At 39.5% G+C, this 238,929-nt stretch overlaps 28 protein-coding genes across 48 annotated transcripts; 14 read left to right on the forward strand and 14 right to left on the reverse strand.

Moving 5' to 3' along the window:
• Positions 1-8,254: 8,254 nt before the first annotated feature.
• LOC135942448 (serine/arginine repetitive matrix protein 1-like) lies at positions 8,255-9,811 on the reverse strand. Its single transcript, XM_065488567.1, has one exon. It carries the CDS (start codon positions 9,809-9,811, stop codon positions 8,255-8,257), a length of 1,557 nt encoding a protein of 518 aa, XP_065344639.1.
• A 15,122-nt stretch (positions 9,812-24,933) lies between these two features.
• On the forward strand, positions 24,934-31,138 carry LOC135943457 (solute carrier organic anion transporter family member 74D-like). The gene is made up of 12 exons (XM_065489991.1): positions 24,934-25,309; positions 26,002-26,214; positions 27,011-27,244; positions 27,766-27,960; positions 28,016-28,156; positions 28,355-28,510; positions 29,122-29,286; positions 29,432-29,627; positions 29,954-30,110; positions 30,389-30,653; positions 30,707-30,808; positions 30,862-31,138. The coding sequence occupies exons 1-12, from the start codon at positions 25,204-25,206 to the stop codon at positions 31,077-31,079; spliced, it is 2,148 nt and encodes a 715-aa protein (XP_065346063.1). The 5' UTR covers positions 24,934-25,203; the 3' UTR covers positions 31,080-31,138.
• Positions 31,139-31,390: 252 nt separating this feature from the next.
• LOC135943130 (solute carrier organic anion transporter family member 74D-like) lies at positions 31,391-35,388 on the forward strand. The gene is made up of 14 exons (XM_065489548.1): positions 31,391-31,471; positions 31,521-31,734; positions 32,339-32,527; positions 32,722-32,943; positions 33,003-33,185; positions 33,252-33,392; positions 33,441-33,596; positions 33,650-33,814; positions 33,868-34,063; positions 34,116-34,266; positions 34,435-34,699; positions 34,754-34,855; positions 34,907-35,097; positions 35,185-35,388. Exons 2-13 carry the CDS (start codon positions 31,641-31,643, stop codon positions 35,074-35,076), a joined length of 2,034 nt encoding a protein of 677 aa, XP_065345620.1. The 5' UTR covers positions 31,391-31,471; positions 31,521-31,640; the 3' UTR covers positions 35,077-35,097; positions 35,185-35,388.
• Positions 35,389-36,125: 737 nt separating this feature from the next.
• LOC135943129 (solute carrier organic anion transporter family member 74D-like) lies at positions 36,126-40,811 on the forward strand. The gene is made up of 12 exons (XM_065489547.1): positions 36,126-36,297; positions 37,160-37,348; positions 37,934-38,167; positions 38,223-38,405; positions 38,785-38,925; positions 38,971-39,126; positions 39,186-39,350; positions 39,404-39,599; positions 39,655-39,805; positions 40,139-40,403; positions 40,460-40,561; positions 40,621-40,811. Exons 1-12 carry the CDS (start codon positions 36,204-36,206, stop codon positions 40,788-40,790), a joined length of 2,046 nt encoding a protein of 681 aa, XP_065345619.1. The 5' UTR covers positions 36,126-36,203; the 3' UTR covers positions 40,791-40,811.
• A 562-nt stretch (positions 40,812-41,373) lies between these two features.
• On the reverse strand, positions 41,374-53,312 carry LOC135941854 (stalled ribosome sensor GCN1). 2 transcript variants are annotated; one of them, XM_065487601.1, is made up of 20 exons: positions 53,164-53,311; positions 53,010-53,112; positions 52,758-52,950; positions 52,499-52,704; positions 52,312-52,445; positions 51,991-52,258; positions 51,491-51,669; positions 51,334-51,433; positions 51,151-51,248; positions 49,716-50,894; positions 49,276-49,529; positions 48,655-49,127; positions 48,344-48,548; positions 47,518-48,154; positions 46,173-47,091; positions 45,268-45,964; positions 44,360-44,882; positions 43,453-44,032; positions 42,395-42,992; positions 41,374-42,107 (listed from the first exon to the last, which is right to left on the reverse strand). In XM_065487601.1, the coding sequence occupies exons 1-20, from the start codon at positions 53,176-53,178 to the stop codon at positions 41,465-41,467; spliced, it is 8,004 nt and encodes a 2,667-aa protein (XP_065343673.1). In that variant the 5' UTR covers positions 53,179-53,311; the 3' UTR covers positions 41,374-41,464. The 2 variants fall into 2 exon arrangements, with proteins under 2 accessions (XP_065343673.1, XP_065343674.1); XM_065487602.1 differs by having other exon boundaries at positions 41,972-42,103; positions 42,391-42,992; positions 53,164-53,312.
• Positions 53,313-53,455: 143 nt separating this feature from the next.
• Positions 53,456-57,614, forward strand: LOC135942973 (zinc finger CCHC domain-containing protein 8 homolog). Of its 3 annotated transcripts, none has more exons than XM_065489341.1 (9): positions 53,456-53,608; positions 53,888-54,425; positions 54,482-54,698; positions 54,754-54,944; positions 55,395-55,600; positions 55,654-55,754; positions 56,502-56,625; positions 56,679-57,043; positions 57,393-57,614. In XM_065489341.1, the coding sequence occupies exons 2-9, from the start codon at positions 53,917-53,919 to the stop codon at positions 57,504-57,506; spliced, it is 1,827 nt and encodes a 608-aa protein (XP_065345413.1). In that variant the 5' UTR covers positions 53,456-53,608; positions 53,888-53,916; the 3' UTR covers positions 57,507-57,614. The 3 variants fall into 3 exon arrangements, with proteins under 3 accessions (XP_065345413.1, XP_065345414.1, XP_065345415.1); XM_065489342.1 differs by having other exon boundaries at positions 56,502-56,621; positions 56,678-57,043; XM_065489343.1 differs by having other exon boundaries at positions 53,457-53,608; positions 56,712-57,043.
• LOC135942975 (small integral membrane protein 14) lies at positions 57,516-59,428 on the reverse strand. 2 transcript variants are annotated; one of them, XM_065489345.1, is made up of 6 exons: positions 59,254-59,428; positions 58,636-58,719; positions 58,464-58,509; positions 58,234-58,391; positions 58,123-58,172; positions 57,516-58,061 (listed from the first exon to the last, which is right to left on the reverse strand). In XM_065489345.1, exons 2-5 carry the CDS (start codon positions 58,708-58,710, stop codon positions 58,143-58,145), a joined length of 309 nt encoding a protein of 102 aa, XP_065345417.1. In that variant the 5' UTR covers positions 58,711-58,719; positions 59,254-59,428; the 3' UTR covers positions 57,516-58,061; positions 58,123-58,142. The 2 variants fall into 2 exon arrangements, with proteins under 2 accessions (XP_065345417.1, XP_065345416.1); XM_065489344.1 differs by having other exon boundaries at positions 57,516-58,172; positions 58,636-58,731.
• A 1,982-nt stretch (positions 59,429-61,410) lies between these two features.
• Positions 61,411-68,533, reverse strand: Klp3A (kinesin-like protein 3A). Of its 3 annotated transcripts, XM_065489482.1 has the most exons (20): positions 68,374-68,514; positions 67,903-67,988; positions 67,325-67,720; positions 66,920-67,078; positions 66,763-66,863; positions 66,321-66,532; positions 65,947-66,122; positions 65,722-65,895; positions 64,988-65,164; positions 64,746-64,930; positions 64,551-64,695; positions 64,037-64,222; positions 63,750-63,983; positions 63,565-63,697; positions 63,292-63,509; positions 63,136-63,234; positions 62,848-62,952; positions 62,076-62,276; positions 61,864-61,943; positions 61,411-61,673 (listed from the first exon to the last, which is right to left on the reverse strand). In XM_065489482.1, the coding sequence occupies exons 3-20, from the start codon at positions 67,718-67,720 to the stop codon at positions 61,586-61,588; spliced, it is 3,069 nt and encodes a 1,022-aa protein (XP_065345554.1). In that variant the 5' UTR covers positions 67,903-67,988; positions 68,374-68,514; the 3' UTR covers positions 61,411-61,585. The 3 variants fall into 3 exon arrangements, with proteins under 3 accessions (XP_065345554.1, XP_065345553.1, XP_065345555.1); XM_065489481.1 differs by lacking the exon at positions 67,903-67,988 and having other exon boundaries at positions 68,374-68,533; XM_065489483.1 differs by lacking the exons at positions 61,864-61,943; positions 67,903-67,988 and having other exon boundaries at positions 68,374-68,533.
• Positions 68,534-68,968: 435 nt separating this feature from the next.
• Positions 68,969-69,295, forward strand: LOC135944498 (COP9 signalosome complex subunit 9). Its single transcript, XM_065491491.1, has 3 exons — positions 68,969-69,040; positions 69,114-69,186; positions 69,245-69,295. The coding sequence occupies exons 1-3, from the start codon at positions 68,972-68,974 to the stop codon at positions 69,280-69,282; spliced, it is 180 nt and encodes a 59-aa protein (XP_065347563.1). The 5' UTR covers positions 68,969-68,971; the 3' UTR covers positions 69,283-69,295.
• Positions 69,294-73,549, reverse strand: Dp (transcription factor Dp). 4 transcript variants are annotated; one of them, XM_065491478.1, is made up of 11 exons: positions 73,431-73,549; positions 72,877-73,003; positions 72,398-72,531; positions 72,272-72,335; positions 71,851-72,214; positions 71,136-71,352; positions 70,870-71,079; positions 70,667-70,815; positions 70,136-70,302; positions 70,003-70,077; positions 69,294-69,949 (listed from the first exon to the last, which is right to left on the reverse strand). In XM_065491478.1, exons 2-11 carry the CDS (start codon positions 72,920-72,922, stop codon positions 69,786-69,788), a joined length of 1,590 nt encoding a protein of 529 aa, XP_065347550.1. In that variant the 5' UTR covers positions 72,923-73,003; positions 73,431-73,549; the 3' UTR covers positions 69,294-69,785. The 4 variants fall into 4 exon arrangements, with proteins under 4 accessions (XP_065347550.1, XP_065347549.1, XP_065347551.1 ...); XM_065491477.1 differs by lacking the exon at positions 73,431-73,549 and adding an exon at positions 73,209-73,420; XM_065491479.1 differs by lacking the exon at positions 73,431-73,549 and adding an exon at positions 73,054-73,186.
• A 239-nt stretch (positions 73,550-73,788) lies between these two features.
• Positions 73,789-76,443, forward strand: LOC135944495 (zinc finger protein 501-like). Its single transcript, XM_065491489.1, has 4 exons — positions 73,789-73,809; positions 74,042-74,152; positions 74,261-74,826; positions 75,989-76,443. The coding sequence occupies exons 3-4, from the start codon at positions 74,262-74,264 to the stop codon at positions 76,438-76,440; spliced, it is 1,017 nt and encodes a 338-aa protein (XP_065347561.1). The 5' UTR covers positions 73,789-73,809; positions 74,042-74,152; position 74,261; the 3' UTR covers positions 76,441-76,443.
• A 26-nt stretch (positions 76,444-76,469) lies between these two features.
• On the forward strand, positions 76,470-79,671 carry LOC135944494 (protein arginine methyltransferase NDUFAF7, mitochondrial). Its single transcript, XM_065491488.1, has 7 exons — positions 76,470-76,789; positions 76,888-77,198; positions 77,664-77,927; positions 77,983-78,102; positions 78,155-78,298; positions 78,363-78,536; positions 79,455-79,671. Exons 1-7 carry the CDS (start codon positions 76,723-76,725, stop codon positions 79,623-79,625), a joined length of 1,251 nt encoding a protein of 416 aa, XP_065347560.1. The 5' UTR covers positions 76,470-76,722; the 3' UTR covers positions 79,626-79,671.
• Positions 79,128-82,357, reverse strand: LOC135944493 (uncharacterized). Of its 2 annotated transcripts, XM_065491487.1 has the most exons (10): positions 82,091-82,357; positions 81,822-81,958; positions 81,712-81,770; positions 81,585-81,650; positions 81,383-81,530; positions 80,852-80,999; positions 80,647-80,791; positions 80,411-80,589; positions 80,206-80,357; positions 79,128-80,154 (listed from the first exon to the last, which is right to left on the reverse strand). In XM_065491487.1, the coding sequence occupies exons 1-10, from the start codon at positions 82,202-82,204 to the stop codon at positions 80,010-80,012; spliced, it is 1,293 nt and encodes a 430-aa protein (XP_065347559.1). In that variant the 5' UTR covers positions 82,205-82,357; the 3' UTR covers positions 79,128-80,009. The 2 variants fall into 2 exon arrangements, with proteins under 2 accessions (XP_065347559.1, XP_065347558.1); XM_065491486.1 differs by having other exon boundaries at positions 81,712-81,958.
• Positions 82,358-82,470: 113 nt separating this feature from the next.
• Positions 82,471-89,550, reverse strand: LOC135944492 (F-box/LRR-repeat protein 21-like). 4 transcript variants are annotated; one of them, XM_065491484.1, is made up of 10 exons: positions 89,225-89,550; positions 87,463-87,596; positions 86,370-86,444; positions 86,050-86,233; positions 84,760-84,895; positions 84,400-84,643; positions 83,624-83,808; positions 83,421-83,571; positions 83,235-83,362; positions 82,471-82,797 (listed from the first exon to the last, which is right to left on the reverse strand). In XM_065491484.1, exons 2-10 carry the CDS (start codon positions 87,536-87,538, stop codon positions 82,621-82,623), a joined length of 1,356 nt encoding a protein of 451 aa, XP_065347556.1. In that variant the 5' UTR covers positions 87,539-87,596; positions 89,225-89,550; the 3' UTR covers positions 82,471-82,620. The 4 variants fall into 4 exon arrangements, with proteins under 4 accessions (XP_065347556.1, XP_065347553.1, XP_065347555.1 ...); XM_065491481.1 differs by having other exon boundaries at positions 84,400-84,646; XM_065491483.1 differs by having other exon boundaries at positions 84,400-84,646; positions 87,463-87,597; positions 89,222-89,550.
• Positions 89,551-91,702: 2,152 nt separating this feature from the next.
• Positions 91,703-94,435, forward strand: snsl (snustorr snarlik). The gene is made up of 4 exons (XM_065491490.1): positions 91,703-91,842; positions 93,012-93,098; positions 93,939-94,168; positions 94,222-94,435. Exons 1-4 carry the CDS (start codon positions 91,794-91,796, stop codon positions 94,255-94,257), a joined length of 402 nt encoding a protein of 133 aa, XP_065347562.1. The 5' UTR covers positions 91,703-91,793; the 3' UTR covers positions 94,258-94,435.
• A 9,203-nt stretch (positions 94,436-103,638) lies between these two features.
• On the forward strand, positions 103,639-110,592 carry LOC135943440 (nose resistant to fluoxetine protein 6-like). The gene is made up of 13 exons (XM_065489971.1): positions 103,639-103,936; positions 104,415-104,608; positions 106,341-106,540; positions 106,602-106,762; positions 107,537-107,752; positions 107,816-107,909; positions 108,246-108,380; positions 108,438-108,603; positions 108,656-108,735; positions 109,168-109,393; positions 109,453-109,627; positions 110,103-110,245; positions 110,302-110,592. The coding sequence occupies exons 1-13, from the start codon at positions 103,654-103,656 to the stop codon at positions 110,419-110,421; spliced, it is 2,193 nt and encodes a 730-aa protein (XP_065346043.1). The 5' UTR covers positions 103,639-103,653; the 3' UTR covers positions 110,422-110,592.
• Positions 110,593-110,795: 203 nt separating this feature from the next.
• On the reverse strand, positions 110,796-113,500 carry LOC135943551 (ankyrin repeat and MYND domain-containing protein 2). Its single transcript, XM_065490137.1, has 6 exons — positions 113,120-113,500; positions 112,892-113,057; positions 112,699-112,838; positions 112,057-112,272; positions 111,841-112,001; positions 110,796-111,170 (listed from the first exon to the last, which is right to left on the reverse strand). The coding sequence occupies exons 1-6, from the start codon at positions 113,303-113,305 to the stop codon at positions 110,861-110,863; spliced, it is 1,179 nt and encodes a 392-aa protein (XP_065346209.1). The 5' UTR covers positions 113,306-113,500; the 3' UTR covers positions 110,796-110,860.
• Positions 113,501-115,727: 2,227 nt separating this feature from the next.
• LOC135943138 (ankyrin repeat domain-containing protein 39-like) lies at positions 115,728-117,348 on the forward strand. The gene is made up of 5 exons (XM_065489557.1): positions 115,728-115,870; positions 115,969-116,120; positions 116,611-116,720; positions 116,782-116,958; positions 117,019-117,348. Exons 2-5 carry the CDS (start codon positions 116,005-116,007, stop codon positions 117,192-117,194), a joined length of 579 nt encoding a protein of 192 aa, XP_065345629.1. The 5' UTR covers positions 115,728-115,870; positions 115,969-116,004; the 3' UTR covers positions 117,195-117,348.
• Positions 117,336-118,324, reverse strand: LOC135943139 (uncharacterized). Its single transcript, XM_065489558.1, has 3 exons — positions 118,089-118,324; positions 117,783-117,959; positions 117,336-117,733 (listed from the first exon to the last, which is right to left on the reverse strand). The coding sequence occupies exons 2-3, from the start codon at positions 117,940-117,942 to the stop codon at positions 117,486-117,488; spliced, it is 408 nt and encodes a 135-aa protein (XP_065345630.1). The 5' UTR covers positions 117,943-117,959; positions 118,089-118,324; the 3' UTR covers positions 117,336-117,485.
• Positions 118,325-118,517: 193 nt separating this feature from the next.
• Mps1 (Monopolar spindle 1) lies at positions 118,518-122,488 on the forward strand. Of its 2 annotated transcripts, none has more exons than XM_065490045.1 (9): positions 118,518-118,841; positions 118,946-119,396; positions 119,786-120,259; positions 120,534-120,682; positions 120,738-120,904; positions 120,957-121,141; positions 121,409-121,700; positions 121,941-122,029; positions 122,094-122,488. In XM_065490045.1, exons 1-9 carry the CDS (start codon positions 118,723-118,725, stop codon positions 122,103-122,105), a joined length of 1,938 nt encoding a protein of 645 aa, XP_065346117.1. In that variant the 5' UTR covers positions 118,518-118,722; the 3' UTR covers positions 122,106-122,488. The 2 variants fall into 2 exon arrangements, with proteins under 2 accessions (XP_065346117.1, XP_065346118.1); XM_065490046.1 differs by having other exon boundaries at positions 118,946-119,363.
• Positions 122,489-123,006: 518 nt separating this feature from the next.
• Positions 123,007-132,086, forward strand: Gapvd1 (GTPase activating protein and VPS9 domains 1). 4 transcript variants are annotated; one of them, XM_065489892.1, is made up of 25 exons: positions 123,007-123,186; positions 123,413-123,527; positions 123,585-123,747; positions 124,090-124,313; positions 124,378-124,401; positions 124,460-124,653; positions 124,708-124,936; positions 125,305-125,652; positions 125,712-125,898; positions 125,956-126,122; positions 126,289-126,400; positions 126,452-126,698; positions 126,882-127,307; positions 127,421-127,488; positions 127,847-128,269; positions 128,720-128,856; positions 128,913-129,025; positions 129,082-129,146; positions 129,200-129,441; positions 129,879-130,135; positions 130,188-130,399; positions 130,621-130,735; positions 130,796-130,868; positions 130,947-131,144; positions 131,267-132,086. In XM_065489892.1, exons 2-25 carry the CDS (start codon positions 123,420-123,422, stop codon positions 131,396-131,398), a joined length of 4,464 nt encoding a protein of 1,487 aa, XP_065345964.1. In that variant the 5' UTR covers positions 123,007-123,186; positions 123,413-123,419; the 3' UTR covers positions 131,399-132,086. The 4 variants fall into 4 exon arrangements, with proteins under 4 accessions (XP_065345964.1, XP_065345965.1, XP_065345966.1 ...); XM_065489893.1 differs by having other exon boundaries at positions 130,624-130,735; XM_065489894.1 differs by having other exon boundaries at positions 126,458-126,698.
• LOC135943395 (uncharacterized) lies at positions 131,593-140,028 on the reverse strand. Of its 2 annotated transcripts, XM_065489903.1 has the most exons (7): positions 139,834-140,028; positions 139,495-139,661; positions 137,122-137,274; positions 135,183-135,315; positions 135,028-135,117; positions 133,825-134,094; positions 131,593-133,046 (listed from the first exon to the last, which is right to left on the reverse strand). In XM_065489903.1, exons 1-7 carry the CDS (start codon positions 139,964-139,966, stop codon positions 133,003-133,005), a joined length of 990 nt encoding a protein of 329 aa, XP_065345975.1. In that variant the 5' UTR covers positions 139,967-140,028; the 3' UTR covers positions 131,593-133,002. The 2 variants fall into 2 exon arrangements, with proteins under 2 accessions (XP_065345975.1, XP_065345974.1); XM_065489902.1 differs by having other exon boundaries at positions 131,593-134,094; positions 139,834-140,027.
• A 3,578-nt stretch (positions 140,029-143,606) lies between these two features.
• LOC135943012 (uncharacterized) lies at positions 143,607-145,263 on the reverse strand. The gene is made up of 6 exons (XM_065489398.1): positions 145,107-145,263; positions 144,662-144,757; positions 144,374-144,521; positions 144,198-144,322; positions 143,992-144,135; positions 143,607-143,937 (listed from the first exon to the last, which is right to left on the reverse strand). Exons 1-6 carry the CDS (start codon positions 145,183-145,185, stop codon positions 143,792-143,794), a joined length of 738 nt encoding a protein of 245 aa, XP_065345470.1. The 5' UTR covers positions 145,186-145,263; the 3' UTR covers positions 143,607-143,791.
• A 2,952-nt stretch (positions 145,264-148,215) lies between these two features.
• Positions 148,216-151,348, forward strand: LOC135943014 (coiled-coil domain-containing protein 43). Its single transcript, XM_065489399.1, has 4 exons — positions 148,216-148,512; positions 148,586-148,807; positions 149,775-149,986; positions 150,866-151,348. The coding sequence occupies exons 1-4, from the start codon at positions 148,342-148,344 to the stop codon at positions 150,936-150,938; spliced, it is 678 nt and encodes a 225-aa protein (XP_065345471.1). The 5' UTR covers positions 148,216-148,341; the 3' UTR covers positions 150,939-151,348.
• Positions 151,349-153,355: 2,007 nt separating this feature from the next.
• LOC135943392 (dual specificity tyrosine-phosphorylation-regulated kinase 2-like) lies at positions 153,356-200,327 on the forward strand. Of its 3 annotated transcripts, none has more exons than XM_065489897.1 (12): positions 153,356-153,577; positions 175,883-176,751; positions 189,985-190,155; positions 190,952-191,207; positions 191,908-192,196; positions 192,292-192,312; positions 192,842-192,994; positions 193,063-193,201; positions 194,092-194,263; positions 195,204-195,347; positions 195,450-195,579; positions 197,348-200,327. In XM_065489897.1, exons 2-12 carry the CDS (start codon positions 175,918-175,920, stop codon positions 197,778-197,780), a joined length of 2,742 nt encoding a protein of 913 aa, XP_065345969.1. In that variant the 5' UTR covers positions 153,356-153,577; positions 175,883-175,917; the 3' UTR covers positions 197,781-200,327. The 3 variants fall into 3 exon arrangements, with proteins under 3 accessions (XP_065345969.1, XP_065345968.1, XP_065345970.1); XM_065489896.1 differs by lacking the exon at positions 153,356-153,577 and adding an exon at positions 156,277-156,443; XM_065489898.1 differs by lacking the exons at positions 153,356-153,577; positions 192,292-192,312 and adding an exon at positions 156,277-156,443.
• On the reverse strand, positions 200,323-209,888 carry LOC135943393 (pyrethroid hydrolase Ces2e-like). Its single transcript, XM_065489899.1, has 11 exons — positions 209,660-209,888; positions 209,509-209,601; positions 207,184-207,493; positions 206,493-206,678; positions 206,073-206,278; positions 205,452-205,605; positions 204,250-204,443; positions 203,948-204,104; positions 202,228-202,369; positions 201,966-202,174; positions 200,323-201,071 (listed from the first exon to the last, which is right to left on the reverse strand). Exons 1-11 carry the CDS (start codon positions 209,756-209,758, stop codon positions 200,929-200,931), a joined length of 1,893 nt encoding a protein of 630 aa, XP_065345971.1. The 5' UTR covers positions 209,759-209,888; the 3' UTR covers positions 200,323-200,928.
• A 3,491-nt stretch (positions 209,889-213,379) lies between these two features.
• On the reverse strand, positions 213,380-218,008 carry LOC135942449 (cyclin-dependent kinase 9-like). The gene is made up of 7 exons (XM_065488568.1): positions 217,797-218,008; positions 217,655-217,739; positions 216,891-216,981; positions 216,665-216,831; positions 216,333-216,451; positions 216,138-216,276; positions 213,380-214,384 (listed from the first exon to the last, which is right to left on the reverse strand). The coding sequence occupies exons 1-7, from the start codon at positions 218,006-218,008 to the stop codon at positions 213,950-213,952; spliced, it is 1,248 nt and encodes a 415-aa protein (XP_065344640.1). The 3' UTR covers positions 213,380-213,949.
• A 9,007-nt stretch (positions 218,009-227,015) lies between these two features.
• Positions 227,016-231,325, reverse strand: LOC135942450 (cyclin-dependent kinase 9-like). Its single transcript, XM_065488569.1, is given in 7 exon segments — positions 227,016-227,429; positions 229,465-229,603; positions 229,660-229,778; positions 229,982-230,148; positions 230,208-230,298; positions 230,972-231,056; positions 231,114-231,325. Coding segments are annotated over 7 exon segments (1,227 nt in total).
• Positions 231,326-238,929: the final 7,604 nt, after the last annotated feature.

Raw genomic sequence — 238,929 nt, forward strand, 5'->3', positions numbered from 1 at the left:
CTTACAGAGGCTTTTTCGTCGTTTTGACCATCCCCTTTTTCCCTTTCTGCGATTTTATTTAGCTTGGAGAGTTGATCTTCATTCTATAATTCAGAAAATGTATTAAAATATGACGTATGTTTTGGAATTTTATTTTTTATTTACCTTTATGAGGAAATTTAAACTGGAATATTTTTTACAAATCTTTAAGCAAAGACTCGCAATCCACATCTTCCTCAGTAGAGTATTTCTGGTGCTTGGCTGACTTCATAATATGAGCTTCCGTTCTCTGGGTGAACCAATTTCAGCTGTACTTCTCAAACGTTCATCCATGGCAGTTTTAGGGCAAATTTTGCTGTGATCCGTTTTATTTCCTTCAGAATCCTAATTAATGAGTTATCAATCTTTAATTTCACACTGTCCACTCTATTCATATTTTAGATATTCCTACCTCAATTCCCAAAGCAACATCCTTTATTCGTGCCGAGAAGAGGGTTTCCATCTAACAGCAAGCATACCGCGCATTAACTGACCTTAAAGAGGAAAACTAAATAGATCATTCGGAATTTTCATTAACCACTGCACTATTAATAGTCAATGAAACAAATACTCACATTATTTCGCCTTATGAGACAATGATGCGATCGATAAACGAGGATTTAAGGACGTAAATATTTCACAGTTCATGGGGATGATGCCATGATGTGGGCTGTGGGGGCGGAAACGCTAGACGCCTCGATGCGGTGGTGAAGAAAAAGTAGTCAAGCAGGGCGGGAGAATTAAAAAACGCTCTTAAGTCCTATTCGTTGTGTAAAATCACACAATAAAATTCATCCCAAATAAAAAACACAACAAGATTGTGTTTAAGCTCGTCAGGCGCCCAAAAAACACAACCGCGTTTTGTAATAGAACATAAAATTTTTTTCAGTGTAGGGTTTTTTATCTTTTTAGTATCGTTTTTATTAATCCTTATATATATTTTGTTATAATTTTTAAGCCGGAAGTAGTTAATATCCTGCAGCTTATAAAGTAAACAAATTTTTAATTTTTAAACCATGCAATTTTTTAAATGTCACTTCAACAATCTCAAAAGTGTAAAATTTCACATAAGTGGTTTAATGTAAAAACTGAACGATCGATAGTTGCTCTATTTTATTTCAAGAAAAAAATCTACTGACAGTTTGAGTGTAACAAATTAAAATCCCAGGGAGTGAGATTTAAACGTGAGCCGCGCACAGTTCTGCAATTTAATTTTATTGCCGCCATTAAGGTCAGGCTTGAATTATTATTACACCGGCTTGCTCGGGCGGGCAGGCTTTTCAAAAAGAGGGTGGGTTGGCGAGGATTTGCCGTAAAAATGCGAAAGACAGAGCTGCGCCAAGGACGAGAGAGAGAGAGAGAAACAGCTCGGCATTATTGTTTATAAGTATTTTGGAGTAGGCTTTGGCGACTTCTGATGGATGAGAGGAGCTATGAGTGAAAAGAGAGGCAGCAGCCAAGATCGCGAGAGCGCTTTCCTCCTTGAGCCATAAAGCAGCAGCAGCAAGAAGCGAGCGGCGCAGACTGACTGCGAGATGTCCGCCGCCGCCGGAGGGAGTAGTACATAAAGCTCTTTGCAAATAATCCCTAACAATAGATCGCCAAGGCCAAAAGGAATTATGATAGGGCTTATGCAGTACAAACACAAGATACCCATTTTTCAGAGGTCTTACTCGCTCCGCGGCAATCGAGTATTAAATAAATAGAGCACCACTTGCCTCGCTGCTTTTTGTTTCTTTCCCGAGACACACACTGACGGATTATTGCGTTCCTGCCAACATCCAACTCCCTGTAAAAATTGCGATTCGAGATTCGATCCCACAAACCCACACCAGGGAGAAAAAAAGTACATTCCTTAGTTTCTAATCATCCTTTCATTCATTGGAAATTGACTCGCATTTTCAGATAAAATTCCAACATTGCTTCTTGGAATTGCTAAATGGACGCTTTAGTATCGAGATAATAAATTTAAAACAAAAAAGTAGAAATTTTTCGAGGAAAGGTTTTTCAAATTTGAAAATTTAAAACAAAGCTTTTGAATCAAAATTTTCAAACAATAGAAATTTGTTAATATAGTTTATTTCCTATTTTTTATCCCTTAATTTCTTGTTAATATTTTAGCAGGGAAATGAATGCAATTGTTATTGTTCGCAATTGAATTGTTAGTTTAAAAAAAATACTTGAAACCAACCCTAAGAAATAAAAGCCAAAAAATATTTTTAAAAAGTATATGCTTAAACATCTCATTTTATCCAGATAGATTTGATATCATCTGAAATTGTTCAACTTTTTGTTGAGCACTTAGAGGCTTATTTGAATGATTAAGCAATTTTAAATTTAAACAAATTTTTTTAATTTTCAAACATGAGAGTAATTTTTATTAGTTTTTATTTTTAAATATCTCAAAAATAGCGGCATCTTCAATTTTGTTCTGAAAATGGGATGAAATGTTGCTCCAAGTTTGTAACAGGTCTAGAAATTTTCAAGATGGTGGACGATTAGTTTTCGAGGTCAAAGGTTCAAATAAAGGTGATTTTTAGATTAGAGGGTGAGTCGTGAGAAAATCTAAATTGCACGATTGGTCGATTTTTACCCTCGGAAAGGTGCTTCTGGTCATCCTTGAGTTCAGACAAGATCATTGGAACCAGTAATAATTCAAACCCTGGCGTCAGGGTAGGTCTTGAGGATCGATATAATTAATTTTCCATTGTATTAACGACACCTGACGGGCTCTGTATTGGTTCGATTTGCAAGATTAGTTCACCGTTGGAATGGCCAAGTCGAAAGATTTCAGAATATGTGCAATTTAACCCTTTGAAGCTATCAGGGTGCTCAGGAAATGTGCCCGTAATCCCGTTCCTGAATATAGTTTAATTTATCTTTATTACATAAATCTCCTCGCGGGTATAATTGAAATTTCAGCTTTATATCTATAGCATAACATATTTCTTTTTTAGACTAAATTTTTGATTCGCTTAAAAAAAATGGGTGCTTGACTATTCATGACGCGCCCACAATTGATTAAACTGCATCTTGGGGGGTGGCTGTGGCGAGGCAAGCGAAATCGCGTACATCCTGTGGTAAGAGCTGGCCTATTTCCTCCCTAACAACCGACTTAACTAAACTGCTGCACCCTCGGCAGCGGTGGCACGTCTTGGGGCTGCTGCTGCTGCTGCTTTTCCTGTGCGCGCAAGACCATTTAATACTGATTAGCTTTTTAAGGTCGTTTTTATTTCCACGCGGCAGCAGCTCCTTTTTCCACCCCCTGGCACCCCCGCCCGCTTCATCTTATTTTAATAGCTCCTTTTCACTTAATCTGGCTTAACTTTTTATTTTGCTCGTTTCCCTGCCGCACGCTTAATATGAAATATCAAAAGAGCACTGCTGCTGCTGCTCTCGCGCCACCGTCATAATAATCATCTCGCTCAAGAGCTCCCACTCTCGTCATACTCACTCTCAGCACCGACAATAATTTCGCGTCACTCCTTTTACGCTCTTCCTCAGCAAATCCTTTTTCCCGACTCGTTACGCTTGCCCAGATGAGACGGTTCAATTTCGGAGCCGGGGTTTCGATTCGTTTTTGTATTTGTAGCACAGCTGACAATAAGAAGCTACTTCTGCTTAAGCGTTTTAAATATGTTTTTTTATATATATTTTTTGTACGTGTGTTATGTATCAAATATTATTTCACATATTTTGTACCTGCTCATTCCCGTTCTTCGAGATTATCATTGTGATGTCAAATTTTGTTCCTAACACAATTATTATAATTTATAAGGCCAACAACTATGATGAATTTTAAAAAAAAATTAACTTTATCCTGTTCAATCCATTTTTATTTATTGACAAAAAATAATAATAAAAAAACACTAAATTTATAAGTAACAATAATAACATACTAAAGAAATATTAATTGTAAAAAGTTGAAATTTCCTAATTGTAAGCACAGAGTTAAAAGTGTTTCGATTTAATAAATATTAAGTCTAATCAAACTTCAATAAAGTTAATTAAAAATAGCTCAGGGGAAAAGAAATGGGGGTAATTAAAATTTAATATAATCCTGGTGGCTTGTTAAACGATAAATTCCCCATTTGATAAAAAACTGGCATGTGAAAACCTAGGCATTTGATTAATTTTTTTGTTCTAGGCTAATACCCTTTTTAAGGTGAATTCAGGTGTCAGCCAATCAGAGGCATCCGCAAATTCCAACTGGCTGAGGTAGAGAGAAAAGCGGAGAATGTGTGCTGTTTGCCTCTGTCGCTGCGAGTGGAGGGGCGACGAAAGCGTGTTCTTCTTGCTGGCTCTCCCTCCACTGCCCGCTCCGCTCGATTTCCAATTTTTCCGAGAAAAATAATGACCTCCATCCGCCGCCATGTCTAAGCGAAAACTTCTTGTGCTCTTGCCTTGATGACTGATGAGAATTAACTTAAATAAAATATCCAGCTTTTGAGGTCGATGTGATAAATACCTTTTAATAAAAAATTCGTGGTAGCGTTTTGTTCTTGATGGAAGAATCAAGACCAAGGTGCGGTATTCCAATTTGGCGAAACAAAAGCCTTCGACATTTTTGGACGCTAGGCTCTTGTCGGCTTTTCGCGGAAGAAAGCAGAGTAAAAGTTGTGTGTATATATTTTGGCAAAAGAGAGCGTGGCAGCAGCGGCAGCTCTTCTTCTCCGAGACGACGGGGATTAGAGCAAAATGCTGAGGAGGCTTAGAAAATTAAAAGTGGCCGAGAGCAGAGCGAGCGAGTGGGCTGTGTGCAGAAAAGTCATCTCATAGCCGCCAATCTTAATTACGTCATCTCGAGCACGCCGGGGATTAGAGAAATGAAGAAAAAGATTGAGCTAGATTGTTATAAGAATAAGCGGCGCTGCAGGAAAAAATGGGGGCTAAAAGCGGCCGAGGGTGTTTAAGGGTCGCAATCTGATGGAATTACGCGGCGCCGCTCTAATGTCTCTCCTCTCTCTCTCTCTCTCTCTCTCTCTCTCTCTCTCTCTCTCTCTCTCTCTCTCTCTCTCTCTCTCTCTCTCTCTCTCTCTCTTCTAGCTGCTCGACTTACGAATACAGCGCACCAGCGTTTCCTCTCGTTGCATTTCGCACGCGCGCCCAGATATCTCATTCCTTGAATTTCCTGTTTGCCGCGCGCGTACAAAAATATCATAAATAACTCGCTAAACGCGCCAGGGAAAAGTAATCAGACCGAATTATCTGCGGCTTGATGTGATGCACCGGCAAACCTAAATGATTTTTATCTCCCTTTAAAATTTTTGCGTTTATTATTTATTTTTACTTCTCAGCCTGGAATGGAATTAAAATCCTCAATGTGAGGTTGTAAACTATTGTGTGATCCTCATCAGAATTTAAAACTTCTTTCTTAAAATATTGTATTCACTTATCATGATTTTGAATTTAATTTAAATTAAGTTTTAATTGAAATTAATTAAATTGAAATAAATAAAAATTTAATGCAACTTATTTATTTTCAGAGTTCTTGCCTGCTAACACTAACATTAGACCATCTGTGTTTCTGTTATTTTTTACTTTCTTCTTTCTTTAAAATAAAAATAATAGAGCAGTGCCATTATCTGCACTGCTAAAGGGCACGGACCGACAATTATTAAGCACCTTGGTGCGACAAAACATTTTGGCCAAACGTTATTTCAAGTTTAGTATAGAATCGACAATTTTTTACAATTTTGTTTTCCATCCAAATCTAACAAGAAAATTCAATTTTTAATATTCGAATTACTCTAACTTGAGGATAGTAGAGTTACAATGCTAGAGTCTTAGTAATTAATCGGCTGTAAACCGTTTTCCAACAAAATATCTTACCTTAAAACATAATTTTATCATATTCTGCTTTGTTTTCTTTTAATTATCTTATTTTTATCTTCTAAAAACATAAAATCAACAGAATAATCTTAATCAAATTGTCTCGATAAAGAGACAAGGACAAGGAGAGTCGATACCAATTAAGAGGCCATTAACACCGCAAATTAACCAGATATAGAAAAATTTCGCTCGCAGTTTTCCTTCAATCCTGATGAATAAATCTTATAATTAAATAGGGAAAAGGTATCTCTTGTGAAATCGACTTAAATCCACTCGTTTTAAGGTTCAAAATTAACAATTTTATGTTGTTGATTTAAATGGTGAAAGATGTTCATTATATTATACGGAAGCAACTGAGCGCGTCTGACAAGCAAGTTTGCCAATTTGCGGGGATTTGCGGAGGTCGTCGAGTTATGAAAAGAATATCGGTCTGGCAGGCAGAATGCATGCCGACGAGGGATGATATTATTCTAGCTCGCGAGACGTAAAATCCGAGACGCGAGCTGCTTGTTAAGGTGCTTTGAAAGATGAAGGTCCCTTTGATATCTGGCCTAACGTATTATACGAGAGCGCAGCACGAGTTTCTTAAACGCACACGCGGGGCCAACAACAAAGCGGAGGCGCCCGCGCCCGCGCCCGCCCCCGCGCCGTGAATATACATATAGCTCGCTTGCTTTCTCAACCGCGCGCGCCGGCACCCCTTTCAATAAGCCGCATTACGTAATATTGCCCCTTCAACTTTCCTTAGGATAATGAGTGTAATCCGATTTTTCCAATTAAAAAGAAACTTTTTGTCATTTTTTGCGCTCCAAGTCCAAATGAGAGCGTTTCTCCGCATATCTGGCTGGCTGGCAAGCAGCCGCCGCAGAAAAATCGTCGTAAAATCCGCTCTCCATACCTTCCTTCCTCCCATTTTCCAGCAGACTTTTCCGCCCTCCGTGTTTATTATGCAATCCTCCGCCTTTTTCCTCTTTCTACCTGAGAGAGAGACGCGAGCAGAAAAATGCTCCGGAGATATATGAAACGCAGAGATGAAAGAGCAAAGAAACTTTTGGCCGGGCGGATTTTTTATTTTGCTAATTATTTTCCGTGCAGAAAGCAGCTTTGGCGTTTCCGTCGTCGGCCAGGCCAACCGGCAACTTTCGCAGCAAAACCGCCGCTTTTCCTCCCTTAATACCCACCCCTCGTTTTGTTTTATTCGCTTGCTTTCTATTATTTGAAATCGGCCAGCGTGAATTTCTATTTCCTCGGCTAGTTTAGGACAATTATTATTCGGCAAACTATAGAAATAGCAACACAAATGATGGGTGATGTATTTGATAGCCTGATGGACAATGTTCCGACGTGTTTTCTTGTCACACCTCTTCCTAAACTATATAAACGAGAATAGTCGTGCCGAGAGAGGACACGGCAGTTAATCCCATCAAAATCAACCGTCCAGAAGGTGAAGCTGAATAAGCAGTATCAGACACCTGAAGCTCTGCGGTTTTTTGCTGTGGAATTGAGGCACGTGGCACTTCTCTCACAATTGCGTGCTAAAATATATAATGCTGAGAATTGCGCGTTTAATGTGAGCTATGGAATTGTAGATGAAAATAATTTTGTCTGTGTGCGAAAACAATCGATTTTTCCTAAAATAAGTTGATTTTTTCTGTTGGTGTCTAGCACAAAATTATTTCTTTCATAAAAGGGATTTGAAAGGAGAAATCGGTTTCTAAACATTTTATTTATTTTTTCAACTACCACAAAGGTATTTATTTTTCGCTTCAAGTGATTTCATTGAGATAAATTAAAATAATGTTGTAGTTTTTCTATCAAAAAATAGTCTAACGGATTCTCTGTGAATAGCGACGATTAGTAGAGAGCATAACTCGTAGTAGAAATTCTGAACTGGAGGAGTGGTTCCCTGAAAATGTTTAAAAGATGGGTGATTCTCGCAAAGAGCGGGAAAATCATTAAATTTGAAGATTTCACTGAGATATTTCAGCTTTAATCCTGATTAAATTATTTATTTTCTAGTTTAGCAGAAATTTTCAAGAATAATCAAATTTCAAACTGTGTCAAAATGCTTAAACAATAGGGCATTTATTTGTGTTTTTATATAACCTTGGTTTGATTGTTGGCGACAGTGCAACAATCACCAACAATGAATGTGGCATTGATTACATAATGATATTAACCCAACAATTCCTTACAAAACAATGAAAATTACTATGCAATTAAGAGGCATTGTTTGCATTTTTTAAATTAAAAATTCTTTGATCCGAGAGATGAACACAAATTATTTTTTCTAATCAGTGTTTATAATGTTATTGCCAAACCGAAATGTTTTTATTTTATTTTTTTCTTTTTCTGGGGAATGGAATGAATGAAAAGTTTATTTATTTCAAGAAAGAGTGTTTATTTAAAGTTCAGTGTGGATAATGGTGGCCTGGTTGTGGAGGCGAAGCTTATTCCTCAGGGTTTGAAGGCGTTCGAGGATTGTGGGGGGTGCTTGTTGTTGGGTTTGGGGAGGCTCGGTGGTGGGTTGGGGCGGGAGTTTCGTTTTGGTTTCAGGATTTTTGGTGAGGGGCTGTGGCTGTGGGGGCTTGGTCGTCCCCAGAGGTTGGTGGCGACCTCTGGGCTTCCAGGTCTTTGGGCGCGTGATTCGTTTTTGAGAGAGTTGTTTTCGTTGCCAGCCTTTTTGGGGCTCAGTCTGTTGCCGCTGGTGGCGGCGGTAGTGTGTTGGGGGCAGGGGGCGTTTGCCGACTTTTCGAGGCTGTCGGGGATTGTTCCAGGTCTTTGGGCGAGTAATTGTCATCGACTGTCGCCTGCGGGGGCGTTGGGGATTGTTTAGGGGCCGTGGGGGTTGGTCTCTTTCCCTGCGAGGGAGGCGGAGTGGGAGTTTGGGCTGTGTCTCGGTTCGGGGGCGTCGCTGCAGGCCTCGTTGTGTCTGAGCCCGTCGCCAAGTTCTTAGCTGGTTTGTCGGGGGCAGAGGGAGTTCGTCATTTTGGTAGAGCTTTCGGGGGTTGTTCCAAGGGTGGGATTTGTAGCTATTTGCTGGTGGGGAGGTGCGCCAGGTGCGGCGTTGGGTGTTTGTCTGTGGCAGGGGGCGTCTGCCGACTTTTCGGGGCTGTCGGTTATCGGTCTGGGTGTTTGGGCGAGTGATTGTCAGCATTGTCTGTCGCCTGTGGGGGCGTTGGGGATTGTTTAGGGGCCGTGGGGGTTGGTCTCTTTCCCTGCGAGGGAGGCGGCGTGGGAGTTTGGGCTTTGCCTCGGTTCGCGACCGTCGCTGCAGGCCTCGTTGGGTCTGAGCCCGTCGCCGAGTTCTTAGCTGGTTTGTCGGGGGCAGAGGGAGTTCGTCATTTTGGTAGAGTTTTCGGGGGTTGTTCCAAGGGTGGGATTTGTAGCTATTTGCTGGTGGGGAGGTGCGCCAGGTGCGGCGTTGGGTGTTTGTCTGTGGCAGGGGGCGTCTGCCGACTTTTCGGGGCTGTCTGTTGTCGTTCCGCGTGTTTGGGCGAGTGATTGTCAACATTGTCTGTCGCCTGTGGGGGCGTTGGGGATTGTTTAGGGGCCGTGGGAGTTGGTCTCTTTCCCTGCGAGGGAGGCGGCGTGGGTGTTTTGGCTGTGTCTCGGTTCGGGGCCGTCGCTGCAGGCCTCTTTGGGTCTGAGCCCGCCGCCGAGTTCTTAGTTGGTTTGTCGGGGGTAGAGGGAGTTCGTCATTTTGGTAGAGTTTTCGGGGGTTATTCCAGGGGTGGGAGTTGTAGCTATTTGCTGGTGGGGAGCTGCGCCAAGTGCGTCGTCGGGGGTTTGTCAGGGTTCGGTCGTGTCTAGTGTCTGAGGTCAAATACTCATCGTTTCCTTGGTCTTCTGGGGTCCATTGGGGGTCTATCCTTGTGTCCTGGTCTTCCGGGGGCCATCGGGCGTCGATCTCGTAGAGGGTGCAGAGCAGCATCATCGTCAGGGCGATCGTGGTTCTCATTGTGGCGTTCTGAGCAGGAGAGTAGTGCACTGTTCCAGGAGTTGGCAGTGTTTGAATTGTTTCCCGATTGTAACCTCTATATATAACCTTGGTTTGATTGTTGACGACAGTGCAACAATACCAACAATGAATGTGGCATTGATTACATAATGACATTAACCCAATAATACCTTACAAAACAATGAAAATTACTATGCACATGAGTGGCATTGTTTTGTATTTTTTTAAATTAAAATAATTATTTGAACATCACAGCGACTATGTACATAATAATAATCTTTTTTGCACCCTATCAATTTCACTAGTTTTGCATGGGTTTTGGATCCTGTAAGACCGGTTTTGATAAATTTCACACTAGCTATAATAAATCACATTTTAGAAAAAAGGGGGATTAACAATTCACATTTTATATAGATATTTAGAAAAATTTGGATTGCCCTTGGAGCTCATATTACAACTACTTTTAGACGCAAATTATTTTTTGTTTTAGCACTGTTTAATTTAATAATTAATTAAGATTTCAACAGATTCATGAAAATTTGGCAAAATTGCCAGATTCGCGTACCCTCAAAATCAACTCTAGCTTAAGTTTTCACCGATAAAACCACATTTCCACCGTAATTAAGAATTCGTGAGAAAAACTAAATACTGATTTTGAAATAAAAATTAAATCAACTTATATTATGCAGTCTTCACTCAACCATTAAACCAAATTTTTGTTATGTATAAAATTTTATAGACTAAAAACATAAGCGTGTGCTATTTTAAGCGTTTTAAAGATAATTAGAGAAGTGACTTTAGACCTTTTTGTGTTCAAATGAATTTTGACTGATTGGAGATGGCTCAAAAGCATTAAAAGTGCGCTTGATGAGAGCCAAGCAATTCGATATGGTTTAAATTCAAGATATTGTTTAAATCAACTCCATAATATGTAATTCAAATATATATTGAACGTGCAAATTATTTTTAGATTGCAACTTTTAGCTTCAACAAGGCCCATGAAATTTTTAAAAAATAATATGTTCGCCAGATTAAATTAAATTGTATGACTTGATAACTGAAGACGGGCCATTGAAAGGAATACGATTCGGTTTCCAATGTAAGCGATTTGCTTATCAGAAAATCTATTCCATGAGTCAAAATCAATACCATCTTATCTGCGCTCTCCTCTCCGAAAAACTCCCCGGCGGCAGAACGAGAAATGCAAATAATAACAAGCAGGCGAGTTTTTCCGTTTGTGCTCTCTGTGCTGTTTGGTGCGGCGCAGTGGTATTTACAGAAGTCATCAGCGCAGAGCGAATGTTAAGTTATCTCTGGCCCTAATGCAGTGCACGGCGCGGAGTCGTTTGGCATCAGGAAAAAGGTAACAAATCTGCGCACTCGTGATGAACACTCTCAGATTACGCCAGCTAACATCATCGGCCTGTACATTTTCTCCGACTGCCACGCATTTTATTCACATTTGATGTTCCGCCGCCCGGCCTGACCCGCTAAATCATAGCTTTCTGCATGCAAATACGTCGTTTCTTGCGGTGGTAGATAACCAACGCCAGATTTCTTTAGTATCGTTTAAATTTATGGCGGTTTGACGCGTGAAGAGCATGTTTAAATCTATATTGGAATTGAATTATTCCACTGAACCTTCTTTAATTATTGTGAGTGGATTGAAACTAAGTCTCTATGCAATCCTCTATTGATAGAGTTAATTAATTTTAAATGTTAAATTAAATTAACAGTAGTTAATCCGATGCATGAAAATTAATTTTCAAGGAAGCAATTCTCGCCCCCTTGAACATTTAGACAAGCTTTAGAGCCTTTTTTGGAAAGTCTTAGCAGCCTTGGTAAGTTTGATCTCTAGCCCAATCATTGAAGAATTTTTTTAGAACAACGGAAATCTCAATCTTCTTACTTTCAAACTTTGGGACAACATTTAGATAGAGACAAAATAGCGGGGATACTAATGATTATTGCCTAGTTTTTGGCTAGTGCAAGAACTATTTAAAATTTACTTTAAAACCTAGATCACAGCCATTGCTGCGCAGCCGAACGTAATGCTTGATGCGTGGAAAATCTGAGCACAATAAAATTTTTTAACTTTGTGCAGCAAGCGCAGGAATTAACTGGAAAAAAATGATGGATAAACTCAAATTTATTTTGATTAGAATAAAATAGAAGTGATGATATCCTAAACTATCGTTAAGAATGGCGAAAATATTTTCCTCGAATTTTCAGGATCATTTATAATCTTCAATTCAATTTTACACCGTGAAAACTTTTTACTGAATCCCATTTTTCAGAAAGTCTTTGCTTTATTTCCATTTTGAACTCGCCTCATAACTATTAACATCCTGCAGAAGCGAAACTTGTGTTATTATAAATAAGAAAGCACATAAATTGCCTAACGCACACGTTAAGAACCGAGAATATTGAGCTGCAGAGCAAACTCTCTCACTCTCTTCTCTCTCGCTCGCTCTCTGTGCTAGGCGGCTCACTCATAATTTCCAGCAATATATTACTTGCGGCAACGAGTGTGTGAGTGTGTATGTTGCTCGCAAGTTAATGCTGCGCGCCGCTTTGATAATCCCGATAACACATAAATATCACCTGCCCCCGCGCCCGCCGCACGTATGCAGCCGAGCAAAGCGTCTCGGGCTTAAAGGTGGTTGCGGCGGTATATAGAGTAGCAAACTTCAGCCCCTTGTTGCGCTGCTGCCCGTCTTTTTCTTCGCGGATCTTTCTAAATTCCGCCCCTGCACACACCAAGCTAGCGTAAGAATCAATTTGTTATTGGCACAAGTTTAAGGCCGACTTAAAAGTGCGTGCGTAACTCAGTCAGCCGTGCGTTTCTTGGGCGAAACAACACCTGCTTGGGACTCGAGCAAAAGAGGAATTACGAGATGCACTCTGCATAAGGAGAGCAATAAATTCTCCAGCATGCAGAATATATGCAAAGAGTCTGTTTGTGGGACAGTAACATTCTAAAAAATTAAAAAAGCAAAATATGACAGCTCAAATAGTTTGGCGGGAATGACAACATTTCAATGTCAACGCTTTGAACCAAATAATTTTCCATTAGGGAAAGTTTTGTGATCAGAACCGCCAACAGATGGCACCACCGACCAATTACAACTTTCTGCCATTTCATATTTAATCCTTCCTGGCTATGTTGAAGATAAAAATCGATTGGGCCTATCGTGGTAGAAATGACAGCAATGTTAGTTGTCTCGAAATATGATTTTTAGGTTTTTAAACGTTTGGCTGAATCAGTTTTGGTTTTCAGCACGACAAATTAAATCTTTTACTTCAAGAATGCACAACAGCAGGATCTAAAAGTACGGTGGAGCCATCTGTTATGGTGACTCCAGACAATAAGTATCACTCTCCCAGTTAGCGATTCAATTCAAATAGACCGACTTCCAGTCCTAAAAGGGGGGTATTTAGAGGTTTTCACCACTAATACTAGCGTCATCAGGTGGAAATGACCAAACTGTCATCTCCAGTCCAACAACACCATTTTTATTTAATATTTTAGCCATAATTTATATCTAGACCATACATAAAAAAATGATCTTTTGTACCCTGTGTAAAAATATGGACCAGAATGACGGAATGACGGCCTATAGAAGTCGATCTTGTAGTTTTTTTTTTGAATTAATATTCTCAATTTTGGGAGTAAATTGTAAATCGAATCAGCATTTAATTGAAAAGAGGGAAACAACACTGCATCTTCTGTTTTTCAGCAGGCTGCGAGATAAAAATGCCTTGACGGCGACGGGTGAGTGCGAATTGAATGGAACGCAGCGTCCTATGAAAAGCCAATTCGACGACTTTTCATGTTTTATCTTTTGAGCGAAATTTCCTGCGGCTGCATTATGTACTTTTGCCGATGATTTCTTGCCGGGCTGCGTGTTTGTCTTTGAATAGAGACACTCGAGGAGAAGAGAAGAAGAAACCTAATCAATTTCGCCGACGGCACACAGGCGGCTGGCTGACGCGAGAGAGCGAGCGAGAGAGTAAAAAGAAATCTGCGCCTGCTTTCAAAAAGAAGCAGACGCGAAAGACAGCTCGCTTCTCTTTTTCTCTCCGCCGGTTTCCTCCCCGATATCAATGCTTTATTATTATTTCTCTCTCTTTCGCGGTGGCATCTTTCGTGTCCGATCAGCCCTCTCTTTTCTAGATTTGATACTCTTTATTGTGCTTATTTGTGAAGAGAGCGAGAGAGAGTGCTAGCAGGAAATTAAGTTTCAAAAATGAACACGCGCCACATTTCAACCACTGAAGGTCTTCGGCGATAAAATTCGAGAGCAAGAAAACACTACCGCAGCTGAATTTATTTCTTGTCCGATCTCTTGAGCAAATGAAGAGGGTCCTATTAAAAACCATAGTTACAGTATCATTTTTATACTTTCTAGTTATTCAAACAATTTAGACCGACGCCTTATAGGTTGATTGATTCCCCACCAACAATCAATCCTTCCGAAAACTGACTAAAATTTGTAAATTTTATGTTTTCGCCAGGTTTTTGGCAATATCATCGGTTTAAATTTTTTTGTTTCGAAACTTGAAGTCTCAAACTTGATTTTATTTTTCGGAAAATATAAACAATGCAATAAGGTTTCCGGTTAACATTTAAAAATTTATCTAAATAAACAGTTTTTGATGTTTACACTTACACATTTCCCTTATAGTAGTGCGATTGATTACAGGTTTTGCGAATTAAAATAAGTCTTTTCGTTCATTTAATATTTTTTGCAGATTTTTAATAGTATCATTCTTCATTGTGCTCTATTAAAGAACCCCTTCGAATTTGTGGACAAAATATTGCACCTATACTTTCTCCTACAAATCAGATTATAAAAAAGGATTAATAAAACATGTATTCATGTGGTTGAATGACGGAATTTCCGTTGACTCGACAATCGCGCCTGATTGTGATCAAAATTGAATTCCATGCATCCCCTGCTCGATGGGTAACGTGTTTCGCGAGCGAAAGGAATTCGAAGCAGCCGCTACATTGTTATATAAGAAGAAGGCGCAGCGCAGATTTACCCCTTTAAATTCGGCGGGGCGCGTCTCTCTCGCGGTGCGGTAAACTTTTTCGCTTTATTATGTGTGTGTTATGAAATATTGTTGCAAGGATTATACACCTTCTTTCTCTTTATATTGCGGCGCTCGCTCCGAGCAGCCGCCTGCGGGATATCTTAATAGCATTCATGAAAGCACCTCATATTTTATCCGGCCGTTATTCTTGAACATTTTAAGATAAGCCCGGCGGGTTGCTCTCGGTATAAGAAGATGCAGCGCGCGGTATTATTTCTTTTGAATGAAAGTGTAGCAAGCAAGCAAGCAAGCAACACGCCCGCCAGCCCGCCTGCTTGCCGCAATACACCGTGATTGTGCGCTGCCTGCTTTTTAGATATATCATCATAATAATTTTCCGCACAGCCACTGTAACAATAATTCTCGCAGGCAGCAGTAAATCTTGAACGCCGCCGCCGACGAGAAGAAAATGCGCGCGAGCGGCCTCAATTTTCCGCGCTCTGCAGCCGAACGGGGGAACGCGCGCGCGGGGGATTAAAGATCAGTAATCTCGCCTGCACGCATTCTACGTACGCTTTGCGCGCGATAATAAATAAGAGAGATGGATGAAATATTTATAAGAGGGGCGTCTGTATAGGCGCAGGGATGCACTTCTTCGCCTGCGCCACGCCAAGATAGCAGCCAGCACCACGCAGAAAAGGAAAAATGTATTTTGCCAATATTATGTCGAACGTTGTTATTGCGCCGAAATTAATATTTAACCAGTGAGAATTTATTTGTAAAGTAGATTTGTGCTAAAAATTGTGAAAAATCATTCCTCTCTTTGCTCTCTGCTCCAAATTTTGCATTCTTATCGAGCGGTGAGCACTATCTCCTTATTGAAAATCTTGATTTAATTCCTCAAAAGGGAAATTTAGCTCGAAATTCGCATATTGTTGGATAGATCGCTACGAGAGGATTAAAATAAAGCGAAAAAATCATTTACAAACTTCTTTATACTTGAAAACTGGCGTTTTTTGAAATTTATTTGTTATTCGGTCCTGATTCAATTGCAGCACATTATAGAGATGTTTTTTGACAAATTTCACAAACAGACAACTTGCCAGCATATAAAACCTTTGTTTAAAAGGAGGAGTTTTCAAAAGAAACTGTTCAAAATTTATTCATTAAGTTGATTTTATTTTATTGCTTTAAAAGGATGAAATTATTTGTTTGGAAATAAAAAATGCATGGCTTTCGATGGCTTTAAATAATATTTTCGTCATTTCTTCTCGTCATTTTGTGTGGCTTATTGTGAGGAAAAAAAGTAGAGAAAACATTATCGACGCTCATAGAGCATTCAAACTTTTATTTAGAGGGGCATTCACCCTCATTTTCAAGAAAATCCACCTTGAATCCAATAAAGTATTTTTTTTTTGTTTTTGAAAAATATTGTAATCATCAAATCTCGGGTTCAAAACTTCAGATTTGCCAATTCAGCAAACCGTTAGACTCGTTTTGACTTCCCCTAATCAGCTGAAGATACTAAGGGTGCTCACCCTTGACCCCAAAACTACTATATTACGGTGAAGGTAAAAATTTGGACGCGCATGAGTATGAAAAGGAACAGAGCAGGGGATTCAATAAGATTTGATTCAGGCATCTCCAAAAATATTTTTTCTGCGTCTTAAACAATAAAATTGCTTTCTCGCATGCTCTGCGTGCACTCTTTATGTGAGGATCTGAGCGACGTTTGGGGATCGAGTGCGGTCTGATTTGAACCTTCCATTGAATTCTCTTGTATTGCAATGACGATTTCATTTGGATCTGAAAGGATCGTGAAAGTTTGCTACTTTGCACCTTTCCAGCACGAGTGCATTAATTTCTAGCGTTTCAATAAAAAGACCCCTGGCTGACCTATTTGTGGACTGGGCTTCTTCCCATGAGTCCCGTGCGCCCATGTTATTCGTTCGTTATTGGGGCGCGGGATTTTCGCTTTCAGGGGGTCACCCATCTCAAAAGAGGTGAACTGATCAAAAAAATAAAATAGACTAGAAAATATTTCATTTTTGTTTCATAATTTTAGTCCCATGAACCTTGAATATTTTCTCTTGTTATAGTTTGAAGCGACTGAGGTTGGAGTGAAGGGGGGAGGTATGCAGCAATTTACTCGAAGGAGTCGCGCAGGCTGCATACTTTCGTCCTCCTCGGCGTTGAGAGCGAAACTAAAGCAGTGGGTCAGCATTGCCATCACAAAATTTGATTACGCCACAACCTCAGCGCTTAAATAATTTGTCAGAGAAAAGAATGCGTCTATTGCTGTGGTCCGCGTGTGAATGCGGCTGTGCAGAGGCAATTTCACGCACTCGAGAGATAAGCCGGGCCGACAGCAAACACCTCTAAATCAGTTCTAATAGCCTCTTTGCTCGGCAGGGAGGAAAGGAAAATCAACGCTTGTTTGGCAGCCAAGGAAGGAGTCTGCGTCCAGATTAAAAGTGGCAAGGGGCGATAGTAAATAATACCCGTGGCGAGAAGAGGGAAGAAAGTAAGAAGGAAAGAAAGGAAGTGAGGACAAATCCCCAAATTTGTGGCTAATTTGGCCGAGAGAAAGGAGATTTGCATACATATGTCGGCGACAACTGTTTGGGCTAATCGCGCCCATCTTTTTAATGGGCAATTTATTAGGTGTACGCGCGTGTGCTCTCGCGGCGCGGTCTTATTGGTGCGGCGTGTAAGCGGCTTTCGGCGTGAGATATCTTGCTCCGCAGCCTCGTAATGACCGTGTTTAAGCCAGACACATGGTTGCATAGGTAGAGCACTTACATACACACTCTCACGTGCATTCCGCCGGATATCAGGATCTGCCCGCCGTATCTCGCAAATACAGCCCTGCCGGCCGCAAAACCACGCCTTCCCACGCCAGACACGCCCGCCGATTTAACTCTTCTTCCGCGTCCGCGCCACAACAGCCGCGGCAAACACTTTTATCTGTCCCAACGTCAAACGGTGGAAACTTTTCCTGCAGAAAAAAAGCCTTGCTCTTTTCTATTGGGGAAGAAAATAGCCTTGCAGAGGCGTTGTGCGGGTGTTCTGCCCTGCCTACGTTCTCCCAGATAAAATTTTAATTATTTTAAACTGAAAAGCAGAGGAGCTGAATTTATTTTAAAATATATTTTTTATTCGTTGGTAGAAGCCAATAAAGGCAGGTGATGTCATGATGTAACAATTTAGCTGTTTATTTTTCCATTTTCCTCAACCCTTATAAATTATGGGTGCAATTAACAGCTGAAACTAGTCGAGCAGAAAATTGAAAAATAAACAGCCGATGAGCTGCATAAAACTTAATATTTTTAAATTAGAGGAGAGCTCAAAAAATTATTTGTCGTCTCGTAATTATTTGTCTTCAAATTTCTTCTTTCCAGAGGGGAATGCAATTTATCACTTTTACTCCACAAACACGTAATCTGAGAAAGCTGAATATCGATTTCCGCACCAGCCTTTTGTTGTACTAGAGAATAGATTGTGCCTACGTGAGCGTTGTAACTGTAAGAAATTTATTTCATCCGGATGGAATAAAAAGTAGGTTGCATATTGCAATAAAAGGCTTTGCACTTTGTTAATTGGCACAATTTTTCTTTGTTTTATTGTAAATCCCCCGCAAAGGGAAAAAAGAATAAAATTTTTAGTTAAATAATTGCATTTTAAATAGAGTAGGACATGTAAAGGCTCTTTATCTGACACGAAATTATTTCAATGGATAGCACTTCTTTTAATTTATTTCAAATATTACGCAAGGAAAAATATACTGTAGTATTAAAATTGTAAAGCCTAAAGAAATTAAGAAAAACTAATCTTTTGAATGTTTATAGTGAGTATACAATCTGCAAAATTCTGAAAAAAATAAAAACTTCAACTTAAAACTATTAGAAAATTTGAAAAGAGCTACAGTTTAAATTTCTGAAAAAATTTCATGCGAATCAATCAGCGAGTACTATCTGCTTATTGAAAACCACGATTTATATCGCCGCAGTGACGAGTAGAATCGAAATCAATCGAAAAATCACTGACAAGTAAAAATTTCTTCTGAAATTTTAACTGTCACTCATTTCTAAATAATTGCACATCACAGAGATTAGTATTTGATTTTTCTGCTAGTTGTAAACCATTACTATTTTGTTTCTTTCTTAGATTTCGAAGATTTCAACCGTATGTTACATCCAGAGTTCAGTCATTTGGTCCATTTTTTCCTTGGTGAAGTTTTGGTACGTGCCTCGGCGGAAAAAGAGTCGGCCAATAATGGCTGGGGCGATATCATCAAAAAGCAATAGCCGGCGCTGTCTAGTTTGATACTCGAAGCTAGCGGAGGAAATAAATATAATCCTCTCATCTCTGCAGCAGGCCGGAGCAAGATGAAATCCTCTTGCGCGCCGTCATCAGACAGATAACCTTTCTTCTCTCCGCTTTTCGCTGAGCCGGCACTAAATTATGTTTGTGGTCAGTCGATAGCACACACTCGATTTCAATTTATAGCCAATCACACACATCACTTCACTATCGTATTACCGGCCAGCTAAACCACTTTTCCCTGCCAATATATGCAAACGCGGCTGCCCGCAAATTCCCGACCTCTGACCGTCTTACGCCCCGCTATTCCATCTTCATCAACTGCTGCAAATCGATTTCCTCTGCACGAAAATAATGTTTCTGCACTGCTTTCAAGCATATTTATTTCGAGTGTGCAAGATTTAAGTATGATACCCGTACTGCTCCAGACCTTTGAAAACACAATAATAAATTTTGAACATAAAACGAATTTATTTGCACTTGGTAAGCAAGGCATTCGCTTGCAACACAAACCAGCTGAAAATTATAAATAATAGAATGGACCGAAAAAATAAAAGAAGGGTAATGCAATTAAAATAAATATTGGAAAAATCATGATTTTTTTTCTGTTCATTTCAGTGCTTTTTGGATATGCGTTCAGATTTTTTTTTAATTTCAAATTTCCCACATTGGTTCATGTTTAGGGCTGTCAAATTTAGACAGTCGAATATTTTTTCTGAGCTTCAAATCATTGTGGGACCATCAAATGAGCACGAATAGTGCCAAGCCGTGTAAACTAAACTTAAATCTGTGTAAAACCATCTAAAACTCGTCCATTTTAAGTTTGAAATCAAATATTTTCCTTGATAATATTGTATCGAAAGCGTGAATACATGAAAAGTTAAAAACCGTCCAAAAGTGACTAAATTAATAATAAAAACCGACTCAAAAAGACGACTAACTATTTCCTGAACAGGCCGTGTTTGTTCAAGATCGCTATTCATGTTGGATGTGTGAATTAAAGAGGTGCAAATCAATCCAAATTTATTTTGATTTCATAGTTTATTTTTGATAGAAAAAAGGGAAGTGCTAATTCACTTTCATTAATATTCTTGATTATTCTTGCAATGGTCAATACAGTAAGTACATTGAATAGACAATTTTAATAGCAAGAAATGACAAACAATACTAGCAAAATAAACATCGAATCTTGAAATTGCTTGAAATTAAATTTTAAAAAGTAATGGCTATTCAGCGTGTTAAATTTTAGCGAAATAATTTTCGAAATGAACATTGTGGATTTTTTGGGCTTACAGACCTCAAAAAATATGTTCAGAATTGGCCATTAATTTTTAATTTCACAAAATTTCTTGCGCATTAATTGTTTCTTTTAATTTTTGTTTCCTAGCTTTTTGAGAAATTAAGTGAAGTTGATCACTTTTGAAACCATTGCAGTTACCTTGCCTTCGATTGCTGCCGAGACGGAGAAGAAAGATTTTTCGTTTCGAGCCCCTGCTGCTTGTGTTTGTAAGCAACTTGCATGCCCGCCGCGATGTGCGGATCGCCTAACCTGACAATGTTGCAGGGGTTAGAAGCGTTTGCATGACCTTTCGAACGGCTTTCAATTCATTAATTGGAAAAAGCGAATTGGAAGCAGATGGGAATGGTCTGAAATTAATCCGCTAAAATCACGATTTTGCAGATGGGAGGAAAAAACCATTTTTGTTTGTGAAATTATTGTGCACTAGAATTTATTTTAAATATTTTCAATAGGAAAATCAAATCCAAAGATGAAATCAGACATTTTCCAAGATTTCACTGCCAGAAAATTGAAATGTCATTCCGAAAATCGAAGGAAATGAGAGAAATAAATGAATATTGGATCAATTTTGTTATTAGACGAGTTTGAGAGTCGAACAGTTAGCATTTACAGGGTTTTTGCCCTGTCCCAACACACTTAAAGGATTCGTAAAAAAGTTGCGAGATGGAAAACAGAAGATTCGATTTCATTGGTTTTTCAATTTGCTCGAGAGAAGGCTGACTCTGTTCTGGACACAACATGAAATGTTGCTGTTTTGTAACACAAACATAATATCAGATCTGAAGAGACGCAAATAGGCAAGCATGAGTGGCCTCTTCAATGCAGTGCAGGTGATGTGTATAGGTTGTCTAAGGAGCTTTTGTCCACTCACATTAATACCGAGAAGGCACAGTTGTGTGAGCCAATCAGCACTATCTAGGAAGACGCTAACGATCATTAAGACGACCCCGCGCGCTTTGATGTCCGTGCTCGCGGAAAGGGAAAAATGGCGTAAGACGCTGGTCAGAAGGAAGGGTTGTGAGTTGCAAGCGATCGTAATTGGCCTGGCAAAGGAGCGAAATTGGAAAGCACCTGTCCGGCGAACTCGGCTTCTTGATGAATGCGGTGGCTGGAAGACGCCCCTGCGCTCCGTCTTAATAGGATTACTCGGGACCATTAGATACATTAATAAGGGTAGCAGTGTATGATACAAATGCGTGCATTCGAGCGTCTTTCATGCCAAAAGCAGCAGCGGCCAACGTTGTTAACCAACTTCCTACTCATCTTAAGGAGCAGCAATTTCGCAAACCACTAAATTATTGAGAACCCACCGCCACTACCTACGCCGCCTACGCCACCTACGCCGCCTACGTGCCGTGTGTAAGCGTCCAGGCTGAGATGGCATTATTTGCATTGGATTCAGAATTTTCCTGGTTCGCGGCGACAACAAAGCCGCCTGGATATCATTCCGCTGAATGCCCGTGCAACAGCGGTGACCGACAGGAAGCCTACAGCATTTTTATAAGACGCGTGAGAATGAAGCAGACCTTTTTTCCTTTAATTTGTTTTAAGCTCCGAAAATTTATTTACCTTTCATCAAAATAAATAGTATTCTCCTAAATTAAATTTTTCCTGTCCGTCAAGGAAATATCTGAGAAAATCTGCTCCAAAATCAGATTATTCTTAAAGAAAAAATATTTATATTTAGGAAAACTACAGAAGTACATCCAATTCCGGAGAACTATCGGTTGGTGCATCTTCTGTTGAACAAGTATTATAAGCATGGACGTAAATTAAAGTACAGTCATGTGCAAATTATATACAGTCAAAAATTTAATGCAGTGCAGTCGTCGAGAGTCTATTAAATTGATATTTCGCTTCATAATTTATTAGTCAAATAATTTAGTTCACTTGGTAACATATTTCAAAGTCTTGGCTAAAAACATTCAGACGTTCGATTGAAATATTTGTTGATAAATATTTGTTCCACAACTGGAGCAGAAAGCATCGTGCATGTATTACACTGGTGTGTCCTCTGAATACCAAAATCACCATAAATATATTTGACACTCACCAAATTCAGATGATAAATTTTGTCTTCTTCTCTGCAAAATGACTGGTGTTGAAAGTTTAATACAATCGACTTGTTTTTTTTCTTTTAGGCACTAAAATGACACGAATCACGCAGTTTGAAACCTTTTGAGCCTTACTTAAAATCGTCTGAAACTGCCAAAGCAGTGGGAGATATATGAGAAGTTCGGGGATCTAATGCTGGCTGCCCAGCAGTTTCAGAGATGCCAAATATGGTTTGTTAAGTTACTCGAAATGCTCGAAAATAGCTCAACGGGCTGGTAGGAGGCGCCACTTGCTGGCTATCGAATCTTTCCAGCGGCTTTAGGAAAAGGCGTTTAATTAAAGACCTCGGCGCGGGGAGCCGAATGGATGGCCACATCGGGCCCAAGATCCTCTGCGGCCACTCGGGCCCCAAGTTATGAAGTTATCCACTTGTTGGTGGTATTGGGACCAGGTGACCTTGGTGTGAATTGAAATAAAATTACAATTCTAGATTTTAATGTCACTGCACAATATTTCCTCCTGAACTATTTTCATACCGGCGATAAGCAGAAATAACATTACATGACATTACGAAACTGTTTTTACTATTTCCCCTCTATTTATTCTCGTGAACTAAATAGAATAGAAGATAAACATTGAGTTCGACCACCTGTCCAGCAAGCGCGCGCGGGAGAACAATATGCTCAGTCAGTGCCGTGCGGCCACGTGAGTGCTCCAGTTTAAACTAAATTAATATTGACTGTGGATATCAGATGGGAAATCACGTGTGCAGTTGGAAGAAAGATGCGCTTTGAGTGGCGGCAGATGTGTGCTTTGGCATTAGACAGGCAAATAAAACACACACACCACCGCCTGCAAAGATTTTCCCTGCACGCAATAATTCAATCAACCTATGCAAGCAGCAGCGCAAGAAAATTTTCCACTGTAAGTGCTGGATAAGAATTTATTATTGTCTCATTTCGAATATTCATTGCGTTTGACTTTTTTAGAAATTGGAAAAAATCTTATATGTTAAAAAATAATGATTTACATAATGGTCACGAAGTAGATATGTTTGGTTTATGCAAAATGAACAAAATAGAAGGATCAGATCAATCAATTCTTTTTCGTTTTTAAATTTTCGCAGTGTTTGAAACCTATTTCTAAAAGAAAATAAATGTTGTTCTCATCACACTAAAAATATTTTAATTTTTATTAAAAATTAAATAAAATATTTTTAAGTAACAATTAAACGAACGGCAGACGTACGATAATTATTGGAATAGAAACACAAGCTTCTAAAAGAGCTACTTTCTTGCATAAGACCAAAATTGCAATAGAAACATTCTTTGCTAGGCAGCTCCTAAAATTTACCCAGAGTTTTCAGCTCCCCAATATTGGAACAAAGCCTTTTCTGCTGACTCATGTTTCCGAGAAATTAATTTAATTAATTCCACTAAATATTCAGGGTTCGCAAATTTCTCTGCCTGTTTTTTCAATGGCTGATTTTTCTTGGAGGAAAACAATAAGATTATTTCTAAACGATAGAAATGAAGCCCTAAAAAATATGATGCAATAATAGTTAAAACTTGCAAAACGGAAGCTCAGACGCAAAATATTATTTAGACACAAGATGAGATTGTTTCTGAATATGGTGAACACGCAAAAACAAACCTTTTATAGGGTCGATTGCAATATTTTTGCACGGGAAATTGTTACATAAATGTTTGAAAATTTGAATTCCATAATTCCAAATTGAAAATCTGATTATTTGCAGCTAGATTGGATAGAAAAATTAAAAAGCTATGTAGAAACATGACTGATTCATTAATAAATAACATCACATTGCAATTTGCACCGCACAAATTACTGTATCCTTAGTACAGAAACAAAACAAACACCATAATAATAAGTATATTCTATTTTTTTCAATTAAATTAATTTTTTTAGCCTTTCAAACTGAGGATTTTCTGCAAAAAACACGTTCCTATTTTTCCTATTATTGTTCTTGGGGACAATTACCCCTATACTATATGGAAAAACTCTTCGACTTTCATTCAACAATTAAAAAGACTGCGTTTTCCGGTATTTCCGTAAATAATCACTGATTTTGTCAGGATAGGATTTGTCCTCCCTTTTTCACGGTAACAAATGACCTATTTCTCTAGTGTGAGATCGTACATGCGTTTAAAATACTTAAAAACTGAATAGAATTTTCGGTCATTAACTGTCTCTGGCCTCAAAAATTAAACTCATAGAACCAGCTCAGAAGAGTATATTAATTTAGTAAAAACCCATCAATGCAACTTATATAATTTAAAAATTTCGCAATCGCAGCTTGCACAAAGAATAGAGTCTGCATCAATGCAAACGAGATAAATGACGGACTTTGACAGGCGCGAGGGGGGCGCAACACACATGCATAATTAGCGCGGATCGAACGACAAACTGGCGTACAAAGAGCCTCACAATGCGTCTAACACCCGTGCGCAGTGCGATACATATTGGTGAATGTGCATGACACATCTAGAGCGAATTATCAGCGGCTGGATGAATTACGATAGGGTCCTTCTGCTGTTAACAAGAGAAGAGGGGTCTCGCGGGTCGCCGACGTAATTGACTTTGCATCTAGTCCGCCCGCGGCCAGCCTCCTAGCCGCTCCTTCGGCCGCGATGCACACCTAGATACCTCTCCCATGGCTGCCCCAGATTCCCAAAGGGGCCACGCGGACCCCGTCCCAGAGCAGGACGAGCCAGCCACCGTCCAAGACTTCCTGCTTGACCCTGAAAGCCCTGAAGCAGGTATGAAAAGCTGAGTTCGCCAATATTTCAATGCGCGGTTTTGTGTTTTTCACATTTTTTCCTAATTTTACATACAGATTGAAAGATTATATCTTGCCCCAAACAGAACCAAGGCAGTTACAATGAAAAATTCTAAATTTTTATAAATATATTTTGAAATTAGTCGCAATGGATTTGATTTTTTCTAATTAATTCTTGACAATGAGAAATCCAACATTTTTTTAATATTTTGTATCTGTTGTGTCTCGAAAATTTACGAAAAATAATCCGCAAAAACCAGTTGGTTTTACCTAAAAATGGGAAAAATTATAGCCTTTGTTCATTTTTACGAGAAGTTTTGCAAAATCTTTAAAAGAAATGCCACAAAAATGCATAAGTTAGTCAAATTTTGCGCTCCAAAAATCATAAACATCGCCGTTTTTGTCTGTTAAAACGATAATTTCAACTAGAAAAACTAAATATTTTGATTCTCCGCAAAAATCATTTTCGCTTTTGAAAAATGAACCACCTGTTGCAAAATGAACCAAGATTAGAATTTTAAAAAGAACTGCAATTTTTTTAGAGTGACGATGAAGAGTTGTTTGAATTAATTATCTGACACATTCAGAATAAAATCCTCTTTGCCGAAAGTATTTCGGATCGAGCAGCAAGCAGCACTATTTCGCTTGTCGTTTATCCCGGATGATTTGCAGCCTCGGCGGTGAACAACGACGAGGCGCTGGAAAAAGAGACGCGATGCGGCTACGGATTCGTGCGCTTCCCCTGGCTGCAGAGATTTGCCAGCAAAAAGGCGTACGTCGTGATTTACGGCATGATCGGCTGCTTTCAGTTCGCCCTGGCCTCCTATTTTGTCGGCACCATCAGTACAATGGAGAAACGCTTCCAGATCCCCAGCACCTTCTCAGGTAACCCTTTCTCCGCCTCAAACTGAAGAGGAATTTCTTACAATTAGGATGCTGTATTTTTAAGAGTAAGGAAATTTATTCATTGGATTAAAACTGAACGGTTTAATAAATATGCCCGTTTGAAATAATGCTTTAAAAAGCGAATTTAAAAGCCAATGTGTTTGTTTAATTACTAAATTTGTTGACTCTATTTGACAGGCAAGACAAATTAATTGATGTGCAATGTCTTACTTTCCGCAGATTTTCCTATTTTTTGGGTGGAAATTTTTTTAATAGCTTTCTTTCAATAATTGTTACAAATGCTAATAATTGTCTAAGTTGATTAGCACCTATCTTAATTTATTTTTTTAAATTTAAATGAATTCTATATTTATTTATTCCATTTTCAAATATTTTAATTTTTGTTAAAATACCATAAATTACCAGAAAATTTTTATCTGCATAGTAAAGATAGGAAGTTTGATCAGCTTTCAGATTATATGGACTTTTTGCACTATTGATTTTATAAAAGTTATTGAGCCCAAGACAAAGCTGTATTAAGTAAAACAATGATTAATTCTCTTCCATTTCGACTAAAAATGGCTCAAAGATCGGTTTTCTCATTAAGTATGTTGAACAAACAAAACATCAAAAATAATTAACTAAACCTGTATTTCTAAATTTATTTTGAAATTGATTTTCACATTTTTAAACCTCCGTAAATTCATAAAAATACATCACATTGAAAAATGTCAAGTTGGTTCACTTCAGATCAAATGTAACATGCAATTAATTTGTTGTTTCTCTTTTAATCAAGGGGTGATCAACTCGGCCTGGGACTTTGGGGCCATGTTCACCAACCTGTCGGCTGCCTACCTGGGCAGGTCGAGTCACAAACCTCGCTGGGTCGCGTGGGGCACCGTGCTTGTCGGAGTTTCGTGTTACATGCGTCTCATTCCCCACTGGCTGTACGGGCCCGGCGAAAACGCTCTCATGCTCACCAAGGAGTTTGGCACGGAGTTCAAGCCGCTAAACGAGTCGGATAAAACAGGTGCCAAAATTTGAGTCCGAGCTTTCAATTTAATTGAGGAATTATCAAAAGTCTTTTTAAATGAATTTGCCATTTAGGCATATTTTAATTACGACTATTTGGTAGCTTTAATTAGCACTGTTTTTCAAAAATAAAAAAGTGTTTGAGGATGCAAGCCTAAAAATATATTTTTCAAGAAGGAAAATCTCATCTGTTGTGTCGGCTATGATAGGCTGAACCGATTTTGGCTTATAGTAAATTAAATTAATACTCTTTTTAAGTATTTATTGGCAGTAAATTAAGGATTAAATCTAAGAGGATACATAGCGGAAATATAATTCTAAATACTGTAGTCTCATCTTTGGAAGCTTCGAACAATAAGGATTTCCTCAAATGGCAACTTCTGAGTAACAAAAACTAAATAAAATAATATTTAAATCCTCAAATCATTTCCTTCGGAATAAGGAATAACCCTTTTTTTAATACTTTGTCTCTTTTTTCTAAAATTTTTTGCATTTTATTAAATTAAAATCCCTCATCAGGTCCAAAGCTGACCCTTTGTGGCAACAATCACCTTGAGTTTGAGGACTGCGATAACGCCAGCTCGGGCAACATTTCCGCGTTCATATTCCTGGCCGCTCATATCGTCCTGGGGATCGGCTCCTCTGTCTACTACACGCTCGGAATTTCCTATCTGGACGACAACGCCAAGAAAAACAAGGCCCCCGTCCTCTTAGGCGAGTTGTGATGTGAACATTCCCTGAGTTCGGTGTGCGAATAATTTGATTTCAGCCATCACCATGTGTTTGAGGATGGTCGGCCCCACCATGGGCTACATGCTGGCCTCGTACGCCCTCGAAATGTACGTGGACCCCCTCCTGACCCCCGTCATCACGCCTAAAGATCCCCGCTGGGTCGGTGCTTGGTGGTTTGGTATTGTAAATTTTCTTTTTTTGCAGGCCCAAAAGTAAGAATTATATCAAAAGAAGTTTCAATTTACTCGCAATTTAATTAGATACTGCAAAAAAATTTAATAGCGAGTGAATTCATATTTATTTTGATATATTTTACTTTAGAATGACAGGGAAGTGATAATTTCCTCAAATTATCGTGTAAATATTTATGTTGAAGGTTGGTTCCCGTTCGGCACGATAACGCTGGTCCTGGCTCTGTTTGTGGCCATGTTTCCACGGAGTCTGCCCCGGGCGGCCCAGCGCAGTGCGGCTGCCGCCTCGGCCGCAGGACGTACTTACAACCCTCAGGGAAAAACTAAAAAGTCAATAGCAGGTAAATGAACATAAATTATTAAAAATAATCAAATGATTATGAAAAACAGCCTCCAGCATTATAAAAAAGCTTTAATATTTATTTAAAATGTCTCTTGAGTGGATTGATACAGGGCATAAATTGAAAATTATTACAATTTTAAAAAGTTAACAAAGCTCAAAAGAGGTCCTTTGAATAGATAAAATTCAAAATTTGTAAATTTTCTCCATAATTTACAGCGTTTGACCATATTTTTCTCGGCAGATTACAACTTCTCCCGTCGAGATCTATTAAATGGCGTATGATACTTTTTTGGGGAAACTCTTTGATGTGAAATAAAATCAGATCTCAAGTAGAGAAACAGTTAGTTTGAAAAAAAGCTAACTTTTTTGTTACCTTTCTCAAAATTTTACGACGCTCGTAGGTACATTTTGGCATTACTGAATCCTAAGAGATAATTTCATACATTTCGGCAACAAGGATTTTCAAGGGTTTTGCTTTTGCAATTTCAATCATCTTTAATATTTGAGGTCGATTCTGGAAAAAAATTATTTCTGTCAAATTCTATTTTTAAATTAAATAATTATGCTCAAACATCCTATATTTCCCAAATTAATATAATTTCATTTTAGATTTCAAGGCGACAATATCCCGCCTGTTGAAGAACCGCGTGCTGGTGTGCAACAACCTGAGCACGATTTGCTTCGTCTTCGGGCTGATTGGCCAGTGGACATTCATGCCGAAATACATGGAGACGCAGTTCCACCAATCCGCCTCGACGGCCAGTCTAATTAGCGGTGATTATTTCACATTTCTCCCTTGCTCTTGAGCAGAGTTTACAATTAAGAGGCTTTGCACTTTTTAATTACCATGAGTCTGAGCTCTCATTAGCAGAGTTTTCGATGACTCTCGATCGGCTGGAATTTAAATATTCAATTTCAGGCTCGGTCGGCTTGCTCTGCACGGCGGCGGGACTCATGGTGTCGGCACTGCTCATTTCCAAATTTAAACCCAACGCCCGCGTGCTTGCCGGCTGGAACGTGATCGCCGAGTCACTTGACTGCTGCGGATTCCTCCTCCTCACTTTCATCGGCTGTGAGACGTTCAACTTGCAGGGCACTCCCCAGTCCGATGGAACGTAAGCACACGCTCCTTTGATTTTTTTTCAATTTCTTCTTAATAAAAAAATAACCTTGCTACAATGAGAATTCAAGTTTTGCCAATTTTCTACAAAATTTAAACCAGGGTCCATTTTTGCTTTAAATTAAATTCTTAGGAATTGGGGTTTAAGCATTTGCAACAAGAAATTTCTGATGATTTGCTGTATCAATACTATTAAAAAAAATGTTTGGTTCCATATTGTATGATAATTTAAAACTGGATTTTTGTTAATAGCGATTAAATACAAAATTATTTTATTATCTAAAAATATTAACAGTTTATAATATGTTTGTTAATCTAAAGACTTGGACTGGAGGTAGACTGCAACTCAAATTGCTCCTGCCCTGACTCGCTGCGGTATTCGCCGGTGTGCCACACACCTTCGAGAACTACCTTTTTCTCGCCCTGCCACGCCGGTTGTACAGATGCTGAGTGGGGGGAGGGTAACTCATCTTTAAAGGTTTGTTGAGTATTTTTTTTAATTAAATTTACATTTCGTGTCAAAAGTAAGCTGATTTTTATAGCATCCAGTAACAGGGATTTTTCAAATTTACAATAAGATAATGGAGTACGTGCGTAATGTTTATTAGAAAAATTTATCGCTATAATGGTAATAGAATACTTTGAGAAGTGTTAAATTTTTGTTAAGATTATACAATAATTTAAAAAAAGCAGTTAATTTAAAATTGATATAATAAATATTTATTAATCATTCACTAATTCATCACTTATTTTTAGATCTTCTCTAACTGCTCATGCGTCCCGGACGGTGGTCCGATTCTGGACGGTCCATGTGCAGTGGACTGCAGCCAGGCATTCATGCTTTTCGTCATAATCCAGTGCGTGCAGCGCTTCCTGGGCGCCACCGGAAAGGCTGGCAACACCCTGATCCACTTCAGGTGTGTCGACCCTGAAGACAAGCCGGTAGCGATCGGTCTGTCCGAGTTCCTCCTCTGCATCTGCTCGTTCATCCCCGGACCCATCCTCTTTGGCTATCTAATCGGTAAAATATAATTATTTTCTAATTCAATTCTTCCAAATTTAATTTAATTTTAGACTTGTCCTGTCTGGTTTGGGGCCAGACGTGTGGAAAGCCTGGAAATTGCTGGCTGTACGACGTGCAAAAATTGCGATACCTCGTCAATCTGCCCATCGTGGGTGAGTGCGAAAAATTAAAATATAAATAATATTTCGTTTTAATTGAAATAAAGGTTGTTTATTTTTTGGCACGCTCTGGGACGTCGGAGTGTGGCATTACGTCAAAGGGGTCCAGTTGTACGATGAGGCTGACGAGAAGGCAAGCAAAAAAAGGTCCAAAGGTGACGTGCCCGAGGACAGGAAAGTTTCGTATAACACGATGGCTCTCATGACCGGCAGTGATCCCAATATTTCAGCGAATGAGTTTAGAAGAAAAAGCTACAGCTCGTGATACACCACGTCCATTAAATTATAATAAAACAAAAATAAATTTATTTTCTTACTGGAGAACAGGTTTTGTTTTATTGGTGTTCCCATGCGGCTATTATTTACAAATTAAAATAAGACCTCCGTGAGTCTTCAAAAATGACAGGAAGTTTGTAAGTAAATCTTCACAATTGCAATTGTGCCATTGTAATTGCAGGACCATAATTTTCTCACTCTCATCGCAATCATGTTCAAATGTGCTGCGCGTTTGTTCAGCCTCAGCGATTCAAGGTTGCTAAAAAACATGCAGCAGGTCGTGGTGGGGAGCTCGCGAAGCGCGGTGATTTTTATTTGCTCGGTGGTACCGCGGTGCTCGTGATTATTTCCATCGGTCTTTTCACGAATGCAGACCAAGCGGTAAAAAAGTCGGTATTCCCGAGGGATTCTAAATTAATCGAAGTATTAGTGAGCAGACGTGGACAGGCGGCGCCTGAACACACACTTCGGATCAGACACATATCTTTGCGAGAGGCTAGATAACAAGCAAGAGAGTAGTGCCTTTTTTGCGCAACTCTTTCGAAGATAAATGGATACAGAAACTGAAACTGACGAATCTCCAACGAATGCCATCACCAGACGAGGTGATGCTGAGGCTGAATCTCTGTCAGGAAAAGATGCAGGTGAGAGAGATATGCAATAATTAAAATTTTGTCCTAGAAATAATTCATTTTGCCTCTGGGTGTGAACGCAAAAGTTTAAAGGCGCGTCTCGGCTGACACGGGCACCATGGGCCAAAAATAGCATCTCAGCAGTTGGGGGCGTCTGATCAGGCGATCTGCACGTGTATACACAATAGCTCAAATAAATTTATTAGACAATCATCGCAAGACTATTTTTAACCAGCAGTATTTTCAATTATAAAATATAAAAAAACGTAATAGGTCTACTCTAAGATGGACTAAGGATGATTTTTTTAATTCGGTAGTAAAAAATTATTAAATACCGTAATTTTGTACTGTACAGCAGCTTTTTTCGCCTTTCAGCCTACAAATCAGTAATACGTTTCCTTAATAAAAATTAATAAATCTAATTATTACCTGCAGAGAATTCTGGAAATTAAAAATTAATTCATATTTGTGTGAATTTTCTCCAGATTGACCATCTATACAGGTCATTTTCTCATAGCTTGAACAAAAAGATTCACGCCTTTGGTTCGATTTAATTGGAAAATGACTTGTGTATGGACATCCAATAGAAATAATCAAGTTTTATCTTTTTCTCCAGATTACCAAGAAGAGACGAGATGTGGTCTCGGGCCGTGCAATTTCGACTGGTTGCAGCGATTCGCCAGTAAGAAGGCGTACGTGGTGATGTACGGCCTCGTAGGGATGTCTCATCTGGCCATTACCTCGTATTTCCGAGGAACAATCAGCACTCTGGAGAAGGAGTTCCAGATCCCCAGCTCCTTTATAGGTGCTTATTATGCAACGCGCAAAACTGTAGTGTTCGACTGGTTGCATATATTTCTCATTTCTCAAATATCGCTTTTTTTAAGGGTTTGCACATTATACCACTATAGTTTTTTCGGGGAAATTTTATTTTTCCAGACGGTGGATATCTTTAGAAATTTTTGCTAAGCTATAGTCAAACCCTGATTATTCTTCAAGGTCTGATTGGCTCTGCCGGCGACATCGGTTTGATTTTAACCACCCTAAGCGTGACCTACCTTGGAAAAAGAAGCCACAAGACCCGTTGGGTCGCGTACGGAACCTACTTAGTTGTGCTGTCTTGTTTTATCCGTCTCATCCCGTATTGGTTGTACGGCGGGGGACAGTCAACGATAGATTACTCCAAATCAGAGTTAACAACTCAAAAAAATAATATCACGCGTAAGTAGACCTCTCAGCAAAGTTTTTACTGTATTGATTTGGGTTATAAAAATTTGCAGATCTTTGTGGAAAGAGCTTTAAGGAGCCTGAAAACTGCGAAGATGCCAGCTCTGGGAGCGTGTCCGCCTACATCTTTCTGATTGCTAATTTCGTCCAAGGATTTGGTTGCTCCATTTATTACACACTAGGAATGGCATATCTGGACGACAACGCTAAAAAGAGCAAAGGAGCCGTGATGATTGGTACTTTATTTAAGACTCATGACTTGAGATGGGAATTTGGATATTCGAATAAATTTACACTTCAAGTCCTTAGTTTGGTGCTCACTATGTTTGGATCCACAATCGGATTTCTTCTGGCCTCATTTTCATTGAAGTTCTACATCGATCCGGGAGTCACGCCAGACTTTGGAACCACCGACCCACGATGGATTGGCGCCTGGTGGCTTGGTAAAAGGTTTTTTTTAAATATCTTGTAAAACTAATTTAGTTTAATAGGTTGGGGACCGTTGGGCGTGATGACTTTGGTTTTTGCAATCATGATGAGCATGTTTCCTCGAACCCTTCCACGCGCCTTGCAGCGCAAAATGAAGGCAGCCGTTGCAGCTGGTCGCTCGTACGTTCCAGAGGAAATTCCAAAACCATCGTTAGAAGGTATTATTAAATCATCCGCATTTAATTTTTAAAAATTGCAACTTTATTTGCAGATTTTTGGAAGACCATGAAGCGATTGTTTAAAAACAAGATTCTGATGTGCAATAACTTAAGCACGACTTTTATCATATTTGGCTACGATGGACAAATGCTTTTCTTACCAAAATACATGGAAACTCAATTCAATATTTCTGCCACCGCTTCAAACCTCGCAACAGGTGCGTATCTTTAATTTAACACGTTTAATAAAAAATTGACGATATCGGTATAGGCTCGATCGGTCTCCTTTGCACCGCTGCGGGCCTTTTAGTCTCTGCCTTCTTTATTTTCAAGTTCAAGCCTCGTGCCAGGTACCTGGCGGCGTGGAATGTTTTTACTGAAATGATGGATGTGGTCGGGTTTCTCTCCATATTGATGATTTCGTGCGAAAGTTTGAATTTCCAGTGGTCTACCTTGCCTGATGGAGGGTATTTTATTTAAAATTGATAAATATTTATTAAAACTAATTTAAATCTCTAGTAAGACCATCGACATGCCTTGCAATTCAAATTGTGCTTGTGACAGTTCGATTAAGTACTCTCCCGTCTGCCACGTTTCCTCCAGAGAAACGTTCTTTTCGCCCTGCCACGCGGGTTGCCAGGATTCTTTCTTCAGCCAAAACGGAACCAAGGTACCGTACTCAAAATTTAAAACTGGGAACTGTCCCACCGCCAGTGCTCGTCAATTCTGGAATTCTCAATAAAAGTTTAATTTATGAGAGGATAAACAATTTTTTTATTGTTTTTCGTTAAGAATGCGGCCTTTTGTGAACTCACCAGTGACTTTGTGGGCATTTCAGGTCTTTTCGGACTGCAGCTGCACGGCTGACAACGGGCCAGTCTTGGACGGACCGTGTCCCCTGGACTGCCGGTCGGCATTTATAATCTTCATCGTTGTCCAATGCGTGCAGCGTTTTTTGGGAGCCACCGGAAGGGCGGGAAATTGTCTTATTCAGTTCCGATGCGTCGACGTAGCAGACAAAGCTGTGGCATTTGCGCTTCTCGAGGTTTTGCTCTGCATTTTCGTCTTCATCCCAGGCCCCATCTTATACGGTCACCTCATTGGTATTGAGAAACAGATTTAATAAATACAGTTAATTCAAAAATTATATTTTGAAGACATGACGTGCACTCTCTGGGGAATGACGTGCGGCAAAACAGGAAATTGCTGGATCTATGATGCGGACAAACTCCGATACTACGTGTACATGCCGATCTTTGGTTTGATTTGAAATTTTAATTTGGGATAAGAGTTTGAAATGCTGTGCTCAGGTTGTCTGTTTATCGGCACGTTGTGGGACATTGGAGTCTGGTACTATGTGAAAGATTTGCAAATGTATGATGATGACGAACCTACCAAAGACTTTGAGCTGAAAGATTCGAAAGCAAGGGATAAAAAGAGTCGCTTCAAGGCGTTAGCAATTGCATTTGGAGGCAACTAAATGTTCGTTTCACAATTTCAGGTGAGAAATTAATCATTAATCTTAATTCGAGTATTCTAATGATTCTGCACAATTTTAATAAAAAAAAAAATTATTTTCTTGTTGCAGATTTTTGAGTACGCATTTGTGACACAGAAGATGGGAAACGCAACTCATTTCAAAATTAAGATTTTCAAAATAATGAGTAAAACTATTTAAATAAACAAACAGAAAGAATTTATTTACACCAAGTTAAAACAAGCGATGTTGGCAAGTGTGGGGCAAAGTTATATCCTGCTGGCCCATAACAATAAACAAAGCTGAACTTAAAAATATCTAGTTTTTGTTTAATATACCCTCAGTGTATTTTCGCAGAAGAGATTTCCTTATTATCTGCGTTTTTCTTTTATTATTAAATAATAGGTTTTAACTCAATATTCTGACCTTCGAAGGTCATTCAATATTTTCGCAAAAAATCATTACATTTAAGTTAAATAGCAGAAATAGCCAATCTTGAATATACAAATTGTTTATCTCGAAAGAAAGATAGATAGAGACCAAGTATTTACTGCCCGTAGTTAAAAGTACATAATATCATTGTGTGGCAAACAAATAAGCAAAAGTGTTCTCAGCGCATTGGTTATTTATATAATAAAAAAAGACGCAGAAGAATGTTTAACAAAGATCATCTTTCATTGTCAAGCAGAACGTAATGAGGTCAGAATCGCACTGTCTCAATAATTTTCTGTTGGGAAATGTTTTGCAAAATTATTACAAATTGCATTTCAAATTCTTATTGACAAAATAAGCTTTGGGACGTCGGAATGTGGCATTACGTAAATGGGGTCCAGTTGTACGTACGACGAGGATGACAAGAGAGCGAGCAAAAAACGGTCCATAGGTGATGTGCCTGAGCCTGAGGACAGTTTTCTCAGTGGTACCGTGGTGTCCGTGATTATTTTTCCGCCGGTCTTTTCACGCAGACCAAACCGGTAAATACCAAGGAGGTCTAAATTAATCGAGACATTAGTGAGCAGACGACGTGCAGACGTGGACAGGCGGCGCCTGAACACACATAGGAGCAGACACATAATATCTTGCGAGAGGCGAGATAACAAGCGAGAGTTTTTCGCATCTTTCGAAGAAAAATGGATACAGAAACTGAAACTGACGAATCTCCAACGAATGCCATCACCAGACAAGGTGAAGCTGAGGCTGAATCTCTATCAGGGAAAGATGCAGGTGAGAGAGCTATGCAATAATTAAAATTTCGTCCAAGAAATAATTCATTTTGCCTCTGGGTGTGAACGCGAAAGTTTAAAGGCGCGTCTCGGCTGACACGGGCACCATGGGCCAAAAATAGCATCTCAGCAGTTGGGCAGAGGCGAACGGCACGTGTATACACAACTGTGGGGATGTTGAGCCGAAGAGAGACATGATGCATCTAAATTCCTTTTGTTTTTCGTTTATTGATGTGCGTATCAATTGGACTGTAAAAATTAAATACAATATAATTTATTAAAGAAAGGGACAAGTTTTATAAACAGTTTTAAATATTCGCAATAGAATAGCGAGTTAACTATTGTATCACAAAAGAGAAGCTTAGCCGTGTGGTCGGGTCTATCATTATTACAACGCACATGAGCTTAGCTTCTAGAATAGGCACGACTTATAATCTCCCAGACGAAGAGTGACAGAGCGAGTAACTGATGACTATTACGTTGCGAGGTGGATTGGTTAGTGAGAGATTGAAGGTTGAGAAGCAGTAGAATTAATTAAATCATAGAGTAAAAGCGACATCTACATAGGATCGAGATCAATAAATTTAGCCAGCAAATTAAAATGCTACTATTTTGTACTGAAAAAGCGGCTTTTTTCGCCCTTCAGCCCCCGAATCAGCAATACGTTTCCTTCAAAACAAAATTAAATCACATTATTAGCTGCAGAGAACTCTGCAAATAAAAAATTAATTCATTTTTGTGTGAATTTTCTCCAGATTGACTATCAATAAGTGTTTTCCAACATACTTTGGTTTGATTTAATTGGAAAACGAACTGTGGATATAGACATCCACCAGAAGTAATTGAGTTTGAGGTGTCTCCAGATTACCAAGAAGAGACGAGATGTGGTCTTGGGCCGTGCAATTTCAACTGGTTGCAGCGGTTAGCCAGTAAGAAGGCGTACGTGGTGATTTACGGCCTCGTTGGGATGTCACATCTGGCCATTGTTTCGTATTTCCGAGGGACAGTCAGCACGCTGGAGAAGGAGTTCCAGATCCCCAGCTCCTTTATAGGTGCTTTTATTATTATATGACTCGCAAAACTGTGGTGTTCGTCCGTTTGCATATTATTTATTTTTTTCTCAGTATCGCTTTTCATTACGGGTTTGCACATATTGAACCACTTATCGGTTTTTCCGGAAAAAAATCTTTTTCTAAACGATATAATTGTTTCTTTTGATATTTTTGGTATAAATTCCGTGACATGTTACCTATAAAGTATTATAGCTCAGAATCTTTGTTGTTTAATCTCACTATAAAATAATTTTTCACCACTTATGAATTTTAATGGCACATCTCAGGTCATTAAAAAAATTATTAAAGTTATATAGAAATTCAATTTAGTTTCATACAATGGGTAACAAATTTTTTAGCTGGAATTCATGTGTTTAAAAATACAAAAATTTGAAAACATTGAGATTGATTTAAAAAATAGAATAACCTTCTGCAAAAAAAATAAAAACAAAAGTAGGATTAAATTATTTTGCTGTTTTTCATATTATTATTATTTGGCCGTGTTTGTTATGTTTTTAAACTTCTCACATAAGACACATCATGCAAATTTTCAGCCCTTTTTTCAAACTCTGATTATTCTTCAAGGTCTGATGGGCTCTATGGTGGACGTCGGTGTGATTTTAACCACCCTGAGTATGACTTACTTGGGGAAAAGAAGCCACAAGACCCGTTGGGTCGCGTACGGAACCTACTTGGTTGCGCTGGGTTGTTTCATCCGTCTCATCCCGTATTGGTTGTACGGCGGAGGACTGTCGACGATAGATTACACCCGCGATTACACTAAAGCAGAAATATCAACTCAGAAAAATAATATGACGCGTAAGTCCTCAGCAAAAGTTTTACTATATCGAGTTGGGTGTAAAAAAAATTGCAGATCTTTGTGGAAAGAGCTTTAAGGAGCCCGAAAACTGCAAAGATGCCAGCTCTGGGAGCGTGTCCGCATACATCTTTCTAATTGCTAGTTTCGTCCATGGACTTGGCTGCTCAATTTATTACACATTAGGAATGGCCTATCTGGACGACAACACTAAAAAGAGCAAAGGAGCCGTGATGATTGGTACTTTATTTAAGATTCCTGACTAGAGTTGGTGATTTTCGACGGGTTTTTATAGTAAAAAAACATTTTTCAGGGTTTTTGAACAATTGAAGACAATTTTTCAACTTAAATATTTTTCCGTGAAATCATCGAAACAGAACAAAATTTGGACAGTTACAGCCTAACCTTTTGTTTCCACACTGTCAAACGAATTAAATTGAAAAAGACGATCAAACAACCGAGTAAATTGAGCTATAAAGAAATATGTCAGAGATCGAAAGTAAAAAATAAAAAATTCCGTGATTCTTGGTGCTCAAATGCTAAGAAAAATTGTCAACCGTCTTGAATCCCTAATTCTACTCCAGGAAATTTGGATTTTCGAATAAAGTTACACTTCAAGTCCTTAGTTTGGTGCTGACTATGTTTGGATCCACAATCGGATTTCTTTTGGCCTCATTTTCATTGAAGTTCTACATCGATCCGGGAGTCACGCCAGACTTTGGAACCACCGACCCACGATGGATTGGCGCCTGGTGGCTTGGTAAAAGGTTTTTTTAAATCTTGCAAAACTAAATCAGTTTAATAGGTTGGGGACCGTTGGGCGTGATGACTTTGTCTTTTGCAATCATGATGAGCATGTTCCCTCGAACCCTTCCACGCGCCCTGCAGCGCAAAGTGAAGGCAGCCGTCGCAGCTGGCCGCTCGTATGTTCCAGAGGAAATTCCAAAACCATCATTACAAGGCAATTTTTTTAGTCACCTGTTGTAATTTTTATAAAAACTAATATGCCTTTATTTGCAGATTTTTGGAAGACCATGAAACGACTATTTAACAATAAGATTCTGATGTGCAATAATTTAAGCATGACTTTCATCGTCTTTGGCTACGAGGGGCAATCGCTTTTCTTACCAAAATACATGGAAACTCAATTCAATATTTCTGCCACCGCTTCAAACCTCGCAACAGGTGCGTATCTTTAATTTAACACGTTTAATAAAAAATTGACGATATCGGTATAGGCTCGATCGGTCTTCTTTGCACCGCTGCTGGCCTTTTAGTCTCTGCCTTCTTTATTTTCAAGTTCAAGCCCCGTGCCAGGTATCTGGCAGCGTGGAATGTTTTAACTGAGTTGATGGACGTGGTTGGATTTCTCTCCATTCTAATGATTTCGTGCGAAAGTTTGAATTTCCAGTGGTCCGCTTTGCCTGATGGAGGGTATTTTAATTAAAATCGAAAGTAATATGTATTGAAAACCAATTTGAATCTCTAGTAAGACCATCGACATGCCTTGCAATTCAAATTGTGCTTGTGACAGTTCGATTAAGTACTCTCCTGTCTGCCACCTTTCCTCCAGGGAAACGTTCTTTTCGCCCTGCCACGCGGGTTGCCAGGATTCTTTCTTCAGCCAAAACGGAACCAAGGTACCGCACTCAAAATTTAAATCTGGGAACTGCCCCACCGCCAGTGCTCGCCAATTCTGCAATTCTCGAAATTAAACCACAGGTTTTTTCAGCCCAAGCAGATAAAAAAATACGCTGAATATTTTAATAAATGAAAAATAATATTTTGTTAAGATGTGGTGTGTGGCACTAAACTTGATTTTAATTTTCATATTTAAGTCGACCAACATGAATAATTATTTATCATCAAAGAAGCAAAAAATTGCAAAACTCCAAGTAAAAATGTATTTTTTATTGTTTTCTTGTAAAAAGCGTCCTTTGGTGAAGCCACCAGTGACTTTGTGGGCATTTCAGGTCTTTTCGGACTGCAGCTGCACGGCTGACAACGGGCCGGTTTTGGACGGGCCGTGTCCCCTGGACTGCCGGTCGGCATTTATAATCTTCATCGTTGTCCAATGCGTGCAGCGTTTTTTGGGAGCCACTGGAACGGCTGGAAACTGTCTTATTCAGTTCCGATGCGTCGACGTAGCAGACAAAGCAGTGGCATTTGCGCTTCTCGAGGTTTTGCTCTGCGTTTTCGTCTTCATCCCAGGCCCCATCCTATACGGCTACCTCATAGGTATATTGAGAAATACATTTATTAAATACTTTTAATTTAAAAATTCTATTTTGAAGACATGACGTGCACTCTCTGGGGAATGACATGCGGCAAAACAGGAAATTGCTGGATCTATGATGCGGAAAAACTCCGATACTACGTGTACATGCCTATCTTTGGTTCGATGAACTTTTTATTTTGGGATGATAAAAATGAAAGTTTGAAATGCTGTTTCCAGGTTGTCTGTTCATCGCCACGTTATGGGACATTGGAGTCTGGTACTTTGTGAAGGATTTGCAAATGTATGATGATGACGAACCTAACAAAGACTTTGAGCTGAAAGATTCGAAAACCAGGGATAAAAAGAGTCCATTCAAGGCGTTAGAAATTGCATTTGGAGGCAACTAAATACTCGTTTCACAATGTCAGGTGAGAAATTAATTATTAATCTAAATTCGAGTATTCTAAATACTCCTGCAAAATTTTAATATATACAAAATGTATTTGCCTGTTGCAGATTTTTGGGTACGCTTTTGCGACAGAGAAGATGAGATATACAAAATGACTATGATATTATACAATTCAAATAACCAATTTTGTTAATAACATCTCTTATGAAATAAAAACATGATGTATCATTAATTTCATTTGAAAACTACGAAATATTTTTAAAAGAAAATATGACTTTTAAACTGAAAATTATACAAAGAGATCAGGGAAGAATCTGATAATCAGAGCAAAATGCACACGCTCAAATTCGGTTAACATACAAGGTTGCACTTCTTGCTTGATAAAAAATTTGAACTTTTATTATCAGAGGCATGGATCTATAACGGGAACTATTCCTTGGGAAATTGTCATCTTCTACCTAACACTTTTCAATTATAGCGATAAACAGCATAATTCACAGATTTTAAGTTAAATTTCCATACTCCTTTTCAATGTAATCCTAATCAAGGATTTTTCAGCAAATCAAATGATAATACTCTGATCAATTTTACAAACATGATGTTTATTATACGCTTACATAGATTACAAGTCACGGGAAAAGCAGTAAAAAAAGAAAAGAAAAAGGGGATCAGTCAGACAAGAAGGGTGTCGTCGAGCTCCTCGTCCTTGCCCTCGGGCTGGTTGGCGATCTTGCGCAGCACCTTGCTGATGACGTCTGCGAGACTCTCCCTGGCGCCGATGTCGAGCATCTCGAGGCAGCGTTGCTGGTACTGAGGGTCGGTGCGGAGGCGGAGCACGGCCACCAGGGCGAGCTCGCTGTTGGCCTTGACGACTGAGTTCTTCTCTTTGGTGCCGTTGACCAGCGTCGGGATGAGCATCCTGAGCAGCTCGGGCTGCATCTGCTCGTCCGTGACCGACCTGGCCACGAAGGCGGTCACTCTGGCCAGCAACTGCTTCACCTCGTTGCTCGCGTGGTTCATGGTGCGAGCCAGCGGCTGCACCAGGCCCACCGGCACCGGCGTCCCACTTGTCAGCATGTGCACCAGCAGGTATCCGCAGCCGCGCACGCCGTTCATCACGATGGGAACGCGGTCCGCCGCCAGGTAGCTGCCCAGCACGCGCTCCACCTTGGCCCGGTGCTCCTCCGTGTAAATGCTCTCCGGCGACTCCTTCAGGCACACAAACACGGCTGCGCTGCGCCCGTGACGCACCGTCCAGTCCGTCGATGCGTCGTCTACAAGCAGCCGCTCAGTCAGCAGCTCGTTCAACTTCTCCCTACGAAGAAAACAGAAATTCACGCTTGTAGAAGAATGCAAAGAAATTGTAGCTAGGTTCCTCAAAAGGACCGAAAACTGGATTCAGCCAAGGATAGTGTTAAAATTAAATATATGAGTAATAAAAATTAATAAAGTAGAGATAAATAATTAATATAATGCAACCCTGCATTCGCTGTATAGAAATAACCTTCTTTTAAACATTGAAAAGTAAACATCGCACCTCTCAATTTTCTCTTTTGCATAAATTTAAATAAAATATTATAAAAACTCATAATTAGAACTTACTTGGAAAGCCATCGGCAGAGCGCGCCAAGACAGCCAGCGGCGGCCGACCTGGTGGTGTCCTCTGGGTGCGACAGCATGGTCGTCAGGGTCTGGAAGACGGCCTTCTTGAGCGGATCGGTCATCTTCTCTCCGGCGGGCGAGATGACGCCCCTGAGCGCATGCAGGGTGGTCTCCCTGATGCCAGGGTCGTCGGCGTTCTTGACGCCATTGTGCAGCTCAAGGAAAAGCGGGTCAGCTCTTGTGTGGATCACGATCAGGTGGCTGAGCGCGCAGGCCGCCTTCAGTCGCACCTGACGGTTGCTGTCGTTGAGCGCCTTCAGGAAGGTGGTCTGCAGCTGCGGCAGGAACTGCTTCAGCATCAAGCCCACCTTGGCCAGCAGCAGCGCCAGCGTCTCCAGCACGGCCGCCTTCACGTTCCAGTTGAAGCGGTCGCCCAGGATGCGGATCAGCGGGCCCGTGATGTGCACAACCGACGGCTGTAGCGCCTCTGCGCTCGTCAGCTTGATCACCTCGCCCAAGCCCTGCGCCGCTTGCTCTTTCAGCTCCGGCGGGCCGTTCAGGATCGCCTCGCGGAAGATCGGTAAAATTGGAGTGATTCCTGCAAAACACGAGAAAAAATGGGTTCAATGATTCAATTCCACAAGTAAATTAAAAACACGTTATTTTGAAAGGTCAACGGTGTAGACTGTTGGTTTTATGACACCGCGAAATTTGCACAAAAATTGCCCAATATCCAAAAACCTCGATTTTCATGGTTTAAAAAGAGAAAAAACCGAGTTAGAAATTATTGCTATTATTATTATTGTATGGGTCACATTTAGAATATTTTTAAACTTAAGAAATTTATGTACTACGGTAAGCTATAATTTTTTGAAAAATTCAACCTGATTTTGTGACCACGGGAAAGTTATTTGGCGTCAAAAATAGAACATTTGACACACTCATTTTTTAATCATCTATTATTAGGACTATTATTAATTAAGATCAATATTTATATATAAAAACTCCATCTCCACATTTAAAATACAGTATTTTTTGTAAATTCATGCAAAGCTCACCTTTAGGTAAGCAGAATCCAGGCAGAAGCTGTTGTCCCTTGAGGTCACTGAGGGTGAAGCGGACCGCCTGTCTGATGTCACCAACATGCTCAAGCTGCTGGGCAGGGTCGAGCGTCTTGGTGACAGCGTTGAGCGCCTCCCAGCTCATCTGCAGCACGTCCTTGTCCTGGTCGGTGAACAGGTGGATGAGGCCGCGCAGCAGCTGCGGCACGTACTGCGAGTAGTCGGCGCGCGAGTTGCTGCAGAAGGCGCAGAGCAGCGTGGCCGCTGAGCGCCGCACCTCGGCCTTGTCCGATTTGGTCGCCTCCATCAGCTGGTCCATGACGGTACGCACACCCGCCTCGTCCGTCACGGACAGAATCACAGCCTGGCAGTACTCAAGCTCCTGTGCTTCGTTCGGTGTTCCCTGCGCGTCGGCCAACGCGGTCAGCAGGGCTGGCAGGATGCGGTGCAGGTACTTGGTCAGCGCCTCGCCCGCCACCGACGCCAGGATGGACAACGCCTTCGTGTTGGCCTTTGGTGGCGCAGTCAGCTGCGGCACCAGGTATGGTAGCACTACACGCGACTTGATGGCCATCACCTGCAATCAAAGAGGAAAAATAGTTGTCGTTTAAAATAATTTCCGATGTAATAAACAATCGGAGTCAAATATAAAGTTATGATTTAATAGAAAATTGCAATAGGACATAATTGTTTTAATTTTCATATCAAAGGAGGCCTGTTAAATTTTTGAAAGTGGATATCTTTTGAAAACGATATTTTTTCATTTTATATAATTTTGATAAACAGAAACATAATTCTTGCTTGAGATAATATCAAAATCCTCAGGAAGCCAAAAACAAATAAATCGATCATTTGTATAAAATTTTCATATAAAATTTAAGAAAGGTCAAAGCAGAATACAAACCTGTCTCAATCCATCCAAAGTGTACTCTGCCAATTCAGGGTCGCTGAGCTGGTGCAGCATGGCAGGCAGAATGTCGTCGAGCGCCCTGGCACCCACTGTCGAGTGCAGGCTGTCAAAGGTCTTAGCGGCCGCCTGTCGCACCTCGGGCAGCGGGTCGCACAGGGCCTTCCTCACCGTCGGCACGAGGCTGTTGACAAAGGTGAGCACCATGTCTCGGCTGGTGGACGCCATGATTTCGGACAGACCGATGCAGACGCCCTGCCGCTGGTCAGGCTGGTCCGACTCGAGGCCTCGCTCCAGGATGGGAATGATCTCAGGCAGCACTCGCTCGCCAAGCTTGCGAACAAGGTCGCCGAGGGTGCGAGCGGCCACCTGCCGCTTGTCGTAGCTCGTGCTCGCCAAGCAGCCGAGCAGAAGTCCAAAGAGGGTCGGCAAGATTTCTCGGAGGGTGCGCGGTGTGTTTGTCACTACCACCTTCCAAACGTGCAACGCCGCCTGACGCACCATCAGCGCCACATCAGATCTGAAGCAAAAATGGGTTTACGTGTTTTAAACAATTCTATGCAAAATTATCAGTTTTGAATTTAAATTACAAATTTATTTGTGAAAAAAAGAAGGTAATATGAAAAACATTATTTAGACACATTAACTCATTTATATAAACAAAAATTGTTTGGAAAACTATTGGCAAAAAATTAAAAAAAAATGGAAAATCAATTGTCTTGGTCCTAAATCAGATAAAAGAGATTTTTATCTCCAAAAGTAATAACTTTTCCTGAATTTTTAATTTCCTTGCAGCATCACTTTTACTTTTTATCTATTTACACAAAAATCAAGTGAAATTCAAGTAAAACTTTGAACTATCATTACTAATAATCGATAAAACTGAAATAATTTTCGGCTTTTACCTGCCCATGTAGAGACCAGCCAAGACTCTGTTTCTCCTTTCCCCGCCAAGAGCGTCGATGATAGCAGAGTGGCTCTGCTCCGTGCCGAAGTTGTCGTCTTCATCAGCGGTCTCAGTACTCATCTTTCCAGACACGCCGGATATCTTGTAGAGCAGGTCACCAAGCAGCTGCACGGAGCTGTACCTGATGCGCCAGTTGTCGTCGAAGAGACCCTGCTCGAGCTGCGGCAGCAGCAGCATGATTGCCGTGTCTGCGTACAGGTTGACGATGCGCTGGCCCGCCTTAAGTGCCGTGTCCCGCACGTACTCGTTCTCGTCGGCCAGCGCCTTCAGGATGGGGTTGATGATCTCACCGATGTACGGCGTGAACTCCTTGGGGAACGCCACCGGCATGTAGATGAACATCATGATGTAGCCGTCCTTGACGTGCGGAGCGATGTCGTTCCGCTCGGCCGTCGCGATGATCTCGGGCATCAGCTTGTGCAGTTTGTCCACACCCAGCCCGCCGACTACCTCGCTCAGGCCTTGCGCGGCGCCTGAACGGTCCACCGAGCTGCTCTCTGAGGTAAGCGTCTCCATCAACCACGGCAGCAGCTCCTCGAAGCTCGACTCGCCCATGCCGCGCACCATGGCGCCCAGCGCCCTGGCCGACACGCTGCGCACCTCCGGGACAGGATCCAGCAGAGACATTTTCAAGCCTGGAAAATGAGAAAGTTGGGACCATTTTGAAGAAATAATTTGATTTCTATTAACTAATTAAAGATATATTTCCGACGAGTGAAATAATTATTTAAATAAAAGGTTCCATGGGGATAAAACATACAACCAGGCTCAGATTTAGATAAATAGGGCTAGTAAAATGCCAGATTTTTTTGGAAAAAATTGCAAAAGGAGACAAGCTCTCACCTGGAATGATCGTGGGTAAGTACGGCATCAAGTCCTTCTGCGCAGTAAGCGAATACATGTTTCCAATGATCTGTGCGGCCATCTTCCTGGTCTCGGTGGAGCGGTCCTGGAAGGCTCTCTGAACGACCGGCATGATGAGGGCGAGTGACGGCGCGTCAATAAAGTGCACGAACTGTGTCTCAAGTAGAGTCTGCAGAGAGGTGGCGGTCTTCTTAGCCGGGTCCTGCAGCGCCTCCAGCAGCACCGGCACGATGGCTTGGATTTCAGGGTTGCGGATGACCGAGCCGATTTGTCCTAAGGCCTGGGCGCCGGCCTTCTGTACCTTGACGTGCGAGTCACTGAGCACCTCAATCAGCTTGGGCACGATGTTGGGCAGGCAGGAGGAGAGCTGCTTGGGCGCGCAGAAGGCCATGGCGCCGAGCAGCTCAACGGAGCCGGTCTTGGTGCGCCACGAGTCCTCTTCGAGCGCGGCCAGCAGCGAAGGCAGCACCAGCTTGACGCCGTGCGCCGAAAGCCGGCTCATGACCACTTTGGCTGTCTCGTCGGTCGCCTCGCGTACGTACTGGTTTGGGTCGCCAAAGCAGAGCAGCAAATGCGGTAGCACGTGCACGATGTATGGCTCAAACAACCTACCGAGCATGCTGCACAGCATCTCGAAGGCGAACAGCGCACCCTCGCGGTGCTGGTAGCTCTTCTTGTCCTGGATCGCCTCGGTCAGGGTCGCCATGATCTCCAACTGCTTCAGCGCAAGGATGCCCAGGCCTTTGACCACGCCGGCCAGGCCGTAGGCGGCGCCCTTACGTTCGCCGTACTTGTCGGATTCTAGCAGCTGACGCAGAAGCCCTTTCACGATGTCCGCTGCGTCGTCGCTGACGGCCTGCATCAGCGGCGGCAGACAGTTGGCCACTGCCTCTTGCACCTACCAGACAATATAAATAAGATAGTTGAATTTATCAGATCTCTCATCAAGTGACGGACAATATAATTTTTTTTTAAGTTTTCTATCCAGCCCGTTGTAGGCTCTGAGATAAATCACTCACGAAAGCACCTCAGCGAAGTTAAAATCAGAGACAGGGAAATCTAGTTCAGTGATGAAGTTGACTTTAAAAAGGTTCAGTTCGAGTTGAGCGATAAAGTAAAAAATCTAGGCGTTGATGTGTTCAACAAAACTATTTGCTTTCGCGTATATTTGAAAAGTTTACGGTTCGTTAAAAAATTAGCTCAAATTCAGACCAGACCAAGAGAGTTATAATTAATTTTAAAAAACATCAACTGCCAAAAACCTGTTTTAGGCGCTGCTTGCATAATAAAATCACTAAGAAAAAATATGAAACACAGTCCATACCTGCTGCGAAGGTGTGGTGAGTGCGTTGAGCAGCCTGTGCACGATTGGCTTGATCCGCGGGTCGGTGAGCTCGAGATGCCTGGCCAGTGAGCCCATGAGAATGACCACTGACTGGCGGACGGCGTCATAAGTACTTGAATTTGGGGCCTTATCCAGGAATTCCTCAAAAGTTGGAAGAAGACTGCCAACCGTCTCCTTGCCATGCAGGTCGACCGCTGCCAGGGCAGACGCGAGCATGGCCTTGCGGACCGCCTCATTCCTGTCCATCAGTCCAGTTGAGACGTAGAACTCGGCCAGCTCTGACACAGACACCGGTGTGAGCAGCGGCGCCAGTTGCTGCAGCGCTTGCGCCACACCCTTGCGCGGCTCCCAGTGGTCGATCGAGTCAACGACCACGCGGCCGAAGTCGTCCAGCTGCGGAGGCGTCATGGTCAGCTTGTCCTCGTACGTGACCAGCAGCTCCTGCAACACGCCGTCCAGCAGGCACGTGCGTTGCTTCAGAAGCTCGGCCAGAGCTTCAGCGGCCGCCATTTGGACGTCTTCTACTGGGTGGGTCACGTCTTTCAATAGTTCTGGGCAGAGTTTTTCGTGGTCTAGTTGGATTTTTGCTGCCTTCCACAGCTGTTCTGCGGGCTCCCTGTATTTTTGTACAAAAATTAATTTAAATAACACGAAAATTCAACCAAGGAATGAGAGGAGCGATAATTCAAAGCGTTATATGGGGTTCCGAAAATTTTTTCTAACAAAGTGTCAAGTGCAAGAGTGGTCCCCATATCTTGAAGAATAAACTGTATAGATTTAAATTAAAACACTGGCGTGTTCTCACCTATTCTCTTTGCAGATGTCGTACAAAGCAATGAACAAGCGTCTCTGCAGATCCAAAGCCAAAGGGTCATTTGATCCAGGAAGAGCCTTCTCCATGGTGAGCAATGCCCTGATGGCAGAGTCCCGAATCACAGCCTGGGGACTCTGCAGCGCGGACATCAACGCCCTGATTTCGTCCTCTCGCGCCCGAGCGCAGCCGACGTTTCCTGAATAGAATTTAAATCAAATTTAGACCACCGCGATGTTTTAATTAGTTTTTAAATTAAAAAGACGCTAAATTCAACTCAATCTACACAGTAAATTCCGCTTTACCTGATCCTGATGTGGCCACATCAATGAGCGTGTTGCAGGCGAGCAGCTGGAGGCGGCCGCTTGTCTCGCCAATGATGTCGATCAGCAGGTCGAATGTGTTTTTGCGCGGAAGCAATGTAGGATCGCGCAGAATGTCAGCCCCGTCAGCTGCCTTGCGCATTTTAGCGTGCTCTGAAATGAAGTGCAGCCCAGTGACGATCAGGTTTTCGTTGGGACTCTTGCTCCTGATGCCGAGGCTGGCGGACAGCAGTGCCGCCCTGATCAGCGGGAAGCTGTAACAGAAGGCAGGCGCAGAGAGGCACTTCTTTCCACCAGACACGAGTTTGTCCAGCAGGCTGATTGTTCGCTGCACGGCCGACGACAGCTCCTCCTGCTGCCACGCTTCGTCCAAAGCGCACTTGGGCGAGTGCAGACGCAGCAGGGTGTAAGCCACCAGTAGGTTCAAAGTGCGTTGTTGAACTCCAAATACACACCTGACAACGACACAAATTGTAGATTAAAATTTCATTGACATGAAAGAAAAATCTAAAAAAATAACGTTATCTACAACCATTATAACATAAACACTGAAGAGGAACGCATTTAATACAAAATTAGCAGAATAAGAAGGGGATCACGTACCTGCCAAGCCGGAGGAAGAGCAGATGCGTGGATTCGGACGCGAGGTGAGACTGTAGCGTTTGTAACAAAGCGGGAATCAAGTCCTTAAAGTAAAACGAGAAGGCATCTGGCTGGCCCTCGACGGCCGCGTCGACCATAGCAATGGTCGCCTGAAGGGACGCGTTCATTGCGAACAGCCTGCTTCGCACAGCGCTCTCCTTCTCCAGCTGCAAGCGGATCGCCTCTTTCTGCTTCTGGCTCAGCTCAGGTTCCACCTAAATATAAACATTGTTGTGAAATGAATGATTTTGTTATTTCTATTTTCTGAGATTTTTAAAAATTTTCTCAAATTATCCTATTTGTACATAACCAAAGACCCAGAAGCCGTCTAAAAATAGTAACATATTTCCGGAAAAAAACCGTCTTAAATTCACAGCCCCATTTTTCAGTTTTTCCCTCACCTTGAGGCCTTGTTTCTTCCTCTTTTCGGCCAGTTCCTTGCGCAGCTGCATCTCCTCCACCTGCTCCTTGTACGAGTAAGCTTTGGACTCTCGCTTCATGTTCTTGGCGTTCATAAGACCATCATTGGAATCGGCGCTCGCGACGCTCTTGTCGAACAACTCGCCTTCAGGAGTAAGGTACGTCTGGTAGTCGACCTGGCTGACGGTCAGCAGGGCAGAGTCCTCTAGTTGCCTGAGACACTTATCAACCAAGCCTGGCAGGATGAACGTCCAGCCAACCGAGATGACCGTCTTGAGGGCGTTGAAGTGGCTGGGCTTATTTTCAAAATTGTCCACGAGCAGGGTTTTCAGTCTCTCTTGATTCGCCTCAACAAACTTTTCTGGGTCCACGTTGGCGTGCCTGAGCAGTTTGAGCCAGAGGCGCGGGTCGGCGGTGACTACCAGCTGATTGTGGCAGCACAACAGCGCGCTGAGCGCCAGTTCGGCGGCGTCTTCAGCCGCCGCGGAGCCGGAGCAGATGGCCAGGATGCAGTCGACGTGCACCTTGGCGCTAATCTCGCCACCGACTCCCTTGCCATCGACCCCGCCACCCCCAGTGTCGACCGAGTTGACCTCACCGTCCGACTGAAGGCTCTCAAGGAAGGCGGCGAAACGCTCGAGCAGCCGGCACGCCAGCTTAACGCCACCGAGCGATTGCACGAGGCGCCGCACCATCACCCGACTCTTGTGACGCACACCCGCGTCTTGATGTGTCATGCAGTAGAGCAGTGCGTGCTGCACGGGTCGCAGTTCGTCGTCCTCGCCAGCGCGGTGAGCGCTCAGCAGCCGCTCGCACAGCTGCGCAACCAGCACAAGCGTGGCGGCTGAGCTCTGCGCTAGGAATTTCTCTGAAAGGAACACCTGCCTCTCCATGTCGTAGACAAGCGGCCAGAACGAGTTCAGTTTTGAGTCGAGGCACGCGTCGGCAGCGGCCAGCTTGAGCACAAGGCACGCTGCCGCCAGACCCTCCGTCACCACGGCTGGCTGCGTTGGCTGCGCTGCCGCCTTCTCCACGCGCTTCAGCAGGGACCCGATCAGCTCCTCAGCCTGGCCCAGCGTGTTGCCGTGGAAGCACACCAGCATGCACTCGATGTAGGCCGTTCGCACAGCCGACGTGCTTGTCTTCAGCTCTGGTCCTTTCTGTTTAAAACAAACAGTCATATCTAAGATTTAGATTCCATTATTGAGTTAGAATGAGCTTGATATTGACAAACTTTTCATTATTTAAAACAAATCGGTTTCGTGGAAACCAAGGAATTTTAAATGGCTACAAGTTGAAATTGAAGTGGAAAATTTAATGTATAATTTGTAATGTAAACAAACATAAATTTGCTTAATTCAGGCAAAAATGTCTCTGAAATCCTGCTAAACACTGCTTTAAGATATTATTACTCACCACAAACCACTCAACGACGTCCTTGGGCACAGTGTTTGCAAATTTCCCACACCACAAAGAATACATCTCTAACACTTTGATCAGCGTTCCCTCATGAACTGCAAAAAATAAAATAAAATAAATTTATTATTTATCAACACAAATAATAAGAGTTTATTTAGAATAAAAATCATCACAACTTACTTTCACTGTCCAAAACTTTAATAAAATTATCTGCTGCTTTGCACGAGAGCTGGTGCACACTGCTCCCAGTCACCGCGTTTGTGCATAAATTTCCAATACCCTGTAAGAAGGAAAAAGAAAATAGGCTTGAATGCATATTAAGCTTGGAATTTCAAACCTGCAGCACATTCATCTTGAGGTCTGTGGTTGACAGCTTGCCTTCAGAGCCCTGGAGAATTCCAAACAAGTGGAGCAGCAGCTTTTCGACAGCGGTGGCGTTGCTGCACTGCTGGGACACGCTTTTGATGGCTCCGGCAGCAGCGGTCCTCAAATCCTCTTGCTTGGAGTACAGAAGGCCTAGAAATGATAAAGATATTTAAAAAACTGAATCTTCCCTCAAGTAAAAAAGATATAGAAATTAACAGTTGTTATATAGAATAATCAAGAATTTTTAAATTGTTAGCAAACAATAAGAAAACATGAAACTAGTGCCTCTATATTCTTATTGGTAAATCAGAAGAAATAAGCATTACGTAATCAGAGGGCTTTATTGCCTCTAGATTTTTTGTAAGTTTCAAACGGCATTCGGTTTCGAATTTCCTTCTGTTAGTTGCGAATGATTAAAATATTAGGCTAACTAATATTCCTAACAAACAAAGCGAACACTCAAAAACTCACTGGAAAGGCTTTTTGTAATGTTGGAAGAGTCCGAGGGCTCAACATACTGACTGAGGTCGAGCGACACGGCGCCCAAAATGCAAGCAATGCTGGTCAGAACGGTCTCCGGAGATCGGAGCAGCGACCTTTGCAGTGCGGGGAGCAGAGTTCCGCTCAGGTCTTCATGAGTTAAATGCCTCAAAAACGGAGCGCAGGCCGTCACAAGGTCGAGTCGGGCGACTTGCTTGCACGTCACTGAACTTTTCACGAATGTGTCAAGCAGAGGAGTCTGCAATAATTCAAATGGTTAAATTTTTCAGTTTAAATCAAATCAGAACAAACCTTGAAACTGGCGACTTTAGCATTTTGAGAGACATCTGAGAAGTGTTTTGACAAGAATGATGCATAGACCACATACGCAATGTTGGCGTCGTCAGACTTGGATATTTCGATTAGCTGCTCAACACACAAATCATCTGCAAGATATAAAATTAAAAACATGATTTGCTAATCATAAAAAATATGCAACCTTTATTTAACCGCTTCCAAGAGACCGAAAGCAAGTGCTGAGCTTTGCGGGGGGCTGCCTCGCTGCCACCTCCAACGATGCAACAAAGGAATAGTGCCTGGCTCTTGATCAGTGCTGCAAAATCTGGTCCAAGGGATAAGGTCGGCGCACTCAACAGGATGCATGTCCAGTCCAAGGCGTATAAGGACGTCTGTGATATGTTTTTCCTAGGAGACTCATTACTAAAACACTGATCCTAAAAAAGAAACTGGTGCCTTACGATGGCGAAATGGAATTCAGATTGTTCGCCACTTCCAGCAGAACTGGTGCCAGGCCTTTGACGGCCGCATCTGCATGAGTCTTCACAAGTTCAGCCAGGAATTGTTTGACGTAGGCCTGTGACTTGCTGTCTTCGTAACGGAACAACACGGAAGGCATCAGTTTGCACAGTTTCTTGACCACATTCTCGAATCCTGTACAGCAAACCACATGAGGAAATCAATTAAAAAGCGGACAGTAGTGCTACACAAACCAGGGTGTTTCAGGACATCGACTAGAGCTTGGAAGGTCGCTTTCCGCACTTTACGGCTGGCGCTTTGCATCCGACTGGGCAGATCTTTCAGAGCCGACGCGAGCTGAAAGCGACAAATAAAGTGACTACTCCGTGTTGGTTCTCGAAATCATACCTCTGCCTCCGCCATGATTGATATCGTTCAAAATTTAAGAAAATTCGTGGAAAGTTTCGGGCCGGTGCTGTCAACGGCGTGGAGAACAGCACGAGAAAGGACCACGGGGATGGACACACACACGGGATCAGCCCACTCGGTGTTTAGTTGAAACCCGGCAAAGAGGGCAGCACCATCGCGCAATAGAATGGGTAATGTGAACTGCGATTTATTGTAGCCTGAGCAAGTCGGCCATCTTTTTTAAAATTTAATCAGTTTTTTGTGTTACCGAGTATATTTGATTGTTGGTTAAATGTCGGGAAAGGGTATTTTACAAGTTTTAAGTTTCAATTACATCCCTACTGTTTTGATTGTGATATCACTCTATTACTGAAAAGTTTTGGAATTGTTTTTGTTTTCTATTGGATGTTTCCGTTAAATTATACTGCTGAAATTTAGTTTTCTGGTAGGTTACGTTCTAATGTTAAGATAAATAACAACATAATTTAATATAGGTCTTTCCAGGGTCTTTCCCTCATTAAATAGCATCAACAAAATATCTTCCGAAAGGCGCAAAAAGTTGAAATATTTATCTTGGCCTCATTTTAATTGCACTGAATTCTTTTTTATTCCCATTTCATTATTTGTTTACTTACTAAAATGGAAATTAATTATATATTATTTTCATATTACATAATATTTGACGTGACTGCTATGGTAAAGTACTATACATTTTTAACTGCAGGTTGCTAGATATACAGAATTACAACAACCATGGAGGAACCGAAAGACGAGGGCAAAAAATCCTTGGCAGATGCCACGAGACAAGACATGCAGAAGGAAGCTGACGCTACCAGGTACAAAGTGGAAGAAATTCGTCAGAAAATAGAGAGCTTGAGAAAGCGCAAAATCGAGAATGAAGTGCAGGTCATCGAAGGTCAGCCCTGCGAGGTTGTGACTGTCAGCGAAGACTCACATTCAGAGGACAGCAGCAGTCCTGTGAAGAAGGCAAAACCTGAGGAAAAGCTGCCGAGCTTCACTCCAATGGTGCATGCAACGTTCAAGCCGCTCATTGAACAGACTCATTTAGAGCAACACAAGAAAAATGTTGAGGTTGTCAGCTTGGACGACGAGAACAGTGAACCGGTGGCAAATGTAATTAATGAAACACCAGAGGAGCCGATGGTAGAAGCGCCAGTGGTAGCAGAGCCCGCCGAGAGAAGAAATGGTGCTCTCGGACGGCCTTTAGTGAAAATCACTTTTTACGATAGAGTTCTGGCCAAGTATGGGTTTTCATTGAAAAATAAAAAATATTTACTGACGGCCCTTTGTATTTCAGTGAATATGCAGCATTGATAAAGGACGCTGTTGCTCAAACTCTGTCCATTCCAAGCTCTGCCAAATCTGGAAATAAATCCGGGTCGGTGCAATTGGAGTATGTTATTCGCGAGTCGGACCTGAACGATGAAAACACCCAGCTGGAGGGGCAAACGTTCACCCTGGACACGGAACCTGTAACCGCTGCTTTGAAGTGGAAGGTGCCGTCGTACTCGCAGGTGGATAGTTACCAGCAAAATGAATAAACCCTACTAACATCGCAATTGCAATCAGTCTTTTAAAACGATCGATGGTCAAGAGGGTGACAAGCAGGAGGAGGAACCTGAAAAAAGGTCAGGAGGAGCATGTTTCAACTGCAGTGGAAGTCACATGATATCTGACTGTCCAAAACCGATAGATCAAAAAGTTGTAAATGAAAACCGGGCCAAATTTAGATCGTCAGGCAATCAATTGATGAGAACTAGGTGAGTACTTACTTGATCTTCTTTTTATTCTGATATTAGCACATTTTTAAGAGAGTCTAAAATCAAATTAATTATTAGATAAAGGATTTAGAGCAAAAAGGAATTTTAAGTCTCTTGTTTTGTCCCTTTGCATCAGTCAGAAGAGCAAACTAACGCTTTTTAATTATTGCCCTGCTATATTTTTGTGGAAAAAGAAGTTTTGTGTTGTAATTTTGAGATTTGATTTTTATTCTTTATCGTTTGAAAGTAGTTTGAAACCATTTATAACCAGTTAAAAAGTCTTAAAGTTTTTTTGATAATTGAATGTTTCCTTGCCAATTTTATTTGCTCCTAGTGATTCACTTATTGAACAAAAATAATTGTTTTCTTGTATCTGAGATTGGTTGTTCAAATGCAACTAATTATACAGTCTTTCATCTCATTTATGCGCTTAATTTTTTGTTTATTCAGTCGTTACCACGCTGACGAAGAACAAAAGTACTCCAATCACCGTCCAGGACAAATAAGTAACGAGCTGCGGCAGGCACTGGGCTTGCGGCCGGAACAATTGCCGCTGCACACGTACTGCATGAGGCTTTACGGCTACCCTCCAGGCTGGCTTGAGGAGGCGCGAGTCAAGCACTCGGGCATATCCTTGATAGAGGACGTGCAATCAAGTAGTGTGGTGGACATTCCCTAGTGATTAAATTATTTATTTTTATTATTGTAGCCAACGGCTCTGCTGAGAGTGATCAAATCGAAGAGATAGATCCCAGCAAAATCGTCGAGTTTCCCGGTTTCAATGTTCCGTTCAAGCTTGGAACAATGGATGTAAGTTATATCAGTAACCGCTATAATTAAATTTACCTCTGCATTGCCATCAAAATTGGTATAAAAACAATTAATTATGGTACCATACCACGTGAGCGAAATTACTGACAAATTTAAATTAAATCATTTTTACACTAAATAAGACGGTTTTGCGCTTTTGTAAGACTGTTTTAGAGAAATTAAATAATCTCAATAAAGAAGACAATAAAATATAATCTTAATTCACAGCCCAATATTTGTAAACACGAAAAGTTCAATTTAATAGAGGATAATCTTATTTGCACCAACAATTTATTTAATTTTCTAATTTTATAAAGATTCACAAGTTCTTTAGATTATTTTTGGCTCCTAAGACAGTTTCCATCGATTTTTAGTGTGACTTGACAGTAAAACATTTCGTTGTACTTGCTCATTTTGGTTTCAAAACTTTAATCAGTAGCCCACCATCTCAAGTTCCCAACCCTAATTATTTCATTCTAGCAAAATAATTAAATCCTATGATCAAATTCTAATCTCAGCGTCTGATCCCATTCAAACATTTTATAGTGACGATTTAGTGGTTTATTGTGTGCATTTTATTCAAAATGCTTTAACTTCGAAGCACAACATTTAAAAATAAATTTCTCTGCACCGATGGAGCGCAGTATTGATTATTTAATTACAAAAAGTCCAAGAACTCGATAATTATATATGTGTATTTAAAATATTTAACCAGTGAATTTAAAATGTTATCCATTTTAATTAAAGGAAAGCTACGAGATGGGATTGCCACAAATGCATTGGGATTTCAGCAAGGAGGCCATGTTGCAGTTCATCAAATCCCAAAAAACGCTGCCGACCATAGCTCCAAACGACGTGGTGGAAATTGATGGTGCGTTAAACTAACCCCTAATCTCGATTCTTTCTTCATATCCGTTTTTATAGATGATGATGATGATGATGAATGCGTAATTTTAGAGAGCAACAATCCAGAAACCGAATCGCCGGTGTCGCCTCCAGGTGTAAATTCGAGCGAATCTCTGCCAGCGATCTCAGAGAAAGATACAACTCAAAACCCCAGCTCACCTGACATAGAACTGCTGGAGGCGAGCAAACAGCAGATATTGGAGGAACTTGGAGAGGACAACGACGCTTCTCCCAAGTCACCTGAGAAAGCTGGAACTGAAAACTTGGTTTGCGCCACTCCTGAGACATCACTGGGCAGGAGCATGTCATCGGCTCTAGGCACGCCAATCGTAGACAGTTCGACTCCTTACGAGAAACTGCCAACGGCTGAGAAATTTTCTCAGGTAATACGTTACGCCATCATATTTGTCTTTAATTCACAAAAATTATCTTGCCATTTATAAAAGAAACTTTTCGACTCAAAAATGAAAATAATATTTTTTGGAAATATTTTGTTAACTCTGTTTTCCATATCTTGCGTTATTTTTTTTAATTTAATATTATGTTTTGACTACAAGAATAAAGAACTATATATTTTCCATTAAATTCACTTAGGAAAGTTTATAAACTTGTTTTTGATAAGAACTTCAGGGTAATTATGATTTAATCATGCCATCATAGCTACTGAAAATTTGAAATGGCTATTCAGGGAAATTTCTCCTTTCGTGATTTTAAAATTTAATTTCTTTCCAGGGCGTGAGTGAGCACCTGAACTTTGAGAACCTTCCTGGTGCAACTGGACAGTACGAAAAAATGAAGGGGATCATAAAGAGGGTGCAAAAAAGCATTCAGGAATCATCAAAATAAAATTAATGATTTAGTTGAATGTATTTAAAAATTTATTTTTCCATCGTGACGTACAAGTTATGAAGCATAGCCTGAATTAAATAAAATTCTTGAACGTGTCTTCTATAACATTATTTTTCTAATTCACAAATCAACTCCTGGAAATTTTAACGATAATAAATAGTAATGGCTTTTATTCACAATTTTAACAGGCGATTTGTAATTTGTTAAATATACTGTTTGTCTCACTCGTGTATTTAGTAGCAGCTTGTTAAATTTAAGTAGTAGTGTTAATGGATAAGAAAAATAAATGCGCTACAAAATACTTGTGAAGAGGCGTGAATTAATTATGTTTGCTTTAATGTCTCAGGAGTCCAAAGTCAATATTGACCCCTCTGTCATAGCTTAAGATTCGGGGTTAAGAAAATAAGACAAATAATTAATGATATTCTCAAATTATGAATTGATTTCAGTCTTCAAACAGACCTTCAAACAATAAACTGTAAAATTGAGTTTCTTTGGAAAAATCGTACTTTTCTCGCATGATCCAGTTTGAAATGCATTCATCCACCAATCCTAGTTATCACATGCGCATGATTTATATTTTTACAAGACCAGATCAATATTAATATTGCACCTTAGAAAAATCGAATGTCATTACAGAGTGGCAGGCGGAGGCGGCGGTGGCTGAAACCATTACAGTAAAGTAAATATCTCGAGAATTGCCACCAGCAAAAGAGCATTATACCAAGTCATTGTTGTTGGGTTTCGCATCAAGGCCTGGTCCGCGCAGTGAGGCGGGTCGCGTCATGTACAAAACAACAGCCAACATCACCCAGCCCATCATCATTAGGAACAATCCGTCATTGCTGCCGCTGTCACTCTGCAGGCCTCCTGATAAAGGCGCTGTAAAAAGTTTTTATAATAAATGTTTGAAGTTTTGAATTTTTGTTATTTATTGTAAACTGTGTTACTTACGGTCGAAACATTGAGTATCAGTGCAGTAGGACTGCCCTTGGCGGAGCTGGAATGCAAAAGACAAAAATTACAACGCTATAATGGCGATAATAGCAGCAGGAACTAAAGCGGCTAATGAATTTGATAGCACTTCTTATAGTAAGTGACATTAAATAATTATTGCGGTTCTTACCAGAGAGAGCAGACGTCTCATGGCCATCTCATGGTTCCAAATGCATTCGCACGGGTCAAACTCGTCGTCACCCATGTTTCAGACCTAAAAATGAGACTTTGTTTAAAAATATTGCATAATTCATGCAGTGGAGTGTCTGGAAAAGGGTCGATAAGCTTTCTTTTGCTTTAATGAGAGGGAATTGAAGAGCTGAGAATTTTGCTTTGTGTTAATCATTGAAAAACATTAAAATTGTGTTAGCATAAAATGCTGAGGAGAGGCAACAAAAATCATAGGGCTGCAGAGAAGCTAAATATTAGTTTAGAATTTTAAACAAAGACAGAGTTGTTTGTCAAATTAATTAACGCCCTAAAAACAGGATCGAAAAGCACTATAAATTCCAATGTCAGACTAAGACCACCTCAATTGAAATTAACACTATTCGATCAATTTACAGATGAATCGCAGCAAAAACATTTTTGCACGATCCAATTACTCTGCCGTGGAGTTTACGGTACACACAACTGAAGAATAGAAAGTGCGTTGACATCGATTACAAGATCCACAACACATGCCATGCGCTTGGGTCAAAGCTCTAAGGCACAGAAATCGATTTGAAAGTCAGAGAAAAATGCTTACCTAGCTCCGTGTGTGTTCAGATCGCAAATAAAATTTTCAAAATCGAACTAGTTTTGTGCATACGTGGAGCTATTTTCCTACACACAGGAAACTGGAACAGGCCACAGGGCTCGTATTCGTCCCGTTCGCTGGTCGCCAGACGGATAATAAACGCAGCAGTAGCAATGAACGAAGTGAAAACACATCACTGCCATCTGCCAGCCAATCACAGCACTCCAATTCACAGCCAATCAGCGTAAACTGTAAATCAGTGGCTCCAAACAGCTCCAAAGAAGCCTACACCAGGGGGCTACCACTCTTATGGGCCGAACTCGTTCCCGCTAAGAGCTTTCCCCCCCAACCGTTGGTGTCGCGTCGGTCGCTTTAAAACAGGTCTTATGGCGGCCATATATGGTGTTTTGTGGGCGTAACTTTGTGACGTCATAAAGTTACGCCCCCCAAAACACCGCATATGGCGGCCATAACCCTGTTTTAAAGCGACCGACGCGACACCAACGGTTGGGGGGGAAAGCTCTTAGCGGGAACGAGTTCGGCCCATAAGAGTGGTAGCCCCCTGGCCTACACCATGAATAAAACTGTTTTAATTTTAAAATGCACCACGGTTATTTTGCACAAAACGAACCACATTAGTGTTTTTTCTGCCTTTTTCAGTAACTGAACTTCAAAGGAGATCACAGTTTGGCGCATATAACTCTGTAATATATCATTTTTTATATTTTAGCAAAAGTAATATTATTTCTTGTAGAATAATGCGCAAAATTGCGAAATATAAAACTCCTAAAAATTTTTGAATGGGTTTTTCCGGATAAATGTGGTTTTTGCAAACCCTGACTTTATCAAACATACATATTATAGGAATGATAAAAATTTATTTATTTTACGTGCATAGACTCTATCAATTAAGTACTTTTGCCAAAATGAATCGATCATTTTGTCATTTCATTTTTTTACCTGAATATTTTGCTCTGACGTGAGAAAATACCTTTCATAACTGACCCTCACGCTTTTATATAATATTTTCGATATTTTCAAACTTTCTAAGCATACTACCAGATCACGAAGGTCCAATTATTTGGGTCATTGGGATAATTACTTGTAACTTAATAGTGGAATTAATCTTCGATTAATTAATAAAAAAGTATCTTTCACGTTATATTTGATACTATGCTCTACGTAAAAATAAAAACGTTTTATTAATATCTTTCAAAACGAAAATTCAGAGTCGCAATAAAAACCAACCGACTGATTTGTCTCATCAAACTGTGCCTATGAATCCTATTTAATTTTAAGTTGATAGCTTAAAATCGATTTGAAAATGTTGTATTCATTTCTTCTATATCCCGTCACTGGAAAAATCGTCAAACCTGTATATTTACAACGAGTAGTGTGCATTTCCGCGCTCTGCCATATATATATATATATATATATATATATATATATATATATATATATATATATATATATATATATATATATATATATATATAAAAGCAGAAAGGTGTATTTGAGGGCAGACCAGGATTCATATCTGCGTGTTGTCGGATTACAGGAGTTAGGTCAAGCATTGCGTCGCACACAAAAGTCCACCGACGAAACAGTATTTTGAAAAATGAACAGGAAATAATTTTCTTTGAAATTTATTCTTTTTCTGGGCCGGCGGAGTATAATGAGTATTTGGATACTCCTAGTATGTATCCAAATACTCGTCAATATATTTAATTTACAACAAAAGAGCCTGGACGATCGAATTTAATGCGATTTTACCACAAACTAGAGCGGTATGAGAAGTCATTGTGACAATTAGCAAAATTCATTGACATCCAAAAATAATACCAAAATTTAAGACACAAATAGGTTTGTTAATCAGATTTATTTAAAAAAAATTAATGAAAATGAAACCCGAAAATGCGTTCATTTTAGTTACTTTCCTATATATTACCAGATTTTTTCTGTGATGCGGAAAACTTGGGTCATCTAACGTTTATCAATGGTTTTCACAGTTTAAGAATTCCTTTAATGCAGATAAAACAATATGATTAGCGTAATGGGAAGCTCTAAAAATTTAAGTTCCTTTAACATTATTACTACTAGATATTGTCCCTAAATATATTTCCATTTAAAAAAGGCACATCAACCGTGAAAAAATCTAAGCAGAGATATTATAATCAAATTAGTATTTATTGAATGATAGTATAACATTTTTTCGTTGCTCATCTTAATTACATTTTATAAAAACAATGAAAGCACGAGGACTTATTACAGTCTATCGATTTAATTGTGATCTGACAAAATTAATCAATCAATGTGACTAAAAATCTTAAAATTATATCAATTAAAAATCAAAATCAACTTTGACAGACGCAAACATTCTCTTCTTCCTTTTCTCAGGGGGGTTTCCCACTTCCTCCTCTTTAATACGGCTGCAAACCAAATTCGTCACTTAATTATTTAATGAGAGAGTGCAATGAAAAAGCAGAAACGAGTACAAGCAGGTTAGCTTATACGAATCAAAGGAAGGATTACATACAGGAATAGTTAGTTATAGGCGTAGATAACTACATCGGGTGCAACTACATGCGCATGCAAACGTGTAACTATGCGTAGTGTTACCTTTCGTCAGAACTGCGTTTTTTGACTTCAAAAGTCGTATTCAGCGGAGTGCTGTTCAGCATCTCGTGCGAATCTTCGTCCTTTCATTTCACAAAATGTTCAGTAAAAAATAGCGTCGCAAAAAGTTTCCGGACGCGTTGCAAAACGGTCGGGCTCCACAAGCACCGTGGCAGCTCTATTTTACAACACGCGCCGAAACAACAGAATCTTACCTCGTTGTCTGCGTTCAAGCGGTTGCGGCACATCTCACCGCTGCATCCGCAGTTTTCTGAGCACTGCTCCGACAGCTTCTTGCAGCCGCACCGCTTTGTTTCGCAGTTTCCACTGCACATGCACTTCCGGCCGTCAAAGCTGGTCTTCTTCTGCTCTGTCGGCTGAGGGGCTTCAAACTCAGAAGAGTTTTTCGTCCGCAGCTGAAGCATCAAGGAAATGGAAGGTAAATGTGATTTTTGTTTCAGAATTTAAGTCACCAAAGTATTGTTTTCTAACCAAAAAGACCAAAACAAATTAATTAAAAATCTTAATCTTTTTGGAACAAAAAGTCATGTGTACAATATTGAAAAAAAATTTAGTTTTCAAGTAAGCACAAAAATTAATTCTACTGTTCAAAGTTTGGCTGAAAGTTTGCTGAATTTGTGCGCATTTGATGCTTAGCTAAATACTTGATGCGCATAAAAATTAGTTTATCACCTTAATTTTCCAATCCTGTGGGTAGTTATGATTTAAGCCGCAATTTAATATTCTTTTTGAGTTTAGGAACATTATATAAGAGGTAAAATACATGCAGCTTAAGCAACCTTTCTTTTTTCAGTTAAAAAAATTTCAAAACTGAATTTAAAAATTTCTCCAACTCTTTGAGCAAGTCTCAAGATTAAAAAACGTTGAAATATTTGAGGGTCTAAATTTTCTAACAATGTGAAATAATTGAAAACATTTTGAGCCATGAACACAAATTCACGATAAAGAAGGATTGGATAAATATACCTGTTTTGTGAATGGAGTTTTTCTCCAGTCAGGGTCCCTCTCCACATCATCATTGTCTGACAGAGATTCATCTAAAGAGTCATTGTTCTCAAAGAAGAGCGTTTTCTGTAATAAAATTCAATGGAAATTATGAAACAGTTAAAATACTTAATGAAAATTAAACTTTTCAAATGAATGACGTAGTTAAGTTTTAGAACAATTCAAATTTAAGGTTTTATAGTTAAAAACTATTGCATAAAAATACCTTAAGCTTGTACAACAAAACAAAAAATATTAATTAGCACGCACCCTCTTGCTCTTGACCATAGAGTCTAAGTTGAAGGTCCTGGATGGATTGATTGCAGCCATCGGTTGGACAGGAGTCAAAGCCAGATTTGTAGAGGCAGCCTAAAGCAGACAACCTTAATTCTCAACACATTTTGATTAATCTAGGGGACATCTTACAGGCGCTTCAACGGGAGTGGAAATTGTGTTCTTGAGCTGCTCTTTCAGCCTCTTGATCTCGCGGCTGTAAGAGTCCTCCATCTCGGTCATCTGCTCCTTTTTGGCGGCGAGTTCTCGGTCTGATTGGACAAAGGTCTGCATCAAGTTTTCCATGACTATGCGGGCGTCGCTCAAATTGCTCACGACAGTCCAACGAGCAAGCGGATTGTTTCCTTCGCCTGACAAAATACTTATATTAAGCTCCTTGATGTCAATAATGGCTTGAAAACGTACCCATGTTGTTAGCTGCCAGAAGCTTCTCCAAGTCCGCGATTTGCTTGCACAAAGTGTTGATTTGCCGCTCAATACCGCGGATTTCCCTCGTCCTTTGCCTCTTGGTTGCGGGATCCTCCCAGCACTTTGTGTTCTGTGAGGAAAAATTTAATTTCAGATTATTGAAATTCAAGGGGAACACAAACCGTTAGGTTATTCTTCTTCTGCACAAGCCTGTCCTTGTCAGCGAGTAAATGGTCGAGAGCCTCTCTGTGAATGGCCTTGCTCTTCTCGATTTCGATCTCATTGTGCAGCCACTTTTGCACCTTTTCTTGATTGTTAATCATCATGGATCTGTGGCTAGCGGAAAAGGTCACATTTTGCCTCTGGTGACCAAGCATTGACTGCAGCTTTTTGTTTGCGTTCATGGCTTCTTCGTACTGAAGAAAAAATCTTGAGAGATGCTGATCTGATTTTAGAAGCTGAATAGTACCTTTCTCTGCAACACGTTTTGCTGCTTGGCGTGCAGTCTGGCCTGCTTGTCGAGTTGGTGCTTTCCCTTGACCGCCGCCTCCTTCAGCCTGCCCACCTCCTTGTCCTGTCGCATCTTCCAGACTCGGAAGTTGTCAGCGCTCTTTCTGATCTCCTTTGACAGCTTGACCTTGGCGGCTTTCAAGCCCTGCAAAAAATGTATTCAAGATTAATATATTTCTTTAACAATACAGTACCAATTAAAACGAAATGAAACAAATAAATTTAAAATCTTAAAATTTTAAAATGGTTTATTTCTGGCAAGAATATACTAATCTATTGCAGATTGACGTTTCTGTATGATATTGTTCTCTATATTAATGTGGTTCTGTCCAAAATATTATATAATATAATTTCCAAATTATCTCTATAATTGAAAATTCAATGACAGGAAACCAATGAAAAAAATCAGGTGAAAATTCACCAGCTTGCGGCTGCTGGCAACCCTTCAGAAAAAAAGTACTGAAGTGACAAACCTGAATGTCCCTTTGCAGCGTGTTGATCCTGTCCCCGTCTCTCTTCTTCTCCACGCGCAAGCGAGAAATTTCGGCCAGCTCCTTGTTTTGCAGGTTGATCTTCCTCTCCAGCTCTTTGATTTGCTGCCTTCGCTGCTCAGCAAGCCTGCAAACAACAAATTCAAGCGCGCTGCAAAAAGCCTGATTTGATCTTACATGGCAGACGCCTTGGAATTTGAGCCTTGCAGTTCGACCAACTGCTTCTCGAGGGAAACCTTCTGCATCTGCAGCTCCTCCACCTTTTGCTGCAGGCTGATGCACTTTTCCTCGTACTCTATCAAGGACATGTTGGACAGTTCCTTCATCTGCGCCTCCTTGGTCTCCAGCTCCGACTCAATGCCCTGAAGACGAATATGTGCGTGAGCCTTTGCTATACAGTTAGCGACAAAAGAGCCTGCCTGGAGTTCTAGATTGAGTTGCTTCTGGTGCTGCTCGTATCCCTCTTCAGCTTCAGCGTGGGAAACGTTTTCAATAGGGCTTTGCGCGCCGTCTGGTTGGAAGTGAGTTGGACTGAGGCTGTGGTACACTTCAAAATCTTCATCTTCCATGTCATCAACCACAATTCCAATGTGACGCTGGAAAAGATTAAATAATTTATTTATCAAAGATTGTCAATTTCCAATTTTATAAGGTGAAAGAGGATGTTGGAAATTTAGGCTTTTAGTGTATTATAAATTAATTAAGAATCAGAATCAGAGATTGAAAACCCCGGGATTCTTTCTAGATATATGCCTTACAGGGTTAAAAATTCAAGGAATTCCCATTTTCGACTGAGAATTGGTTGGAAAGTGAATTTATCTTTTTCGCAATTGTTCGCAATTAAATTAATTGTACATAAAAGTGATACATCTAAATTAAGATGAGAAAAGGCTACAAAGATAGTGGAAAATCAATAAATCAGACAGTAATCTCAACAATGTTCTAAGGAGTGAATGGATAAAATAAAAATTGGGCATGATTTATGACGCGGGAAGTGTTTCTGTGAGAAACAACACTTAAAATTAACTTAAATTATATAGGTAAAGATATGTAAAGGACTATTTTTTCATTTTGTGTGGTTTTAAGTTTTCTCTTTAGTTTGTGGTGTTTAAAATCAAGCACAAGCCCCCTTGATTTGAAGAAAGCTATTTACCAAGTAGTCCTTTGTCATTGGAGACATATTTTTAATTCTGTCACTGAGAGTTTCGTTTGAGTCATCAGATATAGCTTGCTTCACCAGCGAAATAAGTTTCAAGTGGCCTGGTGGGCACATTTGTCTTCCTTTCATCATTTTTTCCTGCTCAAGTAGATTCCTCAGGTTCTTCAGCTGTAATATAAATTAATTATACACTTTCCATATTGTACAAGATTTTTCTACCTGAGTTTGCAACTCGCTGATCTCAGCCGCCTTCAGGTCGGCGTTCACAACAGGCTTGTTCTTGATCTTCAGCGCTCTGGTAGCGTAACGCAGAGTGCTTACGGTCTCTTGAAGATTTCCAGCTGCTGGGCTAACGCAAGCGATCATCAGTGTGTGCGAGTTGCCACCAAGCGAGTCTGAAATAGTTGCATAACTTGAATAGGTACCAATCATTAAAAATAAGTGAATTTACAATAAAAATAACATGATTCACATAGTAATGTTCGCATCAATATTACAAACCAAACCCCTGGTAAAAAAATGCACCACATGTTTTCAGCGCGGAAAAGGCTAAAATCCAATAACAAAAATTAATTAATGTGATTTTAATTTACCTTGGAGGAGTCTGGTGAGTTTGCTGTCACGGTATGGAATGTGGCGGCCCCTCTTTTGCTCTGACAAGGCGCTGATGACGTTTCCAAGGGCCAAAAGTCCCTTGTTGATGTCGATGCCTTCCTGCATCCGCTCGCCAGTGGTGCCTGTTTTCTTTGCTCGCTCCGAGCCTGCCAGGTCGACTAGGGAGAATTTGCTGACTGTTGCAGGCGAGCTGGAAAATACAGCATGGTTAACATCTATGTCAATCAAATTTTTTTCTGCGTGAGGGAACAAAATTATTTGCAGATGTAATTTTTTAATTGAAAGAGAGGACCTGTGCTAATTACAAAAAATAAAATAAGAAATAAATCATGCGTCATACAGTGTTCCATGACATATTAAAGCAAGCCAGTGTACAATTTTGAATACAGTTTAAACTTAAATTAATTCGCGGATGCTTACCCATCCAAATGGTTGCATTCCAACTTGATGGTAAACACAGCGTGGCTGCGGCTGGACACTACATTCATCGCTGTTGCTCCAGTTTTCCTGAACTGCGACCCCTGTTGAAATTCGAACTTGAAATTTCCAGACACAATTTTCAAAAATCCAAACGAACCTGAGCAAGCCACGACAACGTCTCTTCAGGATTGGACACGGCAATTTCAGTCAGCCCTGGGACTATGATATTGCCAGTGCCGTCCTCTCTAATATCCAGAGGGCTGTTGGAACCGAGGTGGGTAGACGCCAGCAGATCTCGAAACTCTTCCATGTAAAGCTGCGATAGGAAAAAATTATTACCTCTCATTTAGAATGTAAAAAAGGCTAAAAACCAATTTAAATCACAAGGAAAGTTTTGAAAATAGGCTAGACTGAACAGCAGATTGTTTAACATATCTCAGAAAAATGATAACTGAATAAATTAACTGATAAATTTTTCCACAAGATTAGTATTAGAGATTCCATCAAGATGGAGACTCAAAGCCTAATTTGAAAACTATTCATAAAAGCAAAGCAATTTAACCTCAAGAAAGGAGACAGACACGTTGATCTCACAGTCAGTGGACAACTCAATTCTGTCAAAAATATACTGGATCGACTTGAGGATCATGCCAGCGTCACGTCCCTCTCCGCCGCTAGTGCCCATCGTGTATGTCTTTCCTGACCCTGTTTGTCCATAGGCCAGGATCGTCAGGTTGTAGCCTTTGAACAGGTTCTCCAACAGGGGTTTGACCGACTTGCTGAACACTTCCTCCTGAGTGCTGGACACGCCATACACGTCAGTAAAGGAAAAGGCTTGATCGGAATCACGAACACTAACCACCTTGCCAAAGGTGGTGACAGCTTCACTTTGAGAGCTTGAACGCTCCTTTTCGTTCAAAGGGCGAACACGCACGGCGACCTGCAAGCTCTCCGACATCTAAAACGGGAAGAAGATTTAGTTTTTGGTTTTTGGAGTTCAACATGAAACAATTTTTCGCAATTAACACAAGCCATGAAGCCACGTTAAAAATTAAAAGTCCTTTTAGTTTACACAAATGGTTAAACGTTAGGTTTCAAGTTGGAAATGAATAGAGTTGAAAATGTCCATTTTGTCCTTACTTTGATGATACAAAAATTAAAGATATCAGACGATAACCACCGCTCCTCACTGCCAGGAGCCCGTTTGAAAGGTCACAGGTTTAGTTCTGAAAATAAGCAGAATCTGAAAATATAGCTCATTTCACAGAAAGTTTATCTTTTCATAATCAAGCCGCATCAAAATTTTAACCATTTTAACAATTTCTTCAAATTTAAAAGTTTGCAAAATTTAAATTTCTTTATACATTATCATACACGCATTAATCTCTGACAAAAATGTAAAATCATGTGAGAAACATAAAACAGAAATGATCCTCTAAAGGCTTAAAACAACTGTTGGTTGGTGTGGTGTCCAAAACCTAACGTTTATCTCAGGCTTTCATAATGAATCCTTAAAAATATATTTACAATATCATACACCTTTCCGATGTTAAATCACAAATTTTCCGATTTCCATTAGAAATAATTTAAAATGTATCATATTATACATGCCTTCATTTGGACCTTTTGAATCCACAGACGACCTGGGAATTTGTTATCAGGGCAGACAACACAGAAAATTTGCAGTGGAATTCCCTAAACAAACGAGAAATTTATTCCAACAGGTATAACAGGCGGATTCTACAGGCACCAAACGGTCATTCTCACATTCTGCTGAAAATTCCAATTCGAAACAAAATAGAACAGTGCCGGCATCACCAGCCAATGAGAGAAGTAGATTAATAAAAAGGAGAGATTGATGGACCTATGAGCGAATTGCGCGCCAAGCGTTCAAGACGAATCAAGAGGCTGACTGTCTAATGTCTATTTTTACTACCATATGATTGGGAAGTTCTGAAACTAGAAATGGTTTGGAGTACGAAACAGCACCATCATTATTCGCGGGAGATTTAAAAATAAGAAGAGGACATGATAATTTTCATTTTCTCTGATGGCTCTCTTTTGAGTTGTCGAACTCAAGTTAAGTCGCTTTGTTATTATTTCCTTCTGTCAGTCAGTTCAAATTTGATCAAATAACAAAACAGTTCGACCGAAGAATTGGTGCTGAAAGGAGCAGCCCTATTTTCCAAAGATTACATAGCTATAAAGGATGAAGCCAATCATTGCTGTTGATGAAATGTTCCCTGAGGGAGCTGGACCTTACATGGACTTGGAAGAGGTTTGTTTACAAGTTTGATGATTATTGAAAATTTGTACGCCATAATTATAAATGTATTCATCATTTTCCGCAGGCTGGTGGATCGAGTGGACTTCTCATGGATTTGGCTGCTAACGAAAGGGCGATACACGCAGACTTTTTCAATGGTAAATCGCATTATATGAAGCTTCAGTACAAGAATGTGACTTATTTTTCTTTTCGCAGATTTTGAAGACTTGTATGACGATGAGGATCTGAAATAAAAAGCGGACTGTATGCTGTAAAATTTTATTTATTTACCGATAGACATTATTTTTATACACTACCAGACTAAGATTTCGCGAGTCAGCCAGACTGTTCTGCGAAAAGTCATGGCCAAGTTGAATTAACATCTTTACAAAACCTTCCGTTCATTGTTATGATTACAGTGCACTTAAACAATATACGTTTGAAAATAAATGTTTGAACCTTGTACTTGTGGGCACAACTGTAAAATGTTATAATTCAGAAACCAAAGTAAGTATCATCTGTACATTTGTCAGGTTCCGTTACTTCCTCAGTCTGACCTTTCAAGATCTGCTTTTTACGCAGATAAACTGGTTAAAATAAAACACAGGCGACGATTCTGCCCATTTTTGTTTTCATAAAAACAAGTCATCTAATAACTTGGAACAGAGACAAGGCAGATGACGCTCCCGTTAAATTAAAAATCCTCTATCGAGACGAGCAAAAACACACGAAAACCAAAATGAAGTAGATGGCATGCTCAAACATCTAGGTCGCTGTCTGAGTCAACCTCTCCGTCTGAGAAGTTGAACGTAGGAGACCCAGTATCTTGTCCGGTGGCGTCTAGTTCGCCCTGAGAGAATCCAGAGATGTCGCCGAGGGGATCCTCAGCGTCATCATCTCCTGCCGTCATGTCTCCAAGAGCTGTTGTATTTCCAGAGTTAATAAACACAGAGTCTTCAAAATGAAATTGTCACCTCTTCTCCTTGCGAGACTTGGACCAGGCTTCACGTCGACAGGGAAGTCCGGCTGTAATGAGCCCATCGCGAGTTCTAGAATCGTGCACGGACCTGTCAGTTTAGTTGTGGACATGTTAATTGGAAAGCTTACGTGTGACATATGACTCGAGCGAAGAAGGCACAAGTGAACGAGCCCTGACCAGGTCTTCTTCGGAACACTCAGCCTTTTCAAGGCCCAGAGCTAGTCCCATGCGTTTTAGCACTTCCATATCATCATGAATTTCAAACTTGTTGTCAAAGTTGAAAATGTATTCGCGCCTGGTGTAATTATAAATATTAGCATTAACATTTATACTCAAAACTATCAAGCAACAAAATAGCATACTGATCAAAATACATTTTGGGAGTATCTGTCCAAATGCCCAAGTTCGCAGGGAGGACATTTTTCTAGATATAAATTTTATTACAACCCGGTTGTTTCTCCATCAGTCAAAAAATACTATTTTTGTGTTTGTAAGAAATGTATTTTGATCTTTTTTCCTAGAAAACAACACAATTAAAAATACGTCATAGGAATATTAAAACTAAATCCTCCTTTCAAACAATTTCAATTAAATTAAAATGAAATAGCGCACAAGAAACACATACATGAGCACACAATTAACATACACGAGTGACATACTTATCACTAGAAATGCTGCAATCAACTGTTGTGTCTTTTCCTGTGTGAACAAGAATGAACGGCAGCTGGATGCTAGAATTTGCACTAGGCGGCCCATTGGAGGCCTCGTTTTTACGATTACGCTCCACCAGATTTTTGAAGGCTATTTGCTATCATAATAAATGTAAAAGTGTAATTTTGAGGGAAATACAGGTAATGCTTACTTGAAGAATGAGATCTCCCAACTGCTTCATCTTTTGTTTGATGGCGGTTGCGCGGCGGATTTTATCCTTCTCCAAGGCAATGCATTCCTGCTGGGAATTGGTCGGCAGGCCTAACCACCGAATTTCTTTTTTCTCTTTGGAGATTATGTTCATGGCCATCAGGACGTTCAAAGCGTCATACACACGCCTGCGTATGTTCTTTTGGTCGTACTGCGAGAGAAATTCAAGTGAGTCAAATGCAGAGATAGGGATTTTAAATTACGTACCTGATCAGCAGAGTTGAAGCAGTTGGCGGGGTTGGTGAACTCTGCCACTAACTCGTCCGCCACTTCATTGTAGCTTGTGGTGCCTTTCCTCCGCACCTTTTCACACACCTTCTTTGAGAAGTGCCTCAAGCCTTTGCCGCCCTTTTCGGACTTGCGGCGTTTGCCACCATGTGAAGCGGGAATGTTCGTACTCTTGCTAGCACCAGGACCACCCCAACTGAAACACAAAAAGTATTTTAAACCAATCCCAAAATTCAAATTAATTGCACACTCCCAAAAATCATTTAATTTTGGAGGTAGTTAATTACTACATACTGGAATTTTTGTCCCCTTTAAACAAAATATAAGTTTTAAATTTTATAACCTTAACTATTCATTCCTGTGTAAATCAAATTTAAAAAGCTGACAGCGTCGTTTTTTTAAAAAAAAAATACACTAACAAAATAAGGTAAATCCAACAATTTAGTAACTAAAAATTTAATTTTTCTAAAACAATTTTATCAAATTTATTGTAAGGTATTATTATATTATGTCAGTTATTAACCTCAAAGGCGTTCTAGTGTAGTAAGAAAAGCAAAAAGCATTCATTTCTACCAAAAATATTTTTTTAAAACTGCAGGAAACTTTACTGTTGCAATAATTACTGCATCAAATTTTGATTAGGACTGATAACTATGCAAAAAAATAAATCATTAGGTTGTAATAAATTCCTTACTATTCAGCGGAATAGTCAGCTTCAGCCTGTTGTCGCTTCCTCGAGTGGTCCAGAATGGGTGAAATGAACGTCTTTTGCGAACCATTGCTGGGGGGTGACACTTTGCTTCCGACGATGTGCACATTCGCCCCGTCCAGCTGCAGAGTGTTTTGGGTGATGGCCCTCGAAGGCTCGGCTTTGAGCACAGCTGCGGCGGTTCTGATGTTTGCGGGAGACGCAGATACGATTTTTGCATTTTTCGGCAGAAGAATCGTCTCGCCTGGAGAAGAGCCCGAAGTAAGCTTTTGAGGAGTGCTCAGGAGCAACTTTGTCGGTGTTCCTGAGAGGCCGGCCTGCTGGATCGGAATGGTCAGAATCTGGGCCCCTGCAAACGTCATGGGTAAGTGTTGGTTGCTCCAGGGTAGATTCAAGCTGGACTTACTCTGTCCTGCGACATTCTTTGTACCGATCGTTTTTAAAACTTGACCGGTAGACAAGACCATAGACTAAAGAGAAGAGATGTCAAATTAAATTTGTGTAAAAGGTCAGGACAGGTTTGTTTGTGTACCGATTGTGGCGACTCTTGCAGCGGTTTCACGACAGTTCTGAACTGTCCTGTTATTGGCGACCCGACAGAGACCAAATTTGGCTTTGACGGAGTGCTGGTCGATTGCTGAACAACTTTAATGAACTGGGGCTGGCCTGGAATTGAATAAATAATAATAATATCACGTCAATACTCATTTCACAACTTGAATTATTTTCCAATTCATCACAGAGAAATACACAGAGAGCTTTTCATAGAAGGGCGGATTTAATGATAGGTTTAACTTTAATCTTTCGACAGGATGTTTTAATTATTTTATCATAAACTTAATAAAATAATTACACATAAACCCAGACGCACCGGCGCGGCTGTATTTTCAAAGTATTAAATTATTATAATAAAATTATATTAGTACGCAAACTTCACGGCAGCGGGCAAAGCGGATGGCGGCGTTAGATGGGCATTGAACAAGTGGAAATAGAGTTTGATTTTAAACTCACCATTGGCATCGTGGATGACCAAGTTGACTGTGTTGCCTTGCGACATTTCAGATCTTTTAGGAATCGAACAACGCAGGGGGCATCAATAAATGTAGTCACCATAAACACTGAACGCACGCTGCAGAAGCTGAAACAGCACGGTCAACATCAAAATGGCGACCATTTAGTATAAATTGCCTCGAAATTACGCAAATAGCACTCGCAAAGCTAAGCCCGTGATCACAAGCGTCAAAGGAAACGGGAGAGGACTAGTTTAGGAACGTCCTGCAATCGTTTTCTATGAAATCCGTGAGCGTTACGAGTGCGGGAATCAATCCGAAATAGTCACCCACCGGGATCGGGATAGTCGTCGGCGACGACAAGCGGCAAGCTTGGCGGTCCGCGGTCGTAACAGCGAGCGCTACGATTGGCGTAGAGGCCAATTTAAAAGGTCACGTGACACGAACAGATGGAAAATACTACGGTTGCAAGGAAAATATTTTTCCGGCGAATCTGGCTTAAATACTCGATTCGCAATTGAAAATTTCAAGTGTGGATATGTATCAGATTGTTACCAGTTTCGGCGGACGCAAGATTGCCACGATAGTAAGGGCGCGGGACCTGTGGTTTCGTGATTTCACAAAGTGGCGCTCAGAAACTTCCTTTCTGCTGCCTCTGAATTGAGCCAATCAGAAGCGTGCATTCCTCGGACGGCACTCGTGATTCGTTATTTCGATTTAAACGCCCCACATGAACAAACATCTGAGGAAAAAAACACGACAAAAAGTTGCTAAAGCCTTCTGGTTGGACCTGACATTGAGATGATCAGATCGAAAGCGATTTAAAACCCTGAAAGATTATTTATTTCTGTGCATTTAGAAGTTATGTCTTCTTGGCTCTGATGTTATGGCGGATGAAAACTCGTCGTCTCCAAGCACCTGTGCTAAATCAAAGGTGATCCACAGTCAGACAAACCTCCGAAACTTAAAAAATACGTACATACATACAAATAAAATGTTATTGTGCATACCTTATTGATTTTATTTTACTTTCTCCACGAAGGTCTTGCCAGATTGGAATTTTTAAATAAATTTGCGATGTGATAGATGTTTACGTTCTTCAAATTAGAAGTGTTTTATGTTTAATTGATTCAGTGTTTTGATTGCAAATAATTGTGCGTTTGCAGTTGAAAGCGAGACCGAAACCTGTAGTCCTCTGGACGTCATCTGACGTTGACAAGTGGCTTCGTCGGTGCTGCAGTGATTTGTTTCACGAAATTCACACCAAATTCTCAGAGGTAATGCTGTAAATGTTTATGTAGTCAAAGCCAGAACACCCAGATCAGATGAATAGAAACGAATAATGAATCTCAATGGTGAGAGAGTCAAATGCTGATATCCCGCAGGATGAAGACTGAACAGCAATCGGCACCGGTGCCGGCCGCGGTCTCGTCCGAGTGCTCGTTCACTCATCAGCAACAGGTCTCAGGGCCAAGTTTCACCTCGCCGGCCTGCTTCCTGCCCTTCGCCGGGCCGGGTTTCAGTCTGACGCCCCTGACGCCGGTCAGGGTGGAGACGGAGCAGCCGCTGAGCAGCAGTCTGCACCCGGGCCGCAAACCGACGCGGCTCGGTGATGAACGGCCCTACGCGTGTCTCGCGTGCGGCAAGGCGTTCAAGCAGAAGGCCACACTAAACCAGCACGAACGCATCCACACGGGCGCCAAGCCCTACTCGTGCCCTGAGTGCGGCAAGTGCTTTCGGCAGCAGAGCAACCTCACGCAGCACCTACGCATCCACGTCGGCGAGACGCATTTTCCTTGCCAATACTGCCAGAAGAGTTTCAAGCAGAGGCACCTGCTGGGCCAGCACCTGCTCACGCACCACGGCCACCTCGAGCCCAGCCCCACCATGGTTCCCAAGCAGGACCACTGGCCGGGGGGCATGGAGGCCTCTGTCCTTGCTGGAATGTCAGGTACTAATTCAATTGTTGCATATTCAGGGCAGCAAAATAAATAATAATATAATATTTTATTAGTATAATGCAAATTCCGTTTCATAGTTTTCCTGACCTGATAAATTGATTTTAATTTTGGGAAATTTCCTTTCCATTTAGATATTTTTAATTTACCTAGTCTCATGCCCCCTAATCAAATTGTTTATCATTGTTCTAAATTGAAATTTACAAGAAAATTTATTTCGTCATCAAAATTAAACAATGTAACTTCCTCTGTGTATATTTCTACATGCGCGTCCTTTATTAATACGAAGATAAATAAACAGCTTGCTACACATTGAGGAAACTGCATATTTCACAATCATGGCAACTCGCGTGCTTCTGCCTTCATTAGCATCTATCAAGAATAATTCATTTTGTTTCATTGATTTTTACAAATTTTATGGGCCTGATTATTTCATTTTCTTTTTAATTTACAATTTTAAATAGCCTTTAAATCCATTTAAAATACGTTGAAAATTTCTAGATTAGTAATGTGATAAAAACTAGAAAATTTAAATCGTTTTTAACCTCTGAAAATTTTATTTTGACCAAAATATTCGTGTTTTAATCAGTTTTTGGTCGTAATAGTCGTTCTAAGAGATTGAAAGTGAGGTATTAATTTACTAGGTGTTTAATTTTGAGATAATTAAAATTAAAACACGTAAATTTTCGCAAGATTTATTTTCTAAAATTTTCTTTGCATTCACATAAATTATCAGACTTTCAAGATTCTCGAATCTCCCCAAGTGCAAAAAATTAAAATGGGGAAAGAAAAACTTTTATTTGAAGGATCGGAATATTTTCTAATGGAAAATGTGGACGGCTTGAGAGAGAAATCAAATTTTCAAAGCAACATTATTGATTTTTTTCCACATTTTGGCATTATGTTTTTTTTAAGTTAGCTGCTTTTGTTAGTTTTTAGCTGAAAAATAAGGTTACAGTCGATTTTTCCCACAATTTTGCGTTTCGTTAAGTCATGCTTAAAAGAATGCTCAGCAATACATAGTTGACCATTAAAAATTCGCAAGTCAAAAAAAAATTAGTATATGTTATTGAAGTTTAACGTCAATTTTGCTCACTCCCATATTCAAACATGTTTCAAATGATCATTTCTCCCTTTTGTTTGTTGCACTCGCAGGCTTTTCGATGCCACAGCCGATGAGCAAGGGCAAGAAGTACTTCAACAAGGACGAGCACCTGCCGGAGCTGATCCCGATGGGTCGGAACGCGGCGGGCATGCCGCTCTTTCTGCACTGCACCATCTGCAAGGAGGACTTCAAGCAGAAGGACACGCTGCTGCAACACGGCTGCGTGCACATTTCTGCGCGGCCGTACCAGTGCCTCGAGTGCGGCAAGCGCTTCAAGCAGCAGTGCCACCTGATGCAGCACCTGCGCATCCACACGGACGAGAAGCCGTACAAGTGCAGCGTGTGCGAGAAGGCCTTCCGGCAGCGCACCAACCTCAACCAGCACCTGAAGACGCACTACGGCACCGTCACCTCCACGTCGGCCCCCGCGGCGGCCGAGAATCCGCCTTTGAATCTGTCGGACGTGAAACATGTGATTCCTGAGACAATACTCTCCACTTGACTTGTCTGATCTGGGTGTTTGTTTCTGGCTTTATTTTTACCCGCTTTGACCCGTGATTTTAATTGTGACCCACAATGCGCAGCACGACATCACTGGTCGAACGCTGCTCAGACTGGACGATAATTCTCTGCGGAGAATCGGAATCTCCAGCAAAGCGCACAGGGAGGAGATCTGGAGAGAGATTTTGAAACTGCAGCTCAAGACGGACATTCTGTCATTCAGAGACGCTGAGCGACGTGTTGCGATCAACATTGAGTGGATGTGATTTTTTACTCACCTAAAATGATGTCCGCTCGTGCGCACCGGCTCGGGTGCACCTTACTAAAATGCAACTTTTCCTATGGGACAGGTATACGTTTGAACGCATGTACTAACCTTTAAAAAGCAGTAGATTCGTTTGAAATAAACTATTAGAAGCAAGGCAACCATTTTTCCGTTCGTTTCCAGTGCGATTTCAGTCTGCATCGGCGACGCCGTTGGCTCGGCAGCTCAATGCCAAAATCCGAGTCACAGGCCCGCTCACGGTGGCCGATTATATGAAAGAGGTGCTCGTGAACCCCACAGCGGGCTACTACCCCACTAAAGAGGCCATCGGGGCGAAAGGAGACTTTGTCACTTCACCAGAAATCAATCAGCTCTTCGGGGAAATGATCGCTGTGTGGATTTTGAGCGAGTGGCAGAAGGTCGGCGCACCAAAGCCCATGCAGCTTGTCGAGTTTGGCCCAGGGAAAGGCTCCCTCATGTCTGATATTCTGAGGGTGAGAAATGAGATGACTAGGTTTTGGATATAAGTCACTGGCCATTTATAAAAGCTACCCTATTCCAAAGAACGTCTTAAATTTGGCTAAAGCCAAAATAAATTACTTTAAAAATCCAGGAATTTCTTTGTAAAGCAAAATCCTAATAGCTAGAAAATTTATATAAATCTGGGCAAAATTTTTAAGTTGAAAGAAAAGGAACTTATTCTTTCAAAATGAAAAGAAAGGAATAAACTTTCTATAAAAAATAAACACAGCCTATGCTCTAATAAATCTAGCTGACCTTTATTTCGTAAGTAAAACTAGACACATTATTAGCTTTACAAATATCCTGAATAGTCAGTTCGATCTTGTGTCTAGCAGAATTACCAGCTGGGGATTGCTATTTAAAATTTAGTGACACTGGGAACACAAATCAAACAGATATATTTTTCAATCCCTCATAATTAATCTGACATCTGCCAGGTTTTCAAGCACTTCAAAATAGACGGAGTTAGTGTCCACTTGGTAGAATTGAGCCAGAAAATGAGAGAGTCGCAGGCGAAACTGCTCTGCTCTGAAGCAACGTTGGGCAAAAACGAGGAGCACCAGTTGCAAGTCGTTTCTGGATTAACGAGCACGGATTACCCGATTTCTTGGCACAACCATCACTCGGAGGTGCCCAGAGACGCCTTCTCTTGCATCGTCGCGCACGAGTTCTTTGACGCACTGCCTGTGCACAAGTTGAGGGTTTGTTTGAGAAAAGTTTAGGTGATTCTTTTTTGTGAAGTGTATTAAATTACAGAAAACCGCAGAAGGCTGGAGAGAAATTCTGGTCGATATTGACACTGAGAGTGAAGATATAAAATTCCGTTACATCTTGTCCAGAGAGCCCACTCCCATATCTCAGCTCTACAAACCAAAGGTTTATTTTTTCCAAGGTTTAATTATAGATCAAGTTAAGATTTCTCTAACAGGATTGCGACACGAGGGAGGATATCGAAATTTGTCCATCTGCCGGAGCTCTGATGCAAAATCTGGCCCAGCGGTTTGAGGAAGACGGAGGGTTTTTGCTCCTTGCTGACTACGGGCATGATGGGGACAAGACTGACACCTTCAGAGTAAGTCAACTTCATTAGATTTGATTGTTACCTTGTTAGTAATTTTGCATTGAATTTGCAACAGGGTTTCAGCAATCACCAGTTGCATGATCCACTGCTCAATCCTGGCACTGCTGATCTGACGGCTGACGTCGATTTCGGCTATCTGAAGAGGAGCGTCGAGGGGAAAGCCCTCACCTTCGGCCCTGTCACGCAGGAGAAATTCCTGAACAGCCTTGGAATCCAAGTCCGGCTCAATGTGAGTACCATTTTTTAATATCTTTGTCTCTTGACCACAGATTTAGCTTCTTCTGCAGAGTCTTATTTATTGGTAAAATCTTCTCATAAAATTATTCCAATTTACTAAATTTAAACCTTTGTCGAAAAGTGCAAGGAATGCAATATAGTCATGAGGAACACGAATCACGCTTCATATCTTATGATAGCGGTGAAGTAGCGCCTAACTTATCAAACAAACTTAAATTTTCCTGTTGCAAGAAAATGATAACAATCCATTCGACAGTGAAAATACATATAGGTTTTTGTTGAGCAATGCGCAATTTCTCCACAACTATGATTATCTTTCATTCTAGAGTGGTTTTAGTAATGTATGATATTTTTCCGATATTTTGTTAAGAATTCTTCGGAATTTTTTTATTTACCTTTTTCGACCTGAAAGACATCAACATTCCCGCATAATTACGGATGGATTAAACTTAACTGAGATTTCTATGTACTACTAACAGTAAGTCCTGGTCCCGGTAAAATAACGCAACTTTCAACAACCAAACGCGAATTTCCTTGTTGCAAGAAAAGGACAACAATTTATTCGACAATGAAAATTTGGGTGTTTGTTGAAAGTTGCGTAATTTTGCCGGGACCAGGACGACTTGCTAGAACATTTTAAAGAGTTGAAAATTATGCGTTTTATTTTTTTAATATGATTTGAAAATTATTAATTGCTATAATATAATATATAAAAGAGATCATTCAGAATTGTATATGTATACTGACATGACTGAATTTTTTGCCAAATGAAAATGCACGCAGAAGAATCTGAAATCGTGAGAGATAAAAAGCCAATTATTTGTAACGTAAGTCAGTCCGTTTCCTTGTCACAATCAACGTACACGCCTCCAGTGATAATTTTTTTTCAACCAATCTATAAAATTCGCAGATTTTGCTGCAAAATGACGGCCTGTCAGCAGAGCAAAAGGCAATTTTAAAGAGCGGCGTGGAAATGATGACTGACGCGTCTAAAATGGGAGAACGTTTCAAGTTTTTCTCCATGTTTCCTAATGTGTTGGAAGAGCACTTAGGGAAATACCCTGTGTTGGGCTTTCACTAGTGAAACTTACAGTGAATAAAACTAGATTTGATAGCGTATAACTCTACGTTTTATCTGTTTTTCTTCCTGTGCGTACAAACATTTTACGCTGAACACATTTTTTCACTCGAGAGAAGACTTAAGAATTTTAAAAAGGTGTAAAGATAAATTGTGCAATACCAAATAGATACACTTATTTTGAAAAACCAAAACTTTGATTCAAGCTATCAAGCAATAAAAGTAAAATAGTTGGAAGTTTCACAATGCTGTTGATTAAATTCAGATCATAAAATACTGACTTGATTATTGGCTCTGGTATTGAGCTGAACCCCGTTTTTCACAGCTGCGATTTAGGAACACATATACATACATGAATAATTAATTATCACAGTCGCATTGACTTGATCACAAGGTTGGCTGTTCGGTCAGGTGATGGGAAACCTGATTCCCCATGCGCGAAAAGACGTCGCGCAGTCCGATAACCGTTCCAACCACACCTAGCACGATTAGGAAGACGTTGAAACCTTTTTGCAAGACGCTCGTGTGGTTTCTACAAAGTGGACAAATTAAATTGTGCGGATAAATTCCGAGAAATTCGTACCCTTTAAAAAGTTTCAAATGGAAAAGTCCGGGCAAGATGAAGGCCAAAAGAGTACAGCACGAGGAGCCGATTAGGGCCATCAAAGTGCCAAAGTTCGGAACCACCGACACTATCACTCCGGTCAGCAACACCAGAAATAGCCGCAGCAAATTCTGTGGTTTTATGGAATTGAGAATAAGCGATAAAGCCGTAATTGGATACTTACTCCCTTAAGGAGTCCGTCGGAAATGATATATCGAGCCTCAAGCAGCTCCAAAACGGGGAACATCATTATAGGGTATGTGAGGAAAAGCGACACGCACAGACAACACGTCACGATCATAGGAAAATTCACCCCTTCGCTCGAAGACCGAGGCAAATTAAAAGTAATGATGTCACTGGTTTCTGGTGGTGGAAATTAGATTTACTTAATTTAAAAAATATGAATTTAAATAAAATTACCTGGACCAAAGGAGAGATAACCTGACACTCCAAACGCGATGTAAAGGAATGTGACCGCGAACATGGATGAAATAAAATACTCCTTGAACCGGTGCCTCACTTTCGGAGCTAAAGACTGCTCCAGGGACAAAATCATTCCAGCTCCCTGGAGAAATGAAAAGATTTTAGCAAAAAAAAAACACTAGTATTATTTTTTGTCACTTACTTCAAAGCAGTAAATTGCGACAGCAAAGTAAAACGGCAAGCCTTGTACTGAATACTCTTTGGGATGAAATCTGGCGACATTGTAGTGCTGGAAGTCGAACCAGAAAACGACGCCGAATGCGAAAATGCTCGAGATTTGAGCAAAAATACTGTGAAGTAAAGGCCAATTAATATTAATGTAAATGAAAAATTAGTTTGAGCTTTTGTAAAATTATTTTCAGACTTACATCTCAAACTTACAAAACAAATTTTTATCTTTTAACGAATTTTTTTAGCTGAAACTTGTTTTTAGTTTATAATACCTCTTTTAGGCTGAAATTTAATACTCCCAGAGAAAATGACATTTTGTCAAACGAAATTACAGTATTTTTTCTGGAGATGAGTGTGTTTTTAATCAAAAATGGTATTAATGTTGTAAATATGATTTGTCAAAAACCGATTAATTTAAAAAACACTATTTCGTGAAAAAAAACGTCTGAAATTTAAAACCCAAGACATTCTTGACCCTTTTTTAAGTTAATTTGAGACAAACCTGAAAACAGCCAATCTACTCAGGTGCCTCGGCAGGACTAGCAAGTACAGAAGGGGCAGTAAAATTACCAGCCAATGAGTACGGGTCATAAAATGAAAATACGAAGTTCCATTCTCCATTATGAACATCAAATAAGCGCAGCAAAAACCTGAGCGGAATTGTTTAACTTAATAATTTACTAAATATTTTTTATGGTTTTTACCTGTCTGTGAAATTACCACAGAGTAGTCTACTAACGCCCTTCCTGTATTCCCCATCGCATAGAACCCTACACACATTCAAAATATTTGTAATCGTCAGAATAAATAATTTTTAAGTAAAAAAAATACCTATATCACCGTACGTGACAACTTGAGGGACGATTCTGATGGGGTTGGATTTTACATCGCTATCATCAGAGGAATCTTCAATTAAAAGTGGTACTTTGTGTTCGACAAACCTGGCCGGCTTGTTTTTGGGGCTTTGCGCCAGCAGGACGTTCTCTATGTGGTATTTGCTGTCAACCACCATCATCATGGCCTTGACGCTGATCACTGCTACACTTACCATAACCACAATGCCCTCAATAATGCCGGCCTGGAAAATTTTCCATTTGCAAAAATCGATTTCAATGATAAGGTACTTGTTTATTTAATATTTTCACTGAAAACCACCAGCAGGGACGCAAAATGATAACAAAAAAGTAAACAGAGAATTATCTTTTTTCACCTCTTTAAAGGCATAAGGCAGTCCCAAAATTCCAGCGCCGATGAACGAAATGAAAATGTTGGCTAGGATCTTCACAGGGCTGGTGTTGCCGACGACATTCACGGTCGCAGTCATCGTGCCGCCAATTCGGGGCAGAAAAATCGCAATTCAAGTTGTCACTTCGCCAGCATGCCAACGACTAATTGTCGGCGCAGACAGCTGGTGCGGTTTCTGTATCTGGCTTTCTCTTTCCAGTGCAAGTGTTGCGTTTCCTCTGCTCTCGCAGCCAATAAGCAGGTAGCACCGGTGCGGAGTGAGCACAGAAATGCGACGCTCCATCTGCCGGACACGCGGAGAGCCAGAATCGGACGGGAAATCGCGAAAAGATAACGTTTATCAGCTCCGCAATGTTGTGTATTTATTGTACACGCAACCTTACATGATGAATATAAATCAGCATTTTTTATTCATTTCGTTTTAGGCTAAATAATAGTAGATTATTTTAAGACGAATACATTTAAGGTATATGGACACCAGTTTTTTAGTCTTGTTCACCAAATCGGCATGAATTCGGGACACCAATCCCGACCAAGAATTTCGGAAACGCGTTTGCAAGTTTTATTAATGTCGTGCAACTCGTCCTCGAGAAGACACTCTTCCATCACACTCAGCTGCCGCAGTTTTGGCCCGCAACGGCTGACAAACTCCACGAAAGCAGAACATGTCACCTAATTACAAACCAAAAATTAGTGAATTTTTTTCTCTGAAAATTGTCCAGAACACTGGGAAGTGGTAAATGTTTCGTTTTTGTTGAAATAAACTTTGTTGAATAAATAATTATGGTTTTTTTTTTAAAAAAAATTATGCCTATTTTTTCATGAAATGATTTAGCATAAAAATTGGAACTTTGAGAGGAGCTTTATACAGGCCAACAATAAAAAAACATTTTGCATCGTTGGCTATGGCAAAGGTTCGTTTAGTATTGTTTGAGGAATTTGGTAGTAGCTATCTCAACAATTAAATCAGGACAGATCAACAATTAACTTTCAGAATATTTTTTAGTTTTTAGAGACTGAAAAGAGGTAAAAAGGAATGTTAAAAAATTTTCTGTTACATATACAAATAAGCAATCAAAGCTAAAACCTATTTAAATTAATTTTATTACCTCGCACTCTCCAAGTCCCAGTGAAGTGAGTTGAGGACAATTAGAGGCGACCCCGAGCAGCTCGGAGTCGATTGTCGTGCTCCCATTGGCGCCAACTACCAGTTCCCTCAGCCTTGGGCAATGTTTAGCTGAGGAAAAAAAGTTCCCGTTCTCTAAAAATCACTTTTTGTTAATTGCATTGCTCACCTATTCTCGCCAGAACTCGTTTTGGCAAGCAGTCTCCAAAATACAGATGCGTCACCGGCAGGTAGGACGTGAAGAGCGACTCGAGCGACTCCTCCGGAAGGACGAACACGTACATCACCAAGTTCATGCTTGGAGAATGGTCGACGAGAGCCTTTAAATTGAGAATTAAAAGATGATCAAATTAGGGGGTAAAGCGAACGAACCTTCCAACAGTGTGGCGAAACTCTTTTGAACGGCGCGTCTTTGTCGCCGTAAATATCAATTCTCAGGTACTCTAATCGAACATGCTCCTCGGAACTGAGAGCCATGAGGAGGTTGTCGCTCAGCAAAGTGTAGCTCAAGGACAGCTCTCGTAAACACCTGCAGTGGTCAGCCAGCGCCACGATTCCTTCAAATTTAAATGATATATGGTTATTTTATTAAACGTTTTATGTGAGTAATTAAAAACTTTCTCATTTTTGAAGGGGAAAAATCATAATTTTAAGCACAAAAATAAAAAGTATCCTATGTTAGAGCTGAAATATTCCTCAGAAAACGCTTAATAATTTTTCTTTGGTAGAAATAACTTCCTGATTAGGAAAATTGAATTTAATAAAGCATTTGCAAATGTCTGGCTGTGAAATTCAGACGATTGACCATTCTTTCTGAGCTTCCAGTCGTTGCGGGACCATTAAATGAGCATGAATTAAGTCGTTTCAACCATACTAAAAATTTCTATTATCGTCCTAAACTGCCAAAACCATCTTAATGGTGTCTAAAATGGCTTAAAACCAATAAAAATATTAATTTTGTAAAAATCGTGTGCGCTGGATGTTCTCCAGCTTTAATTTTGTCTAAACTTTAAAAAATAGGAGCAATATAATTTATTTAAAAAACTTTGATCAATAACTCTCGTACATGCGCTCTAATTTTTTGAAGCTGTTTAATTAAGGAATCGATTTCAATTAATATTTATTGATTATTTGCACGCTATTCTTACCTCCTGGCGAAACCCTGGGGCACGATTTCATTCTAAGCAGCTGGAGGGTGCGTGAGTTTGACGTGGCGAGCGCTTTGAGTGAGGGGTCGTCGACGGGCGTGTTGTCGATGGCCAGCGAGCTGAGGGCCCTCGAGTGGTCCAGCACCAGCGTCAGGGCGGACACGAACGACTCCTGGTCGACGTCCAGGAAGACGGGCCGCGCCGAGCTCATCAACGCCAGCGTTTTCAGCGAACAGTTCACTAACTGCTTTTATGTGAATTATAAGATTGTTCCACGTGAATTTTATTTTAAAATTGAACGGGAGATTCCGAGCACCTCCAATTACGCGTTTGACAAGAAAAAATAAGTAGCAACTTTACCCTGGAGAGGATGTGACACGCCTTCTGCGCCGACTCGACGGAGCTGTCCGTCCTGAGGATGACGCATTTCAGGTGTTTGGCATGCCGCTTCAGGACGAAGTTGATCAGCGCCGGCGAGGTTGCTGGCAAGCAAGATCTTAACAAAAGATTAACACACTGATTGCCTTCGATTGCAGCCGAGACGGTGAAGAAAGAGATTTTGTTCGTTTCGAGCCCCTGCTGCTTGCGTTTGTAGGCAACTTGCATGCCCGCTGCGATGTGCGGGTCGCCTAACTTGGCAATGTTGCAGGGGCTAGAAGCGTTTGCTTGACCTTTCGAGCGGCTTTTCAATTCATTAATTGGAAAAAGCGAATTGGACGCAGATAGGAATGTTTTGAAATCAATCCGCTAAAATCACGATTTTGCAGATGGGAGGAAAAACCGATTTTTGTTTGTAAAATTACTGTGCACTATAGCTATTTTTTAATATTTTAAATAAGAAAATCAAATCAGACATTTTCCAAGATTTTACTGCCAGAAAATTTAAATATTATTCGTAAATTCGAAGGAAACGAGAGTAATAAATGAATGTGGGATCAATTTTGTTATTAGTCTCTCTCATTTCATTGAACGTTTTTAATTATATTTCGATTTCCTGGCCGTGCAATCTTTATTTTTTCATCAAAGAGAAACTATCAACTCATATTTTTTTATTAAAAATACCGAGTAATTTTTATGTTCCAAATTATGCCACATTTTTTTGCAAAACAACTCATATAAAATCATATGGTCAATCTTGTTGCACATTTGGAAAATTTCCTAAATTTCGAAGTGTGCGCAACAAAGTCAACCTTGCAACCTAGTGGTTTCAAGGTGAAAATTTTACAGATTAAAATAAAACTGTCGAGATTTTGAGTGTCATTTTTGAAACATCAAATTGTTTGCCACTATAAAACGACTTTTTAAATTTTCAAATTTGGTCGATTTTCTTGATTTTTATCTCTTGAATTTTAAAATTCCAGTAAAACGACGGAAATTGGAATTAATTTCATTTGAATACGTAAAATGCTAAAAATTAATTTAGGAAACACGATCAATGTCATTAAACTTGTAAGATTATAATTTAACTTTTTTTTAAATGCAACCTTTCGCAACCAATAAATTCGTTATGTTTTACATTTATTTTAATTTAGTCTTGTCTCAAAATTAACATTAAAAAACATACGCATAAAAGCTAATTTTAGCGAACTCTGCCAGCAAAATTAGAAAAAATAGAGCAAAAAATCGCTTGATGTTAAAAAAGGGGCTTACTTTGAGGCATTGCTGAGGACAAACTCAAACTTCTGCCATAACTGAGGGGACTGGGAGGCTCTGTTCCACGATTTGCAGACGCAGGCCACCCTCCCGAGGTCGGCGACCGGCAGCTGCACGAACACGCTGGCCAACACTTCAGGCGGAAGCACCGACCAGTCGGGCGAGCTTCTCATTCGATGACCTTGGGTGCGAGACAGAGAGCGAATCACGCTTTTGACACACATTTAACGAGCAACAGTCGGGCGGAAGGGGGCTGGGCGGGTGGGGAGGGGGAGGGAGGGAGGGTCGGAGGACCTGCTTATTAGAAGGGTGCATACTTTTGGCGCGCACTGAAGAGATGGCTTTTGGAGCGTCACAGCTCCGCCGACGTTTCGGCTGCCTCGGAACGCACTCTGAAACTCGCATCATCCAACACGCTATTAAAACCTAGCCTACGAATCACTCGATCTCGCGCGACAAACACGTGAATTCATGAAATTACAATTAGCAGGTGCAATCAGTCAAGTCGAGCCCTTTCGGTCAGATGGGTCAAGTCTGAATGAGAGAAAAGTTGATGACCTTACTATTTAAAGGGCATGAACGGTGTAAAATTAAATAGAAAAAGACTTCTTTGGAGCCGTGGAATGATCTGGAAATGAAAATGGATTGGTAGAGACAAACGTGACGTCGTTGCCCATTCAAAGAGGAATAATTTTGCGGTTATGTAAATTGTCAACATTTAAATTTATCAGCGATAAAAGACTTAAGACGTCACTGAAGTTCTAGAGCTTCTAGAAAATTTTCAGTTAGATTTGTTTCAATAAAACTTTGTGGTGAAAAATCACATCTTCGAAATGAGGACTGAATAATTTCCCAATTTTGAGCAAAATATTTATTTCCTAAAATTTTTCTAGTTTTTTAGTGTTGTACACAATTTTGATGAAGACAAAAAATAAATAGAAGGCCAGAAAATAATTTAAAAATTTTTGCAAATGAAAAAAACCGACAGCTTGAAAAAAATAAATTACCGAATTTTAATCCGCATTTTGGCGATTTACTTGGTTTTTGGACTGAAATAAATCTATAAAAATAGAGCTTAGAAAAAATAGATCATTGATCAAATTAAATTTTCCAAGTTTACATAATGGAAACGAGGATTTTTCTTGGTTTCGCAGTATCATTCCTCACTAACTCATCCGATTTGCTCCGGTGCAACGCCATTTTTCATTTGAGACTCTTCCACGGCTTCAGGCAACTCGTATAAAATTTCCTTTACCTATCATGCCCTTTAAAGTCACATTTATCTGAGAGAGAAAACTCGCGGATCACGAGTATATCAGTCTGCGGTCACGGTTTCAACAGTCGTTTCTTATCAAATTTGCGAGATTGAGAGAGACAAGATTATAATGCGATAATTTCCTTGGTAGTCACCGCTTAGGCAGGTAGTGGTGGAGGAAACGCTCGAACAATGTGTCTCTGGGCGTTTTGCTGCAGAGTCTGCAGCCATGAACTGCAACCACCCGCCGGGTTAGGTCACCATTGGGCTCTCAATAGTTTTCAGCACCACTGCAAAAATAGAATTCCATCCAAGATATTACGACAAGACCGGAATTTCTTTTCCTTTTCAACCCCAAAACATTTAACGCGTTCAGCACCGGGATTTTTAATGTTTTTGGGTCATTTTTTGCGAAACAAAATGGAAGGTAGGAAGGAAAGGGTTGAGAAAATAAGTTCAAATGAACGCCATTAAATTTGAATTATACTTTCTGTGTTTTTATGGATTTTTTAAATTTAAAAGCGTTATTTTTATCTGGGAACAACTCCCCAGTGCAAAACACACCCTCTAAAAATAGTCGGCCATTATTTACGCAGTAAAAATTCTACGCGTTGCGAAAGGAGCATCACGTGAAATGCTTTCGCGAGTCACGCGATGCCAACCGGGCCCGTTGGTTTTTGAAAAATAAAAAAAAAAAATCACGAGAGCCGAATGAACGCTTGCTGAACGACACGTGCCTGGTGCCACGCTTTCACGAATATTTCTACAAGTGGCACGTTGCAACCGCGTAATTAGCCACCCTGTCGGCCGGCAACACGTGTTACCAGCGCCACGTGACTCTTCAGGAGGCCCAGGGGCCGCGGAAACCCCACAAATTGATGATTTTTTGTTGCTAAGTGTTCCATAGACTCTAGATATGTTTAATTTCATGTGCAAATTTAATTTTTTTCTAGATAAATATTTTCTTTATCTCAACAAAAATCCAAAAATTAGGAAATTAATATTTTTTCTGTTCGAAATTCGTGCATATTGCTTTTAAAAACCGTATGAAATCTCTAAAATTACAAAATCAAATTTGAAATGTTCAAATCTAATTTATTTTCCCTGTGGTTAAATAATGTTGGAACCCATCAGAAGGTTTTACAATTTATTGCAGCCATTTACGCAATAAATTTTGCTCATATCCAGGAAGTTATGAGTGCGCGGAGTCGGCTGTTCTCGATATTGATCGCGGCGCCAATCACGTGAGAGGCGGCTGTCCTTGTCCGTGTGTCGCGTGAACCAACCCCACGTGGGTTGGAAATCCCCGCTGGGGTGAAATAATCCGTCGCGCGCGGCGTCGCCCGTTTCGAGGCAAGAGTGGCGTGCGGGGAAATAGGACAACAGGGAAAATGGAATTTTCCACTCCTATCCAGGTCACTAATTTGATTTTGCTCTAATAGATTAAATGTTTATTATTTCAAATTTCAAATGGACTAAATAAATTACGTCATAGCTGAAAGTTTTAAAGATTTTTGTTTGTTTGTAATTTAAATTTGAGCATCCCTTTGTTGAAAATAAAAAAAATTTCAGTTTGAGAAAATTTAAATCTAATTCTTGATTTGTCCAGGAAACTGCGTTCTCAGGTGCATTGACAGAGTCACGCGGTAGGAAGACTGTAGTGGGTGTAGGTCATGTTTGAGGATGCGCGTGCGCTGATCAATGAGGAGCTATATCTACACAGCGGCGGCAGCTTCGGGCGGCCCACGTGCATGGCTCTCACGTGGGTATATTTGTTTTGCGAAATGCTCGCTTTCAACCGCAATAACGCCGTTTTCTTGGAGTGCTTCGCAATTAATCCAGCTTCCTGGACGAATCTCGAAATTTCGCCGAGACGCAAATAACGGGTTAGACCGAAAATACAAATATACTCACAAGAAAATGTGACCTTGCCGGCGAAAGTGAGCAACCGCGGGGCTGTTGGCAACAAGAAAGCAATGGTCACCAGGCCACTTTTTATGCGCTTTTGGCTCGCAGGGTTGCTCTTCGGAGGCGAGGGTGGTGCTTCTCTTGCACGTCGATGCGGCGGGCGAGGCAAGCGGTCGACTGACTGCCGGGATCCGCGGCCAACGGCGGCGCCGATGTTCAGCGCAGTTGTGTCTGTTCCCCGCTCTCGCGATGATAATGACACATTATACACGGCAGCGCTCTCGCTCGCTACATGTGCGCCAGCGTCCACCGGTGTGCCGCCGATCTATCGACGCCGACGCCACAGCACACACACACACACACGCACGTTTTATATAACTGCTCGCGCTTTTAAGGCTGGACGCTGGCTCTATGCACGGGGTGCAAAAATAGCACCTAAGTGCGCATAGACTTGCGGTGGAAAACTCGCCTTTTTGAACGATATAAACACGTGCGGCTTTCTTCTATTTTCGTGCGTAATCCGCGCTGTTGCTGTCAGAACTGAGCATTTGTGATTTTTATTCGCATCAAAGGGGTGGAATGAGAAAGAAGGGCAAACTGTTAGCTTTCAGCGGTCAAGAGACGCTCTGATTTCCTACTTTAGTTAAAATTTAGATTTTAAAATAAAAATAAATTGAAACTAATGATCCTATTTTAACCGTTTGCTCTGTAATTTAACTAATATCTGGACCGATTAAAAATGACGTTATAGACTGGATTGATACAGGGCAACAATTGAATGGAATTGTTGACTACAATCGGCAGATAATCATATTGTTTGTTTCAATAATCATGTAACAATACTAGTTGTATATTGCGAATTGATAGTACTTCCTCATTGCGATCCGTTGGCTGCATGCACCTCAGAAATTATTTAAAAAATGAAAAAATCATCTGCTTTTTACCTATGTACTTGTTTTCCTTGTCGCAATCTACGCAACTAGTTGTTACAATCATCTCAACAATGTGAAATAATCTAATCAGGACCAAGTAACAGCCAAATTTCTCGAACAATTAAACGATTTGTTGCCAAAGAAATGTTTGCTTGATTTCGATTCCTCTGGTCATGGTCTATCCAACATTGAGGGAATTATGAGTAAAACTTTAATTCTGGTGAAAGAAATCACAATTTTCAATAGAGTGCTTGCCGCTTATCTAGCATGCAAACCTTAGAGCCAATTTTCTTAGAAATTTAAACGGCAGCCTGGGTAAATTTTGGCCGTTTTGGAGAACATTTAAGGGTAAAAAATTATCATTTTTCTAAATTTTCCAGTCCGGTTCCATTTTATTGAAAAAAAATAATCAACTTAAAAATAGGAGCTTTTGGGCAGTACTTACATACTGACAAAATACTTCTGTATTTTGTGATAATATTGTTCTACAAAAAAATTGTGGGATCGCAGTTTCTAAATCTCCTAAATCTGAAGTTTATCCATTTTAATCATATTTTTGTTGCTTCTCTGAAAGTCAATCTTCTTGCTGTACGCTTTTGAAAATGATATTTTTCACAAAATCTTGCCGCAGAATTCACATATACAATCGTTATTAGGTTCATAATGAAACTACAGATTAGAAAATAAAGTGATAGCTATGACAAGCAAATCTTGTAAAAATATGTTTATCAGGAAAATCTGGGCCACGCTAGGTCTCCTCTAATTAATCATAGTTTATCTATGATTCATAAAACTTTTTATACGCATCAGTCTCTGGCAAGTTACATCTATTTTTAAGTCAGTTACATAAAAATTGGAGCCTTCGCAATCATTTCATAGATTTAGATCAACTTAGAAATACCAAACACTTCTTAAAATAGTGAGTTAATAACTCTTTCTAGGTTTTCTAAGTCAGTATTAGTTACTTGTTGCCAGATAATTTCAATTCTATTCGTTTCAATCGTTAATTTTATCATTCCAAAATTTCTTCGTGAATTTATCCGAGAAGATTTAAATTTCATAATTATAAAATTACCTACGGGTGCATTTCTTTCTTTTTTCTAACATCTATTGTGATCCTTGAAATTGATATGAAGTTAGATTACCTATTAATTATTTGAACATATTGGAGTATCTAAATTATATTATTTGACAGAATAAATAGAAATTTGTGAAATGCGTTATACATAGAATTGCGATCCAGGCAATTTATATTGTAAGAGTAAAATTATCTAAAAATTTTATGTATTTATCTCTCATCAACAATTAAACCTTTAAAATAATTTAAATGGATTTTGACAAAAAGTCAATTAAAATATTTATGTAATAAATTAAATGTGGTTTTAAATTGATTGTAAAGAACAATTGCAAATAAATAATAGCAGAGCAGAATATAGAAACGCAAAAATGTAGTCGGTGAGAGACCATTCGCGACAAAGTAAGTAAGACTGCTGCGCGGCGAGAAAGGAAGGAGCCACCTGTCGAGGAACGGCGCACCTGAGCCCGCCCTGCTGACCCAGATTCGCGCTGCAGCTCCGTCAGTTAGTCCACCTTGGGAGCCCGGACGGAGCGTTCGTTTCACGTACGCGGACTATGTGACAGCAGCCATGGGCCCTAAAGTTGCCCTGCTGGTTGCCCTGCTGCTCGCCACTTCTTGTGAGTGTCCAAAGTTGTTTTTTCGCCGATCATCGCCTCTGCTTTTCCCTCGGAGAGCAGTGCGCGGGAAATGCGTTTGCGACAGTCTCGTGTTTATATGGAGAGTTAGAAAGTTTCAATGAGAGCATCTCATTTCACTGCTGCGCGAAAATCTAGTCCGCTGTTTGCTATCACTCGCATTCCTCTGCTGCTCCTTATGCAAATAGTATATCTTTCCGCGAATCCCGTTTTCTCGTGCTGAAATTTTTGGATTTTTTAATCCAAATTCGTTCGCGTTTCCGCCTTGAGAGTGCTAGGTATAAAGCATTATGTGAAAGGGTTTCTGCGGTCTCTTTCTTGCAAGGCCATTTATTTCTGCTTTTATTCGAGCGAGAAATTTATTACGCAATGGAAGTAGTGGGAAATTATTGGAAAATAAAAGGTGAGCTGCGAAGGTGGTGTATTTATAGAAGATCGTTACATTAATTAAAAAAGGGATGAGAGCAATAATGTAGAAAATTTATGCATGAAACGAGCTTGAAAACGTAATAATAATCGTCGATCAGGACGCACTGGAGGATGCGAAAACTAGATCTGCTCGAGTTAACCTTGAGATCTTGTTAATTGAGCAAAAAATCGCTTCTTATCTCCTCCTTACAGAGCGTAACCGCATTTTATAGCACTCAAAAAGAGAGATAAAATTCGTCCTCGGTATTTCTTTTTCTCTTCCGGGCTCATGAAACGTCCCTCACCGTATCCTTGAGTTCTTTTTCTTTCTAATGCAATCGAGCTCAACCAAAATTAAATTTGCGGACACTCTTTAATTCCTTTCTTCCATTGTCCGCGCCAAAAGGATTGAATGCGGGGACTTTCCTCCTTTTGAAATTCCTCCTCTTTGAATGAATAACCAAACGAGAGAGGTTACTCAGCATTTTGCATTGTCAGTGGATAGTCAAGCGAGACTAGACAATTCATAACTTTCTCTTTCTCCCCTGTCGATGTCGAAAATATGCAACCCACGCGTCCCTCGTGTCGCGCGGGATGTGTTTGGGCCACGTGATGCGTGCGATTGGCCTCGATGAATATATATTTTATTTTTACAATCATATATTTTCAAAATTACAATAATCGGGCACTTGAACAAATAACAAACGGAATCACAGGTTTCTAATTTTTGCATATATTTGCAGGTGTCTCTACAAGCGGGCTTATCATCCCAGAAGAGTTGCCGTCGCTCCTTTCCATTATTTATTCTAACATTCCTCCAATTAAAAACGGTGAGTTTTTCTTCAATTTGTATTGGCCCTCATTAAAATTTGAGAGCATAAAATTTCTATAATTGAACGATGTAAAATGAAAATTAAAACATACCCTTGAAATCTTTGAAATTATAATTCAACATCGCTTTTGTAAAAATTTTGTCAAAGCCATACCAAAATATAAAATTCTGGAAAAAAGAAATATTGAATTTTTAAATCCATTGTTTCTTATAAAATCCTTAAAATAAAATGGAAAATATTAGTTTATATAATTTAAATTTGAAAAAAATTAATTACAATTAAATTGCTATTAATTTTAAAATTTTAGTCATTTTTTATAAAATTAAATTAATTTGTAGATTTGAAATTAGAATTGGCCAAAAGTAGTTAAAACTGCAATACAAACAAGCGCTATATCATTGTTGATATACCTTTCACCTTAAAATTGCACAATCACCGAAAAATATTATTTTATTTAATTTATAAAATATTTTTTATGATTTAACTCTAAATTTAATCTTCATTGTTTAAATTTAATTTTGGGCAAATTTAAAATCACCCGTTTCAATTTAACACTCATTTTCTATAAAAAGATTAAATTTTTCAAATTCTTCAATTTTCTACTGTAACCAAAAATGGCCATGCGCACTTTTTATATTCATTGTTATTTTACTACTTGCACCAGATTTTTCGCTATTAATTTCTGTGCCAGATTTATCATTTCTATAAGTTTAAAACAAATTAAATTGGAGCCAATATTGCCTAAAAGTTCCTTGAGTTAATAAATATTTTTTTAAATTCCTCAGAGTTCTAATGCCACTCTCAGCCTAAATTTCAACGTGGATTTTCGCCTTTCAGGTTTTGACACTCGGTTTGGCGTCGGCTTCCGACTTGGCCAGCATGCCGATGTACAATTCCTCACCGAAATCGGTCCTCAGCTGGAAACGGACCAACTGGGCGGTGAGCAGGAGAGGCGGAGGCACGCTGTGAATCCGCCAACGCCGCAGGAAACAATCCGGCGAGAAACTTTGCTCAACAAGGACAAAGCAGAGGAGCAACCTCAGGAAAATTGGCTCCTTCGATGGCGTGTATGTGCAAAACTCGTTTAAGTTTGATATTGAAATTAATCTGGAAATTTCAGCAATCCTTGCCAAAGTCGAGTAAGAAGGAAGAGTGACAGAGAGAGGAAATCGACAGGAAATGGTTGTGAGCTTTAAACGATTTTGAGTGGATATATATTGTTGTATGTTCCTTTCAAATGACAAGTAATTTATGTATTCTATTTTGGTTTTGTAAATAAAGCAAATTTGCGTGGATCAAATTTGTTTTCCAAATTAAAACAAAGATTATCAAGATTTAAAGCACCTTTTTTTAGATATTAAAATCGTCCCATTGAATAAAACATAAAAAGTCGATGGTGCTGATAGTGAGCGAGAAACATCTCTGGTCACAATAACTTCAAGGTGGATATTGAGAATAATTAAATTAAAATTGGGATCCCAATGACCGCGCGTTTAGAAAAATATTTAAATTAGGCACGATATATGACGAAATCGACTATTAGCTAATTTGAGGTCTTCTTCGAAGAAAAATTGCGTGTTTTGTCAGATTTTTCGTATCTGCATATATTTATTTTTTTCATCGCAAATTATACTCAGTCTTAAAATTATTGTTGGGAGGGATTAATAATTTGATGGTACGATGAAAGGGAAACTTTAAATGTTCATTTATTATTATAGATCTGTCGAGTTGAATTAAAAATAGCAACAACAAAAAATGAATAAAAATAAAAACACAGATTTGGGAATTTTTGCTATCCCTCAGAGTTTCTGGGATTTCTGGATTCCTAGCAATATATTATCTTAACTCTTATTGTTAACCATTAAAAATGCAAAGGTACCGTTTCTGGGAAAAATTTGAAAAGGTGATAACTTGTAGAATAGTAAATTCTAGAGGTTGTTAAAATAATTGTCATGAATATTCTCAATTTGAAGCCAAGCAACTTGCCCCTTCGTCACGTCACAGGTCAGGATTTAAAAAATGGTCCAAATTTACAAAATGGCATTAATTTCAAAATTTGATTTTTTTGAGGACATATACATATATACTGATAGAAAATATTTCTAAAATACAAAATTGCTAAAATCGTTTCATACACGAAGCAATAGCCGCAATAGCATTATCAAAAATTGGTGGCATAGTTTTTCATTTTTTTATGAGAAAATCGGATTCAAAGTCTAAAACTTGTATTTTGCAACCTGTTGCAATTCCAGGTCTCTATTACGTATTGCTATTTTTTCAGGATTTCAATTGGCTTTTGATTAAAAATAATGAATATTGACTTTTGGGAGTGAGGACTTGGACCTACCCCTAATCCCGGGGTTGAATGTTTGATATTCAAGTCGGTTCCTATATTTTTCGCCACGAGAAACTCAATTCTGGACAATTTCATCGCATCTCATCCTCTTTGATTTTTTTCAATACAAATTAGCCTTTTTAATTAAATCATACCATATACTGTATGTATATATTTAAAAAAACATCACAGGTGGAAAATAATCTGTTTAGACCCAAAATACAAACTAAAACACCTGGATCACTTTCAATAATTGCTTTATTATTTTTATTTATGTGAAGAAAGAATCAATTTTCAAAGTGTCTGCGTTCGAAGGGAACTCGATCCCCTCCTCGCTGCGGTGCATAAAATCAGTCAAAACAAAACGGAAGCGGCGGTGTCATGCGGAGGCTTGATCGAGAGCGTCGGGATGGGATACACTCGAAACTTCGCTTGAATTTTGATGGGTTTATGACACTACTTCATAAATAACGGCGGAAAACGATTCTCACGCGGCGCCGAGCTGCACGGCCACGTGCCAACGTGTCGTCCATTTATCATCTCAACACTGAATTTCAAAAATAATAATTGTGTATTCTTGCCCGATGCTCATCGCAATTCGCGTTTCACGAATTCGCTTGGAAAAAACGGAATAACTTCGGCTACATCGCTCTCTTGCTCTCGACGCGCGATTTGAATAATTGAAGGACACGCGTGGATATAAAGAATCGATTCACCTGTGCGCGCAACTCTCACGGCTGATTTTTTTGAATGAATATTTTATGTAGTACCCAAAGACAAAGTAAAATAGGGACTTTGCTTCGTGGCTTGAAACAAACTTTTTTCTTTTTCTTATCACACTCGAGAAACTGGTAAATGTTTATTCGTACATCACAGTATTTGCATATTAAATAGTGCAACCCACGATAAGACGCGTGTTTCGTGAATATGAGTTTCATGATTTTTTTCTTACTGAATTATATAAAGGACGGGAAAAAGAAATTAAAATTATAAAGATTGGCAGGTTGAAATCGAAACTTTTTTTGAGCAGAAGTTGAGCGGTTTTAAAAGTAACAAAAAAGAGAATCCATTACGGCCCCTTAGGTACATCAAATCAGCAGGAATTTATTGTAAAACAAATACGTGCCACAGAATAATATAACTCAAGAGGATTCTGAATCACCGACCGCTGAAAATTACTAAAAAGAGAGCAAAGTTCATGCCCAAGCCTCCCTCTGAGACAAATTTTTCTCTTACTTAAAAAATCCATTTTTTACTAAAGGTCGCACTGCAGGAAGAAAAAGTCGACATTCCTCATAGAAAAATTTTGTTGTTTTATATATGCCTGTTTCGGCTGTCAACTGCAGTCCTATTTCAAGGGGGAAAAACTATTTAGATCATAATATACATTCTATATAGCTTCTTTAAATTAAAAAGAGAAAAAAGAAAGGTTTGCCGCCTTTCGAATAATTCAGGATTAATAAAAGGGCGCGTAAAATTGAAAAATAGTATTGGAAGTGCTTTTATCTGGACTTTCTGGAAAAACCCAGCCTTCTCTCTACAATGTTTTAGATGTTTAAAAATTGGAAAACCCTTTAGAATCTGGAAATGTTAAGAAAATTTACATCCAGCTTAATGTAAATTGTTTTTTCAAGATCTTTTTCAATCTTTATTTCTTGTTTCACATGTTTATGTAGCTAAATAGGGAAATTAAAAAGTCCCGCTTTAAAATTTAATTTAGCATGCACAGGCCTAGAAATAATGGAATTAAAATTTTGATAAGCTTTGGAAATAAGTTCCTGTGTCTGAGTTTTAACCTTTTTTTGTATTATTTTATGTTTCAAAAGTTTAGAATATAATAAAAACATAAAATATCTTTCGTTATAACGATTTTATGATACTTTAAAAATAAAAATTAGAATTTTAGTAATTATCTGAGGAAAATATAATTTTTTTGTAAAGAGAGATGAATGGACCAAAAATTGTGCGAATGCGAATCCTGGAATAATCTTTCAAATTAGCATATCTTTGTCCTCGTCTGGGAGATTAATTTAATTTGTTCCCTTACCTCCCATAGTTTTCTATTTTTGCATTAAATCACCTGGGGAATTTTTTTAAAATATTCCATTTGACGCAAATCACCCTGGAGACCAAAACAAAAATAAATCCTGCAAACAACAGCGCACCTGATCGCCCACCTTTCCAGTCGCTAATCCCATTTCACTGCGAATGCATTAGAGACGAGATTAATAATGTAGGTCATTGAAGGTTTAATTAATACCGCACTCGGTGCCTTATTACGAACGGAGCAGAGGAAACGCGTCGCTCTCTCGGCGGAACGAATGAATTATTATTAACACCGGGTCAAAACTCCCTGGCCGCGCGTCTGCCGTGAATCTATGTAAAATCATTCTGATAATTCACACACCAACTGACTGACTGACTGGATGCTCGGCGTCGATCGAGTCTGGCCACTTATTCTCGGCGTGTGTGTTTAAACCCTTTCGGGCTGCAGCCTCGTGCAGTGCGAGCAGCATCCTTGTGCCACATTATTTCTCACTCTCGCGCGCGGCGCGTACAATTTCTGATTCATTTGGTTTTCACGCTAACTCGCTGCTGCAGCTGCAGGTACAGCCCATTTCATAACACACCTTCGGGGAATCCACAAACTACTGCAATCTCATTAGTTGCTAAGATTATTCAGTTTCTTGCGCCTTTTGTTTTGATTGGAAATTGTATCTGGAATAAATCGGAGACGGGTGCGAAAATAGACTGCATCGATGCAGTCAATATTTCTCATGAAATTCTAATTCAAAGGTGATGTAATAGTAAAATTATCTTGGAATTTTTTTAATTTTGAAACGCGATTTTTCTTTTATGTCTTTAACAATAAAAAAATTATTCAATGTTTTGAATAGATAAAAACGGATTTATAAATTTGATAATTTCTGGATACTTTTGTACATTTGGTTATTCTTTAAGAAAAGATAAGCAATTATTCCTGCTGTGGTTCACTATAAAATCCTGAGATTTAGGATGTGATGCTGCACCCCGTGTAGTTCTCATGCGTGGCGGTTGTTTGCAAGGTCTCTCTGCTCGGCACTGGCATGTTGGACTCCCACGCCTATCCTAACAGAAACATTGTTGGGACTAAAGGTACTTGACTAGGATCAAAGTGATTCAAGAAGATTTATACTGAAAACCATTATAAATTTGCGAGAAACGTGGCTGCAAAGTTAGCATGCTTTAATCAAATGGAGAGGACTGTCTCCCTACTTGAAATCTGAATTTTATTTCACAACAAAGAGTTTCCCCAAAATGTTTTAAGCATCGTTGGATAGATCTCGACCAAAGGAATCGAATTTTTCAAAAAAATATGGTTAAGGGCTGTAAATTTTGGATAAAATTGCGTCAAATATTTTTTAGTATTGCAAATCAAGAACAAATTTAAAAACCAAAAAAGACGAACTGCCTATTTTCACCAAAATTATAATTTTTTCGATTTTTTCTCTCAATCAATCCAGATACAGTATTTTGACTGAAGAACTTATATCTATCAATAATTAAAACTTTCGTTGCCATTGGGAGTAGCCATTGTAAAATCGAAAGTCTTCTCCAAATTATTTTTATTTAGAAATTAGGAGGAGCTGGATGCCAAAAAATACAATATCTCATTTTGACCAATTTTGTACCTGCCGAAAAAACAAAATCTCGGTAATTTCTGTCGTTTCAGGGAACCAATTTATTTTAATTAACTTTTTTGTAATTAAAATTCAAAGTATCTAACACTTTTTCTGTCGGTTTTGCCATTCTTAGATCTTACAATTAGTCAGAAAAGGATTGATCAGCTTAATTTCCAAAGCTTAAACCTGTTTGTAATTTGTTTTTGTGTTTTTAATCTTATCAGTACCACCATGATAATCAAATAATAAATATCGATTTCAAATCTCTTACTCATTAGCTGTTAACTAGAAAAAATATTAAATATTCAATTTCGGCCATTTTGGTTTAAAATGTCCTCAATGCAGAGATATTGATCCAAAGTTTACAGTTGCAATTCTTTTATACATTCGGTAAAAAATCAAATGCACGCAGAGTGCTTTATGCAACGTGACAATGAGGTGCGATTGAGGTCACACAAATGCATAGGAACATACTATATCCTATCCGCAATCAGGCATAAAGATGGAACATATTTATATAATAGTCGCACGCGTGCAGTGCAATGCATCATATAAGTTACCAAGGCAACGCGCGGGCATGAGAGGTAAAGCACATCGCCGCATAATTGCACCGATCGAGCCATAATTACGCCGCCGCCAAGATCAGTATGTGTGTGTGAACTTTGTCCGTTTGCCTTTCTGCGGTTAATTGTCTTTAGGTGGAATGGCACTAAAAAACGCCCATACGCTCGTACCCTTGACGCTTTTTAATTGTGCGTCTGTCAGGAAATTTTTTTATTCAAGCTCAAGGGTGATTTCACTCTCTACCGCTTACGCACTTACTTGTGAGTTCATAGACTTCTCTTGGAAACTCGAACTACTTGTTTTTGTTTAACCAAGGCCTGGGAAAATAATATGAAGATTGATTGTTTTACTCGTAGTATCTATTCATCGAGAAAATGACTAACAAAAAAATGGGCATGATTTCCGTTTAAAACGGCTGCTAGAAATATCAGAGATTGATAAAGACGGTTACCTAAGTGACTCGAAATGTTTAAATAGCTCAACGGGCTGGTTTTCGCACCTTTCCAGCGGCTTTAGGGACAAATATCTCTGACGATTTTCAATCAAAGACCTCGACGCGGGGAAGCTCCTCTGCGGCCTCTCAGTCACATTGGAATCGGGTGAGCTCATTCTCAGCTCATAGCCTACGGGGATGTGCTGGGCAGAGGTTCTTAAAGAAATAAAAAAGAAAATACATTGTTAAAGCTTGGATATAAACACTTCTTCGTCGTGCAATTACTCGCAAATTTGTTCAAGAATCACAACAACAACAAAAGAGAAATAAAATTGCAATAACAAACTAATAGCCATGCAGTTTTATTCCTGTCATTGAGTAAATTTTCTCTGACAATTGGGAAAGAGCTCAAATTTTCCCAGGTTGCCGTTTTGATTTCTAAAATAAAAAATCAGCTACAAAGTTTGCATGCAAAACAGGTGATGACTACTGCCTCCCTTTTGAAAATGTTATATTTTCAAAATTTGGGAAATTTACCTCAGTGAGGAGAGGAATTAAAACTAAGCAAAAATTATTGCTTTTTGAGAAATTTGGGAAATTTGATTCCTTTCTTGGCCATTTAACATGATTGACATTGTTGACAGTGAACTCCATAAGCAATCAATTCAATATTATGACCCATTTTTTTCAGAGCTAAAAATGCAAAATTATATTTTAGGTTGCCCCGCAAAGATTAAAAAATTAGGTCCCCATAGATTTCAGCTATCTGAAGTTTTCTTTCCTTCTATCAATTTGTGATTGTCTATTTAAAAAAAACGTGCTATTTGATAATTTCCGTGTTTGGATGTTTATTGGTTCAATCAGGTTTTTTACTCTGCATCCGCACTCTGTTTATTCTATACTTAACAAACAAATTAAACGTTTATATACATAACAAATGTAGCAAAATTGTGAAATAAATAGATACTTGAGACTCGATGGCCTCTTTCAAACCTCCCATATCGATTAAACCACACTGTATTAACACTTGCTTAGTAACTTTTATGACGCACGTACATACAGCAGGTAGAGCATTTTCAATGCAAAACAAATGATAGCTGAAATTAAGTGAACGCAATTAAATAAGTGCAGCAGACAGGTAGAGATAAAGATCACTTTTCCTGGGCGGCGCAATCGCGACGTGTTTTAGATTTCCTCTCCTCGGAATTTCTCTTTATAGCAGACTCGAAAGGGTTCCTGCGAGTTTAGTTGGCTGATGGTGAGAAGCGAACGTGCATATGTTATACACATATGTGTCACCAATTATATTGCGCGAGACGGAAAGCCTGGAAAGAAAGTGCTTTTACCAACGGTACACTCACGCTTCTTGCATAATTACTCGCGTTTGTTTGAAATATAGAGAATAAAGGCGACAATTAGCGAGGTTATTTTCTTCATCGTTTCCGAGAAAATGATTGCTGAGTTTAATTAAAGCAAAGGAATGTGGCAGCAAAAAAAGCCTTTTCATGCAGGAGAAACAAAGCGGAAAAGTGGAAAAATTGCTTTTATAATTAGACAAATTATAAAGGTATCTCATTGCACAAAAGATGCTAATTACTCATTTTTTCTGAATCAGAAAATATTTCTAGAAGAAAATCGAGTACTTTCTGGATTGTCGCTCTCATCAAAAAGCTATTTTTGGTATCAAGCATTGTAATTTTTAGCTCCTTTTAGTTTCAAAATGAACTTTATTGTGATTCTGGTTCAGCAAGGCCACTCTGCCAGATAAAATTAACCAAAACTAAAAGTAAAGAAAAGGTCGAGACAAAGGGTTTTATACATTTTGAAGAATTGTTCTTTTTATGCGATAAAAATATGTAATAAAAATAATTAGCAAACAAAAATCCAAAGACTGATTTTGATTCCTCATGTCAAGGTCCATATCCAACAGGGTGCGGCGTTTAATACCTTTGACAAATATATGACAGTATTTGAAAGGCAGACAGAGCTTGCCTCTTGAAAAGCGCTTACACTCTTCAATCTTCAATGATTTTTTTATCATTTTGTGTAAATTTAACTTGGTGTTAATGTAAGTGAAGGTTAAGAGGGTATTTCCGAAGGCCACAATCTCAAACCACTTTGAAATTTTACGTAAAATTAGATAGTTAGAATTAAATCGAGATTTTCTAAAAATTACAAAAACCATAAAGGAATTTTGCCTATTGTTACAGGAAAAGGTTCGAGCAAGGTGATTTGACTCTGCAATTTTAATTATTGTGCGAGTTGCATTTCGAAAATCATGTACCTATAAAGCAACGTTGTGGTGAGTCAAACAAACAAAGCGGAACGTAAAAAGTGAGAGACATGAGAGTTGCTCAAGAAAAGGGTGAGATAATAGCGAAGAAAAAGCTGTGCATCTGCGTCTTATTGTTAGAAATAATTTCTTAATCTGTATGAACACGACCACGCTACAATCTGAATTTATTTAATAGTAAAATGCGGCGAGAGAGTGGACAAATTTTGCGGTCACGTCATTCATGCGGAAGAATAATTAATGTTAACCAAAATTGCCGGACTCACGCGACTGTTTGCCATATTTGGCAACCGACTATCACAACAAATATTTTTGCAAACTGTGTCAAAACCAACTAATCTTGTGTTTGATTTTATAATAAGGATATTTTAGTTTTTATTTGTTTATTTGACACTATTGGACCATTGGCGTATGACTTCATTAAATATTTGTTTCCTATTACAAGCAGCTTGGGTTTTTTGATACAGTTCGAGTTAAAATGATTCATCGAGTAAGCGAAGGATCAAAATGACTATCAGTAACTTTATGAAAACTTTATTTATAGAAGAAGATGAGGAAATGATGAAAAGAATATCTTGTGTTAACATAGACATTTTGTATATCAGTTCAATCAAATGTACACACAGCAAGGGTTTCATAAATTTGGGGTCAATGGATTGTCGTTTTATTATAGTGACTCATAATTCGCAAAGTTTTCCTAGAGAAGGGAAGTGAGTATTTGGAGATCATTGACAAAAAAATCAGTTTGAACTTAATTCATATACAAATCTTTTTTCATTCGTTTGTCTGCACAATCCATTTTACCGAGATCATTACGAATTTCTCAAATCCAATCTGACACTTAAAAATTTGAAATATAAATTAATTTTGGTCCAAAATTAGACAAATTTATTTCTTAAATTTTAATTCTTTTAAAATTAATTTCGTCTGTTTCTTTTTGAACTTTTATACTTTCAAATTTCTAGTAAAATTTTGAATCCGAATTATAACAAAAGATTTATTATTTTCCTTGTTTGAATTTCTTATCTACTTGATTTGAAAACGTTATACATTTGTTACACCAAGCGTAACTACAGCATAAAATTTTCCAATTTAATTCTTCGAAACAACTCAGAACACATTAACGAAAAAATATTTATCCAAAAAATTAACTTAATTTGAAAAACCTCACACGGTTTTATTTAAATTCTTCTTGTGGCTCTGGAAAGTTTCAATTCGCACGAGAGCAGCAGAAACGGCGAGAGTGAGTCAGGGCGACCCTGTGCATGCTGCCCGCTCCCTCCTCAGAGCGAGGACCTGATTCGAGCCCTGACGAGAGAGCAGGTCCATCGGCAGTAGTGGCTCTGCCGCTGGCCGTGATGGAGCTGCTTTGTACCGTGTTGGCTGTGGCGGGCGTCTTGGGCACCGTTGCCGGCGCCGACCTTCAGATCAACTCACCCTTCGAGGGACTGCTGCAATTGGCTGCCGAGAAAAATGACTCCCTGTGCCATGGACACCTCGGACTTGTCCAAAACGCTATGCTGAATAAGGAAATGTGGGCGCTTAAAAGTGAGTTTTTATCTATTTTATTTTGTTTTCAAGGAATTAAACAAAAAACCCTAACTTCCAAACAAGAATTTATCGAGCCGATTTTTTTAAATGTAATGATCACTATGGCAATTTTAAATTCAAATAAAAAAGTTAAAAAAATTTATTAAAACAATTAAAACAATTAAATTAATTAAAACAAACATGTTTTTTCATTTACAATTAAAAAAAATCAAACTAATCAATGAATTGAAAACATTTTGCTTTAGACATAAAGCGTGAATGATTTTCTCTTGCCTATTTTTCTAATTTTAATAAAAAAATGATTTTAAAACATTTTAAAACTAATCAACAACTTGGATTCATTTAAAAAGGAGATCTGAATAATCCATTCATCGGTTTAAAACTACGGAAATTTCCAATCGACATCAGATTAGCACACTATTGACCCGAGATCAGTCGCTTTATTTGTTTTGATTTGATTATTGTGTTGAATCAGTTTTCGACTCGAGTGGACAGCCGACCCCTGGATTCATATTCGGGAACAATTTCTGGCTGGGGTCGTTGACTGAGTGCGAGGATGTCAATTTGAAATTACAAGCGGGCGTCGCGAGTCCGCTGAAGACGCATTTCATCGTGGCCAACTTCCGACACAATGCCACCATCCAAGAGCTGACGGGCCTGCAGAACGAGGTATTTCTTAATTCTTAAATCCAATCTCATGCACAATCGGTGGTCGGGCGTAATTATTGCACTTTGCCGCGGATTGAATGTCCGGGAAACGCGGCTATGCGTTTGGTTTGCGCGGCGGCGCGAGAGATTTCCAAGCGCAGCATCAGCGACAACTTTCATTACTTTCGCTCTAATGTCAAAGCGCGGCTGCATGGGAAAACAAACACAACACGAGCATTTGTGGCGTGACAAATTGCCGAGCGCTTTTTTCGCGAATATCCTTTTCTTTTTCTGATGCACATGATTGGGCTTACGCTTTTCATCAAAATAGCTTTCAATATGTAAGCAGACATTTCTGTGTTCGTTGGTAGCGACAGCGCGGACAAAGCATGTTACATTGCATGACAGTTTGTTTGTATAATACAAAAAATTATAGAATTTTCGCAAAATTAATATATTATGTGTATATTAATGTCAGTCAGACTAAAGCAGCCGCGAGTAAAGGTGAAACCGCGCGTCTTGTTTTGCGGGTAGCCTGCTATTCGCGGTTGTATGCAGATTTGTAGTGCAATGATAGAATGATTACCGCGTGTGAAAGTTTCATAACACGTCAGTTGAGTTCGCTTTTTCCTTTTAGAATTATCTTAAAATGCACTCTCAAGAAAAAATACAATTGAACAATATTGAAAAACAATAATCAAATGAAAATGTTGCTTTCAAAATTTTTATACTGATTTTTATTTATTAATGTATTTAAAAATGACCAAGATAATAAAATCAACTATTTTCTATAAACCCGTTGAAAATAAATTTCATTGAAATTGAGAGAGACTCAAAAAACTATAAAATCAGACTGGGTGAAATTCAATTTATGAAATGGCTCGGCTGTTGATGATTTTCTTATAGACGTGAGATTTGGAGCAATCGAATAGCTTGTACTGCGTACTGCGGCTTTTTCAGCCCCGCAGGCCTCATCAGCAGTACTTAACCTAAAAAATCTTAATAATAGCAGCATTAGCTGCAGAGAATTGTAAATCAGCGATCGTTGAAAATATCCGGCTCTACACTCATTGCAGAGCAACAATCGAAAGGAGGAAACGATTCGAGTGACGAAATTTTCCCTGTGGTTTAACTTTCCCTCTCAAAAATTCCGAAGCTTAAATTCAACCCTTTCTTGGGAAGCTATTTTAAAGAATTCCCATTTTTTCCAACATGAACTTTTAAAGGAATCATAGTTGAATAACATCAATTTAAAACTGAAGGGTTAAAACAAATATTTTATTTAATTTTATCTTCCGATAAATTTATTAAATTTCTGAATTACTCTTCTGCTCTCTTTCTGATTTCTTCTCTACAAACGATAATCTTTGATTTTTTCCGTGAAATTTTCCAATTTGTAATTATTTCACGTGAAATTATGGAGACGATGATGTTGATGAATCCAAATTTCCGTGAATATAATCCAAATTGAAAACCAGAATCAGCTGAAATGGTAAAATCTCAACGGGAAATTGATTTTCGTCTTTCCGTATCAACACGTTTGTTAAATGCAGAAGTTTTTTTAAATTTATGACATGAAAATATGAAAAACATGATAGTCGAAAAGACGAAATCTTTATCCCTCATTTAAAAATCTCTAAAAAAATTATTAAAATTGCGTGATTTTTGTTCAATTTGCGTATCTTTAAGTGAATCAGAAGCACAGAAAGAAATTCCCAGCCCTACAATGAGATCTTTACCTTTTCTTCCTCAGGACCTGGTGACCCTGGGTCTATGCCTGCCGCGGTCGTGCGGTCCGGAAACTGTGCGGCCGATGCTGGCGGCGCTGTTCGACGGGGGCGCGCAGCCTCTGGCCCTACAGCGCAAGATGGACCTGAGTCTGCGTCTGACGAACGTGCGGGGCGTCGAGGACAACAGTGACTGGCTGCTGTCCTTTAAGTTCATCACCGTGATGTGAGGCGCCCACATTTTTCCGTCTGGCCAAGAGCGAGAAATTATATCAATGCATTTGAAGGTCGATTCTAGGGTTGGCCCTGGCATTGTGCGTCGCCGGCTGGATTTACGACCAGACCGTCTGGCAACCCCTGCAGAACGAACGAAAGCTTCTCGCCAACAAGAAGGCCAACAACAACGAGGGCGTCGAGCAGTTCCACCTACTTGTCGAGGAAAATCAAGGTACTACATTTAAAGGATAGGAAATGCTATTAGAGGATAATTGGCATTTACGACAGACAACAACTGTTGTTTGCCGCGCTGGGAAAAGCATAATCCAGTTTGATAAACTGCTAGTCTTGACATCTCACTTATTGAAACATTAAAAAGGTCTTCCTGATTGCATAAATGCATTAGCATAAAATTTGTATATTTATTATCTTTGACGTTGTTTGAAATTATTTTTTTTGTAAATTCATAATTAGGATTGATTATTTGTCTTTATTTAAATTTCAAACATTGCTTAGCCTCTACACTAACAAAGAACTCAAGCTTTTTTCTAAATCTTTTCAATTTGCCAAAATCAGACATCTTCGGGGATTGAAGAACAAATAATTTATCGTAAGCAATGGAACTACTGCACATTATTTCAACGTTTCATTTCTGAACCGAGAATAAATCTTTAAAATAATTATTTTAAGTTACTCAAGAGAAAAATCAACATTAATTATATTTGTTGAACATATGTGCAAATCTTAATTTTTAGTCCGAGATCGTTCCACGGTTGTACCACTCTAAAGGAAAAATAAAGCACCCTAGCCGAAAACACTGCTCAAAACAAACAGATTTCTCTTTCATGAATCATAGATTTCAATATACCATCTTTATTTATCCCATTTGGAAAGAGAGAATTACTCTCGGTCTATTTTTTTCTCTGCGTCATTCTTTTATTTTTCCAGATGTAATAACACGTCTAAATAACACCCAATAAATTATGACTCCATTCACTTCATTTAGCATGCAAGCTGACTATGAGCGAAAGTCGTGCACTGCACTACAGGCAGAGCTGGTTCGGCAAACTGCTTATGTGTTTTTCCGTGTCGGCAAACACGAGAGCGCTGATGAACCCGATAATCAGCTCCGACTCCGTCAAATGCATCCACGGGCTTCGCTTCTTGGGCATGGGCTGGATCATCATGGTGCACACCGTCTTCTACCTCGCCGACTACGCTGGTAATTCCGGACGTTTTTTTTTTTAAAAAAAAGGTTATTTGATAATAATGTAAATATTTTCAGACAATCGAGTGCAAGCGTTCCGCATGGCTGAAGGATTCGCAGTGCAAGTTGTCGCCAATTCTACTCTATCAGTCGACACCTTCTTTTTCATCAGGTATAATCATTTCTGAATTTTTTAACTCGTAAAGATTTAACAGTAAACAATTATTTTTTTGGTTAAATTTCCATTTTAAATTTTGGATTTAGTGCACATTTTAGGACTTTTTAGGAAATTTGACTGAGTGCGCACTCGTTTTTTTATTATTAATAATAATTTGGGAAGAGTAAATCTGATTCGTTAAACAAAAAATATGATTTCTGAATGACATCTGTGTCAGCTTGATTTTGAAACTAAAATAAAAAACAATCGAGAGAAAAAAAAGAAAGAATTATGCTTTATTCAATACAATTTCTTTAATATTGTTTGATTAGAATTAAAATTTGATTTCAGTGGATTTTTAGTGGCTTACCTTTATTACAAAGGAGAACAGAAGACCAGGGCCTTGGAGAAAGGCATGCCGGCGCGAGCCAAGCTGATTCTGAACACGAAACGATTTTTCCTGATGGTCGCCAAAAGATTCATAAGGTGAGAAACTTAAAAAACTAACTTAATTTCTTAATATTTTATAAAAAAAACTTTTAGACTGACTCCTGTGTACATGATGATGGTTGGAATTTTGGACGTGAACCAAACCAAATACTCTCGCACCTCCGTTTTCAACACAACAGAAACCGCGCACAACACTTGCAGTAAATTCTGGTGGAGGAACTTGCTGTACATCAATAACGTTTACTCCAGAGATGAAATGGTTGGTGCTTTTTAAAATGTCTTTGGATTTTTTATTGGGATGATTTTTCTAGTGTATGACCTGGAGCTGGTATATTGCGAATGACATGCAGTTTTTCGTCATTGGAAGCTTCCTGTTGCTCCTGTCCACAAGGTGAGTTATAGAAAAGCGGTGAGAAATCCAAAAATATTTTGATCATTTCAGATGATAATTAAATCATAAGTTAACCCTGCAGCAACTACTTTTGAGCAAAAATGAATGGAATGATCAAGAATTTTGTTAAAAAAAAACTATTGGAAAATATTCCTCTAGCTGTAAGAGGAAGTTTTTCTATTTGCTTGAATTGTTGGGAGATGGAAAATTAGAAATTTTGCAATGCAAAAAGACCATTAACAAATAAGTGCTCTAATGTATTCTAAGCATTTTCTATTTTAACAAATTTTTAAATTCATATTAAAAAATAAAAAAATTTCCATCAAAACTAGGAAACGTTTTGTTCATTTTGTTTTAAAAATTAAGGATTGATTTAAATCAACCAAATATAAATTTTCTTCTCACCCCTTTTAATTTTGTGAAAATTTGCAGCTTCAGGAAAACGACGTTTGCCATTGGTTCGATGCTGACCGTGGCGTCCTGCGTGATCACGGCCTTCATCTCGTGGTCTTACAACTACGTGCCGACGCTGAGCCAGCAGTACAACATGCTCAACGTGCTGTACGATCCGCCCTGGACCAGGATCGGACCATATATGGTCGGCATGATCACTGGCTACTATGTGATTAAAATCAAGGGACACTTGCCCCTCAGAACAGTACGTAAAAGAGGCTTTTTATATAAATGGGAAGAAATTAATTTTTGAAATAATTTTAGAGCCAAGTTGCCTGCTGTTGGTTGCTGGGCTCTATGTGCAACGTAGCAGTTCTTTTTGGACTGACTGAAAGAGAAATCTCCCCAGAGCTGGGAGCCGTCTATGTTGGCCTCAGTAGAACCGTGTGGGGTGTCGGTCTGGCGTGGATCGTCATTGCGTGCGTCACCAAGCATGGGGGTAAGTTCCATTATCTAGATTGCATTATCCAAATTTTTAATACGGCTTAATTGACCTGGACATAATCACTTGCCAGTCAACTATTTAAAAAAATATCTCGCCCTCTTAAAACAGAGTCCGTTCAGCATATCCACGGGGGATTTTTACCAAGGAAAAAAATAAAATGTTCGGGTTTCTTCCAAACAATTTTATTTTAAAATTTTAAATAAATAAATTCACGCAAATGAACAAAATCTTTAAGTAAAAGAAACTAAATCGTGGAAATTTTTTTCGCGATGCAGAACCATTCATTTTCTTGAATTAAAACATTTTAGAGCTTCTCATATATTTAATTTTCAGATGGTAGGAATTTTCCATTTCTCGCATTTCCCTCACTATTTCCATGGAATTATTTTTTTCTGGGCTAATTCAGTTCCTCTGATGATTTCTTTCTGAATATTAAATGCAAAATAACTAATTTTTGAAAAATGTTCAGGTGTGGTGGCGAAAGTGCTGGAGTTCCCCGGCTGGGTGCCAATGTCCCGGCTGACGTACTGCGCCTACCTCCTGAATCCTTTCCTCATGAATTCAGTGTCGCTGGGCTCGGAACACGCGCAACATGTCGACTTCCTGCCTTTGGTGAGGACAGAAAAAATACCATCAATACGCGGTGTTTAACGAACCAAAATTTTTAGGCCACCGCGTTCTTTGGAAACATGGGCATGTGCTACTTTTGCGCGTACGTGCTCACGTTGCTGTTCGAGTCGCCAAACGTGCTGCTAATGAGATGGGCGACGGAACCAAAATCATCCTAAATCAACACCGAATCTTATTTATGTAGTTTTATAGACATTGAAATTGCCAAACTGTGGGCTCAAACGCAACTTGAGGTCATCAAACATATTCATTTCAAGATTATTTAAGAATAAAGTGCGTAGCTTCGTTTTATGTGCTAAAGGGTCGACTTTTCATACGCCTATCAACGTGAATAAAAACAGACTGAATGAATTTCCATGCGTTTTCATAGTTTAGATTTTAAAGTTGAAGTACTTCACATGCAGTTTTTCTTATATTTCCTGATTGAGGGATTAATATAAAATACAACAGCAGTAGTTAAAGTATGGTGAATAGAGAGAACGACACCATTTGTTCAAGTTGGCAAGGAAAAAGAATAAATAAAATATTTGATTTGTACATCAGCGAGACAACAGTTTAATAACAAGAATACAGTCATTTTTAAGAGGATACACAAATTCACTTGACTTCGAGACTCTGACTGGCGAGCTGCTGGGAAACGAGGTCAGCGATACTCGCCTGCTCGTTCTCCTTCATTTTGGCGGCGTCTTTCTTCGCATCTGCAGCGCTGGCCGGCTTGCACCCCTTTTTGTGCAGCGACCAGTGCACCTTTTGGCACTCAGCGCCGCAGTAAACCTCACTTTTGCATCGCGAACACCTACGCGTCGCCTTTTCGTTGCCGCAAGCGCTGCACTGCGAGTCCGAGGCGAATCCTCGGTGGCCGTTGATGGCTGACGTGATCACCGTCATCAAACTGCCTTTTTCATAACTGCAATTGGGGATTTCAATTAATTCATTTTTTGTCAGTAATTATGGCGTTTTATAATTTACCAAAACTATAACGTCGATTTATTTTTCATACTGTTAAAAATGATTAGGATTTTATTTTTATTAAAATAAATTCAGAGAAATAATTACATAATTTCAGCCTTTTTCCCTCTTTTTTTATTCCTTTGGATACAAAAGAATATTTTGGACGGTCAGACATTGAAAATTATTTCCATTTAAAACTTTTAAGTCAACTAAATTTCACCAAGATCATAGGGGCATTTATTCGTGTTTTGACCTTCAGGGTCATATCAAGGAATGTTTAACCTTGAAGGTTATACTTAACCTTAGATGGTCTAATTTATTTATCCTTTGTGTGCATAATTAATTGATCAGGAAAATGTTTTGAAATTTTTAAATTCAATGGTCTAGCACAGAAGAGCGGATTTAAGCCAGTTATTAACTTCAAACTAAGATAGCCGCTTTGACTATCGCGATTGCCACTCAATGAAACGTCATGTAGCTGTGCAGAAATTTATGTCCAATTTCTCTTTGATTTGCCTGGATTCCTGCGTATTAAATTTCTTCTTTGTTTTTATATTTGTTTCTATTTCATTATTAACTATTATTGGAATAAAATCAAGTTTTGAAAGAGGAAAAATCGAACTTACTGAGGGTCTTTTATTGTTGATGCCACGCCGTTAGCAATCTGCATGAAAAGTGTTGACTGGATGTACGGGAAACGATGAACTGTCACTCTGACAAACTGGTCCAGTCCGCTTGGTTTAATCAGCTTTTTTATGCAATACTCAAGCACGTCTTTTTCCTTGCCCTACAAAATACAAATTTTTAATTTCATTTGGATCGAATTTAGCTTATAAATTAACCTCTTTCATGAGCTCTCCTTCTTCGGCCATGGTCAATTCTTCCAGCACGTTGGACAGCCAGTGGAATTTGAAAGAAAGAACTTCATTTGTTTCGTGTCCGCGCTTCATCTCCTTCTCGCACATAAGATTTAGGACGGCCTTCACCTGCCTGTGTTTGTCCACTAGCGTCCGATTAGTCCGAAGGAAGAGCAGGATTCCGATTGGATGAACATTCACCTTTATTAGAGAACAAAGATATGGAGTAAATTATATGGCAATTTTCTAGTAGTTAGTTGTTCTTTTTACTAGATGACTCTGTTGTTTTTCTTTGGTTTTATTTTACTGATTTACCAGCAAACATGATAATATTTTTAATTAAAAAGACAATTATACACTTAAATGGAGAATTTCATTTTAAAACCCCCTGTACTCTGCTTAATTTTTCAATCTAAATCACAATTTATTATCCAGCTGTTTTTATTAATAAAATTGTGAAAAAAAATTGCCACAATCAACAAAAGTTACAATTTTTTAAGCAAGGCATTTTTTAAATTAAAAATTTGCAGTTTAAACAGCCTTGGAGTAAATACAATTTATGTCTTTCTTATTAACTTTCCTATTTGATTCCTAGTTAAATTAAAAAAAGTCGATTTCCATCCGCACCTGCATGATGAACTTGTGAAACACCTCTGTGAGGGCCGGCTCGAGTTTTGGCTCTTTGTCAAGTCCTTTGGGAGTTGTGTAATAGTCGATGTCAGAGCGCGGAACGAAGTTATTGATCGCCGCCACGCAACCATGATTTCCTGCACGCTTCATTATGATACTGTCTGCCAAACTACTCAAAGTAATTGCTTACCGACGAAGGCTGCCATTTGAGCTGGCGTCCGTTTCACCGTGTTGAGAACTTGGCTCTTGGCGCCGTGCTGGAGGAGCAGCATGCAAACCTCCTCTTTGCCAGACAGGGCGGCGAAATGCAGAGGCGAATAGTTGTGCTCGTGCTTGCTCGAATTCACGTCTGCACCCTGAATTGAGAAAAGTAAAATTATGTAATTAAAATGACAAACAACTGAAAAAAATTCCAAACCTGATCAATGAGGATCTGTGCAATGTCGTGGTTGCCTTTGTAGACGGCGTGCTGCAGAAGCGTCATGCCGTTTGTGTCGACAAAGTCGATGTCGAACTTTGCAGTGGATAAAAGGGCCTGCAGACCCGTCAAATCGTTGTCGGTGACCTTCTGCAGGGCCTGTTGCTGTTCTTCCGTCGGCTCCATGATTGTGACTCCAACTGGTTTTGCTTCTCTCTCGAAAAATATGCTTTTACTCCACCTTCTAGAGAGAGAGTGAAGTGTAGACTGGCTGTTCTTTGAGGAAGAACTGGTCAAAAGTGTACACCGGCTTCACAATAATAAAAAATCAGCGTACATACACTTGACGAGCTGCGTGCTAGCGTGTTGTGCTTGTTGCGGATTGCAGGTTGCAGCACGGCATCAAAATAAAGGATGGGTCGGTTTTTATTGGTGATATGAGAGCTAAAAACCGGTTTAGTATTTTAACTTTGCGTTGACTTAACAGCTTTCATTTTGAAAATACTTCTTCAGGATTAACCCATATTAAAATATAATATTTTCTTTTAAATGATTGAAGATTTTTTTGTCATGAAAGAGCATTCATTCTATTTTTCGAATCTAGTGGTACCGGTATTTTTAAACGCGCAGGGACATAGAACAAAAAGAACCACCGATAACCGCCATTTATAATCCAACATGAGATTCGAGTCCACCATTTAAATAAAATTCAATATGGCGTCTTTTCAGCGCCTGCATGCAGAACAGCTACGAAAAGTCAAAGCAATATTTTAACCCCACCCACTCTCAGGCCTCTCACAATCAGCGTGCGATTTGTGGACGTCTCTTTCAGTGAGAGTTAACTGCTGCTCTTGATTGGTGTACAGAACACATACGTTCACTTTCGAACATACAGGTTGGTTTCTACCTGGGTAGGTGCGTGTGGGAGAATAATTAACATTTTTTAGCCTCGAGGGCAGCACGTGTAGCGGCAAAACTAAACTAAACTGCTGCTGTGCCGCTTGACGTTTTGACACAAGCTCTTTAATTTCTTGTCCCGTTCAGGCGCGCTTGTTTGCTAGCTGTACTGTTTACATTCCCATAATCGGATGAAAACACGCCCAAACAGCATTTTTCGGCATTGGTAAAAACCAGTTATAATTGCTTTGATAGCGAGTTTCTGCACGCCAAATGCCTTATATCTTAGTGCGCGGCTCTGTTTCCCAGCACTTAAACACGCACGTTAGTGGCTTGAAAGGTAAAAAAATTACGTAGCGAACGGCCCAGTTAGCACGCTTTTATTCTCGCGCTCGTCACAGATTGATAACGTGATCACTCATCGGCTGCTCTGTTTGTCCTGCAGGCGTGTCCTGTATCACTATTATCTCGAATTTTCCGAATTTCCCTTCGAATGAGTGTTTTGTACGTGATTGCTTGCAGCTAACGACATTGTACAACTGCAGCACTTTGCGGCTTCGAGAATTGCGCCCAGCGAGGACCTGACCACCATCAACTACACCCTGCACCCTTGTGTCTTGCTGACCGCCCTTGAGGTTCTTGGCTATTCTGTCGTCGCGTGCTGCGCTGCCCCGACCGGACCTGGTGGAGAGATTCAATATCTCTGGACGCTGCACAAAGATTTTCCTGAGCCCGAACCTGACGAGCTTAACCACCACTAATTAATTTCATCTGGATTTAAATGTGAGAGTTTTTTATAGAGGGTTGATACTGTGAAATCCTTGTTGCCAGTATATATATGAACTCATCCCTTAGAGGATTCAGTTGAAACCAATATATTGACCTGAATAGCACTATAAATTTTTGAGAAAATGGCTGCAAAATTCGCATGTGGCTAGGACTGTCTACTTAACTTGAAATCCTATTTAAAGTAGAATGATACTGGGCAACAATTGAAAATTATTTGAATAATTGTTGGATGTCATAAACAATTGATCGATAAACAAGTTGTTCTGCAATTTGCAATAATAAAAAAGGGCCCTCCTACAGTAAAAATTCAAATTTTGCCAATTTTCTCCAAAATTTACAGTGCTTGAGCATATTTTCTTGGCATATTTAGATTCCTCTCGTCGAGATCTATCTAACGGTGTATGCCACTTATTGGGGAAACTCTTGGTTTTGAAATTAAATCGGATTTCAAGTAAGGAGACAGCCATTACCATTTGGAAAGCACGGTAACTTTCCAGCCAATTTTCTAAAAAAATTACAGCGCTCCTTAGGTCAATTTAGGCTTTAACTGAATCCTAAGGGGCGAGGTTATGCATTGGCAACAAGCATTTTCCAGGATTTTGCAGTATCATTCCTCTTTAATTTCACAACAAAGAGTTTCCTTAAAATATTTCATACGCTGTTGGACAGATCTTAACAAGAGGAATCGAAATCTGCCAAGAAAATATGGTCAAACACTTTATATTTTGTAGAAATTTTGAATTTTTACTGTAGAACAAAGTTCTTTTTTGATTACTCTAAATTGTTGCACTACATAATTGTTTATCAATCAATTTCTTGTTGCATCCAACAATTGAATTAATTTTCAATTGTCGCCCTGTATCAATCCACTCAAAATAATTTTATGCTTATATAATCTTATTTTGTTGCGTAGAATGGCTGCTGTTGTCACTCATTACGTCATCGTTAAAGGCTCAGTTCACGGATCTGACTGCACCGTGTTTGGCCTTGAGCCTCAGGATGAGGAACATGTGGTCTCGCAGTATCAGTGTGGAGAGAGCGTCATGAATGGGAAAATTGTCAAGGGTAAAATAATTTTTTTAATTAAAAATTATTGATTTCAATCAAAAATTAATCTATAAACTCCTAGCCATTCATGAAATAATTGTTGAATTTATTTTTAGCATCGACCATTGATGTGTTGAACCTGTTGGCTCGCCATGGCTTCAAGGTCGTCAGCAGCACCGGAGAAACCGACACTATTTGGACCCTCGAAGTGCGCAGGACTGTCTCCTCTCAGCACTCCATGTTGGGCCTCCCAAAAAACTAATCAAAGGTGACTTGATCAATAATCTTCTGTTGTGACCATCTTGCCTTGACAACCATGCAATTATTCATCGATTTTCTGTCACTCACAGTCAGGCCCCCTAATTACAGTGCATTTTTAATAATGCAGCTGCCAGAAAAACCAGAATGATTTAGCCAAGGTTACGGAAGAATTATCTAATTTCACCTATTAATAAATATCTTGAAAATCTCAATTGAAGCTCAATAAATATTGTTTTCTTAGTGGAAACCAAATACCATAAAGCTAGGCTTTAATAGCTCAGAAACTGGACAGTAAACATTATTTATTTATTGAGTATTTTGTTCTTTAAAACGTGTGATAAATATTATGTAACTTTGAGTGCTTTCATGTCATGGGATAATATCATTCTGTCAATGTTTTCTTGCTTATTAGTAAAATCAGACTTAAAAATTTATTTTCTGCTTTAATTTTGATAGTCAAAAATATTTTCATTTTCTAAAATGTTCTAAATTTTCAGAATAATGTCCTCTCATCACCAGCACAATTGCCTTGATCACGCACCTGCTCACTCTTCTGTGCAACAATCACTCGATGAATTGAATTTTGAGCGTGGAATTTGGCCTGCAGGTACAGAAATGATTTAATTTATTCAAAGAATTAGGCTATTGTTATTATATTTGTTTAACAGCACTTGATGGTGACCTGAAAAAGGTTACTGAGCTTCTAAATAAACAAGTTTCGTGGGTTCACCGACCAGACAATGCCGGATACACTGCTCTCCACTACGCAGCCAAGGCTGGCCACCTTGACGTCTGCCAACTACTGATTCGCAGAGGGGCCGACGTCAATGCTGTCACTAAAGCAGGTAACACAAATTTAATCAATTGTCAAAGATACATTTAATAAGTTTCGTGTCGTTTTGTAGGACTGGCCTCTCCTCTTCACCGAGCTGCTATGTGTGGAAAACACTCTATTTGCGAGTTGTTGCTCAAATCAGGAGCTGACGTGAATTTGCAAGACGCTGATGGCAACAGTGCTCTATCAAGGGCGAATGGTCACCACAAAGTAGCTGAATTGTTAATTGAGCACGGTGCAACGTAAACTGCATGCATTCTTTGCACAAGAAAAGTGAACTTTTGCTTCCTAAATTTGTTTCTGCTTTGATGTTGGTGCTTTCTTCTTACGTTTTATATTTTTTGTAATCTAGGTCGCAGATTAACAAAATAATAAGCTTGTAGTGAATTAACTTGATAAATATCGAATTTTATTGATGAAATATCCAAATATTATTGGTTCAGTTTGAATATTACAATTACATTGTTTAAAAGGAACTTGAAACGATTTCACAACAATATTCAGACTTATTTGATATGCAGTTTGCCCTGTATTATTTTACATCGTGATCTGATTCCTTGCATAATCTAAGGCAATTCTCATGGCAGTGTCCTGAAGACTACTGCTCCTCAGTATCAAAGTGGCAAGCATGGCTATGTCTGTATACTCTACATTCCGAAAAGCGTTAGTGATATTTTCAATCAATTGCTGCTTCTGGTGGTCATTTAAGTCTTCATTCAGTACCTGCCACAGTGGCTTCACATCGCCAGTCGACCTGTACGCCAGGGCCGTGCCAAACAATCCTCCTGAAAAGATTATTTTTTAATCTGATCAAAATGCCTCAAAAGATCAAACCTAGCACAAGTCCAACTGGGCCTGCGACAAGGGTTCCAATCATCACGGATGTACCAGCTATTACTCCAGCTTTGGCTGATTTTTGGGCACAAACCATGACGTTCCTGCTTCTGGCCACTGTGCTCAGGGCTTGCATAAGGCAATCGTTGTCCAATGGCATCGTCAAAAATATCTGATCTATGAAAAATAAGTAAAATTATGTATATGTATTATTGCTCTACACAGGTATGTGTAAAATTCCTAAAATTGAGATATTAAAATACATATTAGAAAAAAGTCCTGGATATTTCGTAATATAAGTCTTACCAGAAATTTCCACAATATTGCTTCTTGTTTTCCTTCAACTGTGTCGCTCCAAGATTATCTTATAATGCAATGAGACGCCTTTACCTGTACTTAATCCTCTATAACAAGGACCAGGCAAGGACTCCTATTTAATAAGGGGAAATAACAAAAAATCCGTAATAAGTTTCTTGGTGTTTAACCATCCCTTTTAGGCGATAAAATATCCTCTCCTTGTCGAGCGTACACCACACAATACATATTACAACAATGCATCAATGCATGCTTCTCGATCTGAACTGATCTGAACATCTGGTTTGGTTCACGTTCACGACGTTCACGTTTTTGCGATGACTCATGACGCCTGCGCCGTGCGTGGCCGTGCGTGTAGCATACGATGAGTGCGACTGCGAAGCCGTTGCGCGCGTTAACTTAAATATTTTCTATCAAGCAACGGATACCAATACGAAACCAAAACAGTAGACAGAAATTTTTTAATTCAATTCTGATACTCGCGACCTGCAGAATTCAAACTTTCTGCATAAGTTGTCACAAATGTGGTGTTGTTATCGTCGCATAGGCACAATTAACCCGCGGTTCTGCCCAGTTTTCATTCATAACATTGGAAAATAAGAAGTCTGCTCATTCGCACATCAACATGAACCAGCAAACATGGCAAGGTGTGAAAGAGGAGAGAAATGAGGAGCATTCTGGACACTCTGGACCTCAATGGTCAACGCAACCGACAGGCTCGTCGAGAGGAAATTTCTTTGCTAGGTATGAATTTAATGGAACAGTCCATTATAAATTTTATTTTAAAAAAGTTGCTTTTCAGGCGTTCGAATCTCTGTTTTTCATGAATATGTACTGTAAATTTTCAGATTGATGGCAAAAAACTCGAAAAACCAGTCGAAAGAAGGAGCAGTTGCCATTCCTTCGCCCTCGGACCAAGCGCCATCATGCGACACACCATCCCTGCGACCAATGCCTCGCTCTCCCTCGATGCCCAATCTAAAAGACATCGAAAGGGCGCCTGTCTTCAGCTTTCCCTTCAAAGAGGAGGGAGCTGATGATCTTAGAAGGAAGCTGTCTGTTGACTTCCGCTCTCCTCCTGTGGCCCCTTTGAACAGCGTCCGACAACACCCAGGAAGCCCCATTCCTCAGCATCTGTCATGCCGGGGGGCCACCCCAATGGCCAAGTTTATGTCCTTGAGCAAAGGAAATTCGGGCCAAAGTTCTTTGATTCACAGTTCAGGTCGAACGCCTCTCCAGTCAATTAACCCTCTCAACCACCGAGAGGTAATGCAACATTCCAATCCTGCGGTGAAGGGTGTAAGTCGATTTCCAGATCGCAAAATAAAATTATATACTATAAGTGTGATTTAAAAAATTATATGGCAGCAAAGCCTGGTCATGATTGCCATTCAGTTAGGAAGGAAGATTTAAAAACAAATTGGCAATAAATTGTTGAAATGTGGAAAAAAGAAATAATAATGATGGAGGGCAGGAATAAATTAATTTGACGGATGATGAGTTGAGCCAGCTGTGTTGCGCATTTGGAAATATCAAAATATCACTCCTGAATTTTAAAATAGCTCTTTTCTCCCTCCTTTTCCACAATTTCCCCCATGAAAATTTATTACAATCTTGGATAATTTATTTATAAAATCTTCCTTTTTAAGTATGATTTCTACATATAAATAAAATTGATTCAATTTCAGATTAACTTTGGGCAAGTGGATAAAGAAAATATCGGTTTTTCGTTCAACAAGGAGTTGCCGCCTTACGATCCCACACCTGATGTGAAAAAAGATATAATCAAGTCAATGATGGAAGACGATTCTCCCAGGCTCTGCGTCGGATCCAAGCGCATGTTCGCATCATCCTCTTCACGGAGTCTCTTCCAGTCAGAAGGAAACTCTTTGACTTTTCCTGAAAACTCCGATTCGCGGCACAAGGAAACATCAGAGACGAATGAATTTTCAAACAGTGTGAACAAAACAGCTCTGAGCGTTCCTTCTCGGGTCAACACTCCCATTACTGTGAGGAAGGCCCCAGAAAATTTTGTTTTCAAGGAGCCAATCCTGCCTCAGCAAAAAAACAAGGTTCCTGGGGAAGGACTAATCATGGTGAAAAACCTTCTGTACAGGAAGGGAGTCAAGCTAGGAAAGGGAGGATCAAGCACTGTTTATGAGGTGAGATCATTATTTTTTACTATTTACCAAAAATATGATTCTATGCTAATTAATTTCATGAAATCAGGGGGTTAAAACCTATTTCTTGATGGCAAAAATGTAATGCCGATTTTATCAATTATTCTCGCTGTAATTTTTTGTCTTGTGAAAAATTAATAACTGAAACGCAATCTAGTCTTTGCTGAACATAAAATATTCTTAAGGGATGACAGGGTCGTTGTAATTTTTGACAGCAGCATTTCCCGCAATTATAATCACCATCACTAAATTCCAGGTGTTTCGCGTTGATGACAACATGTCGTTTGCTCTGAAAATTGTTGAATTGAATGACACCGTGGAATCAATCAAGCAAGGCTTTTTGGACGAAATTCAAATTTTGGACAAAATGAGAGGCTGCGAGATGGTCATTCAGCTAATTGACTTGTAAGAGCATTTTAAGAAAATAATATGATAAGTTACAACAGACTTTCTCTTCCAGTGAGTACCGTGAAGATGAGGACATTCTGTATGTGGTCTTGGAGAAGGGCGTTGGCGACCTCTCCAAATTTCTGCGAAAAGCTAAAGAGAAGAAGAGTTTGCGTCTGAGCACCATTGAAGCCTTTTGGAGAGACATGGTGAATGCTGTTGCTATGATCCACGAGAAAGGTTATTTCCTCTTTTATTAATAATTTGATTTATATACGAATCAAAAATCCAGGTATCATTCACTCTGACCTGAAGCTGGCAAATTTTGTCCTGTGCGGTGAAGTTGGCTTCCACCAACTGAAGCTAATTGATTTTGGCATTGCATCTGCCTTGTCTTTCGAGCAGACAAGTGTGATTAAGGATAACCCTGCTGGCACCTTCAACTACATGAGTCCTGAAGTGTCCAAAGGCGAAAAGGTGAGATTCCTAAATGAATCATGCAGAATCTTTATTATTGCAAATGTATTAAAAGGAAAGGCAGTTCATGTTTTCCTTTTTTAAAGCCTGCTTCAATTAAAATTAAATTATTTAAGTCAAGAAAACAAATCCTACGTATTACAAAATAAATTGAAAATTTTCCTAGAATGTATTAAATTGATAGGCAAGATATTTGCTGTAAATTTAGTGTCTCATACATAAGTATTTTTTAAATAACAACTTTTTCAAAACATTTTCTGCCCGCAGATCAACTTCAAAAGCGACATTTGGTCCCTTGGCTGCATCCTATACTGCCTGCTGTATGGAAAGACTCCATTCCAGGACATAACCAATTGGCAAATGAAGAAGTCTGTCATCGAAGACGAGCACCATGTGATTCAGTTTCCTAAGACCAGCCCCAATCTACCCCGAGATGCTTGCGTCATTCCTCGGCCTCTGCTTGAGACTGTGCAGAGGTGCTTGTCGTACCGCCCGGCAGACAGGCCCTCCGCTCAGGAGCTGCTGGAAACTAAGTACTGCGGCTGTGACAAGCAAATAGGTTTGTTGAATTTTTTAAATTAAATCTAGAATTTGCACCAGATGATAGACTCCTCAATGACTTCTACTTTTTGCTCGTTATTATAACGTCAAAACTTAAAATCTCATTAATTTTAAAATAAATAAAACGATTTTTTTAATTTAATTCTGTTGTTCAGGGATATCAAGAATTAAAATTAATTCCAAAGTAAATTTGCTACTCTTTCACTTGACTAATATTATTTATGTTTCTTCTGTTCAGAATTTCTAGCGCAGGGGCTGGCAGATTTGGTGAAGAGGCACCCGCAAAGCCGACAGCTGGCACCATTACTAATAGCAGCGCTTCAGAGGGTGAGAAATTACTCGTTCAAATTCTTGTTTGACTGTAAGTTCTGACCTATCCTTTTTATTACAGGATGCGCGTTAGGGGCTAGTAAGAGAAAAATATTTTCAACAGTCCAGTCGTTCCATAACCTGCGATTTGAGATTTTAACAGACTGATTATATTATGCATGTTGTTCAGTGTAACACAACTAATAAATAGGCTTGGGTATTGGTGAATGCGATGGAAAACACTGTTGATTTAAGCAAGTATCATACTCTTACATTTACCTAATTTAAACCAATTTTAACCAATATATCTCAGAACAACAGAAAACAAACCAAAAGAAATTAGCAATTTCAAAGAATGCTTCAGTCAAAATGTTCTTCAGTGTTAAATTTCAAGCTGTAAAATATGTCTCTTGATGATTGAAATTGAAAAATTGTACATATTGCAAGTGACACAAAAAATAAAATTTATCTCTCGTATATTACTGGGTAGTATTATTACTGAAATAACCCACCTTCATGTTTAAAGCTATTTAGTTCATTTCAAAATGGGCGAGCAAATTCTAATTTATTTTGACAAGATCTCGGCGGACTCTTGTTTTTTAATGTGATCTCGTGTTCATCTGCAGCGTGGTTGGTTAGAAATCTTAATGAGGCTCAATTTTATAAGGTGCACTTCAAAAGAAATAATTGAAAATGGTGTTATATATATATATATATATATACACTATATCATACACGCAATTTTTATACCATACCCTTAATTGAAATCAGTTCCGCATAAATTTCACTCTCAAAAAATAAAAACTGAGCTGCAAAAGACACGACCATACTATGTAGAAAGTTTAAAAATTACAAAAATTAAATCAATGGCGATTATGACATCATGTTGGATAATTATAAAACCAGAGACGCAGTAGCAGTGCGAGTGTGGGGTATTGCTTTTCGCGGGCTTCAATTGGATAGAGCTGAGGCGCAGGTTCAGAAAACAAATGAGCAGCGGAGCACGCACCGTGTTTTTAATAATTTTGGCAGGCAGGTAGTTGAAAATAACTCGTAGTCTCGGAAGAAAATCGGCTTTGGAAGAGAATAAAACGTTGTTTTAACACCAATCACCGAAGACAGGGCGAATAATTAATGAGAAAAACTGGTTGAACGTTGGCTTCGAAGAAAGCGCTGTAAGTTTTTCTAACATTTCCGCTCGCCTCCTGCTCTAGGTCTGATCTCAAAATGTAAACACAAATTTTCGTTTTGGAATTGTTCCATCAATTATATTTGACATTAACAGTGTTGTGCCAAATTAGTTTAAGGTAGGCTCCAATTTTACTGGGCCTCGTTTTACATCCAGGAAACAGAAAATCACCATTTTGGAAATGTATTATTTTTGTTTTGTAACAATTTTAGCATCAACATGAGTCCTATCGAGTGGGACGATTTGCTGGACTTGGTGGACCGACTGGTCAAGGAGAAGTTCTTCATAGCCAACGAGCAGAAACAGCTTGAGCAGCTGAATGAACGGGTTAGAATTTGATTTTGCTGTTTAACAAAACAAATCTAATATGTTCTTTATCAAAAGGTGTGTCATGCATCCTCAAAACTTGCGCAGCAATGCTGGATCGCGGGCCAGCTGAGGGCAAATTTGAATAGACTGATCTATCAAGGCTTCAAGCCGATGGTCTGCTGTCAAAGACTGAACCAGCTGGAGAATATATTGTTCATAGACGCTCGAAAGCGACTAGGTAATGTCCACAGAAATATAGAACCTTTTTATTTATGTCCCTGAAATGAAGATTAGAATAAAGTTTTCATTTTTATGCTTGAAGGACGTGACATTATAAATCATTTTTTAACTGGCGGAGTTCATGTAAATTTTATAATTTAATAGAAAAGTTGAACAAGGAAAACATTTTAAAATTTAGCTAATAAATTTTAAATCTATCGTGATAAAAACAGTGTTAAACTATGTTTGATTATAATATAAAAAACTGAAATTATTTTTTTCACCTTCAGAGAAATCTAAAATATTATTTAAGTTTAGTGCTTGTTAATTTTTTGTCTATAACAACAATTTGTTGATGTAGGATTCATGGAGGCTCAAAACTACGGCACATTCCTACATTCCCTGCGCAACTCGCCACAGCTACTGGCTTCGTGCCTGGCGGCTGCTGAAAAAATTGGAGCACTCCAAGCGGCTGTGCTGGGCCCTATGGCACACACCCTGGTTGGTGGACTCTTTGGAGGCTGCGTCCTCGCAGAAGACGAGCGTCTGCTGCTCAAGCTCATGCGTGAGCTCATCTACCTTCAGGTTTGCTTGATTCTATTGACTATAAATTAATTTGTAATAATCATGAAACTGTATTTATTGACAGTTAAAGTCAAATGGTTTTGTGATGGTAATGTAGACCCTGATGTCGGTCGTCCCGATATTTTTCTAACATTTTTGTGTTTCAGGTGGCGCCGCACCAGGAGCCAACCCGCATGTTGCGTCCGACCTCGTGCGCCTTCTCCCGGCTCTACGCTGTCTGGCACGAAGGTCTGTTCACAGCCAAGCTCTTCCTCACAGGAGCACTTCACGGGCCGATTCTGCAGCTGCTCTCTGACGACGACGCCTATCTGGACGCTGATCCTGCTAAGATGCTGCTTAGGTAATGTGCCAAAAAAGCTAAATTCTCTGTGAGTTAAAAAAAATGTCTTTTTAGATTCACTCCAGAAGCAAGTGCGCTGAAATTTGGCGTTTCTGGCACTCCGGAGTTCGAGGACGCGACCAAGAGGTACAGAGAGTGGCTGGTGAATCGGCTAAATGCAGCTCTGAACCACTTTATCGAGGGGATCCAGACCAACATGTTTCTCTTTCCTCATCCATTGAAATGGATCGTCAGGCAGTTGCACATTTTACTCACTGAGTCAAGCCAAATTGATGCCAAACAAGTGAGTAGAAGGCTTAAAATTGAAGGAGTGTTGTTAAGAAAGCCGCTAAATTTCCTTGCTCCTTGCCGAATAGTCGTCAATGTCCAAATTTTAATTTCTTTTTGGCTAGTACTAAGGTTAAGCTGTGCCAAATAGATTTAACCAGTCTTCTTTGGATAAATTTGGCTAATTTTAAAACTCTGTGTCTCTGAGATAATACAATGATGTTCTCAAAACCATATCATAAAAGTTTAAAACCCCATTGATCGCCCATTTCTTTTTCAATATAGGCAAATTAAAAAATTAATAGATCCTCAAATATACCATCCTTGATTTTGCCAACAATTTAAAGTTACTGTTGCCGATTTTTTACCAAATTTACTCCGCAGGTGAGCATAATGTGCACCGATCTGGTGTTTGGCTCATTCATCTGCCCAGCCATCGTAAACCCTGAGATGTATGGCATCACCGACTTGCCCATGAGTGACATTGCTCGGTTCAACCTGATGCAAGTAGCTCAGATCCTGCAGCGGCTGGCCATTTGGCAGTGGCAGGAAGTCGACTCTAAAGTGATGGACCTGTATTCGCAGTACGACAAGAACTGCTTGTGTTCCATCATGGAGGAAATTCTCGAGGGTAACAGCGAGTGTCTCGTAGATGAGAGCGAGAAACCGAATTCTCTGTCTGGTCTCACCAGAATGGCTGTGGTTATGACCGAAAATGAGCTCCATAGTCTAGTGAGATTTTTGTCTAATTGTTTGTCTCCATGTCAAGCTAAAATTTTGCCGATTTCAAGGTGAATATTCTTCAATCAGTCAGCAACTCTAATTGTGAAAACGTTGATGATAAGGCACTGTCAAGACTGCTCACTCAGCTCCCTACCACTGCTCACAAACTGAAAGAGCTAAGAGAGTCTAAAAGATCTTCTGCGTCTCACGCGTTACTGCAACCCTCCACCTCTGGGCATGCGCAAAAACACTCAGGTAAAATTAAACAGAATCATCCAGAGAGGTGGAGATCAATGGGTTTTTTTCCTCAAGGAAAAAGCAAAGTCAGCAGAGTATTTTCCGCGCCGCACGGTGAACATTCAAACGGCTTAGAAGACAAGATTGAAGAAGATGAGGCTGACAATTCTCCTGAGGAAGTGCTGGTCATTCCGTTTGGAAGCGAGTCTTATGAATGCGTCGGTCTTCTGCCAGAGAACAAAGTAAAAATAAATGAAAAATTAAATTAATAAAATGGCTCAGCTCTGCGCAGATTTTCCCTCAAAATTTCTATTTGGTGCATCCTGAGTACATCCGCGCAGAGCCGTGCAATTTGATAATTTTAATTTTCATACAATTTCGTATTAATAATAATTTTGATTAATTCAGTTCCTGGAGCACAACGGGCCTGACATGTCCGTCTTGGATGCGCAGTCAAATCAGGGGCACACGCATGAGAAAAGAACCAGGTTTTCGCTTTCCCACGATGATGGTTCCATAGGTAAATTATTTGAAACAGATTTTCAACCGATTCTGGATTTAAAAAAATCAGTTTCAGCTGGAAATGTGAGTGACAACTTGGAAGCTGTTTCGGAAGCAGCGTCAAACCACAGTGCCGCGTCTTCCTTGGACATTGAGGAGGGCGAGGAGAACGAGGAGGATCCACAAGATAACCTTTCAGATATGGTGTCAGCCAATGTGTCAGGGAGGGGAACGCCGAGCATCTCTGGCCGTGACACGCCTTCCAGCCAAGTGACGGAGAGCGAGGAAATGGCCAATGTGAACCAAGCGCAGCCAAGGTGCGAAAACTGCTATTTAATTTATTTTGTATCATTATTTTTTAATATTCTTTGATTTACTCCCAAATCTGAGGTTGTATTAGGTTAAATTTTATTTAAAAAAAAATATTAGGAAGCGGAAAACTCATAACCTAGACTAATCTTCTATATAATATAGTATAATTTGTAATTTTTTTACCACAGAGCTATGCCGGAAAACAACCGACCATCTGCCCAGCTGGGAGAGCTCGCCGGCCCTCCAGTGGCACCTTCTGTGATGCCTCCGCCAAAGCAGCACTCGCGAACGGACATTGATGACAAGTTCGGCAAATTTGAGATCAAGAAGCTGATCGAGGGCGACGAGACGTTCTCACTGGTGTCCGACACGTGGAGCACGGACGTGCTGGCCAGCGACAGCGAAATGGTGGAGCACTCGTCTGAGAACAGCTTCCCCGTCGGTCAACCTTTGGCAATGCTGCAGTCAGCCAGGATCAACGATCAGAACATTCCGACAGTCGGCATGCTTGATGTGTCCGAAACTGCCTCCGAGGCGTGGAGCACAGACGTTATGGCCTCTGACTCGGAACGAATGGGTGAGGTCGACACTGACGACGCTGGAAGTGTTGCCAGGTAAGAAATTGTTATTTTTCACCGTTTATAGTTCGTTAATTGTTTTTGTCAGTTTTAAAAGAGCTTAATATAATAATATGAATTAATTTGCCATTTTGCTCCTTTGTGTTCAGGTCTGATGACGTTGGACGGTCTGAAATTGACGGGGAGACCAACAGAGACACCCCACCCTTGGCTGCAGGTTAGTTTTTAAAGGAATTTTCTTTCGAGGCATCTTGTATGTCCTTATTTAATTAATTTTTTGAGCTTCTAAAGTTTTAAACAGCTGAAATTCAATATATTTTGTTGCCTAAAAAATTAGCAATGATGGGTAAAGAGGGTGGTTTCTCTTCATATTAAATAAATGGTAAACTTTTTATCAAAATATTCTTCTAAATAATAAAAAAGGCATGTAAATGGTGTCCCAAAAATGATAAAATATCTATCTTTTATTTTTTGTTTGAATTTGCGGTTTTTGCAACCCTGACGATGCAAGGTTGATTTTTATGTAGTAATTTACTTAAAAACAAATCAAAACCATTTTCCTTTCTAATCGTCAGCTATGTCGTTCCGGCCCATTCGAATGGAGCTGCCAGTCCTGCGCGAGTCCCCGGCGCCCGTAGTGGTGGCGCCAAAGGTGAGCTTCCCCTCGTCAAGCAACTCGCCCCTGCGCGGCGCCAACGAGCTGTACCTACCGCCGTCGCCGCCAAGCAGCGTGGCGGCGGGCGGCGGCGCCGACTTGCGCGACGACGCCGAGCCGGACGGCGAGAGCAAGCTGAAGCCGGAGAACAAGGCGCGCATGCTGTCATCCAGCACTAGGTCGGAGGACTCGACGGACAGCAAGCAAACCAACTGCAGCATCGGCCTCGACGTCGAGACGGTGGCGTCGCCGATCCCAAGACTGAGCACCACTAGTTTGGCTTCCTCCAGTAGTAGCAGCATGGGGGCTGGCAGCGACGCCAGAGGGCAGTCCAACACACCAGGTGCGTTTTTTAGCGTTAAAAAATCGATACAGAATTGATGCAAAAATTTAAATTCAATGCTTTGTTAGAGGTTACAAGCAATAATAATAATTGCCGAAGCCACAACGAATTGTAGGTTTATTACAGCAATTGTTTGCGGTTTTTGCAGCAATATTTTACGACTTATCCACTGAGTTCATGCTAGTAGCAATCAATAAAAATTTTATGTCGACACATTTAAAACGTGACCAGAAATTTTACCGATAAAGTGGTCAGTCGTAATATATTTATTAATTTTCTGGACGATACCGACTTCTCTTACCAGATTTTGTGGCTTTATTTTAAATATGAACGTTCAGTTTGCTCAACCAATAATTTAGTCCAGAAAACTATTAAATTTAAAATTGTAATGCCCACAAATCGAAATGACGGAAATCAGAATTTGTGTTAATTGCCTGGCTTTGTCTGTAGTTTTGCAGGAAAACAGCGTCGAGTTGAGGGCAGACCTGTCTGCAAGCAACAAGACCCCGACCAACATTCCAAGCTCGTCCACTGGCGCCATTCCGAAAAGTATCAGCTTTGATAAGACTGCGGAGAGAGGAGATAGGGTAGGTCTTTTGATTCACTCTGAGAATTACCATCTTCACTGTGTCAACTCTTGCAGGATCAGGATGATGAATCGAAAAACAAAAGAGGAAGTTTCTTCAGGAATATCAAGTTGCCTTTCAAGTCAAGGGGCCGCAAGTCAACCAGGCCGAGTCATGAAGAAATCAGAGGGTAATAAAGCGTGGATTTTTGAAGTGTGTTTAAAATCGTATTTTAAAAAAATGTAGAAATGGTGACAGTAGCGACGCTGTATTCAGGAACAGGAGGAAAGGAGATGAAAATAATCTCATGGGTTAGTTTTAATTTAAATAAAATTGTCTGTTACTGAAACAATCTTTTAACTAGATTCCGAGGAAATATTGGCCAAGTACAGGCGAAAGCCCGGCGGCCAGCCTTCCTGCTTAAGGCAGGATTCAAAGGAAGGCCGTGAGAACGGAATCGATGAAGATGAAGCTGAGGACGAGCACCTGCATATTGATCCTTTGCATCCCGAGCTCAGCTACGCTTTTGCCGACGCGAAACGTAAATTGAGACTGGTTCTTTGCACTGTCGATGGAGAGGGCGTCGGTCGGAAAATCCTTGACAAAGTGAGTGTTTAAAGCATACTCTAGAAATTAAAAATTGGATGTTCTGGTGGCGTTGTAAAGTAATTTTTTTTATAAAACTGCTTTTAATAGTTTAATCCTACAATCCTGTTTATATATGAAGGAAGTTATTGACTTACGTAGAGCTTAAGTCTGAAAGTCCTAATTATAGCTATTTTTGTCTTAAAAAATCGAAATTTGCTTATGAATTTTGTGAATGTTTTTTTCCTATTATAAAGATCACAAAACCAGAAATTTAAATAACCTGTGAAAACTGGATCCCAAACCATCTAATTTAAGCCATCTCTTTGTCAAAAGAACCATCCAAATTTCCTAACCCTAGTAAGAAGCAAGTTTAAATTATTATCATTATTATCATTATTATTTAACATTGAGTTATAAATTTAATTCATCACTTAATTAATCTGGATTTGCATTAGCGAAACTCTCGCAGTCGCGCGTCTGAGAAGCTAACCATGCTGCTAAAGCTGCTACTGACGGAAGCGATGAGCATGCAGGACGAGGGTCTGATCGCGCAGGTGCACGAGGTGCTGCGTTGCGTCCATCTGTTTGACGACGCCGGCTGCCGGAAGCTAATCCAGGGGTTGAAGGACGACTACTTCAAACGCGCGCCATATGTCGCCTACATCACTAGGAGCAAGTCAGGCCTGCTCACCACCCACTCTTCCATCAAAAAGTAACGCTTATCTTTCTCGAAGCGAGTAGATTTTAATTGCTGATGTTTCAAGGCTTCTTGAGCGAATCAAACGCGAGCGGACCGCCAACGGACGTTACGTGATCAAGATGTGCGTAAGGCTGTACCTCGAGCAACGTGAGGACCAGCTTAGGCTGTTTGAGAGCAACTTCCAACAGCTCACAATGCCTGATGAGAAAACTGAGCTTTTGTACAACTTCCTCGAGGAGCTGGCGTCCGAAATGGAACGAGATCCTCTCTGGCGAGGTGATTACATCTTAAATAATTATGCTAATACTCACAATTTCTGCTTATTTTTATTTTTAATTCTAAAGCATTGGTTAATTTTTCTACCTGATGCATGAAAAATTTGGCATGGATTAATTATTTGGGAAAATACGAAATTAAACTAATTGAGAACCTGACAAGGAACTAAATTAATTTTCTCATACATTTTAAGTCATGCTGATTAATTCTTCACTCTTTAGCAGCAAATGAATCAAGACTCGACATTGCACGTCAGATAGTGGAGCAGACTGTGATCAGCAGGGTTTACCTGAACGCCCTATATCCTAATGGAGAAGGAGATATTTCTAGAGATCAGTAAGTTCTCTAATATATTCTAACTCTCGCTGACAATTAATTTGAAAATTCTCTCTTCAGGGTTTTGCACGAGCATATGAAGCACTTATCAAAGATAATTACTCTCAACCACAAAGACTTACGAATTCCAAAGGTAAATAAATATTCAAAGCAAATTAATATTATAAATTATATTTTATCGATTTAAATAATGGATGAAATTCGTGTTTAGTCATTCCAGTACGAGTGCCCGTGGCCCAGCGCTCAAGCGAAAATCTCAATTTTGGGCGCATGCAAAACGCCCAAAGAAAAAGTGCAGTGCGTGGTGGATTGTGCCAAAACGATAATGCGTCTGCTCGAGCTGGCACACAACCAGTCCACTCCGGCTGCTGACGACTTCACGCCAGTTCTCGTCTATGTGTTGATAAAGGTAATGAACCTCATTTGCACCTTTAGACACCAAAAAATTAAAATGGTGATAAATAGCAGACTCACAATAAATAGATTTGGTTTTTCGCAACACCACGGCGCTAATTTAAATTTGTATCACAGGCAAACCCGCCAAGCTTGCTGAGCACAGTGCAGTACGTGAACGACTTCTTTGAGTCGAAGCTGTCGGGCGAGGAGTCGTACTGGTGGGTGCAGTTCTGTTCCGCCATCGAGTACATCAAAACCATGGATTAGCCAGCCAGCCGCTTTGGTGCGTGATACACATTATGATACATATGAATATATTTTGCCGGGTTGAATTGCGCTGACGTTCATTTGGTCGTACTCGAAACGTAAGCTTATATATCTCTCTCTCAGTCAAAGTAACAAATCGTTGATTATGAATCGAATCTATAATATCTGCTCATGTTTATTTTTTCGCAAATACATTCTTTCCACTTTGAAGCAAACAATTATTCTTCTCGTAATACGTCACAATAGACTGCTTTACCGATGTATACTTTGTGAGCTCGCTTCATAGAAGAATATTTTGAAATTATCAAATGACATAGAACAGTATGATATATAATAATATGTACTATAAATCTCTATATCTTATAGTAACTGTTGATTAGTTGAAATGGATACGTTGAATATAATATATATTTAGTTCTAGTCTTTACACATGTAAAACTCTCTTCTTCGACCTATGTAATGAAAGCCCGGTTTTTTGTTAAAATGTTTTACCGCCGCTCTCGCTATTTGTATATGGAGTATTTGGTTCAACGGCGTTTCGAATTATACATGTCATATATAACATTCGTTCTTCCCTTGGTGTTTAAGCTATAAACATAAATTATTTGACCCTACCTATATTTTCTTATTTTAACTTGGCTGAACACAATATTAGTTGAAATCAATAAAATATGTTTCTAATTATCGACGCATTGCGTTTCTTTTTTTCGCTTTTTAACAATTACTTTGGCAAAACACATCACTATATTCAACGATTTTGAGCACCATCGATATCAGCTAACGCACAAGACTAAATGTAGCCTGAAGGAATTAAATCAGGACGGGATTTCTTACATTTCTTATGCCTAAATTGAAGTCAACATTTGCGGACTAGACTAGAAAATGGCAAGTCCGCACAAATTTCTCAGTTTTTTTTTTGCTATCCAAAAGTTGCGAGCTCAAGCGTTAAGGAAATTCTCAGCGGTTTGAGATCGAGGTGGTAAAAACAATTTAGGGACGGTATTTAAGAAAGACTGGAGGATAGCCGTGTTTTGGAATCACTGGTTCTTTCAGTCACAATCACGACCAAAACTCTTTTGGCTTAACGAGATACCTCATCCAGTCTCACTTCTAGGGGCCTCGCCCTTGCAGGCCTCTAATTCACAATTATTGGCAGTGTTCGCCAATTTTCACCATCAAGTTGTTTTTACCCAGAAAATCCAATACAAAATTCTGGTACCAATTCACCAGTTTCGAAAGCTAATTAGTGGTCGTAGCCGCCAATAGATGGCGCCAGTGGTTGCTTTCAATTTTAACGCACCTCCGCTGCGACTTATTAATTTAAAAATATTTCTTTGGATGTGCTTAAAACAAAAATAAGTCGAAAAGTTGTTTTTCACATTTTTACGGCGATTGGCTGAACACGTCAAATAATTAATTTTAAGGATTGAGAGTTAAATCGTAGCGGAAGTGCCTAAAAAATCTGAAGTATACGATGGCGCCATCTGTTAGTTGCTTCGAACACCTAATGCTTTCGCAACAACTGTTAAATTTCAATGGGAAAACCCGCAGGTATTTTAACGGGTAACAAATTGTAATTATTCTCTTTGAAGCAATTTCTATTATCAATTTGGCCCTTTGATTGTTGTCTCTTGCCCCTTACCTAAACCTAAATGGAAACATAACAGATGATTAAAAAGTTTTAGAAAAACTAACTAGCTCTACGAGTCTACGCTGTGTGGAAAATTAAGTCTGGATGGTTAGCTAATAGTGAAAAATTCCGTGAGGCAGAATTAAATAACACAGCTACTTTTTCAGCCCCGCAGACCTCATCAGCAGTACTTAACCTCCAAAACAAAATTAATAATCAAGAATTTCTCTCTTAGCCTAAAATCCTTTTTGAATAGGGCAGCAGTTCGCAGCCGTCAGAAAAGTACCAGGGAATTTTCCTTCGTGATTTCTCTTGTTAGAAAAAGTGGGATTTCTCTCTCTTTGAAATAAGCTTTTCATTACAATGGATATGGTATTTTTGAGCAGGTGAATTTTTGTTAGGGAAGTTAGTAAATCACAGGGAGGACGAGTGGCGCGGTTGGAAAGATTTTTCGATTTTTCTCAGAAATTAAGAGCCGGATTTTTTTCTCTGCAGCTAATATATTTTATTTTCGAGGCAAATTACTGCTGATGATGCCTGCGAGGCCGAAACAGCTGCTGTAAAGTACGAGAACGCGATATTTAATTTTTCCTCATATAATTTTCAGTATTAACTAACCGTCTGAAATCAATTTTCCACACAGAGCTAGTTTTTGTTCGAAGATCAGAAGACTCTATTAAATTTGTCACTCTATTGGACGTGTTCTACATTGGCGGGGTAGAAAATTGGCATTAAGCAAGGAACACTAATCAGCGCCGGCTGATTCTGTGGTGGTGCGGCAGCAGGGTGTGCGTACCCATGACGCTGGAGTCTTCCGATTCGATTGACGAGGTGGACGAGCTGAGCGTGTAGCCGCCGGACACGCTCTCGCTGTCCTCGTGCACCATGGACATGTCGAAGCGGAGGTCGCTGCCCGGCAGCGGCGGCCGCACGTTCTTCTGGTAGAGGCCGTTGACGTTGCCGGGCGGATAGTAGTTGGCCACCACGATCACGCGTCCGTTGCGGCTCTGTGCTTTCCCCAGGCCCAGCTGCTTCGTCGACACCCAGACCAGCTGCGTGAAGTGGCCTTTGTGCACACCAAAAGCAATTTATTTTAATTTTGTTGAACAGTTCATCCTTGGATGCCATTGTGGAGATAAATTTAAATGGACTTTGGTTGGAGATGGAGTTGAGTTTATTCATACCGATGGCTCTAAGTAAGGTTTTGCTACTCCTGCAGTCTAATTATGATTTAAAAATAAATAGAAAATTTAAAATTAAGCAATGGAACATTATTTGTTTCAACATTTTAAAGAAGTGGACTTACGATGCAACAAAATGACCGGCTTTTTTACTGTATTTCTATTACAGTTATAGGACTGTAAATTTAAGACGCTTGATAATTTTTCTGAGCTTCTATAGTCGTCATGGGGCGGACCAATAAGCATAAATCATGCTATTTTAAGTCATTTAAGCCACACTCAAAATCTTCCAGGGCCAAAGGTCTGGGGAGTAAATGCATTGTTTAATTCGTGTCAGAAAATTTTCTAACGTTTTTTAGCTCTAAATTATTTTTTGAGCGGTTGCAGCGGCGAATATCATCATTTTTTCACACGTGTGAAGGTCGGTTATTAGTTCTTCAGGTTAAAAATTAAGCTAATAAAGAAAATGATGGTACTCTTGAACATTTCAACATATTTTTTAATTCGCATTATGAAAGTTGGTTGAGAAAAGTTGCTACTATTGTTTTTTTATAAATAACAAAGTCAAGTCGCTTATATTTGACAGTCTATCTGGTTTCCAATTCACGGATTTATTTATAAAATTGTTATTTTCTTCCAAGTGAATGAGAAAATAAAAAAAATTATTTTAACAAGAACAAAAATTCATAATTTTTACTATGAAATCTGTTGAAACACAAAATAGAAGTATACCCTTTCCTGTTTCCCCTCCCAAAGTTTCTAGACAATTACCGAGGATGTGCCAACTGTGAAATTATGATCGTTATGATTCAACCTACCTGCGTTGACATTAGCGTGAAGCCGGTCGGGCTCTTTGAAAAAGTCGTACTGCCTCATTGCGCCATACCAGTGAAGAGCGACGTCACGGCCTAGAAAAGCGAGAAACTTTATGTTAGCTCTCTCAGTGTTGGTGTGTAGCTGCTGGAATGCACACCAGAAATTTCAACATGCGCCTGTGGTCCAGTCGGTCTGCAAAACAGATTCTGCCCGATTTGCCGATCGTTGCGATAGTAAAATGTGTTCGTATGCGCCAGGTGATTTGCCCATGCCTGAGCGTACGCGCACAGCTGCAAACCGATCATGACATAATTAATTACTGCAAAAAATTAAGTGCATGCGAAATTTAAAAAAAGTGAAGTGAAGTTGTGCTTAAAATCCCTGAAAATAATTATTTTTAGTTCGTGATGTGATTAATTTATCGAGGTTAATAAATTCACCACATTCCTTGATCATGGAAACCAAGTACCTTTTATTTCGCGGCAGGTTTATAAAGCTAATTAATAAAAAGAAGCAAAGAAAAATCACGCTGTTTAAAAAATATTTCCAGTCTAAACAATTACCAAAAAATAAATATTCATAGTTGGTCTAATTGAGGGAAAATATCTGCCTGCGTTTTTCTTGGATCCACGAAAAGGAATTTGGACTGGCTGGTTTCCAGTTTGCATTGCCGGGAAGTGTACATGGAGAATAAATTAACCTCGATTTGTCGATCATCAAGCCAAAATTTTCTCGGGGATAGAAGGTTCCGTCAACTCTCCACTTTTGGATAGCTTTAAACCATGACCTTTTTAACATTTAAATAAATTAACAATAGTCTCTTCATTCCACAATCTATAAAATGACGATTTTAAACTACAATTTTTTCAGAGATTAGCCAATTTTTTGGCAACCTCAAAATCTTGCAAGGATAGGAAATAACATAATTTATTGCTCCATTACAAGATTTTCAATGCTTGATTGATTTCCCTGAATGGGTCGAAAATACGCCTCATTCCTCAACTTAGAAAGTTACAAAGAATGACCTAACCTCAAAGGATATAAATTACAGTATAAGGTATTAGATCAATTATTTATTCCTGGCCAAAAACGTTCAGTGCAAAAGGTAATGAGGTGTAATTAAATATTTTAATGTGAAGGCCACTTGAAATTTGGGAGTAAAATTTAATTTTATTATAACTTTTAAAAAGAAACAAGGAGATCCATTGAGTAATTAGGACTAGATACCATCCTGAGCAGTATTTTCACTAGCTCTAGCTGTAATTTGGCAGTATACACTGCACCGCTAGAGAATATCGCCTTATTTGATATTCCTAGATTACTAACGTCTAGGATTTATTTGGATATAGTCTCGAGAAAAAATTAAATAATTAGACTGCCAGGTCAAGGAGCAGTCTGGTGGTTTACAGTGAATATATATGCAATAAAAAAGTATCAATATAGGGCTACGCTCGTTTATTTTTTTTGTCTGGAGTTTTGAGCAAAAATTGTCTAATTTGTGCCTAAGGTCGTCAATAGTATTGCCTCGTCTCAGTTAAAAATTCCTGCTTATTTGGTGAAAAAATGTTTTTTTGTATTTTGTTCGATCTTTATTTACTTCTTATTCAAGGCCATATATATTGGCTATAACAGTTGCTGGGTATTACCAAGCAAAAGTTTTTCCTCTAATTTTAGCGGCATTATCCTGGCGATAAATTTACGCAGATTAAAGCCATACATAATGACTTTTTTGTATTTAAAATAGTTTCAAATTTAAAAGCCAGGAAATCAGCCACAGCTAAAGCTCTGATTAAATTCGTAAATTGGTCTTTCAAGGAATCTGTTTATCAATTTTATTTCAAGTGCCCTGAAGGTATACTTGAAAAGCTAAAAAAATTAGACCTGAATTAATTTATATTGTGGCAATTCACTCAGAAGAATATATAACCGTGTCTATTAGCTCCAAACCGTGCCGCCTGCGGTATCATAACACGCGTTTTGCTTGACCAGAAACGTGCGTCTTTTAAAAATATATCCGTGTGTGGTCAGGTTGCGGTGCGGCCTTGACTACCACACCTGCTCTCATGAATATTCATGCTCTGATTAGAGTCGTTTACCTGGGAGGACATGGTGATTTGGTCGGCGCTGTGCTTCTGCCGAAATATGTTGTGCCATCGAATGCAGTCAGAAATGAACTCGCTGTCGCCCCAGTCCGTTTCGATTTGCGCCCACATCGGGCTCGGCTCCAGGGGCTGTTTTTTCCTCAGCAACTGCGCCAGCAAAAAGAAAATTTGGGTCAAGTGTGATGTTCGCCGAAATGTTAAAATCGTGATTGGTGGGCAATTTTCGTTTCAAGGAGAAATATTTTTTGCACTCGCTCCATTCATTCGGGAAAAGCCACATTGGGACAATGTGGTTTTTTTAACATTTAGGATTTTTTCACAAAGAGAGAGAGCCAGGAGCATTTATTTTGTGCAACCTATATTGGAGAATAATTTTCTAATTAATTGGCAAGGATTTTGTTAAAGCTAATATTTATCCAGGAAGCACGGCAATTTTTTTAGGCGAGTAGCTGCAATGTTTGTGTGCTTTTCAAATGACAAGAGCACTGCTGTCTCCCTTCTTGTTGGATAGACCTCGAAAAATGAATAGAAAACAGTTAAGAGAAATGGTGGTATGATGCAAATTTATAAGAAAATCGTTGTTTGTTTGGTTCATGGTTAAAATGGATATTTATACAAGACAACAATGAGCAAACTTTTAATTGTTAGTCCTTCTAACAAAAGTGGTCCATGAAATCTATTGTTTGGGAAATCCCGTAGAATCGCACCATTTTGCCCAAAATATTTTCGTCGATCGTCTTCAAGGGAATTTTATGTTTCGTATGAAACCAGATTTTTTTTAAAACAATTGATGTACTCTCCTAGTTTGGCATTAATAAATGTCTACAGTTTGCAAAAATTAAATAATTTTAACAGTTTGAAAATTTATTGATTTTCTAAATAAAAATAAACGTTTTTGGTCACTTGATTTTTATTCCTTTCGTAGTTATCTATCAATTTGTGTGCGAATTATGAGGTTAATTTCTCTTCTAAAGAAACAAATCCTGATTTTCATTGGGAGACCGTGCTCACCGCTTGACAAACACATAAAATTTTAGCCAGTTTTTTCGGGAATTTAAACATTTGCTCTTTCCCATGCAATTTTTAGAGAAATTGAGTAACATCGGAGGTTAATTTTTCCATGATTTTTTCTAAACAGGATCCACTTATATTACGAATTGACTAAAAATGCTGTTTAAAAAAATTTTCACTGCTGCCAAAACGTGTTTAGCATATCATTTGTTCTGGGAATAGTGTGAATTATTGAGCGGGCGCAAAATCTGCAGAGCTTTGGGCTCAACAGTCACGAGACTTTGAGGCTCCAGCATTGATTCCGTTTCCATGACGACTGCACCGCGCCTTTCTCATATTCCACCACAGCCTTTTTGCATCACAAGAATGATTGAAAATGATTGAATCACGTCAGGAATCTTTTTTTCCCAGATGAGGCAATAAATTTATAGACAAAAAACTAACAGCAGCCACTATACGAATTCGACTTCTTGCTATTTTGTCAATAATTATGTCTTGTCTGCTGCCATTTAAAACCCGCTTGGCCACTTTTGAATATGCCTGAAGTCAATTTCGTGCGTCACAAATCACTCCGCGTGTCTAGTCTTATATACACATGCACACACTCGACTCCATGTGGAGAGCGTGACAAAAATCAGAAAAGCGGCGAGCATAATCTTGATCTGCGCCTTTTGCTTTATCGATTTTCTCTCGAGCACATACTCACACGTGGAATTCGGACACTCACAAACACACGAAAGGGCGCGATTACATTTTGCAGCGTTTTGTTTGCCGTGCCAAAGCCGTGTGTCGGAACAATCGATTTTTTCCCTCTGGGCTCTTTTTGCAAGGGAAAACTTTTGCTGCCCCACGGCGAGAAAAGTGCAATATCACATCCATCATAAAAGCACAACACGCAGGGCTACTGCTTTTTCTTTTGTTCTACGAAGAGAGAAACTTTGAGGAAAAAGCTGCAGTGCCAGTTTATAATATCAAGAATCTGAGTTTCACGGCACGTAAAAAACATGCCTTTTGTTAATTAAGAACATTATTATCAGAACAAAAAGCCCAAAAATCCCTGTTGCCAATCCTTGAGAATTTAGAAATGTGAATTTTTGAAAAAATAAATGGTAACCATGCTTTTCAAATGGTGAGGACTGTCTTTCTACTTGAAATTCTATTTTACTTCCCAGCTAAGAGTTCCCCTACGTACAGAGTGTGACACATTGTTGAATAAAACTCGCTGAGAAAATGGTCAGACGCAGTAAATTTTGGAGAAATTATGTAACAAATTAATTTTTTTACTGTAGCAAAAGTCCTCTTTTTTACATTCCCAACAATTTAAATTATCATTTAAAAATTAAAATTTTTATTCACCTTTCTGAGGACGTCTATGGGCTGCTTCATGTCGCTGATTGGCGGGATCTCAGGGGGTACCTGGCGCTCCTCGGCCACGAGGGCGAGTCTCCGACGCAGCATTTTCAGCACCTTAGCCTCCTCCTTGCGTCTGTTTAAGGGCGTCGAACCCTCCTCCTCCTCCGCATCTGCACCGAGAAAGCAGTCGAGTCACGCCAAATCCATATGCACGCGTTGCGTGTCCAAAAGAAACTCAACAAGTTATGCAGCAAAACAACGTTTTTTTCTTTCCTAATTCACTCCCCGTGGGGAATTGGTTCGTGCAGAAGGCGATTAATTCCATTCCACCCCGTGGCTTACTGAGAGGGGTGGTTTCGCTGTCGTCCTGGTAGTCGGCGCTGGTCTGCCTGCGCTTGGCTTTCTCTGTGTAGACGGCCGCCGCCGCCGACGACGACGTCGCCGGCCGATCCGTGCTCAGCTGCTGGCTCAGCATTATTATATTTCCACCCTCGTCCCGGCCTATTCACGCCTAGCACCGCATCTCGCACACTGCAGCCCGAGAGCAAGCAAGGATCCGGCGAAACTGCTCCGCGGCCGATGCTGCGCCGGCGTGCTCCGCTGCCACCCCCGACCAACCCCCGCCTAAATTGCGATGCTGACCTTTTGCCAAACAGCTCTCGCATATGCACACACACTGCTCTAGACCTTTCCAATTTGGCTTTTTTCCTTCTGCCTTTTGTCCCTCTATTGGGAGCCAAATGACAATAAAAAAACGAAGTATTTGGAAAAAGAAGTTAACTCAAGAAATAACGTTAGCGTTTGATTGATCATCCCAACAAATTAGTTTGTATTTTTATCAAACCAATTTGGTTCTTTTATACCATGAAAATACTTGAGGAGGTTACAAATTTCTACTACTTTATTGAGAATCATGAATACCAGCCAGGTTGATCAGTTGCCAAGTAAAATGCTGAACAGGATAAACACGAAATGAAATAAATAAAAAAAAACCGGCTTGTGAATGCGTAAGAAAACGAAAAACCCATTTGCTTATCCCCGATCCCAAGAAGGAAAAATGTAATATATTGTGTTACGAAACTCCGCAGAGGTGCAATCTCAATGAATTTTTCCATTCGGTTGATTTACAGCGTAAAAAACTTTCCACCAGGTAAGAAATATCAGCAATATAGGAGTAAGAAAGGGTATAACCAAGGCTAGCGGAAAGATATATATTAACCGCATCACTTGTCCTAGGCCGAGTTTCGGCGGAAATAAAATTCAATAATGCACATTGCGTAATATATTATTTCATTATTCATGCTATAAAATTATTTGTACTAGTCTTGGCTCACTTCGGCTTTGTCCTTCGGGGCAGGGTCTTAGTCACTTGTTTTCCTGGAGTGTCACCCTTTCTCACATGCTTCTCTAATTGTAATTTACTTGTGATACATTAATAATGACTTAATGTACATCTAAGAAAATAAAAACACTTAATTACATTATATCAAGCCTAAGTGATTACTTATTATGGCGTAACATTGAATGCGTGATCTAATAAAATCCCTACTATGTTAGTGTTCCATTATATGATTGAAGATATATTCCTTATGATAAATTTAATCTAAAATCCAAATTTGATCCTTAAGGAATTCATGGGGTGAAGACTAGACTCTAGTATTTAAGACAAAAATATATCGAATAATAAAATAGACATGAGATCGAAAATATTACGTAACACAGAGCTCGACTACAATCAGAATTAAAATAATTTCAAAAAATTGTGCTAAGTATCAAATCAGTTCTGTTACTACCTTGCACAATTGTTAGAATTATTTTGTAATAAAATTTTTAAACTCTGTCACTGTTACGAAAATTAAAAAAAAACTGAAATTCTTTTTAAAGTAATTACGAAGCACCGAGGAAGAGGAAAGCAATCGGAGCAAATAAAATGCTGAACGCTGAAACTCGGTGGCCTTAATTTTTCTACCTTGCATTCCTTATCTGTTTTTGTCCGCCACTTTTAAATTAAGCGCTTAGCTCTGATCTGGACTTATTTCCTCTCTAAACACATATGAGTGTTATATGCTTAGTTTTCACGCACTTCTGGTGCTGTTGTCCTTTTCGCCGACCTTGCCCGCTGCGCACTTAGAGGAAGTAGCAGTGAAATAATTTCAGCAACGTCTTCCTTGCCATCATTAAACTCGCTTCGTGACTCGCTTGCTGATTTTTGCGCGCAATTTATATAAATGTCTTCAAGTTCAAATTCAGAAGGATTTAATTTTTGAAGCATTAAATTTGTACACCAGAGGTCGTCTTATTAACAAAATCAAAGGTCCGGAACTGATTTATGATGGCCTTCTCAGCTTACCTTTTTTAATCGTGGATGATAGTATTTTACTGTCTTGATTGAACAACAGGTTCCCACAGAGCCCAGATAAACACAAACAAATTTCTGATAGAGCAAAACACTCAAATACTCTGGCCTTGTTCAGAAAAAAATGTCGCGGCCATGGAGGCGGCGAGAATTTACGTTCGCAGATCGAAATAATTTTCATCTCTCTTCTCTTTTAGCTCGCGTGTTCTGTTGGAAACTCTAAAAATTCGTTCAGACTAGTGCGTTCGCCGGGCATCCGAAAATGCTTGGGTAAATCCGGTACCAGGTAATTTTATTCTCTCGTCAGGCCGGTTTTGGGCGGGTTCGGGTTTAGTCTACCGAGTGCGGGTATTTTAAAAACCCCAATCATGCTTCAACTAGTAAAGAACTCAAACCTCATTCTCTTACGTTCTCAGAACAGAAATTCCAATGCATTGTAATTTTTTTGCACGTTCTTGTTCAATCAGGGAGCGAAAAGAGCTTGGTGGGCACCGTGGGCAAAAACCCGCATTAAAAAATGCAGTGCAGTATGTAGTAAAAAGCGTTTTTTCAATTTTAACCAGTTTCTTGCAGGCAATGTTTGCACCTCAGTTAACAATAATTTTCTAATTATTAGCTCATGGCTCGACTTAAAAAAATTGTGAATGAAAATTTAAAAAAAAATGAGGCAGCAAATGACAATTTAAAAGAAAATATCTACACTGTAAAGGAAATTTGCGGTCGGAGTGGTCAAAATTTCCTCTACAGTGCAGATTTTTTTCTCTTTTGCAGAATATATTTTAATTTTAAAATGCAAATAAAAATACTGCTGATATTAAAGTGCATTTGAAAATAAAATAAAATTTTAATTAATTTTTTTCGACACCTTGGGTGGGCGCACTTGGGCCCTGAATATCTCGGGTCAAGGCGCGCTCAAGCAATGAGATGAGTTAAAAAATCAGTCACGAGCGGGTTCGAGTTGTTTTCCTTGTTGAAGCAAATAAATACATATAGTGTGACATTTGAAAAAACTGTGTTGTTGACTGCAGGCAGTTAATCAAATTAGGACCGAGAAACAGTCAAATTTCAGATTTTGACAAATATCTCGCAAAATTAAATGGTTTGTCACTGACTATTTGCTTCATTTCGATTCAGCTCGTCACGATCTATTCAATGATATGTAAATTATGAGGTATTAAATTTCCCTTCTGGTGAAATAATCATATTTTTCCGACGCTATATAACTTTGTAGAAGATTTCCTCGCAATTTGACATGGTAATTTTCCTATCCTATTTAATTGAATGGAATTCGTAATTTTCCTAGGTAATGTTTATTTGCATTCTTCTCAGGAATAACTTAGGGCATACACGTTGGTAAATCTGAGACACAATGTAAATAAAAGAAATATCCAACCTTTCCTCACTGGGTCATTCCATTGAACAAACCCGTATAAAAAATTAAGACACACGCAAGAGCCGGCTATGTTTGCAAAAAATTGAGTGCTATTTGGGTAACATTCTGGGTAATGCGTCATTTTTGCCGTAGGTCCAAGACACATTGACTCATATATCGCTCCAGTTTTGCCCCGCGTTTAGCACACAAATAATAAATGATTTTTGCGTAACAACAGCAGTTGACGCTGGCAGGCGGTTATTTATTTTAAGAAATTAAGAACAGAGCGAGAAAGTAGCCATGGTACTTTCGCAACGGTTGCTTGAAAAAATACGCGCGTCTTCATCGCATATTTTGGGATTTGAGCGAATTGAAACAAGAGTAGAGTACATTAGGATACAAAATAATTTATTTTTGTTTTTTTGAACAGCATTTCGCACCTTTCAAACCGAATGTTTCATGAAAGGTCGGCCTCTCAGCAGAGCAAACAACCTTATTAGGACACAACGAGGAAATAATTAATATTTACAAAAGCGTACAGGTGCAGAGAGAGAGAGAGAGGATTTATTTTATCACTCGAGGGCAGACGACACAGCCAGATTTTTTGCCATGAATTCCGCGGTCCTCTTCATGACGCCGCCGAAGTTTTCATTCAGCTGCGAAGACATCAGACCCAAAATCTCAGAGCCGCTCGCCGACAGGAAAATGTTGTACAGCTCTAAAGAAAATAAATTAAAATTTTGTTTTTACGAAAATTGTCTCATCGACTCACCTCGTGCGACGACGTTTCCAGTGTTCAGTCGGTCCACCCTCATCTTGGACTTCTTAGGCGCGAAGTTGACTTCCACGTTCTCAATCTGGACGGTGTCCTCGTCCTTCATGCTATACGAGATGCGCAGGTGCAAGCTCACGTCATCTGAAGGGATGGAATTGATTTAAATTCAATGAGAAAAAAAATGTGACTAAGGGAGTTTTCACCGAAAGTGTTGGTCATGGAACCGCCACCCGACGCCTTGATCACAATCAACTTGCCAGAGTTGACGTAGTTGGAGGTCATCATGACCTCAGGTATGTGCAGGGTCATTTCCAACGGATTGGCAACTCTGAGGGAAAAAATTATTCTCTGGTTTCTCACTTGATTGATTATTTTTTACTTGAGTTTTGACACTCTCGCGTTGGTCAGGCCGGTGAATTGCGGTGCCAGGAAGTTCATTTTAAACTGGTCCGAGCCGGCGTTGACGGTCAAGTTCAAAGGATCTGACTTCAACGGATCCATCGACTCGAAATCCAACTCCGGCACTCCTGCAATTAAGATAATTGTGGAGTGTGTCCATTAGTGGATAGAAGAAGGAACCTTTCCTAAGAGCCTATCTAAATTACGGTGTTCCTTTGAAAGGAATTCTTTGTCTTGTTGTCACAATATTTATTTTATTTATTCCTACCTCGAACCACTCCTTGAATGACACCAGTCAGCAGAGCGGCGTAGCAAGCTGCATTCTCCTGACCACCCTTTGGACACTTCTTTTTGACCAGGTGAGCTGTAAATAAATAAATAAATAAAACATGATCAAGAAATTCAGAAATAAAATGAATTATATAATCTTAAAAAAATCCATTCTAAAAATTTGTGTCGAAAGTTTTTTTTTAATTTCTGATTTAGAGCACTGCAGTAAAAATTCCTCAGCAAATGAATATTGGATATAATTACAGGAAAAAATTTATCAAATTGTTATAGTCTGTTCAGAAAAAAAGACGGATTTTGTCCTCGTCCAAAGATTAATATTGGAATGAAATTTCGAATAAAGTCCTTTTTCCCAAAATCCCGAAAAATATTTCTCTGGTGAAAATTCCCTCGAAAATAAATTCCGAGTGGATTTTGAGACTCACAGAGATCAGTAGTTGCTGCAGAAACACAGGTGGCCACTATTGCCAGGAGAGTGAGTGCGTTGCTCAGGGAGAAGGGCATCTTGGTGCGTGCGTGGCTGGTGGTCGCGAGCAACTGTTCTCACGGAGCCAAGAAGCACCGACTCTTCAGTGCCCCCTTCTTCCTAAAGCACAGGCTGGAGCCCCTCTCCTGGGCACGAGTCGAGGTCACGGCTGCGGTCACGTTTGCTCGCGGCTGACTAATTTGCACCTCGATCCAATGTATATGGAACCGAACGAGCGGTAGTCCGTGCTGGCAAGAGGAAGTAAAAAACGCGTCTGATTTTTAAACCGTGCATCTTTTAAGGTGCTCCTTTGTTTAGATATGCTAATTTAATCTCTGCTCCACGCGCGTTGGCCCTGTGATGAAACGCATGTTAAATGGGTTATATTTCCGGAATTTAAATAATTTTTAGACACTTAACAATTTGTCGCTGTTACGCATGGTGGATAGATAAAATATAATGAATGCATCAAGATATAATATATTTGTTAAAATTATAATAACAGTCTTTTTGAGATTTCCCAACAGTCATTTGTTAAATATATTTCAAATTGATGTCATTATAATCCTAAGGTTGTAAAACTCCTCAGTTGTTATTCAATTAGGAGCATATATGATGCACTTTCACTTCTCTGCTCGATCTTGTTTGCTTAACCAGTTTTCTGCCTATTTGCACCAGGCGGCGATGACCATAACAATTAAAATAGATATAAATAGCCTGGCACGAATGTTTGAGAAAACCAGCGAAGAGACGAGTGGATATTTTAAAAACACCGCAGGTGTGTTTTAATTCCTTACTCGGACTGAAAATATTTGAAAATTTGCTTCTCACTTAGTTTGAACATTTTAAGACATGGGCTGAACATTGTTTGAAAATTTGATCTATATCTCATTGCTTTTATGATTAAGACCTCCTAAACTGATTGAATCGTTTCACAAGATCGCTGAAATAAAAAGCGTTATACTCTCTAAAATTATTTCCTTGTTACTCTGTTACTTCATAAGAAATTCCAGACCGCACACTTAAAAGCTTAAACTTTGCTTATTTCGTGAATTTCTCATTTCTCATGTCTTACGACAATGGTGGAAACCATATTTTGTCATTTATTATGTAATTCTTAATAATGTGACCGCTAAACTAGAAAACTGCACAGACGCACAACAAAGGTGGTTGGACCAAAAATTAAAATTTTCTGGTAAAATGTACGCTAGCTAGGAATAAAAATTAAATGCTGAATGGGTTTGAAGACCATTTAAATTACTTACAATGAAGCTAAATATATTTAGTAAATATTTTTTTGTTTGTGAATTCAAAAAGCTGTGTGAGGAACATTCTTGTAATTCTTGACTTGTTCTCTTCTTGATAATCCACCAGTTATAAGTGCCCCTTGGTGTTCAAAGAGAAAAATAAATGTCGCCAGCGGTTACTTTAAGGTAAATCCACTGGGATATTAGACTAAATCCTGCCACCATGCATTCTTAAATAAGAATTATTTCTTTTGATGTACTGGAAACAAAAATCAATTCAGCCAGTCACCGGAGAGCCGTAAAAAATATTTAAAAAAAACTCTTTAGGTGATTGCAATTGACGTATAGCACTAATGTTTGTTTAGCACATCAAAATAAATTAGTTATTCAAGATCAGAATGCACCACAGCATTATTAAGTCCTAAATCGCATTGGAAGTTCCTTAAAGAGGAATGATACTGCAAAAGCCTGTAAAATGCTTGTTGCCAATGCATAAACTCGTCCCTTAGGATTCAGTTACAGCCTAAATTGACCTAAGGAGCGCTGTAATTTTTTGAGGAAATTGGCTGGAAAGTTACCGTGCTTTTCAAATGGTAATGGCTGTCTCCTAACTTGAAATCCGATTTAATTAACCAACCAAGAGTTTCCCCCAATAAGTGGCATACACCGTTGGACGGATCTCGACGAGAGGAATCGGAATATGCCAAGAAAATATGTTCAAGCACTATACATTTTGGAGAAAATTGGCAAAATTTGAATTTTTAGTGTAAGAAGGTCCATTTTTTATTATTGCAAAATGTTGAACAAATTGTTAATCGATCAATTGTTTGTGGCATCCAACAATTTAAATAATTTTCAATTGTTGCCCAGTATCATTCCACTTTAAAGTCATAAAGTAGTATACGGTGGCGTTATCTGTTGGTTCCAACAAAAAGTTTTCGCAAATGGCGAGTATTGGCATCCAAGTCTATCAAATGTTTTTCACGACCAGTGAGGTGAAATCCTCTGTACAGATTCATTTTATTTTATGAGGCTTGAGGTGCGAAACAGTACGTGAAAGTGTGCGAAATAATATTTCCTCTTCATAAATTTGAAAAGCGTGTTAAGTAATTTTATTTCTCTCCTCTCAATAGTAATTTTAATTAATTTTCTTAATTTTGAAACAGTGATTACTATCCGGAACGAGATGAGTACAATCTATCACTACAATTCCTCAATGATTGAACTAAAAAAGCTAGACTCAAAATCCAAATGATTTGGCTCACAAATCTTCCGTTTCATGTGTTGATCCAATTAATTATAAAAATTTGATATAATGATTTAATTATCGCAGCTATTGCCTTGACATTATTCAGATATTCATAAAGCATTGTGAATAGAAAACAAAAACTAAATTAGGTAAATTAGTTTTGTTGAAAAACTAATTAATATCAGATCAAGGATTATTGGCAATCAATTGACACAATAATTCCAAATTTTCGATTTCTAAGCTAAGACTTGTCATACATTCTTCAAAATCCTTCTGACAGAGGACCTCTACACAAGTATTTTTAATTTTTATCTTTTTCATATCTCATTGGTTAACTACATGCCATACATGTAATTCCCTTTATTCTTATGTGCTCTTGCACAAATAGTTAAAAATTCCGAAGACAAGTAGTTAAGAGTGTCTTTACGTGTCTTTATCTGATCGGTGGAAAATCACCGGTAATAAAAAGTTCATTGCCAGTTTTTTAATTAATTTACGATTGCCTTATTCCATCGAGTCACAAAGTTGAACCTCAGACTGCACGCACACGCACATAGTGTGATTTTCCCTCTAGTAAAATCAATGCCATCGAGAATAAATGAGAATTTCCCCTCGCGCCACAAATCAGCAGACAGGCCCGGCAAGCCTGGCAGCGCTCGAAGCGGCCACCAACGCAAACTTATTTCAAAACAAGAAAAATGGCCTGCGCTCTCGCCGGCGATGATTTCGACTCCTGGTTGACCGTCAAATTACAAGCACTGAACACGGACGAAGCCGTCTTTTCGTCATACATTAAAGGAATTCTCGAGGGCGATGACCCCGAGGACGAGAAGAACGAGTCTCTCAAAGAATTCCTCTCGGGAATAACCGTGCGTATCAACGTCGCCTCCCCTGGCTCGTGTGCTCATCCCTTGTTTTTCAAAACTATCTATGTATTCGCAGGAGAACCAGATTTCCAGCCTCCGTGACGAGATCGTGGAGAAATGGCAGCACTTCTCCAATCTGAAGGAGGAAGAGGCGGCCGCGACGCAGGCCAAACAGGAGGACGTGGACGAGAGACTCGTCCGGCTCATGGAGAGCAAGGCCAAGCCGACCATCGCCGTCCGAAACTACACTGAGGAGGAACGCAAGCTGAAGGAAGCGATCCTACTTAAATATGAAAACGTATGGAGCTGCTGAATTTAAATTATTATTCAGTTTTATTATATTTTGGATTCTCACAGAAAGATAGACAAGACCATGCTGGGTCTGATCCCCAAATCGACTCATTTAATCAGTTTTTCCTGTATTTTAACAAGGAATGGTGAAACGAGAAGTTGGTGATGCAATTAATTGTGTTATAAAATAATTAAACTAGTTTTTTTCAGTTGAAATCTTACATAAAATCATAAATTTGACTGTGTTATCCAATCCTGTTGTGAATTTTCCCAAATTTTGGATTTGGAGTTAACTTAAATGGTTCAAATATTAAATCACGACTTTGTAAAATTTAAAATTGAATACGTGGATTAATTCAGGATGGATAGCTTCTATTGAAATTTTGGAAATAATAAAATTAAACATATTTCTTTTTATGATCGAAAATTTCAACTATGTATTGAAATTTCTATTTGTTCAGAACGCGTCTTACACAATTAAAATTGTATTATAAGACAATTTTTAGGGTTCAAATCGTCCTGGTCCCGTTAAAATTGCGCAACGTTCAACAAACACCCAAATTTTCATTGTCGAATTGATTGTTGACCTTTTCTTGCAACAAGGAAATTCGCGTTTGGTTGTTGAAAGTTGCGCAATTTTACCGGGACCAGGACGAAATAGTCTTCTGAAACCTTTAAAGTCCCTATTGGTGAACTTTTTTCGTCATTCTGTAATAATTGAAACAAATTGTTGCAATACATTATTAAGTAAAACTGCTTGTGGGAATTAAATTATTGTTGGATACCAACAACTGCATGCTAATAAGCGCTTTAAAATTTCAATGTGCAGACAAACGTTCACCTCAGGTTATTTAAAAAATTTTGAAACGCTTTAAAAATAATTTAAAATTCTTCTCGTTCTCAAATTCCATGCGTACATTTTGAAATTTTAGTCTATCAAACGTTTTTCTAAATGGCTCTTGTTGGAATTGAAGGTTGCTGATGCAGATGATGACGGTGAGGACCAGGAAGATGCGGCGGCACTCAGTGGACCAGCCGCCGTGGCCGAAAAAACGGCCAACAAAAGTTCGAAGGCGAATATTGAGAAGAACACTAACTTCGAGGACGTAGTCAGAGCGGACAAGGAGAAACGTGAGCGTGCCAAGCAGGAGGCAATGCAGAAAAAGGAAAAAGACAAGGAGGACCGGTTAGTTCAGTGCCTGAATTGATTAATTTTTTATGCTATTCTGATAACTTAAAATAAGGATAAAATAACCCAAATAATATTTTTCTCTTTAAGTTCTGGAGAGGTAAAATTTACTAGCTTTTCATCAAATTGAATATTTTGTTGGTGCATGAAAGATTAAATAATTTTTTGAAGAGAATTAATAAGTTAGTTACTAGTCAATTTTCTGAAACAGAAGATCAGTCTAATTGTTCCATTTTTTCGTTACAATTTTTTATTCAAGCAGGAATGCATTTTTTATTTTCTTTTTACCCGTTATTTTCACTGCTGGTTTTGCCAGTCAATAAGAATTTGTGAGGGATGATTAATAACACATATTTTATCAAAATAATCTGCAAGTTGCAGTGATCTGTTGTATTTTTAAATTATTTCACTTGAAATTTATATAATGGCGTGTTCTTTTAGAAGATATTATATAAATACAAAAAAAATAAAATATCGTAATTCCTGACATATTTTACAAAAAATATTATAAATTACATCTTGGTAAAAATATAATATAGAAATGGTTTTTAATCGGTTCAATGCTCTACAGTTTAATAATGTGGACTTCATGCAAATGCAAACGTGATTTCAAATGGTTAAAGTTTAAGCTGTGTATAGTACGCCTCAACTATCATTTAATTTGCCGACGTTTCCATAGCTTGATCGCTTGTAAATTTTGCCTTTTTCGCTTTCATTAATGTACATACACATTTATAATTCAGAAACAAAATAAATATATTAATTGAAAAAATAGATTAAACATGTGTCGGGTAATTTTCAAACAAATTCGTTCTTTTTTGTTAGGAACTTTCTGGGAAGATAGTTTCTGATTGCTTTGTATTTAACATATTGCAGCGAAAAGCAGAAACAAGCGCAACAAGAGAAGAAGGAAAAGCGAAAAACTCAAAAAGGCGAGCGGCGGCGGTAACTGTGGCGAGAAGCATCATGTGTTTTTCGCAGGGCAAGAGCAGCGCCACAACCCAGTGAGTGTCATGTTCACAGACCTAGCATGATGAAAAATGTGATGAAGGTTCACGGTTCGAGCGGAATTTTCCAAGTTTGGTCTCTGTTAATGCGCAATCTTTTACTATCAAAACTATTTAGCGAAGAGTGTGTTAGAACCACAGCGCATTTCTCCCATCATTGGCTCCAAATACTTAAAATTAAGATGCCCTTTTTCGAGTGGAGAGTTGTTGGATTGTTCACGAGCTGTTTGTATCTCTCTCTGTCGTAAGCAACAAATTTTAATGAGATTACTCATATTCACCTACGATTAAGATGTAAGTGTAATGTTGAAAATCACAATAAAATTTATGTGTACATTAACTTTAAGCAAAAGTGCTGAATTTTTCTCTGTAATATGTATAACTGTCCCTATAATTTTTTCACGAATTAGTTGATTTCAAATGGGGATTTTTGAGAAGATTTTTGAAGAAGATTTTTCAGCGCCAAAATTCTCACCACAATTATTTTTGATGATATTTGAGTAAATCAGCAATGTTGAAAATTCGGATCTATGGTTGGAAACAATGAAAATATACTGATGATGATGGATAGACCCAATTTACAGGGCGACAATTGACAATTATTTGAATTGTTGGATGCAATAAGCAGTAGTTGATCGATTAACTTGAGTGGGCTGGGTCCCTGTGCGGCCTGGTGCGCCCATGTTATCCGTTCGCGGTGTTATTGGGACCCGGGTTTCAGCATTCGTGCTAGTGCAGTGCGCGCCCTTCCCGGTCTGAGGACAGGGATAAAAAGAGCAAAAAAACAAAAAAAAAACAGTTATTTGTACTTTATAAATTGCAATAATCAAAACAGCACCATGCTACAGTAAAAAATTCATTTTTGTTTTTAATTTTCACCAACATTTACAGCGCTTGACCACCTTTTCTTGGTAGATTTCGATTCCTCTCGTCAAGATCTGTTCAACACTGTTTGAAAACTATCAGGGAAACTGTTATGAAACAAAATAAGATTTCAAGTAAGGAGACAGTCCTCGCTATTTGAAAAGCATGCTAACGTTGCAGCCACTTTTCTACGAAAAAAAGTACAGTACTACTTAGGTCAAATTTGGCTTCAACTGAATCCTAAGAGATGAGTTGTTAATGAATTGATAACAAGGATTTTTTTAGGATTTAGCAGTATTAATCCCCTTCAATTAGTATGGTTTTTTATAATTGATAATGATCACAAAACCCTTTAAAAATGTTTTAAATTTAACGCTTGCCAATAGAAGTGATGAAGATGATGTTTTTAGTCAATTACTTAAAAAATGTGTAGTAATTTGTTGCATAATTTAATTTTCAGCTGGTAAAAATATACACCATCACTATAGTGCAAACAAATTATTTCTACCAGGTGAAAAATCAAAAAAAGCATTCGTTAGTAATGTTATTTTACGTTTTTTTAGTAATTTGAAATCAAAGAATGTTGTAGACGTCTCATGTAGGCCAAAAGAAAGAAGCCATGATAAAAGAGGCGGGGGCGTTATATTTTTAATTAAATTGTACGCAATGGTTGACAAGGGCTGCTATTTCCGAAAAAAAAAAAACACTGAACAGTCTTTTTGTCAACGTCAATACCCCGCCAAAACCCTGGAATTTGGGTGTTGCCCTTTTCTTGGATTAAGAACATTTTTGTTTGTTGTGCTACACATAAATATGCGCAATTTCTCCGCTACCAAGACGTTTTATGTATAGCTGCATGCGTTATATACTCAACAGATGAGATTTATTTTGCCTCAACGATTCCTATCCGTTTATATCAGCAAGAAGGTTAATTCGATTAGTCGGACGTTGACTTCTCCTACTTGTTACGTCGCATTACGCATTACCCTGCTTCATTAGCCCATCACTCTGTAAATTTAAATAATTTTTTCGTTGCTTTCCTCCTAATGAAAATTTAATTCATCCATTTTACCTCCTTAAATCTGGTCTTTCCTGATTGTGAGATAGACAGAAAAGTCTTATTATAAGAGACTTTATAACCTGATAAGATAAAATATTTCTTTATGAAGTAATTAATTTCAATTGCCTGAGATACAAAATACGCGGAAAAGGTGTCTAATTAATCAGGCGAGGCACGTTTTCGTCCGGCGATTTCACGCTTGCTTTGTTTTGGTGGTGGTGGGTGCGGGTGGGTGCGGGCGGGTGCAGTGGTTGACGCACATCATTCGCGTATAATCCTATTTGTCCGCGCGCGCGACACCGGCACACGAGGCCTGATCACATTTTGCAACGTGACCCTCACGAGAGAAGCAACGAGCGACCGAGCGAGCGAATTATCGTATTATTTATTTATTCCGAGCGGTCGGCCAGCAGCACGGGGAGCTTCATGTGAAAATTATTTAACTCGAGCCGCCGTCGTCGAGTGGATGCGGACGCTCAGTCGTGTGGGTGCTCCCGCATAGCAGTCTCTAGCTCGTCTCGATTCCACTCAACAGCTGCTGCCCCTATCATTTGCCACAAAATTTCATCCCTCAGTCACTCACAGTCAGACAGACGAACGACGAGACCAACGCAGCTAAACGCTCTAATTCTCGCCAAGGGGTCGACTTCTAAAACGGTGAGTTCCTTTTATAATAAATTTTCTTCTCTGTATTTATGTCAGTCAAGATGTCCATCCCTGGGAGATAAATAATCGTCTCATACCTTTTCGTGTCGGCATTTCCGGTTCGGCGCAGGGATGGAATTCTCAATCGATTGAGGGGAGAGAATATATAACAATAAAAGACCTTGAGATACGCAATATAATGATGAAATTTTTGTCTGAATCAACAACAAGCTCTTATTTTGATGTTTTTCATCACTTATTCATGTAATTTTTTTCTGTAAAGAACTTTAGCCTTGATATTTCTTCGCTGGTATGTATGCATTTGTTTGAACTTACAAACATAAAACAGTTTTACGTAACTTGATAGCAAGTCAATGTCAACAAACCCACCATACGGGTAGTAAATGTATCATAACTTGGATATTATATATTTATTTTTTATCTTAATAAGAAGGCTAGAAAATTTCTATACACTTAACTAATCATTATTTTTAAACGAACTGAAAGAAAAATGTATTTGAATAATTGCTCTAATGAAATATCAGGATAGGGATACAAAATTGTTTTTAAAAATCGAAGATTGCAGAAAAACTACAGTCTGTGTTTCATTTGTGAGAAAAATTGAAATTCAACTGAAAAATTTTTTCTTTAAAACACTCCTTTTCAATATCAAATAAATGGATTTTGAAGTTAGGAGGTATACCGGCACATTTTCGAATGTGAGGGAATATAAAAAGAGTTTCCTTGACAGTTTGAAAATTACAGAAAAGTTGCAATCCAGCTAGGATTGAAAATTTGCTAAAGCGAAGTACATGACTACAGATCGCGATTCTAAAAACACAGTCCTAAAACTGTAAAATATTCATTTACAAAGAAAAATAAAATTCACCTGTAAAGAAAATATTTACATAGCTCACATACCTATTTTGGAATTTTCAGCAACAAAATTTATCATTTCTTAGCTTGTTGATCTTTAATGCACATTTGAGAGTTGAAGGTAATATTATTTGTAAAGGCCTTTCATGAAAATTTCGAAGCTATTATTTGAGATATAATTCTATTGATGATTTATAACTCTTAATACATGTCACACATACATATATGGCAAATTGATTGCGAAATAATGTCATTCCAATTAGTGTTTCCTCGAGAAATTTGAAACCATCCGCAATTTTTCAACTTTTTGTTTAGCACCATCCTGATCATTTTATGGTATGATGCCGTTTTCCCGGAAACAGTGCAAAATATAAAAAATCAGCCTTAAAAATCAGAGCTTACATATATATGAGATTATACCTCGAGTTCCAATGAAACTAGACATCTTTTTACACAAAGTTCACTGTTCTAGCTTCATTGGAACTCGAGATTATATCTTAATTTTGCAAAAGCGCCAAGAGGCTGACTTATATCCAGATTTCACCCAGATTTTCTGGGAAAACGGCGTCACATTTTTCATCAAATTTGATTTTTTTAGACACCTATATATAGTACACTAACAACGTAATAAGATATATGGTGTTCAACAAAAAGATAAAAAAATTACACAGGAAATTAAATCTCTCGTGGAAACGCTGATTCGATTTTTTGGTCCAAACAGGCTCAAACGAGCATTTTTTATAAAAGTTAGGAAAAATCGCAGCAAAGCATTCATTATTCTCAAGAGCAATCATTTCTAAATTCTTTTAACCCTTTTAATTTAAATATTTTTCCAGCCCTTATTCACAAAAGGCTCCAAAAACCTACATATTTCAATTGCTGTAGTTAAGTTGTGAATGTCAATTATAATTAATGAATGAATTTCATTCAACTCAGATGTACCATTATGAACCTCAGGAGATTTGTAAATGTATAGATTTTGTGGGGAACAGTATGAAAAATATCATATTTTGAAATGTGTAGTAAAAAGAATTAGTTTAAGAACAGCAGCAAAGACTTGTAAGAATTGATTGTATAGGATTAGTGTCGCATGCATTATGCGTTTAATAATAAATTCATTAATACCGGTAAATAGAAAACTAATTTAGATACATATGCAATTTAAATTACCTCAGACACAATTTATGCAAATTGGAAATGAGCCTGCTAAATAAATGTTAGTTTGAATAGTGAAAATAAAAAAAATAATAAATCAAAGTTTATATTTGCTCGAAATTAAAATAGAAAAATGAAATCAGCCAAGATTTTTGATTAAAATCAACTTTTCTAGTTGGGGAAGGATAAAGTTTTCGATCCTATCTTACAAAGAAATAAAAATGGTATTCCTCGACAGTTTTGAAGCAGTTAAATTTAAATAGCTAACGAGTCATGCCGACATAAATTTATTTTCAAAATTTTGTTTCGTTTTAGCCTTGGTTTGCTAAAATTTATTAAAGAATAAATAAATCCAACTTATTAATTACCGAATCCTTGACTCGTCCACGCGAGGATTGCACAAATAATCCTGATTTTCATTTAAACATTAGTCTCGCTGCTGTAGCCGGCGGAGATGCGAAAGATAAGCAGCGCGACGATGCCAAGGAGCCGCAAAAAATGTTACAAAACGCTTTTACTGCTGGAATAAAGGAAACCGAGAGTGCTGGTGGAGCGCTGGCGGCTGTTTGCTTGTACTGGAGTGTACTGTACCTTCGGCGGAGAGAGAAATATAGAGAGGGAGGGGGGGACAAAGGTGAGTGTCTGGCCGCTCCGAGTCCGAGAGCAGTGTCTGGCTGAAGTGAGCTTGCGCTCGCTGTCGTCAGTCTTTAGCGCTACAGCAGAGTACGCACACCACAACAACAAACAACGCGCGCTTGGATTTGGATTTTGCCTCTTCCTTCCTCACCGCGTTTCGTGCCAGACTTATGAGCGGCACCCTCGGCCACCCATGCTCCTCTTTCTGCAGGTAATTTTTTTCTCCGATTTACACGGAAATTCTGTCGGGCGAGGGAGGAAACCTGATTGGCCGGTGGTTGCGTTCGCTCTGTTTTTATGAAATCACGCTCGTGCAGTCGCTGCAAAAAGGTACATACACGGCACGACTTCTCTCTTGACGCTGCTGGACCAGCTCTCGCTCGCTCACTCGCTCGCTCGCTCTCCTGTTGCGTTTTATCTCGAAACACAATCGTTCGGATTATAAAATACACACATACATTGCATCGTGTGGGCTAACGGTAAAGGGTGGAGTTGGCGAAAAGCCGCGTTTTTCCAGTGATTGAGCACTTTTCAGCAGCCGCGATTGTTATGCAATTTGCACAGTTAGCAGTTGTTAGCACGCCTACGAATCTGTACAATTCATGCATTTTAATCAGGAAGCAACATCTGTCATTTTTGTTACTTAAGACGCTTTCAGCTCAGCTAGAATAAATGATGAGCACTGTAGCTTGTCCCGTAACTTAAAAAGAGTCACGGAAAATGACTTGAGTTTTCGTGATATGACGATTTAGAAAGGATTTTTGACAAATGGAGACCAAAAGCAACTAATTTAAATCTAAATTTGAAATCTAGTCAACTGAGCTTTGGAATTTTCCAAGTATTTTCTTATTGAAACTAGAAAAACATTTTAATTTTTACATAATTTCAATCTAGGAATAAGGAAAGAAGATTTCGAGGATTTTTAATTATTTTTTTATCTTAAACCATATATGTAATATCTCTAGGCTATTTTAGGATAGCATAACTTAAATTTTCGCAATTATTAATGGAATGGATATTTAATTAAGTCGTTTAGAAGGCAACAATAAGAAACAAAACTCAATACTTGGCAATAATGATTAATGAACATCCGTAGCGACCAGATATCTTTGTTAGAATAACACAAAATGGTCAGCCAGAAGGAGTCATTTATTTTGGAAATGTGAAAGACCGTGAAAAAAGGTCAAACGACAATTTCTAAACGAGCATCCCTTAAGAAAGTTCTATTTTTCTAAGGACAAAGGGGTTCACTCTGTTATATTTTTAAAGAAGAAATAAAGAAACTGTTCGCCTGTAAATTAAAAAAAATCCGACACGCACACCTGGTTGTTAGTTTGAATAAACAACAATAACAGACACACAAGAAAATATCGAAAAAGTGCCAAACAGCCAATCTCGGGACGAGAGGTATAAACCCAACTGAGCTCTGAATTTTCGATCTCATGGTGAATTTTTTTATGCTGCGTGCAGAAAAACTTTACCGGAAATTTGAATATTGAAAAGATTTTCGATTAAAAATATCAATTTAAGTTGTCTAGATGGTTTAGTCTCGGAACAAATCAGAAATTAATTTTTCTTAGAAATTTCATCGAGTACAAAACACAATAAAAACATTTTGTTGACTTGATGTTAAATTTCAAATTTGAAGAAAGAAGCCTAGACCGATCAATATATTTTTTAAGGCATTGCATAGGAAAAATTTAATCGTTTCTAGTGCATTTTTAATTTACACGATTTCAAATTCTTAGAGAATATCTAATTCCATCCTAAGATTTGATTTTTTGTAATCACACCATGAAAACAAAATAATGAAACTCATCAAACATGGTTTATATACGTACTTACAATTTAATTAAAAGCCAACTCTAAAAATTGTAATTTAATAATCGAGAAGAAACTCCTGAGAGCAAAAATAAGCAGTCTGGATTCTGTTGCCTAGTCGGCTCTTAAAAATAATGGGAATTTTCAGCAAATTCATTCCTTTAAAATTAACTGAAATGAATAAACAGATCTCCTGCTCGTTTGAAAACGGAGGAGTTGTCGGTATTTACATCCCTCAGTTGATTTTCCTTTCGAAAATACAAAATATTTTCAACATTTTTCACAGGTCTCAGAAAAACATTATGAATCATTTCCCAGTAAAAAGTAAAAAGTGACGACAGGCAGGCATCATTTTCGGCTTTTTAACAACAGCGTACGCCACTTCTTATTATTGAATAAAAGTCGTGTTTTTATTCAATTCAACCTGGTCACGCCAAGTGATTTTCTACTCTCCGATTTGGCGCTTTGAAACAAAAGCGTTTGCCGGTGCTGGGCAGCAGCAGCTGCGCCTCCAGATTTCGTTTCCTTTCGGTCGAAAACACAGGTGCGTGTTGCATAATTGTACCTGGACCTGAGCCGGGAGGTGGTGGCACATGCCCTTGCGAGCAGCTGCTCTTTTTCACTTATCAGCTGGTGTCGCTTTTTACTTTTTCTCTCCCTTTGGGCTCTGCGCGCTCTGTTGTGCTGTCGGGCTTTTTATGACCATGTTTGGACAAGGCGGCCCGCCGAGAAAACGAGAACCAGATGCTGCTGCTGCTTTTGATCGAGATTAGAGATCAAGAGCACAATGCACTCTAATTTCTAATTTATTTTAACCGGCCTCCAGATATTTTCTCGATGCGCGAGCGGCCGCCAATTAACTGAGAAAACCACTTTTCCCTACTGTGCTCTCTAATTAAAAAAATCAAGCAAGCACAGCACACGACAACAACAACACAGCAAGCGCCGATAATTTCAAAGCGACTATGAGGCAGCCAAGATCGATTTTGCTTGATCGTTGAAGGATCATGGACGATGGTAAAAATTGATGACTAATTTCATGCCGTAACTCATGAAATTGTAATGGCGTTAGAAAATTCTTTGGTGTCGTCATACTGGCCAAGCATTAATTCACTATAATGTCAGCAATTTAAGTGAAAGGAATGATAAATAATTATGTAGGTAAAACATAAAATATATATAGTGAGATTATTCAATGCATTTTGCTCGAGGGGGATTAAGCTAGACAAAGACGTAACTGATTTAAAATAGTAATATTAATTTAAGATGCTACCTATTAAATTGAATTAGTTTAAAACTTTTAGCTTTTATTATTGAGCTGATGTAATTAATAATAAATATGAATTATAAAAAATGAGAAAAATGTATTTTTAAATTTGTTAAAAAATGTTTTAAAAGAAAATTCAAATTATTCGAATGGATATTTACAGGGCAATTAAGAATAACATTTTGCAATTTCAACTCTAGTGTTCCATTAAATATATAGTTTGGAATTTATCAACAATAATTCATCTTGAAAATTTGCAAAAAAATCATAACAGGACCTAGTAAAAATAAAATTTCAGTTCTTGCCGCATTACTCGTTAAATGGGTTTTAAATTATGTTTTGGTTAGTTTCGAATCTTCTCTCGCGATTTATCCACTGGCTTGCGAATCTTCCTTCCGACGAAATAAATCATGATTTTTAATTAAGCTACAGTACTTCTTACCGATTAACTTTTAAGCCGATTTCTTGCAAATTTAAACTTGGAAAATATATGTCTCTTTTCAAACTTTTGAGTGTATTTTAGGAACGATTTCAAAAAATTATTAAGTATAATTCCACTTTAATTTGTTAGTATAAAACTCTGCAAGTGGTTACAAACTGGCCAGGTTGAGTTATTTGGACCGAAAACTAACGAACAAATCGCTACAGTGCAGAAAAACCTTGGTAATTTGTTTTGAAATCCTGATTTTCCTTTCGCTCTAAAAATTGGAAACCTCTAAATCTTAAAAGGCAAGTTTTTTGTGCTCAAAAGGAAACGTTCGTTTAAATTGAAGAACTCGAAATTCAAATTTCGCACAAAATTTTGCTTGCCATGTAAATAATATTTTTCAATATAAATTCGTCCTTTTTAACTATTGAAACAACTATATCGTCCCAAAAATCGTCTAAAAAAATCTGGAAATATTCTCAAGTTTAAAAATAACCAAGCCGAGTCGAAGAGTTCAAAGCATTGTTCCAGAAAACAAACAAACGCGTCCATTTTTGCGCACTTAGGAAGCCATAAAACTTTCGCCGAGCGCGTCTTACAAACCCGACCGTCGCCTTTGTCTCTGCAAAAAAATGCGTGTTTTGCTTGCAATATTTTGCACCCTGTTTGTGCACTCTTGACATTTGCAGTGCAAACAACGCCGTTGTTGTTCTCCTTTACTGAATTAAGGCGCTGTGAAGATATATAGAAGAAGGTCGTGTGCGCGAAACTGGAGCCGCGGGTGCGTTACTGTTTCTCCTTGCAGTCCTTGCCTACATATGTGGGCACGCACGCTGAGTATGGCAAGTGGATCGGATTCAGTCCTTTCTCACTCGGCTGCGGAAAAAAGGATTGCCAGCATCAATTGCAAAAAGATGCTCTCGCACGGGGCTCGCCTTTCACGCCGCGATTTGCGTTGGGTTTCAAACCCGCGGCAACGGCGGCGGCGGCGGCTGCTTTTTACGATTCTTGCTCGATCGGCGGCCTGGCCACAACTGTGCCATCCCCCCGGCCGTGAGCAGTGAATTTAATATATAATATGCACACTACATTGCTCGCTGGTGAGAACAATCTGGGTGCGCGCATGTAATCACTCCACTCGCGGAGAAATCCAACGGGGTCGATCGGAAAATTGATTATGTGTCGTATCGGAGCGACACGTAACAGCAGCCAGCAGCTGTGCAGTTGTGCTGACGAGATGCAAATAATATGTTTGTATAAAGTGAGTGAAAAAGTAGTGCACTCAGTCGATTGTTTTGTCTCTTGCCTGCGCTTGCTAATTGTGCCACATCGCAGTTCTCGGTAGACTATTTACACCTAGGCAGAAAATAACGAGTAGTTCTCGAATTGGAAATCAGAAATAACTCTTGTTTCCTCTCTAATAATGAGGAATGAGTTGTAAAAAGCAGGAAAATAATCCTAGATCAATGAAAATAATAAGTTTTTGTAGTTTTCAAATTGAAAGCACTCGCTGCATCCTTTCTGGATCACTATTTATTTTAGTATCAAAAGGGCGAGTTAAATAGGAATGAGAAAAAATGTTGTTAAGAAGTGGAAAAGTTCTGTGAGCTTTCACAAAAGGTTTAAATGCAAATAAATAAAAATTTTGCCTAAAATCTATCCACTTTCATTTGAAACCTTATTGAAACAAAAATTAATGTTTTCTTAACGACTTCTCTTGCTGTTAATTGTATTTTTTTTTAAAGATTGTGATAATCATTCCTATCTTTGCCTAAATTACTATCTTATAAAGTTTGGAAAGAAAATTTTCCCCAAATTTTCGAGGAAATTGGCTCCAAACTTTTCATGTAAATCCATATTTCTTTATAAAAATCCTGCAAATTTTTCTTTTCAAACAAAAAGTTTCTCCCCAACAAGGCAGTTCTTTTCATTAAACGAGTTGTTTGCTGTTTGACCTCAAGCTCTCAGCTCCATTTTCAGCATAATGGGTCGTTTTTGTGAGTGAAAATATGAGGTTTGAGAACGAGTTTTTTAAACAAGAGACTCTTTATATTATATTAAGCGAAATTCTGCTCTAAACTTCACAAGATTACGGCTGCGAATTTTCGATGCGGACACACAAAAATCGGGCACGTAGAAGAAAAAATTATTTAATGATATTATTAGTGCTGTTTCGGAGATAATTGGACTGAAGAGAGCGCTGTTTGTAACAGTACCGCAGAGGAAATAACGTTATCATTAACAACTCTCAAATTAATTTTACCTGAATCTGGACAAAATTGTGTGTCTGTTTTTCCATTTGGACCGCGCTGGAGTATGAGAAAACTGTAAAATCACGATTTGAAATTGGACGCGGCAAGAGCGGCCTGTGTCGATTTACATAACAATACACCGCGGCAGGAATCGTCAGCGTGTCGTTTTTTATGAATTCCGAATGTACAGAGAGCAGAAAACAGGTGTAGCCTCTCTGTGAACTCGGAAAAGTTTAATTGTATTCTGAGCAGCAGCTTTTCGCCAAGGCAGGGGGCATGGGAAAAATTAAGTCCGGCGCTCGAAAAAGGCGGCGAGGTCATTACTTTGGCTAGGCGAAGTCATTCAACCTGGCCATTGTTCCTCGTCTCTTGGCCGGGAAAACGGCGCTCAACTCGGTTTTCAGCGTGAAATCAACTTTTTCTCCAAAGGAGGATGTTGTGCGCTGCTGCTGCTGTTCGCTATCAATCCAATCGCGAATTGCTCCTCGCTGAGAGTGATGAAATAAAAATCAGCTGACTCGTCACTCGGAGCTGACAATGAGACGATGGAGACGCGCTTCATTGGCGCAGTTTTTCGATTTTGTGGCTCCAACGGTTCAAATCGCAGCTTGCAAAAATATTCTGCCAAGTCTTGCATTTTAATTGGAGCCCTCAGGACAAGACGTTAATTAAGTTGACAACTACATTTTTTAAATTTCCAAGAAAAGCATAGAAATTAAAATGGCTCTAGGTATTGAGAGGTTGGGCGGCTATGAGTGAAGATTGAAGAGACAAATAAAAACCTACATTCTTGCACTGTCCAGTGGCTGTTTCGGCCCAGCAACCTTCAAAATTCATTCCATAAGATAGGCTGCAAAGAATTCTAACAGTCGTGGAAAACGTCTAAATGCACTCATCTAGATAAAAAATGAAAAGAGCTATGATTGACAAAATCCCGTATAAACGCCGCTCGCCCTCCCACTGTGTCTTCCCTGGGAATCCCGCTAGGCCCGAAATTCCTTACTTTATTTATTATTTCATTCATTTTATAGTCTTTGATAAAGAGCGAAAGTCTGATTCTTGTCTTGATGAATAAATTCCGTACAGCTTTCAGAGAATAGTATGGCAAAAGCAGGGCCATGTGGCATTTTCCCTTGTCTTGCCAGATCTTAAATGTGGAAAATAATTAAAATTATTTTTCCGATTGATTTTCATGGTTTTTTGTATATTTTCTTCATAAAATTAGCATTGTGTTTATTTTTCTACTTGCCATCGTCGCTACATAAAATTTGAAGGAATCTTTTAATAAGACTAATTTTAATTTAATTTGTGAAATTAAAATTAAACGCATTCAGATAATATAAATTTTTGAAGGAAAATTTTACGAGAATTTTTAAACTCCCTCACTTGCGATGGGATTCGAGAATTTATTACCAGGTAATGTTGAGACTAAAAGGCAAATTTATTACCTGTTGAAAAATGATGGAATTTCTGGTTTCGTAACAGGTTCAGAGCATTTCTTCACCGAGGGGGGTGAGGGGTGAATTAACAAAGTATTGCTTGCTCTTTTGTTGAGTTACAATGCACGGCTGTAAAGAGGAAGAACTATCCCTAAAGGTATCTCCTGTTGACAAACTGCCTTTGGTTCGCGTGGCGTTTCTTTGTCCAAATTTCAGTCAAAGCCAACCCAATTTTCTGTTAATTCGATTAATTTTAATTTCTCGAATTCCTCTTCTCATTTTAAATTTGATTGTTTCTTAATGAAAACCCTTAAATATTTTTAAAATTGCATCATTCGTTCAAATGTTGTGAAAACTACGTCACAATTTTTGCTAAATATCCGAATAAACCTCACATCTCGGAGCAAAATACAAGAAATAATAATCGAGGCATGAAACACAATCATCATGCAATTTTTCAAGGCAAACGAGCAGAGCGAGAGAATACGCTCTGCGTGGCATACAAATGGCTCTTTCGGAGCTGACAAAAAAGTAAAAAGCGGTCCTCCGCCTACGATCAGCCAGCAAGATTAAACTAACTCAGTGCTCGTGCGCCTTGAGAGACAATAAACAATGCGCGATACCAATCAAAACGCAGCTCGTTTAGCATTTCCAAAAGCAACACTAACTTTCATCTAATTCGTTATACTCATTAGCGCCTTTTTGAATTTCGAGGCCAAAAGTTCTAGTGACCGCGCAAGCAGCGCTAACTTATCAACATTCCTCTCGCTCATTGCGTCCGTCCGCTCAACACACAATTATACACACAGGATTGATGCCACTGAAAATTAATTTTGATGGGTCAAAAACGCTATTATGCGTTCAATGCCAACAATGCAAACATTGGCTGAAATCGCGAAAATATTTTGTTTAATTTTGTTTCGTTTGCAAAAAAATAATTTTTGCCCAATATAGTCGATTGTTGTAATCAGCATCTTGAAAAAATGATCGATTTCGATGAAACAATCGGTTTCTAGACGTTCAATATTTCGTTTATTTTGTCTTCTACCATCAGGGAAAAGCCGCCTCTTTTTTCTTTAACGATTTCCATTGGATAAACTTCGAAAAATGACTTATTTTCTTTTAATTTTAGCAATTTTTAGTTTAAAAACACGTCAAACTGATTCCCTGTGAACAGCAGCAAGTGGAACAGGACGTAATTCTCGGGAAATTTGAAATGGGGGCGTGGTTCCCCGGAAAAATTAAAAAGGAACGCTGGGCACATTCTCATGAAGGAAAATTTTAGGACTTTTAGAAAAATTATTGTTGTATATTGATGATTTACTAGTGTTGCAGAAATAATATTTTTTCATAAATTCGTTTCATGTTCAGTTTTAAATTTAACTCAGGGAAATGCGAAAAAAAATTGCCAAATGCATTTCATAATTTATTGCAAAGCTGCTTGCACTGGCGTAATTTTTGGAGAGTTCACTCGCTTTTGCCGCTACATTTACAAAAGCGAGCGTTATCATCGACAGTATGCTGCCGAGCCAGCCGGCAATTAAAGAGCTGGAAAAAATAAAACACATGCATGAACATCACATGGGGAGATCATGAGCTGTAGTTCCTGCCGTACAGCTCGGCCCAAAAGTGAGCGTGCCTGCCACCTAGCTTATTCGTATTATGTTTCCACCTGAGACACCGCGTGCAACAACAACAACGAACGAAGGTACAAACGAACGAACTCTGGTCAGGTCTCGGACAGCATTGTGCTATCCTCACCTCCCTTTTTTTCGGATCAAATTAACGGGGCATTTTCAAAGGAGAAAAAGTGAGCTGAAATTGCAGTTAACACTCACAATCAGTGCGGCGTTCCCAGTAAATTGGTGGTGCACGACTTTTGCTGCATTGCTGCTCCATTTTTTCTTTGATTTAGTTTCTTTAGGCACTTTGATCGTGAGAGATTGTGGAATTATTTTTGACGTATTTACGACTGTGAAGTTTGCTTTCTTTGGCACGAAGCCCATTTTTTACAACCAAAAACTGTGAATGTGTATTGAAATCATTACGATGTTCACGGAACTTATCTCTTTTTAATGTCAATTTAACTGTAATTTGTTTTAAAACGACAGAATTGATTTTAAAACGGGAAGTAGTTTGATACGACGTTTTAAACGGCTTGATGATTTTTCTCAAACTCGTGTACTTTTTGGTTCGTGTTTTTATCTTAAAATGTGTTTCTATATATCTTTGCCTGAAATGAAATTGAGAGTTAATTAACAAGTTTAAATAATGCTCTATTATTTTCTGAGAAAAAGCGTTCTGTTATTCGTATGAAAGGAAAAACACCAGAAAAATTATTCCAAAACGGGGAACTTGTCCAAGAATGGACTGGTTTCTTCGACTGACGGTGAAAATGTTTAAAAAGAAAATTCAATTTCGTACTGAAAACATGATTTTTTGAAAGGAATCACAGACGTCTACGACATTTGGACGAACTCATTCGACTCTTGTAAATAATGAACCTAAAATATAAAAAATGCTTTAAAACGACACCAAAAAATGTCAAACGCATTGTTTTCAGATATTTGAAAATTAAATTTTCGCATAACTACCTCGAAATCAAAGTCCAAACGCGATTGAGGCTGCAAAACTCCGGAAAATCCTTGTAGCTAATACAGAAACTTCGCCAAGAATTCAGAGAAATCCAATATTTACCTATAATAATTTTAGAAATGTGTCCACAAAGGTAGCATGCTTTTGTCTGTCTCCTTACTTGAAATCTTATTTTATTTCACAACAGAGAATTTCCCCCGAAAAGCGTCAACGAAAGGGATCGAAATTTGCCAAGAAAATATGGCAATAAGCGCTGTAAACATTTCGAAACAAATTTAATTTTAATTGAGGCTAGGTCCTCTTTTGGTTTGTGCTCATTGTAGAACTTACATGATCAATAACTGCTTATTAAAGCCAATAATTCTGAAATTTTCCCAATTTTTCAATATTTCCCCTGCATCTGTGTATCGAAATTATTGCAACAGAATTGAGACACTGACAGAAATTTCAAGCCCTGAAGGTTGCGGATTGGGATTGCAACATTGTAAACGCGTTTTAAATACCCCGCTGTTGCTGCTGCGTTTAAAACGCAGCGTGAAGCAACAGTTGGCTGTGTTGGACCGAGATGCTGCGCGGAGAGGAGTCGGCGGCCGAGGTGGCAACACCTGGCTGGCCGCTGTGGCATGAGCCAGCCAGGTCCGCACAAGGCATTGCCTCCTACACTCGCGCGAGAGAGTGAGTGAGTCAGGCCGAGAGAGATAAATCCAGTACGTAATACCATTATATGCGCGCCGACGGTGCCCACGAGCTCTGCTCTGCAGAGAGCCAGTCGTTGGTGCTTGGACCAGATCTCGGCTTTCAAAAACCTTCAGCTCACGCGCGCGTTGGTCGTCGTCTCGCCTTTGTCACTTTTCGACACGCTTCGAGCAGGGTTCGCCCAATTCCCAATTGTCTGCGTCCAGTTTTTGTCACAGCTGTTTTTTTACTGTTGACAAAAAAAACAGTCAGAAATGTTTGGGTGTTTATTGCTACATTTTCCTTTGGCAAATTATAAAAAGATTGAAAAATCATTCAATAAGTTTTATTGAGTTGGGAATTTTAAAACGGATCAGTAGCATTTTTTAATTTGCGTCTGATTTAATTTAAGTCTCCAGATGAGCACGAATCATGCAATTTTGAGACTTTAAAGACACACTTAACTCCTATAAAACCGTAAATTTCTGCCAAAACCCATCAAAATCGGATAACGAGACCCGAAAAACACCTTCAAAATGTAAAACTGGACACACAAAAAATGTAAAATTTGAAAAAATTTCGAGCAAAGATGTCAGTTGCTGATATTTCAGCGTTTCTGTCCAAGGTAAAAAATAATCTGAAAAATCGAAACAAAAACTTGGATAGAAATTAAAAATAATGTTCTTATGCAATTTTTCTTACGGTTCATTCAACGCATATAACGATTTTGGGCGTGTCTCCTGACTCTCCTGATAGGCAATAAAACTGCTGTATCGGGGAAATTTTTCGGCAATGTCATTTTTATTTTAAATCGCAGAATAATAATGAAGAGTTGGCATTTTTTTCATCGTATTTCAAACAGAATTGTTAAAAAGTGTGAAATTTCCGGAGAAAAAGCACTAGACAGTCCACTCTTTTGCCAAACCTTATCTGTGAGAACTTTTCGGGTCTGTGCTCCTCCCTGGCCACTCCAGGAAATTGCGGAAAGAAAGCGAAATTGATAACGTGGGAAATGGCACTAAAAGTGGCATGCATGCAGTTTACGATCGCGCGCGCGGCAGTAAATCGCGGTTACCACACTCGAGCAGAAACGATTTTATTTTCCATACATATATGCTCTTGCCAGATGTTCAGACACGTGAACAATCCGCCGCGGACTGCAGTGGATGCAAAGCGCCAGAGTTGGCACCGACCTCGCCAGAGATAAGAGTCATAGACACGTGCGAATAAATTAAAACTTAATTGCCTTTTGTGGGAAAATTAGGTCTGATTGTGAGAAAAACGTGTGATGGCAGAAATTACATCCGATTAATATAAATTAAGGAATTATAATCTTAAATGAGAGGCATACATATAGTTATTAAACTCCTATGGAGAGCGTGAAGTGTATTTTTTGCACTTCTTGATAAATAATATGTTGTATTATTTTGCCGCTCTAAAAAGTATTCGCGAATTCCCACGATTGCATGCATTGCCATGGGTTGAATTAGCAGATGATATTCAAAAATGTTTGGCTCATAAATAAATTAAATGAATCAAAGAATCGTGTTGACTGCCTGGGAAAATCTAAAAAATTCTGTTTAACAGAAAACACGAAAAATAAACACCTACACATTCTTGGGCAAATTGATTTTATTCTTAATTTGTTGTTAGGTTTTTATTCCAGTGAATGATGAAAGGGAATTTACGACACGCTTAAACTTTTTTCGTTGTTTTTCTCTTAACAAAAGGGTTTTATGTATTTTCTGATTTTTCATCACGTTTTTTAATGTACAATTTTAACAATTTATCTTTCTACGAAAATGTTCGCATGCTCTGTAGAGTCCTGAAGTCTAAAGCTGATTTGATTTAGGAAGAGCTCGTAAAAATATTTATGGCGATTGAGTGGCTAAGGTTCTCGAACGTTAATAAAAAACTGTTTTTATAGCCGTCTAAAATATAAAAAATATGTCTTTGGGAGCATCTGAATTTAACATAAAATCACTTCTCTTATAAAACCGGAAAAATAACTAAATTTTGAAATATTAGAAACGTTTTTCGTCCAAATTCGCCTCAAAAACGTATTGAATCTCATCCTAAGTGTTTTTTTTTATCTAAAAATTCATAAGCCCCTATAAATATTACGAACCTGACACATTAATGAAACTACAGGTGTTAAAATTCACATTTTAGGAAGTTGAGATCAATTAATCAGTGAATTAATTTAACACCTTGAAAAATAAAACGCGCTACTTGGGCGGTATGCATTGTATAATTGGATGACGCTGCGAAGGGCGAAGAAAATCCAAATAATAACGCCCAATTTCTCTGCCAGGGCCGTGCGAAGGTCGGTGACATCACTCTCAGCGGAAGATCAATTTCAGCTTTTTGTTACAGCGATGGACACACCACGCGTATTAATCAGCATTCTTTACACAGCAAAACAATTAACAATGCTGTAAAGGAATCCGTGTATCAAGCCACTTTTCACTTTTTGACAATCTCCTGCGTGATTTGTGACGCTGACAAGGAAGCTAAAAATAAAAGGACAAAACACAAAACGAACCATTATCTCTTCCGAAAAGCGCATCCGTGGCTTTAGAACGCACGACAATTATAATTATTATATCTCTGCCTCGGCGCTCGGCGGAATGCGAATTAAAATAAAGGCGAGCATTATATTTTCGAGCTCGCGTGATGCGCCGAGCAATTCTGCAAAGCGAGAACACGTCTTTTTGCGTCGTTTCCGCAATTAGCGCGCGGTGGCAAAAACTTGAGCAGAGATGCTCTCCGCCAAATTGCTTTCTGCCCGCGAGGCCTTTGACGCGCCCACAGCCGAGCGTGCGTAATTTTTCTTATTAGTTCGTCAATGGGAAAACGCAGACGGGCTGCTTCTGCTAATTAGCATTTTATTTGACGGATGCGGTCGATTATTCAGATTTTATGCCAGGATCCGCGCTATTGGATCTGCGTTTCTCACACGTTGAATTATGGCATTCGGAAGTTTGACGCACGTCTCACAGAGATGATTTGATGCAGTGCCGCTGTGAAATATGAATCACTTTACAAGTGGCTCGTCGCCACTTGGCGCTGCGCGCGCCGACGGCCGCTTCGCGGCCGCCGTCCGGCCCTCCGGGCCTCCCGGCTGTGCGCGCGCGCGGACCTTCGGTCCGCGCGCGCCCGCCGCCCTGCGGGCGCTGGACCGTCGAGACGTCGGGCGCGCGCACCGAAAGGCGAATCGAGCGCTCCTACGCAGCGCAGCGTAATGACGCACCTCGTCGCAGCGCCGCGCAAAATCGTCCAAAGGCAGATCGAGTGCCTCCGCAGCGCAGCGTGCAACCGCACCTCAGCGCTCGCGCAAAATCGTCCGAAGGGAGATCGAGCGCCTCCGCAGAAAGCGCAAAGCTGCACCGCCGCGCTGCCGCGCAAAATCGTCCGAAGGGAGATCGAGCGCCGCCGCAGAAAGCGTAAAGCTGCACCGCCGCGCTGCCGCGCAAAATCGTCCAACTGCAGATCGAGCGCCGCCGCGGAAAGCGTTAAGCTGCACCTCCGCGCTATCGCGCAAAATCGTCGGAAGGGAGATCGAGCGCCTCCGCAGAAAGCGCAAAGCTGCACCGCCGCGCTGCCGCGCAAAATCGTCGGAAGGCAGATCGAGCGCCGCCGCAGAAAGCGTAAAGCTGCACCTCGGCGCTGCCGCGCAAAATCGTCCAACGGCAGATCGAGCGCCTCCGCAGAAAGCGCAAAGCTGCACCGCCGCGCTGCCGCGCAAAATCGTCCAAAGGAAGATCGAGCGCCGCCGCAGAAAGCGTAAAGCCGCACCACCGCGCTGCCGCGCAAAATCGTCAGAAGGCAGATCGAGCGCCGCCGCAGAAAGCGCAAAGCTGCACCGCCGCGCTGCCGCGCAAATCGTCAATAGGCAAACCGAGCGCCTCCGCAGAAAGCGTTAAACTGCACCGCCGCGCTGCCGCGCAAAATCGTCAAAAGGCAGATCAAGCGCCGCCGCAGAAAGCGTTAAACTGCACCGCCGCGCTGCCGCGCAAAATCGTCCGAAGGCAGGTCGAGCGCCGCCGCAGAAAGCGTTAATCTGCACCGCCGCGCTGCCGCGCAAAATCGTCGGAAGGCAGATCGAGCGCCGCCGCAGAAAGCGCACAACCGCACCTCTGCGCTACCGCGCAAAATCGCCCAAAGGCAGATCGAGCGCCGCCGCAGAAAGCGCAAAGCTGCACCGCCGCGCTGCCGCGCTAATTCGTCAAAAGGCAGGTCGAGCGCCTCCGCAGAAAGGATTAAACTGCACCTCCGCGCTAACGCGCAAAATCGTCCAAAGGAAGATCGAGCGCCGCCGCAGAAAGCGTAAAGCCGCACCGCCGCGCTGCCGCGCAAAATCGTCCAAAGGAAGATCGAGCGCCGCCGCAGAAAGCGTAAAGCCGCACCGCCGCGCTGCCGCGCAAAATCGTCGGAAGGGAGATCGAGCGCCTCCGCAGAAAGCGCAAAGCTGCACCGCCGCGCTGCCGCGCAAAATCGTCGGAAGGCAGATCGAGCGCCGCCGCAGAAAGCGTAAAGCTGCACCTCGGCGCTGCCGCGCAAAATCGTCCAACGGCAGATCGAGCGCCTCCGCAGAAAGCGCAAAGCTGCACCGCCGCGCTGCCGCGCAAAATCGTCCAAAGGAAGATCGAGCGCCGCCGCAGAAAGCGTAAAGCCGCACCACCGCGCTGCCGCGCAAAATCGTCAGAAGGCAGATCGAGCGCCGCCGCAGAAAGCGCAAAGCTGCACCGCCGCGCTGCCGCGCAAAATCGTCGGAAGGCAGATCGAGCGCCGCCGCAGAAAGCGCAAAGCTGCACCGCCGCGCTGCCGCGCAAATCGTCAATAGGCAAACCGAGCGCCTCCGCAGAAAGCGTTAAACTGCACCGCCGCGCTGCCGCGCAAAATCGTCAAAAGGCAGATCAAGCGCCGCCGCAGAAAGCGTTAAACTGCACCGCCGCGCTGCCGCGCAAAATCGTCCGAAGGCAGGTCGAGCGCCGCCGCAGAAAGCGTTAATCTGCACCGCCGCGCTGCCGCGCAAAATCGTCGGAAGGCAGATCGAGCGCCGCCGCAGAAAGCGCACAACCGCACCTCTGCGCTACCGCGCAAAATCGCCCAAAGGCAGATCGAGCGCCGCCGCAGAAAGCGCAAAGCTGCACCGCCGCGCTGCCGCGCTAATTCGTCAAAAGGCAGGTCGAGCGCCTCCGCAGAAAGGATTAAACTGCACCTCCGCGCTAACGCGCAAAATCGTCCAACGGCAGATCGAGCGCCGCCGCAGAAAGCGTAAAGCCGCACCGCCGCGCTGCCGCGCAAAATCGTCCAAAGGAAGATCGAGCGCCGCCGCAGAAAGCGTAAAGCCGCACCGCCGCGCTGCCGCGCAAAATCGTCAAAAGGCAGATCGAGCGCCGCCGCAGAAAGCGCAAAGCTGCACCGCCGCGCTGCCGCGCAAAATCGTCGGAAGGCAGATCGAGCGCCGCCGCAGAAAGAGCAAAGCTGCACCTCCGCGCTGCCGCGCAAAATCGTCAAAAGGCAGATCGAGCGCCGCCGCAGAAAGCGTTAAACTGCACCGCCGCGCTGCCGCGCAAAATCGTCCGAAGGCAGGTCGAGCGCCGCCGCAGAGAGCGCAAAGCTGCACCGCCGCGCTAACGCGCAAAATCGTCCGAAGGAAGATTGAGCGCCGCCGCGGAAAGCGTTAAGCTGCACCGCCGCGTTAACGCGCAAAATCGTCCAATTGTATATCGAGTGCCTCCGCAGAAAGCGTTAATCTGCACCGCCGCGCTGCCGCGCAAAATCGTCGGAAGGCAGATCGAGCGCCGCCGCAGAAAGCGCAAAGCTGCACCGCCGCGCTGCCGCGCAAAATCGTCGGAAGGCAGATCGAGCGCCGCCGCAGAAAACGCAAAGCTGCACCGCCGCGCTGCCGCGCAAAATCGTCCGAAGAAAGATCGAGCGCCGCCGCAGAAAGCGCAAAGCTGCACCGCCGCGCTGCCGCGCAAAATCGTCCAAAAGCAGATCGAGCGCCGCCGCAGAAAGCGCAAAGCTGCACCGCCGCGCTGCCGCGCAAAATCGTCGGAAGGCAGTTCGAGCGCCTCTGCAGAAAGCGCAAAGCTGCACCGCCGCGCTGCCGCGCAAAATCGTCCAAAAGCAAATCGAGCGCCTCCGCAGAAAGCGTAAAGCTGCACCGCCGCGCTGCCGCGCAAAATCGTCCAAAAGCAGATCGAGCGCCGCCGCAGCGCAGCGTTCAACCGCACCTCCGCTCGCGCGCTGCGCAAAATCGTCGGAAACCGAGTGTGCGCCGCCGCACCACGACCAAAAGCACCGCCGCTTCTCGCTCGCTTCGCGAAATTTTGTCGAGAAGCGATTCGTGCGGCGCCAAACCGCACACTGCGGAAATTGTCTTCCCGCGGGCTTGGCAAAATAAAAAAATCAAAAGTGCGCCTCCAAACCGCCAAAGTATCACAATATTCGCGAAAGGAACGAAAAAATCGGGTAAAAGGGTTTCTCAGGTAAATCAACCTGAGGAAGGTGGGTGGCGGCGGGGGTCGAAAATCGAGTCAAAGTGCGGCGAATCGCCGCGGAAAGTGCGAAAAATGCCTCCAAAAACGGCCTCCGGAGGGAGCTCAGGTCGGGCGACCCTGAAAAAGGTCGTCAGGGTAGCGCCTATGAAAGCAGAAGTTATTCTGCGTCCGACGAGGGGTCGCGGTCGAAGGTAGCACGCGCGGTCGATTTTTGCGAATTAAAAAACCGTCCTCGGCCTCTCAGCTTTGTCGGAAAGGAAGGAAAAAACCCGAAAATCGGCGATTTTAATTTTTCTACGGGCCCGAAAAATCTGAAATTCGGGTCGGTCGTCGAGGTGGGTCACCCGCGTCGGGCAGATGCGGTGGGTAAAGATTATGGGCCTTTGTTTTCCAAGAATCGCGAAAAATCCACTTCCCATGTATTTCTTATGGGAGAAAGTGAAAAACCACGTTTTTTCACCTTCAAACCTATAGGTTTTTGCGAATTCTTCACCGATCTTGCCGAATTAAGTCTCAAACGGTAGGAGATTAAATTTAGCAACTTTTCAGCCGTGCAGAATTTCGATTCGCGTCCCCGTATTTTTGCGTCGGCGGCCGAAAGGCGCGGCAGGTCGAAAAATCGCGAATTTCGCACTACCTGACAAATCAAACGGTTCGAACGATTTTGATGAAACTCGCACAAAATGACCTTCTGCCGATACCTAGCCGAGATGGCTAGGCGGCATGTCCCGCTAAAATAGGGGCGGGGGCGAAAAAAAGTTTTGAAAATTTGGACTTTTTTCGGCCAAAATGGCGCCGCGGACTCAAAAATGGTCAAATTTTGGGAAACTCGGCGTCGGCAGACCGGCGGCGTCGAGGCCGAATTTTTGATATAAAAAAATCCGCGATCGGCCCCATACAGCCCCCGCCAGTCCCAAAAAACCACCTTTTTGGAGTGTCCCGGCGCGCGATGTTTCGCCTTTAAAAATTCGTATCTCCGGCCCCATTGGTGCTACGACGCGTAACCGGTGTTCGCCGAACGCGCCGCGAAATTCCGCGTCGGGTTCGCCCGCTTTCCGCCCCCAGGCAGCCCCCGGGACCCCGCCGCCCCCCAAAAACCCCCAAAAAAGAGCCAAAAGTTTGCATTTTTTTTAAAATTGCCCTGTTGCGCCTGCGGCCGTTTCGCCCCGCGGACCCTCGTTCCGGCGGCGCCGCCCGCGTACAAACCGAATCTTTCGCCGATCGGCGCCGATTTGCCGATTTTTTTACCCGCGAGCATAGGGACGCGGCTCGGTCGCGGGGGCGCCGCGGGGCTCCCGGGGGCTCGCGGGCTTAACCCTCGGGGCTCCCCGGGTTTCCCCCGGTACCGCAACTTTTGGCGGGGGTCGCGCCTCCGCCCTCCCAAGCAAGGTCCACACCTGCCATATTCTATGTAGGTGAATATACATCATCGTCTACAGTGTTGTTTGTTTTTTAATTAGCTTAGATAAATAACAAGTGATGCTTTTTATTCAACTATACAGTTTTATTGATAGTAGGTAAACAAAGGGAAAATATATTTGAATTATTGGCTATGCAATATGCAGTTAGTTTCAACAATTTGTGTTTCAATGTTCAATAGTCTTGTTTATATTCAAATTTGGCCAATTTTCTTCGCAATTTACAGCGCTTGACCACATTTTCTTGGCAGATTTTGATTCTTCTCGCGAACTTTTTGGAGGAACTCTTTTCGTAAGAAATAAAGTAAGATTTTAAGTAGGGAGACATTCTTCAATACTTGAAAGGAATTCTCTTTTTACAACCACTTACTGCGCCTAAGTCAAGTTTGGCTTTAACTGAAACCTTACAGTGATTATTTTATGTATTGGCAAGATGGATTTTTTCCTGGGTTTCGCAGTATCAATTCTCTTTAAAGGCAGCAAAAAATCATTTACTTGTAAACTTACAATTAGACAAGCAATACATCAAGTTGATTGCTGCTATCTCTTGTAAAAGTTTAATCATTTAAAAAGCAATGAAATTGTTGAAATAATACAAATAAGCTGCAATGAAAATTAAAATCCTCATGTTTCTTGTGAAAGAAATCACAGTACTTTTTAAATGAGTCATCCGTGATTTCCTGGCTGATTTCAATTTAACTTACCGAGATTTATCCATCGGTGAAGGGCTCATGACGAGCTTTCAACTTCTCAAGAGAAATAAGTCACGATTTTCAGTTGGCAGGCAGAAAAACAAACCTATTGAAGTCGGTTTTGTTTAAATTTTACAACGCTTTCCACAGAGGTTTGCTTTAACCTCAGAGTAATAATGATTACTTAATTACGCTATATACTTATTTTTCAAAACATTGTTTCGAGTTCCACGACGACACAGACGTATTAAACAAAAATCGAAATTGAGCGTTTCTGTTACCAGCGATAGAATTGAATCACAAATTTTCGTTTAGCGGTCCCCTCCTCCGATATGTGTGCACAGAATTTTTATTAATGACGCATTCCACAATAGATAATCACGAACTTCCCATAGTGTCCGCCACCCCCACTTCCTGAATGCACCTTCGCCTGCCTGCTCCCTGCCCCCGAACCCATTCCATTATATTTATCTTTTTATTTGACGCTTGAACTGTCCTCCTGCGCTGTAGCTTGTGTGTAATGCTCGTTCGTGTTTGCTCTTGTGCTTGCAGTCAGAGTAGAATGATAGCGCGGTGAATTAGCCGCCATGCCGAGCAGCGCCTTCATCTATCCGGCCCCCGTGGGGGGCTCGTCCTCGTCCTCCTCCTTGTCCTCGCTGTCGTGCTCGTCGGCGCCGCGGGGCGGCTCCAATGAGTCCACGGACTACGGCTTCGTCAGCGTGCACCACCACCATCATCACCACCACCACCAGCAAAAGGCGGCCACCATGGAGTACCGGCGGCCGCAGCAGCCGGCGGCCACCAGTCCGATCCGCAACGCACTACGCAAGAGTGCCTCGCTTCTCAGCGCCAACTGGTGGGCCAGCCGCCTGCTCAGCCGGCCCGACAAGCCGGAGGTGGTGCCGCCCCCACCGCCCCCGACCATGACGCGGCGTTGGCGAAGCGTCGGCACGCTGCTCAAGCAGCAGCAACAACAGCAGCAACAGCGGCGGCCGCGGGCCAACACGCTGCTGACGTCGCAGCACCGGCCGCCTCCCAAGGAGTTCTACCTGCTGGACGACTTCCTGGCGCCCCCAACCTCCTCGTGCTTCCAACCCCCACCCTCGGACTACGCCAAGGTTGTGCAGAACTCGCGCGCCGCCGCCTCCGCGCCCCTCCAGCCGACGCACTACGCGCGCCCCCTCCACCGCTCGCACGCCGACCTGACGCAGCAGCGCAAGGCGTGGCGCTCGCAGCCTCCGCCGCCGCCCCCGCCCATAGAGTCACCCGAGCCACCCCCGGTGCCGCCTCCACCGCCCTCTGACCTGTTCTCCGACTCATACCGCCGTTCCATCGGCGACCGCTCGTGCCACTGCCGCTCCTGCGACGTCCGCCTCATCCACGAGAGCTACGCCTCCCTCCTCCAGCAGCACCACCGACTGGTAAGTCGCTTCAAGCCGCCATATTTGCGCGTTTTGCTCTGCTTTTCTAACCCCTGGTGTTGGCTGCATGTATTTTACTAACCAAAATTCTGCTTTTATCGTTTGAATCATGCAAAACAACATTATTCATCAAAGGAAGCAAGGGCAATGTAGCTCTTCTAATTCAGAAACACGTGTTTATATTTTAACTATCACAAATCACAACACATAATCAAGTGGTGGGACGTCAATATATAATTATTAGGGCAGTTAAGTTAATCAGTCTTCTAAAATCCGAAAGATAATATGTTGCTGAAATAGGCAAATTTATTTGCCGATTGGAAAAGTCCTTAGAGGTCGGAGCGGCCACTGACCATTTTTAATTTTTGCGCATTCTCATGGCGTAAACAATTCATCTGACGTGCTGGAAACCAAATCGGCTTAGCCAAATGAAAAAACTGTAAATAAACGGTGGTGACATCTGTTGACAAGTTGCTAAAACATCCAATTTCACCAGGCAGCTCCATTTTAAAAAAAAAAACTTTAGCAACAGATTGAACAGAGGAATCGCTTACCCCCTAAAAATTCAATGAGTGTTTTCTACGCGTTGCCACCAGACGGAAATATTTTTATTTGATAGCTTCTGCACTAATCAGGATGATAGGCTAACTTTGCCTTTTTAGCATTATTACAGATTTTTTAGTTTTGAACGTATTACCTAATTTAATTTCGGGAACTTCTCCTCTCTGATTTTGGAGCCTAAATCCTATTCATTTTAATGTAAGGGTAAAAAGGTATGCTTTTGAATACCAGAATTGTTTCAATCACGGTGATTGAAACGGAATTTTCCAACACGAAAATTAGTTGACATTTTCTATCATGTTGAGCCATCAGATATTTATCTTTCAGTCGTGTGTGCGTGTCGAATAATAGCTTTTCCGCATACAGGAGATACACAGCGGGATAAATTTCGGACCTGAAATCAGAGCGGAAGTGCCATAAACTTGCAAACGAACGTGGTGGTACACCATCCATCACTGGCTATGAACGAAAACAAATAATTTTAAAGAAAATCATCCCGAAATTACAGTATAACCTTTTGCCTTTCTGTGTCCAGACTCCAGACTATCAGTACTTCACGGATTTGCTCTGAAGGCACATGTGAATAAATTATTTTTATCTCAGTACGGTTCCCGCACCGCTCGATGCCGTTTATCAGACCGCATAACAACCATCAGGTCGGCTATTATTCACATTTGCCGCAAACAAAGGATGAGCTCGGTCCGAGACGTCGTGGGAAACATAACGCGACGACGACGACGCGCCTCGTCCAACGAAACAATTTTTCGAGTACAGTTCCAGCTGACCAAATTCGCTTGCAAATGAGCAAGGTGAACGTCCCCCTGCCCCTGCATGCATAGCGCACAAGATCGAGTCTCTCTCTCTCTCTCTCCCTTGGCTCGTTAATATCACAATAGCATTTTCCATTTTGCTGATTATATTAATTTCGCGGCGCGCGCTCGCTCTTCCGTGTCGATTGGCGCTCGTGCACTCCGCCGGCTCTCGGCTAAACGGATTAACAGCAGCAGCCAAGGACGCCCATTAACCCCCGAATCACACGGCAGCCGTGCACTTACTAGACTCGTGCAGCCCCCGTTTGTGTGTGTTCGCCATCCGAGCCAGTCGGGTGCACACAATAAACTCCCAAGCTCACTCAGAAAAGGTCAGACGGCTCGACTTTTGACGGAATTCCGCATTTCCCTGGATGAATAGGGTGTCTGTGCCAAATTTAGACTTCTTTTCATTCTCACCATTCTGATGGTGCGCGTCATGAGGAAAAAGGAGAATAATCTCTAGGGGATGATATGACCAAAATACTCCCGGAAAAGAGAAAATCGTAATGGTCATCCAATTAGTAACCTCTAATTAATAAAAGCCGGACTTGATTCTTGAACTTTTAATATTTACATTATTCTATACAAAATTTTAAGATATTTCTCTTAGATGGTTGCTGCTCACAATTAGGGTTAAACTAGTAGTTTTATTAAAGCAATAAAGTAATGTCAATTTTAACTTCATATAGTTTAGGAATGAAGCCTGGTTTTTAATTATTTTAAAAATACCTCACATCTCGCGTGGAAATCCCAAATCGATACTGTCATTTAAAAAGATTAATTAAATAAAAGTATGGTAAACAATTTAAAATTTAATATTTTTTCAATAATTTATTCAGAGTCAATTCTAAATACACACATAAATTATTCGAATGTGGAATGTGGAATGTTAAAAACAAAGTTTATGGATTTTACCATTTTACCCACTTATTTCGACACCTCCTTAAAACCCTAACATCAAAGACCAAAAAATTATGGTGCTCCAAAAAAAATTTAAAAAATCTCTTGTTGAAACACAGTCATTGGTGATTTGGTTAAACGCCCCGAAATAATGACACCAATACATTCGTCTTGCCATGCAGAGTCTTACCAAAAATTATTATGATTTAATCGATTTAATGGAAATTGGCAGCAAAATTTGATTTTGAAACGACCTCCATTAGAGCTTAACAACTCGCTAAAACAATTGAATTGAAAAATATCCCTTGGTGATTTCCCTTACCCTTACGGAGATAAAATAAACTCACTGCCATACTAAAATTAAAACGAAGCATCCTTAGAGATCCTTGTCAGGTTCATCCAGTTGACGACAAGGCTTTTTCCTGGATTTCGCTGTGTCACGTTTCTCAAGTCTAGATTGCTAACAATAAGCATAAGCAATCAAACTACAATTATCTTCTGCAGCAGACGCGGTTTACTTTTGTCTTAGACAATATGCGTTTGAAACTCTTGCGTTGAATTGGAACAAAAAACTTGCAAGTGACACAGTAAAGTGTGACGCTGGCTGCTTTTCCTCACTTCTCCACTTCTCCGCGTCTGTACGCCCTGAATCTGCCGGCCGGCTTTGATGCAGTTATTGCATTGTACGCAAGCAAGCAAGTGGCTGCTGGAAGGAAACCTCATCTCGCACACGTAATGGAGCAGCTGCCAATTACGAGCGCAGGGCAAACTCCCGCGGCGCGTGCGGGAGGGCATATTATTTGTGCCACTCGGGTGCGGCGGTGGCGGTGGCGGCAGGCGACCCCCGCACGAGGGCACGAATTGGGTCGGCGGCACCTGTTTGTACCGACGCACAGCAAGACCCATATTTTATGCCGAGCAGGAGAGAGAGAGAGAGTAACGACTGTGTATTGACCCAGTGGGCGCATGGCGCGTGGGGCAACTGCATCTGGGTTGCTCCACATCCCTCGTTTCTGGCACCCTTCCCGCACACGGGCTGATCAGCCCCGTTTGTGCCACGGAGACACGTGTCCGTTGGCCGCTGGGATGCAGTTTCTCGCCAAAAGGAAGGAAGGAAGGAAGAGATTTGATCTTTGTGTTTCCATGCAAATTAGTTCTGCGCCAAGAACAAACAGCTAATGCGACATTTGTACGCGTTGTGGCCCGAAAGCAATTCTAAGATGCAAGGAGATTGCAGAGAAAGTTCTTTTAAAAACCACTTTGAAACTGCCAATAAAGTAAATGGAAATTGCAGGAAGAGATATTCAAACTGTTTTTCGCTCAAAGTTGTATTTTTACTAGCATTTTTAGAAATTTAACGGAAAATATTTGGTTTTCTGTTCCCAGAAAATCAGGGGAAATCGGGCCTAAAGAAAACTAAAAATTCTAATTAATGCACCTTAAGATTTGTTATGTCGCCAAATGAGTTCTTTACCTTGAAAATCTGGCGAAAAAATCAATTTATATTTATTTTATTTTCATAATATAAATTAATATTATTTTTTCTGATTGCCAATTGTTTTTTAGCTTAAACATATACAGTAGAATAATCATTTTAGTATCAGATATTTTAAGCATTTAAATATTTCTTACAAATATACAACAAAATTAAATGTATAAAAATATAAAGGTTTGTGTTTTATTTTATAAACAATATATTTTAGATTTGTTGCGTTTATAAGTTGCTTAAGTTGTGGATTTAGCGATTTATTTAATAAATATGTAAAAGGTGGCCATAATCATAGTCATATGTAGACAAATTTAAATTACTAGGTGCTGAACATATTCTTTTTTATGTTGGCAATTACGATGTAAAAAATCTGATAAACATCTTGAAAAAAAACTAACGAATAGAAAGGCCTATATCATAAAGTTGTTTTGATATTATTTTTCATAAACCTTGAAAATACCAAACCATTCCATATTTTTGTACTCTTTGGTAGGAGGAAGAAATATATCGGAACGTAATGTTAGTTTTATGCTTTCGGAAACCAACATATTCCGAGTTGCGTGCCACTCCGATCATAATAATTTAATCCGGCGGTTTTCGGAAATCTTGATAAGCGGCTTTAATCGTGTGCGTGTATCAACGAATTTATAATAATGTCTATTCCTCTAGCGGAACGTTGCACTAGGGGTTGAAATCACCTTTTTGTGAGTGCGAAAATTCCGCATGGTGTAAAAACATGCAGCTGGTCCTATTGAGCGGTTTGTGCGACATTTTTGCCTTTTACTGCTCTGTTTTTTGGCGAAATTGCAATTAATTCCGTGTATTCCTACTTCGTGTTGCCGACCCGAGTGGTGCACTGCCATAAAACAGTTTATTATACGCATTCGGCGGGCGGGCAGAAAAACGTCAAAAACGCTCGCTCGCATGCAAGAAGAAGAATGACATCCCGCTTCTATCGGAGACAAATACAAACTTTTCGAAAAGAAATAACTGGGAAACGAGTTTTGGCAGGAGAGAGACGGAGGGAGAGTCGGCTGGGAAACTTATTAACAACAACCCGCCGCGGAGACGTAAAGTGGATTTCGGGAATACACATATTCATAGTTTAATAAAAGCAGGCTCGATTTATGCAGACGTATTTTCACTATGCGGTCGAAAAAGGAATGCATCAACTCCTGCCGCGGTTGCGCGCAGATATTTCATTAAATGCTAACAACTCTTTACCGAGAAGCCACAATGATTTTAGTAATGTGAGCAAGGGAGAAAAATGTTAGCTCATGATAATTTTAGTTTCGCGTAGCGGAAGTATGTAAATATTTCTCTACAATTTGAATAGCCAACTTCTCTTCCTCGAGCCATCAAAGTACTTGTATGTTTATTTGCGTTTCCAAATAAAAGCTCATTTAGACATTTTGTTTTATTGCCAGAAATGAAGAAATAACTTCTAGGCATTTTAACATTGAAACCACACTCTTGATATTGGCTACAGGCCCGAGGAAGGTATGCATAATTATGTTTTGAGCTAAGAATCTTTCTCACGATTTGATTTTTTGGTTGAATTTTTTATTCCCAAACCTATTTTTGATAGGTTTTCTGGCAGAGTTATTTTCTCACACACGAAAAACGATTTCTATCCTACTTTGAGCTTATTTTATTTCGTTGGGTAAATATTCCGCAAAGAAAATGTCGGTACTCTTGAACGTTTAAAAAATTCTCTCATCTCTCCAATTCGACAGCAAGCAAAAGGTTTTTTATAAAAGCCAAATATTAGTTAAGAAATTATACGATTCACACAATTACAATAAAATGTCGTCAAATCCATATCAAATGAGATGACAAAAATCACATCAACTTTTTTTTTAATTTTGCAGTCGCTCCCTAAAAACAGTCCAAAAAGTTAAAAATTTAGCTTAATAAAATACCAGCGAATAATTCAATCCAGCGCTTCTTTGTTTTTAGAGTCGGTGAATATTTTCAATTAAGAAGATAAAATAACTGTAGAGATAACCAACAAAAACTCACATTTCAAGTGTCCATTTTTTCAAATTGATGAGTCCATGTTTTTAATGGAATAGAAAATTAAGAATTTATTTTGAAATATTATCCTAAAATTCAGAAAAAATTATTCAATGCGTGGGCTACATTGGAAACAGCTTGGCACTCGTCAGTTATTTAATTATTAACATAAACCAAGAATTAATATTCTGTCATTTCCGTATTTTTGTAATGAAATCTTGATTTGGACGTGGGATGACTGGCGTGAAATAATCTTAATGCCATTGATCTGCATATAACTGAAGTTGCTGAGTCAACGACCCCTAATCCCATAATAAATGCGTCGACTTGACCACGCAATCAAGATGCAAAACGTAATCTCGGTGTTAATTAACAATTTCCGATGGGCGACCTTTCCTCCCACACGCCCGGAGGGTAAATCGGGACGAATTATGTCGGCGGCTAATTATTAACGATTTCGTCACCGCGCGCATCAAAATAATTAAGCACGTCCGGCGGCTGCAGCGGGGGGTTCGGTGTGGGTCGTTCTTTCGGCGAAGGGGTTGGGGGTGCGCGCTGGTGAAAGTGGTGACGTCGGGGCATCGATCGACGGGTGGCGGGGTGACGTCGGGTTCGCAGCGCCCCCGGTACCCACTGCTGCTCAGTGAGTCAGTCGAGTGAGGAATGCCGAGGCGCGATCTGGGCCAGTAGCCAGCATGGACGACTCGACGACGGTAACGGCGGCGGCACCCTCGGCACCCTCGACCACCCTCTACAACAACACCTACCCTTGGAACAAGCAGCAGAGCAACAAGAAGCAGCAGACGTGCTGCACCGAGAAGCAGTGCCCAAAGCACCACCACGCTAAGGTGAGCGGCCACCTGGTCTCAGGGTGCAGACCCGCGCGCAGCTCCGTGGAGGGTAGAAAGAGGGTCAGGGTCGGACGCCGGTTAAACTCGTTTATGTACCGAGGCCGGAAATTAAAAGTTACTTTCGGAGAGTGATGCTAATTATATATAGGTCAGCCAGGCGGGAAAGTTTAAAGGTCGCGCATACGTGTGGGGTGAATGGGATGATTGGCTAAATTAGGCCCGCGCGAGAATGCAAGGGGGAAGCTAAGAATCCTTTACGGCACGTAGGAGCAGCACTAAAATCTAAAGTTGCCGCGTTTCGCGGCTCGCGCTCTTTTCAGAGAGTAAATGAGCAGAATTGTTATGGAACTTTTCATCATTATTCCTCTCAGCACATCTCACAAAACTGATGGAGTACGAACGTTTAGAAATAAAATTGCTTTATTATTTATTTTTGTCGTAAAAAAATGTAATTGTTTGCCTTTTTTCAAATTAATGCAATTGTAAAGTAATTCTTCAATGATTGTTAGCTGGATGACTTAAATATATCATTTTTGGTGCCACAGATTTCACGAAATATTATTTTTTTCAAAATAAATTTTTATACATTTCTGACATGTTAGGACAAAATCTGTCAATAGTAACGTCAAATCCAGGAAGAACCGCAGTAAATATTCAGGAAAACTGATAATTTCATATTTCTTGCGTTACAAATTATGATTTCGTTTCGTGAATTTCTTAAATTTACTAGTAAATTCAAACGAAAGGCACCCTCGTTGCTTACAAATTCTTTTCTTTTCTTGACCAGTTCCGGCGTCTCAGTAGCTCCCTATTTCACGACAAATTAAATATATTTTAATATTGAACAAATGTAATTGTTAGAAAAAAACATCATAGCATTTTTTAAAAATTTTATTCAAAATTTTCCACTTTACCGTGGCAATTTGCTTTAGCAATCCTTGCTATTTGTTATGTAATCGATGTATCACAAACTTTTAAATGAATGAAATGAAATCAGATTTCGAAAACCTGAAGTTTGGAAAAAACGAAATAAATTCTAAAAGCTGAATCGAATAATAAATATCCAGCTTGCAGAATGAAGAGAGATGAAAAGTAATGGCAAAATTCGCATCAATTTTTATTACCAGCCTGTGATTTATAGCAAATTCGCGTGGAAAGTGGTAAGTGGTGGCGAAATTGCCACCCCGAAAACGCGGCTAAAAATCGCGTGTCGGGTGACTCTGCACCAGGCAGCGCGAGAGACCTGATCTACTCATTAACGCTCCAAATAATCCTCCTATCGATGCCGGCGAGCTGATTCTTATACACACACACACGGGTAAAGAAGAGCAAGATCAGTGGAAAAGTGGAATGGCGCGTTTTTAGGTCAATGCTGGTGCACTTTCCCGGGATGCTGCGCGCTGGTGGCCTAGTTGGCAACTCAGGGGCGCGCGCGTGGCTGCATACGGACCGCGATATACCGACCCATATTACTCCCTTTGAACGCGTGCGTTCGTTCCTTCTTCTTTTGTACAATATATCTCGTTACCGGCCAGTCAACTCAGCACAGAGAGTGTATTTTTCCAGCAGCTGATTTCGTGTAAATAGAGATCGGCGTCGGCTCTCTTCCATACTAATGCGGGGACAAAGCGAGAGGCTCCAACAGCCGCGCGTCTTCTCGCTTTATTTATTCATGGGCCGCAAGAGAGATGGGAGAGCAGAGCCAAACGTTTAAATATTTAGCACGTTACTCGAAACACATGTTCGTTCTCTATCTCTCTTTAATAAAGAGGAATGGTACTGAGAAAATCCAAAAAATCTGCGCTATATAATTCATTAAATGGCGAGAACTGTCTCGCTACTTGAAATCTTGAAACAACAAAAAGTGACATACAACATTGAATAGAACTCAATGAGAGGAATCGAAATCAGCCACAAAAAAAGGAGTCGAGTGATGCAAATTGACGAGGAAATTGGCAAAGTTTGAATTTTTACTGTAGCAGAGTTTAAATAGGATTGATGCTGCCAAACCCCGGAAATCCATGAGGATTCATTTAAAGCCAAAATAGACGTAGACAGCACAGTAAATTTAAAGTGACAGCAAAGTTTTTATGATTTCCAAACGGTGAGGACTGTCTGTCTGCTGGAAATCTTATTTTATTTCACAACCAAGAGTTGTTTCACAACCTCTGACACGACGAAAAAAACTAAATTGGCAAAAAATGAATTTGTAGCTGGCCCTCTTTTAAATTCAAATAATTCTCAATGTTAGTCCAGTATCAATCCACTTCATTGTCAGTCTAGTGACGGACTCACGAAAGGCAGCATGTGTTGCTGCGATAATCTTATTTCCCAAACGTGAATCAATCGCCCATTCATCCCTCTGGGCCGCTTCCGTGCCGCCGTGTCGAGTTTCGCATGAAATTCGCCTCTTATTTTTTTCACTTATCTTGTCCGTGCGCCGACAGATCACGAAAGCCAACACACGTAAACAAAGCGGTGTGTTATAAAATAACAACTCAATTTTCGTCGCAATCAGCTGCGTTTCCATTTCCATTCAAAGTGGATTATCCGCGCGAGGGCACATGCAGTTGAATAATAAATGCATTAAACGTACGGAACGTGTTCGCCCCAGTTGCGGAAAATGGAGCGGCATGCTTGTTGCCAGCGGGAGTGAAAAGGAAATCTGGAGCATCAGCTGCAGCTCGGGGTTGAGCAGCTCGGACGAAAGTGAATTTATCGAGCTACTGCATGTGCACTTTGCACTTCTTCTGCGCCGGCCTTAACACTCGCAGGTCGTCCTCGTCCGGCCGGCTGTTTCCGCGATTGCGAAACAAACTTCTCTCGTTCTCTCGCTGTAGCACAAAATAATTATTAATTGTGTTCGTTTGTTTGTTTGTGTAGAGCTTTGCGTCTAATCCTCAGGGATGCTAAACATTGTAAATAAAAAGACCATTACCAATAATCAGCTCGCTCTTCATGCCGATAAATTCTAGGCCGAATGCTATTTATTCGTCAAAGGTCACCTGTGCTTGTTTTGTATCAGGGGAAATCTGGTTATAATATTCTCGTGAGACGATAATAATTGTTGTACACATGGTATTTAGTTTAGCATTCGCTATTGGTTATGACGCAACGATTTATGTGTCATGAATGTTTTCTTTCACGTCTCTGTATATTTTTCCTGCGTTTTCCTCAATTTGGGATACAAAAATCAATTTTTATTGTTAAAACACCATCCAATCGTCTGCAAAAATGCAAACCCTTAGTCACTGCTCCGTTTCCACTTTTTTTGCTGTGAATTTCATCACGGAACCATCAAATGAGCACAATTTTTGCCATTTTAATCATGATTAAAACCGTCTAAATCAGTTAAATATCTGAGTAAATCAATATTTTGGCTCGTGTGAGAATTGTTTTTTCAAAAATAAAAAAACAACTGTATTTTTATCGGCCTTAATATGTTTTCCATTATAAAACGATTGTTCATGTACGCATGGAGGAAATTTTAATTTAACTACAAAAACATTTTTAAGAATGAGTTTTATGCTAAAAAAAGATGCACTATAAACTGTCCAACATGCAGTTATCGAATGCTGAAACGTACAACATTCTAAAAATAGTCAAACATTTTGCCAAAAAAGAAAACCTTCTGAAATTCATAGCGCTAGTAAAAACCAGAAACTTTATGGAATTCAAACAATGAATTTATAAATCAATTACAGGTTGAATGGACATAAGTTTGTTTTTATCCTGGCACGATAAAGTTCGAGAATATTTCAAAAGCTGCATGGTCTCTTGAGTTAAATCGTTGGTGCCACCGTAGACCTACTACCGTGCATTCTGGACGTGAAAATATTGGAAACCAAAATGAATTCTGCCAATCACTGGAAAAACGTGAAGAAAATTTTTTAGGGCTAACATTATTGATGTAATGTGGTTTCTACCGCGATTGGGTGAATCAAATTATGTTTGCGGCTCATCAAAGGAAATATTTTCACGTCTAGAACGCTCATCAGCAGGATTCCCTTAAAATGTTATCAAAATTAATTTAAACACGATTAATTAGTGATTGGATAACACGCACATTCTCGTTTTTAGAACATTCAGTCTTTTTAAAAATCTGAATGATTGACAGGAAGTTAATTCACACACAAAAAAACTGTCTTTAAATCAATAATTTCGACTGCATACAAGCGATTAAATCGAATCTTTGTCTCACTCCGATCCGCCGCGTTTAACTGCGAACACGAATTCGAACGCATAATTTCTGCCACGAAGGAGGTAAGTAAAAGCCGAAAGTTTCTCATACACCGTACCCCTTGTAAGCTAGACTAAATGCGAGGCGGTGTGTATTTGCATATAAAAAGCACCCATTCGCCCACTGCCGCTGAGCAAAAGGCAAAAAACGGACAAGGGTGCCTTTTGCCGAGCAAAATAACAAACCCCGCTGTGTATAAAGTAGTCGTATTGCATGTCGCATGCGAATCTCAGTTGCTTAATTAATTAAAATATTGTTGCATGCACTTGTGTGTGGTCGTTTGGGTTGAAAGGGTTTGCCCGGGGGTTGATGGATTTAATTACTCGCTGCGGCAGCAAACAGCAAACGCTCTGGCTCGCGATAAATTTTGCGCATTTTCCTCCCTACGAGTCGATATTTCACTGTTCAATTATGTGGGATTTGGACGGCTTCTTCAAATATTGGACACTTTTCCTCAAAAATTTCTCGGAAAAAATAAATAAACACTTTGAAGCATCAGTTGAGTGGTTTTTCCTGTTAGTGTTTGAAATGAATATGAATGGCAAATTGATTTTTATCCCTTACCTAAAATATTCTCTAAAAATTTAATTCCTGCGAAATAAATAAATTAAGGAAAGAGCTAAAATTTTCACGAGGTGTCTTTTAGTTAAATTTCAAATATTCCAAACACGATAATTTTCAAACAGTTAAAAATTTTGGCGAACTGATTAGAAAATAAATGTTTGATTTGTTTCAAAATCGAGTTATGCTGTTTTGAATTTTTTTTTAATTTTAAATGGTTAACATTTACGAAAAATGATCCAGTTTTGATAAATCAAACATTTTCAAATAACACAGCTCGTCAAGACTACTCAATAAATGGGAATTTTATAATTTTTGGAAAGTCATTGGTGTAGCTAGCGCGAAAATTTGAATTTTTCAGGAAGCGTTTTCAAAAAACCAAACTTTATTTTCGCTATCGGTAAAAAAATGACATGCCAGAAAATTGGCAGGTGCTGTAATGGGGAAAACCAGAATAGTACCAGCTTTCAGGCTCGTTCACCTATATCAGTCCTGGGTGGATCCACTTTGATTTGGTTAAATGTTAAAATGTTAAAATAAATAATTCAGCATGCGGAAATATCACTTTACACTTGACATTTGAGATTCAATGGCATGGTCGGACTCCTTGTGTAACCTGAAATATCGCAACTGGCGGAGAATTACGCTCCCAAGCTCCAAATGAAATAATCGATCCGTCTAAATTCCACATCAAATAATTATTATCCACCTCTGCGCGCGCATGTGTTTCAAAGAACCCTTTCGGCCTCAGCCATGGCCCAACCTTTTCCCTTCGTCTTCTTCGATTTTTCCTTTTATCTCGACAGCTCTCATTGCGGCTTTTTCTTCTTTCAAATGTCGAAAGTTGGCCCGCGGTATTGATTTGCGTGAATATTTTAACGCTCCGCCGACAGCACACACGGAAAAACCGCCCGCGCGACATGCGTGCCTCGCAGGCTGCATAGCATTCGCGCTCGCTTGCATGCCCAACGTTGCACAACCCAGCCTTAGGAAATGTTTCCCTTTCGCAGTCTCGGTGTTAATGAGCCTTCTGAGGACAACGGCTCTCGGGGGAAAAGAGCCGTTAGTGCAGTTAGGAAAATAAAGCTTCCAGGGGCGAAATTTAGATGAGATCAACTGCGTAGGAATAGGAATGACTGCTTTCCCAGGAGAAAACGTTTCGGAGTTGCTGACAGACGGTTTTTTACACAATCTTCGCTCGTTTGGTTAAATCAACTGTTTTTTTTCTTTTCGTGTTGATAGTCTAATTTCATAAGGATGTGCAAATAAATTATTTCTGTCTAATTAACCGTACATTTAGTTTTTTGCACGAATCAAGCAAGTTAGGCAATTTTAAAATCAAATATTTTGCTTGATTTTTGCCTCACAATTGAATTTTTAGTGAGATAAATTGTCCCTATAGGAAGATATTATTTTTATTTTGAATAAATGTTTGGTTTTAATCATGTTAAGGTGATTTAAAATTAAGAAACATATTTTCTGCCTAGAAAAGGAACGGAATATTTAAAAAAATTGTTCACTTAGAGTTTTCGGGTTCCTGGAATAATTGTTTGAGCTCGTATAGCCCCAGAAAATATCCAAATTACCAGGAAATCGTCTGAATTTTCATTAAATTTGTCTTACTTAAAAGAAATAAAAAAACGTTGAATTTTGACTGTCAAGACTATAAGTTGATCCATCTAAATTTCAAACCTTTCTAAAACGCTTCATCATATAAAAGCCCATCATTTTCATCATCCAATCTCTCATTACACGGTCCAGTGCAATCTCGGCATATTCAAAGTTCCATCTCTTTGCTTACAGAATGCAAACAGCGGGCAGCAGCAAAAGCAGCAGCACAAGGAGATAATCGAATACGCGACCATCGGGCGTTCGCAGGGCCCGAAAGTGCACCACTCGTCCACCGCTTCCCGCCTCTCGCACATCAGCTCCAAAAGCGTGGGCACCAACAGCCTCTGCGTCGGCACCGACCAGGTCAGTAGCGTAAGTTTGCACTCTGCTCTTCTCACCCCCATCAAAACTTTGCTGCGTCATCACCGTAAAATAATAATTTCATTCCGCCTTAAAGGCGAAAAGGGCTACAGTAGTTAATCAGATGATGATGGAGCCGGAATTTTGCATTCGTCGAGACTGGCGAGGGTTCTGATTTTACGACTTATCTCATTAAAATTTACTTCATTTGGGAGCAAAAACATCCGTGCTAGTCGAATTTCAATTAGTTTTAAAAAAGGAAAATTAGAAATTTTTTCGATTAATCCTTTGATTCCTGGATTTGCTCAGAAAATTTTTGGTTTTTCCAGTCTTTCGAATTTCTCACATTTTTTGTTGCCTTCCGGAGAACTCTTTAATCATTTCGCTATTATTTTTTAACCAATAAATCAATCCAAACAGCTCAAATCTTACTCTAAAAAATGGGGATTAAAATCATTTCTTAGCTTCAATTCATGATTTTGAACAAAATTGCATATAGATTAAAAAATTGCTTGAACGTCCTGGCCTGGCAGTCGCCATCTTGCCTGTGTGAGGAGACAAGACGCAAACAAATCCCATTCTTTGACGCAATATTGTTGTCGTCAAAACGTTAAAATCAGAAGTGTTTTGTTTCCGTTAAAGTAGTTTTTCAATCCAATATACCACCTCCTGTTCCTTAATATATCCGAAGCTTACTTAATAAAGCATACACAATATGGAATTACTTGAAATAGGATTCCAAATTTTATTGCGAATACCCAAGAAGATCTTACAGAATTTCGCGCTTTTTTGCATTCAGAAGACTCACGAGCTTTCGGGAGCACCAGCGTCGGCAACCCTGAAGCAAGCCGGCTGTAAAATGGGCGGCAACAACAACAACCAGAAGCTGGACAACCACCAGCAACTGTCGCCGAACAACAACTCGACGCACTGCAGCAACAAAAGCACCTCGACGTCGCCCTCCCTCGAGTCATCGCCTCGAAAGAGCTCTGACAGCGGACGCTCGAGTTCGGCCGGAAGCAAGGACGGCACTGTTTATCCCATCTCCTCCGCAGGTAAGAGCTTTCATCTTCTGACTCGCGAATAATGCGCCCAGACGGGATCCCTTTTATCTACTCAAGAGAGAGAAAATATGCTCTCGCAAAGAGATTATTTCTGGGAGTACACTCAACCACGAGATGAAAATAGTTTGAAACTATTATTCAAGCATTTTTGCAGACCATTATTTTTTTTAACTAAAAGTGCCACATGATAAATTGTAGCAACATTATCTCGAAATTTTTAACATTTTAAAGAATTTAAATGATATTTATGATAAATATGCAATTTGATAACTATGTTCAGCAAAAATTCTGAATGTCAGAGTGCCATAGGAATTGTTAGCCTTTAAGCGTTGGATAAAAAGAGCGGCCAAATTGTGACATGGCCGCTGATTTTCAGGATGCGCCCGCCTGATTGTTGTTCCTCGCTGATGGCTTGGAAACAAAGGAAAATCCTACAAGCGCAGCCTACAAATTACTATAAACATTTAAGCATCGATTTTAAGCCACCCTGAGCAGTGGTGACGTCATAATGTAATGGCTGTTCTCATTGTCCAGCCTTTGTTTGCTAACGAGCGGGTCGATTCTAAAAATTCCACTTAGAATTTCAGAATTTTTAGCTCATCATATTTCGAATACACATATATTTATGTCACTTATTAATGACTGATTTAAATCGAATTGTTTTATAAAAAAATCGCTGTGCATTTTTCAGAGGCGCTCAAGTTGTATGGCTCGCGACTGACGCAGCACGAGCGTAACGAGATCAACGAGTACCCGCAAGTGTGGTACCTGGGCCTGGACGCGTGCAAAGTGCACCCTGAGGAGAACGGCGCGCAGAACGGTGGCTACGACGACGAGAACGGCAGCTACCACAAGGTTCTGCATGACCAAATCGCCTTCCGCTACGAAATCCTCGAGGTCATCGGCAGGGGCAGCTTTGGGCAGGTCATCAAGGCGCTCGACCACAAGACCAACACATACGTCGCCATCAAAATTATCAGGTAAGCTGATCCCATATTTGATGTTGTTTTTTTAATTTTAATTTTATTTGTTTTTATTTTCTTCTTTTGCGAAACACTTTTTCCCTCATTCGCAGAAATGAGCAGGGCGACGAACAGTAACTAACATGTTTTGTCCGCTTTGTTTTTATGTTGCTCTTAGAGTGCTAGAATTTTATTTTTGCAAAAAGGTTTTTTGATTGATATTTATTTCAAATAATTGCTATGATATCGGTCGTTTAACTATAATGGATAATCGATTTGAATTTAGGATTTGGTGTTTTTAATTTTTAATTGATAGTTTTAGAACTTGACAGGTTAAAATTGCAATTTAAATATACATTTGACGACCTGATGATATTTTTAACATGGGGGTTCGTCGTAGAGAAGACAAGTGCCGTTGTTTTACAAGATTTCATTTATTTTCCGTTTTGTATTTTTGTAATTTTGTTTTTTGGCTTGACAAAAACCATGGTATAAGTTGTCAGTTTTAGAAAAAAATAGCGTCTTTTTGCAATAACTATATTTCAAAGATCTCAAGACTACGCAAATCAAAAGACCTTTTTGTTTTGAACGCTAATATTTAAGTGACGATGGAAAATAATTGTGCAGGATATACTATAACCCAATATGCTGCGATTTTGTTAGGAATAAGAAGCGATTCCACCACCAAGCGTTGGTCGAGGTCAAAATCCTAGACCATTTGCGCAAGAAAGACCGAGAGGGCACCAACAACATCATCCACATGCTCGAGTACTTCTACTTCCGGAACCATTTATGCATCACGTTCGAGCTCATGAGGTGAATTTCTATTACAGTCTCTGAATGAAACCGAGTCTTATGGACGACAATTTTTATGTTTCATCCAGTTTGAACCTGTACGAGCTGATCAAGAAGAACAACTACCAGGGTTTCAGTCTCAACCTGATCCAGAGGTTCACCAAGTCGCTAGTTCATTGTCTCCGACTTTTGTACCGCGAGAATATCATCCACTGTGATTTAAAGCCGGTAAGTGAAGTTTCTTTTATTATTGAAATTCAAAATGGTAAATTGAGTATATTTCCTTGGTAGCCTTTGGGCAGTTGTGTCTTATTCTGGTATTTTTCTAGACCTTTGTATATTTTCAATTAGGATTGCCTGTCCATCTGGCAATTTTTTGTGAAATATTTTTCAAGTATCTTTTATTTATTTATCTTAAAGGTATAATTTTTGAGGGAATAAACTTGCTAGGAATTTTGTCGCACTTCTTGAAAGATTATTTAAATTTAAATAAAAAGTTGAGGAACATCACAAAAATGTAAGCGTAACTACGTAAATATCTGGATCATAACAAATTTCTACAATTTTGATAGTGATTCTCTGCTCTAACTCGTTGCCGGTCTTTGCCATTTAAAAAAATCATAGTGGCAATAAACGTTTTAAAAATAATCGTAAAAATAGAAAGAAAAAAAACCAAATACTGGTTACGATTTTTTTAATTGTGTTATTTAACCTGGAGGAAAAGTATAATTATAATTGCAATACCACACTGAATCTCATGTTATCTTTTTCAAGAAAAGAGATCCTAAGTCATACTATTCTAATTTTGAAATATCTGCAATTTATTGATGAATTCCACCTTTATTTACTCGCGTTTTCTTCCGCTCGTGGAAATATCATAACACACACATCTCCACATTCACTTTCTATGGTAATGCAACTATTATTTGCGAGTAAAATTGAACCTCGAGCACTGCTTCTCCAATGTCACGGAAAAAAACAAAGTAAATTGGATTACCACAGCTTTTGCAAGCTCTCGTTTCTGGCTTCTCCGATGACTTATTCGCCTTGCACCCAATTATTTTCGGAATAGAGTTTCGCATCGAGTAATGGATTTTTTTCTTTTCTCATTTTCTCAGGAAAACGTGTTGCTGAAGCAAAGGGGCAGCACGGGCATCAAGGTGATTGATTTCGGCAGCTCGTGTTACACCCACCACCGGGTGTTCACCTACATCCAGTCGCGCTTCTACCGTTCTCCGGAGGTGATCTTGGGCCTCCCCTACGGCACCCCGATCGATATGTGGAGTCTTGGTGAGACATCTGTTTCAATTTTTACGGCCTCTCCTTGAAGCCGGACAACCGCTGCCGCTGCTGCTGCTACTTATTTGCCTAGCTGCGTACACACGCCGCACGTTGTCGTCGCGAGACAAAACTCGTGTGTGTGTGTGCGCGCTTCGGCGGCGGACCTTAATTGCTCTCTGCCAAATTTTTTTGTCTTTTTTTACGTGCGAAAGTTTACCAGGGAACTGTTGTCCGGGTTCTTTTACTAGCTGGCGTTAAGGCGGATACGAGTTTGATATTTTTTTCTTCGAATCGATTTGATCTGCCGGAGGTCATAGCACTCTCTTTTCATGACATTTGCGGAAATCCAACTTTCCTGGCTTCTTTTTGACCTATATACCAGGAAAACCTTTTTTCGGGGCTTATAGAAATCAGAACCGTAGAAAATGCGTCAGCTTTATTTAGGATTTTTGCTCTTTCAAAGTTCGAATTTTTTCAGTACATTTTTATCGGCATATTAAAATATAGAAGCTAACTCTCATCGAAGAAACTTGTGAGAAATAATAGTTATTTTGCTCGTCTTATCTTCGACCTTTGGTTTAAGCTATAAAAATTCAATAATTAACAAAATAGCCTCCCTCCTTTTTTAAAAAGAAGAAATATAATAATAAGTTAATAATTAATTTTAATTAAAAAAATCACATTCTAAATTTCACTCATAAATATTTTTGCCCAAATTTCCGTCATTGACTTATTACATGCTTGAATTTTTAAATATGAATTCAAAATTAACAAGGATGCTCTTGTCATACATGAATAAGTGATCAAAATTTTCTTCTTTTTTAGTTACGTACCGAAAACGTGGTTCTGCGAATAAAAATTCACAAGTATCAACATTGAAATCCCCAAAATAATCCTGAAATAAAATTTTTTGAACAAATTTTAATCAAAACCAAAATTGCCGTTCCAGGTTGCATTCTGGCCGAGCTGTACACAGGTTACCCGCTGTTCCCCGGCGAGAACGAAATGGAGCAATTGGCCTGCGTGATGGAGATTCTGGGCCTGCCGCCAAAATCGGTCTTAGCCGCAGCTACCAGGAGAAGGCTGTTCTTTGGCAAGTATTCTCTCTCCTTTTGTGGCCGCGTATAAAACCGACGAAAACGACTCAAATTTGTGGGGCGACCCTAATGGCTGTGGTCTACGCATTGTTTTGCAGATTCGAAAGGGCAGCCGCGCTGCATCACGAACAGCAAGGGCCGCAAGAGGAAACCGTCGTCCAAGGACTTGAGCTCGGCCATTCGCTGCAGTGACAGGCTTTTTGTCGATTTCATCAGTCAATGTTTAGAGTGAGTATAAAGAGCTTCTCTTCCCGCTGTCATGCCCCATTCACATTCGAGAATTGATAGATTGCCTTTTCAACTTCAATTAAACTGCCTTTGCGATGCACTAGCTTGTTCTTGTGAACGCGGCGCAACCTGTGGAACGCGCGTTGAAAGCAGGCAAAGCATCGATCGTCTCTGTGGACTGTCTGCACTTAAACTGTCTTTCTGCCAAATTGATTGATGTTTTATCATGCAAATTGAAACCCTTGTTTCGTACCAAAAATCGTTACAGCTCCAGTTCCACCGTCATTGTGCTCACCTATTATATATATACTGAACGCACGGGCTTTTGTGGCTCATGAATTATCGTTCAATTCACAGCGCCAGAACGGTACCTCCTTTGAGGCCTTGCCAGTCCAATTTAGTCCAGAGGCTTAACAAATCTCACAGACGTATTACGTCTGTGAAATTAATGAGGCAGAGTTTTTGTATGTCACTTTGTGGTATTCTGAATGTTTTTTGTTTGGTCAGAATATAAAAAATTTCGTTTTGAATGAAATAATAGAATTTAAAGCAAAGTGATATATATTTAAACAAAATTTAAAATATTTCTTCCTCTAACTCTGAGGAATTTTTTTCCAATTTGTTTTTAAAAATGATTCGGAATCGGTCTGTTGGTGAATTTCCACAGCCTCCAGCGCGAACGGGTAGAATTGAAACTCTTCAATTCAGCAAAGCCATTATATATAAAGTCCCATCATCAGAAATGGAAATTAATTTTGTCTGTTGGATATTTTTACTAAGCTTTGCAGACCATAGCATTTTTTACAGTCATGAAATTATGATTTAAAAAAATGTTTTTCCTCAAACACCTATAACAGTAAGCGATCAAAACGAAAAAAACGGCTGTAAAAAGCAGAGAGAAAATGAGCATACTATTTTTAGACGCCGGATTTCCTTGCATAACTGTATGATTATAAATTTCTCAGCCGAGTTTATCATGCTTTTTGTGGTAGAAAAATTAGAATTTCATTAAATATAGCTTTAATTCGATTTATATATAAAAAATAAGGCTGTGAAATAAGACGGTTAACGGTTTTTCAGATCTTCCAATCGTTGCGGGACGGTCAAATAAGCACAAAGCTATTTAAATCATATCAAACTGCAAAAACAGTCTAAAAGCGTCTTATTTCGTTGAAAACCGTGGAAAGAAGTTTTTAATTTTGGCTTGGATTCATTTTTAGCGGAATTTATTCAGTTTTTTCAATTATAAGATACATTTTTCATGCGAATGTAGTTTTTTTTACAGTTTCTTACATCTGTTTAAAAACAAACGTAACTTTCCTCCTTTTTGGTTTAAATATTTTAGGCCGTTTTTATTTGCAGTTTACTCTTTCCAGCTAATTGGTATTTTTTTGTTTTTAATTTTCAAATCTATGCAGTGTGAAAACTTAACGTCTTGTTTGACTTTTTGGTAATGCAAAAAGTATATCCTAAAACCAAATTAAGGTTCAGGTATGATAAAAAAGGGTTCAATTTCACTCTCAAAAAATAAACAGCCCTTATTTGTTTCAATTTTTCGGTTGAGATTGGAAATTTTTGGTACAGTTCTCCTTGAAAATGACGAATTTCTTAACAAATGGACAAAAAAACGAAAGAATTTACTGCAATCTTGTTTTAATTGGGCTAAAACGATGTCTCGAAAACCGTCTAATTTGTACGGGAAAAGTCTTAAAAATATTTTATTGGTCTTATTAATTACTGACAAAATTTCAATAATTTTGTGTCGTAGGTGGGACGCGAGCAAGCGGATGACGCCGGACGAGGCGAGCAAGCACCCGTGGCTGAACCAGAGCGGTAGCGCGCCATTCGAGTTCCAGCGGTGCCAGTCGCAGGAGGCGGCCACTCCGAGCCACAAGGCGAGCAGCTCTGCGGCCGCCTCGGCGGCCAACAACCTGTCGTCAACGCGGTCCGAGTCGGACCTGCCGGGCAGCGTGCTGCCTCCGGCGCCGCCGCCGGTCGGCGAGGCGTACTCGCTCTACCGCGTCTACCGGGGCACCCGCAAGGCGCCGGTCTCGTCCAAGGAGCGGCTGTCGTCGGCCGACGCCGCCACTGAGCGGCGCCGCGGCGCCGCCAGGGTCGGCAGCGGCATGCAGCGCGAGAGCTCCCTGCCCGAGAAGAGCAGCCTGACCGACTCGGGCACCTTCCTGCCGCCCATCCTCTGAACGCACCCGGCGGCTTAGATTCATTGGGGTTCAATTGTAACAAAAAAAGAAAGAAATAATGCTGTTGTTCGCTCCGAGCACATATCACGGGAGGATTCTATACTCGACTCTTTCGGTTTCGGAAGATCTCTGCTCCCGCGAAAGGCAGGCAGGCAGCCCCCTCTTGCTCAATTATCAACTTGTCGTGTGCACGCACGTGCAGGAGGCGTCCCGATATATTGCGCCATGTTTAGTCAGACAAATCGCGGTAGGGGATTAGTTTCGAAATATAAATATCTAAGAGGTTAGATACTGTGCAGTCCTAAGCATAATCCGCTCCGAAAAGTTGGTTGTTTTCAACGCGGCTTCAGTTCATAAACTGATTTCCTACACCTTTTAGAAGATCTCGATGAAAGAAAAATGTGTAATCGTAGGAAATTGACTGTATTAACATAAATGGGGGGACAATTCACGAGTCGCGCAGACATGGCCGCTGCTGGGGTCTTGAGCTCGAATGTGGCGATTGGTGTCCTAACTTTTGCTCTAAAAATAATTTTTAAACAGCTCAAACTTAAACCGCAGTTAGGATTCCCTAGCAGCCGCCATCTTGCCTGTCTTGCTGACATAAAACAGCTCCCATTGATGATTGGACTATACACACCTCGTTAAATTCCTTTTAAAGTGGATCTTAACAGGAACAAAAATTAGAATCGAGCAATTGGTGTCCTTAAATATATCTGTTGATTTAGCAAATATGCGCGTTTAATAATCAAAACAGGACCGAGCCAGAAATAAATTCCAGGTTTTACCTAATTTTTCGAAATTATTAAAGGCTTTGTCATTTTTTTGCATGATTTGGATTTCTCTATGCAAATTTCAATGGAAACCTGTGTTTCATTTTTATCAATTTCCCAATTTTAGAGAGAATATTTAAATTTAAGAAAAGATCCACTTTGGGAGCGACATAGTATCTATCCACTTTTTGTATCGGACCGAAAAATATGTCTCAGGCAGGAATCGAAACGGTATCTTAAATAGATTGTAATATATTTAACTGTTTTTAAACTATCTTCCCGAGAAAGCGCAGTCCAACCGAAATTGAGCAGTTTACGCACAGAAGACGCGCGGAGAGTAGTTCCTCCGCCCCCCGCCCGAATATAAATATCGCTCTCTGGATATGTGTAACGAGTAGAATTTTTGTGATGTACCCGCGCGCGAACTCTGTTCCAAGTGTTTCTATCTCCTTTTCCACACTCACAAACTCACTCGGATGGTTGGATCTTCTACCGTGTCACCTGCTCTTTCTGTTCTTTTGCAATAATTGTAGAATAATACATATTATATCTCTCGATCGAATATACTGTTTTGCTGTTGCTCATTTTGTAAGGACGCATCCATCGATGTTGTAAATCTGTAAGTTGGCAATTTCACTGCGAATCGACATCTCAATACTGAGAACCTCGTCGTCTCTTTTTAAACTAATATTTTGCTTGAATTGTCTCGAAGTAACTATAAACATAATTAATTGTTAACTACTGTAGAACAACAATAACACACAACGCGAGCGCAGGTTCTGAAATGACGCGTGGAAGGGCCTAAAATTCGTGTTGTAATAAAGAAAACCTCCTTTTGTACCAACATTGTGATACCAGCCAATCGAGGCCACTTCATGCGAATTTGTACACACGTTATTTCGATCATTTGTAGCCGAGTTTTAGAACTTCTCTAAACAAGCAAAAATACGAAACCCGACCTTGCCCCGTTGACCAACTTTTTGTGATCTGTCAGAGGATATGTTCATTGTTTATTTTTTCTAAGTCAGGTTAATAGAACACTTTTCTCCCTCCGTTTCGTTTGAAGCTTATTTTTGTGAATGAGAATGCTCAATTAATCAAAACTGTCAAGTAGAATATTTGTATTTTCGGTCAGCGCAGCAAACTAACTAACTTTGAGTCATAAAATTCGTGGCTGAAAATCTTGAGAAGAGCACCTAGTGTTTTTTGTTCTGTCTAATTTTATTTTTACTCACACGCAATCATACTATTGTACTAACATCATACTGTAAAGACTAAATTTTTTACTTTTGAAGCAAAAGATCTCATGTGTCAGTATGAGTTGCTGTCTACGGTTAATTAATTGAAAATCAATTCTACGCGATTGATTGTCCGTGTCTCATCCTATAATATAGTAACTGTGTATATAAAATATTAGCGCAGGATCAACACACGCGGCGGGCGGCTCTTTTTAAAGCAAAGGCGCACGCAGACACACACACGTTAATATTCGTACTTTTAATAAGGGTCTTTACTTTTAGCGAGTAAGAGAGAGAGATTGTAAAACCTTTAGCGTTAACATTAATCAACTGAGAGCTATGTTGCGGTGAGATGATAACGAACTCTGCCAGAAGGGAATCGACGACAACCGAGATTTAAAAATCAGAAAAAAACACCGTACTGGAATTAAGGACTTCTTTGATGAGAAAGACTGTGATAGATTATATAAAAATGCTTGTGAAATTTTAATTGGAATCCTTCTTGGCGACATTAAATAAATACCCATGTACTCAAATTGTATGGCCATTTTATTTTACAAATTTCCTAACACTAAAAAACAACGTTTAAAAAAGTTAGACGAAAAACTTTGAACATTATTACCACACTATTTGATTATAAATTAAAACTAGCTACATAATAGAGTCGAAATTTCACAGGTTGGAAGACAAAATTGTTTTGATTCAACGAAAATCAGTTTTTACCAGTAGATTGCGTATAACATGAGACCACATCGTTGAAAATTTAAAAAAAAAAATGAGGGGTGATTGAATTTTGAATTTGAATTCATCTCCCAGCGCCCGGTCGAGTTTACACCAAGGCTAAACTTTCAATTTTGGTATTTAACTCTTGTATTATCACACAATCTACTACATAAATTTTAATTTCTGGTTTAATTTCAGCCAATTTGTCCTCCAGCCTTTGACATTTCGTCAGGTAACAAAATAAGATTATTTAAAATAGATACAAAAATTATTTACACTTCTTTCCATTTCTATCACACTTGGCGTCCGTTCGTCTTTAAAAAACTAAAATCTGTAGGAGGTGAGGTTGTAGCGCCAGTTGGACTCGATCGGGGGAGGAGGTCGCTCGGGGATTTCCTCGCCCCGGTCCTCATGTCAGAAGGCGTCCTCGGCGTTGTCTCGGTAGCGTCCGTAGCGACGCTTCATCACCATCAGGGTGACGACCAGAAGAACACCAAGCCCCAGACACAGCACTCCCAAAACCAAGGTGGTGCTTTTGTAGCCTACACTACTTCCAACTGCAAACAAATATTGTATTTTAAATTAGGTGATGAATTTTGCATAGGTTCCTGAACTTTAATTTTATCACAAACTTTTAAAAGTTTTTAAATTCAATTTTTTTATACAAATTTGATCTCATTCATAGAAATTGACTTAATTTTTGCTTCAAATACCACTACTTCCTGCCACAAAATTATTTTTCAATGCTGGAAATCAAATTTTGGAGGCTAAAAACTAGAGAAAAAAAAATTATTGAAAGAAAGAAAATATTTTTAATGAAATGGAATTTGATCATTTTAAGCTAAGTCAACTTCATGTCTAGGCAAGAAGCTAGAAGTTTCTTTCATCAGAAAAAAAATCGAGTCAAAATGTAAGGATATCACATTTTGATGCCAAGATATTTATTATATTTTTATGACTTTGAATTTCAGTTTCTCACCTTGAAATATATTAATTAAGGTAAAAAATTTTAATCAAATATCGAGTTTTTACTCAGAGAAATATTATAGAGTGCGTAGCCTACTTGATTACAATTTTGATTGCAAATCTACAAAAGCAACATTAGGGGCAAGAAATAAATACATAACATTTTGCTAAAAAGAAGTGCAGAGAAACTGAAAATCTAAAAGCTACTATATTTTATAATTGAAGATATTAAATTTAGAGCCAAATAATAAAAAAAAAATGAAAAATGCCTTATTGAATAACTCAAATTTGGAGGTAGATATTATTTTCTAGACAAATATTTGGTTGATAAAAAATATGACAGGAAATTTAAGTGTTAATATTTACTATTATGATGTTGAAATATTATTTAATGAACTATCAAGAGTACAATTTTTCAAAAACCCAATAATTTCTCCCATGAAAAATCTCAATAGTCTTTTATAAATAATGTTAAGAAAATCAACCTTGTGTAATCTGGATAATTTGCTTCTCAGTGGTTATTTCCGGATGCAGAGCGTTGAGCTTGGGCAGCAGGTTGTTCCACAAGGAGACACCCTCGCTGGGCAGCGGCTCTGTCCGCATCTGCTGGTTTTCCATGCTGAAGAAATTGCCCTCGGTCGGCAAGTAGCGGGGCCATGCGGTGCTGTAGCCGTACGCGTTTGGCGTTGGATTTCTACACACCCCAAGAAAATGTACTCTCATCTAAAAGAGAGAAAAAAGTTATACCCTTGTCTGATGAAGTTGAGCCAGAAGCGGCGGACGGCGTTGGTCACCCGGTCGTTCGCCACTGACCAATGCTGCCGTCCCAGAACTTTGGCCAGCAGTTTCTGACCCATGAGGATTATCAGGTCTGTGCCGTAGGAGGCGCCTGTACAAATAAATTTTTTAATTATGATGCGTCTCATTATTAATATAAAAACCACTCGCACACAATAAATTATAAACTTTAATTAAAAATTGTGAATTTAACACAACTTTTAATTCAAGCGTCTATTTATAAATCCTATAAGCCTTGGAATTTTCAGTTCATTGACTGTTTTTCTCCGCAACTGGCTACATTAATTTAATTCTGGTTTCAAATATTAATTTTAAAACGATATAATATAGACAATTTTATCAAAAACTGACTGATTTTTTTATAATTAATCATCTGCAATGCTGATCTGAGCAAACACGATTGTGAATATTCAAAAACTAAAGAAATTTACGAAACTCACACTTTCCTAGTTTTTTGTCTTCCCAAATTAAATGAACTTTTATTTTAATTAGCATTAAATATTTTCGTCATTGAAAAGATTCCCGAAGCAGCTATGTAGTATATATAGCAATCATAGTTTTTATAGAAAAATTTTATTAAACATATTGCACACCTGGAAGTAAAAACCAGGGCAAAAAACCTGGTATATTGCTGAGAGACATTAATGTTTGATGTTGTAAAACCTTGAAATTAAATTTATGTCATCAATTTTTGCTACCACTGTCATCACGAAATTTGTTTTGAATTGAAATTTTCAGACTTTTTTCTGAGTATAAATGGGTCATTTTTTCAATCTAAGCTAACAGAATGATTATTGCTGGAAGAAGAAAAAGAAATCCTATATATAAAATATTATTCTTTACCGTAAAGATAAGATGTAGTCATGTTTCTGTTAATTTTCTCTGTTTTTAACTGAAATTTAACAATTTGAAGCCCAAATTAAAGCTTGGGAAATATTTCAGACAGCAATAAATTTATTTTTGAATTATTTACTGCCCATATTACAATGATGTTTTTTTAAATTTAATAATGAAACCACCTGGAAGTGACCTAAATGTTTTTCTTTAAAAAAACTAAAAACCTGTTAAAGAGGAATGATACTGGAAAAGCCTGGAAAATGCTTGTTGCCAATACATAAACTCGTCCCTTAGGATTCAGTTAAAGCCTAAATTGACCTAAGGAGCGCTGTAATTTTTTGAGAAAATCGACTGGAAAGTTAGCGTGCTTTTCAAATGGTAATGGCTGTCTCCTTACTTGAAATCCGATTTAATTTCAAAACCAAGAATTTCCCCAATAAGTGGCATACACAATTGGACAGATCTCGACGAGAGGAATCGGAATATGCCAAGAAAATATGTTCGAGCACTGTAAATTTTGGAGAAAATTGGCAAAATTTGAATTTTCACTGTAGGAAGGTCCTTTTTTATTATTGCAAATTGTTGAACAAATTGTTTATCGTTCAATTTTTTAAGGCATCCAACAATTTAAATAATTTTCAATTGTTGCCCAGTATCATTCCACTTTAAAGATAATTGCATTCCCTAAAGAGATGAAAAAATCTCTAGGAGAAACGAGTAAAATCTAAAATTATCGTAAAAACTGACAAATTATATATAATACTATTGTATCTTAAATATTCCCAACTTTTAAATGAATCGAGGTGAAGAAATTTTTATTTAATGATCCAACCTGAAGAATTGATGCCGGTTCTGTGAAAAAAATCGGCTCCATCGATGGACGGGAGCTTGCCAAGGTGGTACACGTAGACGGGCTGCGAGTTCAAGTTCTGGGCCAGCAAGTTGGCGGTTGCGTGGCTCGGAGCGTGATACATGGCGTCCGAGTAAAGCTGTGTGTGGATGTGTGTGATTGTTTGCATAACGAGCATTGTCACGCGATGAGTCGGCAACCGCTATATTTCTCAATAAAAAGCGAAAGAAAGCGATTGTTTGCTCTTTTCGCGTGTGTGATCAATGGCCGTTTTTATTGCTTACCTTGATGATTTGCGCGAGCAGCGCCTCGGCGTCGCCGCTGCGCGCGCGAGACAGGTAGTGGTGACTTACGACTTCCCGGACCAGGCTCTGCTTTTTCTCCAGGCCCATTTGCGTGATCAGCCCGGGAATTGTGACTCGTTCGGCGAAGTTGAGCAGATCCTGGAACCCCTTCTGCGACAAGCCGTTAATCGACGCTGAAACAAAAATCGAAAATTTAATTAAAACGAGGAAAATGGGTTGTCATCATCGTGCACGCGAGCCAATATGAATCTAGTTCATTTTCTTAAAGGCGGGGGACACTTATTTGACAGTTGCACGAGAATTATGTATGCATTTTCAAATATGTCCCAGGGCTCGTTTTGCTAATTTATTTCCTCTAATGTTTTCATTTTTGGGATGTTTGCATGAACCACCAGTCCAAAGTTTCCAATCTAGCACTGTTCCCAATTCTCAAGCAACTAATTGGACACATATTTTAGTAAAAACTTTAAAATAAATTTGATCATTTTGCTTTTTAATGTTTATATTATTACACTCATTAAATTTTAAATTGAATGTAAATTAAAATTGTGAAAAGTAATATTACACTTTTGATTTTATTTATTGAGGAGGGGTTAAAACTACATCTTAAGGGTTTATTAGTTTAATTACCTAGATAAAAATTGTTTGTAAAAAAAACACGTTTGGATACTTCAAAAAATTATCAAAGGTTAAATGATTGTGTGTGGGAGTCGTGCCCTACCATGTGATATAATTTTTCACACGGTTAAAAACTTTTCATGGGTCAATTTCCTGTCAACCTTTTGAAAAATATATTTATATTATGTCTCAAAAGCGAGAGGAACTTGACAAATCAATGGACAACTGCTTAAACCGGGGAAAAATGAAGATTTTCTTTAGAAAAAAAGGTCAATAAACGCTTTAATCATGCTACAAACAATGCATTATATTATAAACTGTCTAAAACTCATATTTTACACCGGAAATCAGCTTCAAAATACAATATTATTTTCCCAAAGAGGCCTAAACTTTACAGCCCTATAGTTATGATAGCATTGGGTTAGGTCAGTATAGCACAATAAATCTCCTATATATTTGTTCATTCACTCGATAAATATATAACAAGTGAAGAAAATCAAATTAACTTCCTCTTATCTTTTTATTTAATTTAAAATAAAAAAGAAAAAGAATTAAGACTGTACCAAGTGCTGCAATGCCGTCGCTGGAAGTGATGCCAAGGAGTATGGGCACGCTGATTTTGGTGAGCGCGGTTCTGCTCTCTTCCGGCAAGTAGCGGTCGTTCTCCGGCAGGAAAGAGTCGCTCACGGGCAGCGGAATTTCGGACCAGTTGCCACCCTAAACTCGCGTAAACACATGTGATTATCAGGTCACACATTCACCGGCTGGAGCAGTCAAGTGTCAAATTTTTATTAACAAAATTTAAAATTAACAGTTGAAATTGAAAATAAATAAAAATCTGGTTAATTAGAGGAAAAAACCGAGGATTTGACAAAACAAGACTAAAAAGTTGTGTTTTGAAATGAACTTCTGGAAAAGAATGAATACTATTACTCTGAAATAGGTTCGATTTGGCTCGGCGAGAGAATTTTTTAAATTGCACAACGGACAACGGAGAAATGATATTTTGAGGTCTCAAAGTTAAACCCGTGGAGAAATGAAAAAAATATGAGACAATCTGCTGGTAAAGAAATATTTCTGCTTTGAATTTCGCAGATTTTTCTTGACCCCATGCCAATTTTGTGCTTCGACCCGTGAAATTTCGTCGCATAAAATTAGAGATAAATTTTACTGGAAACACTCACGTTGTAAAGAGTCTGGAAAGCTTGGAGCAGTTGGTCGGCTGGCACTTTTCTGAGACAGGCCAGCGCGATTCCGACGTTTTGCTTCAAGCAGCCCAGCGACTTTGCGATTTCCCTGGACGCTGCCATTGTGGACGCGGCGCCTTTCTCGCCACCAGCCCACGGCGCTAGGGGAGAACCCGACATTGCGATTATCCGATGGAAAAGCCCTAAAAAATAAATACAGAAATTTCACTTTTAGCAAATTAAAAATTCAATATTATTTCGTTTTTTAGAATTATCTCAGTTGAATAGATAATTTATAGTAAAAAAAGCACAATTTTTTTTAAATTTGATAACAGACGTAACGTGATAAAGTTTAAAAATAAAATTTTGATTTTCTTCAATTAAACACTTATTGAAAATTATCATAGCTTATTTTACCAATGGTTCTGGGTGAGCCGGCATGCAAAAGGGCGCTGGCAGCCCCCGCGCCGTGGCCCACGAGGGTGACAGCGCTGGGGTCACCGCCGAACGCTGCCACGTTTTCTCGCACCCACAACAGGGCGAAGTACTGGTCCAGCAAGCCGTAGTTTCCACGTGCCTCTTTTATTCCCAGGTAGAAGAATCCTAAGAGAAAATTCAAAATTTATAGACTCGTTTTATCTGGTGAAATTTTTAAATGTCGAACGTGATTTGGCGATAGAAATATAATGTTAATTGTAGATTTGATGCACCTAATGTAAGAGCGATGTTAAAATATTTAACTTTTTACAATCTTCTTAGTTCTGAAAAAACCCAATAAAACATAAATCCTGTTTCTAAATTTTAAACATAAATTATTTCTAAAAGAATATTTATTATTATTTAATTAAAAATTAAAATAAAATTAAAAACACATGGTTGATAATAATATATTGTTTATCCTTATGGAATATTAGGTAAAAATAAATTGACAATAACTTATAATTTAATTATAATTTTTAAATGTAAGAAAATTAATTTTTATCTTGGAAAACTAATAATGCCGATTAAAGTCAATGATAAACTTTGCAATAATTTACCATTTTATACTAACAAAAACACTGTTTGACAAAAATGTATCTTAAACTCTCTTATTTTTAATAAAAATTACCAAAGACGTTGAGTCTGTAGCTAGCAGAGACGACGACGATACCCTCGGAGGCGAGTTCTTCGGCAGGAAAACGTCCGGGCCAGCCGCTGACGAACTCGTCGCCCTCAAACAACACGACCACGGGGTAATTACGAAGGCCGCCAGAAGTGACGCTCGGCGCCCACACGTTGATGTAAAGACAGTCTTCGCTGTAGCTTGCGGGAACCGCTAGCCCGGGAAGGTCGCTTGGTGGGTCGAGAATTTGCGGGCACGCTGGTTTGAAGTCGAACGCCTCCAGGGTTGTGTTCCATCTCTTTGCCCTCTCGGGAGTCTAAATTCAGCGTTTAGTAATATTGTGATCTGAGATAAAAATTAAATTGGATTGATTCAGGACAACAATAAGCAGTCAAATTGTTTATATTTACATAAATAATTGGTGATTTCAAATTTAAAGAGGAATGATACTGCAAAAGCCTGGAAAATGCTTGTTGCCAATGCATAAACTCATCCCTTAGGATTCAGTTAAAGCCCAAATTGACCTAAGAAGCACTGTAATTTTTTGAGAAAATTCGCTGCAAAGTTAGTATTCTTTTCAAATGGTAATGGTTGTCTCCTTACTAGAAATCAGATTCAATTTCAAAACCAAGAGTTTGCCCAATAAGTGGCATACACCGTTGGACAGATCTCGACGAGAGTAATCGAAATCTGCTGAGAAATTGTGGTCAAGCACTGTACATTTTGAAGACAACTAGCAAAATTTGAATTTTTATTATAGGAAGGTCCTTTTTATTATTGCAAATTGTTGAACAAATGGTTTATGGCATCCAAACAATTCAAATAATTTTTAATTGTTGCCCTGTATCATTCCACTTAGGTTTAAATCGAATCAAGTGCTATCATAATAAAAATATTTTGTATTTTAACTAAAATGACTAATCAACCTTTTGTTACAAATCTGTCAATTTTAATGTATTTTTTTATAATTATTTGATTCGGGCTTTTTAGTAAAGCAGTGAGGGTTTTATACTTCTATAGAGAATATTAGTAGCCTCATCTCTGTCTGGTTTTACAAAGAAAACAAAAAGTTAAGAACAAAGTTTAATTTTTTCCGGCTCTTGATGATGACATTTTTTATTTATTTATTCGGATTTTTCAGGCCTGAAAAATAATTTTGATGTTCTCGCGAGATAATGAAATCATTTTGTGGCTTTTTAATATCTTATTGTATAATATTTCCGATTCTATCTCCTAATTTGCCAGAAGAAACGTCCAAACCAATCGAAATAATCAATTTTCTGTCGATTCAAAGGAAATTTTAAAGAGTCTTCTGAATTTAATACAAAAATAGGTCCTCTAATTAATTTTAAAATGAAGTTAAAAGTCAAACTTTCTTTCAAAGAAATATGTATGGGTTAAGCTAAAATTGTAAACCATTTCTGGATAAAATTGTATTGTTAGTATTGTTCTGGCTCAGAATTGACCCCCGTCCGGCCGCATTGGCAGCTCAATAATTTCCACTAAACAATTGTTTTTTATAAGACTCCATCTTAAAAGGGGGGAGTAGTGTGGCGCCTTCTCGCCACTACTGTCCTGTATTGCCAGGTGGCAGTACAAAGGTGTGCAACAATCAGTGCACCCTTACTGCACCTTCTCCCCCACTGCACCTTTAAGCCTCGCACGACAGCAGTCGCAACACAATATTCTCTCTCCGGCTAGGATGAGTTTTCGTGCGAGAATGTTCTAGAAACTTTGATCCCGAATTAATAAGACCCGAACTACGGGTCCTGATCCTGATCTTGATCTTAATTACTAAACCACGAGACATGAATAAAAGACGAATTACTACTATGAAGAATACGCATTTCTGTCACGGCTTCCACGTACCCACAGTATCTCTCATTTTTTTTAAAAATTTACTTTATTATACTTGCCCTACAATCTTGGAAAAAAATTCCTAACTATATCTTCTAGAGATTTCATTTTCCTATTCAACATCTCTTAATAAACGCGAAGTCACATTTTCCGACTTTACGCTTCACGCCGAGAGACCTTTTTGCTCTAGTATTTTTCTCAAACGAGGCAAAAGAGTTTCAATGCTAATGAGCTGACACAAATACACAATTTTCTTACGCTATATTAAACATAGAGTTCTGAGTGAGATGAAGGCGTCGTAAAAAACTGCGTATGCAGCATGTTTTGCAAACAAGAAGCGCGTGCTGCATACTCAGCGCCTTGAAAGACGCTCGGCCGGGAAAGATTCCAACATTTCCAGCGGAACTGGAGCGAATTAGCACACGCAGTTGAGCACTTATATAGGTCACAACGTATAAATAAATCTCTACTCACGGAAAAACGCAGGCGTCCGAGCGGAGGCTCGACGTACGGGATGCCCAAGAAGGTGTTGATCGGCGTTCTCGTGAATTCGGCGTATCTCGTCAACTGAATTAAATCAAATTATTCGCAACCAGATAGCTAGCGGATCCAACGGATAATTCACCCCTTTGACGGCGCCCTGCTTGAGCATCACAGTTGGCTCTTGGCCAGAAATTCCGCGCACGAAGCAAACACAAACGAGCACCAAAACACCGAAAGCCATTTTTTTTGGCCGCTAGACGCTGTGAAAGAGGCGAATTTCATGCAGCATGTTGCAACCGTGGGTGCAGGCAGCTCGGACTGAAAGAGATTTGATGGTCCATGCACGCAGGTAAAGCAACGAGCAGCAGAAATAATGGGAGGGCGCGGTGTGACACACAGGAACTGCATGGGTGGAGAGGGAACTGCTCGCGGCTCGGAATTATCATTAAACACGTAAGCGAGCATGTGGTTTGGCATATTATACGCGCGCTCCGCACGGAGGATGCGCTGCTCTAAATCAAAACTTTTGACGGCGCCTAGTCAAGAAGCAAAATGCTCACCTCCCTCGAACTGTTTGCAGCGCACACAGGAAAGCTGGGAGATTTATTGAAGAGAAAAGATTCAACCTACTCTCCGTCATAATATTGTGTACAAATAAAACTCGAATACTGAAAAGCGACGTTTGACCTTCGCAACCTTGGAAGCTGCGGGGGAAATCGCAAAATTTATTGAAAGCAATTAGGTGTGTTTCATTGATTTTATTGCGTATTTTTACTACAGTAAAAAAAGATTGCTAGATAGGGCAAAAAAGGAACAATATTTTACACTATTTAATAGTTCTGAATTTAATCTTTGTGTGTGAGTTGTATCAACAGTTCTGCTCTATACAATTAAATTTCCAAATTTTGGAGTGTATTTTATAATATGCAAAGATAGGAATTATTTTTCTCAACTTTTCTGTGTATATACAATTCATCTTTATTTCACTCTGATGAGCCACTAATTTTTTTTCCTAGCCTTTAAAATAGCTAGGGTTTAAAATTTTATTGAAACAAACAATTAAACCAGTGGCTTGCGCCATTTGGGCCTCCAGACGAGCGTTTCGCGCTATCCCTTCGGGTAACTGTCCGTTGAGGCAGCAAAATTGACCAAAAGACTCAAAATATAGGCGACGGCGCCGGCAAAACCCCAAAAAAACAGTCCGGGCCCGATGTCAGAGGTCACGCGACCTGAGGAAGGTCAGTGAAGGGCATAAGGGTCACAAATCGTAACCGAGTATCGCCAAATGTGCTTGAAATTTCTGGAAAACCGGCCTGGGTCACCGAGCACCCTGAAAAAGGTCGTTAGGGTACAAATCGCGTGTAGTGAAAAAACAGGAAAAAAATCATTTTAATTTTTTTATGGTCGCTAAAAATCCGAAAATCGATTTCCGGACCTGCGTTGGACCTGAACGTGCAATGGAATTGGTAAGACCCGCGCCTTCAAGTTCCATATCCGTTTGGAATAAATCGGAAATTTTGGATTCCCATATATGTTATCCGCCTCAATGAGAAATTGCAAAATTTACCCTTAGATAACAGCCACTGATTTTTTTATTTCGAGCATTTAAAACCACTATAGTGTTAAAATTTTTCTTGAATAAATTATTAAATTTATCACCCAATTAAAAAATCCCAAAAATAGGTGGTTAACTCCGCGCTTGTATGCCAGTGCCTCTTATTACCACATCCCCCTAAGGAGACTGAAGAACCCTCCCTGCCATCTGTTGGTATCATTTGAGGTTTTCCCACCCTACTCTCGCTTACTTTATTAATTTTTCTACGTTCATATTTCCTATATTGATTGCAGTTTATTATTGTAAATTACCCAAGACCCAGATGTGATTTTTTTTAAAAAAAAAAAGGTTTTTAGAAAAAATAAAAAAAGCAAATTTTTAGAATCAAATGAAGAGTAATTTTATTGCAGTCTAGCACAGCAACTGTCACATGCTCGTACATTTAAAACAACAATAAAAACAAATCATTTTTTTTGTAACTGAGGGAAAATTATCATAGAGTCAATCTGTAATAAAAATTAGTTACATTTTTTGTTTGAAATACACTTTAGAGCAGAGCGAGAGTGACCTAAGGTGTGTGTGTGCGTCAAAGGAAAGCGAAACTTTGAAACTGACGGGATGAGGGCTGCTCAATACAACGCACTTCTCCCCTCTCAGGTACCATTGAAGCAATGACATTTTTCTTTTCCATTCCATTCCGCTCTGCAAGACACCAACAATGGACAAAAGGGTATTTTTGTTTGTTATTCCTACCGCCCTCACAAAAATTCCACTGGCTATACACCTGCAACTCTGCAAACAACTATTTTCAGATACAATAACCAATAAATGAATTTTTAGAAACACGTGTTGCTTCGAATATCTACAACCTTGCAAGGCTGTGTGTTAGAAGCAAGGCCGAGAACCTGCACAAGTTTTGTGGCAAAGATTTTAGTGCACTGTTGGAACACAAAAATATCCGCCTGAACAACATGGGTGGATTGAGCCTCCGCCGCTCTATTGAAACAGCTCACACATTTATACACATATTTTTTCTTTTGCTTCTCCCAATCCTCAGGAAGCAATATGTTCTCGCTCAAAGGAGAGGGCTCAACTAAAGTGCCTGCTTCTTCATGCAATATATAGGATGCGTCACATTGAAAATTGAATGGCATGGGCCAAATAAATGATGTGAACCTTTTCAAGTCGGCGCCAATAAACTGGTGTGATGACACGCAATAAAGTTGATAAATTAATTGCACAACAATAAACACGTTTTAAGTAAATAAAGGTTTACATAAAAAATTGTGAAGAAAAATTTTCAACCTTTACTTGAAATGCTGTCTAAAAATTTAGTAGAATTGAATAAAAGCATTTTATGAAAATTCTGAAACGGGGGGCACTGCACCCCATTTCAGTTTTATGAAATGTAACGAGAAAAACGAGTAAAATTTTTTCATTAGTTGTAAGAAAAGACAATTCAATCACCGAGCACTGCGTCTCCATTTTAAAAATCTCATACATCACCAGGAGGATAATTTATTATTTATTTATCGCAAACCGTTTTGGAAAGACCGCGAAAGGGGCTTTGTAATTAACGAAATGAAGTGTAAACATTATTGACACACCGTTTACAATATCTTTCATGAAATTTTGCAAAATTGCCGAAATTGAACTATACTTTGATTTCATAATTACAAGTTGAAGAGATTTAAAAACAAATAATACATAATTTACCAGTTGCATACACCCTAAGTGTTTGAAGCCGCCAACAGATGGCGCCACCGTAGACTTTCGATTTTAAGGCACTTTAAATTTAATTAAGGCGCTGCGATTTCAGACTCAATCTAGCTACTGTGCATTCTTCAATTAATTTGCTATTTTTTGACGTGCTGAAAACCAAAATCGGTTCAGCCAATCACCGTAGAATCGTGCAAAACTATTTTTTGAATTAAAAACATCTTTTCCAACGTTTCTACGGCGAATGGCTGAACCGATTTTGGTTTTCAGCACATCAAAAATTAGCAAATTAATTAAAAAAAAGCAAAATAGCTAGGTTGAGTCGGAAATCGCAGCGGAAATGCCTTAAAACCGCTTAAAACAAAATTTTTAAGAAAGTCTGTGGTTGCGCCATCTGTTAGTGGCTTCAATAACTAAGGGTTTATGCAACTGGTCAATTGTAAGTCGTTTTCGCAGAATTTCACTTCAAATTGTAATCTATTGATAAATCTTTAACTTTTAACTTGGAAGATCAGTTAAAAGAGCGCATTCCTCTGTTGAAAGGGTTATAGCATCCCAAAAAAGTGTTTTTAGGGAGTGCTTGCCCCATCCCCTTTCAACCGAATTGCTACAATTTTTTCATACTTCCTCTGCGGGATTAAAAATATTATATACCTAAAACTCTTCTAAATTAACACCTCGTCCCAAAAACAGATCTTTTCTAAAAATGAAATGCAAATTAATATAAAAATTTAGAGAGGGTGGAAAAAGTTTTACTTAGTCGAGGGAGTTTAAGTATACTGTATAGAAACTTAGAGATGCAAGCTAAGCACCCTTAAACCCTTCAGCTAGTTAGGGAAGGTCGAGATAGGTTCTACAGTGGGTAGTTTTTTCAATTCTAATGGTTTGGACCTTATAAATTTCAAGTTGCAAAAATAGCAAAATTTAAAAAAAATAAAATTTTTTCGTTTTAAAATAATATGGAATTTCTTGTACAAAAAAAATCGATCTAAAAGTAAAGAAATTGTTACATTAATTCAAAAATAATGGAATGCAAGGCCAAATTTGATATCAATTAATTTGGTTTGAGAAAGGAGTTGACTCTGCGCCACGCTTTTGAAGGCAAAGGAATTATTTGCTTTAGAATCTCGCACTCGGGTTATTTTAACCGCATTAGAGTCAAAATACTCTATCTTGGAAGCCGCCATCGAGGGTGCTTGAAGGTTTTGCCTGGGCCCTTTGCTGTGAAGGGGCAGGCCGCATGTGCCCTGGTCTGCGAGGTGGCGCGTGATATTCAAACATGCTATGTGTGAGCTTTTCTAGCATGCTAGACAAGTCAGTTGGAAATGGCGCTGTCCAGAAGAAATCGTGATTCAAAGCAACATTGCTGTCAACTCGCTTCTTTGGGTCCAGCATCAACAGCTTGTCCAGTAGGTCACATGCGTAAGGGTCCTTCACGTACCGCTCCAAGCGTTCTTTGACCTTGCGCTTTTGTCCAGGCGGCAACACGACCTTCTTAAACAATTCTAGCGACTCAACACCAGGCCAAACATCAGTTGTGATGGAGCCACAGAGCTGGCAGATGAGAGTGAGCTGCTGTATTTCAGTACTCCCCTGTGAAATGAACACCAGAACACAATGAACCAAAGTTAGAAGAACATTAGACTTAATCATATTTTTTTAAAAACATCATATTTATTGTTACACTACTTGTTTTGCCGAAATAAAGAATGCAAAAATGCAGTTAGAGGAATTTGCAAACTGTTGTTTGAGGCTTTAGAAATTAAAAATATAATTTTGAAGAATTTTTTAATAATATGAATGCATTGACCTAGTGTGAAAATAAACAACAACAATAATTACTGTCCAAAACAAATTTAGGGTGCAATAGTGGAATGCTCTAAAATATATATTTAGATGAGTTTGTAAAGTCTGGATATGAAAGATATTTTAATTGAAAATTCCTATCCAACAGAACAAGCGTGCCACACACGCTTGGCGCTGCGCGCGCTGACAGGCCGTTCCGCGGCCCTCCCGGCTCCGCGGTCCCCGCGGCGCCTGCCACCCTGCGGGCGAGCGACCGTCGAGGCGGGCACCCAGATCGTTTGCAAGATATTCATCCTTTTCATTTCTCGCGAATCGCGACGAGCGGCGGCGTCAAAACGGTTGGCGGCGTGGAAAAAATCGCGAAAAGTCGGTCGGGGAGGGAGCTCATACGAAATGATGGCCGTCACTGTGTGTGCAAGCTCGGTGTGCAGAAAGCACGATAAAGATATAAAAATCCCAATTTTAATTTTTCTATGGGCAGCAAAAAGCTCAAAATTGGATTGCACACCGGCAGCATGTATGTGGATGCTGCGGATATGCAAAGATCACGATCCGAGTCGATCCGCGGAAAAATTGGCGAATTTTCCATTTTTGCGTATTGCACTGATGGCGGAAGTGCTAAATTGTTGTTCAATTTTCAAAATGAACCCGCGGTCAGAGTATCTATAGGATCGGGTCGTGATAGGTATCAAAATGTTCGCGGATAGATTGGTCGTCCAACGACCGAGTGTTTTACTTGTTGCTTAGCTCACACGGCTAGGCGTCATATTTTTCATTTGCTTGGTTCATTGCGAAAAAAAATCCGAAAAATATTGGATTTTCGAAAAATTTGGCTGAAAACGTTTGCCACCCGGGTTTGGCGGCGATCGGGGCCGAATCGCGGCGATTTTTTACCCAGGAAGATAGAGATGCGATTTATTCGGCAGGCCCCTGCGGGGCCCGCGGGCCAAATCCTCGGGGGGTCGGGGGCACTTGGGGGGCGGATGTGGAAACCGCCCTCCAACCTAATTGATTCGGGAATTGTTTGCACACCTCGCGTATTGTATAGTAGGAAAAAAGTATAGTTTTTACTGTAGCAGTGGAGACTCAAGTACAGACTCAATGATAGTATAGTGGGCCTCATTCAGTCATACAGGAACAAGGGTCTCGTATTTTTTATACATAAAGAATATTTTTATCAGGTGTCAAATCACGCTCTCTAGAAACAGAAAAGAGCCCTTTCGCCCTTCAATGATCTCACTCAAAGGCCGTTCACGTTCAAGTAGCTGTCATAGGACTTAAATGAACTACAAAGCTATTTAAAACCAGTAAAAATATTTGTCAAATATTTTGTCAAAATGTTGAAGCTTCAGGCTTAATTCGTCCTTGATTCAAACTATCCATTTTACAGCCGATTTTTTCACATGCCATTTATAAAACAATTTTGGGCACTATTTTTAGGCAACGCCTTGTTACATCGCATGTCTTTAACGGAGGAACATGCCGAATAAAGAACTTAATAACAATAATTTTATATCATAGCGCATGAATAATATCTTACCTGCATTATGGGGCTCCTAGTCCACATTTCAGCCATTATGCATCCAGCTCCCCACAGGTCCACAGGAGGACCATAATTTCGCTCGCCAAGCAGCAGTTCAGGCGGGCGATACCATAAGGTCACCACACGATTTGTGTATCTGGGAGGGGAATTAGCTTTGTTAAGAGTAATTATTGCTAGTGCTAGCAATATTACCTGTTCTGCTGCCCAGGATTAGGGACACTGAACGCTCTAGACAATCCAAAATCAGCCAATTTGAGAATGCCTTTTTTGGTCATAAGAATATTGGCACTCTTTAAATCTCTATGCATTATCTGGAAAATGAATCATATTTCAGTGTTGTTTTGTTAAGAATTCCTCATTGTCAGTAGAGGAAAAATTGCGCGCATGGCTCAACATACTCGTTTTCCTTGTTGAGGAAAAGGGCAACAATCAATTCAACAATGAAAGTTTTGGTGTTTGTTAAGCGATGCGCAATTTCTGTACTTCCAGAATGGATACAAAGAGGGGAACTTTCTGATTTTTACCTTGTTGCTGTGGATGTAATAGAGGCCATTCAACAACTGTTGCATCACCATTTTTATTTCGCCCAAGCTAAATGTGACGTTGACATTTGAGAGAAGACCAGCAAGGTCATGCTCGCAAAACTCAAAAACATAGTAGAAATTAGGGATGTATTTGTTTTCTCGAGATGCTGAAAGAGCAGGAACAAATGACAACAAATACTTGAAAGAGTGTTGAGTAAATACGTACGTTTTGTGCGGCATACCTCGATGAGTTCCACAACATTCTCGTGCTTGAGATTTTGCAGGATTTTCAGCTCTCTCAAGGCCGTGATTGGGTACTGCAAGAATAACAAGATGATAGCATGAAGTACCACAAATTCAATCGCCTGTAAAATTGCGCATCGCACAACAACTTAACTCAATTTTCTTCATTGCAGGAAAAGATCAAGCATCAATCGATTCATCATAAACAATTAGTTTGTGGTGCAATGCACAATTTGATCTCCACCAGGGGGTATCGCCAGAATTTTACACCAAGGCTAAGTGCATGCAAACGTGAATTTCCTTGTTGCAAGAAAAGGTGAACAATCTATTTGACAGTGAAAATTTGAGTGTTTGTTGAACGTTGCGCAATTTTATCGGGACCAGGACGAAATTAAGGACTGATCACCACTAAAAGGCTTTCTATCTATACACTCTGATGCTGAAATTAATTTATTATTTGAAACCCAAAATTTTCCAGCCCGTATTTAACATGTTCACTTTGCTAACTTGGATAAAAAAACCATCCAAGGGCTGCTCTTAAAGGAACACCAAATGTCAAGGTACTCTCTACACCCCACACAAGAGGACTCACGCTTTCCGATCACTCACACTTGTTGCTCTGATGGGAAAGAATCATAATACCCTTCCCAGAGAGAAGTGTGCGTTGGTCGAAAAGTGTGTCTTCCATTCCACATTCACAAAAATGATCCAATTCAAAATAAAAATGGCACAAAAATAGTTCCTTACTCCTTCTTTCTCATTCTCCATCAGCACCTTTTTTAAAGCCACAAATTTCAGCGGGTTTTTCCTGTCTCTTGCCTTAAAGACTTCACTGAAAGAGAAAATTAATTCAAATTTACAATGGTATTTGAGAAACCACTCAACTAACCCAAAGGTCCCCTGTCCGATTTTGGCGACCTTTTCGTATTTCACCACGTCCTGACAATATGGGAAATTGCAGTTCTCCATGTATTTTTCTTTGTCCTTCACTTGAAAGAGCAATCCTGACGCTATAAGTGGGTCAGCGCTACTGGAAGAGCTAGAGGAACTGGAGGAGCCGGACGGGCGTCCACTGCTGGTGCTGGCACTAGTAGAAGCCATTTCTCAAAGTTGAAATATTATTTCTCCTTCGTGATTCTCAAGCTCAGTTGTGAGGGTGTAAAAAGGTCTTCCTGTGTACACATGCATACATAAAAACATTGACGGTTGACGTTATAGGATACCAAGGCTTAAAACAATCATAATGGAAAATTTATAGTTTCTGCAGGGTTACACATCTCGCCATATTGTACCAAACATTTTTCCTGTAAAAGGAGGATTAAATTTGGTGTAATATATGGGAATAAAACTGTAAAACGTCCTAAAATATGGATTTATACTGCACTAAACGCCAGATCATCTAGACGCGCGGATCCCAATTTTTCACTAAACGGGATCTATACTGGGTAAAAAAAAAATACCCAAAATTAAGTTAATTTATTCAAGAATCATCTCAGAAAAAAAGTTTCTTTCATTTTAATAATTTTAATGATTTTCAGAGGCAAACTCGGACCCTTATGGCTATCAGAGACTGCGTATAATATAAATAAATTTTTTATTGATTTTCAAGGACAGATTCATTGGCTACCATATGCGAAAATTTCAAATTTTTCTGATTATGAAAACGTAATTAAAATGATAATTGAGTTGCGCGCCGGCCACCTTCTGTAATGCAACCAGAAGCGATGGCGTGTAACGCCCCCCTCTCTTGGCCAGCAGCGCTGGGCGCTGACCAATCAGATTGTTTTTGCCAATTTTCTCCGAAATTTTCAGTGCTGCACTGTGTTTTCTCACATGATTTGGAATCCTCCCATCGAGATCTATCGGACAGCCAGAGTCTTTTTTTGGGGAAATGCGGAATTTCAGAGAAAATCGTGATTACACAATTCCGTTGAAAATTCTCCATTTAAAACAATGCTAAGTTTGAGGCCGATTTTCTCGAAAATTTACAGTGCTGCCTATATATTTTTTTAACTGTACATGCTTTTTAGGACCCAATCTGTATGTGTGTTAAAGGATTTTGCGGGGAAATCCACTATCATTCCTCCTTAAAGTGAACCCCTGTTTGGCAAGTGGTCTTCAGATCTTGATGAAATTCGGTGGAGATGATGCCCTAGGGAATCTAAGTTAAACCCTAAAATATTAGGTCAAAATTCCAAAAATTGTTCATTTTACAGGGGTTCAAAGTTTGAGATTTTTGAAAAAGGTGATGTTTTCGGCGATTTGTAACTTGGACTCTGTTTATAGTAAACACAAAAATTAGGTATCCAAAATATTTTACGTTTGATGCCAAACAACTTTCCCACGATGACCAACTTCGTAGGTCAAAGGTCAAGGTCACTAAATTGGGGTCAAACTTTTCAAAAAAATCCCACATACCCAAGTACATAAAATTTGGGAAATTCAAAATAGCCAAAATGTGCCTCATATCCATGGCAACAACATATAAAAAATTGGCGACACGTTTTTTTTTTCGTTTTCGAGATATTTTGAATTGAGTGTTTAAAATCGATGTTTTCCAGGTCTTCTGATCATAAATAAAAACACGTTTTCCGCTTAATCTCAGCTTCTATGGGTCCGATTTACAAAAACCGCACACCGTTTGATACGTAATGACTTCCCCTAGGTAATGCAAGTGATCATAAGGGTGCCCACACCCTTCAAACCCTTAACCACCCCCTGGAAATCCGAAAAGATTATTTTTTCATATTTTTAACCTCTATCTCGAAAAATTAAGCGTGACACCAATCAAGTATGTCCCAAAATAGTTACAATAATAGATATTATTATTTTCTTTGTAGAGGAAACCTTCAAAAAAATAAAATTGCTAATATGAAGATAGCAAAAAAAAATTTAGGTTTATTTTAAAAATAGCATTAAATCGGGTTTTAGTTTATTCAAAATAACTTGATTAACCTTTATTTATTAATATTTTAAAAATAAATTTAATATTTCACACTGTTCTTTTATTATTATAAATAAATGTAACCAATAATATATGAGAAACCATCAATATTTGTTGCATATTGTGTGCAATTTCAGATATTTGATTTGGTTGCATTTATTAATTTTTTGTTAAAATATTAATAAACAAAGGTTAATCAAGTTATTTTGAATAAACTAAAACCCGATTTAATGCTATTTTTTAAATAAACCTAAATTATTTTTTTACCATCTTCATATTAGCAATTTTATTTTTTTGAAGGTTTCCTCTACAAAGAAAATATTAATTTTTATTATTGTAACTATTTTGGGACATACTTGATTGGTGTCACGCTTAATTTGTCGAGATAGAGGTTAAAAATATGAAAAAATAATTTTTTCGGATTTCCAGGGGGTGGTTAAGGGTTTGAAGGGTGTGGGCACCCTTATGATCACTTGCATTACCTAGGGGAAGTCATTACGTATCAAACGGTGTGCGGTTTTTGTAAATCGGACCCATAGAAGCTGAGATTAAGCGGAAAACGTGTTTTTATTTATGATCAGAAGACCCGGAAAACATCGATTTTAAACACTCAATTCAAAATATCTCGAAAACGAAAAAAAACGTATCGCCAATTTTTTATATGTTGTTACCATGGATATGAGGCACATTTTAGCTATTTTGAATTTCCCAAATTTTATGTACTTGGGTATGTGGGATTTTTTTGAAAAGTTTGACCCCAATTTAGTGACCTTGACCTTTGACCTACGAAGTTGGTCGTCGTGGGAAAGTTGTTTGGCATCAAACGTAAAATATTTTGGATACCTAATTTTTGTGTTTTCTATAAACAGAGTCCAAGTTACAAATCGCCGAAAACATCACCTTTTTCAAAAATCTCAAACTTTGAACCCCTGTAAAATGAACAATTTTTGGAATTTTGACCTAATATTTTAGGGTTTAACTTAGGTTCCCTAGGGCATCATCTCCACCGAATTTCATCAAGATCTGAAGACCACTTGCCAAACAGGGGTTCACTTAATATGGATCCTTCCAATACAATAATACAATAATCAATACAATTAATACAAAGATACATTATTATCGAGGGTACTTCAACTGTGACCCGCGGCAACTGTGCCCTAAGTTAAAATGGTGGGAAGAGGAGGAGTGTGGTGGCATCAGGGTTTCGTCTTTAGGAAAGGTCTTTCGAGGGTGGTTGTTGCCTAAATATAAAGCTACTTTAAATAAAAAAAAATTGCTTACAATATCGTTGATTTCCTGCTTAATTCGCATCGTATATATTTAAAATGTGTGTTGATATCAAGATAATAACACGTCAATCGAGTCTGCTCTTAGTTAATTAAATTCTGAAAATTTTACTTTGGGCACGATTGCCGCGAGTCACAGTTGCCTGTCGCACGCTTCAACTCTGATGGAGAGACGAGCTTGCAACGCAGCACCCTCCAAAGGTGTTTAGCCCGTGCACATATTTAGGCTGTGCATAAAAGGGGACGCGCTGCTTCACAATTAAAAAAGTCGCTCGCAGGTCAAACTTTTCCTTTGCAGCCGATCGCTTTTGTGTGCTTTGACAATAATGTATTGACTGGCGCGATGCTGGGGGTGCGTGAAAAATCGTTGATTTTCCCCCACAGTTGTTGGTTGAATTTAAATAAATTTAAAATGTACTAAAAACGTTACAAAGACGTGTAGCTTTTGGGCTTTATAATTTTGCAACGAATAGACCGATTGACACCATTGAGGTCATTTTATGAACGATTTCACGAGTAGTTTGGACTTAATGTATTTTAAAGCCCTCAAGAGGTCAAGGTCAGCCGCTGCGCCCTCTTGGCATAAACAACGCTCTCGATCTAAATTAGCACCTAGTTAAAGACAATTTTTCGTTCTTTCCAAAAATGTTACTCTGGTCGAAATCTTCGCGAGCTTAATCGGAAAAATATTTAATTATAAGTGTGCGATGTGCGGTCAATCTTTTTCGCAGATAGCAATAACCATATTTTGCAAAATAAGGATATTGCCGCATATGCTATTATTTTATTGCAAAGATTTTTTTTTATTTTTTCGTGCAGGCATATTTTCCATAAAAAACATTTATATCGAGTTTATACTTCAGAGAGTAAAAATATGTAATGGAATTATCTAGGCATTGACAGTTTCACACTCTTAAATTTATCGGAACAGCTATAAATAAAGAAATAATTTCTCTAGTGTGTTAACCCCGAGCAAGGAGGATGTCTGTAGCTTCTTGATTTTTCACGCACCCCCAGCATCGTGCCAGTCAATACATTATTGTCAAAGCACACAAAAGCGATCGGCTGCAAAGGAAAAGTTTGACCTGCGAGCGACTTTTTTAATTGTGAAGCAGCGCGTCCCCTTTTATGCACAGATAAATATGTGCACGGGCTAAACACCTTTGGAGGGTGCTGTGTTGCAAGCTCGTCTCTCCATCACAGTTGAAGCGAGCGACAGGCAACAACTGACTCGCGGCAATCGTGCCAAAAGTAAAATTTTCAGAATTTAATTAACTAAGAGCAGACTCGATTGACGTGTTATTATCTTGATATCACACATCTTGCCAGTTGTTATGAGAATTCCATGTAAAAGTAGGGGTGGTGAAAACTTTTCCATAATATATTTATATATATCTACTGTCTTTCCATCTCCAAGTAGTGTCACAACTTAACGATTTCTTTGTCAATTCTTGAGCAAAAGATTTATGTATGTATACATATGTATATAAGCGGATAACCGACAGAAAAAATGATAACTTCATTGAGAAAGCAAGACGCGAACAAAGAGGACGAGATAGGACAAACAGGAACTCGAAATATAAATATATAAAGATAAATGTATCATACATACCAAATTTGCTGACAAAAAACAACGTGTGACTCCACGTGTTAAAACCGGGGCGAGTATAGAATGGAAAACCCTGAGAGATGCGTTGGTCTTGCAGGCAATCAAGTCCCTGACAGAGGCATAGAGCGAGAGAGAGCTGAGAGGTGCATGTGCGTCAAAGTGGAGCGAAACTTTGAAACTGACGGGATGAGGGCTACTTCCAAAGAGATCAGCTCATATACATCCCTCTTTCCCTCTCCCAGAAACCATTTGAAGCAAAAATGTTTTCTTTTGCATTCTGTTCCGCTCTGCAAGAGACCATCAATGGACAAAAGGGTGTTTTTGTTTGTCATCCCTTCCGCCCTCCCAAAAATGCCACTGGCTATACACCTGCGAGTCTGCGAACAATTATTTTCAGATAATATACAACCAATTTTTAAATTTTAGAAATACCTATAGTATGTATGGTGCATCGAATGCCTAAAATCTTGCAAGGCTGTGTGTTAGAAGCAAGCCCCAGCACCTGCACAAGCATTGTTGTGAAGGTTTCCGTGCGAGGTTGGAGCAAAACAAGGACAAAAATATCCGCCAATATATAATAACAACATGGGTGGCTTTATCACCCGCCGCTCTATTGAGAGAACTCACACATTTATGCACGTATTTTTTTTCTTTTGCCTCTCCCGACCCTCAGGTAACTATATTGTATTCGCTCAAAGGATGCGAACAGAAGGAGAGAGCTCAACTAAATTGCTGCTTATTCACGCCATATAGGATGCGTTACACTGAAAATTGAATATGGCATCGGCCAAATGCCATTTCAAGCAAAAGCGTATCTCAAGACTGGGAAACGAAACTGGATACTGGAATCCGGTCCTATGTGGTTTTTTACATGGAACCAGAAATAATTTAACTAGAAAAGAACAGGACAGGATATTTTAATGAACGAAAAATGTATTTTTTATTATTCAGATAAAAATAATAATAAAATTACTATTCTCGCGAAGCCAAAGAAGCAAATTGAAAAATGTAGTTGGGTTTTATTAATAGTATTCTAGAAATTCCTCAACAAAAATAAAAAACAGCATTTTTCAATTTTTAAGAGTTATTTGCTCCTCCAAATATCGGGTTCTAACAATCAGAATTGAAAAAACTACTCACCAATAGACTCACCCTGACCTCCACTAAGCAGCCAAAGCGTTTAGGGAGTGCTTTCCCCATCCCCTTTCAACCCCATTGCTACAATTTTTTCATACTTCCTCTGCGGGCTTAAAAATATTATATACCTAAAACTCTTCTAAATTAACACCTCGTCCCAAAAACAGATCTTTCTACAAATGAAATGCAAATTAATATAAAAATTTAGAGGGTAGAAAAAGTTTTACTTAGTCGAGGGAGTTTAAGTATACTGTATAGAAACTGAGATGCAAGCTAAGCACCCTTAAACCCTTCAGCTAGTTAGGGAAGGTCGAGATAAGTTCTACAGTGGGTAGTTTTTTCAATTCTAATGGTTTGGACCTTATAAATTTCAAGTTGCAAAAATAGCAATTTGAGCAGTTATTTGCGAGATTGGAGGTCAATTGGACGCGATTTTTCAGCGTAGAAATTTTTAGGTGGCAGTTATATTTGCTTAAAGTACTTGTTAATAGATGGTGAAATTCCAAATTTGAAGCTCGGGAATGGGGGCGTTCCCTATTTTTTCGGTATCTCAAAAATTCCCGAAAAACGAATTGTGTTAATGAATTGTAAACTGCAACTCTTGACTGCGTTGAGGTATCACCTTGAAATTTTCACTGCCCAACCTAGTTTTTGATCCTGAACAACTTTTGCATTTACAAAAAAATCCCAGGTCGAAGGTCAAGGTCACCTTTTGCGACCTTTTTTTGAAAATTCAAAATTAAGGGATGATAGCCCCCTACGATTTTTTTGGGGTTCAGGGCTGGAATGTAGCCCATGAAATTCTGCACAAGCACACCAAGTTTCATAGGTGCACACGCGATAGTTTTGCTGCAATTCGAGTTTGAAGTTTGAAAAACTGCTCGAGGCCGCTTTACCGCGCGTGGACTTTGAGCAGCGAGTTCACCTCTCGTTCGTCAAGTTATTTTTTTCACAATTAACTTGCTTAGAAACACCAAGAGGGCCTAGGGTAGACCAATGAAAGTTGAAATTGACCTTCAGGGTCTCTCTCTGGCGCGACCATGAGATAAAAATTTCGAAAATTTCCAATTTCCTCGAACTTGGTGTCTTTTCATAGTGTTTTAACTGCCGTACAGCTCAAATATACAGCCAAAACTGCCGAATGACAATCCTCAAACCGGTTCTTGAAATAATTGTGGCAGCAATTAATCCAGACGTGATGCTAGAAATTGTCAAAATTTTGAAATCTTGAATTTATGAAAAGATACTTCTATTTTGTACACATGAAGTTCATATTGAGTGTTAAAATTTAACGATCGTTTTTTTTTACAAAGTTGAAAAATTTGCAACCACAATTTTTTCAAGAACCGGTTTCAGGATTGTCATTCGGCAGTTTTTGCTGTATATTTGAGCTGTACATCGGTGAAAACCTATGAAAAGACACCAAGTTCGATGAAATTGGAAATTTTCGAATTTTTTTTATCTCAGGGTCACGTCAGGGACAGACCCTGAAGGTCGATTTGAAACTTCCTTGGTCTACCCTAGGCCCTCCTGGTGTTTCTAAGCAAGTGAAATGCGAAAATCATCAACTTTACGAACGAGAGGTGAACTCGCTGCTCAAAGTCCACGCGCGGTCAAGCGGCTTTGAGCAGGTTTTCAAACTTCAAATTCGATTTGCAGCAAAACTATCGCGATTGCACCTATGAAACTTGGTGTGTTTGTGCAGAATTTCACAGGCTACATTTCAGCCCTGAACCCCAAAAAAATCTTAGGGGGCTATCATCCCTTAATTTTGAATTTTGAAAAAGTCGCAAAAGGTGACCTTGACCTTCGACCTGGGATTTTTTGTAAATGCAAAAGTTGTTCAGGATCAAAAACTAGGTTGGGCAGTTAAAATTTCAAGGTGATAACTCAACGTAGTCAAGAGTTGCAGTTTACAATTCATTAACTGAATTCATTTTTCGGGTAATTTTTACATACCGAAAAAATAGGGAGCTTCAAATTTGGAATTTCACCATCTGTTAACAAGCACTTTGAGCAAGTATGACAGCCATCTATAAATTTCAACGCTGAAAAATCGCGTCCAATTGACCTCCAATCTCGCAAATAACTGCTCAAATTTAAAAAATTCAATTCAATAATATGGAATTTCTTGCACAAAAAAATCGATCTTCCAGAAATTCCTGAAAAAAGTAATTGGAACATGGAAATCTTCAAGGTCGCATTTTTGCAATGGTAGTCGCGGTTTTGAAAACAATACCCGACTGGCTGGCGCGGCTCGCCAAATCTGGCGGCTGGCTCAAAATTCGAGCGCGGCTCGGCTCGCTCAGACTTCTAATGTAAGGGACCACCACATAGAATGACATAGTTTAATTTCATATAAATTTACTAAATGCTTTTGAAACCATAGATATTTACCAATATTATCTTGGAGAATTAATGCATTTATAAGTGGACAATGGTTTGTTTTATTATTTTGGGAGCCTAAGATACTGCAGGCTATGGGTTATCCTTTTGCATGCATTATGGAAAAATCAGCTTGCTATGGTAATCAAAGGGGTTGCTTAAATGTTAAATAAAAATTGCTTTTTTTTTTAGTTTGAAGGCCAGTTTTTTAAGACAAATATTTACATGGTATCTTTAATTCTTTTCAAAACTCTAAATTTTAGTGAAACATAGCAGGATCAGTAACTGACACACACCGTGTTCCTAACCCAAGCAATGATTGGAATGGTTTGGATGAGTCTCAATTCATGATTAATTATGCTGTTAGCTCATAATGTTCAGGGGCAGAATGCCTACTGACTCACTTTACATTGCCAACTTAAGCACATTCAGATCTGGGAAAATGTGAAAGTAGTCTTAATCCCTGCTTGCTGGTTTAACACTTGATGTCACGCGTGTGATTTTATCACGTTTGTCATTTTGATAAGACCCCAAATGCAGGGACAAGGGGTTTATTTGCAAAAATTTTAGTTCACATGGCTTGTTGCTTTCAGTAAAGAAATTGTTACATTAATTCAAAAATAATGGAATGCAAGGCCAAATTTGATATCAATTAATTTGGTTTGAGAAAGGAGTTGACTCTGCGCCATGCTTTTGAAGGCAAAGGAATTATTTGCTTTAGAATCTCGCACTCGGGTTATATTAGAGTCAAAATACTCTATCTTGGTAACTATGAAGGAAGCTTGGTTTTGCCTGGGCCCTTTGCTGTGAAGGGGCAGGCCTGCGAGGTGGCGCGAGATATTAAAACATGCTATGCGTGTGCTGAGCTAGCATATTAGACAAGTCAGTTGGAAATGGATCTGTCCAGAAGAAATCGTGATTCAAAGCAACATTGCAGTCAACTCGCTTCTTTGGATCCAGCATCAACAGCTTGTCCAGTAGGTCACATGCGTAAGGGTCCTTCACGAACGGCTTCAGGCGTTCTATGATCATGCGCTTTTGGCCACTCGGCAACTCGAAGTTGTTAAACAATTCTAGCGACTCAACACCAGGCCAAACATCAGTTGTGATGGAGCCACAGAGCTGGCAGATGAGAGTGAGCTGCTGTATTTCAGTATTCCCCTGTGAAACAAACACCAGAACATGATGAACTTAAGTTAGAAGAACATTAGACCTAATCATATTTTTTTTAAAAAAAACATCATATTTATTGTTACACTACTTGTTTTGCCGAAATAAAGAATGCAAAAATGTAGTTAAAGGAATTTGCAAACTGTTGTTTGAGGCTTTAAAAATTATAAACATAATTTTGAAGAATTTTTTAATAATATGAATGCATTGACCTAGTGTGAAAATAAACAACAACAATAATTACTGTCCAAAACAAATTTAGGGTGCAATAGTGGAACGCTCTGAAATATTTAGATGAGTTTGTAAATTAAATTTTATTAATCAACATGTTCTTGAGTGAAATGCGTCTGGAAGTCTGGATATGAAAGATATTAAAATTGAAAATTCCTATCCAACAGAACAAGCGTGCCGCACACGCTTGGCGCTGCGCGCGCCGACGAGCCGTTCCGCGGCTCTCCCGGCGGCGTGGAAAAAATCGCGAAAAGTCGGTCGGGGGGGGGGGGGCTCAGGTCGGGTACCCTGATAAAGGTCACTAGGGTGATTCAGGTGGTAGGGCTGGTCGAGACGAATCGCTAGAGACCTGGCGGATCGAAATCCGTCGATCCGTCGAATTTATACGAAAATAACACCGTGTGTCGCCAAATTCAAGTCGTCGAAATCTCAAAAATCGCAAGAAAACGACGCCAAAGTGCCAAAATGAAGCAACGTCAAAGCCGGCAAATCCGGCGAATAGCAGAAATCAGGTCGCTCGACCTGGAGAAGGTCGGGTATGGCCGAAGGTGAAAGGTCGTCGTCAGGTATCTTCAAATGTGGCCAAAAACGAAGAAAAAAGTGGGAAAAAGCGGCCGCGGAAAGGGTCTCAGGTCGGGCTACCCTGAGAAAGTTAGTCAGGGTAGGCCATTTTAAAGTGCTCTGCGATACCTTTCATTTGAGACGTCTTGAGCCGGCTCAGTCAGCGCGTTCAATTTCTCAAGAAAAACCGTCTTAGTAGACCGAGCGATATCGAGCTTTCGTGCGTCGAGCTGGGCGAAAGCAAACGAAACCGCGTGTCTGCAGTGCTAATTGCGGCGACGGGATCGAAAAATCCGCGAAAAGTTGGGCTTTGATCTCAGGGTGGCTTACCCTGAGAAAGGTCGTCAGGGTAGCTCAGGTGTCAGGGCTCATCGAGACCTCGCGGGTCGAAATCCGTCAAACCGTTGAGTTCATACGAAATGATGGCCGTTACTGTGTGTGCAGAAAGCACGATAAAGATATAAAATCCCAATTTTAATTTTTCTATGGGCAGCAGAAAGCTCAAAATTGGTTTGCACACCGGCAGCATGTATGTGGATGCTGCGGATATGCAAAGATCACGATCCGAGTCGATCCGCGGAAAAATTGGCGAATTTTCCATTTTTGCGTGTTGCACTGATGGCTGAAGTGCTAAAAACCATGTTGTTCAATTTTCAAAATGAACCCGCGGTCAGAGTATCTATAGGATCGGGTCGTGATTGGTATCAAAATGTTCGCGGATAGATTGGTCGTCCAACGACCGAGTGTTTTACGCGACTTTTTGTCCCGGAAAAAGCTACGGCCGGTGGAAGTCGAAAAATGTCGAAAAATAGGGGGAAATTCGCGAATTTGCCAGCGCCGTAGCGGAAAATCTAAGCTTTCAGATAACCTTCAGTAAACCTCTCTGAGAATGAAGTTCACCCCTTGCTTAGCTCACACGGCTATGCGTCATATTTTTCATTTGCTTGGTTCATTGCGAAAAAAAATCCGAAAAATATTGGATTTTCGAAAAATTTGGCTGAAAAAGTTTGCCACCCGGGTTTGGCGGCGACCGGGGCCGAATTGGCGATTTTTTACCCAGGAAGATAAAGATGCGATTTTTTTATTTTTTTCAAATGCCATTTATAAAACAATTTTGGGCACTACTATTTTTAGGCAACATCTTGTTACATCGCATGTCTTTAACGGAGAAACATGCCGAATAGAGAACCAAATAACAATAATTTTATATCATAGCGCATGCAGAATATCTTACCTGCATTAAGGGGCTCCTGGTCCACATTTCAGCCATTATGCATCCAGCTCCCCACAGGTCCACAGGAGAACCGTAATTTTGGTCTCCGAGAAGCAGTTCAGGAGGGCGATACCATAAGGTCACTACACGATTTGTGTATCTGGGAGGGAAATTTGCTTTGTTAAGAGTAATTAATGCTAGTGGTACGAATATTACCTATTTTCTTGTCCAGTTTTGGGAGCATTGAACGGTCTAGCCAAACCAAAACTGGCCAATTTTAGAATGCCTTTGTTGTTCAAAAGAATATTGGCAGTCTTTACATCTCTATGCAGTATCTGGAAAATAAATCACATTTTATGTTGTTTTGAATACGTCTGTAGAGGAAAAACTGCGCATAGCTCAACACCCAAACTCGTTTCCCTTGTTGAAGAAAAGGGCAACAATCAATTCAACAATGAAAGTTTTGGTGTTTGTTAAGCGATGCGCAATTTCTGTACTTCCAGAATGGATACAAAGAGGGGAACTTTCTGATTTTTACCTTGTTGCTGTGGATGTAATAAAGGCCATTCAACAACTGTTGCATCACCATTTTTATTTCGCCCAAGCTAAATTTGACGTTGACATTTGAGAGAAGACCAGCAAGGTCATGCTCGCAAAACTCAAAAACATAGTAGAAATTAGTGATGTATTTGTTTTCTCGAGATGCTGAAAGAGCAGGAACAAATGACAACAAATACTTGAAAGAGTGTTGAGTAAATACGTACGTTTTGTGCGGCATACCTCGATGAGATCCACAACATTCTCGTGCTTGAGATTTTGCAGGATTTTCAGCTCTCTCAAGGCCGTGATTGGGTACTGCAAGAATAACAAGATGATAGCATGAAGTACCACAAATTCAATCGCCTGTAAAATTGCGCATCGCACAACACCTTAACTCAATTTTCTTCATTGCAGGAAAAGATCAAGCATCAATCGATTCATCATTAACAATTAGTTTGTGGTGCAATGCACAATTTGATCTCCACCAGGGGGTATCGCCAGAATTTTACACCAAGGCTAAGTGCATGCAAACGTGAATTTCCTTGTTGCAAGAAAAGGTGAACAATCTATTTGACAGTGAAAATTTGAGTGTTTGTTGAACGTTGCGCAATTTTACCAGGACCAGGACGAAATTAAGGACTGATCACCACTAAAAGGCTTTCTATCTATACACTCTGATGCTGAAATTAATTTAATATTTGAAACCCAAAATTTTCAAGCCCGTATTTAACATGTTCACTTTGCTAACTTGGATAAAAAAACCATCCAAGGGCTGCTCTTAAAGGAACACCAAATGTCAAGGTACTCTCTACACCCCACACAAGAGGACTCACGCTTTCCGATCACTCACACTTGTTGCTCTGATGGGAAAGAATCATAATACCCTTCCCAGAGAGAAGTGTGCGTTGGTCGAAAAGTGTGTCTTCCATTCCACATTCACAAAAATGATCCAATTCAAAATAAAAATGGCACAAAAATAGTTCCTTACTCCTTCTTTCTCATTCTCCATCAGCACCTTTTTTAGAGCCACAAATTTCAGCGGGTTTTTCCTGTCTCTTGCCTTAAAGACTTCACTGAAATAGAAAATTAATTCAAATTTACTATGGTATTTGAGAAACCACTCAACTAACCTAAAGGTCCCCTGTCCGATTTTGGCGACCTTTTCGTATTTCTCCACGTCATCACAATATGGGAATTTGCAGTTCTCCATGTATTTTTCTTTGTCCTTCATTTGACAGAGCAATCCTGACGCTATAAGTGGGTCATCGCTACTGGAAGAGCTAGAGGAACTGGAGGAGCCGGACGGGCGTCCACTGCTGGTGCTGGCACTAGTAGAAGCCATTTCTCAAAGTTGAAATATTATTTCTCCTTCGCGATTCTCAAGCTCAGCTGTGAGGGTGTAAAAAGGTCTTCCTGTGTACACATGCATACATAAAAACATTGACGGTTGACGTTATAGCATACCAAGGCATAAAACAATCATAATGGAAAATTTATAGTTTCTGCTGGGTTACACATCTCGCCATATTGTACCAAACATTTTTCCTGTAAAAGCAGGATTAAATTTGGTGTAATATATGGGAATAAAACTGTAAAACGTCCTAAAATTTGGATTTATACTGCACTAAACGCCAGATCATCTAGACGCGCGGATCCCTGATTTTTCACTTAACGGGATCTATACAAAAAGAATTAAAATTGGTTAAAACCCTCTAAACATGATATAAGAATTGGATAAAACTTAGTATTAAGCAAACTGTGTGCGAGAGTCTAAAACACACGTACCACACTGCTCAGCGCGCAGTGTGTAAGTGATATATGTGCTAATCTAGCACTTCACGTGTATTATGAAATGGCATTCCGGATAGGCAGCTACGCTCCTATCTGAACCCTGACCGGCCTACCCTGGCATATTTTCCATAAAAAACATTTATATCGAGTTTATACTTCAGAGAGTAAAAATATGTAATGGAATTATCTAGGCATTGACAGTTTCACACTCTTAAATTTATCGGAACAGCTATAAATAAAGAAATAATTTCTCTAGTGCGTTAACCCCGAGCAAGGAGGATGTCTGTAGCTTCTTGATTTTTCACGCACCCCCAGCATCGCGCCAGTCAATACATTATTGTCAAAGCACACAAAAGCGATCGGCTGCAAAGGAAAAGTTTGACCTGCGAGCGACTTTTTTAATTGTGAAGCAGCGCGTCCCCTGTTATGCACAGCCTAAATATGTGTACGGGCTAAACACCCTCGGAGGGTGCTGCGTTGCAAGCTCGTCTCGCGGTCACAGTTGAAGCGAGCGACAGGCAACAACTATATATGTGACTCGCGGCAATCGTGCCCAAAGTAAAATTTTCAGAATTTAATTAACTAAGAGCAGACTCGATTGACGTGTTATTATCTTGATATCAACACACATTTTAAATATATACGATGCGAATTAAGCAGGAAATCAACAGAGTGATCCTCTCCCGTCCCTAATTCACGCGCGTGGCCCACGTACATACACACATGCAGGCAAGTACGTTTTCTAATTACAAGGCATCGCCACACCAACGCAAATATTTATACATAAACGCATGTATTTATGCAATGTATGTCTGCCACACACTGAAGTACATACCGTTTCATTCTCGCGCAACATGCTTCAATTAAAAATCTAGATCGAGATCGAAGCTGTCAATGCTGCATATCCATAATATCACCCACTTTGCATAAAGAAATAATAAAATATTTGCCTAAATAAGCAATAAGTTGCGCGATTTTTGACAAGTTTTACGGACAGTCTTTCCTTTATATTATTATGCAATAACTTAAATATGTGAATTTCGCTCCATTCTCATCTCGTCTAGCGCGTCTACTAATATGCAGACTCAAAAATAATTTCAACGAAATTTTTCACTTTTCAAAAATTTATTTTTTATTAGGTATTTGTGTGTATACTTGACCCAGTCTACGTCAACATGCACGCGTGTTTTTTCACCCACATACCCTTGAGGGTGGGAATTCAAATAGTGCGGCGTACATGCTTCACCGTTCGTTGCATATTGTTAGCAATAATTTAATATTTTTTTCTTTATTTAAATTATTTTCTTGATTAATGTGCATTTCATCTGTCTGGAAATTTTTTGAGAATCCTTTCTGGGATCAAGGATGTAAATATTTTGTTTCATTCATATTTACATAGAAATGTTTTATGCAATTAGGGGAATTTTCAATTTCAAATTGACCAGTTTGAAGCCGCCAACAGATGGCGCAACCACAGACTTTCTTAAAAAATTTTGTTTTAAGCGGTTTTAAGGCATTTCCGCTGCGATTGCAGACTCAATCTAGCTATATTGCATTCTTCAATTAATTTGCTTTTTTGACGTACTGAAAACCAAAATCAGTTCTGCCATTCGCCGTAGAAACGTTGGAAAAAATATTTTCATTTCAAAAAATAGTTTCTACGGCGATTGGCTGAACCGATTTTGGTTTTCAGCACGTCAAAAAAAGCAAATTAATTGAAGAACGCACAGCAGCTAGATTGAGTCTGAAATCGCAGCGGAAGTGCCTTAAAAGTGGAAGTCTACGGTGGCGCCATCTGTTGGCGACTTCGAACACTTAGGGTTTATGCAACTGGTGTGAATTAAGAAACAAATTCAAGGAGCAGTTTGCGAAATTGGAGGTCGATTGGACGGGAATTTTTGGCGTCGAAAGTTTTGCTTTAATTAATTTCTATTAAATGGTGAAATTCCAAGCTTCAAGCACGGGAATGGGGGCGTTCCCTATTTTTTCGGTATCTCAAAATTCCCTAAAAATGAATTGTGGGAATGAAAGGTGGACTGCGTTGAGATATCACCCTGAAATTTTCACTTTTCGACGTAGTTTTTTATTCTGAACTTTTTCAGCTGACAAAAAATTCGCAGGTCGAAGGTCAAGGTTTAAAATTCGAATTGCAGAAAAAACATCACGATTGCACCTTAACTTGGTGTGCTGGCGCAGAATTTCACGGGCTAAATTTCAGCCCTGAACCCCGAAAACAACGAAGGGAGCGATCATCTGTTAATTTTGAAATTTCATAAAAGGTTTGACCTGCGATTTTTTGTAAACTGAAAAGTTGTTCATGATTGAAAACTAGGTCGGGCAGTGAGAATTTCAAGATGATACTTCAACGCAGTCAAGAGTTTTTGTCCACCTTTCATTCTCACAATTCTAATTTCGGGGATTTCAGAGATAACGAAAAAATTCCCGAGCTTTAAATTTGGAATTTCACCATCTATTTAAGCAAAATGTTCGACGCAAAAAATCTGTCCAATTGACTTCAACTTTAGGATTTAGCGGTGAACACTGCTCAAAAACCTGGTTTCACATTAAATGTTTTGGATTTTGAGATTAAACAACCTTTTGTAAAATTTTCAAACTTGGACATTATTATTTTACATACTTCTGCTTAGTTTATGAGCATAAATAATATGTGCTGTCAATTTTTAGTCCTGCATTTTAATGCAATGCATAATTAGTAGCATGGTTTTCAATTGCACTTTAACAAATTAATTAAACGCGCGCGGAATAAATGGAAACTTTGCTTAGCACTCAAATGTGCATGCAAACAATGTTCTCTCCCATAATATACTATTAAATATATTTTTAATTCATATATAGGTGATGGCAAAAAGGCATCCAATCCGCAGACAATGGACAGCGTGCCAAGATTATTACACAAGCTGCGCCTTTGGACTCTGGAAAGTTGGGAAGCAATGCAGTTGCCTCTGATGTATTTGATCTCCAGTGGATTCATTGTGGAACAGCATTTTATTAAAAATAAATATACTGCTCGATGCATCAGTTGGGTAAGCCCTTAGTGTTCGAAGCAATCACCAGATGGCGCCACAACCTACTTATACTATACTTCCGATCTTATAATTAAGGAACTGTCACTGCGATTTCAAACTCAATCCTGCTTCTGTGCATTCTTGACTTAATATATGTCCTCTTTTGACGTGGTAAAATTCAAAATCGGTTAAGCCAATCGCCGTAGAATCATGAAAAACTTTTGAAATAAATTCAAATCTTTTCTAACGTTTCTACGGTGAAATGGCTTGACTGATTTTTGTTTTTAGCAGTCTAAATGAGAAATAATTCAAGACGCAGATTGCACAGCAGCTGGATTGCGTCTGAAATCGCAGTGGAAGTTAGTGCGTTGCGCGGGTCGCGGGTTTGAGGGTTGAACCCGCAAACCCGCACCAAACCCGCGGGTGCGGGTCCAGATTTTGCAAATCCAATATAGCGGATTGCGGGTGCGGGTTGGCGTTGTGCGGTTTGGTGCGGGTGCGGGTTCAAATTCTGAAAAAAGATATGGGTGCGGTTTGGGTGCGGTACGAAATAAGCGGGTTCGGTGCGGGTTTGGGTTGAAAATTTGTACCCGCGCAAAGCTCTATGGAAGTGCCTTAAAATCGAAAATATAGATAGATGGTGGCGCCATCTGTTGGCGGCTTGAACACTAAGGGTTTACCTAACTTGTGTATTGAAACCGTTATAGAAATAATGTTCCACTTGTGTCATTTATGCTTCATAACATTCATCGGCCATCAAACGAATATTATCTAAACATTCATTGAATATTAAAAGAGCTTCAAGCAATATTCTCGGAACATTCACAGAACATAAAACAAACTTAAAGTAAATATTCAATCGGAATGTTCCCTAACGTTTAAAAAGCGTCACATTTTCGTGTGTCAGTAACATTCCGCTTGAATGATCCGCAAACATCAGTGGAATGTTCTAGAACATTAAACGAACACAATTTGCTCGCTGGGACGCTATTGTAAGCAAATTTTTTTTATTTAAAGTAGCATTATATTTAGGCCACAACCACCCTCGAAAGACCCTCCCTAAAGACGAAACCCTGATGCCACCACACTCCTCCTCTTCCCACCATTTTAACTTAGGGCACAGTTGCCGCGGGTCACAGTTTCCTGTCACTCATTATTATCATACACACACGTCATCCAAAAATTGGCCAAAAAATCTGTTATGGTAAAGTTACAGTTTCTGCCGCGTTACACATCTCGCCAGTTATGAGAATTCCATGTAAAAGTAGGGGTGGTGAAAACTTTTCCATAATATATTTATAATATCTACTGTCTTTCCATCTCCAAGTAGTGTCACAACTTAACGATTTCTTTGTCAATTCTTGAGCAAAAGATTTATGTATGTATACATATGTATATAAGCGGATAACCGACAGAAAAAATGATAACTTCATTGAGAAAGCAAGACGCGAACAAAGAGGACGAGATACGACAAACAGGAACTCGAAATATAAATATATAAAGATAAATGTATCATACATACCAAATTTGCTGACAAAAAACAACGTGTGACTCCACGTGTTAAAACCAGGGCGAGAATAGAATGGAAAACCCTGAGAGATGCGTTGGTTTTGCAGGCAATCAAGTCCCTGACAGAGGCATAGAGCGAGAGAGAGCTGAGAGGTGCATGTGCGACAAAGGAGAGCGAAACTTCGAAACTGGCTACTTCCAAAGAGATCAGCTCATAATATAATATCCCTCTTTCCCTCTCCCAGAAACCATTTGAAGCAAAAATATTTTCTTTTGCATTCTGTTGCGCTCTGCAAGAGACCATCAATGGACCAAAGGGTGTTTTTGTTTGTCATCCCTTCCGCCCTCTCAAATATGCCACTGGCTATACATCTGCGAGTCTGCGAACAATTATTTTCAGATAATATAGAACCAATTTTTAAATTTTAGAAATACCTATAGTATTTATGGTGCATCGAATGCCTAAAATCTTGCAAGGCTGTGTGTTAGAAGCAAGCCCCAGCACCTGCACAAGCATTGTTGCGAAGGTTTTCGTGCGAGGTTGGAGCAAAACAAGGACAAAAATATCCGCCAGAACAACATGGGTGGCTTTAGATTCAAATTTTGGTTTATTACGGATCAGCAGGGCAACTGTGCCCCATACATTTTACTTTAGCCCCCGCCGCTCTATTGAAACAGCTCACACATATATTCAGGTATTTTTTTTTTCTTTTGCCTCTCCCGACCCTCAGAAGACAATTTGTTTTGGCTCAAAGGATGCGAACAGAAGGAGAGAGCTCAACTAAATTGCTGCTTCTTCATGCCATATAGGATGCGTTACACTCAAAATTGAATATGGCATGGGAACCTCTTTCAAGCAAAAGCGTATCTCAAGACTGGGAAACAAAACTGGATACTGGAATCCGGTCCCTTTGTGTTTTTTTACATGGAACCAGAAATAATTTAACTAGAAAAGAACAGGACAGGATAATTTTAATGAACGAAAAATGTATTTTTTATTATTCAGATAAAAATAATAATAAAATTACTATTCTCGCGAAGCCAAAGAAGCAAATTGAAAATTGTAGTTGGGTTTTATTAATAGTATTCTAGAAATTCCTCAACAAAAATAGAAAACCGCATTTTTCAATTTTTAAGAGTTATTTGCTCCTCCAAATATCGGGTTCTAACAATCAGAATTGAAAAAACTACTCACCAATAGACTCACCCTGACCTCCACTAAGCAGCCAAAGCGTTTAGGGAGTGCTTTCCCCATCCCCTTTCAACCCCATTGCTACAATTTTTTCATACTTCCTCTGCGGGCTTAAAAATATTATATACCTAAAACCTAAAACTCTTCTAAATTAACACCTCGTCCCAAAAACAGATCTTTTTACAAATGAAATGCAAATTAATATAAAAATTTAGAGGGTAGAAAAAGTTTTACTTAGTCGAGGGAGTTTAAGTATACTGTATAGAAACTTACAATTAGAGATGCAAGCTAAGCACCCTTAAACCCTTCAGCTAGTTAGGGAAGGTCGAGATAAGTTCTACAGTGGGTAGTTTTTTCAATTCTAATGGTTCGGACCTTATAAATTTCAAGTTGCAAAAATAGCAAAATTTAAAAATTCAATTTTTTCATTTTAAAATAATATGGAATTTCTTGCACAAAAAAATCGATCTTCCGGAAATTCCTGAAAAAAGTAATTGGAACATGGAAATCTTCAAGGTCGCATTTTTGCAATGGTAGTCGCGGTTTTGAAAACAATACCCGGCTGGCTGGCGCGGCTCGCCAAATCTGGCGGCTGCGGCTGGCTGAAAATTCGAGCAAACACGGCGGCGCGGCTAGGCTAGCTCAGATCTCTAATGTAAGGGACCACCACATAGAATGACATAATGGAATTTCATGTAAATTAACTTAATGCTTTTGAAATAGAGCGTATTCAAGAACAGATTTTCGCATCTTGTCTTTCCAGTTCCGGTAAAAAGTTATTCCGGTTGTTTCCGGTTCTTGTTTAAGCTAACTCAGAGAAGATCCTGTCCGGTCCTGTTCCGGTTAAAATATTTCCGGTTCCGTGTGAAAAACCGGAAAAGGACCGGATTCCGGTTTTCAATTTCGGTCTTCGGATCGGAGTTCGTTAAAACCCGCATTTTTCTTCAATTTTGCGTATGTTACGCATTTTTTCCGGAATATGAATATTTTGTATGGATAATTTTAGTTTGTGAATGTCTTTTTTCCCGTTTAGTTTATAGAGGAGAATTAGATAAATAAGCAATTACGCATCAACGAATATAATTCCAATAAGTTTTAAAACAAGAGTAAAAGTTTAAAATTACAAATATATAAAAAATTGAACTATTTTTTAATATATGCTTTGGAAAATTAGAAAAGGTAAAAAAGTGGTCCCTTTACAAGTCTGAACTTAGCAGAAAATTTCATAGAGACTGGTTTATATTTAAAGAATTCCACTTCACCTAAAAAAAGAAATTTTTCCTAAGTCGCTATTTTTGCAACTCGAAAACTCGGGTTCTGACTATCACAATTGTAAAAACTATACTCGCCGCCGGACTTTTCTAGACCTACCCTGACCAGCATATGGGTTTAGAGGCACTTACCCATCACCCCTTAGTTGCTTTACTT

The sequence above is a fragment of the Cloeon dipterum genome, chromosome 4 (genome assembly GCF_949628265.1).
Source record: "Cloeon dipterum chromosome 4, ieCloDipt1.1, whole genome shotgun sequence".
Taxonomy (NCBI): domain Eukaryota; kingdom Metazoa; phylum Arthropoda; class Insecta; order Ephemeroptera; family Baetidae; genus Cloeon; species Cloeon dipterum.

Bases quoted from the DNA above. Each gene is read 5' to 3' on its own strand.
- LOC135943440 (XM_065489971.1), top strand. From the start codon at position 103,654: ATGCTGCCCGCTCCCTCCTCAGAGCGAGGACCTGATTCGAGCCCTGAC. The intron at 106,541-106,601 runs GTGAGGCGCCCA...ATGCATTTGAAG, and splicing joins TTTAAGTTCATCACCGTGAT to GTCGATTCTAGGGTTGGCCC. The intron at 108,736-109,167 runs GTGAGTTATAGA...GAAAATTTGCAG, and splicing joins CTGTTGCTCCTGTCCACAAG to CTTCAGGAAAACGACGTTTG.
- Klp3A (XM_065489481.1), bottom strand. The intron at 61,944-62,075 runs GTAAGATTCTGT...GTGAAATGAAAG, and splicing joins GCTTGAACGCAGACAACGAG to GACGAAGATTCGCACGAGAT. The intron at 61,674-61,863 runs GTAACACTACGC...TTTGGTTTGCAG, and splicing joins AAACGCAGTTCTGACGAAAG to CCGTATTAAAGAGGAGGAAG.
- LOC135943457 (XM_065489991.1), top strand. From the start codon at position 25,204: ATGGCTGCCCCAGATTCCCAAAGGGGCCACGCGGACCCCGTCCCAGAG. The intron at 25,310-26,001 runs GTATGAAAAGCT...GATGATTTGCAG, and splicing joins CCCTGAAAGCCCTGAAGCAG to CCTCGGCGGTGAACAACGAC. The intron at 30,111-30,388 runs GTTTGTTGAGTA...ACTTATTTTTAG, and splicing joins AGGGTAACTCATCTTTAAAG to ATCTTCTCTAACTGCTCATG.
- LOC135944492 (XM_065491481.1), bottom strand. From the start codon at position 87,538: ATGGCTGCAGACTCTGCAGCAAAACGCCCAGAGACACATTGTTCGAGC. The intron at 84,896-86,049 runs GTAAGCCCCTTT...TCTTTTGTTAAG, and splicing joins GTCCTCAGCAATGCCTCAAA to ATCTTGCTTGCCAGCAACCT. The intron at 83,363-83,420 runs GTGAGCAATGCA...TTTTTTCCTCAG, and splicing joins ACGAGTTCTGGCGAGAATAG to CTAAACATTGCCCAAGGCTG.
- LOC135941854 (XM_065487601.1), bottom strand. The intron at 42,993-43,452 runs GTGAGCTTTGCA...CGTGTTTTGCAG, and splicing joins TGGATTCTGCTTACCTAAAG to GAATCACTCCAATTTTACCG. The intron at 42,108-42,394 runs GTAAGTTCTAAT...TTTTCTTCGTAG, and splicing joins CTCTGCCGATGGCTTTCCAA to GGAGAAGTTGAACGAGCTGC.
- LOC135944493 (XM_065491486.1), bottom strand. From the start codon at position 82,204: ATGACTGCGACCGTGAATGTCGTCGGCAACACCAGCCCTGTGAAGATC. The intron at 81,959-82,090 runs GTGAAAAAAGAT...AAAATTTTCCAG, and splicing joins TGCCTTATGCCTTTAAAGAG to GCCGGCATTATTGAGGGCAT. The intron at 80,792-80,851 runs GTAAGTGACAAA...TCATTTCTCCAG, and splicing joins TCGCAATTTACTGCTTTGAA to GGAGCTGGAATGATTTTGTC.
- LOC135943393 (XM_065489899.1), bottom strand. From the start codon at position 209,758: ATGGCTTTCGGTGTTTTGGTGCTCGTTTGTGTTTGCTTCGTGCGCGGA. The intron at 206,679-207,183 runs GTAATTTTTATT...ATTTTCTCTTAG, and splicing joins CTACAGACTCAACGTCTTTG to GATTCTTCTACCTGGGAATA. The intron at 204,444-205,451 runs GTACAGTCTTAA...TTTTTGTTTCAG, and splicing joins CGACGGCATTGCAGCACTTG to CGTCGATTAACGGCTTGTCG.
- LOC135943392 (XM_065489897.1), top strand. From the start codon at position 175,918: ATGCCGAGCAGCGCCTTCATCTATCCGGCCCCCGTGGGGGGCTCGTCC. The intron at 190,156-190,951 runs GTCAGTAGCGTA...TTTTGCATTCAG, and splicing joins TCTGCGTCGGCACCGACCAG to AAGACTCACGAGCTTTCGGG. The intron at 192,313-192,841 runs GTAACTAACATG...CGATTTTGTTAG, and splicing joins AATGAGCAGGGCGACGAACA to GAATAAGAAGCGATTCCACC.
- LOC135943012 (XM_065489398.1), bottom strand. From the start codon at position 145,185: ATGCCCTTCTCCCTGAGCAACGCACTCACTCTCCTGGCAATAGTGGCC. The intron at 144,522-144,661 runs GTAGGAATAAAT...TCTTAATTGCAG, and splicing joins CATTCAAGGAGTGGTTCGAG to GAGTGCCGGAGTTGGATTTC. The intron at 143,938-143,991 runs GTGAGTCGATGA...TATTTTCTTTAG, and splicing joins TGGAAACGTCGTCGCACGAG to AGCTGTACAACATTTTCCTG.
- LOC135942975 (XM_065489345.1), bottom strand. From the start codon at position 58,710: ATGGGTGACGACGAGTTTGACCCGTGCGAATGCATTTGGAACCATGAG. The intron at 58,510-58,635 runs GTAAGAACCGCA...TTTGCATTCCAG, and splicing joins TGAGACGTCTGCTCTCTCTG to CTCCGCCAAGGGCAGTCCTA. The intron at 58,392-58,463 runs GTAAGTAACACA...AACTTTTTACAG, and splicing joins TGATACTCAATGTTTCGACC to CGCCTTTATCAGGAGGCCTG.
- LOC135944495 (XM_065491489.1), top strand. From the start codon at position 74,262: ATGAAGACTGAACAGCAATCGGCACCGGTGCCGGCCGCGGTCTCGTCC. The intron at 74,827-75,988 runs GTACTAATTCAA...TTGCACTCGCAG, and splicing joins TGTCCTTGCTGGAATGTCAG to GCTTTTCGATGCCACAGCCG.
- LOC135942448 (XM_065488567.1), bottom strand. From the start codon at position 9,811: ATGAGAACCACGATCGCCCTGACGATGATGCTGCTCTGCACCCTCTAC.
- LOC135944494 (XM_065491488.1), top strand. From the start codon at position 76,723: ATGATGTCCGCTCGTGCGCACCGGCTCGGGTGCACCTTACTAAAATGC. The intron at 77,928-77,982 runs GTTTGTTTGAGA...ATTAAATTACAG, and splicing joins TGCCTGTGCACAAGTTGAGG to AAAACCGCAGAAGGCTGGAG. The intron at 78,537-79,454 runs GTGAGTACCATT...TAAAATTCGCAG, and splicing joins GAATCCAAGTCCGGCTCAAT to ATTTTGCTGCAAAATGACGG.
- LOC135943139 (XM_065489558.1), bottom strand. From the start codon at position 117,942: ATGCCATTGGACAACGATTGCCTTATGCAAGCCCTGAGCACAGTGGCC. The intron at 117,734-117,782 runs GTTTGATCTTTT...TAATCTTTTCAG, and splicing joins CCCAGTTGGACTTGTGCTAG to GAGGATTGTTTGGCACGGCC.
- LOC135943130 (XM_065489548.1), top strand. From the start codon at position 31,641: ATGGATACAGAAACTGAAACTGACGAATCTCCAACGAATGCCATCACC. The intron at 32,528-32,721 runs GTGCTTATTATG...TTATTCTTCAAG, and splicing joins GATCCCCAGCTCCTTTATAG to GTCTGATTGGCTCTGCCGGC. The intron at 33,186-33,251 runs GTACTTTATTTA...TTACACTTCAAG, and splicing joins CAAAGGAGCCGTGATGATTG to TCCTTAGTTTGGTGCTCACT.
- Mps1 (XM_065490045.1), top strand. From the start codon at position 118,723: ATGAACCAGCAAACATGGCAAGGTGTGAAAGAGGAGAGAAATGAGGAG. The intron at 119,397-119,785 runs GTAAGTCGATTT...ATTCAATTTCAG, and splicing joins CCAATCCTGCGGTGAAGGGT to ATTAACTTTGGGCAAGTGGA. The intron at 121,701-121,940 runs GTTTGTTGAATT...TCTTCTGTTCAG, and splicing joins CGGCTGTGACAAGCAAATAG to AATTTCTAGCGCAGGGGCTG.
- LOC135943551 (XM_065490137.1), bottom strand. From the start codon at position 113,305: ATGGAGCCGACGGAAGAACAGCAACAGGCCCTGCAGAAGGTCACCGAC. The intron at 112,839-112,891 runs GTAAGCAATTAC...TGAAGCGTGCAG, and splicing joins TCAAATGGCAGCCTTCGTCG to GAAATCATGGTTGCGTGGCG. The intron at 111,171-111,840 runs GTAAGTTCGATT...CCCCAATTGCAG, and splicing joins TCAACAATAAAAGACCCTCA to TTATGAAAAAGGCAGTTTGA.
- LOC135942973 (XM_065489341.1), top strand. From the start codon at position 53,917: ATGGAGGAACCGAAAGACGAGGGCAAAAAATCCTTGGCAGATGCCACG. The intron at 55,755-56,501 runs GTAAGTTATATC...TTTTAATTAAAG, and splicing joins TCAAGCTTGGAACAATGGAT to GAAAGCTACGAGATGGGATT. The intron at 57,044-57,392 runs GTAATACGTTAC...ATTTCTTTCCAG, and splicing joins CGGCTGAGAAATTTTCTCAG to GGCGTGAGTGAGCACCTGAA.
- LOC135943138 (XM_065489557.1), top strand. From the start codon at position 116,005: ATGGCTTCAAGGTCGTCAGCAGCACCGGAGAAACCGACACTATTTGGA. The intron at 116,121-116,610 runs GTGACTTGATCA...CTAAATTTTCAG, and splicing joins TCCCAAAAAACTAATCAAAG to AATAATGTCCTCTCATCACC. The intron at 116,721-116,781 runs GTACAGAAATGA...TTTGTTTAACAG, and splicing joins GCGTGGAATTTGGCCTGCAG to CACTTGATGGTGACCTGAAA.
- LOC135943014 (XM_065489399.1), top strand. From the start codon at position 148,342: ATGGCCTGCGCTCTCGCCGGCGATGATTTCGACTCCTGGTTGACCGTC. The intron at 148,808-149,774 runs GTATGGAGCTGC...TTGGAATTGAAG, and splicing joins TCCTACTTAAATATGAAAAC to GTTGCTGATGCAGATGATGA. The intron at 149,987-150,865 runs GTTAGTTCAGTG...AACATATTGCAG, and splicing joins GAAAAAGACAAGGAGGACCG to CGAAAAGCAGAAACAAGCGC.
- LOC135944498 (XM_065491491.1), top strand. From the start codon at position 68,972: ATGAAGCCAATCATTGCTGTTGATGAAATGTTCCCTGAGGGAGCTGGA. The intron at 69,041-69,113 runs GTTTGTTTACAA...CATTTTCCGCAG, and splicing joins CTTACATGGACTTGGAAGAG to GCTGGTGGATCGAGTGGACT. The intron at 69,187-69,244 runs GTAAATCGCATT...TTCTTTTCGCAG, and splicing joins ACACGCAGACTTTTTCAATG to ATTTTGAAGACTTGTATGAC.
- Dp (XM_065491478.1), bottom strand. From the start codon at position 72,922: ATGTCGCAAGGCAACACAGTCAACTTGGTCATCCACGATGCCAATG. The intron at 71,080-71,135 runs GTACGTAATTTA...TTTCTCTCGCAG, and splicing joins GCTTCAACTCTGCTGATCAG to TACGACCAAAAGAACATACG. The intron at 69,950-70,002 runs GTGACAATTTCA...GAAATACAACAG, and splicing joins AAGTCTCGCAAGGAGAAGAG to CTCTTGGAGACATGACGGCA.
- snsl (XM_065491490.1), top strand. From the start codon at position 91,794: ATGGGCCCTAAAGTTGCCCTGCTGGTTGCCCTGCTGCTCGCCACTTCT. The intron at 93,099-93,938 runs GTGAGTTTTTCT...TTCGCCTTTCAG, and splicing joins CATTCCTCCAATTAAAAACG to GTTTTGACACTCGGTTTGGC. The intron at 94,169-94,221 runs GTATGTGCAAAA...TGGAAATTTCAG, and splicing joins ATTGGCTCCTTCGATGGCGT to CAATCCTTGCCAAAGTCGAG.
- LOC135943395 (XM_065489902.1), bottom strand. From the start codon at position 139,966: ATGCTGAGCCAGCAGCTGAGCACGGATCGGCCGGCGACGTCGTCGTCG. The intron at 139,662-139,833 runs GTAAGCCACGGG...TTCTCGGTGCAG, and splicing joins CAGCGAAACCACCCCTCTCA to ATGCGGAGGAGGAGGAGGGT. The intron at 135,316-137,121 runs GTAAACGACTCT...ATCGGTTTGCAG, and splicing joins AAATCACCATGTCCTCCCAG to CTGTGCGCGTACGCTCAGGC.
- Gapvd1 (XM_065489891.1), top strand. From the start codon at position 123,420: ATGAGTCCTATCGAGTGGGACGATTTGCTGGACTTGGTGGACCGACTG. The intron at 123,748-124,089 runs GTAATGTCCACA...TTGTTGATGTAG, and splicing joins AGACGCTCGAAAGCGACTAG to GATTCATGGAGGCTCAAAAC. The intron at 124,314-124,459 runs GTTTGCTTGATT...TTTGTGTTTCAG, and splicing joins GTGAGCTCATCTACCTTCAG to GTGGCGCCGCACCAGGAGCC.
- LOC135942449 (XM_065488568.1), bottom strand. From the start codon at position 218,008: ATGGCTTCTACTAGTGCCAGCACCAGCAGTGGACGCCCGTCCGGCTCC. The intron at 216,832-216,890 runs GTACGTATTTAC...CTGCTCTTTCAG, and splicing joins CGAGGTATGCCGCACAAAAC to CATCTCGAGAAAACAAATAC. The intron at 216,452-216,664 runs GTAAAAATCAGA...TTCATTTTCCAG, and splicing joins ATTACATCCACAGCAACAAG to ATAATGCATAGAGATTTAAA.
- LOC135943129 (XM_065489547.1), top strand. From the start codon at position 36,204: ATGGATACAGAAACTGAAACTGACGAATCTCCAACGAATGCCATCACC. The intron at 38,926-38,970 runs GTAAAAGGTTTT...TCAGTTTAATAG, and splicing joins GATTGGCGCCTGGTGGCTTG to GTTGGGGACCGTTGGGCGTG. The intron at 39,127-39,185 runs GCAATTTTTTTA...CTTTATTTGCAG, and splicing joins TCCAAAACCATCATTACAAG to ATTTTTGGAAGACCATGAAA.